At 44.1% G+C, this 253,141-nt stretch overlaps 4 protein-coding genes across 4 annotated transcripts; 1 reads left to right on the top strand and 3 right to left on the bottom strand.

The window, feature by feature from the left end:
• Nucleotides 1-5,660: 5,660 nt before the first annotated feature.
• MYCBPAP (MYCBP associated protein) lies at nt 5,661-71,223 on the bottom strand. Its single transcript, XM_083148093.1, is given in 19 exon segments — nt 5,661-5,954; nt 11,332-11,520; nt 14,196-14,329; nt 20,364-20,479; nt 30,777-30,898; nt 33,010-33,198; nt 38,123-38,266; nt 39,615-39,802; nt 55,136-55,328; nt 55,764-55,872; nt 55,962-56,077; nt 60,331-60,440; nt 60,530-60,680; nt 60,767-60,882; nt 63,582-63,756; nt 63,948-64,054; nt 65,274-65,433; nt 66,550-66,680; nt 71,076-71,223. Coding segments are annotated over 19 exon segments (2,574 nt in total). The 5' UTR covers nt 71,125-71,223; the 3' UTR covers nt 5,661-5,879.
• Nucleotides 71,224-87,736: 16,513 nt separating this feature from the next.
• Nucleotides 87,737-105,735, bottom strand: RSAD1 (radical S-adenosyl methionine domain containing 1). Its single transcript, XM_083148091.1, has 9 exons — nt 105,450-105,735; nt 101,751-101,884; nt 98,813-99,017; nt 98,053-98,418; nt 96,996-97,059; nt 96,497-96,644; nt 95,873-95,927; nt 91,416-91,519; nt 87,737-88,087 (listed from the first exon to the last, which is right to left on the bottom strand). The coding sequence occupies exons 1-9, from the start codon at nt 105,576-105,578 to the stop codon at nt 87,943-87,945; spliced, it is 1,350 nt and encodes a 449-aa protein (XP_083004217.1). The 5' UTR covers nt 105,579-105,735; the 3' UTR covers nt 87,737-87,942.
• A 24,129-nt stretch (nt 105,736-129,864) lies between these two features.
• Nucleotides 129,865-251,546, bottom strand: ACSF2 (acyl-CoA synthetase family member 2). Its single transcript, XM_083148089.1, has 16 exons — nt 251,079-251,546; nt 240,884-241,079; nt 237,717-237,845; nt 233,020-233,073; nt 219,285-219,403; nt 216,583-216,745; nt 197,250-197,348; nt 196,344-196,492; nt 194,451-194,539; nt 192,884-192,960; nt 138,987-139,094; nt 138,752-138,903; nt 137,911-138,052; nt 137,704-137,814; nt 135,244-135,312; nt 129,865-130,122 (listed from the first exon to the last, which is right to left on the bottom strand). The coding sequence occupies exons 1-16, from the start codon at nt 251,168-251,170 to the stop codon at nt 130,072-130,074; spliced, it is 1,800 nt and encodes a 599-aa protein (XP_083004215.1). The 5' UTR covers nt 251,171-251,546; the 3' UTR covers nt 129,865-130,071.
• CHAD (chondroadherin) lies at nt 152,538-157,200 on the top strand. Its single transcript, XM_083148090.1, has 4 exons — nt 152,538-153,396; nt 154,130-154,293; nt 154,375-154,520; nt 156,555-157,200. The coding sequence occupies exons 1-3, from the start codon at nt 152,620-152,622 to the stop codon at nt 154,514-154,516; spliced, it is 1,083 nt and encodes a 360-aa protein (XP_083004216.1). The 5' UTR covers nt 152,538-152,619; the 3' UTR covers nt 154,517-154,520; nt 156,555-157,200.
• Nucleotides 251,547-253,141: the final 1,595 nt, after the last annotated feature.

The raw sequence follows: 253,141 nt of genomic DNA, 5'->3' as shown, positions 1-253,141 counted from the left end.
ATCCAGTAATGGGTAGACAGGTCTGTCTTGTTCTTGCTTTCCCAGCTAGAATGTGTGTCACCATAAAGAATTCCTAGCGATTCACAATATTAACAGTGAAGTACAGGTAACACCACAATTTACACATGTGGGAAAGAGATTTTATTCTGAAACATATTATCAAGCCACAGTAAGTGTACAAGTCAGGCCAGCGCTCCGTATTTACCTGCACAGACATGTAGAGTCCTAAGGGTCGTTTAGCTTAGCTTGTTTAATCACTGGCTCTTTGTATCTGAATTCTTCAGTGTGTTCTCATTTCACAATGATCCGTGCTAGTTAGTAAATTCCTATCCATGAAATGACAAAAAGTAGTTACAACAAGCTTGATATCAACATGAACCCATAGGTACTTCAAGACTTCATTACAGTCACATTGATTGGACACCTTTGGGCTTTTTTAAGATGTGTACACACAGGGTGATTCTTCCAGGCGATAGACCAAGAAGATTAGGTAGAATCACCCCTTGTGTACACAGCGGGCGATAGCCCGCAGCGTCGCTATCGCACGGCCAAATGAACAGTGCAGGCAAGAATATTTTCACAACACGTTGCCTGCACTGCGTATTTGGCAGCAGCTGGGGAAGGCAGGATGTAGTTACCCATCTAATCTCATAGATGTGTACCCATGTGTACACCCCTTTACTAAGATGGGAGTTCTATTGAATCAGTATTTTATTTAATGCCAAGTGTATCAGAGATGCAAAAGGAATTATTTTATGTTAGCCACAACTTCCATGTTGTTCCACATTTAACACAGCAAATAAAGACACATAACACATGGGATTGGATGTTGGCCATAGCAACCAATCACAATCTACTACAGTACGTCTTTTTTTTATCACCTTCTACAAGATAACAATAGAATCTAATTGGTTATCTCTAGCAACATCTCATCTTCAATAGAACTCACATCTTAGGGGTAAATTTACTAAGATGGGAATTTATTTTGAAGATGGGATGTTGGCCCATAGCAACCAATCAGATTCTACTCCTTATTTATTTAGCACCTTCTAGAAGATAAATAAATTATGATTGTTTGCTATGGGCAACATTCCATCTTCAACATGACTCCCATCTAATAAAATTTCCCCTAAGTAAATAAACCCCCACTTGTTTATACTGTATATATTGCTACCTCTTAACCAGCATTATAAAAGTAACTGTCTGCTGGAAAATGGAGATGTTATACCTGCGATAGGGAAGGAATATTACTAGCTGACCTATCTGAATACACAAGTCTAAGAGATGCAGAAAGCATTAGGGCTTTGGGTTTGTCTACGCTCCTCTGTGTCCCCAGACATCGGCCATCAAAATGCGCTATACTGTACCTCAAGACGCTACCCACTAACTATGAATTTGTACCAATACCTTTGCATGAAATACTCAAACAGCAAAAAAAAACTTCATCAGAATCTTTACCAGAGTATCTCTTTCTACTCTGGGCCTAGTCTCTAGTTAATCTGGTTAGCACTTCTTCCAAAACACTTCCTTGAGCTCAAATGGGAAGCTCATTTGGCAGAGATACTGCACGATGAATAGGGAGCTTCAGTAATGACGGTACACACCAGGGCGACCCGCTCACGATGCACATGGAGCGCATGACCCGCTCACGGTGTGCACCGTGAGCGGGTTCCGATCCAATCGCGACCCGCGCCCAGGTGTATGGTCGTTTCAGATCCTACCTGATGCAGGTAGGATCCGAATAACGACCGACCAACCCGCAGGGCCATGCATCGGATCGGGATTGGATCAGAACAGGCAAAAAAGGGCCCAATCTACCTACAATCTACATCCAATCGGTTGGGATTGGATCTAGATTGATGGGATTGGGCCCTTGTCGTTCTGGTGTGTACCCTGCATTAGAGACAATACAAAAGCACTGTAGTGTGCATCATAACAAACAAGAAAGTATGCAGACTCCAGTACAGGTAATACTAGATTCCCTCCAGCTTAACCTTTATCTGAGTACTTCTGATCACTGTTAGGTCTGCCGGAAATGACCCGCATTCCAGTCTGGATTTTCCCTTTTCTCCTTTTCTTTTTCTACTGGCAGCTGGATATCCACAGCCTGTTGTAATCACAATAGATAGAATAGAATTAGGCTTCTTACCTTAGTTATCATCTCGCAAAAAATATTCCAATCCACCTTACTGTTGAATAGACCTTGGCATGTACATCAGATGTAATAGATGAAGAGAATAAATATATGTCACTCAAACAAACTACAGCAAAGAAACACACAAGATAAAGTAGGGAAAGAGTAAGGAATAAGCACTTCTCCTATGTCAAATAATTTCCAATGGAATCAGGACTTCACTTCAGGAGACTCTACAAATGGTTATCAATATTACATCAGACAAACGCCATTAAAACATTAGGTACTTGTGTAGTTTTATGGCGGCAGGCTACGCTACGTTTTCAGTGTAGGCTAAGCTACGTTGTCAGCGTAGCCCAATGGCTGCCTAGCGTAGTCAGCGTAGAGTCCCTGTCAGGCAGCTAGTCACCGTACTTTCCCCGGGAGCTGCAGCTCTGTCCCTGGCAAGCCTAGTGTGTGCCTTTCACACAGCGCCGGTAACTGCCAGATCCGCTGCGCTGGCAGATGCGGCGGAGAGGGGATCATGTGGGCGCCGGTGGAGAGGTGCTCCATCTGTCTGAGACGCAGGAGCGTAGCGAGCCTCGGGTCCTCCCGACCTGTTCATACCCCCACTATCCACGTCGGCGTGGAGTTGACTTTATAAAGTGTGGCGGGCGCAGCGAGCCACTGCGGATTACTTGACGTGCATTCCGTGTCTGCTCACCACACTTCAGGCTCTGTGGCTCGCCACACTTTATAAAGTCAACTACACGCCAACGTGGATAGTGGGGGTATGAACAGGTCGGGAGGACGCATACCGCTGTGCTCGGGCTGACGTGGATAGTAAGGGTGTTTCAGAAACACATTCACACCTGTAGTGTCAGGCAGGTTAAAATGGTCAATGGGTCCCACACAATGTAATAAGCGTTGACTGACTACGCTAACTACGTAAGCTCCGGCTAGCCGCGTACGGGCGGGAACACAGTGCTGATACTGACAGGGACGCTGACTACGCTGGCTGTGGGAACACTACGCTGATTCTGATAGGGACGCTACGCTAACTACATAACTGCCGCAGTGCAACTACACAAGTTCCAAACATTAGTCATCTAAACACTAAAATTTTCTGCAGCTGGGTTGCTAATTACAGGGAATTGCAAGTCAGTTCACTTCTACAGTAGATCATCTAGAAAGCGAATACCATTATTATATATTAAGGTAGAGGAAAATATGGATGGGTCCCACTGTTAGAAGCACCATAGATCATGTCGAAAAACCCTGGGGTGACGAATGCCAGTTTTGCTTCACAAGTGGAAAACCTTTTGGATTTTTCATCTTCATTTACTCTGATATAAAGAAGAAATAACTGTGGCCCGAATCAGACCACTGGACTGCTACTTTTTTACAGCGATCAGTTAGTCGCCTCCCTGCCAGAGTGAAATCCCGCCTCTGTGGATGGCATCGCAACTGTGCAAATAGGAGGAAACCCATTTGTAATCAATATCACTCATCAAATATGTTTCCCCGTGTGCAGCTGCCATGTAAGCCTAGACTTACTCGGCGCTACAATGGCCCAATGTCATCAGCCCAGCTGCCCAACAGCTGAGGAACGTCTGTTGTTTTTTTTTTGCAGAATTCCTAAAAAACACTGAGGTGCTGTCCACAAATGCCAGCGGTCTGTCAAATCTTGTTGTGAATGGCCAGCGATGACAAGCCATCGCTGGCTTTTTTCGCAGGGAGACCTTACACATGTGCACCAATCCAGCTGAAAATCGCAGCCCGGCAAATGGGGCTGAATCAAACCCTGTATTCCGGCCACATTTTTTGTTTTCTTCCCAGTTAAGGATTTACTGTACAAACATGTTGTATTCTACTAACCACCAATGTACAAAGTATACTGTAATTATTATTTTATTTTAACAAGAGGAAGCCAAAATATTTGTCCCCAAGGGGACAAATCACTTATCCAAGATGTGCAGCTGTACATATCACAGCTATTTATAGGACAGCAACATGCTTTTACTGCACACTCCCTATGGGGATCCAAGGTAAACTGAATGAGAATGTGGGCATGATATGCCAGTTACACGTTCCCCATGCCTTTCCAAGGGCACACTGCAGTTAATTGAATTGGCCCTTAAAGACAGCCACTATTTTTGGATGTAAACAAAACATAAATGAGGACCAAATGATTAGTAGCATAGTATATGGCTGGATAAATCTATTGCGGGGACCAGACAATAGCCATAGACTGCTTTTTGTGGTGACCTTCTCACTTGTACAAGGCATGCCCTTTTGTTTCTTTCCTTTATAATAACCATGATAAAATGGAGAGAAAGCTCAGGTGCAGTGGCATAAGTTTGTCTCAGTTGCCCTGAGGCAAGATAAATATTGGTGTATGTATGTATGTATGTATGTATGTATGTATGTATGTATGCATGTGTGTATGTGTGTATGTATGTTGAAAATAAAGAGACTGACATCTATGGTCCTGCTAGGAGAGTCAGCCAAAGAACTGACAGCTTTCAATGAACGGATTCAAACTTGCATGGGAGGACAGGTGCCCTCTTTGGAGCAGGAGCCCGTGGCAGATGACACCATTGCCTCCCAGAGTTACGCCTCTGCTCAGGTGGACCAGTGCATAGAAAGATGTACCGGTCTTACACTTATTAAACAGCACCTCACTAATTTCATCTATTTATTTGTGTTTCTATGGCAGCTACATTTACCCCAAATCACAGGGTTTAGAGCAGATTGAATGCTCTCCCACCAAAGCAGTGGTGCACCCAGTGAATTACCTGTGTAACATAGTTTATGTCTTTCCAACCTTCTTAACATTCAGAGTCACTGCTGAGTTACCTACCCGACACATTCTCTCTACACTCTTCCTCGGCCGAAGTAATGTAGGACAGTTGTATAAAAAAGCATTTCACTACATATTGTACTATGTATGATTTTTGTATGTGACAAATTAAATTAAATTTGAATTATAGTTTAATGTTTGGAGGCAGTGTTTGGTACAATGTTGTGAACACTAATCAGGACCCGTAATGGGAAAGAGGTGCCGCCACTATCAGTTCCAAATTGATCTCTGCTGAACCTGAAACTGGTTACAGCTAGATTTTGTTTTATTATTTGTATTTAAAGAAACATCCTACCCCCCCATATCTGAGGACACATCATAGGGAACATCTACACAAGTGTTGCTTGTCTGCATTATGTCAACAATGACCTCCTTTCCCTTTGGAAGCAATTATTTAGTTTCCCCTGTTCATCTCACAAAAGATTCACACAGCAGTTCTTTCCAATGGGAACTCAAGCAGGATTCAGCCTCCCATGTAGCCCCCAGACAAGCATAACCTCTACTTTACAATATGACATTATTTTTAATCAGATAGTTGACTGGAAATGCTATACGATTTATTTTGCCCATCCTGTTAAAAAAACAGGTGGTAACTGGATGAGTGTCAGTCACGGGTTACAATGTTCTGTATAATCATATTTTTAATTTTTAAAGTAAATGAATAATGCTCATGAGACCAGCATCCAGGTACATCTGATTATATGTGTATATGATGATCTTTTATTTCTGATGAATACAATAGTACTTTAGAAAGTGATGCTTCCATGGAATGTAGTAGAGGCCAGCAAAGGTCATTGATTCATAGTGAGTACTAGGCATCTGTTCCACTGAGACAACATAATAGGGGCATAACTGATGGAAGGTACTGGAAGCATTCTGAACCATCCTAAAAGTAATCTTCTGTCAGAGATCCCTTGACTTCACGTCTTCAGCAACAAGCACAAGGTTTCCTGCTAATGATGCCAGGATTCCATACATCTGAAATCAAGAGGTAGAATTATAATATTAACGCTTTATTTGCTAGGAACTGGACATGGGAATGTTCTAATAACACATTGCTGAGCTGAGATGTTGGCTGATAAGTGGGTGGAGAACTTAATAAATACAGACTTCACCAGTTTCCATGAACGTGCACTAGGGTAAAGGTGGTGTTACTGATAGCATTTGGCAACATGTATACAATAGGAATAATAAGAACAATAATGTTACTTGAGAATATATTGACAAGACACATGGGGGTAACACCACAGGTTCATACAGTTTGTAGATGATTTCATAAATGATGCCAGAAATAGAGATCACTACAACATACTATAGTACAATGGACACGCAGGTTGGGATCATTTGGTCTACAGCACGTTGGTCGACAAGCATTAGGTCAACATGGGTCTAGGTCGACACAAGCATTAGGTCGACAGTGTCTAGGTCGACATTGGGGTTTTTCACAGGTATTTTTTTACCAAAATGTCGACACAGTCGACATGGACACAGTTTAAAGTGCACCACATCCCCTTGCATCGCTCACTGTGCTCGGTACACTATTTTATTCTCCCACCACACCCTACTGCCTGTCGGCACATGTCGGCTCAGAAAACAGTGAAAAACCCCATGTCGACCTTTTGACTGTCGACCTAATGATTGTGTCGACCTAATGACCTGTCCACCTTGACCCACCTAATGGTGTCAACCATCATGCTGTAGACCAAATGACCGTATCCCAGACACGCAAAGGGGAATTTCAGTGAATGCCGGCCAGTTCTCTGTTTCATGATCGCTGCAATTCGCTGGTGTATTTCGATGGGGTTTTCACTGGGATTAGCCGAGAGTGTATTCAATGCTAGGATGGAGAATTGCTTTCACAGTGATTTTTGCCATGATTCACTGTTTTGCATTCAACATTTTTTGTAAGGTGAACTGGAAAGTGATCTTTTAAAATTAAGGTGTTTTTTTTTGTGGTGTAAAAAAAAAATCTGAATTTTTTTTTCTGCGAAGGGGCATGTTATTTTTATTCATGTGCTTGAAGCACATTAATATATATTTCATTTTTTTTTATTACTGGAGCCGCTCATTAAATATTCATATAGTCACTTCACACGAATAAATGGACTATAGAACAGCATAAATTGCATCGTCAACTAAAAATTAAAGAATTCTTCAATGAGGTTAGATTCTGAGACACTTCCACCACAGCTCCTAAAAATAGCACCAAAATCCAGCTTCGACCCACAGGGATTTAACCCATCAGTGAAAACCTTCATGAGGTTATTAAACGATGAAGTAGAGCATCTACCAGTCTCTAACATGACTATTCGGAGCAATTTTTCGAGACAAGAGCGGGATTGTCTTGAGAAATTGGCAAGGAACAAATCACTTTTATTCCTCTCTGCAGATAAAGGGGGCAACCTGGTGATTCAGGACAGTGTAAAGTATCAACAGGTTATGAAACATCTGGAGGACACCAAAACATATAGCCTGTTACAACAAGATCCGACCCCCATCTTTAAGAGACTTCTACAGGAGACCTTGCAAATGGCTGTAGATAGGAGAGAAATTTCAAACAAATTAATGGAAACATTAATTCCCAAACATCCTTTGGTTCCCATCATGTACAGTATTCCAAAGATTCACAAATCTTTGGAAGATCCCCCTGGCAGACCAATAGTGTCTGCCAGGGGATCGTTATTTCAACCTACATCTATCTACATTGATAGTTTAATACAGCCATGTCTTCGCTCAAATGAGCATTTCTTACTGGACACAACCTCTCTACTCACCAAATTGGATGAATTCAGTATACGACGTCAGGAGCTTGTATACTGTGATACCACACGAGCTTGGCTTATCTTGTATGGCCAAGTTTTTACGTGCTAGTGTTGAGTACACAGGCCCCGACGTGGAACTGATTATAGACCTTCTTTTGATTATTACAAAAAATTTCTTCTTATATCAAAATAAATTCTACTTGCAGAACATCGGTTGTGCTATGGGGGCGGTGGTAGCCCCCTCATACGCGAACACCTTTATGTTTGCGGTAGAAGATGATCTTTTCTTTGCGGATCCTAATGTAGCGGGTAGAATTAAATTCTATACCCGCTACATTGACGATCTACTGATTTTCTGGCAAGGTGACCCTCTGGACCTGGTAAAACTGATTGAGGTACACAATGCTGTTTGTAGTACAGTGAAATTTACGTACTCCACCAGCAAATCAGAAATTCTTTTTTTTGGATGTATGTATTAGGTTGAAGGATGGCAAGATCTCTACTTCTCTCTTTACCAAAGAGACCGACCGCAATAACTTGTTATTGCATTCAAGCTGTCATCCAAGACCTAGTGTGTATGGCCTTCCCTACTCCCAGCTTGAACGCTGTAAAATAATTAACTCTGATCCTGGAGTGGCCAGTGACCAGATGGATAAGATGGTTGATAACTTTATGGTAAGAGGGTACAAGCATGAGCAATTAATAAACACCAAAGCACGAGTTGAAGCGATTCTTCGTGAAAAATGATTATGCCCCAAAACATCTAGAATTAAATCAAAAAGTATACCCTTTGTTCAACAATATAATTCTTCTAGCGAGTTGATCAATCGTAAGTCCAAAAAGTTATGACTGACACGAATTTGATGCCCTGCTACAAAAGAGGGAAAAATCTGCGGGACAAACTCGTAAAAACATTCAAAGAACCTTTGGTCCCTGAAAACTCTGGTAAGAAATTGGGCTGTGTGCACTGCACTTGCGTCACATGCCAGTTTTTAATACCGGGCCCCATATTCTATCACCCGCATACCGGTAGATCTCTCACCATTCGGTTTACACTTACCTGTAAAGCCAAATTCACTATTTATCAAATTATATGCCTTGCTTACATAGGTAAGACCGAACGGGCATTTAAAGAATGCATGGCAGCTCATAGATCAGCCATTAAATCAGCGATTAGTACAGGCAAAAGTGAGCAGCCGGTAGCGCAACATTTTTTTAACAGCACGGCATAATGTCAGTTCCATCCGGTATAGAATGCTGGACCATGTTCCAGCATCACTACGTGGTGGGGACAGAAGTTTACGGTTATTCCAAAGAGAGGCACATTGGATAATGAGGTTAGATGCCATCAGCCCTAAAGGGCTTAATGAAACAACTGTATTAAACGGTTTGATTCAAGGAAGTTCAGCGATTAGCATGCATGACAGGCTGAAGTTTTCGCTTAAGAGCTATTTATTGGCAAGTAGGAATAAGTATTTTCTCAATAGAGTATTCTTATGCTTGGTTCAGAGTTGTTAAATTGCCATTTGATTTAATTTTGTGATATAATTGAACCAGGTGGCTAATTAGTGCTATGGTAGTAATACTGCTGATTGACGCTCATAGCAGATATCTAGCAATTTAAGTATACTGTGTTTGATACGTATTTGATTATACTACTACTATAAACATAGGTTGAACTAGATGGACGCAAGTCTTTAGTCAGCCTCACCTACTATGTAACTATGTAACTATGACCATGTATGTCTGTTTATTGATATATTGTATTAGATATAATTTTACGCACTATGACCATGTATGTCTGTTTATTGATATATTGTATTAGATTCTTAATTATGTACTTATTATGTCCAAATTTGCACATTAGATTAGGTTGTTTGTTTATATGTAATGGTGCATGAGATGGGTTGCCGAGCGTCACGAGATGGGAGTAAGGAGGCGGTGTTGGGTGTCCCTCTTTACCCTGACAACCCGTCCATGCTGAGATTGTTTATATTGCACTTAGGTGATGTTGACTGCGGGTTGCCATGACGGCGACGTGAGACGGAGGTATTCCGTACGCGGTTGCCCTGACAACCCGCTCACACTCTGCCCGAAATGCATGGGCCGCATTTTGATGATTTCTCTTTGTCCATCGCTGCCCGGAGTGAGGATGATTTCCCGTGTAAGGGACGGCGTCTTAAGGTATTTAAGGGGGTTTTGTTTGATTATGCTGTGAGCCTGATGACGACACATAGGAGTTGAAATGTTGCAGTTTGTTTGCCACATGTTTTACTAAAGAAATTTGAATTTACTGGGCTGAAGTGCTGCTTCTTTTGTTGGACGTTAGATATATAGATCTATATATCTATATATATATCTATATATATCTATATATATATATATATATAGATATATATATATATCTATATATAGATATATATATATATATATATATATATATATATATATATAATAAGCCAGCCAGAGAGACACTCAGTCTCCTGGAACGACAGGACCAGCACACCCTTGATATTAGATGCAAAAAGTGTATTTATTGAAGCATCGTGTCAATCATCAATAAGGTAAAAAATTCATACTTAGCAGTGACTGGCCAAGGACTGAAGACAGCAACATACAATCATGCAGAAAGTGCCCTCAAAGGGCATCTCAAGATGCCCTTTGAGAAAGGTACTTACCGAAACGGCCGTCAGGGCACTTTCTGCATGATTGTATGCTGCTGTCTTCAGTCCTTGGCTAGTCACCTCTAAGTATGAATTTTTTACCTTATTGATGATTGACACGATGCTTCAATAAATACACTTTTTGCATCGAATATTAAGGGTGTGCTGGTCCTGTCGTTCCAGGAGACTGAGCGTCTCTCTGGCTGGCTTATTATATGCATTATTTTGACCTTGAACCCCTGCCTGAAATTACACTGGAAGTGTGCGTTTCCCACATACTATTGTATATATATATATATATATCTATATAGATAGATATATATATATATATATATATATATATATCCTGGAACAGGTTGGCACTCACTTCTACATATGCAGATGCCTGGGTTAGCCTTCTAATGGCCCCACGTCGGAGCCATACAATAAAGATGGCACTCACCAGGGCTTTCTCATGACCGCGTGGTCATGATTAAGACCACGTTCCGTGGCCGAAACGTCGACCTGACATGTATGTTTCTATGTGCACCTTGCTGATGAATTAAAGCAGCAAACTGAATATAAACTATCAAGCCCTTGTACTCACCTGGAGTTCTTTCAACACATTTCCTCCGAAGTTCCACGTTGGCAGTAGCAGTGGTGCAGACTACTAGAAAAATTGTGCCATTTTCCCGGCTCTTTGCGCATGTGCAGTAAGAATATCACTGGGAAAATATCCACCATGCAATTTTCCCAGAGACCTGCACTTGCACAGTAGACTCTGGGACAGCACTGGGGTTCCCTAGTACCCACAGTCTACCGAGTAGAGAGGAGAGGGCCCAGAACGAGTCTGCTCTATAGCATCCTCCTGTCTAGAAGTGCCTCTACTCAGAAGGTATGCATTTGGAATAAAGGTATGCATTTGGAATATATCTTAAACTGAACACACACCTCAATATATAGACGCTCTTGATACTTTTCCTGTATAACTGGATCCACTTGTGACATTTGCGACTCTGGGGGAGTAAAGTCCAAACTTTCTCCTGAAGACACCAATTCTTTGTTCTCTTGGGCGAGGCCAGTAGATTTCATAGATTTCTTGTCATCCTTGCTCTTCCCTTTTCTGCTGCTAGGACGGTCCTGTAGGGTAAAATAAGACAAAGCATTTAAATGATCAGAAAAATTGCATATCAGGCATAGCGCAGTCTGTGTTTGCAACTTTCTGCTGATAATACTTGATGTAGAAGTATGCATATGAAATGCAAGGGCTGGGATACAGTGTGTGTGTGTGTGTGTGTCCTTGGATGCAACAATCTTCGTGCATCCTTAGGCGCATCCATTGGATGTATCTCTGCGTGTAGACCTAGTCTCTGACTAGGTCTAGGATCGTGCCTTTCAGTTGGTAATGCAAATCTGTGCGCATATACCATTGGATGCATGCTCTGTGAATTTTTAGCTACTCAGATGCACAGATGAAAAACATCAGCCATTTGTGGGAATATTGACATTGTGTCTGACTCGGACCCAGTACTTGCCATGTACTGAGACCTGGGGAGAAGAGAATATAACTCATATTTTTCACTATGGTAGCACTGAAAGCTATAACTTCTCAGGCTGCTGTCTGGTGTTGGTAATGAAGAGGGTCACTGTAAAAAAATATATGCACTACATTCAGCATCGTATCGTTGCACATTTTTTATTTTACATTACATGTGTTTTCTGCTAGCTGAAAAGGTTACCAGGTTTGTACAGTTCCAGGTAATATTTTTTTCATTATATTTTTACAGTGAGGTGTGTTTCCACCTCGTAATGCAAAGCGGCTCGAGCGCACATCACATCGCAAAGTACAAAAATTATGTGCAGCCTATACTTTTGTACTAGATTGCATCGCATCTAGTTCAAAACGTACGCTGTTGCAGCATATCACATGCATTTAGAACTAGATGTGATGCTATCTAGTACAAAATGCACGGAGAACAACTCCCAACATACGATATACAACACCGCCCATATAGTGAATGATATCAGTGATGGCGCAAAAATTAACAACCTGGGGATAAACGCTAAATGATATTGTTCGCTATATTATTCAGTGGCGTCACCCAGAACGTTGCCTAAAAGGCACTCACTAAAGATATTGGCAGATTGGACAGCATGTTCAGACAATCTGAAGGAGCGCTTATAGTTAATGATAAACTGGGTAAATAAACAATGGACAAAATTATATCGTTATCATGCATATTGTTCATGAGGATTGAATATTGTGTACCCAGCTTTAGGAGTGAAGCTAGGTACACACTATAAAATTATCATGCATATTTACCAATAATTGGGTACTCGGCCTGTTTCATACCCTCCAGCTCAGATCAGATACAAAAACTGGTACAGTAACAGGGGGTATGGATAGATGGGCGTGGCTATGGGTGGCGTCAGTGCTGACACCTCCATGCTACTGGGGTCTGTTTATATATATATATATATATATATATATATATGATAGGGCTATGCAACACGGCTCACATAACAAGCTCTGTACCATTACAGGGTAGGGTAATGTAATGTATGTACAGTAGCATGTACAGTACATTGCTGAAAACCATTTCTGAGGTGGAGAGAAGCAGTGCCCCTGTGTGATGTCACCGGGAGACGGGGTTTGGAGGAGGGTCTCAACCAATAGAAAGAGGCTTAGATCTTGGTCTGGGACCGTACAGTGGGGGTATCCGCAGGAGGAATCCCGGCAGTGTCTGCAGCTCGATGGGAGAGTCTGTGGAGGAGGAGGACATGGAGGGTAGCACACCCGCTCCTCTGCATACTGGGGATGCTGCTGTTAGCCTGTATACGCAAGCATGTTACATGTTGGTGTGTAGAATAACACGGTACAGCTGTGCTGCCCCTCTATGTATACATGCAAACATACACCCCCACCCTCCGCCTATACCGCGGCAGTATCCCCGTGCACTAGCCTCTGCCCCCCCACTCAGATTGGCACTGGGAGCTCAGGAGACCTCACCGAACATGTGGAAAAAGGAGAAGGGAGGAGCCCGTGACTAAAGATATCAGCCAAAAGTTTCTGATTCAGATAGAGAGATGGATGGATGGATAGATAGATAGATAGATAGATAGATAGAATTTCAAGATTCTACTGCCTTCCGTTGAAAGAATGGCAAACATTAACTGGCTATTTACATATATATTCAATATTTCAACTATTCAGCATCATTTATTATTATTATTATTATTATTCTGGATACCCTATTCACTACAATTGCACCTGCAGGCAGCCATGACTTTGAATTAAAATTTGTACAGTAGAAACAATCTATTTGTGTACTGCTAACCTACGTAGTGAACCTGTAAGCATTGAACACATTATCTTTAGTCTTCTGAATTCAGCTTTAGTTTTTAAAGCCTACTAAACTATTTTTGTTGCCGATTGTCCAAGAAGCCTGTAAGTTAATGGCCCTGTACTTGCTTTATGATAACACTCAGGTTCACTTTGCTTCACGTTCCAGTTTGGCACTGCGTGCACAAGGGATTACACTTAGTGTAATATAATGGAGATCTATGGGGCCGCTCATTAAGCATGTACTACACTGCATAGGGAAGAAGCTATGCATCCAGTACACTGTTATAAGCAAAGACAAACACAAGGTTACCCACTTGCCTGTGCACTCACCCCTACAGAGAAACGGCTTCCATTGTTTTTTCTTACAAACATCACATAGCAGAATTTAATTCACCTCATTAGTCAGGTGATAGGAATTTTCAAAAAATAAAATAACAAAATGACATGTACAGCGCGGAATGCCCAATACCTCTTTCTCTCGTACTCCTACTCTTCCCCCTTTTTTTTCATCTTTTTCTTTTCCACCAGCTGTCTTCTTATCTTCTTTCAGCCCTCCTCCTCTCTTTTCATCTTTGCCTCCTTTCACACGCTTCTGATCCACCACTAGAAACCAAGGTTGTTAGCAATTAGTGCCAATGTGTTGTATTGCAATTTAATACCCATTTTCCACCTAAATACCATGTCTGACCTGGGTTTTGGCACACTGTTCCAACCCGGGTCAGACAACATTTAAACTAACAGGTTACACGAACAGGTTTCCCATTGGGTTGGTGTCAGTTATACTGCGGTCTTCCCTCTGCTGGCGCTTGGAGATTTCCTTATCTACATGTGCCGGTGATCTGGCTCTTCCTATGCTTAAAATGGGACCCATTTACTCTGCAGCCTTATCAGAGTAATTGTTTTTGGATCCCTTTAGAATAAGCTGCAACCTGGGTTAACCGGACGATATTGGCTTATTGAGGAAGTTGAAAACAAGCCGCTTCGAAATGTCCTTATTTATGAAAGAAAAGCACTGTTCTAAAGATAACATTAAATTTATCAGAAATACACTCTATACATTGTTAATGTGGAAGCTGCAAACATTTGTTTTTTAAAGAATTATCTACATACGTGTACAGAGGCCCATTTCCAGCAACTCCAGCATTCTAATGGTACATGTTTGCTAATCGTGTTAGAAGACTTATGGATGATCCGAGAACTCTTGATAACACTTGTGTGATTATGTTAGCACAGCTGAAAATGGATTTGCTTGTTAGAGAAGCTATAAAACTGGCCTAAAGGTGCCCAAACACTGCCTGCCTCGGAGCAGTGTACGGACACCTAATAACCTGCGAGCCGCTGGGACCTTCCCCACGGCAGGGACGCATGCGATCCGTTGTGATGGATCGCATGCGTCCCTGCTTCCCATCCGCCTGGCCGCCAGGAGGAACGGGTGGTCGGACTACCTGCCGGTCCGACCACCTGTTCGTGTCCGATGCGCACGGGACTGCACATCGGACCCGACAGCATGTCAGGGAGGGCCCATTTGGTCCGATTTAATGGGCCGATTGGTCGCAATCGGACGAAATCGGACCAAATCACCTCAGTGTATGGGGGCCTTTACTTTTAGCTAGTTAAGTATCTGGAGCATCACATTTGTGGATTCGAGTATACTCTCAAAATGGCCAGAAAAAGAGAACTTTCATGTGAAACCCAACAGTCTATTCTTATTCTTAGAAATTAAGGCTATTCCATATGAGAAATTGCCAAGAAACCGAACATTTCCTACAATGGTGTGTACTACTCCCATCAGAGAACAGCACAAACAAGCTTGAACCAGAGTAGAAAGAGAAGTGGGAGGCCCTGGCGCACAACTGAGCAAGAAGACAAGTACATTAGAGTCTCTAGATCGAGAAATAGACACCTCACACGTCCTGAACTGGCACCTTAAAATGTACCCGCAAAATGCCAATGTCAACATCTGCTCCAGCGATGGTGGCATTCTAGGCAGAATGGCAAAGAAAAAGACATATCTGACACTGATCAATAATAAAAAAAAAGATTAATATGGGCAAAAAAACACAGACATTGGAGAGAGGAAGATTAGAAAAAAGTGTTTGGATCACACAGAAGAACATTTGTGAGATGTGAAAAGATGCTGGGAAAATGCCTGATGCCATCTGTCAAGCATGGTAGAGGTAATGTGATGGTTTGGGGCTGCTTTGGTGCTGGTAAAATGGGAGATTTGTACAATGTAAAAGGGATTTTGAATAAGGAAGGCTATCACTCCCATTTTGCAATGCCTTGCCATATCCTGTGGACAGCGCTGGATTGGAGCCAATTTCCTCCTCCACAAGGAAAATGACCCAAAGCACACCTCCAAATTATGCAAGAACTATTTAGGGAATAAGCAGGCAGCTGGTATTCTGTCTGTAATGGAGTGGCCAGTGCAGCCACTAGCTCTCAACCCCATTGAGCTGTTTTGGAAGCAGCTTGACTGTATGGTCACACAAGAAGTGCCCACCAAGCCAATCCACTTTGTGGGAGGTGCTTCAGGAAGCATGGGTTGAAATTTCTTCAGATTACCTCAACAAATTAACAGCTACAATGCCAAAGGTCTGCATTGTTGTAATTGTTGCAAAGCGCAATGGAATCTGCTGCGCTATATAAGAAACTGTAAATAAATAAATAAGGAGCATTTGTTGACAAAAGCAAGGTTTGAAGGACAAAATCATTATTTCTAACCTTGCCAATGTCTTAACTATTATTTCTATTCATTTTACAACTCATTTGATAAATAAAAGTCAGTTTTTGACTCGAAATTGCCTGGGTGACCCCAAACTCTTTGAATGTTAGTGTATATTTTTTTATTTAAAAAAAATGACTATTTCTCCTATAGTAACAGTAATGAGGTTGAAAAAAAGACGTCAGTCCATCGAGTTCAACCTACTGTATAATTTATTTAAGGTTTTAGAATATCACTTAGCAAGGAGCTAGCTTGTACTGAGCAAGTAATTTTAAGATAGAAACCCAAAATCAATGGCTGTTATATACCTTACTGGTTCCCTATTACACATTAAAATTAATGGTTGTATCCCTGGATTTTATTTTCTGCTAAAACTTTGTCTAACCCTTTCTTAAATAAACAGATGTGTCCACATACTGTACATCTTGGCTATTTTTCCTCAATTTGGCACAACACGCAAAACATGGCTTAGCTGTTTTTCCAAATGTAGCAAGTACTGTAGATGGATTCTAAAAAAAACACTAGTAGAATTTGTATAAAGTAATAGATTAGAGAAGCAAATTTTTAGAAAAATCAGAAGGCGTGACTTTTGCAGAGTCCAAGGTGTGCCAAGTTGTGCCATACATGGCACAATAATACAAAGGTGTATGTGGACACATGTACAGGTATAAAACTCGAAAAATTAGAATATCCTGCAAAAGTTCATTTATTTCATAAATTTAACTTAAAAGGTGAAACTAATATATTATATAGAATCACTACATGCAAAGTGAGATATTTTAAGCCTTTATTTGTAATTTTGAGGATTACGGTTTATTACAGTTTATGTAAAACCCAAATCCAAAATCTCAGAAAATTAGAATATTACATGAAAGCAATAAAAAAAAAAAAGAATTTAAATACAGAAATATCGGCCCTCTTAAAAGTATAATAATGCATATGTACTTAGTACTTGGTTTGGGCCCCTTTTGCATGAATTATTGCCTCAATGCAACTTTTGGCAGTGTGGGCAGGTGCCAAGTCCTGCCGGACAATGAAGTCAGCATCTTCATAAAGCTTGTCTGCTGAAGGAAGCATGTAGTGCTCTAAAATGTCCTGGTAGACAGCTGAATTGACTCTGGACTTGATAAAGCACAGTGGACCAACACCAGCAGATGACATGGCTCCCCAAATAAACACAGACTGTGGAAACTTCACACTGGACTTCAAGCATCTTGGAACGTGTGCCTCTCCATTCTCCTCCAGATTCTGGGACCTTGGTTTCTCAAATAAGATGCAAAATCTGCTCATCAGAAAAGAGGACCATTGAGCAACAAACCTATTTTTTTTCTTTAGCCCAGGTAAGACGCTTCTAACATTGATTGTTGTTCAGGAGCGGCTTGATGAGAGGTATACGACATTTGAAGCCCATGACCAGGATCCATCTGTGTGTGGTGGCTCTTGATGCACTAACTCCAGCCTCAATCAACTCCTTATGAAGCTCCCTCACACTTTTGAATGGCCTTTTTATGACAATTCTTTCCAGGCTGCGGTCATCCCTGCTGCTTGTGCACCTTTTTCTTCCACACTTTTCCCTTTGACTCCCTGTGTGAGGCTTTCCCTCCTTGTGGAGGGTGTCAATGATGGTTTTCCGCACAACTGTCAGGTCAGCAGTCTTCCCCATGATTGTTGATTGTACTGATCCAGACTGAGAGACCATTTAAAGGCTCAGGACCCCTATGCAGGTATTTTGGGTTAAATATCTAATTAGAGTGCGACACTTTGAGCCTATAATATTGAACCTTTTCAAAATATAATTTTTTTTTTTTTGAGATTTTGGATTTGGCGTTTTCATAAACTGTAAACTGTAATCATCAAAATGGTAACAAACAAAGGCTTGAAATATCTCACTTTGCATCAAATGAGTCTATATAATACATTGGTTTCACCTTTTAAGTTGAATTACTGAAATAAATGAACTTTTGCTTGATATTCTAATTTTTCGAGTTTCACCTGTATTAATGGAGTCTGCCATCACAAGCTTTTTAGGCAAAGTATTCCAAATCTTAACTGCCCCAACTGTAAAGAATCCTTTACAGCATATCCTGTGCATACACCTCATTGTAAACAAGCAACCTGATAGCTCTCTGTATTGATGTATTTTTATGTGTTAACCAAATCGCCTCTTAAACGCCCTTTTTCCAGTGTAAACATTCCTAACCTGGCTAACCTTTCTCTCTAGCCCAATGACTAAAACCATAATCTCTTTAGTTGCCCTTCTTCAAACCCTCTCCAAATCTACAATATCTTTTTTTATGCTGTGGGGCCCAGAATTGGACAGAATTTTAGGTGGGGCCACAATAATGCGTCATCCCTACCCTCTATGCCTCTTTTTATGTTAGTATCTGGTTGGCCTTGGCTGCTGCTCCTTGGCAGTGAGTACTATAGCTAAGTTTATTGTCTATTTTCACCCCTTAGTGATTTACCTAACTATACACCATTTAGTTTACAAGTTTCATACTGGTTTGTATTCCCAAAATACATAACCTTACATTTATGTGACATTCCCATTTGTCATTTGCATATTCAGGTCAAATAGAGATTAACTAGCTGCTACACATATCTATTATATGGTAAGATTGTATACAGAAATTCATATTAACATAAGTGAAAAACTTTGGAGGTCATTTTGGGTAATACTCCCCTTTGCAAATTTTCAACGGGGAGCAATGGTGGCAGCCTGCCCATGCGCATATTCGCTATAAGAAATACATTATTGCTGTGGTGCCTTCCAAAGACAGTATGGTCAAAGCAGCATGCCGTAGTAGACGGCGGCACTCCAACAGAATTAAGAATAGGATAAAAATCATTTAATAGGGACCAATTTAAGGACTTTTATTCTATTCGTACATCTGGTGGAGTGCCGGCTTCTACTACTGCATGATATATACATAAGGGCTAACTACTCCTCACCTCTATAGTGTTCACTCTAGGAGTGACACCGGGCAGGGCGCTGGGGGGGCGGACCGGGCACACCGACGTCACAGCTGGGGGCGTGCCCGGGCCGCGATGTCATGAAAGGGGCGTGCTCGGGCCACCGACGTCATGAAGGGGGCGTGCCCGGGCCGCCGCCGTAATGAAAGAGGCGTGCTTGGGCCACCATTGTCATTAAAGGGGGCGGGCCCGGCCGCCACAGTCATCAAAGGGGGCGGGCCCGGCCCCTCCGAATACCTTGTGCTGCCGGGGAAGCGCCAGGCATCGCCGTCAACGGCGACGCTGGGCTTCCCCGTGAGGCTGTTTTAGTGGGGCGATGAGAGACGGGCAGGGCGCATTTTGCCCTTTAAAAATCGGGCAGGGCGCAGCGCCCCGCTAAAACAGCCTAGCGGGAACACTACCTCTATGAGGTGAAGTACAGTCGCAGACTACTAGAGGCCATTTGACATGCCTTTGTGTGCTAAGAGATGTCATAACAGAAAGTGAAAGCAATATTTGCACTGATTCTGCTGGATATGGATAGAGGAAGCTGTAAAGACAGAGATTGGCGGTAGGAACAGATAGGGACTGGGGGTGGGGTGGAGAGTTTGTGGGCTAAAAACGGTCACAGCTCAAAGTGAAATTACATTGCAGAAGCCGTCATTTTGACGGGCATTTAACTAGTACCAGTATATTGTTTAAATGTGTGAAGAATACGGTGAGAATATACATTTACAGCCATGGTGGGAATCGCATGCAATTCCATTACACCATCTGTACTGTCGATCTTGCAATTCCACTTTTAGAGAGCAAAATTACAAAATGCTTTCAGCAATTTTCATGACGCCGTGAACGTACTGATTTTACTTAAACATTTGCTTGCTGAAATAGTGTCTAATTTCTAGAGTTCATTTTGACAATCCAACAGTACAGCTTTCAGAGGCATTATCAGCTACGTACCCGACTCCTCTATTACAAATTCAGCAGTCACATCTTTATCTGGCATCTCCAATACCGAGCGCAGCTCCATTGAGCGTCCCACGAGCTCATCAATGGCTTCACGCCAGAGCTGCAAACTGAAGACAAAGATGTCAAAGTACTCTCAGACTACACGAGGAAGTCTTTTAAGTAAATCATTTTGTCACAAAGACTGAGGAGGGATCAGTGCATAAGAATAGAACATTAAGGCAGGAGACACAACAATCTTAATTCTAATCAAAAAACTAGCCCATATATTGTTTGCCACTTGGCATTTAAATCAATTTCCAGTAGCTACAGGGGCACAGACAGTGGCTTTTATTTCCCCCCTTATAGGCAGAACACTGGAAACCAGGGAACAGTTATCCTTCTTACTAAAGCTCACAGGTTCCCTCTAAAGTTACAAGTAGCCCAGCAAGGTTGTGGTATAGCGGGTCAATGGGATTTAGATTGACCATGTAATGGTCTACCATCCTTACTCGACCTGGCTGAGTTAGAGGCCTAAAGAAAGTCGTCTGCCGCTAGGGCGGCAGTATTGCTAATTGGACACTGTCGGCTGATTGGCGGGCCATGCTTTGGGCTTGGTGCCTTTGCTACACTCGGCACACTATTCTATTCTCTTTATCCACTTTTATAGTAAAGAATGATTCAAGTGAATGGCCGCCAAAAAAATCCTGAAAGAGTCCAGTCGACCATGTGACCATGCATGTTTTGCAGGTCTCCTCACAGAATCACAAGTGAGCTAATTAGCTCCATCTGTGGGTCTTTTAACCCCTTTCCCGCCGCAGCCTGTTTTTGCCTTCCTGACAGAGCCCTTTTTTTCAAATCTGACATGTATCACTTAAGTGGGGATAACTTTTTTTTGCTTTTACTTATCCCAGTGATTTTGAGATTGTTTTCTCGTGACACATTGTACTTCAAATTAGTGGTAAATTTGGGTCGATACAGTCTGTGTTTTTTTGTGAAAAATACCAAAATGTCGTAAAAAAATGGAAAATTTAGCAATTTTCAAAATGTTAAATTTTCTGCTTGTGAGACAAATAATCATACCACTCAAAATAGTTAATAACTAACATAGACCATATGTCTACTTTATGTTTTCATCATTATTTCAACTTCCTTTTAAATTTTTTGGACACTAGGAGGCTTAAAATATGAATAGCAAATTCTCAAATTTTCAAGAAAATTTCAAACACTGATTTTTTTAGGGACCAGTTCAGTTCTGATGTGACTTTGAGGGACTTGTATGTGAGACACCCCCATAAATGATGCCATTTCAAAAACTGCACCCCTCACAGTATTCAAAACAGCATTTTGGAAGTTTGTTAACCCTTTAGGTGTTTCACAGGAATTAAAACAAAGTGTAGGTGAAATTTCAAAATTTCATTTTTTTTGCAGATTTGCAATTTTAATACATTTTTCTAAAGAACACAGTAGATTTTACTAGAGAAATGTGACTAAAAATTGATTCCCCCAATTCTTTTGTTTTCATAAATATCCTATATGTGGCCCTAGTGTGCACGTTGACCAAACCACAGGCTTCATAATAGAAGGAGCACCTACTTGATTTTGGAGCCTCCTTTTTATGAGATTATTTTTTAGGCACCATGTAGGTTTCTAGGCACCATAAGATGCTAAAAGTTAGGAACCCCCCCACAAGTGACCCCATTTTGCAAACTACACCCCTCAGGGAATTCATCTAGGGGTATAGTGTACATTTCAAACCCCCAGGGGTTTCACCAATTGTGGTACAACTGGGCAGTGAAAATGAAAAATTACATTTTTTACACAAAAATGCAGTTCTGGCTCAAAATTTTTCTTTTTCTAAAGGAATTAAGGAAACAAATCACCCCAAAATGTGTGCCCCAATTTCTCCCGAGTACGGCAATGCCTCACATGTGACCAAAAAATACCATTTGGGTGCATGGCAGGACTCAGAAGGGAAGGAGTGATTTTGGGATTTTGCAGCTCAGATTCTGGTGGAATGTTGGTGGGTGCTATGTCGCATTAGCAAGACCCCCGAAGCACCAATACAGTGGAACCCCCCACAAGTGACCCCATTTTGCAAACTACACCCCTCAGGGAATTCATCTAGGGGTATAGTGTACATTTCAAACCCCCAGGGGTTTCACCAATTTTGATACAACTGGGCTGTGCAAATGAAAAATTAAATTTTTTACACAAAAATGCAGTTCTGGCTCAAATTTTTTAATTTTCACAAGGAATGAAGGAGACAAAAAACCCCAAAATCTGTGCCCCAATTTCTCCTGAGTACGGCAATGCCTCACATGTGACCAAAAAATACCATTTGGGTGCATGGCAGGACTCAGAAGGGAAGGAGTGATTTTTGGATTTTGCAGCTCAGATTCTGGTGGAATGTTGGTGGGTGCTATGTCGCATTAGCAAGACCCCCGAAGCACCAATACAGTGGAACCCCCCCACAAGTGACCCCATTTTGCAAACTACACCCCTCAGGGAATTCATCTAGGGGTATAGTGTACATTTCAAACCCCCAGGGGTTTCACCAATTTTGATACAACTGGGCTGTGCAAATGAAAAATTACATTTTTTACACAAAAATGCAGTTCTGGCTCAAAATTTTTCATTTTCACAAGGAATGAAGGAGACAAAGCACCCCAAAATCTGTGCCCCAATTTCTCCCGAGTACGGCAATGCCTCACATGTGACCAAAAAATACCATTTGGGTGCATGGCAGGACTCAGAAGGGAAGGAGTGATTTTTGGATTTTGCAGCTCAGATTCTGGTGGAATGTTGGTGGGTGCTATGTCGCATTAGCAAGACCCCCGAAGCACCAATACAGTGGAACCCCCCCACAAGTGACCCCATTTTGCAAACTACACCCCTCAGGGAATTCATCTAGGGGTATAGTGTACATTTCAAACCCCCAGGGGTTTCACCAATTTTGGTACAACTGGGCTGTGAAAATGAAAAATTACCTTTTTTTACACAAAAATGCAGTTCTGGCTCAAAATTTTTCATTTTCACAAGAAATGAAGGAGACAAAGCACCCCAAAATCTGTGCCCCAATTTCTCCCGAGTACGGCAATGCATCACATGTGACCAAAAAATACCATTTGGGTGCATGGCAGGACTCAGAAGGGAAGGAGTGATTTTTGGATTTTGCAGCTCAGATTCTGGTGGAATGTTGGTGGGTGCTATGTCGCATTAGCAAGACCCCCGAAGCACCAATACAGTGGAACCCCCCCACAAGTGACCCCATTTTGCAAACTACACCCCTCAGGGAATTCATCTAGGGGTATAGTGTACATTTCAAACACCCAGGGGTTTCACCAATTGTGGTACAACTGGGCAGTGAAAATGAAAAATTACATTTTTTACACAAAAATGCAGTTCTGGCTCAAAATTTTTCATTTTCCCAAGGAATGAAGGAGACAAAGCACCCCAAAATCTGTGCCCCAATTTCTTCCGAGTACGGCAATGCCTCACATGTGACCAAAAAATACCATTTGGGTGCATGGCAGGACTCAGAAGGGAAGGAGTGATATTTGGATTTTGCAGCTCAGATTCTGGTGGAATGTTGGTGGGTGCTATGTCGCATTAGCAAGACCCCCGAAGCACCAATACAGTGGAACCCCCCCACAAGTGACCCCATTTTGCAAACTACACCCCTCAGGGAATTCATCTAGGGCTATAGTGTACATTTCAAACCCCCAGGGGTTTCACCAATTGTGGTACAACTGGGCAGTGAAAATGAAAAATTAAATTTTTTACACAAAAATGCAGTTCTGGCTCAAAATTTTTCATTTTTACAAGGAATGAAGGAGACAAAGCACCCCAAAATCTGTGCCCCAATTTCTCCCGAGTACGGCAATGCCTCATGTGTGACCAAAAAATGGCAGGACTCAGAAGGGAAGGAGTGATATTTGGATTTTGCAGCACAGATTCTGGTGGAATGTTGGTGGGTGCTATGTCGCATTAGCAAGACCCCCAAAGCACCAATACAGTGGAACCCCCCCACAAGTGACCCCATTTTGCAAACTACACCCCTCAGGGAATTCATCTAGGGGTATAGTGTACATTTCAAACCCCCAGGGGTTTCACCAATTTTGGTACAACTGGGCTGTGAAAATGAAAAATTACATTTTTTTTTACACAAAAATGCAGTTCTGGCTCAAAATTTTTCATTTTCACAAGGAATGAATGAGACAAAGCACCCCAAAATCTGTGCCCCAATTTCTCCCGAGTACGGCAATGCATCACATGTGACCAAAAAATACCATTTGGGTGCATGGCAGGACTCAGAAGGGGAGGAGTGATTTTTGGATTTTGCAGCTCAGATTCTGGTGGAATGTTGGTGGGTGCTATGTCGCATTAGCAAGACCCCCGAAGCACCAATACAGTGGAACCCCCCCACAAGTGACCCCATTTTGCAAACTACACCCCTCAGGGAATTCATCTAGGGGTATAGTGTACATTTCAAACCCCCAGGGGTTTCACCAATTGTGGTACAACTGGGCAGTGAAAATGAAAAATTACATTTTTTACACAAAAATGCAGTTCTGGCTCAAAATTTTTCATTTTCCCAAGGAATGAAGGAGACAAAGCACCCCAAAATCTGTGCCCCAATTTCTTCCGAGTACGGCAATGCCTCACATGTGACCAAAAAATACCATTTGGGTGCATGGCAGGACTCAGAAGGGAAGGAGTGATATTTGGATTTTGCAGCTCAGATTCTGGTGGAATGTTGGTGGGTGCTATGTCGCATTAGCAAGACCCCCGAAGCACCAATACAGTGGAACCCCCCCACAAGTGACCCCATTTTGCAAACTACACCCCTCAGGGAATTCATCTAGGGCTATAGTGTACATTTTAAACCCCCAGGGGTTTCACCAATTGTGGTACAACTGGGCAGTGAAAATGAAAAATTAAATTTTTTTACACAAAAATGCAGTTCTGGCTCAAAATTTTTCATTTTCACAAGGAATGAAGGAGACAAAGCACCCCAAAATCTGTGCCCCAATTTCTCCCGAGTACGGCAATGCCTCATGTGTGACCAAAAAATGGCAGGACTCAGAAGGGAAGGAGTGATATTTGGATTTTGCAGCACAGATTCTGGTGGAATGTTGGTGGGTGCTATGTCGCATTAGCAAGACCCCCAAAGCACCAATACAGTGGAACCCCCCCACAAGTGACCCCATTTTGCAAACTACACCCCTCAGGGAATTCATCTAGGGGTATAGTGTACATTTCAAACCCCCAGGGGTTTCACCAATTTTGATACAACTGGGCAGTGAAAATGAAAAATTACATTTTTTTACACAAAAATGCAGTTCTGGCTCAAAATTTTTCATTTTCATAAGGTATGAAGGAGAAAAAGCACCCGAAAATCTATGCCCAATTTCTCCTGAGTATGGCAATGCCTCATATGTGACCAAAAAATACCAGTTGGGTGCATGGCAGGACTCAGAAGGGAAGGAGTGATTTTTGGATTTTGCAGCTCAGATTCTGGTGGAATGAATGGTGGGTGCTATGTGGCATTAGCAAGACCCCCGAAGCACAGTGAAATGATGAACCTAATAATCCATAGATGTGTGGTATATTTTAAAACACTCCTTTATACATAGGCCGGGTTTGTCGGGGCAAGTTTCACAGTGGAAAATAGTATCCTTTCTTATTCCCTTTTTATAGCAAACTTTGCACCTTTTTTGTGTCCTGCCCTTTCTTGCAGTGGAGGGGATTTCGTTTGGAAAATGCTGCCCTGGTACAATACGGGGGCCAGTACTAGAAGTACTGGGGCCCTCTGCCTGCTGGTTCCCAAATATTAGGCCCTTTAAGACTTCCTCTTGAAAGTGCATAAATGTCCCCCTCTGGCTAGTAGAACGGAATAGCACGTAAGCGTTATACAGTGCCATCTGGATGATATACACGGCCAGCTTCTTGTACCAGATTTTTGTTTTCCGCAGGGCACTGTACGGCTTCAGTACCTGATCTGAAAGATCCACTCCGCCCATGTACCTATTGTAATCTAGGATACAATTAGGTTTTGAGGTGTGGGTACTGGTAACTCGTACAGGGACGGAGGTGGTACTGTCTCCATGAATTGTTGTCAGTATAAGGACATCCCTCTTGTCCTTATATTTGACCAACAACATATTTTCGGTGCATATTCCCCTGCTTTCACCCCTTCTCAGTACTTGGGCAATGTGCGTTTTTGGGAGGCCTCTTTGGTTCTTGCGCACAGTACCGCAAGCTGCTGTACCTCTTGAACCAAGGGCCTTAAACAGGGGGATGCTAGTGTAAAAGTTATCCACATAGAGGTGATAACCTTTATCCAGGAAGGGGTGCACTAAATCCCAGACAATTTTTCCACTAACACCTACGAGGGAGGGGGGGCATTCTGCCGGTTCAATTGTTGAATCCTTCCCTTCATATACCCTAAACCTGTGGGTGTACCCTGAGGTGCTTTCACACAGCTTATACATTTTTATGCCATACCTTGCCCTCTTACTGGGAAGGTACTGGCGGAATTTAACCCTTCCTTTAAAATGTATAAGGGACTCGTCGATACAAATAAATTTTTCAGGGATGTACATCTCTGCAAATTTGGCACTGAAATGATCAATGACCGGCCTGACTTTGAATAGCCGGTCAAAGGTGGGATCATCTCTGGGTGGGCACTGTGCATTATCGGTGTAATGTAAAAATTTAAGGATTATCTCAAAACGAGTCCGAGTCATGGCCATACGGTAAAGTGGGGTGCTGTACAGAACATCTGTACTCCAATATTGCCTAATTTCTGGCTTTTTTACTATGCCCATATGTAACACCAGACCCCAAAACGTCATCATCTCTACTGCAGCTACAGGGGTCCACCTAGCAAATGATGACGTGGGGTTTTGAGCAATAAACTGCTGGGCATATAAATTACTTTGGTCCACCATTAAATTTATAAAATCATCAGAGAAAAATAATTTGAAAAAGTCAATTTCTCTGAGACCTGTTGAATCAAATTGGATTCCTGGGATGGCCAAAAACTCAGGAACCTGGGGCTCAAAATTGTCTGGTGGTGGGGTCCATACGGGATCAATCATTTGGGGGGGGGGTCTCAGCTGCCCTACGGGGGCGTCTTTGAGGGGGTCCCTCATCACCAGAGGAGGAAGAGGAGCTTAAGACGAATCCTTCAAATTCCCCGCTTGCATCACTGGCTGTGTCAGAGTCAGAGGCAAGCATGGCATATGCCTCCTCCGCTGAATACATTCTTCTGGATGACTGGGATGACATTTGGGATGACATTTGGGATGACATTTTTATTTTTGTGTTTCTGTAAGTGTAATGTTTCAACACGTGTATAGTGTAGGGGGGGTACAAACTTTATTTCAACACGGGGGGTATGTAGTGTGTAGTGTGTATGTAGTGCAGAAAAAAAAATACTTTATACAGGAATTTGATCCCAATAAAAAAAAAAAAAATTGAAGGGGTTAAAAAAAAAAAAAAAAAGGTCCTGCGCCAAAAATTGAGCACAGATGTTGGTCAGTAACGTCCGTCACTGAACAGCGCTCAAAGGCAACAGGACACCCACAAAAGCAACGTGGGTGTAAAAACAAAAAAAAAACAATTTAAAAAAACTGCAGAAAAAAAATGATATCAACCCTGTGCCAAAAATGCTGTTCAGTGATTGTACGTCATTGATCAGCGCTCAGCGGCCACAGGACACCCACAAAAGCAACATGGGTGTAAAAACAAAACCCCACTGCACTCTCCAAAAAAAAAACAATTTAAAAAAACTGCAGAAAAAAAATGATATCAACCCTGTGCCAAAAATGCTGTTCAGTGATTGTACGTCACTGATCAGCGCTCAGCGGCCACAGGACACCCACAAAAGCAACGTGGGTGTAAAAACAAAACCCCACTGCACTCTCCAAAAAAAAAAAAAAAACTGCAGATCTGTGATGCAGTGATGCAACACTGATTAGCAGTGAGGGGCAGCAGGCACACAACTGTGGGTGCAACCTGACAGGGTATATATATAAAAAAAAACCCTGGACCCCCAAAAAGTTGCTGATTAATTAATTTAAACTGATCAGCACAAAAGGGGGGGGGGGGCAGCAGTCAGTTGCACACGCAGCACAACCTTTGGTGCAACTGACAGGTATATATATAAAAAAAAAAAAACTGGACCCCCAAAAAGTTGCTGATCTTAATTAATTTAAACTGATCAGCACAAAAGGGGGGGGCAGCAGGGGGGGCAGCAGTCAGTTGCACAGGCAGCACAACCTTTGGTGCAACTGACAGGTATATATATAAAAAAAAAACCTCTGCACCCCCAAAAAGTTGCTGATCAGCTCAGATATAGTGATCAGCACAAAAGGGGGTGCAGCAGACACAAAATATAGCACTCTCTATCACTCTCTGTCACTATCTCTGACTATCTCTGACTATCTATCACTATCTGTGACTCTATGACACTGCAGAACCAGCACACAGGAAGTCACAAGATCCAGGAAGCATCCAGCTGCTGGCAGCACGCTACCAGCGGTGATCAGCGGTGATCAGGTAAGTATCAGGCAAGGTTCAGGTATGTATAGCAGGACAGAGTGGCCGGTGACCGCTCTGCACGCAATTCCAGACCGGAATGGCGTCTGCAGCGCAGTCACCGTTAGTTTAAATGGCGCGCCATGGCTGTGATTGGTCCGTCGGTCCGACGGACCAATCACAGCCTTGGGGGCAGGTGGGGTGAGGTGTCGTCGTCACCGATGACCCCCTCATGCCCCCTCACACCCGGCGGTGATTGACACCTGTGTTACCGAGCGTCTGATTCGCCGGTAACACAGGAAAACGCTGCGAATGGCTGTTCACATTGAACAGCCAATCATAGCGATCGCCGACGGGGGGGCGGCATCGCCGCCCCCCCTGGGCATGCATCGTCCCTCTGTCACTGCGTCTCTAGACGCAGTGGCACTTTGAAGTCATGACGTATATATACGTCATGTGTCGGGAAGTACATCCCGGCCATGACGTATATATACGTCAAATGTCGGGAAGGGGTTAAAATGTGTCAGTGATTAATGAGTGCAGCTGTGCAGCAGCTAGGTTGTCTGGAAAATGTGACCTGTTGGTAGCTCTCGAGGGCTAGGGTTGGCTACCACTGGTCTAGGGCTTCAGGGGCCTACACACGGGGAGATTTGCTGAGTATTCTAAACGATGCTCAGAACGCAGGACCACTAGAGCAGAGATGCCATGCCGTAGCAGGTGGCTATACAGTATGTCTGCCAATACATGTAATTGAGATATCTGCATTACTATTACTATATAGGATGTTTGTCTCTTTTGCTGTTCCATCATAGTGTTCTGGGAAAATTAGTTTGATTGCTTTTTCTGTGGCATGAAACCAGATAGCAGTGAGTAAGATTGTTATTCTGGAACTAACATTTTATTGTGTATTTGTATATTACTACCCTATTATGAAGTGATTTCATCATATAACATTAGTCTGTGATGCTAAAGGTGCCAAAAATAGACCAATATATATATAGTTTGGTCATTTTTATGCATTTGCGGCGATTAATCACATAAAAAGCATCTTAATTGCATGTATTTGACAGCAGGTCCGATGTGATGCGCAGTACCATTCAAATCTCATTGGAGCCTACGAGTTGCACCGCTAGCAGGAGAGATCTGTTGGATCCCAGCCAAGCCAGGTAGGCTTGGCTTGGATCACATGCTCCCGGGAGGCTCAAAAGGTGATCGCGGGCAACTTCTCCGCTCTGGAAAGTCACCTAGTGTGTGGCAAACTTTACAGACTGCCAAAAATACACACACAAAAGTAAAGTAACCTTACAGGGTAGTTTTGGCTTGTAGGAGGAAAGTACCTGGGGAATCCCAGACAAACATTGAGATAACATGCAAACTCCACAGAGCCTTGTTCAGAATAAAATCCATGACCCCAAGCTCTGCGCAATGCGCTTTAACATGGATTGAAGGCAATGTACAATTCATACTCCCCGGAAGCTTACAGCTTACTACTGGACTACACCGTCACCCTCTTTCTTTGAAATCTAGTACCCAGATTAGGAAATTCAGGAGATGTCCAGGTTCCAAAAGTGAAACCCTCACCCTGGGCATAAGAAACCATGTGTCCACTTTACCAGAGGCAGGAAACAGAAGTGGTGGCCAAGGAACTCTGGAGGTGTGTGTGTGTGTGTTTAAAATGTTAAAAAATTACAATCAATCAATTAAATCAGACAACTATGCAAAAATTGGTTAAGCAAATTGCTGGAATTATAAAAAAGATGATGCCACCATTTTACCTCCATAAAACTTATCTCATAAATTTTTCTTTCCAGCCCAAATACACATGCTGTATTCACATGTGTTACTTGGGAACAGAAATATTGATGCAAGTGTGACACTCACCAAGCTTGATGTAGCAAGTTCACAGAAGCTTCCTGAATTGGTTCACTCAATTCATTGATATTTCTATTTAGTTCAGTTAGGAAAGACTCTCTTGCTTCATCATCATGGATAGCATTTGAGGCCTGTGGGTAAGGATAGATCAAAGCAGAAACAATAGATCTTACCTTTGATAGGTTGTACTCGATGGACTAATGTCTCGGTACTTGTGGAGTATCACGGCTCCCACGACCTGCATCGTATGCAGATCGTATGCTAAAAATCGCATCGCATGCGATGCGATAGCACCCGATTTTGCATTGAAATGCATCAGAATGCATTGAAATGTGTATTAAACTTGTGAAATGCCCCCAAATGCCATTTTTCATAGTGCACCACCCCCACTATCAACGTCAACCCGAAGCGTGGCGAGCGCAGCGAGCCCGCGAGGGGCGGCGGTACGCGTCCTACGACCTTTTCATACCCCCACTATCCACGTCGGCGTGGAGTTGAGAATAGAATAGTGTGGCGAGCGCAGCGAGCCACCGAGCCCGAAGCGTGGCGAGTGCAGCTATGGCATCTATGGCGAGCGCAGCCGTATGGCATCCGATGCGATCGCATACGATTTTTGAGCTAAAATGCTCAAAAATCGGTAAAACATCGTATCGCATCGTATGCCACTACATATGGCATACGATGCCATACGATTTTTGAGCAAAAATGCTCAAAAATCGGTAAAACATCGCATGCCATCGTATGCCATACGATGGGAGCCGTGATACTCCACAAGTACCAACGTCTTTTTTCAGCCTTAATTACTATGTTACCTACATAAACTTATGTTAATAGGAAGAATAAAATGCTAATGAAACTGCTTTAAATGATCCTTAGAAAAAAAAAAACAGAACTAAAATAGCACCTACAAGTTCCAGATGAGGTCAGATATATTTTTAGTACAATTTGAGTTTTGTTTATCTGGTCAGATTGTGGCAGAAAAGTCTTATCAGTTCCTGCTTCCGTGGCGCTAGATCCTCTTGGTCAAAATTTTGGAATCTCTAGCTCAGTACTTAGCAAGACAACAGATACCAGCAAATCCCAGGAAGTGGTAGCTTGCTGCCACTGTGATAAAGGAGTCTTTCCTTGCTGGAACTGGTGTGGATCAGTTGGTCACCAGCAAGTTGTTAGACAGTCATTAGGTCAACATGTGTCTAGGTCGACAGGGGTAAAGTCGACAGGGTCATTAGGTCGACATGGGTAAGGTCTACAGTGAAAAAGTCTACATTTTAAAAAAATAAATACATTTTAATCCTTATGTCCTTGTGCAGGCATTCCCAACCACGGTCCTCAAGGGACACCAACAGTGCAGGTTTTATAAATATCCAGGCTTGAGCACAGGTGCATTAATTAGTATCTGATGGATTCTGATTAAACCATCTGTGCTGAAGCCTGGATATCACTAAAACCTGGACTGTTGGTGTGCCTTGAGGACCGTGGTTGGGAATGCCTGCATGTTGAACCTAAGTCATGTCAACATATCTGCATGTCAACCTAGTGGTGTCGACCTAATGCTTGTCGACCTACTTGGTGGTGACCCAATGACAGTATCCCGCTGGAACAGTCTCAAAAGAATATAGCCCTCTTCATAAATGCGAAGCAATGTAATGTATGCATAGATGCAATTAAATCAAACCTATTGATACCCATTATCAGACTTTCCTGAAATGCAGTTTGTACACCAAATCTAGCCCTAAAAGTCAGTATTTGTGCCTTTCACTATATTTTCCATATTCTAAAGCTATTAATATAATTATTTTTAAACTTGTTAGCGAGTTACCAGAAACAAAGTCCAAAAGTTGATGCGTTGGTGGACTCAAGCTATTGAAGATCCACAGAAACAGAAACACCCCTGTGCGTCCCATATGTCAACACCATATCCACACATAAAGAAGTCAATCCAATTAGCTGCGAAGGGTGCGATGTCCCACTGCTGCCGCGTTTCAGCGCCAGCAATGGCGCCCAATCTCGCACGCTTCACAGACTGGATAAAGCCCAAATTGCACAAAATTGCTCAGTACCCTATGTGCAGCGACAACTTTTCTGCCACCGCAAAGTGCGGCCACTGTCGCGATGACTTGCACTGCGGGATCATCATGGCTCATTGGATTGACAACTTAGGCTGTTGTGTTGTACAAGTGCTCTCTGCACTCTATACACTACTGTATTCACAGATTGATTCTTGCAAATGTTACTACAGCACCTGTTTCAGATCCACCACTGATAGGTTCCATGCATCTTCTGGTTTCTCCTCTTCTTCTAGTGCATTGGTTTCCAGAAATACATGATCCTTTGCCTCCTCAGATACAGGAATGTTGTCCTGAACCTCTCCAGGTATGCATTCCTTCCATAGCTGATGCAGCAGCTGTACAGATTGATGCTTATAATGTAACTGCGGTAAAACAAATCAGGACAATATAAAGTGAATATTAAGAAAAAATCCTATAGATTCATATGCCTGTTAATAAGAACTAAATAATCCTGCCCATCTGGATAAAAAAATCACAAAGTGTATTTTAGTTTCCTTAAAACAGGTTAGTCTAGATGTGCAATTGTCACACATACACAGGAACACAATAAACAGTTAAATAAAAAGAAGCACTTACAAATATGAATATTAGACTTAACTCTGCATCTGTAAATGGTGGTCAATCCTTAAATTAGAATTGATGTATGACCACAACGTATCAGCAATGATCAGACAGTCACATATGAAAAATCTTCCAACATGCATGATCCGATAACTTGAGCCCATCTCTGCTTCAGCCCTAGAGTTTGCACCGTATAAGGGGCGAAGTTATAGTTTGAATGCATCTCACTGTTTAGGTTACCTCACAACAAAATAACGGGAGAGGGCAGGAGCAAGGCCTCCAGAGCGGAAACAGATGGCAGGGGGCAAATAAATAGGATAACTACCATGTTAAGGACACTCTGCCCTTTAAAGCAAGATGCTGCTCACATGAGCCATTGGATATAAAACATTTATGTTTGTTTCCAGTAACCCATTGCTTGATGCACGGTCATTAATCATGATGCCAGGACATAACTTGATAGAGAAATTCACAGGTGGCTCAGAGTGCTGAATAAATAAACCTCTACATGCAAAATGTATGGTGCTCAGTACTTTCTATAGATGACCCCTTCGAAAGTCATCGCCTTCTGGACAACCAGTCTCAAGAAGCTTTAATAACTCATATTGATTATTATTAGTGATGCTAGTAAATTGTTTTATTTTGATATTTTTCTTCTAAAAGTATGGAAGAATAAGCTGTGGGGGCTAGAAGTCTGGATGTTTGGATGTAACAAAGAAACAATTCTTTTAAATGGCTTCCATAATTAAACGTCTGACAGACGATGTATGCAGCAGGGGTCACCCAGCCTGTCTCATTCTATTATAAGCAGAAAAACACAGGAAACTGCCATTACAAAATGCAGGCAGACAAGACTAGAAACCTCTAAACAAAGTATAACATAAATCTGAAAGAGAAGGTTGCCCTCTGGTGGTGAGAATAAATATAGCTGTGATCTCATGGCAAACACAGATGATTCAGAGATGGAATGGCTGTACAAAAATATGTGAGTCCTTCCCAGATCCACCAACCTCAGTCCCCAAAAACCCACAGCCTGGTAATCAGGGTAAACTGCGTGCCAGGCTCGCCCGAGCTTAAATTTGTTTTAAGAATATCTAGATTTTTTGCACTCCTTAATAGGCAAAAAACTTTATTTTTATAAGTTCCATAGTTTACAAAGGAACAGTGTGCTAAAAAGGGTAGAAAGTGTGGTCTCACAAGGAAAAGACGTGGTCCCACAATAGCATTGACAACTCAACAGGCTGTAATAAAAAGGACTGTGACCTGACGAAGGCGGTCAAAGCCCAAAAGCTTGTTTTCTAATACAGAGCCTGTTTCTTTATTATTATTATTATTATTATTATTGCCTCTGGAGTACTGTTCTTCCTCAGAGAAATATGCAGTTTGTTTGGGCACCGGGGCCAATTTTTTTTGAGTCATCTACCAGAGTGCCGGCTGAACTAGATTGTTATACTCATGGGTCTTCATGCATTGCAAATGATCAGGCACAGGACGCCACTGTGTTGATTACAAAAGTGGCGTCCAGCGCCTTATAATTCACAATGCATAAAGACTCGTGAGTGTCACCAACTTCCAGCTTGTACTGTACATCATGAACACTGCACAGTGTTTATTGGAAGGCACCTGGGGCCATTTCATACTACTGTGGGATTAATATTTCAGCAGCAGCAACCATCAGCAGATCCCTGTTGTCCTCTAACTGCAGGTGAACCACCTGAATGAATCCGTTAGCTACTGGATGCCGAGTTGCAGTAAGTCGTCCTATAGAATGCTTCAGCTCTGGTTGGGGGGGGGGGGGGGGAGTGCCCAGTGTCCACTCTGCTGGCAGTGTCCTGGAAGCAGGGTTGCTGGCAGTGTCCTGGAAGCAGGGTTGCTGGCAGTGTCCTGGAAGCAGGGTTTCTGGCAGTGTCCTGGAAGCAGGGTTTCTGGCAGTGTCTTGGAAGCAGGGTTGCTGGCAGTGTCCTGGAAGCAGGGTTGCTGGCAGTGTCCTGGAAGCAGGGTTGCTGGCAGTGTCCTGGAAGCAGGGTTGCTGGCAGTGTCCTGGAAGCAGGGTTGCTGGCAGTGTCCTGGAAGCAGGGTTGCTGGCAGTGTCCTGGAAGCAGGGTTTCTGGCAGTGTCTTGGAAGCAAGGTTTCTGGCAGTGTCCTGGAAGCAGGGTTGCTGGCAGTGTCCTGGAAGCAGGGTTGCTGGCAGTGTCCTGGAAGCAGGGTTGCTGGCAGTGTCCTGGAAGCAGGGTTGCTGGCAGTGTCCTGGAAGCAGGGTTGCTGGCAGTGTCCTGGAAGCAGGGTTGCTGGCAGTGTCCTGGAAGCAGGGTTTCTGGCAGTGTCTTGGAAGCAAGGTTTCTGGCAGTGTCCTGGAAGCAGGGTTTCTGGCAGTGTCCTGGAAGCAGGGTTTCTGGCAGTGTCCTGGAAGCGGGGTTTCTGGCAGTGTCCTGGAAGCGGGGTTTCTGGCAGTGTCCTGGAAGCGGGGTTTCTGGCAGTGTCCTGGAAGCAGGGTTTCTGGCAGTGTCCTGGAAGCGGGGTTTCTGGCAGTGTCCTGGAAGCGGGGTTTCTGGCAGTGTCCTGGAAGCGGGGTTTCTGGCAGTGTCCTGGAAGCGGGATTGCTGCCGGTGTCCTGGAGGCGGAATTACCTCTGGTGTCCTGGAAGTGGGACTGCCACCAGTGTCCCTAGAGCAAGATTCCCAACTGGGTCCTGGGAGCAGAATGTTTATAGAGCTATTCACTGCGTAGCTCTATATTTGGCTGCGTACCTGGCATAATGTTCAGGCCAGCCTTGTGTGAGAACATCGGGTTTACGTATGTATGAGTTGTTCAGGCCAGCCTTGTGTGAGAACATCGGGTTTACGTATGTATGAGTTGTTCAGGCCAGCCTTGTGTGAGAACATCGGGTTTACGTATCTTGTATGAGTTTAACAGACAAGGGGGTTGATTCTGGTTGGTTTGCAAAAGCAAACTCCTTCTTTAATGGACAAAATGTGCACTGCAGGTGGGGCAGATGTAACATGTGCAGAGAGAATTAGATTTGGGGGAATTATTTTGTTTCTTTGCAGGGTAAATACTGGATGCTTTATTCTTACACTGCCATTTAGATTTCCGTTGGAACGCACCCCACCCAAATGTAACTCTCTCTGTTACATCAGCCCCACATGCAGCACACATTTTGTCCATTAAAGGAGTTTGCTTTTGCAAACCAACTAGAATCACCCCCAAGGGCTGTTGAGTCAATACAACAAACCTTCAACTACAGCTCCTCTATTTCATAACTGTCCGAGCCACAGTGTTCATAAATGGCAAATGTATAATAATTAGTTATAACACATTTTCAGCTATGTTTTTTCTTGTTTTAAATAACACATTATTGTTTTCAGAACAGAGAACAAATACTGCTGTGCTGGTCTTTCTTTCTGTGTTTTATGTTTTCTTGCGTTTTGGTCAACAACAACTTTATTGTCTTGGTACTTGTGTATTATCTTGGCAGCAGGCTACGCTACGTTTTCAGCATAGGCTAAGCTACGTTGTCAGCGTAGCCCAAGGGCTGCCTAGTGTAGTGACTCAGCGGCAGCCCTGCGTAGTCAGCATTGTGTCCCCGGCAAGCCTGACAAGCGCCTCTCATACAGCACTGGCACCCGCATGATCCCCTGGCAGAGAGGGGATCATGTGGGCGCCGGCGGAGAGGCGCTCCATCTGTCTGAGATGCACACTTTATAAAGTCAACTCCACGCCGATGTAGATAGTGGAGGTATGAATAGGTCGGGAGGACGTGTAACGCGTCCACTCGCCACGCTTCGGGCTGGCATGGATAGTGGGGGTGTTTCAGGAACACATTCACACCTGTCATGTCAGGCAGGTTAAAACGGTCAATGGTTCCCACACAATGTAATAAGCGCAGACTGACTATGCTAACTGCGTAACGCTTACTGACTACGCTAACTACAGTATGTAAGCTCCGGCTGGCCGTGAATGGGCGGGAACACGGCGCTGATACTAACAGGGACGCCTGACTGACTACGCTAACTACGTAAGCTCCGGCTAGCCGCATACGGGCAGGAAAACTACACTACGCTGGCCGCGGGAACACTATGCCTATTCTGACAGGGACGCTACGCTAACTAGGTAACGGGCGCCGTGATAATACACAAGTACCATTGTCTCTTTCTGTCATTTACCATTGCTTTTCTGCAAGGTAATGATCGGGCTCATGTACATGATGAGGAATATGATTGCTGATATTTTAGCTTATCCCCTGTCTCTCTATACCTCTACTTTCCATTCTGTTCCTCTTCTCGCTCTCCCCTGTGACTATACTGTAGTCTGGGCATATTACATAATCATGTTGAAATACTTTTGAAATGTTTTTAGCATTAAGCATAACAGAAAGGAAGTGCAACTGTTACAAAAGTAAAAACAATGTTGTTTTTTTTGCTCCCTTTCAAAAACAAATTCTTGAATGGGTGATTGGGCTGGCCAAGCTGGGCCAGGTTGGTGGTAGTCACAACATGTCACACACCCGTCATTGTGGATTTTTTCCTTCACTCTATCCCCTAACACAGTTGTTGGAGTGGGGGGGTACACCACAGGCATGTTCTTTTACTGCTCGTGTTCATTTCAGGAAATTCAAGTCAAGTTCAATACATTTCTACTGAATCAACAGCTGTGTGAGAGGTTAGGATTAAAGCAATAATTTTAAGTATAATGCAGTATCATAGACCACACCATATATCAAACACCTTTGGGTTCTTTAGATGAAATGACTCTTCTTCTGTTAGGTGTACAACGGGTGACTGAGGACGCTCTGTGCTACGCACTCCATCCAGAATCTCCTGCACCATCTTCTGGGCAATATAAATTGCCTCCCGGGATTCCAGCTCCCTCTAACAGAATAAAACAAGCACACAAAGGGTAACATAAGGACACCAGCAAACACATACAATGTTGGACTGGGCCATTAAGCCACCAGGGAATATTGTGAAAGGGAACCAAGTTTAAGGGTTGTGGAGATCCAATACAGAGGGATTTAGTCAGACATAGGAGAAAACATGGTAAGAAGAACAAGGGTGGGTCACAAACCCCACTATGAATGGCACCCCAAGTATTTTCCTTGTACACCTGTGGGTACTGTAAGTATGACCTTGCAAACAGGTCAACTGATCCTAAGATCTACAGACACAAATAAAACATGAAAACATTCAATCCTTAACAACATTACACAATTCTACTATCAGCAATATGTGCCTCTACAACAGTAGCATTATCCACAACTAATATATAAATATGTACCTAGTATTTGCCTCACACACCCATGTGTAATCCAAGCAGCCCTACTCCTACCAACAATAAAATATTCCTTAAAACAAGTCCCATTTAGTGTTAGGAGCAAATCTAGCTAAAGGGGGCAAATGCTCCCATACAAACCAGGAATGCAGGAAAAAAATGTCATGGTTTTGCGTGTAACACACATGTACTAGGTAGCTTAAATTTCTCCATGTGATTTAGAGTTAACCTAGGACATACCCCCTTATCATTTCAATAGGGCGTCAGATGACGGCCCGACAGTCAGGATTGAGACGGTCAATATACAAAAACTACTAAGCCCGCTCTAAGCAAATGCTCCGAAAGCTAGTAAGGTAGCTATTGTGAGAGAGAGAGATGTCTAGCTAAGCCTGCTCGAATCATAAGCTTCAAAATCGAGTCTGCTACCTTGTGATTGCCTCTGTGTTTCTGTATGTGTGAAAGAGATGTAGTTTCACTAGCTGCCAGCAGATGGCAGTGTTTCGGTGACACACGGACACTTGACATATATATAGATATATAAAAGATCAGAATCCTGACTGTTCAAATGCATAACCCCCCCCCCAGAGTACTGGTGGTCAGGATTCCAATGTCAGTCATCGGAATCCCGACTGTTGGACAGCCATACCACACTCTTTTTAAATGGGTCTGCAAACATTTGCAGCACAACAAAACATCTTCTACTTGGAAGTACTCAGAACTGTAAACGACCACTGTGCTAAAAGCTCATTCTTCCTAAGCCACTTGTATAATAATCTTTTGTATTGCAGGTAAAAAGCACAAATGTAATTATGCTTAAGCTTTATAGTGGTCATGGAATCACACAGAAAAATGTGTATACTGTATATATAAACACCAATATATTGCATCTAAAATCTCACAGATAAAATAGTCACCAACATACTAATACACATAATATCTGCTACAGACCTGTAGAGCCTCCCTGAATGGAGCAGTCTTATCTTCATAGAGAGAAATTCCCCACAATGACACCTGTATCAGGGCACCAGCCAGTAACACAGGGTGAGTACAGAACTCCCAGCTTTCCCCAAATATCCCAGCAGTCGGAGACTTGAAGTGAAAAGGGAAAGTCTGTGTTTCTCCTGGGAGGATGACACCTGGGAATAACACAGTTCAGAGAGAGAATAGCTTAAGACACAGATACAGTTTGTAGGATGATAACGTATTAACAGGCCACTAAGAGATGTGTCCTCATACAATATGCCAAGCAGAGCGAGATAACTGGCATGAGTGAGCCACTAGGTCCCGTGCAACTCTGATTAACATTGTGTGTCTTCTTTTGCCGAAAATGCATCTTAGTCAAAATGCAATGCGATTAGGACGCAAAATGAGACGGAGCTTAATAATTTGCTATGACATTTGAAGATTGTGCATCTGTTTATGGAGCACAATAGAACTTGTATTGTAAAAATGCAGCGGCTGCTCGTGTTCATTCTAGCACTTGCCATCTTTGAAAACCCACGCAGTTCCTGTCTCCTGCCTGGGGTGTCGCTGTCTGCTGTGGTGTTTCTAGCACAGGTCTGGTTTGCATATCAGTGTTGATATACAGATCACACTGTGCTATAAACACTACAGCAGACAGCGACACCTCAGGCAGGGAAGAGGAACTGCATGGGTTTTCAAAGATGGCGAGTGCTAGAATGAGCACTAGCGGCTGCTACACTATAGCACTTGGTATATACAGATGTGTCCACATACATCTTGGTTATTTTCTCAATTTGTCACAACATGTAAAACACGACTTAGCTGTTTTTCCATATGTAGCAAGTACATTGAATCTAAAATATTTTTGCAGCAGTAGAAATTGTATAAAGTAATAGATTAATAAAACTCCAAGGTGTGCCATATTGTGCCATGTATGTCAGTGATTTTCAAACTTTTCACCTGGTGCCACAATAAATAAGATTTTAACCCCTTCCCGACATTTGACGTACATTTACGTCATGGCCGGGATGTACTTCCCGACACATGGCATAAATGTACGTCATGACTTTAAAGTGCCACCGCGTCTAGAGACGCGGTGACAGAGGGACGATGTCTGCTGTCCCTGACAGCAGACATCTTCCCTCATTGCCCATTGCCCATTGTTCGGCGATCGCTGTGATTGGCTGTTCAATGTGAACAGCCAATTACAGCGTTTTCTGTGTACCGGCGAATAACGTTCGCCGGTGACACAGGGATCGGTGGTGATTGGTGCTGTAAAGTACAGCACCAATCACCTCCGGGTGTAAGGGTGACACTGGTGTCACCCCACCTGCCCCCAAAAGGCTGTGATTGGTCCGTCGGTCCAACGGACCAATCACAGCCATTTCACCTCAGATGAAATAACGGAGACAGCCCTGCAGCCGCCATTCCGGTCAGGAACAGCGTGCAGAGCGGTCTCCGTGCCCATCTGTGCCCTATACTGACCTGATCAGCGTTGGTGGCATCCGTGCTGCCAGCTCCTGGTGTGACTTCCTTGTAACTTCCTTGTGTTGCTGCTGCTGCTGCTGCAGCAGCGTCATTGTGTCAGACATTTAAATTGTGTGCTATAATTTTGTATCTGCTCCCCCCTGCTGCCCCCCTTTTGTGCTGATCACTATAAACTAAGTGATCAGCACCTTTTTTGGGGTGCAGGGTTTATATATACCCTGTCAGGTTGCACCCACAGTTGTGTGCCTGCTGCCCCTCACATTGCTGCATCACAGTGTTGCATCACTGATTAGCAGTTGTTTTTTTTTGGAGAGTGCTGTGGGGTTAAATTGTTTTTACACCCACGGTGCTTTTGTGGGTGTCCTGTGGCTGCTGAGCGCTGATCAGTGACGTACATCACTGATCAGCATTTTTGGCACAGGGTTGATCTAATTTTTTTTTTTTTATCAAATTTCTGTTGCCTTTGAGTCATCAGCAGTTTTTTTAAATTTTTTTTTTTTGGAGAGTGCTGTGGTTTTTTTTTTTTTTTTATTGTTTTTACACCCACGGTGCTTTTGTGGGTGTCCTGTGGCCGCTGAGCGCTGATCAGTGACGTACATCACTGAACAGCATTTTTGGCACAGGGTTGATATAATTTTTTTTTCTGCAGTTTTTTTTAATTGTTTTTTTTTGGAGAGTGCTGTGGGTTTTTTTTTTTTTTTATTGTTTTTACACCCACGGTGCTTTTGTGGGTGTCCTGTGCCCGCTGAGCGCTGATCAGTGACGGACGTTACTGACCAACATCTGTGCTCAATTTTTGGCACAGGAGCTTTTTTTTTTTCTTTTAAACTTACACGTGTTAAAGCACTACATACACACTACATACCCCCCGTGTTGAAATAAAGTTTGTACCCCCCCTACACTATACACTACACTTAAAAATAATAAAAATGTCCCAATCATCGCAAAGACTGTTTTCAGCGGAGGAGGCATATGCCCTTCTTGCCTCTGACACAGCCAGTGAAGTAAGCGATGAATTGGCATTTGTCTTAAGCTCCTCTTCCTCCTCTAGTGATGAGGGACCCCCTCAAAGACGCCCCCGTAGAGCAGCTGAGACCCCCCCCCAATGATTGATCTCGTATGGACCCCACCACCAGACAATTTTGAGCCCCAGGTTCCTGAGTTTTTGGCCAACCCAGGAATCCAATTTGATAGTACAGGCCTCAAAGAAATTGACTTTTTCAAAGTCTTTTTCTCTGATGATTTTATAAATTTAATGGTGGACCAAAGTAATATGCCCAGCAGTTTATTGCCCAAAACCCCACGTCATCATTTGGTAGGTGGACCCCTGTAGATGCAGTAGAGATGATGACGTTTTGGGGTCTGGCGTTACATATGGGCATAGTTAAAAAGCCAGAAATTAGGCAATATTGGAGTACAGATGTTCTGTACAGCACCCCACTTCATCGTATGGCCATGACCCGGACTCGTTTTGAGACAATCCTTAAATTTTTGCATTACAACGATAATGCACAGTGCCCACCCAGAGATGATCCCACCTTTGACCGGCTATTCAAAGTCAGGCCGGTCATTGATCATTTCAGCGCCAAATTTGCTGAGATGTACATCCCCCAAAAATTCATTTGTGTAGACGAGTCACTTATACATTTTAAAGGAAGGGTTAAATTCCGCCAGTACCTTCCCAATAAGAGGGCAAGGTATGGCATAAAAATGTATAAGCTGGGGGGCTTCCGGTTCCGGTCTCATGGTGTGAGGACGCAGATACCGGAGCTCCCCGTATAACCACCTTACCGAACCTTGTATAGGCTATTTATAGCCTCCATACCGCGACACCCGTTTACCCAGCTGACGTGCACTCACCGCAGCAGAAATGGACCGAGCCTCGATGTCCATAGCGCCGCCGGGAACCCCCGCTGCCCGACAGGACAAACGCCGCTCCCATCCCAATATGGCGGCAGACGCTGAGCCGGACCCTGCATCTCCAGCATCTAAGCGGGCGGCATCAGAAATAGACCCGGACACCAGCAGTAAGGTATGCAGGGCACCTGACGCGCCGGTAACATACCGCGATATCGTGGAAGCTATCAATTCCACGATGGGTCCTCTCTTACAACAGGCTGTGTCAGATATTACCCAGCAGCTGGGAGCACTAACAAAAAGGGTCACACAAACGGAAAATGTCCTAGGGGTGGTCACACATGATATAGATGAGCTGAAACAGAATGTGAAAAGTCTCACCACTGACAACTACCAAGCATGGCAGAAGTTAGACGACATAGAAAACAGGTCCAGAAGGAACAATTTACGTATTGTAGGTATACCTGAATCAGTGAAAAATACTGCACTTGCGCATTTTGTCAAAAACACCCTACCTGAACTCCTAGGGATCACACAAGACTGCAGGGATATGGTTATTGAAAGGGTGCATAGAGTGGGCCCGGTTCCCTCACCAACAAAACCGAGACCTAGGGTCACACTGTTTCGCTGCCTGAATTTCCTCCATAAGCAAGTGATTTGGTCCGCATCGCGTAAAGTAAAAGATCTTAAGTGGGAAGGCCAGAAACTGTTTATATTTCAGGACTATTCCGTGGAGCTGACAAGGGCTCGCAAAGCATTCTCTCCCATTTGCTCCCAACTCGTTGCTGAGGGCCACAAATTCGGCTTGCTATACCCGGCCCGTTTGCGCATCTATGACGGTGTTTCTCACAAAGACTTCCTTAACCCACATGATGCACAAGTATACATAAGAGGATTGCCAAAAGCACTAACGCAGGACATCAGCGACCCACCAATGCTGAGAACGGATCCGTGAGTTCACAGAACATAAAGCTCTATACCCTGCAGAAGACAAATTGTTATGTTTTCATCATAATTTGGAGTTGAGGGAAAAAAAAAACAAAAATATCAAACAGCGTTAATAATAATAATATAAAAAAAAAAAAAAAAAAAAAAAGGGAAAACGAATGGCTCTGGACTATAACTGGATCCCAATCGTCGATCTAGACATATTCTTATAGGAGGCTTCTCACAAGTCCCCCCGAAACTGTTGGCTACTTCTGACAAGAGACTACCTGCCCAATTAAGCATAAAGGACAGAATTTATGCAAGGGATATATAGCTGGTATAATGTGTATTTGTTCATTTTAGTTATGGTGGGTGGTGGGAGGGGAGACCTGGGTTCTATTTTCTCTCACCGTTGTTTCACCGGTCGGTTCATAGTTTCTTCGTGGGGTTTTACCCTGAAAAGTTGTTCTTTAGACGGAAGCCAGAATTCACGTGTTCGGGATTACGTCATAATATATTTCATTTTATCTACTTACTGTTAATATAATTGAATTTAGTGAATTCATAGTAATGCTACATTGCATGCAAATGTGTTTCTATCTGTGTATGCCGTTGTTTCCCTTGTTTTTGTCTCTCTCCTTCCCCTTTTCTCCTATTGTTTCTTTCCCTCTTCCCTCGTCTAGCCAGAAGGTCTTTTTGAGATATTCTCAACACGATCCAATATGTCTACGTTAACTGTGGGGTCTTGGAACGTCGGGGGGATAAATTCGCCAGCTAAACGACGGAAGATTCTCATCTATCTCAAAAAACAAGGTATGGATATTGTGTTTATGCAGGAGACACATTTGGTGCCAGCGGAGGTGTTAAAACTCAATACATTGGGGTGGCAAGTTTTAGGATCTAGTCCCTACTCGTCAAAAGCCAGAGGAGTGGTGATTCTAATCCGAAAGACAATACCACATGAGGTCTCTGAAATTACTACAGACCCTAGGGGGCGATATGTCCTGCTATCACTGAAACTAGGTAAGATAACCTATACTTTATGTAATATTTACGCCCCTAACGTATATTCTAAGAAATTCTTTCAACACCTCATTGCAAAACTTTCTCCTAAAATGTCTGACTTTCTCATAGTATGCGGAGATTTTAACCTGATTTCCTCGCCCACCTTGGATAAATCCAAACCCTTAAAAAACCCCCGTTCCCTCCCCAAACTGGGAGTTCCTGAATTTGCAAACAAACTTCAATTGATTGACGCATGGAGGGCTTTACACCCCATAGATAAAGATTTTACTTGCCTTTCAGCCGCACACGCAACAATGTCAAGAATTGACTATGTCCTGCCTTCACACAAAGTCTTTGCTACTATCACTGACTCACATATAGCCCCTATTATTCTTTCCGATCATGCCCTAGTCTCCTTCTCAATAGAATCTCCTCTTAATCTACCCACAAATAAGAATTGGCGATTCCCCACATATCTAGCAAATTCTACCAAATTTAAACAGCACCTGGAGAGTACCTGGAGAGATTATGCGGCCAACAATGTAGAGCATCTCAACTCAGACCCGGCCCTCTATTGGATGGCAGCTAAAGCGGTTATCCGAGGTGCCATTATTGCCTATGTATCAAAAATGAGACGTGAATATACCTCTATATATTTGTCACTTCAAGGAGCACTGACAACAGCCTTTCAGCAATTCAAATCACAACCAACGCCCTCTCATAGACAGCTCTATCTTCTGGCAAAGACCAACTTCGACTCATACATGCAGACACTAGGAGATAGGACATCTCTTTTCAGTTGGATACAGGTTCCACAAATTCGGGAACAAAATAGGGAAACTTTTAACTAACCTCCTTAATGGTACCCGTCCTCCAGCGTTGGTACACCCCCTTAAAACACCCACGGGTGAAACCACTACTTCTAATTTAGGTATTGCAAAAACTTTACGCGACTTTTACTCAGAGTTATACTCTGGACCTCCTCCGACTAATACCCCCCCTACATCCCTCCCAGACGTCCCTAATAACTTTTGGGACACTTTACACTGCCCGCAAATTACCCAAGAGCAGGCAGCAGCTCTGACAGGCCCGATACAACTTCTTGAAATAGAAACCGCAATTAGATCCTTTAAAAAAGATAAGGCACCAGGACCAGACGGTCTCAGTAGTGATTTTTATAAAACCCTCCTTCCTCATCTAGGACCAACCCTTGTTTTAGTACTTAACTCGCTTATGAACAACACCCCCCCGCCCCTACATTTTAATACAGCTACTTTGAAAGTCTTACCCAAACCAGGGCGTGACCTTTCCCTACCAGGGTCATATAGGCCCATTTCGCTCCTCAATTTGGACTATAAATTGCTAACCAAAGTACTAGCTGACCGTATCAAACCATTGTTACCCCAAATCATTCACCCAGACCAAACTGGATTCATTGCTGGTAGGCATTCTGAGATCAATGTCAGACGGGTCCTCACCGCAGTTCATGCCTCAAACTTAGACTCCCCCTCTTCCACGTCCAATCTGATTATCTCCTTGGACGCGGAAAAGGCCTTTGACCTTATTGAGTGGCCTCATCTTTTCCATACCCTCCAAAAATTTGGCTTCCCCGAAAAATTTATCCAGATACTCTCGACTATTTATCATACTCCAAAAACCCAAATAGCAAGTAATGGTATTATGTCCGACCCCTTCGAAATTAAAAAAGGGACACGCCAGGGCTGCCCATTGTCCCCCTTACTATTTGCCATAGCCTTAGAGCCACTAGCCATTGCCCTGCGAGAGTCCACAATATTTAAGGGGATAATGGTAGGAAGCAAAGAATTGAGACTATCTTTATTTGCGGACGATATGCTCCTTTTTGTGTCAGATCCCCCCAATACTATCCCAGAAATTTTGCGTCTCATATATTCCTTTGGAGCCAGGGCAGGGTATAGAATTAATCTCACAAAATCAGAAATTTTATACTTTCCAAATACAGATAGCAATACCTTAACATATATAACATCACTCCCATTCTCAATAACTAAACATGAAATTAAATACCTAGGCGTAAAGATCACATCATCACTTACTGAATTGTATGGAAAAAATTATAAACCTGTGATCAATAAAATAAACACACTATTGGAAGGTTGGAAATTACTCCCACTATCTCTCCTTGGTAGAGTGGCTGTAATACAAAATATCATATTTCCTAAACTCTTTTACCTCATGCAGAAATTACCATGCCGACTGACTACATCAGATATAAAACAAATAAATAAAACTGTTTCTACCTTTGTATGGCGAGGTAAAAAACCAAGACTAGGCCTCAAAAAACTGACAGCCCCCAGAAGCTCGGGTGGTATTGGTCTACCCGATTTCTCTCTTTATAATGACTCAGTATTATTCAGATGCGTTGTTGACTGGCTGTTGGACACTTGTTCTTTCACAGACACTGCTCTAGACGAGGCTATGCTCACTCCGTTCTCTCCAGGTGCTCTCTTACACTCTAAGCCCTCGGAAATCCCTCCCGCAACTTTAAAGAACCCACTATTTCATGATATTTACACTGCATGGAGATCAATTAATAAAAAAATAGGCAGGAATCCCTTGAACTCAAAATTTATACCTATTTGGGGTAACCCAGCTTTCCCACCCTCCCTCACCAACTCCAATTTCCGCAACTGGCACACTAAAGGCATCACCTCCTCGTCCAAAGTCTTTGATCCTGGAGGAACTCTTTTACCCTTCAATAAACTAAAAGACGAGTACGGACTACAAACCAATCAGTTCTTTATGTACCTACAGCTAAGACACTATATAAACTCCCTTGGAGAAAGTGCCTCAATTACACCTCCGCTGGACCAAATCCATGGTATTCTAAACTCCTGCATCAGAGGACAATATCGCATTAAATCCTTGTATTCTCTATTAACTGAAGTATCAGCAAATATAAGATGGGAGACTCTCTTTATTAAATGGAAAGCCCATCATCCACTACTTTCCTCACATGAGGTGTTAAGTTCAAATTATGACCGAACTATGAGAATACTTAGTTCTGCGTATCTACAGGAAGTCCACTTTTGCTCTATACAAATGGCATATATTTCGCCAGCGAGATATGCACATTTCTCAGACAAAAACTCTGGACAATGTCCTAAGTGTCACATCTCGTCTGCCTCCTTTATTCATTGCTTTTGGTCATGTGGTTATGTTAAACGCTTCTGGAATAAGTTGATAAACTATATCAATCACATATTCCATGTTAATGTGTCTTTAGATTTTGCTGCCTGTATGTTGGTAAACTTTTGTTCTTGGGACTTAGGAAATGTAAGATCATTATTAATACCTATTCTGACGATTCTGATTACGGTGGCTAAAAAGATTATACTCTCACACTGGCTTTCTAGATCTACCCCTTCCATTGTTGAGGTCCAAAGTAAAATGATTCAACTATTATACTATGACAGGAAAACAGCCTCATACCAGTCGGAATTTGGTGTGATATCTTTTTACAAAAAATGGGGAATGTACATTGAAAGTCTTGACCCCGACATTCAGACCCAGATATTTAAGATTTTCCATCACACCGAATGGTTTCTCATGAAAAAAACATTAGCAGGTGCGTTGATCGTCCCAGCTACCGAGAAATAGTGTTTTTCAGTTAAAACAAGTAGTAAAGTATTCATTCTGCTGATCTCTCTGGCTGCACCCCCCCCCCCCCCTCACCTTTCCTCTCCAATATCCCTATTGTTCCGTACCTATGTTTGTCTTCCCTATATATGTATGACACTATGTCATTAAATCGCTCTTAGTCTAATAATTATTATTTAGGTTTTTTTTTTTTCTAGAGGTTAAGACAATACATAGAGATTTCAGTGATATCTGTATACATGACCAACCTTGCCTAGGAATTTATGAAAGCATAAACCTGTAACATAACCACTGAACTCTTACTGAAACATTGGTAATTTTCAGACAGATGTATGTATATGCATACTGTTTACGGACGCAGTTCCACTTGTCAAATTTTATTTTATTTTACTTGTCAAAAATTTTACGTCATTTTGATGGTCAATATTGTCACTACTCTGCTTTATACATGTTGAATTGACAAATGACACTATGATATGATAAAATCCAAATAAAAAGAATTTTCAAAAAAAAAAAAAAATGTATAAGCTGTGCGAAAGTACCTCAGGGTACACCCACAGGTTTAGGGTATATGAAGGGAAGGACACAAGAATTGAACCGCCAGAATGCCCCCCCTCCCTCGTAGGTGTTAGTGGAAAGATTGTCTGGGATTTAGTGCACCCCTTCCTGGATAAGGGTTATCACCTCTATGTGGATAACTTTTACACCAGCATCCCCCTGTTTAAGGCCCTTGGTTCAAGAGGTACAGCAGCTTGCGGTACTGTGCGCAAGAACCAAAGAGGCCTCCCAAAAACGCACGTTGCCCAATTACTGAGAAAGGGTGAAAGCAGGGGAATATGCACCGAAAATATGTTGTTGGTCAAATATAAGGACAAGAGGGATGTCCTTATACTGACAACAATTCACGGAGACAGTACCACCTCCGTCCCTGTACGAGGTACCAGTACCCACACCTCAAAACCTATTTGTATGCTTGATTACAATAAGTACATGGGCGGAGTGGATCTTTCAGATCAGGTACTGAAGCCGTACAGTGCCCTGCGGAAAACAAAAATATGGTATAAGAAGCTGGCCGTGTATATCATCCAGATGGCACTGTATAACGCTTACGTACTATTCCGTTCTACCAGCCAGACGGGGACATTTATGCACTTTCAAGAGGAAGTCATAAAGGGCCTAATATTTGGGAACCAGCAGGCAGAGGGCCCCAGTACTTCTAGTACTGGCCCCAGTACTTCTAGTACTGGCCCCCGTATTGTATCAGGGCAGCATTTTCCAAACGAAATCCCCTCCACTGGAAAAAAGGGCAGGACACAAAAAAGGTGCAAAGTTTGCTATAAAAAGGGAATACGAAAGCAAACTATTTTCCACTGTGAAACTTGCCCCGACAAACCCGGCCTATGTATGAAGGAGTGCTTTAAAATATACCACACATCTATGGATTATTAGGTTCATCATTTCACCGTGCTTCGGGGGTCTTGCTAATGCGACATAGCACCCACCATTCATTCCACCAGAATCTGTGCTGCAAAATCCAAATATCACTCCTTCCCTTTCTGAGTCCTGCCATGCACCCAAATGGTATTTTTTGGTCACATATGAGGCATTGCCGTACTCGGGAGAAATTGGGGCACAGATTTTGGGGTGCTTTGTCTCCTTCATTCCTTGTGAAAATGAAAAATTTTGAGCCAGAACTGCATTTTTGTGTAAAAAAAATGTAATTTTTCATTTTCACAGCCCAGTTGTACCACAATTGGTGAAACCCCTGGGAGTTTGAAATGTACACTATACCCCTAGATGAATTCCCTGAGGGGTGTAGTTTGCAAAATGGGGTCATTTGTGGGGGGGTTCCACTGTATTGGTGCTTCGGGGGTCTTGCTAATGCAACATAGCACCCACCATTCATTCCACCAGAATCTGTGCTGCAAAATCCAAAAATCACTCCTTCCCTTCTGAGTCCTGCCATGCACCCAAATGGTATTTTTTGGTCACATATGAGGCATTGCCGTACTCGGGAGAAATTGGGGCACAGATTTTGGGGTGCTTTGTCTCCTTCATTCCTTGTGAAAATGAAAAATTTTGAGCCAGAACTGCATTTTTGTGTAAAAAAATGTAATTTTTCATTTTCACAGCCCAGTTGTACCACAATTGGTGAAACCCCTGGGGGTTTGAAATGTACACTATACCCCTAGATGAATTCCCTGAGGGGTGTAGTTTGCAAAATAGGGTCACTTGTGGGGGGGTTCCACTGTATTGGTGCTTCGGGGGTCTTGCTAATGCGACATAGCACCCACCATTCATTCCACCAGAATCTGTGCTGCAAAATCCAAAAATCACTCCTTCCCTTCTGAGTCCTGCCATGCACCCAAATGGTATTTTTTGGTCACATATGAGGCATTGCCGTACTCGGGAGAAATTGGGGCACAGATTTTGGGGTGCTTTGTCTCCTTCATTCCTTGTGAAAATGAAAAATATTGAGCCAGAACTGCATTTTTGTGTAAAAAATTTAATTTTTCATTTTCACAGCCCAGTTGTACCACAATTGGTGAAACCCCTGGGGGTTTGAAATGTACACTATACCCCTAGATGAATTCCCTGAGGGGTGTAGTTTGCAAAATGGGGTCACTTGTGGGGGGGGGGTTCCTAACTTTTAGCATCTTATGGTGCCTAGAAACCTACATGGTGCCTAAAAAATAATCTCATAAAAAGGAGGCTCCAAAATCAAGTAGGTGCTCCTTCTATTATGAAGCCTGTGGTTTGGTCAACGTGCACACTAGGGCCACATATAGGATATTTATGAAAACAAAAGAATTGGGGGAATCAATTTTTAGTCACATTTCTCTAGTAAAATCTACTGTGTTCCTTAGAAAAATGTATTAAAATTGAAAATCTGCAAAAAAAATGAAATTTTGAAATTTCACCTACACTTTGTTTTAATTCCTGTGAAACACCTAAAGGGTTAACAAACTTCCAAAATGCTGTTTTGAATACTGTGAGGGGTGCAGTTTTTGAAATGGCATCATTTATGGGGGTGTCTCACATACAAGTCCCTCAAAGTCACATCAGAACTGAACTGGTCCGTAAAAAAAATCAGTGTTTGAAATTTTCTTGAAAATTTGAGAATTTGCTATTCATATTTTAAGCCTCCTAGTGTCCAAAAAAATTAAAAGGAGGTTGAAATAATGATGGCAACATAAAGTAGACATATGGTCTTTGTTAGTTATTAACTATTTTGAGTGGTATGATTATTTGTCTCACAAGCAGAAAATTTTCCATTTTGAAAATTGCTAAATTTTCCATTTTTTTACGACATTTTGGTATTTTTCACAAAAAAACACAGACTGTATCGACCAAAATTTACCACTAACTTGAAGTACAATGTGTCACGAGAAAACAAACTCAAAATCACTGGGATAAGTAAAAGCAAAAAAAAGTTATCCCCACTTAAGTGATACATATCAGATTTGAAAAAAGGGCTCTGTCAGGAAGGCAAAAACATGCTGCGTCGGTAAGGGGTTAAAATTGCCACACCATGAGATCCCCACAGGACAAAACACATTGGCCCCCACAGAAAAAAAAAAACCTATTGATTCACATAAAAAAAAAAACAATCACACTGGTCCCCACAGGTAACAAAAATAAAATACATTGGCCCTGTTCATGACAAGAAGAGACCAGTAAATAACAGTTGAACTGGTGGTGGCTGTAAACTGGTTTGGGCATCTCTAGATCTGGGGGCACACTTGAGAACAGCTCAAGGCACACTAGTATGCGAAGGCACAGTGGTTGGAAAACACTGATGTACAGTATATGGACACATTGTAGATTCAGAGACTCACTTGCACACAGATAGACAAGTGGCCTACCTCCTACCATCTCCTAAGATAATCACTTTATTGAATTTGTAGTTACAACTTATCTTGTTGCTTTTATTTTTTAGATTTTCACCTTTCTTAGTATGTAGTTTTTACTATATGTCCATTTGTATACATCTTTTTAATTGCCATCCTATTAAATATCTTTTTTAATTACCTATTATACTTTTATGCGCAATAATTAGTCGCCGCTGTCTTCTTATACTGCTATACACATTTTTTTCTAAAAGACTGGCTGACACCCTCCACAATTAAGGGAATATTATTGTCCTAATCACTATTAAAGCACAGGTGGCGCCACTCATTCAAAGTTAACAGATATACAAGTTTCAACTAATCCCCACATTTTTCTCATGTATCTTAGGGCCTGATTCAGACCTGCTGGCTGAGCTGCGTGTGTTCGGAGCCCAGCGAGCAGGTTAACGCCAGCCCACCGCAAGCTTTCCACCACCACTTCAGCAGTTGAAAGATTGGAAAAAATCCTTATTTAAAGTTAGAAATGTCGGGTCTTGGCTCAGAATCACTGGTACCTCATCCTCAATGATTAATTAGCCACTTATAATGTTTTAATTAACTTAATTTGGCCACTAATTACATTTTTGGGGTGGAAATGTGCAAAATGCAGGACAATGGTTTAAATGATGTAATGTGGGCCAATCATCAGACCAACAGTCCTCCATCCATTCAACTGTCCAGCATGTTTGTTCAATTAAAACATTGCCCACACACCTAACCAACTTTTTCATCAGACCAGCAAATCACCCATCTTTTTCACCAGACTAGGCAACTTATCTCTGAGGTCACAGAAGTAGGCAGACAGTACTTTCCTACATAATTTAAATAAATAAATAAAAATTGGTTACAATTTGGGAACTATAGTCAGCATACTTTTAAATGTCTTTTTTTGGTAGCTGTGTAGTTTCACGGTGGCAGTTACGTAGTCAGCGCAGCGTCCCTGTCAGAATCAGTGTAGTGTCAAAATCAGCATTCTGTCAAAACTAATTTCATTGTCTCAGTTATGGCTGCCACAGAATTAACCATCTTTAACCTGCCTCGGACGGAGGAGGAGTCGGTAGAGTTTTTACAAAGCCACCACTTGTTGCTAGAGATATAGACCTGTGTCAATGGGCATCCTATGAGGCTTAATATAAAGGAGCGGATGGCAAGAAGGTTAGTCTACAGGCCGCTCCTGTCACCTGACATTTATGACCCTTCTATGGTTCATATTTTCTTGGGTTGAGGAGCTAACTAGCATTAAATTTTGTGAGTGGCACCTCATGATTGCCAAAAAAAACAGTTATATACAACAATCTTATGCGGGAGGCGTGTACCCTGGATTTGAAGTCTCATCCCCAATGCCAGATTGGCGGGTCTGGAAAAATATTTGAGGTGGATGAAAGTTTATTTGTACAGCAAAAAAAACATGTCGGACACGTCCTGCCTCAGCAGTGGCTGTTTGGTGGCATATCCAGTGAAACAGGTGAATGTTTCGTAACACCTGTGGCCAGCCGTGACGCCAGCACCCTGATGTCTGCTATCCAGACGAATGTTGAACTGGGTACCACAATATATTCTGATTGTTGGCGCGCATACAACACTTAAAAACTTGAGCAGGCAGGTTACCATCATGCGTGCGTGAACCACCGCTACAATTTCATGGACCCAGACACTGGGGTTCATACACAAAACATCTGTGTTTTTATAGTTTATTTGACTTTGATATTATTGGACATTGTTGATTGCTTTTCTTCTTCTTTATTGTTCACTAAAATCCAGTTACCAGTTAACACACGTCTTCATTACTGTTTCAGATGTATGATATGCCAGATGTGAATTTTTTCTTGAAACACCCCCCCCCTATACACGCCAGCCCGAAGCATGGCGAGCCCCGCGTTAGGCGTCCTCCTGACCTGTTTATATCCCCACTATCCATGTCGGCTTGGAGTTGATTTTATGTGTGGCAAGCGCAGTGAGCCCCGCAAGGGGATGCGGAATATATGTGAAGTACGGGTTTGAAAAGGAGGCATTTGCCAGTACGTAACGTGGAGCACTGGCAAATGCGTCCTTTATTGTGCATGAGGCGCAGTTGCACCCACACCCCCCTTTGTGCACGAGACGCACGTGCTACCAAACCTCCTAACCCCGTCTCCCTGAAGCGGACTTGGGCAGGGTTGCTGTACCCTGCCGCAAGAATTACTGAGACGCACAAGCTGGTGCATCTCAGACAGATGGAGCGCCTCTCCGCCGGCGCCTGCATGATCCCCTCTCCGCCTGCGTCCGCCAGCGCAGGGGATCTGACGGTTACCGGCGCTGTGTGAGAAGCGCTCTGTAGGCTTGCCAGGGACGCTGGGGACAGAGCTCGCGGGGACAGTACGCTGCCTGACAGTACGGTGACTAGGGCTGCCGTGGGAACACTACGCAGGGCTGCCGTGGAGACACTACACTGACCACGCTAGGCAGCCATTGGGCTACGCTGACAACGTAGCTTAGGCTGCCGCCGTGAAATTACACAAGTACCCTTTTTTTTTTTTTTTTTACATAGCTTCCACTCTCAATATCTCTGCAAAGTGTACCCTAAATCATTATACAACAATGTGGACTTGTAAAGCCAATATCATATCTTTGAAGGCCAAACCAGTCCGCTTTTTCTTGTGCTTTATTAGATCAACCTGTATGTACTTTGCTAGCACACAAACATATTAAATGTCTTCTCACCTGCACTAGTGTTGAAATAAAATCGTTGCACTCATGGCTCTTTGCGAACATCTCCTAGACTGTCATCATGCGGTAGGCGCCTCCATTCATACCACAATGCTGCGCTTCCATTGTTCAAAATCTCTAGGTCTGATGATGCTTTCTCCCCTGCAAGGGCTTCAAATGTGATGCGTGTAGAGATGCCGACTTTATCCTACAGGAGGAATCGATGTTCAACGATATTGTGTTTTTCTGTATGCACTCTGTGACCCTCATACTTCCATATCTCTATAATCATCTCTGTCCCATGTTCCGTTGTAGATCGATGAATACTTGTACCTAAAACCCTGTGCTCATATCATATCTGTATATCACGATATATTTCCAGGCCAGCATAGCTGATTGTAGGTGCTTAAAAACCAGCAAAATAGCAACATGCACATATACCATTGGAAAACAGACATTTTAAATGAAAGTGGTTTAATAATCTGTGAAAAAAAAGAGGACTGAGGCTAGAGAGATAAGCACGGAGACAGAGTAGTCTGAAAAAGCTCTATTGCTGGAGATGAAATATGTGCACTGAGGAAAAGGTTAGAAAAAAGGACCAGAGAGAAGTTATATACACTTGTGATTCTTAAAAGCACAATACCCTGTGAGACCCAGGACTTTCCACCCAATGTGCTTGCTGCCCACAGAAAAGCAGTGAAGGTCCCAGCACGAAATCTGGCACAACATCCGGGAAGTCTTTCAGAGGATCCCTAAAATGATCAAGTATGAGATTAATGGGTAAGGATATACACAACTATGACCTTACTGGAATTAATATTTTACACACACACACACTTACTGGTTTTCTTTCTCATCTGGTGGAGTTTCTTTAAGTTCTTCGCCTAATGGTAATTTTTCAGCAGACACCGATGTAAATGGCTGCCCTCGCCCAATGACTTCCAACCCATCTATGTCCTAAAGCAAATGAAGAAGAAATGAGAAGAAAATGAAAGATGAGACTTCAGTACAGTATGTAGTATATATGAATCAGTGGTAGTTTCTAGAGCTATCTTTCTAGTGTAATAGGAGGATAAGATTGTTGCTTTTTATATTGAGGCTCAAGATTAGCCTTTGTAGAATCCATAACTAAAGCTGCCCACATATGGATAGATTTATTTAAACCAGATCACCGTTTTCGACCAATTGGAATAACCTAGGATTTAAAAACGGTCTGTGTTTGGGCATGATAACTATACAATGCGTGTACCCATTGGTCACTCATCTTGCCTGCTGATCCCTTCAGCATGCAGAAAGATAATCTGTTTTACACGATCCCTGTGTAGTCATGATTGACAATATTCCAATGATGTGTTATTGATTTGCAGTAGTTAAGCGGCCCATATAATCCTCTGATAATTTATTCATTTTTGTGTGTTTGGGCATGATATTATTTGGCCTGGATTTCAAGAAAAATTGGGTGACAGATTGTATCGTTCATAAAATCATACTATGTGTGGGCACCTTTAGTTAAAGATTTCATCTGGTTCACTGTTTGCTATGCGAAGTCTAATAATTCCAATATTTTACATCACACCTATATATTACTATATATAAAGAGTTCTGTATATTGTACCTGCATATTATGAAGAGTTGTTTACATCAGCTGCAGTAGAACTTGCAATATATATATTCTCTACTACATGTGCACTATGTGTTATGACATTATCCTATTACAGTGGCACACACAGCACAGGGGGTTTCTAAGTAACCAGAATCCCAAACAAGTAACCAGAACACCTGTGAGACCTAATTTTTTTCAGAGATGGAGTCAGCCTCGTTTCCATCTCTGAACAGATTTGCTGCAAGATGACAGAGAACTGCTCCTGAGCGTGCCTGGAAGCAGCTCTACCCACAAGCCATTCTGCTATCTGACTCCGGCGGCCAGCCTCTCACATGAGGTTTTCCTACATATTACCGCCAGGGCAGCCAAGAGGAATGCTGGGCCCCGGTAAAATTTTAGGGGTGTGGCTTAAGTGTGGGAGGTGTGGGCACTTCCCGCACTTAGGTCACGCCCCCAAAATGTTTAGAGGAGGGTAAAAGAAAACTCTAAAAACTATAATCTCAGCAGCAGTACACACCTACAGCATGTGCATCACCTCTCACGCTGTCAGTGAGACACTCATGCTGAGCCTCCTGTCAGCACAGCACATTCTGTAGAAGTGTTGCTACCTGGGAGGGATGGAGGGGGAAGGGAGGGGTCGGGTAATTAGTACCCGCTCCCCCCCCCCTCTCGGCTGCCCTGATTACCGCTATAAATATCTTCCCATTAGTGAAGCGCAGATAACATGCAACTGTCTTGACAAGAATAATTGTGTTTTTATCCATGACAATCTCAATTTTTGTGAAACAATTATTTTGAGACAGAAAATAACCATTTGTTGGGTTCATCTAGTCTAGCCACTTTTTATTTATTGTATCCAGGACAACCTCAATGGTTCTGCATGTAGGATACCTTCCCTATAAATCCATCTACTGCACTGGCCTGTACCACCTCTCTTGGGAAGATATTCCAACTATGCATTTACTGCACAGAGTATCATTTTACTTCAATTTCCAATATACTGTATCTACTACCCTCCACTGATTCCGTTGGCTAAATCTGTCATTAAGTAAGGAAGACAGTCTGGCCTTATGCAGAAATTGTCTTGATCGGTTTTAAGTTCTTATGCGTTTCCCTGACAGTGCCTCCCAGAGCTCACACATATATTCCCTGTTGCACATTTGGAAAGCACGGTCAATGAAAAATAAAACCTCCAGTAGTCAAGGTAACTTAGCAATATAGCATACATACGTCCTTATTCAGATCTGTCCGCAGTACAAATTTTGGCAATACCATGGGTAATACCATGTGCACTGCAGGTGGGACAGATGTAACATGTGCAGAGAGAGTTACATGTGGGTGGGGTGTGTTGAAACTGAAATCTAAATTTCAATGTAAAAATAATGCAGCCAGTATTTACCCTGCACAGAAACAAAATAACTCACACAAATCTAACTCTCTCTGCACGTTACATCTTCCCCACCTGCAGTGCACATGGATTCGCCCATTTTGATAAAAAAAACTGTACTGCGATCAGATCTAAATAAGGGCCATAAAGTGCACTTACAAAGTAGGAGGTTAGAATTGAACTAGAACAGTCAGAAGCTGTTCCTCCACCATACAAGTTACCTGACAACAATCTGCACTGTGTTCCAGGCTACCTGTTTCAGTCAAAGTTATAGATTGTATCTATCATTGGCATTGACTTGTGACTGAACATATTACCTTCCCAGCAGTATGGCTGTCGCTTATCAGTGTATGGTCGGATTAACAATGTAGATGCAGCTCCAGGCCTCCATATAAAAATCGGCCCACCATCAGAATGATGAACACCAGACAGAACCCAGCTGGCCATAAATCATTAGAATTAAAATTGCATTCCTATTTTACACATGTTTGTACGTTTTATATGTTTAGATATATTATACAAGGGATTTGTCTTTTTAAGACTTTCTATATATTTTTAAAACCCATTACTGTGAACTCACCGAGAAGCTATATTCTAGTACTAGCACCTCTCTCCAGTAACCAAGCATCAGATTCAGGTAAAGGAAAAGCAACCCAAACTCTTTCCAGCTACGTCTGTAAATACACATGAATGGTTTACTATTATTTTAGATTATAATAATCTTTATGCTTGGGGCAGTGGCGGAACTCCCGGAGGCAATGGAGTCATCTGCCGCCGGGCGCCAGCCTTAAAGGGGGCACTGGCTCCATTGCCTCCCAGGGGTATTCCCTTATTGTATGCAGCAGCAGCTGTGGGCCCCTGGTATCCTTATTGTATGCATGGCCGCGGAAGCGGCGCATCGTCCTCCCACCCCTCACCAGGCTGGCTGCTCACTGCTCTGCGGAAGTCGCCTGACATCCGCCAGCAGCCTGAGCAAGTGAGAGCCAGCTAACAGAGACTAGGAGCTGGAAGTCGGCTGCTGGATCCTCGCCGGGCATCCACATGTGGTGCGCCCGTCTCTCTCCTGCTACCTCCGGGTCCCTGGCAGCTGTCGGCTCTCCCCCTGCTGCTGGTTCCCCGACGGGCGTCCACATGTGGTGCGCCCGGTTCTCCCCTGCTACCTCCGGGTCCCTGGCAGTGTCGGCTCTCCCCCCTGCTGCTGGATCCCCGCCGGGCGTCCACATGTGGTACGTCCGGCTCTCCCCTGCTACCTCCGGGTCCCTGGCAGCTGTCGGCTCTCCCCCCTGCTGCTGGTTCCCCGACGGGCGTCCACATGTGGTGCGCCCGGTTCTCCTCTGCTACCGCCGGGTCCCTGGCAGTGTCGGCTCTCCCCCCTGCTGCTGGATCTCCACTGGGCCTTTCCTCCCGCTGAATCCCTACCACACACCCATCAAGTAGGTTTTAGTTGAATATACCTGTAGTTAATAGTTTAATGTCCTCGACTCTGACTCCCCTCAAAATATGGGTTTAAATCTAGTTATTCATGTTATTGTGTAGTAACTATACATTGTGTCAAAATTAATATATAGATTATTATTAATATACAGATGAAGCCAACACCTTCTGAGGCGAACAGACTCGGCGCGTTCATTGCTGTGAATGGGGCAAGTGTCTCACATGCACGTGCGCCTCATTCACACTGTGGTGCCCCAAGGCATTTGTCAAGAGCCACAAAAGATGACTGCAGCTCCATCTGTACTTGTTTGTGATTTTTATTGTAAAGTAACATCACTGGGACCCTGCTGTCACTCTCCATGTCTCTTTGTCCCTGCAGTCAATCACTATGTCCCCACTGTCACTTTCCCTGTCCCTGCCTATATACTTACTTATTTGGGGGGGCACCAACATTCATCTTGCCTCCGGGCACCTGGGACGAACTTACGCCACTGGCTTGGGGTCTTCCTATGCTGTATGTGCCATAAAATCATAAGCTTCATTTTTATAATAGTGTGTTTTAGGATATTGCTCGGTTTGTTCTTCAGTAAGACCCTCTGTCTGTACACACTGGCATTGCATTGAGTGGAATCATTAAAAAAAAATAAAATAATAATGCACAGAAAAACTGTGCGGTTGTAGCTGGTTACCATAAGTAACAGTATAGATATGTATTTTCCTGTGCCCCGTACAAACATTTAGGAACTCGGTATCTGTTAGGAAACAGAGCCACTCTTTTACACTTACAGGCTTGGTGAAGTGGAGTTCCTCCATGACTGCTTTGAGCTCGTGTCTGCGATGTTGCAAATACAAACTTTTATCCCATGTGTGGTGATATGGAGGCCTCTCTGTGGGGCCTGAGAAGACATCACTACGTTAGGAGAACACAGCTATAGTTCAGTAAGAACAACACAGCAGTGTTCATTAGTAGAAAGATTTGACATACCTGTCTCCTCTTTGATGCTATGTGGTTGGCCTACATGAGTGACAGGTGAAGGATAACCCCGCTCGCTTTGAGTGAGTGATACTGTTATACCACTCATTTCATCCCCAATGTGTTCAGACACATTCCAGAATTCACTTCCAATGCGGTAGCCCTGCAGGAACAAAAAAGATCAATCAAAATCCCTGGTCTAAATCCAATATATCATGCCTTCTGCATAACAGTATGCGTTTAACCAACCTTGCCGTGCTCTAGCGCTGGAATACAGTGATCTATTTGGTGTCTTTCCTCCTGGACTCTGCGGAAATCTCCACAAGTGCTCATCACAAGCTGTCCTCTGGGTTTACAGAGCTGACCTGTCTCAGGAAAGATTAATAAATAAGTTTGATGTACGGCAATCTGTCTCTTCTTCTGTAGCTGTATTTATAATTCTCTCTTGTTAGATTATTAGACTGTTTTATATTATACTTTGTAGGGATCCTTAGACTAACATATGTATGTTTTCGGGAATGAAACAAAAGCTTCACTGCAGGTCTGATAAATATTAATGGATTGGACACAGGTGTAGTACAAAATGTCGACATTCAGAATGTTGACATAAATGGGAGGTCGACATTTCAAATATCATCATTGGCATGTCGGCCATGTGGTATTCCAGTAACAAAGTATCTCTAATCACTTACCCTAACCACATTATAAACTGTCTTTTGACATTCACCATGTCAATATTATGTCATATTGACATTACGATCCTATGTCTCTCTCTCCCATATGGTGGATAGTGTCCTAACGAATCAGAAGTAGGCCACTGTGGCATCACTGATCCAGCCCTTATATATAAAACCAAGCTACACATTACAATGTAAGACTGCACAGTTACCAGTCACTCTGTACTCTGTTAGACATTGTTAGAGAGGAATAAAAGAGCACATGGTGAGTTTAATTTTAATCAGTGGATCTCAGATAACATTTTCGTCCAATTTTAGTCATTGATTTAGTCATAGCTTTGCAGTTTATTAAAACTGTAATGGATTTTTCTGAAGATCATTTCTCTATCATTCCCTTGAATACTTTGTATAACTTTCACTATGAGCTTAGTAATCTAGGTATCAAACAAGTGCAACAAAAATGCTATTTCTTTTACGGCAGGTCATTTATTTTCTGCAAATATCAATTCAAGAATACAATTGTTTTTGTTTTTAAATTAATGATTTCGATTTAAATAAGTAAAGAAAAATATAACCTGCCTGATACAAGTAGTACAGTACTAGTCTTCTGCAAAATAGACTGAAGCTGTAAGGATGCATATTATAATTTATAGCTATTTAGCTAAAGTTAACTAATTAGCTAGCTACATAAACTGACTGAGTGATTCTCATGACAAAGTGTTGTTGTGCAGCCGAGGCGCAAGTAAGTAAATCTAGGGCCAGAGAGGATGGGTAAAACTGTATAAAATACAGTGTTACAGGTTGAGTATCCCGTATCCGTGTATCCGTTATCCGAATTATTCCGAAAACCATACATTCCAAAAAGTGAAAAATAATTATTTTTTTTGCTAAAAACTCACTGGGGACATTTGTAACAGCACTACTGGTGACATGATATGTAACTGGCATTATATATGTGCAAGACAATGATTGCTTGGCATTCAAATTCAATATCTGAGATAGTACACAAATTTTGTTTCATGTTTTGAAACCTTGTTTTTTGAACAAATAAAATATATTTGTGTGTATTTTATGTGGTAATAAAATATATTTGTGTGTATTTCATGTGTTTATACAGCATACATGCAAGATACTTCAAAATACATAATTGAAATATTAAAATATTCCGAAATACGGAATAATCCGTTATCCAAAATTCTCCTGGTCCCGAGCATTTTGGATACGGGATACTCAACCTGTATTCATTTAAAAATCCCAAAAATCAATCACCCGAAAAAAGTGGTGTCCTGACAAATGATAGAGCATATTCATCTAGTCCATTTTAGTCATGACAACATGGACAAATATTTAGTCAACATTTTCGGTATTAAAAAATTCCTATCTTTGTTATCATTACATTTAAGTCACAGAAAAAAAACCTTCATTGACAAATAGTTTTAGTCTAAACACTGCTGACCACTCACAAGTAGCACCACTGGTCTAAACATCTGTTAGATAAAGAAGAGGGTTTATACTTGCTATAGGTCTTGATTTACTGCTACTTATTAAAAGACCTGTCCTCTTTCTAATAATATTTCCTATACCTGTGCTTTCTAAGGTAACTTACCTTGCTACATGTTTCTAGCCTACTTGTAACCTCAATTCAGTGATACCAATAGCACTGATTGCTGGTCCCACACTCCCTAGTACACTAAGTTAATGTGCTATACCATGACTACAAAATACAGTCTTTATTGATGTATAATCAGCTGCCCTTTAAGAAAGGAGGAAGCTTGTTCACAGCCTCCTCTGGTTTGCACCCTCCTCTCTTCAGGCCGCAGAGCCTGGTGTGCAGCAGTAGAGTCTTAACACTAGAGTGCTCAGAATATACTGGACATGTGTGGACCTCCAAAAATTGGTGCAGCGCCCGTTTTTAAGCGATTCCAGCAATGCTTATGCCTTCATCGCAGGACTCCACACAGGTAAGTCTGCAAATTGGCTGCAGTCCCCAGCCAATTTGGTAGGCTCCTACTGCTAAGGCTTATGTCCTGGCAGCAACCTATGTGCCTGTGCATACATTTAACACTAAGGGAACAACGGGTGGCTGTTATAGGTGGAAGACCCTCTGGTTGCCTACGCGGGTCTTCCAAAATAGGCTGGAGTCCATGACCCATACAAGGTAATAAAAAAAAAAAAAAGAAGATATCTTCAAAAGGAAGGTGGACAAATGCAATTTAATGCAATTTAAATTACATTAAATAATAGTTCTTTAACATTAATATGGCAGTGTGTGAGCATATGCAAGTGCATGTGAGGAAGAGTAAATTTCTGCATACTTGTTACTGCTATAGAAGTATGTGCACTACTGTTAAATGGCTATTTTCATAAAAAACAAATATGAAACTAACGAGATAATGAGTCTAGCTGCCGCTTCCTCAGATTCATGTGGTACTGCCAGTTATTAAGAGCATTGTCCTGTTTCTGAGATGGCCTGAAAGCTTCTTTCTTCTGTTCAAGTCTTCCTTCTCCATCATGTACTCCAAGAAAATCAAAGTGTTGAGGCTCTGGTATAAGCTGAGCAACCTGAGTACATAGAGAATGTAAAATAACAACCAGTTAGCTCAAATATTCTACCTGTAGGGATATTCAATATATCATCAACATTACAGATTTTAAAACCATTCAAGAGCCTACAACTGTTCCAACAAAGGGTAACTAGAACAATCTGCCTCAGGACCAGAGTGAACATTAAGGGCTTGGGAAATAAAGCTCACCTGCATGTTTCCTCTTGCTCTAGCTTCGCGGTCCAGTTCCTGCAAACTCCCCAGGATATTATGAAGCTGAAGCGGAATATGTGTGTCAGATAAAGGTACTTCTGCTCCTAAAACAGAATACGGGATAATTTTGTCATAGTGAATTGTTAACTCGGATAAACTTTCTTAGATGTTCAGACTAGATTAAACAATTGCCCTTTAGCAATGTTTACTGTGGTAAATAACATAATGAATTTTCAATTAATACAAAATATTTTGCTGTAGTTACATGGTGAACAGTTATTAGCCTGTTGCTGAGTCATTTTATGTCCAAATTCTTATTATAACTATCATATGGCGTAATTACTGAGGGTGCAGTAGGGGCAGCTAATATGGGGCCCACAGCTCCACCTACACCCAATCAATGTCTACCCCCAAAACTCACTGCTCCCTCCCTCTCTTATAGGTGAGAGCTGCCGCAGCACAGTGATCCAGGCTCCTGCAAGCTGCAGCCGTGGAGGATGTAGCCAGCAGCGGTGCAGTGCACCCCCTCCACGGCCTACTGAATAAAAGTTCTATCTAGCTCCTGTACATCACTGCTGCGATTTACAAACATTTAGGTGGCAGGGCCTAATGCTGTGAAGTTCCTGCCCTCTCAAGGGGTATTTAGTTAATCCAGTTTGTTTTGGCTAGCCAAAAAAAGGACTTTCCCCATTCAATTGCATATGTTTTTTTCTGCCAATGCAGTTTCTCTTTTGTAAAAAGTTGAAACTGCATTGGCGGAAAATTGTCGAAAATGACCGCAGTATCAACTGAAACACTTGGATCGCAAGTAATTTGCCAATCCACGTGTCTTCTGACCGTGCCAATTTTTCCACCAGTCAAAAAATTGCCACTTTAATAAAATAGGTTGGAGGTAAAATTGCTGAAGTGAGTCATGCGGGGGGATGCAGTGTCCATGTCGACTGTGCGATATTCGGGTACAAAAGTGGAAAACCCCATGTCGACCTTCCTGCATGTTGATCTAATTGGGGTCTATTCAATGATCCATACCACTACCCCCAACACCCTCACTCTCTCCATCTCTCTTTTTCCCTCTCTCTCAACCACCCTCTCACTCTTTTCTCTATATACATACATACATACATACATACAGCAGTCAGAAGTGCGGCACTCCAAGCCAGAGATAGAAGCTCGGCAGCAAATGGTGCAGACATTAAATCAGTGCTCTTTAGGAAAGTTATAAGGATAATGCATTGTGGGATGTTTTAATGAACTCTGGCTATGCCAGCTTAATCCTTTTGCCTTTACTAATTTTATAGCCAGCGGTTGAACACTGGTCCACACCTGTAAAAACATGGCCTTTAGTTGCAGACTCCGGTGGTCTTGGACGAGCTACTAGCAGGCGTCTCTTTTTACTTTGCTCATGATCACAAGGTTTCCGAATTAATATCCGGCTTGTAACAGGTGTTTTCTGCTCCTCTTTGTGGTGTCGTGGAGGATGAAGCTATGAAATGGGAAATGAATAAATAATTTGCGCAGCACGGTACAGAAATGCCTCCCACAAATGCATAATGGCTTTTTCATATGAAACATTTGGGGAAGGGAAAACACCCACATAATAAAACTTTGCCTTTAATTCCCCCAGAAGTATGAAACCAAATGTTGGGAATGTTCTCCACCAACAGCCCATATGATTGTATGTGAGCTGTCAATCTCAAAAATCCTTTTAGAAAATGTTTCCTGGGCAGATGGCTGTAATCAAAATTAGAGTACACAATCCCTTTACGAATACTACTTCTGCTATATACCTCATATGGCTCCAACACTTTCCTGTACTACTGCACATAGCATGAAACAGAGCAGAACATGCAGTACAACAGAGAAACTCAATAGAGTTCTGTAAGAGCCTGCAGCTCTCTTTCTGATGGCAGAACATGCCACCTGCCATAAGCTGAGCGAGCAGTGACACCAAGGCAGACAAGGGAATACAGACTAAGGGGTCGATCCTATTCCGCGCGGATGATTCGAGAGTGCGAATCACCACGGCACCGGGCGCACTTTACGGCAGTATGAATATGCTTAAAAGTGCTCGCACCTCCATAGGGGTGCAAGCAATTTTAAGTGAATTCGGTCTAGCAAAGGGTGCGAGATCGGCTTAATTCGGGTGCCGTTTTAAGCATTTAAAAGCATGAAAACAGCACCGGAATGGCACCTCGCACCCTTCGGACTGAATAGGATCCACCCCTATAAACCGTCAACTACAACAGTTAAACAGACTTTAAAAGATGGTTAGTGGCACTGACCAACTGATTAAACAGCAATAGTAATGAACGCTAAACAACAATGGTTTGGCATTTATTTCTGTGGTTGCTTTAATTCCATCAACCATCACCAGCAGCTCTGAAAAACAATGGCCGGTAACGCTATCCCTACATCTTAATCACTTTAGTGTCTCGCTATAATACATGTTTCCAATTGGTTGCATTATACAGTTGTAGTGCTTCCCTACAATAACCAGGGCACTTGTGAGGTCTGAATGTGGAGTGTGAATACTATTTCAACAACAGCAGGAGAAGCACAGATTGCATAAATCTCATTATATAATAAAGTGGCATCTAACCTTCTCAAGATCCCAGAGGTTGATTGCCAGAGCCTGGATTTCATCTCCCTGCAGCACACTGCTTGTAGTCGGCTCTGCTTGTTCTTGTACTGGGGTGGAAGACTGTTCAACCCCCTTCAACTTTTTTCTCTCTAAAACATAATAAACTCATATTTCAGATTACATTTGGGATAATAATTCATATGAAAGAAGATAATTAAACTATCCTTCAGTAATGTTGCTGTTTGAGATGCTTTACACTAAAACGTATTTGTAGCAATGTCGAGATTTTGGTAAATGTCTGTTAAATGGATATAAATAACATACTTGTATTAACTAAAGTGTGCACTTGGCCAAGAATGTAAACTGTCCCATTATTGTGCTAATATCTTAACGCTGTATTGCCAACTAGTAAAATGTGTTAGTGCAGACCAATAATAAGTCACAATCACAGGATTATAAATTGAGATTGGTCCTTATGCTCACTCACAATGCTTAGATGCTAATTTTAATAAATTCTAAAAATGATGTAATTTATTTCTGCAAATTACTGGGATTATAAGAATGAAAAATTATACACGAGAAATGCAGATAATGCATTGTGTACCATCAGGAGAAAAACAATGATAGTTATTACCTAATGTTTTCTAATACACAACATGACCAATTAGAAGAGAATAGATATTGGGCCAGATACACTAAAGGTGCCCATACACTGCTGCGACGTCTCGCAGCAGTGTTTGGACACCCGATACCCTGGCAAGCTGCCAGGACCTTCCCGGCGTCAGGGACACATGCGTTTCGTTGTGATATATCTCATGCGTCCCTGCTTCCCGCCGCCAGGAGGGAGGTCCCAGGACAGGTGGTCGGAAAGGCAGCAGGTCCGATCACCCAGTCGGGTCCAATGCACACGGGACCGCACATCGGACTAGACGGCATGTCAGGGAGAGGCGTTTTGGTCTGATTTAACGGCACGATTGGTCGCAATCGGCCGAAATCGTCCGAAATCGCCTCAGTGTATGGGCACCTTAAGCTTCAACAGTGATAAAATGGAGAGTGATAAACCACTAGCCAATCAGCTCCTACCTGCCATGTTACAGGCTGTGTTTGAAAAATGTCAGACAGGCGCTGATTGGTTGTTTGTTTATCACTTTCCATTTTATCACTTTTGAAGCTTAGTGCATCTGGCCTAATGCCAGCTAATCAGAAAAAGAGTAAACAGTGGCATCAGCCAATCAATTGAAAGTAGCAACTGAGCTTAGCAGAAGATGAGGGTCAACCAGTTGCAAAACAGTAGTGGTCAGCAGACTATCACAAGAAGCTGGTCATCTATCACAAAGTAGTGGCTGATTAGGTCTAGTACAGAGGTTCCCAAAGTTTTTGAATCACGGACGGCAACCCAAAGCATCAGAAATACTTTGCGGCACCCCTAGGCTAAAGGTTTCGGTACTTGTTTCCTAGCACGGCCACAACGATCTAGATCGTGGGCATCGTAAGGGAAAATCGGGGGCATCGCGGCCATCTCATGCACTAAAAAAGTCGGGTGCGATGGCCGCGACGCGATGCCCGCGATTTCCCCATAGGGAACAATGTTAAATGCCTCAATTTAGCCGCGATGCCCCCGATTTCCCATAGGAAACAATGGTAAATGGCCCAGAAACCCCCCAAAACACCCCTGAACAGTGAAATGTCCCCCCAAAAGTATTTTACGCCACCCCACGATCAACGCAAACCCGAAGCGTGGCGAGCCCGCGAGGGGCGGCGGTACGCGTCCTCCGACCTTTTCATACCCCCACTACCCACGTCGGCGTGGAGTTGAGAATAGAATAGTGTGGTGAGCGCAGCGAGCCCGAAGCGTGGCGAGCGCAGCGAGCCCCGCGAGGGGACGCGGATACCTGTGAAGCCCGCAAAGGGACGCGTTTACCTGTGAAGGTATCCGCGTCCCCTCGCGGGGCACGCTGCGCTCGCCACACTATTCTATTCTCAACTCCACGCCGACGTGGATAGTGGGGGTATGAAAAGGTCGGAGGACGCGTACCGCCGCCGCTCGCCACGCTTCGGGTTCGCGTTGATCGTGGGGTGGCGTAAAATACTTTTGGGGGGAAATTTCACTGTTCATGGGTGTTTTGGGGGGTTTCTGGGCCATTTACCATTGGTCCCTATGATGATTTGGTGAAATTGAGTCATTTAACATTGTTCCTTATGGGAAATCGGGGGCATCGCGGGTACATTGAGCCATTTAACATTGTTTCCTATGGGGAAATCGTGGGCATCGCATCTGCACCATTTAAGCCTTTTTTAGCCGCATACGACGCGACCGACACGATTTTCACTGTTTTCAATGGGAAAATCGGGGGCATCGCGTCGGTCGCGTCGTATACCACTAAAAATGACACACGATGCCCGCGATTGTGGCCGTGCTAGGAAACAAGTACCAAGGTTTCTTATTGAGAAAGTCAGAAACAAATATTAAGTTAAATAATTTGTGTTTATATCTCATCCTTAGGCTCAGTTATGTGGTAATTGACAGGATTAATTTCTGTTTGTCTACAATTTGACTATTACAATAGACACAAAAAACTTGATTTGTTCCTGGACCACGAACTCAGGGCACCCCTGCAAGTCCCCCAAGGCACCCCAGGGTGCCATGGCACACAGTTTGGGAACCACTGGACTAGTAGGCATCAGGGAAACTAGACAACTGCAGATTGTAGCTATTTAAGAGGAATTAGGAGGAGAGCCACTATATAGTATTTCTGTGGGAATTAAAAAAATCATAAAAATTACAGGTGCACAGCAGATTGCATCAAAGATCTTTATGCTCATATAAAGGGGCAGATGAACTAAGCCTTGCAGAATAATAGTGATGAGCGATAAATTACCAATCAGCTCCTGTAATTTTTCCACACACAGGGGCCAATTTATCATTCAATATTTGCGGCTAATTCCCTGAAAACACCCCTTTCCCAAGGTTAGCAGAAAATATTAAGTACCGCCTACAGCTACTGCCATCTGAGAATAGCCGAAGCACTTGTAGCATATGGGCTACTTTCTGCCCCACCAGCCGTACAGTGGCTGCTGTGGGGAGGTACAGCGGTCACCGTTGATCGTGTATGCACAGACCCCTCAGCATAGCATACCGCCGATAGGATCGCATATTGCTATGCGATTCTGGGTGATATGATCTCACCTAGATCGCACTGAATAATAGGTGATACATAATAAATGGGCCCCACAGCCTGTCACATTAGAGTTAGGAACTTTTTGGTTGCTACTTTATTTCTCTCCACTGTATCGCTCTGCAAGGCATAGTACAACTCCTCCGAAATATGAAAAGTTGATGGTACGTTATATTATTAATCTGAACATTTGTAATTTGGGGGTTATTCAGACCTGATTGTAGAGCCCTGTGAACAGACAGTTGCCCAGTGAACAGACAGTTGCCCCCAACCAGAGTGAAATCCCACCCTGTGCAAGGCTGCGAAAGGCTTGCGAACATATTGCAGATTGACGATTATCTGCAAATTAATTTTCCCGCCCACTCTGTGCAACTCAGGACCTACTTGGCCAGTGCAATAGAAAATCGGTTGATCGGGGCCAGAGTGGACGTTACACACCCTACCTGAAACCGCTTGGGCACACCTGCATTTCCCCTGACACTCCTAGAAAACTGCGGTTATGGGTGAAAACCGGACCAACACAAAACCTCCGGACCGCCGGACCGGACATCAAACTCTGCATTTTGTAGCTTGTAGCCTCCGTCCAGGGGTGTCCTGTCCGGGGGGGCTGCCTGTCACCAGGTAGAGGAGGGGGGGTAGAATAAAGCCTCCCTGTATGGTCCGGGCATGTAGCAAAAACCGGATGGTCCGGACCACCTGGGGAGGCTGTAATCTCCCCTCCCCCATGTCCCTGGTGATAGCTATCACAGGGACCCCCCCGGACAAGACACCCCTGGACAGGACACCCCCCGGACCGGACCCTACAAGCTCCGGACTGCAGATTTTGATGTCCTGTCCGGCAGTCCGGGGTTTAGTCCGGTCCGGTTTTTACATAAAAAAACTTTACCACCCCCAAAACACGACTTTCTGTCAATCAACTTGCGACCGGCCAGCGATTCAGTTAAGATGCTGGATTTTATAGCTGGATGGCCGAACGTTTGCACAGTCAAACAACACTCTTCGGTCCTTCAAAATCGCAGCCCATCGCAGCCCATCGACCATGTCTGAATAACCTACTCAGGAGGCAATTATTATTGGTATTCCATTTCCAGCTGCAACTGATATGAGTAAAGGGGTGATGGTACCAGACAAGCCTAGCACTTTACAAGTCATGGGAGGAAACAATAACGTGCTGTTTACATTATTTCATATTTTATCAACAAAGTGTGAGCAGTGCCCATAAGTGCAGCAGCAGCAGCTAGTTACGCCGCAGTGACACAGTACGACTATCGCTCAGAAGCAACGCCAGCTTTATACAACACACATTCCACCCAATGAGGACTCCCAGCCCCGGCTGTGCACAGCACGGCTCTAATAGAAATGGGTTACCCGGGGGCGTCCTCGTCCGAGACTCCTTCTTCCCCGGTTTGTGCGCCATGATCCCGTCCTTACAGTGCGTGTCTATGGCAACGGTACACAAGTTTTCCGCTCTCCCTCAGTTACTGACATGAGGCCAATAAACTACATCTACCAGCATGCTGTGCGCAAGTCATCTCGCGAGATATAACTTTTTACCTTACCATAATACCATTATCATATATTACATTAGTGATAGTCGCTCCAGCCTCCAGGTGACCAAGGCTACTCACTGCCACTGTGATTAGATTGAGGGGTCTTTGTGCTCAGATAATGTGTCCCCTGTGGGGGCCTGGAGGAGAGGAGGGTGCACAGTACATGCACACGGTAGGGGGTAGAGGAGTTGTCTGTCCATTAGATAGATAGATACATACATACAGTACTACATGAAGGATTGAAGTCAGCTGCCAACTGCCATGTTGCATGTTAACATTTATCCCAACGTGACCCTCTCCAGGAGGGACAGAATGCTGAATGCTTATTGTAGAATTACCATCAGTGACCACCTGTGCTGAAACACCTTTCTTATCAATTACCCTGTTCAAAACAAGTGCATACCCACCAACATACCCTCCAACATCTGAAGGGCAGAAATCGGTACACATTCAAAAGGGGGCGTGGCCACAGACAAAAGGGGCGTGGTCACACACCCTTTCCGAATGTGTATTGGGCATTGGACACTTTTTTTTTTTTTTTTTTAAACATATTTACAGTTATTTACATAGATGTCAGGCACCTGGGGCAAAAGAATGACATATATTATTGTCACCCTAAGTTAAGGGACTGATGGGCAATCATTAACTTTTAATGTATAATTAACTTAAGTGTACCCCAGTTTGAGTTGACTCTAATACTGCTGCGACCGGCGACTCCGAATCCAGCCACAGACTTGGCTCTGCTGCACAGCATCGCACAGCTTCCAGCATCAAGATATATCAACGGCGCATGCGCCGGGCATCCTTTACTGCGTCCTAGACAGAAACAGCGGTTTTAATAGTTTTGAATTAAGTGAGCCCGAGAACTAAGTATTCTAATTATACAAAGCAGTTTAAATAACATAAGATACAGGTCGATACAATGGCTGTGCGTTCCAGGATGGTGATACGCACAAGCCAGAGCCGAGAATCCACCCCTCCCACTGACATGATGTCAGAAGGAGGAGGAAAGGCAAGAGTTCAGTGGACTGGAGGGGCAGCGCTAACAAGCCGCGACACCCGGAAGTGAAGCGGCAACAGCGTGTGTGCGTTCCACTGCAGGTGGAACGCACGCTGAAAGAGCTGTGAGTGTGATGTTTTATCATTAAGCTGGCTGCCGTGACCGGACCGCAAGGCCCCACGGGATGGGGAACGGGTGCTGCTGCATTGCTAGAATTTCCTTTTAACACCACCGCTGGGCCGGATCCGACCAGCGCAGCCACCGCAAATCGTCAGAAATCGGTACATTCGGTACATCTATTTTTAGCCGGTACAGACCGTTAAAAAACGGTACTGTACCAGCTAAATCGGTACAGTTGGAGGGTATGCCCACCAACTGTACCGATTTAGCCAGTACAGTACCATTTTTTAATGGTCTGTATCGGCTAAATTGAACTGTACCGAATGTACCGATTTTTTAAAGCCGGCTCTTCCTTCTCTGGGAGTTGTAGTTCCAAGTGCTTGCTTCAATGCTGGCTGCTCTAGTTCAGGCAGCGTGAGCCGTGAGGGGGGGGACTCAGCAGTCTCAGCGTGCCCGCCTCCCCCCTGCTAACATGGCTGTGGCCCTGCCGCCTGCCGGGGGTTCTGAGCCCACACACATGTGCGGAGGTGCCGGGAATGACAGGCGCTGCTTTAACAGTGAGGGTATGCCAGCCCTGCTCCCTCTTGCTGTGAGCCAAGAATGATACGAGCACTCAGCACTCCCGCACATCGCCGGGGACTGATGCTGTGCTGGACTGGGGGAAGATAAGGTAGGCGGCAGCAGTAGTTCCCAGGCAGGCTGTGTAAACTACGCGCTGTGGTATATATGAAGGCTGCAGATTTTGTTTGACTTACAAAGAAAGACACAGCCTATGGCTCTGGGACTGGCTGGCTTAAAAAAAAAAAAAAAGCATAATGCACATTCGGAAAGGGGGTGTGACCACGCCCACTTTAACCTGTGGCCACACATCCTTCCCCGAATGTGTACCGATTTCTGCCCTACAGATGTTGGAGGGTATGCAAGTGATGACAATCATAAATTAAGAGGGAAGTCCAGTAACAGAACATTGTGTCCCTCCCGGAGTGGGCCATGTTGGGAGGTATGCGTTAATGACAGTTGGGAGCTGGTTGGTACTTTATCTCTCCCTCCCCAAGTCTTAGTACATAGACCCATGTGCTTATAAGCACATGCACAGCAGTAAGTGTACCCTGTAAGCCAGTGGCGTAAGTTCATATGAGGCGCCCGGAGGCGGATTAGATAGTGGTGCCCCCCAACCCAACCAACCACACACAGCATTTATGGCTGTCATATGTGCCATCTGATTTAAAAAAAAAAAAAAAATTATATATATATATATATATATATATATATATATATATATATATATAATAAAAAAATGAAGATGGCATATACACACACACACACATATATATATATAAAGGTCAGCCAGTCTTCCTGTAAATTTGGCAGCTGTGAGAGTGGGATCCGTGCTTCAGGGATCCTTCCTGCCTCCGTCCTCCCTCCCGGCAGCCTGTGCACCAGCCAATCAGGGTGCCGCAGGCTGCAGTGTCACATTTCATTGGACGGCTGAGCCGTCGCTCAGCTGTCCAGAGACTAGCTCTCTCTGCAGCAGGCACCTGACGTGAGCTGTCAGTGTGCACTTCTGCAATAGGGTAGGGAGGGCAGCCGCGCGGATCGGATACATTATAGAGATCCGATCCGTGTTGGTTGGCAGCCGCCAGGGGCGGATCCAGGAGAAAATGACGGTGGGGCACCATGATAGGGGAGGGGGATTGGAGGAGGGTGATAGTGGTGCCAGTGTGCCCGCTCAGAGAGTGGAGAGGGAGAGGAGAAGAGCAGAGAGAGGACGGGAGTGGGATTATAAAAATGGACCCTGGCATTTAAAGTAGACAGGCCCCCCTTGGATGCAGTTGTGTGTGCGCTCTGGAAAGGGGTGTGTGGTCACTCAAAAGAGGGCGTGTCCATGAGTGTAGTATACCACACACCATTTACCACTTCTACACATTATGCAACAAAATAATAGACCCCATTACAATTGCTCCTTAAACATGATGCCAAACGGATGATCTTAAAAATTCACATGCCACACAGATTGAGCCAAAATTGAAATAATGTCACAAGAAACATCACAAACAGGGACATTGCGCGCCGAAGGTGCGGACCAAAAATTTACACCAAAATGCCCATTACACATTTAGCCACACACCATAATGTTCATTACGCATCATGCCAAACACCGTAATGCCGATTACAAATTATGCTAAGTGCTGCTTACCTACATGTTCATTGCTAGGGATTTCATGCTCGTTACCAGGGGTACCATGCTCGTTTGCCATGAGGGTTACATGGTCATTGCCAGGGGTAATGGGTGAGATAGGGGGTGCAGAGTGTAAGGGAAGATACAGGGTGAGAGGGGGGATGCAGGTTGAGGTGTTAATCTTAAAGTCTACCAGACCTTGATGGGCGCGTGGCAGTGCGCCTGGCAGTGCTCCTGCGATGGCAGGCACAAGATCCCACCCTAGCCCTAGGACCTGGCTGAGGCAGCATGATCTTGAGATCGGCCACGTGCCCGGGTGCCCCCCCCTCCTAAATCCAACCATGGCAGCCGCAGGAGTCCCTTTCAGAGCGGCGTGGGGGCACCGGGGATTCTTGCTGCGGCGGCTGGGGCTTATTACTACTCCCTGTGCCCCCCCTGATGGCTAACGCCCGGCGGCAAAAGTCTCCATTGCCTCCAGGAGTTACGCCACTGCTGTAAGCACATTCATGAGAGGCAAGGCTGCCCTCTTGGCATGTGCACTGTGCTAGCACAATGCTACTGTGTGAATTATGAATAAGGAATAGCCATCAGAAACGGAAGGTTCATACCCACAGAAGTTTTTGTTCTATGGAAATGCTTGTACAATTAATTTCCGTGTATGCAGTTATAGCAGAAGTTGCTCACCTGGTTCTGATCAGTGGTTTCCTGTTTTTCTTTTTAAGCCATACTGTACACTGTGGGGTAGATGTATTAAGCCTGATAAAGTGGACAGTGATAAGGCAGCAGCCATTCAGCTGCTGTGATTTTTTTTAAACCCAGACGGTCCACTTTATTACTTTATAGGGCAGATGTATTAAGCCTGGTACAGTGATAAAGTGGTGATTGGGGCAGTACGGATGGTGTAATGGTTAGCATTACTCAGAGGCGGATTGACCCACCGTGGAAACCGGGCCATTTCCCGGTGGGCCGGTCCAGATTTCCTTCTGGCTGGGCCTCCGTCCATGCTTCCATCATCCTATATATGCAAGCAGCCGCAGCCTGGTCACAAACGGCCGCATAGCCCCCCAAAAATATGGCCACCGCATCTATTATATGCACATATGCGGCGGCCATATTTGTTTTGGGCTATGCTGCACTGTATGCTGTGACCAGGCCCAGGCTGCGGCCGCTGGTCCCTCTCGGGTGACGTTACCACCTAGTGTCACCACCGAGCGCCCCTCCCCTACCCCCGGTCAGTTGCTATTCCACCTCTGCCCCCCCCGGGGGTGTAGCGTCAGTCACCCAACACCCTTCCCCCCCCCAGGCTGGATTTCATTCCCAATCTGCCCCTGGCATTACTGCCTCACAGCACTGAGGTCATGGGTTCAATTCCCACCATGGCCCTAACTGTGCACAGTTTGTATATTCTCCCCGTACTTGTGTGGGTTCCCACCGGGTACTTCAGTTTCCTCCCACAATCCAAAAATATACTGGTAGGCTAATTGGTGCCCAACAAATTAACCCTAGAATGTCTGTGTCTGTGCATGTGGTAGGGAATATAGATTGTAAGCTCCATTGGGGGATGTGAATGTTCAAATATTCTCTGTAAAGCGATGTGTAATATGTATGCGCTATATAAGAAACTGTTAATAAAGTGAAAGGTGATAATGCACCAACCAATCAGTTGTTTGAAAACTGACAGAAGTTTATTGGCTGGTGCGATATCACCATCCCCTTTATCAAACTCAACATCTGCCCGTGTCCTTTCCGAATACTCAAAGCCCCACTGACAGCTAAAGCAGAATAGTTGATAAACTATGGTTGCATGCTATTGGCCATCCCTATTATGAATATGTTACACTAGTGATTACAGCTCCTGGGATAGAGGGGCCTGCAGCAGCAACAGGTGAGTTGGGTGGGAGCTGGTCCCATAGTATTGCCTATTGCTATCCAGGTGTGCAGAAAAGGTGCATACAGCCAGCATGCTTACGTGCCAGTTTAAATCTCTCCAAGCACCATCATCCACTACCTTATGGGTGTCTTCAGCCGCTGCCGATCCCACTTTCTCAATGTCCCCAATGCAGGAATTCAGAATCCTCTACCAGTCCAGTGCCATCACACACAGGCCCTTATTCAGATCCAATTGCAGTACAAATTTGATTATAAAATGGGCAAAACCATGTACACTGCAGGTGGGGCAGATGTAACATGTGCAGAGAATAAAATTTGGGTGGGGTGTGTTGAAAATGAAATCTAAATTGCAGTGTAAAAATAATGCAGCCAGTATTTACCCTGCACAGAAACAAAATAACTCACACAAATGTAACTCTCTCTGCACGTTACATCTGCCCCACCTGTAGTGCACATGGCTTTGCCTATTTTCCATACAAATTTATACTGCGATCAGATCTGAACAAAGGCCACAGTTCGGGATTATGGAATGTGTGACCATAAGACAAAAGTCTTTGCAGACTCATATTGGCGTAGCCTACCCCAGGTCGCCACAGGCAAAGAGTAGGTTACCCACCACAGGTCCACCCTGATAGTAGCATATTGCAGCAACAACACGACAGGATACCCACCACTGCAAATCAGGTCATTTTGGATATTAACACATGTATGTGGTCGACACTTAAACATAGGATAAAATACTTGTTAGGTTGTATAAGTCCCACAGATCACTAACATAATCTATGCCTTGAACAGAAGCAGCATTTTAGAAGAGCTTTTTTTACTAACACATACTGTAGTTGTAATACAGACAAATGGTCCCAAGGTTTGATCAGAAAAGTGGAGCATAAAGCTGGGTACACACTAGGTGATTTGTTGTCTGATCCAGAGAAAGACTGACATTATTTACATCAGTGCACATCAGGCAGTGTAAATGCCCAACATGCACACCACTGTTGTTGTTAGTAATGCACATCCCATGTCGCTCCATGGCCCCCCAGATCAGAAAGTGTGTATGTACTTGCCGATGTAGGGTCTTATCACCCATCTGTTTGGCTGTATCCACATGTTGTCTGGTGTGTAACCACTTTAAGCTAACCGTTTTTCTACATTTGATATTACCCATGACCCAGTTATAACTACACGCTGGTCTTCTGTATGAACACATCCAGATAAGAACTTGTTCAGATTGGGTTTTACCATATTTGATTTTGAATGCAATGACAGCCGCTGGACCGCCCATTTGGTAAGCATACACACTTACCAATTTCCTGATCAATATGTCTGCTCAGACATCACAAGTGGGTGGGATTATACTTTACAATAAAGATAATGAGTCCCCTGCACTCACTCAGTGCAGATTAATTAATATGGGATTAACCACCATTTTAAAACAAGAAAAACCAATAGTAGAACAACTGCTCCCTGACTAGGGTCAGTCAATGAACAACAATCCACCTTTAGAAGTAGATTTCTCTATGGAAATGCTGTGGTTACTAATTTCAATTTCTGTACATCAAACTGGATAAGTTACATATTCTTACTCACATATTCGGTTGTAAAACCCTTGCTTATTCAAAACAGTGCCTCTCTCTCAATGATGGTTAGGTGGTGTATCGGATTATGCATGAGAATTAAAGTAGTCCATTCAGTCTCCACTCCATTTGGAGTTTCTCTCAATTGCTTTTACAGGATGAATTAGTGATGGAGGAGTTTGTTATTTCTTACACCCAACCCCAAATGGGGGTCCACTAAGGGCATTATATATAAACACCAAATTCGGACTGCTTTCTCACCTTATTACGGAAGTTTGAAGATTAATTTCACAACATTTCTCTGATCAAGAAAGTTCTTCTCTGTAATGACAATGAAGCTGTTCCCACAGGGCACTTCAAAAGATAAACTACTAACAATAAACTAGAGATGAGATGAGCAGTTCAGTTTTGACAACTTAAGGGGCCAATACACCAGCAGTGTGATGAGACAAACCCCCATTCCCAATAGTCGTGTTATGATATTAAATATGCGTAAAAATCCTGACTCCGTGATCCCGCAGAATCAGGACTTTTTCATGCTTAATTTCCCCAATACACCAATGGATCGCCGATCATTTATGTCTACCAATCGGCGCTTCCGGTGGATTATCCCTTCTGGTGTATGGGCCCCTTTAATTTTTTTTTATCTTTTTGGCTATAGAAAACACCCGATAGCCCAAAAATTAAGTTTTTAGATCTGAACAGCAATAAATCTTCCACTTCTCTAATTTCATGACCCACCTGTGAAGATCTTGTACTTGAGGACAGCGCAGTACCACCCAGCTCACCCACCCAGGCTTCAGTGTAACATAGGCAAATATCAGATGAAATAGAACAAGTTGGTTTATGAAACACCTAAGGACACAACCGTCCACCCTGCTACTGCCTAGCAAGCAGTCAGGAGCCACTGTAATCAATGCTTTTGGTAGACACAGCTCTACAAGACCTGGAGAAAGCACTTACCTCTTAACAGACTCCACGGGCCGATTGTCCTTCCCTGACAGAAACCATAGTCTGAATCAGCCATTCCCTTATAATAAATGCCCACTTTCTGTTGTAGAGGCTCCTTTATAGAATTAAAGTTGCCCTTTCCAATGTTAAGGTCTTGGGCTGCTTAGACCTTTTCTTGGTGTATCTTATAACTGATTGGATCTAAAGCTTGGTACACATTTGACCATTATACAATGTATACACTGACTGGTTTGTCCAGTTCTCCTGATCCATACCTTAACCCTTTGAGTGTAATTTTTACCTTATATAGGTAATATAATCTTTTTTATACAACATATATTTTAGTCTAATCTATAGAAATAAAAAAGTGAGCGGCGCTGGCATTTTTAGCAGATATTTTGAGAATCTCACAGAGATGTTGGCACTCAAAGGGTTAAGAAGAACCACCTTTGAGTGATCATTAGTCTGCCAAAGACTGGAAGAGGGTGTGGTGTATGGTCCCGACGTCGGGATCCCGACTGGGCGGTCTCAGCCAGCATAGCGAGCGCAACAAAGCCCCTTGCGGGCTCGCTACGCTCGGCACCTATTCTATTCTCTCTCTATGGGGGTCGTGGACCCCCACGGGGGAGAACAGCCGGTGGCCAAGACCCCGAGTGTCAGGGTTTTGACTGTCGGGATCCCGGCTATGGGGTAATGACTGTCAGGATCCCGACTGTCGGGAAACTGTCCGCCACCCCTGGAAGAGTGACACAATCCTTTCAGGAGATGCGGCTCGGAGATCTGTAACAAAATTGGTCCGGTGTATATGCATCTTGTATCTTGAGTCTTGTATCTAAACTATGTCTCTAATAGGACTGTCTTAATAGTCCTACTATTAAGTATACACTTAGCTTCAGGAGACGAGTGAATTCTGGTTCACTCGCAAAAGCAAAGTCTCTCTCAACTGGACACAACCATGTGCACTGCAAGTGGGGCAGATGTAAAATGTGCAGAGAGTTCGATTTGGGTGGGGTTTTACTACATACTGATATCTACATTGCAGTGTTAAAATAAAGCAGCCAGTATTTACCCTGCACAGAAACAAAATACCCAAATCTAACTCTCTGTGCACATGTTACATCTGCCTCCCTGCAGTGCACATGGTTTAGTCCATTAGAGAGAATTTGCTTTTGCAAGTGAACCAGAATCAGGCCCTGAGTTCGGATACAATGTTTCCTAATTGGTACTTCCTCCAACTGAGCCATTTACTTCTAGCTATATCTGCAGAGCCCCAGACATGAAAGCTCCAAGCCTAGAGATAAGCCTTTGATGTGGTTATACAAAAGATTATTGCACTCCAATAGTCCTGGACATAACACTGCTACCAGTTTGGGAACCATAGGGGCAAAAAGTACATTAATCCCAGATCCTGGGAAATAGGATGCAGACAGGATAAATTGATACTAATGATATATGTCCAGTGACATTCTTAAATTTACAATCCTTTCCATTCTGTTTTCCTAACCTATATCATGTTCCATGCATTCAACCAATACATACATACACATTTTGGAACACTTTTTCATTTTATTAATAGCAATCATGGTTCCTCACTGACAATAACCATCCCAGGACCTGGGCACTAGGGAGCAAGAAAAGTCCATTCAATGATAGAAATGAGCTTATTTGTAATTAACTGGCGAGTTCCCCTTTGCAAAACATACCAGGTAGTGGGGTTTTTCAGCCCGCTTCCCACAGCAGCAGATTGATGACATCAAAGCCAACTCTATGGAGCATGCTCTGTCTCAGGAGGGTGGAGTGATAAGGTGGAGCCTGGTTTAGTTTGCTGTCAATAGTCTCTGCATAGCTGTGCATCATATTCAATAAAAATAACCTATACACATGGCTATTTTTCAGCAGGCTCCATCAGGAACTGAGGCCCTTATTCTAGTTCACTCTGACAAAATATTTCTAAAGCCCCGTACACACGGGGGAGATATATTGCTCAGCCATATATTGCTAGCAATATATTGCTCAGTTTCTCCTTTTCATCAGCGACCAGAGATGGCAATTTATCGCCGGGGCACACTCCCATCACTGGCAATATGGTCGCCTGCGACCATATTTCCAGAGATTTCAGCCCCTATCGCCCCCGTGTGTACACAGCTTTAGATGGACAAAACCATGTGCACTGCAGGTGAAGCAGGTGTTACTTGTGCAGAGATAATTAGATTTGGGTGGGGTTTTACACCTGCAGTGCACATGGTTTTGTCCATCTAAGAAATATTTTGGCAGAAAGAGTGAACTAGAATAAGGGCCTCAGTTCCTGCTGGAGCCTGCTGAAAAATAGCCCTGCCTATACAACAGTAGATTTACACCTTTTTCACAACTCCTATTTTATGGCTTTGTGCTCCATCAAATTCGAGACATACTTTTTAAATTTCCTCTTGCACCTAACAAGCGTTATACGGTTTGTAGACTTGATATTTATTTTGGTTATATATTAGTAAAAATCTATAATAATGCATGTATTCTCTTTTACATGGCAAATGTTTTTTTAAGACTATTTTGATCCACATTCAATTTGCGCTCCCGTTTTCTCTATATCGAAAAAAAATTTGACGACTTGTGCAGGCAAGAAAATTCAGTGTGTACACTGTGCCTTGAGTGCACATAGAAATCGATATCGAATGCAAAAGTGCAGATCGAATGTGAAATTGAATGGAAAGCAAAAGGCCAAATCGAAAGGGGGTGTAACTGGGGAAATCAAAAGTAAATAGATGCGTGTGTACACACCAATAGACATAGGTTTAACACGTTGTATCTGGATGCTTAATAAGTAAAATTGCAGGTCCTATTTTCTGTAGAACAGCAATAAACTAATATACATGCCGTAAAATAAATTTCTTCTACGATCCCCATGGCAGCCATGACAGTGGGGATATTCCCCTTCTCCTACCAGATTAGACAGGACTTTTTTCAGGGACCGCCCACCTTGGGTATAATAGCTCACACCTCCCTTCCCTCTGTGTCTTTTTCTCCTGTCTCCGTCTAGATAGGACAGGCAGGGCGTTATTTTACTTTTAAAACAGGGCTACCTCTCTACACTGTTTGGGATGGCTTCCCGGGAAGAAGGAGAGTTGCGGAGGAGTGGGGCCTCTAAGATACCTGCCTCCAGCAACTATGCGGAGTAAGGACTGTGCTTAGCGCCAGTTGCTTACAGAAAACCCCAGCAGCATATGGCATACAAAAACCCCTGTTCAATATGGGTGTATGGCGGCAGTACCTTATAGGCTCTGAGCGGTGAGCACGCTGGAGCTGGTGTCAGGCGGCCGTCAGCGCGTGTAGGTTTCCGGCAGGTACCTAGCATGGAAGCTGGGAGCAGACGCTGCGTGCTGCCGGGTGCTGGGACGCGTGCGGCGGAAGTGCGCATAGACGTCACTTCCGCCGGCATTGTGCACCAAGTGTGCAGCCGAATGGTGTCCCCGGAAACGGGGACCCGATATTTTGGTTCCGCATTGCGGAAATCAGCGCTGAAATAGCCAGATTGAAGCGCGGCTGGCGGTGGAAGAGTTAAATCTGTCCTAAATATAAACGGACATGGATTACAGCTGCTTTGGTGTTATACAGCAGCAGAACCATGGAGGAAAGCCAGCAGCAAGCACCTTCTTCCCAGCAGCCTGACATTGCCCCTTTGAGGTAAGCCCTTTGGTTTTTGGCATTAGTTTGATTTTATTTTGCATGATACTAGTTAGGTTTCTGCTTTGTTTTCAGTGTGCCTAAATCACCTGTTCATAAGAAAAGGACAGCTAAGAAGAAATTCCTTACCTGCACCTGCATGAGTTGTGATAAAGCATTTGCCAGTGCCGATAAGAGGACTCTGTGTGAAGAGTGTGACAAAAATCCACAGCCTAAAGTGGACAAGTTGGACCAATCAGATGTCCTTAAAAAACTAATGGATTGGATGCAAAAGTCGTTTGTCTCTAAAGAGGAGTTCTTGCAGTCTCAGAAACCCAAGAGGTCTCGGGAGCAGGCTGGAATGCTGACAGAAGGGGGTGGTTCTTCGGAAGAGATAGAACCATTGGAAGCAGAGTATGTTGAGGAAGGAGAAATAGAGGAAGATGTGAGGTCTTTCAACCTCAAATTGGTGGAAAGTGTGTTGAAAAGCATTTACAAATCAATGAATTATCCAGAAGTTTCAGACACCACAGCGGATCCACTTTTCGAAGATAGATCTAAGAAAGGAAGAACATTCCCGGTTCACAAAGTAGTCCGTGAGATGATCAATAAGGAATGGGTCAACACGGATAAAAGGATGGCTGGTTGAGCGAGAGTGGATAAGATGTATCCTTTCAAGGATGAGGATTTCCTGAAGTGGTGTCTAGTGCCCAAGGTTGATGCAGCGGTGGCAGAGCTGACGTCTAGAACAACAATACCGCTGGAAGATGGGGCGGCGTTTAAAGACGCTATGGAAAGGAAGATTGAAAATTCGCTTAGGAAATTGCACCAGACCTCTGCGCTGTCACTTAAATCCAGCGTGGCTATCGCATCAGTGGCAAGGGCAATGAGGCTATGGTCGTCGGAGCTCCATACAGACATAACCGAGAAGATTTCCAAACAATATCTGCTGAAAAGCTTACAAACCATACAGAAGTCTATCGAATACCTGTGTGAGGCCTCTCTGGACGCGGTGTTGTTCTCGGCTAAGGCGATGGCACAAGGGGTGACGGCCAGGAGGGCGCTCTGGCTCAAGCCCTGGAGTGCGGATGCCAACTCCAAGAATCGTCTAACTGCGCTACCCTTTGAAGGCGGGTTCCTGTTCGGCTCAAAATTGGATTCGATGATCCAGAGAATTTCAGGGGGAAAATCCGTGAGACTACCCCAGGATAGGAGGGATAGGTTTCCCATCCCTACGTCTAGCAGGCAGACTTACAGAGAGGCGAGAAGCTATCGGCCCGGACGCCAGTACTTCCGTAGAGGGAATCCGAATATGACTCGCCAGTCCTTTCGGCAGCAATATCGGAGAGGTTCCAAGTTATGACGGTGGTTCAATGGTGAGAGTCGGAGCCCGGTTGCTTCAGTTTTCAGAAATCTGGAAGACATCGATCTCAGACAGATGGGTCATCAAGATTGTGGAAAGGGGCTACCAAATAGAATTTCTAAAGAGGCCTTGGAAGAACAAATTCGTCAGGTCAAGAGTTCCAGTGAAGAAACTGGAAAAGGAGACTCACCTTGAAGATTCAACAGCTTCTACAAATAGGAGCAATAGAACATGTCCCGAAAGACCAAGTGGGTCTGGGGTATTATTCGAATCTCTTTTTAGTGGAGAAGAGTACAGGTGGTTTCAGGACCATCTTGGACCTGAGAGGATTGAATCTCTTTATCAAGAAACTAAAGTTCAAAATGGAAACTAAGTTCTATCCTTATGGGTCTCAGGCAAGAAGACTGGTTAGCGTCTATAGACCTAAAAGACGCTTATTATCACGTCCCCGTGTCACTGGAGGACAGGAAGTTTCTCAGGTTCTCACTTCTCGACCAACATTATCAATTCACCTGCCTTCCTTTTGGGCTCAGGACATCGCCGAGAGTGTTCACAAAAGTATTGGTGACACTTGTGGCAGAACTAAGGAAGCAGGGGATCCAAGTCTGGCCATACCTGGACGACCTATTGCTGGCAGGAAGATCGGTGAAAGAGGTCCAGATAAGTGTCAAAACTACAATAGAATTTCTGCAAGGACATGGTTGGGTGATCAACCAAGAAAAAAGTCAGCTGCAGCCAACTCAGACGATCAAGTTCCTGGGTGTTCTTATAGACACAGTAAAGTTTTCAGTGAGCTTGTCGGTAGACCGCTGTCTGAAAATACAAAATCTGGCGCAACTGTTATTAACAGAAGGAAGGTGCTCCCTGAAGATGGCGCTACAGCTTCTAGGGATGATGACATCATGTATACATATCGTCCCATGGGCCCAGTGGTACATGAGGAAGCTACAGTGGCAGTTGCTCCCATTTATGAAGGATCAAACCCACGAGGGGTTCCAGATAGTCCTGAATGCCGACGAAGAATTCGTTAAGGTGGTGGAGCTCTGGCTTAAGGACAAGAAGCTCCAGTCTTTCAAATCCAGAATTTGTGGTGATGACGACCGATGCGAGTCTCCAAGGTTGGGGCGCTCACCTCAGGAAAAGCTCGGTACAAGGGTCTTGGACCACAAAAGAAAGTGCAAGGTCATCGAACGTCAGAGAATTGCTTGCCGTTTGGGAAGCGATCGGTTGCCTACAAGACAAGGTCCGGAATACCAACCTAAGGATCACGTCAGACAATATGACAGTAGTGGCACATATAAACCACCAAGGGGGTACAAGGAGTTTACCTGTACTGAGAGTGTTGGAGAAGATCATGTCGTGGGCAGTGAGCAATCTGCAATCAATCTCGGCCGTGTACATTCCAGGCCCAGAGAATACGGTGGCAGACTTTCTAAGTCGCAAGAAGATTCTGCCAGGAGAATGGGAGTTGGACTCGAAGATTTTCAGTCAAATAGTCGCCAGGTTTGGCGAACCCGAGATAGACCTGATGGCTTCGTTCTCCAACAAGAAGGTGAGCAGATTCTGCTCGAAATCCTTTCACCCACAAGCCACGGCACTGGACACATTCTCAGTGAAGTGGGAGTTCACTCTGGGATATGTCTTCCCACCATTTCCCATGATCAGCAGAGTGCTCAAGAAAATCAGAGAAGACCGAGTGGAAGTACTGATAGTGCTTCCATTTTGGCCGAGAAGAGCCTGGTTTACTTCAGTGTTAAGAATGGCGGTGCAACCACCTTGGGTGTTGCCGGTGATGCCAGACCTGTTAAAACAGGGACCAATACATCATCCAGAGCCAGAGAGCTTCTCGCTGAGGGCATGGCGATTGAGCGGGCGACTTTGAAGCGTCACAACTTGTCTGAACAAGTGACCGAATTGTTGTTGAAAGCAAGGAAAGAAGGCTCCTCGCTCATATATTACAAGACCTGGAAGAGGTTCATTTCATGGGGGAAGATCGAGGGGCAGTTTGCCGATATCTCTATGGCCAAAGTCTTGCAATTTCTGTATGAAGGGTTCGAGTTGGGGCTGGTGGTAGCCACTATTAAGTCACAAATTTCTGCTCTCAGTGTACTGTTGGACAGAAGGTTAGCTGAAGAGAAGCTAGTAAAGAAGTTCTGCAGAGCAATCAGGGGAATACGGCCCCCAAGAAAATATCTTTAGTGGCCCCCTGGGATCTGAATTTAGTGCTAAAGGCACTAATGCTACAACCGTTTGAACCCTTGGAAGACACTTCGGTAAAGTACCTAACATGGAAGGTACTATTCCTGATAGCTATAACATCAGCAAGGAGGGTGAGCGAGATTCAGGCCCTTTGGATCAAAGAACCGTACTTAGTGATCTTCCCTGACAGGGTTGTGCTGAGAACCCATCCAGACTTCATGCCGAAAGTCATATCAGCGTTCCACTTAAATCAGGAGATATCCTTGCCTAGGTTTTTCCCTGATCCGATTAAGGAGGAACAGAAGGCCTATCATACGCTGGATCTGGTGAGAGCAGTTTCAGTGTATCTGGACCGTACGAAGGAGTTGAGAAAGTCTGATCACTTGTTCATTATTCCTGAGGGTCCGAAGAAGGGCTCAAGGGCCACGAAACAAACCATTTCAAGATGGATACGAGAAGTTATCGTATTCGCCTACAAAAATGAAGATAAGAGACCACCTCCAATCATCAAGGCACATTCAACCAGGGCAGTCGCCACATCATGGGCTAGAAGGGCCAAGGCGTCAGTATCGGAGATCTGTCAAGCCGCTACCTGGTCATCCGTGCATACCTTTACTAACCATTATGCCTTGAATGTGTCTACAGCCCACTTTGGGAATCTTGTAATCGAAGAGGCCTTGTCCATAAGATAAGTCTCTTGAATAAATTACTATTGCATTCATATTGGCTCCCTCCCGTTTTTTATACAGCTTGGGTATGTCCCACTGTCATGGCTGCCATGGGGATCGTAGAAGAAATATGCGAATTATACTCACCGATAATTCCTTTTCTTCCTAGAGATCCCATGGCAGCCACTTATTTCCCACCCTTTGTGTTAGAATTTTTTCAGGGACGTTGGTGCGGAGACACTCGAAAGACACAGAGGGAAGGGAGGTGTGAGCTATTATACCCAAGGTGGGCGGTCCCTGAAAAAAGTCCTGTCTAATCTGGTAGGAGGAGGGGAATATCCCCACTGTCATGGCTGCCATGGGATCTCTAGGAAGAAAAGGAATTATCGGTGAGTATAATTCGCATATTTCTGTATCCCAGAAGCTGGATTTAGATCTAATTGGGTCCTAGGCAAGATACCAATTTGGGGCCCCTTCTGTCAAAAAATCTGTGCCACTATATTTTTATTCCAGTTAGACAGTGTAACAGGCAGCGACAGTAGCAATGCACAGCAGGGTAGCAGAGCATTGCAAACCCTGCTGATCAGCTAGCGCTGGCACTACAGGCGCCCCTATGTGAAGGCTCCTCCCCTGCCCATGCTACAGTATACTTCAGTGCGGAAGCCCAGGGACCAGACATGCCTCTTGCCACTAACAGCCAATCCTCCCCTGCAGCTTGCATACCGGTCAGGGACGGATTTCAAGGTGCCCTATCATAAGCCCACGGGGCCCTCCAGGCCCTACGCATGTACCAACATTACGTAGTGGTAAATTCGGCCCTGGGTCTACTAACCTGGAGTAAGATCCTAGTGAAGACAAGGCACCATACTACCAACAAGGTCTTGTAAATACTACATTTTATTTTATTTTCAGTGGGTAGGGGGGGGGGGGGGGGTCATGAAAGACCACAATCCCCTCTTCTCTATAATTTAAAAATATCAATCTGCTGTAGGCAGTAGATGTGACTTAAGTATATGTCTATTAGCATTAACACACATTGCAAATATTCAGTCTTATCACCAACAAATAAAACTACATTGTCCAATTACAATTCTATTTCCACACCAGGATCTTGTATCATTGGGGAGGTAATACTATTTTGCTGAGTCCAGGATTCTTGAAGCTGTGATAAAATAGGCAGTAGAAGACCATCTAAAACGGCAAGACCCCTCCAAGAGCATCGCAGGCCTCTAAATAAGGTGAGAAATGAAGAATAAGGACCACAATGTAGCAATGAAAGATGATACAAATACAGATCTCCTCTAAAACCGTGCATACTGTATTATACAAAAATAATTGGTATATAACCAATGCACCATACGTAAACAATGCTTTTGCCAGTGCAAATAAAGTTAAATGTATAATAATTTGTGCCGTGTGAGCTGCCAAAAGAAACTACCCAACTATTAAAAAAGAAACCAGGGCACTTACCGATGGAGGGTACAGCAGCTAGAATCCAAACCAGTTAGCAGTGACCTGTATACCCTAATGACAAATACATCGATATACACTATATGGCCACACATTAATTATTGATTTCAGGTGTTTTAATCAGCCCCATTGCCACGGTATGCAGTCCCCGAGTCGACAATGTCTAGGTCGACAGTCACTGGGTTGACAACTTATGGTCAACAGTGACTAGACACCTTTAAATGATCAACAGTTCGGCATTGACAGAAGGTCGACACGGTTCGACATGGGCATGGTCGACACCCACAAGGTCAACATGCGTTTTTGGTTTAGAACGACTTGGTTCATACTTTACTATACAAATGGGCATAGAGTAAAACAGTGTAACTGTAGCATGGAGAGCCAGTGTCCATGTCAACAGACACCAAAAACAGAAAAACTCACCTTGACCTTGTGGGTGTTGACCATGCCCACGTTGACCATTAGTGGTCAACCTTGTGACCGTCGACCTAGACATTGTCTATCTGCCATACCATAACCATTGCCAGAGGTGTATGAAATCAAACACCTGGATCACAAGTGTCTTTATTTGCAGACAGTTGTGATACAAAATTGCTCGTTCTGAAAAGATCAGTGACTTCAAGTGTGGTACTGTGATAGGATGCCACCTTTGCAATAAGATGGTTCCTGAAATTTCATCCCTGCTGGACTTTCATAGTCAACTGTAAATTATATTATAAGAAAGTGGAAGTGTTTAGGAACAGCAGCCATGAAGCAGAACACCACATAATATCACAGAGTGGGGTCAAGGACTGCTAAGGCGCTTAATGCATACAAATCACCAAAGCTTTGCTGATTCTATAGTTGATGAGTTCCCAAATTTCACTGTAAGCAGAAAACCTGTGCAGCAAGAGCTTAATCTAATGCGTTTCCATGGCCGAGCAGTTTCATTCAAGCCTCACATCAACAAGTCCAATGTCATGCATCAGATGGAGTGGTGTAAAGCACACAAAAATTAGACTGTGGAGGGAAAAATCACGCTTCTCTTTTTGGCAGATGCCAGGAGAACATTGCATGTCTGACTGCATTATGCCAATTGTGAAGTTTGGCAGGTGAGGGATAATGGTATGAGGCCGTTTTTCAGGGTTTGTGCTAGGACCCTTATCTCTATTGTTGGGAAATCTTCATTTGTATTCCAACAGGACTGTGCCCCAGTGCACAAAGCAAGCACTATAAAAGGTCTGGTGAGTTTGGTGTGGAAGAACAACAGGCCACAGAGCCCTGATTTTAACCCCATCAAACCCCTTTGGGATGAATCGGAGCAGAGATTGTGAGCCAGGCCTTCTCATACAACATCATTGCCTAACATCATATACAGTATGAACTACAGAATGAATGGGAACAAATTCCCACAAACACTCCAAAATCCTATGAATAGCCTTGAAAGAGTGGAAACTATTATACTGTACCTGCAAAAGAGTAACAGACTTCATATTAAAGTCTATGTTTGTCATTACAGTCCCTGTTAATATAACGATCAGGCGTCGGAATACTTTTGTCCATATTGGGGGGTGATTCTGGTTGACACGCAAAGGTGCAAAATTCGCAGCTTTGCGTGTCATCTTTGCGCCGCCAGCACACGTCTGCCCCCACTTGCACACCAAATATCCCAGAACGCATGCGAATGGATGTTTAGCATAAACAACCATTCGCAGCCTTGCGTGCGGGGACAAAATAATTTTGTCAAATGATTTTGTAAGCGCTTGCAGATCCTAAACTCCTCTCTGGTGCCTGGTCGTACAGACAATATGCTGTGATCAAGGTTATTCACAGACATATTGTGCCGGCCCTATAGCCCAACAGATATATCAGTGCATCTGGCTGAGTGTACACTTGCTGCAGGGACCACCGGTGAATGAAAACAGAAGCAGCACCCTTATCCACTGCTGGTGAATGACATCTCAACAGGGTCAGCGCAGTTAAACGAGGCACGGCACATTGGATAGAAGATTGGGAAGTGTATATGCACTTTCCAATCATTACATAGGTCTGCCGGTCCCCTCAGCCAAGTGTCTTACCTAGTTTAAGGCTAGTGGAGTCTCCCCTTGGGGACAAAAGAGAAATAATGGTATGATTTTTCTCTAAGCAAGTGTAATAGGCACTAAGTATTCTGCACTGTTGAATCAAGTCATTTAAACCACATAAAAAGTGAGAAAGACAAAAGGCTAGCATGACTGGATATACTTACACATGTCACTTTATGCATAACCACACTTACATGGCTTTCCTCTTAGGCAGGTATAGTCAAACAGCACATAGCTAGTGGATTACCATTTTAAAATAGGTCAACACCCATACAAGCAGCTCTAACTGTAGAGACTTTCAATTATAGGAAAATACCGTAGGGATGTTATTTTTTATTATTTGAGAAGGGAATTTTTTTTTTTCCAACAGTGCAATTTTAGTTTAAAATCAAGTGGGATGTGGTCATTTGGTCTACAGCATGATGGTCGACAGTCATTAGGTCAAAAGGTCATTAGTTTGACGGGTCATTAGTTCGACAGTGTCTAGGGCGACAGCCAAAAGTTCGACAGTCAAAAGGTCGACGTGGTTTTTCACTGGTTTTTAAGCCGACATGTGCCAACAGGCGGTATTTCATGCTCTTCCATCCACTAGGGTGTGGTGGGAGGATAAAATAGTGTGCCCATTGTAGCGAGGCACCGTGTCCGACGCATCGTGAGCGATGCGGTGCAATTTAAACTGTGTCCATGTTGACTGTGTTGTAATTCAGGTAAAAAAACTGTGAAAAACCCCATGTCAGCCTTTTGACTGTCGATCTACACATTGTCGAACTAATGACCTGTCAAACTAACGACCTGTCACCCTTTTCCCATGCCGACCTAGACCCGTGTCGACCATCATGCTGTAGACCAAATGATCCCAACCCATTCAAGTATGGGTGAATGAAGAAAGTCAGCCACATGCCAGTTATCAATTTCAGTTTCTCCACGTATGACCTCTGAGATTTAGAGACTGTTCCTCAACCTAGGATTTAATGGGGATTTGTACTCCACATACCATCATTTGCTACACTTCTTCCTTACTTACTTTAGATCTAGCACCAAAAGTCCATTCTTCTGTAGCTCTCTAAGTTCCTGTGAAGCCTCAAACAAGTCATGTAAGCTGATTGTAGAGGAGAGCTTCTGCCAGTGCTGTGTAACAGGAAAAGGTTACACTGTGACTCTTTCTTCTAAAAAGACATTGTTCCCTGCATGTATGTATGCAAAGAACGCTCTATATACTGTATATATAATAAACATAGGCATAGCTACCATGCACTAATCACCATTTCAAGGCAAAGCAAAAATAAAAACATTAATAAAGTGTAAACTATTATTCAGGGATTAAATATTTCATAAGTTCTCTGTAGTTTTACATTTCAAGCATTAGAACAGGGGTGGGGCCCCCATAGCTGGTCTGAGTGGCCCGCCCACCCGCCTGGTGGCTTTGCCGGGAGTCAAGTACAGGGGAATTCTCGTGAGAGGTCGGTAGTTCTTGCAAGATTCCTCTTCATCAACAGCAGCCGGAGACTGTAAGCCCTATTCAGCGGCAGCTGAAGGGTTCCCCCACCCCTGCATTAGAATAGGGTGATTTCAGGGCATGTATTTTGTGCCACTGTTTCTACCATGTCAACAGGAGACTTAGAGGGGTATATTTATTAAGTGCCGGTTTTCAGAAGTGGAGATGTTTCCTGCAGCAGATTCTACTTATTTATCTACCACCTTCTAGACAATAGCAGCTATGGGCACCATCTCCAATTCAGAAAACCCACACTTTAGTAAATATACCCCTTGGTTCCACGTGTGTGTTTTATTAGACAGACAGTGTCTAGAGAAGACAGTCAATAGGTCAACCCCAAATGGTCGACATGCAATAGCTCGACAGGGTCAAACTGTCAACAGGTGTTTTTCCTCAGTTTTTTTGTGTCAATAGTGTACTGCATACCCATGCATGACTACCTTCACTCGCAATGCTTCAGGCTCAGTGCCTCGCTACACTATTATAGTCTTCCTCTATGCCGACACGGATGGTAAAGAAAGAACAATCTGGTTTTGAAAAAAGACAAAACTAGGAAAAACTCATGTCGACCTTGTCATGTGTATACCTTTTTCATATCTACCTTTTGACCCTGTTGAACTTTTGGGGTAGACATCTTAACTGTTTATCTAGACACTGTTGAGCTATCAACCGGAACCGTAGTTTCAGAACGATTTCCGGCAAAAGATAATAAAAAAAGAAACTACTGTACTGATGAATAAAACTGCATAATACAAGTTGTAGACAATATGGACCGATAACTACAGTATAATAAGAGAAAGGTCTGATCTTATTCTCATGGTGAGTGATGGTCAACTTCCCCGTGTGGAATTTCATCTTACGACACTGACAGTATATGTGTTTAGCTCAGCCTTAAGATACAGATGTTCTACCAGGAAGCCACTATTGCGAATATGCATTGGAAGTATGTTATTAAAGGTATTACTGCTCCTCAGCTGGGATGCACCTTCCAAACATTTGACAAAATTGACAGAGCAGCCTAACTATCCCCGACCCCATCATTCTACATATACAACATGTGCAAAGCATTTAGAACAGAGGTGCAGGATCGCTACAGTTGGAGATGACACCTACTGCTTCTATCTGTGATAATCTGTACTGAGCACTGGTATTTGGGAGATGCTTGAAAGTTCTCCTCTAGTCCTAGCGGTTAGGGGGGGGGTATTCAATTGCTGACAAGTGCAAATAACAGGTGTTTAAATGCCACTGCACAGCCTTGTGTCCTTCGCCGGGCCAATTCTCACACCAATTTACACAAAAATGCTAGCTACCCTACTATTGTGGAGTTATCTGCCTCTCCTCAATGGAGAAACAAGAAGAGCTCTTTGTTGTTGTTGTGTTCGCTTAGGAGGACACTTTTTATAAATAAATAACAAAAATATAACTGCTGCCACACCATACTGGGAGATGGTGTGGCACACACACAAATGGCACAAATGGTTTGGGCTGTTACTGCCCATGGGCGACTTAATGGTCACCCTCCTCGGCAAAGCTAGTCTTAATAACTGTTGCGGTATCTGGCTTGTGTTTCGCATCGGTAGCAGGAGCGACTTCTCCACACTCACTCTGCGATCCACTGAACCACCGATATCGTTAACCATAGAGGCAGTACTCCAGGACGATCTAGTGCATACACACTAATGTTAATGCAATCGATAAAAAAAAAAAAAACCGAAATAAAACAAAATAAAATAGAATATCAATAAAGACAAATCAACAGAAAGAAATAAAAACAAATAAAAATAGTATATATATATATATATATATATATATATATATATATATATATATATATATATATATATATATATATATATATATATATATATAAAATATTTGAAAAGAAAGAAATATCCTGTGTATATATTGACATGTATATATTTCCATTGTATGCTGATAAATAAAAAAGAAACTGTTAACATAAATGTAAACATTGTTTCTCCTGCTAAACAGTTACATTTTAGAGGTTACTTTGTATCTATGCATCTTATAGATAAAAACTACAAAATATAAAGCTCAATATCACATTATATAATAATGTGTTTATATTAAAGTTATCTTCTATTTATAACTGACGCTACAATGAATTAAGAATAAAAATTACTTCACTACCATTTCTAGGTTTATCTTGTCGTAAATTTATTATAATGAAATAAGATCCGTATATTCATTTAATTACAGAGGTCGCTCTACTATTTTTGCTACAAAATGCTTATGTATATATCTATTATAAATTATTATTCACTAATGATTGTATTATATATTAATTAAGAAGTTCAATGAGAACTGGCCTCCCTTCCTCTATGGGACACTATACTTTAACACAGAAACACCCATCAATTTTTAAGGAAATCAAACGACACCAATCTTTAATTAAATAAAGAAAGTGACGAAACGCATCTAAGAGGCACAAGTCATTCACCCACTGAACTGTTTGCGCTGAATCTATTGCTCATCTGACTACGTGCCCCAACCAGCAAATGCCTGTCCCCTGCCTGAATTAGTGGCACTGACCTGCAGTCGTTCCGGCCAGAAACATTGACTGCAGACTAGCCAGGGATACCATCTGGGGCTATACAGGTCTCCTGTCCCGGCTTCCTGTCTGCGGTACGTGCTTCTACTCCAGCTCGCAGCACTACCCGCCAGCCCACACCACCAGAAGCCATTTAGTAAAATCTCACTTCTGCATCTGCCCACTACATCTTTACCTGCTGCAGAAACACCAGCAGCTGGCCTCTGGCGGACAGAAGCCACTGAGTCACAGCCGGTGGTGCATGCCCGTACGCCTGCTCACACACATACAAGCGAAGCTGCGAAAGACAGGATCCCACAAGTAGTACTGCTGATTGCCCGGTTTGAGAAAACAGGAGGTAAACCAAAAAGGATTTGTTTCTCAATCAAGTATCCCTCTGAATTCCTTCACAGCAATTTTAAAGGCATCCAGATCAAATTAAGGTGCAAATGAACACATACAATATTCACACACACACACACACACACACACACACACACACACACATAATTCACATATTTGTCCAGCGGACTACCATTCTCCTGGCCTGCTGGGGATGCCCAGCTCACCAGCATACTACATTTAAGGGTGGCTATTGTTAATTTTATCTTTTTTATTATGAGGACCATTTCAAACAATTATTGAACTTGCAGCCAAGTTCCCAATAACCTCAAAAGAACTTACTTTTATATATTTTTATATTAAGTTTTTTATAAATATGTTTATAGTGTCATTCCTTATTTGTGTCACTACTACATATCTGTAATTTAGTTTAACATCATTTGCATTATTCTATTTTTATATTAGTAAGGATGTGTATCTTTTGCACTGTTTGGATTTCACTGATTCACCACAAATCTGCTGCTCCCAATGCGCAGTCTCCTGCCATAAGAAACTGCACTAGATCAGTGACTGCAACAGGTCCTTGCTCCATATATGCAGCCACTGACAATATAGTCACATTGAGCTGCATGTACAGACTCACTATCAGAACCGGTCAGTCGGGTCTTTGTAGTCTTCGTCCTACGACGCAGACCCCGGACTCGCCATGCCTACAAAATGGGAAGGACACATCTTTGATTTATAGAGTTGTCCCAGTTGCTATCCCCAAACACTGAAGCTTGTCAATCAAGGGGGAAAGGGAATGCAATGACACAGGAACCACAGGCCAGAATAGGTTCAGCACATGTGCAGACCCACAAACATTGGATTCGTAGGTAAACCATTGGGCTTACCTACTAATCTGAATCAGGCCCAGTGTGTGCCCAACATTAGATTTCATGCTTTTACTGTACCAATATTTTCTTCCAATTTTTAAGCGCAACCTATTTCTCAGCTATAACATTGATCCTAAAAGTAATGGACTGCTGTTGCAACTGAATATCAATATCATCTGTAATTCAACTCCAACACAAAAAAAAAAAAAATTTCTCACCTCATGCGATATCCCAACGTCAGTCCGTAAACCTAATACCAATAATTCTGACAACCTGAGAAAACAAAGAATGCCAATTGTTACATGTGATATGTAGGAGACACTGCTGGGGATGGAGCAGTTATTACAGAAAAAATTACAGCCAAACTCTCCTTTCCAAAACACTCAAATTTATTAAGCTTGATGAAGTGATAATGCACCAGCCAGTAAGCTCCTATCATTTTTCAAGCCCAACTTGTAACTCAACAGTTAGGAGCTGACTGGATGCTGTGTTACCATCGGCCTATTTATCACTTCACCAGGCTTAATAAACCTGCCCCTCAAAGGTTGCAAATCCATCAACAGGTGAAGTTACCAGCAACCAGCTGCCTCTGTGTAGAACGCAGAACAGCAGCAGAAGACAATCCACCTCCCCAACCACCACCACCAGGCTGTTGACAAACAGCATCTATTGGCTGCTGCTGCGAGTGTGTCTGGGGCAAGAGTTAGCTATCCAATAAAAGCTGGTTGGCAATGGAGACTGGAGAGGCAGACTGATTCATCACTGCTACTGTCCTGCATTACCTCCGGAGGCTGCTGGTCCCCTGTGGCTTCATTGTGACAATACCTACATATGATACTAACACATCAATATCATTTTGTGCAGTCACTTTTCGTGTGCCATGCCCATAGCACATTACTTCCTTCATCCATGGTTCTGGTTCCAGGGTCTGTATTCGGGCTTCCCTTAGTTTGCCCTCATTGGTTTGAACAACAAACCGTCCATGAGCACCTACGTCAAAACAAAAGAAAATCAGTGGGGTTTATTTATCAAGCAGTAAAACAGTAGAGAAGTAGACTAGTGGAGATTTTGCCATCAACCAATTAGCATCTACATATCAATTCATAAAATGTACTTGAAAATGCATGGGGAACTTCTCTGATATGGTGAAACATACAAAACGAGACCAAAAAACTTGTGTCGATAATTTTAATGTCAACCTTTTGACCCAGACAGCCTGTTGAAGGTCTATCTTTCTACTGCAGATCTATTGAACCCCCCACCCTAGTCTGCAGACAGATACACATTTCCCTACTCCTTATATGCCCCAGTGAACACAAGCAGGGATAATGGAAATCTTACCAGGTCCTATGCCGATATATTGTTTCCCCAGCCAATAAGACTGGTTATGTTTGCTGACCGCCTCCTGCAAAAAGTTAAGTAACATTATATGTATGATTTTTTTAAACTTTATATGGAGTATAAAAACAAAACATGCTGCATCTTTTATGGCATCATAAGTGATTTGGTAAAGTACCTATGAAACACATAATATATAGAATGAACATAACAGGGACAATGAATACAATGAAAACGTTTAGCTATGCATGAAATACAGACAACATGGATATATAAAAAGGTGTGGTAGCCATTTTGATTCAATGGTTGCAAGATTATTCACCGTACCAATGCAGGATTCATGTGAGGAAGCCATTTTAGGCACACTATATAGGATTACACTAAGCAGGAAAGGCAAAGCCTAAAATGGACAACACATACTAAAAGAGCGAAAATACTTAGCAAGAACCTTGCTTGTGCATCAGAACCATGCATTATTTTTTTCTACACCAAGTACCTGATGAGGTAGAAATGTTGGGTGCACTCAGTTTGTTACAATGTGCAAATAAGCACTGCAAGGAATATACGACATACAAGGTTTAAATGAACACTGAAGTAACAGGATACCCACTGCCTGAACAATTCTATGGGTTGCTACCCTTTAAGTACCAAGCAAGGCAGATACCTAGGAGCAGTGATGGCTAACCTTGACACTCCAGATGTTGTTGAACTACACATCCCAGCATGCCCTGTTCCAGTTTTGCTATTTGGCCATGCTAAAACTGATGCAGGAAATGCTGGGATGTGTAGTTCAACAACAGCTGGAGTGTCAAGGTTAGCCATCACTGACCTAGAGGGTACTATATAGGTTACAGTGGGTAGCACAAGCAAGCCATAGAAGTAATATGCAGTGGGAGGTTTCTATGGAAGCTATGGTATGGCAGTAAAGAGAGATGGCAGTATCAGGAAAATAAAATAGCAGGAAATGATTTCTATTGGATATAGCAACCAATGACAGATATCACTGGTACAAAAAATAATAAATAAGGATACAAATACTAACAAAGCCAAAGATACTCACATTCCTGGCAAAATTGGAGACTTCATATTGACGGAAGCCAGCCTGTTGTAGAATCCATCTGGCATCGTCATACATTTGGGCAGTAAGCTCATGGTCAGGAAGAACAAGCTGTCCTTTCTCTATCAATTTAAAAAGCGCCGTCCCTCTCTCCAAGGTCAGCTGATATAGAGACACGTGATCATCACACTGTTCCAAGAGCCTGTGTAACGTGTTGTGCCATGATGCCAGGCTTTGGCCTGGAAGCCCAAACATTACATCGATGGATGTGCGACCCTGGAAGATCTTGCACGCCTCCTGTAGTGTGCATTGTGCATCTGCGGCTGTATGTGTCCTGCCAAGGAGCGCAAGGTCATGGTCATCCAGGGACTTCCACCAAAACAATAAGAAATAATTAGAAAATGGCAATTTCTTAAATAGTAAAGTCAACACTTACACTTTCAAATTTTCATGAATATCTGAGCCATTACATCTATTTTATCTGCCTCCCATGCTGTTCAATTTTGTGGACCTGAGCTTTACTAGCACCCATTGCTGGCACTCAGCAGAAACATGGTACACCCCACTTGCAGTAACGGTATGGATTGCATGCAGTGACCGATTCGGGAGATGGGGGCAATCCAGTAACACTTCCCTTTCCTACAGTTGACTACTCAATCAGCAGAGCCTCAGGGCAGAGACTACCGAGTGCTGTGCTGTGGATTCTGATCCCTGCCTCTAGTTTCCACCAACATACAGGCGATCACCCCAGCAATACAGTTACCTGTACACCAATAGACAGACGGTTCACCCCAACATCCCTGAACTGCTGCAGTTTGCTTTTCCTCGAGGATGTAGGATTAGCCTCCAATGTGATTTCGGCATCCTGTGGCAGATAAGCGTGCTTGGATATCACCTCCAATACTTCATTAATGGTGGAAGGGCTGGCAAGGCTCGGAGTACCCCCACCAAAAAACACAGAAGAAACTCTATAAACCAAAACAGAAATCTTTAGTGTGCAGGTAACCTGGTAATATTGGATTGGATACCTCCCTCCATGATTGATTTGTGCGTTTGCTACTGAAACGATTATTAGAATAGCATTTGAATTTCATAATTACTAACTGGAAAGCTTGCATGGTTCGGTTTCATGCAGTAAAAGCAAAATACCATATATACTCGAGTATAAGCCTACTTTCCAACCCCCCCCCCCCCCCCCCCCCCCCCTCCTCGGCTTATACTCGAGTGAGGGTCCCGCTTGAGTCAATGAGTTTTCCCAGTTTTTTTTGTTGTAAAATTAGGTGCCTCGGCTTATAATATATACGGTTCAGTATATCATTATGGCTGTTTACTGAAAAAGTATTTTCCTGCATTTAGTTAAATAAACTTTAAAAAAAATTGTTTATACTCTCATAAGCTGGGTACGCTTGACCTGATTCTCAAATATGAAGTGGCACGTAGAATACAAACAGACAACACAAAAATGAATTAGAATTGATTTTAAGCAGCATTTATAATCATTTAATTAATATATAAAAACCTCCCAAGGGTATCAGAAATCAGCATATATTAGTATAATACAGTGAATTCATGAAAAGAAAAAATACCAGAAGAGACTAATCATGGATGAGCATGGTAATATCAAGTAACTGCCAGCAAAAATGTTATCCACAATGTATCAAACTGGAAAGATTGAGATGAAGAATTCCTTCAAATAGGTATCCACACTTTCAGAGGGGGATTTGAAAATTGGTATACAAATAGTCAGTGCAACTGAATTCAATGATGTGTACCTTTGGGTGTCAACGAGGGTGACAGGAATCTCAGTCAGTGGTGAACCCCCATTCCTGACTTTGCCTGTGGCCCAGCTTGGGCCTCCTTTAAATGTGTGGAGATCACACAGCCGATTGGGTTTAATGACATGCACTACCTGGATCCTGTGAGGCAGAGGGCTGGGGTACCTCTCTGTTCACGGCAGGGGGGGGGGGGGGTTGTTTTGTACTCAGGGCAGCTATTTCTAAAAGGAATGGCATTCAAGTGTATGTAGATATATTGTTTCTATAGATACAACATGTTCCTGTCTAATCATGTACATATGGAAAAAAGGAATAAACGCCTACAGTATATTAATGGATGTGTCCTGATATGTGCTTTATCAAAAGTTATCTATATAGGAAAACAACATACTATAACATTTTTCCATTCTTGCAGATAGTTTAAGGACAACAAATCAATTAGGGCAGGCATGTCCAAAGTCAGGCCCGGGGGCCAATTGCGGCCCGTGCTGTAATTTCAAGCGGCCCGCAGCCTCCAGCTGGAAGCGGGCAGAGCATCAGATGAGGGAAGCACAGGACACTAAAGGTGGGGCCCCGGTGAACGCGCCTTTACCTTGCTGTCTGCTGCAGTGAGGAGGTGCCAGCCACCACAGTGAGATGTGTTTGGCGTCCTACCCCTGCTGCAGCAATCATATATCACCCTACTCCACAATCACAGTGACAGCAGTGTTTGGGGAGGGGGGCAGGAAGGGGAAAGCTTGCTCCCGTAACATGCAGAGCGGAGGAAAGCAGCAGCGGGAGCCCAAGCATCTCCTGTCCTTGCCGTGACTGCTTTGCCCCTCTGTCCTCTGGCTCACACAAGGGGCTGGGAAACATACAGAGAAGGGAGGGGGCAGAGTGGGGGACATACAGTGAAGGAGGGTCAGGCTGGGGGACATACAGTGAATGGAAGCAGTGATGGCCATTCAGAGAAGGGGGAGCAGGGGCAGGCTGGGGGACATACAGTGAATGGGGGCAGAGTGGGGTACTTAGTCAATGGGGGGTCATACAGTGAATTGGAGTCATACAGTGAAGGAGGGTCAGGCTTGGGGACATACAATGAATGGAGGCACTGATGGACATTATGATTATGAGAAGGGGTGCAGTGTGGGGAACATACAGTGAATGGGGGCATACAGTAAAGGAGGGGCAGGCTGGGGGACATACAGTGAATGGGAGCAGGCTGGGGGACGTAGAGTGAATGGGGGCAGAGTGGGGGACCATTCTGATGTGATTAATGATTCAAAGAATGTCAGGCTGAATGGTCGGCCCCCACACATTTACGCTTCTCCAAATCTGGCCCTCGTCGCAAAAAGTTTGGACACCCCTGAATTAGGGGATTCCTAGAAGGCGGGGCATTTGCAGGGTGCCATAGGTTGGTAGTCTATGATCAATCAAAATTATTTATGGCCAATGTGATGGGCAAAAACAGTCCTATGGTCTGCCAGTCATATAATATATGGGCAAACAGAAGTGCGAATGTCCACCGCCAACAATAGCTGACCCTAAGTAAGACATAAGCACAATTTAATTAATTATAGTTTGTGAAAGGAGCTCATCTCTGCAATTGTGTAGAAAATGTAAGTGATTGCATTAGCGGTCAATTCACCTTTACTTTGTGCCTAAGCAATGCTGCCACACATCCACAGTCAGCTGACCACGCAAGTGTGGCGGACATTCTGCAGTAACTTGCTTGGGTCTTGTACTAATGTTTATTGCCTGATGGAGTCCAAGAGCAAAATAGTTATAGACCCCTGCTCTAAGGACCTGTTATAAAATGAAGTCCAACTCTCCACAAAGACCCTGGAATGAGGCTTACCATGTATGATTGTCAGAGTAGTAATTAAAGATAACAAGTTTATTGTTGTAATCTCCTGGTCAGAAACATACCCCTCATAAGGGTCTCACCTGCGCACCTGACTGAGCTGGATCAAGGTACGAGCTTCCTGCACCAGACAAAATCGGATGGCAGCCTCATTGTCCGAGTGTGCAATGTACTTGTTGAAATTGCAGTATGTGCAGCGCTTTTCACAGTATGGCCACTGAAGAAAGAAGAGCGCGACATTAGACCTCTTGTTGTTCTGCATATGGCAGATCACAGGAAGATCAAAAAATACATTATAAATTACATCTGGAAGTCACCCAGACTTGATCTTGTAATTACTTGTTACTGAGGGGTATGAGTCATAGGGTCAACAGTCACTAGGTCAACACATGAAATCAGTCGACATGGTCATTAGGTCAACACAAGCATTAAGTCGACATGAAAAAAAGGTCAACATGAGGTGTTCATGTTTTTTGGTGTCTAGGTCAACCTACGGAATAAGGGTGCAGCATACGCTCTCCATGCGTCGGACACAGTTATAATCTCACTCGGAAAGTAAAGTATGAAAAAAACATCTTTAAAAAAAATTATAATAAATTAGAAACTCATGTCGACCTTTTCCATGTCGCCCTAATGCACGGTTACCTATTTCATGTGTCAACCTATTGAGTGTAGAACTAGTGACCTCATCCCGTTACTGAGAATTTAAAAGCTTATGTGAAAGAGACAAACAAGCAAAGAAGCACTGCCATGCTTGTTTGTCTCATTGCTGTTTTTAGTGGGGCTGAGGACACTAAAGCTGGCCATACACACGCAGATTTATCTTCAGATCTGGTTGGTTGGAACAAATACATGGTCATGGATGAGAGCAAATGACAGTTGACCATTTGCTTGGAAATGCTGGAAAACTGCCAAACTGTCACTCATTCATAACCATGTTTTTGTTCCAACCAGCCAGATCTGAAGATAAATCTTACTAGTGTATGGGCACCTTAAGACAGTGGTAGCCAACCCTAGCCCTCGAGAGCTACCAACAGTTCACATTTTCCAGACAACCTTAGTGTTCATTCTAGCACCCGCTATCTTTGAAAACCCATGCAGTTCCTCTTCCCTGCCTGGGGTGTCACTGTCTGCTGTAGTGCTTCTAGCACAGTGTGGTCTGTATATCAGCACTGATATTCAAACCAGACCTGTGCTAGAAACACCACAGCAGACAGCGACACCCCAGGCAGGGCACAGGAACTGCATGGGTTTCTGAATATAGCGGGTGCTAGAATGAACACAAAACCTAGCTGCTGCACAGCTGCACTCATTAATCACCGACACATTTTAAAAGATCCACAGGTGGAGCTAATAAGCTCACTTGTGATTCTGTGAGGAGACCTGCAAAACATGCACTGTTGGTAGCTCTCGAGGACTAGGGTTGGCTACCCCAGATCTTATGCAGCCCACACACGCACCGATTCCAGCGTGCGTTGTGGGCTTAACTAGCACACACAGCATCGCATCGTATGCCTTGTGCATACGATGCGATGCTGTGCTAGAAAAAGCTAGTACAAAAAGTATGTGCAGCACATACTTTTTGTACTGTACGATGAGGTGCCGCGGGAGCGCGCACCCCATCGTACAGCATCGCACCGCCGGCATCGGCGCGTGTGTGGGCTGCATAAGAGCAGCAGTATATTGGAATTGAAAACAAATCTGCTCTTAGTCACAGAAGTGGTTTTTCTGCCTTTTTCCTGATTTTATATAAATGAGCAAGCAAAGCTTTAAGCAGCCCATACACGCTGCTATGAGAGCTGACCCGATGTGTGCTTTGAGGTGCGCGCTCCCGCGCACCTCATCGCACAGTACAAAAAGTATGTGCTTGCACATACGTTTTGTACCTAGTTCTCATCAAATCGCATCGCATTGCATGCACAACGTGTGCACATGCAATGCAATGCGATTTGATCCGTGCTAGTACAGCACGGAAAGCACGCTCATAAAGCAGCGTGTATGGGCTGCTTTATTCCTGACTAAATTGCTGAAAATACACTTAAATAGAAAGTGTTACAGAACCAGTCAATTACATTTTATTTCTTTATTATATAGAGCAGGCCTGGTCAGCCTGTGGCTCTCCAGCTGTTCGGAAACTACAAGTCCAAACAGTTTTGCTATAAAGGAATGCTAAAACTGTGGCAGGGTATGCTGGGAAATGTAGTTTCACAACAGCTGACGAGCTACATGCTGGCCGAGTCTGATATAGTGCCTCTTTCGAGCATGATGCGATTAATTACAAACTGCCTCATTATAATACTTTGTCCATAACATTGCAAAGGGGCGATTCGGGTTCACTCGCATTGAACGGGTGTGCGCATGTGCAAACCCCGAATGCGAATGGACAGGGCGACAATCAAACATGGGAACGTCCAGTGTTTCATGGGCGAAATGCAGGCGGAACGAAGCATGCTGGGGTCGGGTGCCCGCCCTATCTTCTTCCCGGCACCCGCAAATATATGTAAGTTTCCACTGACATATATTTGTGAGCCCAGGAGAAATCATTCGGTGGTTGCCGACCGCTGCTGCTGCTGCTGCTGGCACATGCGAGGGGATGTGTTTTCATAACATCTCCTTGCCTGGTTGCGAGGGTATATGGTAATGGGGAAGGGGGGTTTGCTGGGTGATGGGGCGGCCACTCGAGTGAACCAGAATCAGTCCCATAGTGTGTACCCAGCCTTACACACTTAAAGATTGATATGCGCACACAAGGGGTCCATGGTGTACCCAGGAACTCCATAATGTTGGTCCCACAACTCTAGCAATTAGTACAGAGCTCCACTGACCGCTAGGATTGTATACACAGGGGGTTATTCTGATTCACTCTGAAAGGCACAATCACTCTATATTGGACAAAACCATGTGCACTGCAGGTGGGGCTGATGTAACATGTGCAGAGAGAATTAGATTTGGGTGAGTTATTTTGTTTCTGTGCACGGGAAATACTGGCTGCTTTATTTTTACACTGCAATATAGAAATCAGTTTGAAGTATGCCCCCCCCCACCCACCCACCCAAATCTAAAGGTGCGTGCGTACACACGTACAGATTATTCTATTCAATCTATCTGGTGGGAACAAAAACCTGGAAGTGTGCGACAATCAAAAAATTGTTCCCAAACGCTTGAAAACAGACAGTGATCAGTCAGACAAATTGTTTAAATCATTCTGATATAGCAACGCTTCAGGCTCGCTGCACTCGCCACACTATATAATATCAACTCCACACCGACGTGGATAGTGGGGGTATGAAAAAGTCGGAGGACGCGTGCCGCTGCGCTCGCCACGCTCCGGGTTGGCGTTAACAATGGGGGTGCATTTAACATAGCAATCACCCATCAGGGTGCCTGTACAATTACAAAATCGTGTCTGATCACATCGCATCGCATGCGATCGGGTCGCATGCAATGCGATCAAAACGATGGCATAAGATGAAAATTGTGGGTGCCGTGCCATGTTGACCTTCAGTGGTCAACCCAATGCCGGTTGACCTAATAATATTGATGGACCCAATAACCCATACCCTTTTCTACTGTCTTGCAAGGCAGGAGCCCTGAGAAAAGAGCAATGGTTTACATTCAACTGCACAACAAATGTAATACCACCGTGCATCCAGAGTGACAGATTCTGCTCCCAAGCGCACATAGCAGGTTACAGGCTAGGAATGTTCACTGACAGCAACACCTCCTCCAGGCTGGTATGGTTTTTGCCGGAAAGATAAGATATCTGGAATTGCCTTACTTACGTGCACGTAAACAGCTGCCTCCTGCTCAGCTGTACACACGTCCTTCACAAAGCTCTCCCCCTGCCTAGGGGACATGCATAACTTTCGTGTGACAGTCAGAGGCAGCACTAATACCCTGGTGCGCAGCATGGCTACAGACACAGAAGATTATTCATGACAGTATCCCACCTATAGCCATAAAACAAAACCCCATATGACATGATCTCCCATAGACACTTTCCCTCTGCACACACAACACAACACGCTTGTATAACCTTCCGGCTTTCCTAAGTTCCTTCCCTCCCTCAGCAGCAGCTGGGCGCCCCCTGCTGGCGCCTCCGAATAGCTTCCATCTAATTTTAATAATAGAAAAGTGTCTCATGACGAGGCAGCAGTGAGGGACGGGAGACACGTGACTGTTCGGGGTGGCTGATTGGGCACATTTAAAAGCGCTGTACATTTATGTAGCTTTCACATCACATAAAACATTTTGAAACGTTTTGAAAAACTGTAATTTTAAATGGTATTTTAAACGGGTCTAGAGTTCATATTGCAGCAGATTACCATTTAAAAATACAGTTTAAGTACAATTCACATCACCAGTCAAGCAGTTTAACCTCTGAATTCGTTTCTATCCACAGCTTATTTCCTGGTTCAGGGAAGGGACACAAGACAAGGGACAGCCTATCACAGTGCTCTAACCTTTATTTTTTACTAAATACCATTTCAGTGCCATTCATGCCCCTTTCCCACTGCAGCCTTAAAACGGTATATTGCCGATTTTTGAGGGCAAAATACCGTTTAAGGCTGCAGTGGGAAAGCGCCAGAGTTGAAATACCGTTTAAAGTTAAACGGTATTTCAACCCGTTTTCCAAGCAGGGTTTTAGCCGGTAATCTACCGTTTAAGGTGCAATGGGAATGCATCTTAAACGGTATTCTTTGGTTTTACCAGCACGTCTGGCGATGAAGGCTCATATTTGAGCCATCATCGCCAGGTGTGTATGGCAGCCGGGCTGAAAGATCAGAGACTTTCAGCCCAGCTGACCGGCTACTCCCTCCCCCGGCTGACACCCGCCCCCCCGCCGTCCACACCCCCCGTCGCCCCGCCGTCCACACCCCCCCGTCGCCCCCACTGGTGCATATACTCACCCCGCCGCCGTGCCCACGCTGCCGCTCATCGGATCTGCTGCGTTTCCCCGGCCAGGCCACACAGCCCGGCGGAGCGCCCCGTCCCCAGCAGAACGCCCCGCCCCCGGCTGCCTGCTCTGCTAGTGGACTCGGAGCATGTAAACTCCACTGGCCACCAATGCGTTTTTTTAAGCAAGTAATATATAGATTGCTGGCATATGCCAGCAATCTATATATTACTGATACCACTGGGCACCAATGTATATATATATATATATATATAAGCCATTAATATATAGATTGCTGGCACATGCCAGCAATGTATATATGCACTGGCACCACTGGGCACCAATGTGTTTTTTTAAGCCAGTAATATATAGATTGCTGGCACATGCCAGCAATCTATATATTACTGATACCACTGGGCACCAATGTATATATATAAGCCATTAATATATACATTGCTGGCACATGCCAGCAATGTATATAATCACTGGCACCACTGGGCACCAATGAGTTTTTTTAAGCAAGTAATATATAGATTGCTGGCACATGCCAGCAATCTATATATTACTGATACCACTGGGCACCAATGTAATATATTTAAGCCATTAATATATACATTGCTGGCACATGCCAGCAATGTATATAATCACTGACACCACTGGGCACCAATGTGTTTTTTCAAGCAAGTAATATATAGATTGCTGGCACATGCCAGCAATCTATATATTACTGATACCACTGGGCACCAATGTAATAATTTAAGCCATTAATATATACATTGCTGGCACATGCCAGCAATGTATATAATCACTGGCACCACTGGGCACCAATGTGTTTTTTTAAGCCAGTAATATATAGATTGCTGGCACATGCCAGCAATCTATATATTACTGATACCACTGGGCACCAATGTAATATATTTAAGCCAGGACATCTATACATTGCTGGCACAGACCAGCAATGTATATATTATTGGCACCACTGCCCACCAATGTTTATATTTTGATATGCCCACTGCCACCAATGTAGTGAATTATATACTGTATATACTGGCTAGCACCAACTATATAAATATATATATATAGGCAGTTTGCATTTAAATATACATTGGTGGCAGTGGGCATATAAATATAATAAGCAATCAGGGCCGGCACTTGGGAGCAGGTCAGTGGCGTGGAGCAAGGTGACTGGCACCCGCACCCCGTCCCCCCTAAAGCCAGTTGAGCCACACTGCACCACAGCTGACTTGCTCCGGCGCCCGCACCCCCCCACCCGTGGACCGTTCACCGCGCCACGCTGTCGGAGCGGCGTGGCTGCACACACATCACCCCGTCCCCCCTCTGTGGAACTACTCGCTGGCGGCCGCATACTCCCCACCCCCGTGTCGCTGCCAGTAATGTAAATATGGAACCAATGGAATTCAAACCCAGCCCATTATGTAAATAGCCTTTTATAATGAAAGATTTTCAGCAAAGTCTTTCACCTCCTGAAAATCTCTTGCTCTTTGGGGAAAATAGCTCAGTGTGTACGCACTACTTTGGTGAAAGATATATGTATCAGAGATTTTGGCACATTAAAGCCCATTAAAGTCACAGGCACTCATTTGTGCTGTAAAAACGTTTTGAAGAGCTAAAACGTTTTACCTGCAATGGGAATGGTACTTAAATGGCATTTAAAACTGTAATCTGCTGCAGTGGGAATGCTAAATACCGTTTAAGATTACCTGTAACTTAAAACGGGTCTGCAGTGGGAAAGCAGCATCAGACAGCACAAAAAACGGCTCTGAATTGGCTTTAAAACGGGTAGGACTCTGCTTTTTAAACGTGTTGAAATACCAGTTAACTTTAAATGGTATTTCAACTATGACACTTTCACACTGCAGCCTTAAACGTTTTAAAAGGCAAAAAAACGGCAATATACCGTTTTAAAAGTGTGATGTGAAAGCTACATTACATTATAGTTTGAATATGGTTGTGTCCACTTCTGTTCGAGTTTGATGAGCATATGACATTAGGTGAGGGCGGAAGTAGTTAGATGCCCTCACAGCATTTTTTTATTTTATTTGTAATTAACATCAGTCAGTGTGTAGGCTATTTTCTTTTATTGCGGCTGGCCTGATTGTACCCTCACGGGGTCAATTTGCACAAAACGCTTTGGGCATGGTGGCTCACTTCACTTGCCACACTTATATATTCTTCCCCCTCCAGGTATATGTGTACCCAGTGCATGATGAGAAAAGTAAAAAGATAGAAGTGGTTCTAGCATACTTGACAACTTTTCAATGTCCCTCTCTAGGAGAAGCCCGGAGAGGACAACAAAATGTGCAGGTCAGGGGGGCGGGGACAAGGCTGCCGTATCAAAGCCCCGCCCCCAATACACACAAACGCCGCGATTCACGGGTCCGCGAGTAGGGGGTGGGCTAAAATGACACGAAATGACGCGATTCGCATAATTTTAGTCCCTCCCCGGCCCCGCGATTTATGGCACTTCTTTCCCCAGCTCTGGGGGGGGGGGAGCGGGGAAAGAAGTGCCATAAATCCTTCCAACCCCTGCCAGTGACACAACATGGCTCCATAGTGTAACGAAAAGCGGGTGGTCATTGGTGAGATACTCTGGGGGTTATTCTGTTTGCTACGGTGGGACCGTAAATGGGCAGATCAGGGTTTTTTTCATCTGCGCATGCGTACCTTTCGCAATGCGCAGGTGTGGCGACTTCACAACGAGTACGGTCATTGTGGGTGGCATAGGGGCATGTTGAGGGGAGCGGCCAAAATAATGAGGACAACTGGGCGTAAACATAGGCGTACACGGTGGTGTGCACCAAAAAATGTACGGTGCTACAACCGCTCGATCGGCGAAAGCACCGTGCATTTCGGTCCTAAAACAAGCGGACGCCAAAGATACTTCCAGACCACCCCTAGAGATACTGTATGAGAGCGGACACCTGGGTCTGCTAATTAACGCTGATTACTACTCAAACTCAGACACCTGAATGTAATAAGCAATGCTGCAGCCTATTAAGTCACAACCATTATTTCACTACCTGCAAGCCACACACAGCACTCAAACACATTGGAAGCATATCTTTCTACACTTCTCTACATGTAAAGGTTGGTTTAATTTTAGGTAAGATTCATTTTAAGACCTGCTTATATATGCCAAGACAGTTAGTTTATAACCATCTACACACATTCAGTAAATGTTTTTATATACTTTAAACAGCAGGACACTCAATTTACAGAAGTTGACTATGTGTCAACTTTTTCACTGTAACACCCACATAACTTTTTGTAAAAGTAAAAGCAATGTGGGGACACATAGATAGTGATTAAAATGCAACATTAGAACATAATAAATATACATGTAAGGAGGGTTAAAATGTATTTTTATTAGGGTGTTCATTAAGGTAGACAATTGAGGTAATAGAAAACAATAATTGAATAACAATTAGAATAATTAATTTTATTGCCTTAATCATAGTTGAAAGGCTAGATTAGCAGGTCCATATATGTGAAGGGTATGCCAGCGTGCACGGACGTATGCTCACTCTCATGATGAGTGACATACGCTGAGTTTTCCATTGAAAACAGGCGAGACCCGTCCGTGCACGGTGGCGTACGCTCAGATAGCCGCAAGATGTGGAAAACGGACGAGAGACGTCCGTAAACGGTGGCGTACGCTCTGTTGTACGCCAGTTATTGGTGTCTAAGAGGAGATCCGTCCGTGTACGGTGGCGTACGCTCAAGTGTACGCCACTCCCCTTTGTCAGTGTTTTTGACCATCCGTATGCGGATGTTTTGTGGGCGGACTTACGCTCACCGTCCGCTTACGGGAAACGTACGGTGAAACCGACCGTACGTACGTTGCACCGACCGAATCAGAATAAGGCCCTTTGTGTGCTGTACTGAAGAGAGATGGTCTTTATACCCAGAGTTTTCTCCCGGCACTTTTGTTCCTTCTGAAGAAATGGCCTGACATAAGGGACCAAGAAACGCACCAAGGGATCTTGTTTCACGCACTTCTGCTCTACAGTTGGGTACTTGCACTCTCTGGACAATAAGTTATGGCTAAGATAGAGGATCGGCTTCTCCTCTCCATCCTGGGAAAGGACTGTCCTTAATCCTGTCCCAGAGGCATCCATCTGCAACTCAAAGGGTTTTGTGAAATAAGGAGCTTGTAAGACAGGCTCAGTACATAAAGTGTATTTTTTATGTCTTGCCAAGTGGTTTCCACTTGTCTGGACCACATTATTTTGTCTGGAGACTGTTTTTTAACCTGTGGTAATATCCCACCAGACCGAGAAATGTCCTAAGCTGTGACTTACATTTGGGTTTAGACCAAGGGGTGTATTCAATCCTTTCTGCAAGCTGTGACAGAGAGCAGGGCTGCCTGCTCGCTGTCACAGCTCGCAGGGTCAGTATTCAACTGACCCCCTACACACTCCGTTTGCCCCAGGCAGGTATACAGGGATAGTAGCTCTCTAGCAATAGTGCCAGATTTCATATTATGCCGGGGTATAGCTTTCGGGTATCTGGTATGTATTGGCGCCCTTGAGCAGACCTATCAGATCCATACAATTCCCTTAAAAGGCACGGAAATTATAGGGAATTGGCACTAAACTCTGTCAAAGAGCGTCTTCTGGCACAATGGGCATTCCTGACAATACCTCTTGATTGAGGCATGGATTCCTGGCCACAAGAACCTTTACTGTATGCATTGTGGGTTGTCTCCTCCCCTAAATGGCTAACCCACAAATGCATAATTGCAGCTTCAATACGAACCTCTCAAATTTTTGGGGAACTAACAGCTGATCTACTCTTTTCCCCTGTAAAGTGGTAACACGATATAGCAAATCATTCTTCAACACAATATATGGCACACCCTCTGGTGGAAAAGCACCAACCACCCTACAAATAACCACTTTCACAGTCTCAAAGGCATGTACCAGATCCTGAAGTGATATCTGCTCACCAACAAGATTCCATTGAGCCTCAGTCTCGGTTTCTTAGGGCAGATCAGTAGCTGCAGTAGCTCTTCTGGACACCAAGCTTTGGTAGTCTTTGGCCCCTGAGACACCTCAGCGGCTGTTTGTTGGTGTCATGCCACGTAACCAGCTCCTGCGGTAATGGGAAGTCATGGACCAGGATTAGCAGATAATGTGGCTGGCATTGCACCATCAGTGGCAGGTACACCCGAGGGCACTCCTCAACATTTCCATGTATACATAATACCCCAACAGGAGGCTGGTAAGCTCACTACAAATGACAACCACAGCCCAGATCTCCCGGTCTTGCAGCTGTACCAGTATATGAAACAGGGTGGACTCTGCTTGGGATACACCCACAGCAGCCATGCTGAGCATCATCGGAGCCACTTTTTCCACACTGCAATCCATCGGCTCTCCCTGTTTTGGGCAGTCCATCTGCAAATGGGATACGGTCACTAAGTCTACAAGTCGACACCACTAGGTTGACATGCATTAAGGTAGACATGACTGAAGGTCGACATGGGTTAAGTCAATGTGTCATTAGGTTGACACAAGCATTAGGTCGACATGGGGAAAGTCAACACTCAAAAGGTCTACAAGGGGTTTATCACTTTTTTTTTTTTTAGACATGTGCCGACAGGCGGTATTTCATGCCCTACCATCCACTAGGGCGTGATGTGAGAATATAATAGTGTGCCGAGCGTAGTGAGGCACCGCGCCCTAAGCATGGTGACCGCAGCGAGTGATGCAAGGGGACGCAGTGCTACTGTTCAGTATCCATGTCGACTGTGTCAAAATTCGGGGCAAATAAACCCCCATGTGGACCTAATGCTTGTCTTGATCTAATGACCTGTCAACCTAACCCATGCCGACCTTACTGCATGTCGACCTATTTGCTGTCTGAGTGGGTCAGCCTGAAGGGTCCACTGCTGGACCAAGCTGTCCCTGGCCCAGTGTCAATATCTCCACAATTTGCATTGCAGAGTTTTTATCCAGCTGCAAACAGGTCCTTGCCAGCTGGGCTAGTTTGGAAAGCTGAATCCTGGGAGGCCCAGAGCCCTCCAGCCGCCAGTCATGGATTTCGTGGGATTTGCTGGGGCCCGTCACCCCAATCCTGTCAAGTATAGCCTTCTTCAGACCAGGGTAGGAGCGTGACTCAGCCACAGAAATATCAACATAGGCTCCCTGCGCCTTCCCTGTTAAACAGGGAGGCAGCTTGTCCGACCATTCCTCCCAGTGGCGTAAGTTCGTCGCAGTCGCCCGAAGGCAAGATAAAAATTGGTGCCCCCCCAAAACACACACACCATCTTATATAAATAAATGTATGCATGTTATGGATATTATGTTTAGAATAAAGAGAGTGTGACGTTTATGGTCCTGCTAGGAGGAGACAGCCACAGAAGTGATATCAATGGCTTTCAATTAACTTATTCAAACTCACAGGGGAGGAGAGGTGCCCCCTTGGGAGCAGGAGCCCGGCGGCAGATGACTCCATTGTCTCCCAGAGTTATGCCTCTGATTCCTCCACAGGCCATCCCAAAGGCGTGGCTCAACACTTTAGCATGCAAAGGAATGCCTCTATGTTGTCAGCTGGGGTGAGGTTCGGTAGCCTCTCCTGCTCCTGCCCACCTTTCCTTATCTCTTTTAGCTCTTCATGCAGCAGCTGCTGTCCTTCTGTACTTGCTGAACCTCATGCAATATCTGAATTTGAGCTTGTTGCCCGTCAAGCAACATCTGAATCTGAGTGTGTTGCCACTTAATCTGGGCATGTTTAGCAGTCAGATCCTGGTGCCCTGCAGACAGTTCAGCAAACATCTTCATTATATTCATTACCATGTGTTTCCTCTTTAAGGGCAAATTTAGGAGCTTAATAAAATGTGCCAGACTCACAAAACAGACATAGCCGACACCTGCCTACTATGCTGGCCACTTAACACAAAGCGGCAAACAATTTTTTTTAAAGATATGGTGGCCCTTTAAGGCTGGCTGCTTTCCAAACATCCCCTATCAACTCCAAGTTGCCCTGTTATTCCACTACAGGCACAAACTAAGTGGGCCGAACAGGCTCACCAGAGCATTAAAGACACACTCCAAATAAAAACCTATCCAGGCACATTGAGAGAGAAGCTTTCAGACTAAAGTGAAGCTTGAATACTTAAGTAACTTACATAGAAACATAGAATTTGACGGCAGATAAGAACCATTTGGCCCATCTAGTCTGCCCCTTATTTATTATTCAGGTAATCTGAACCCTTTTTAATCCTTATTTCTTTGTAAGGATATTCATATGAATATCCCAAGTATGTTTAAATTATTCTACTGTTTTAGCCTCTACCACCTCTGATGGGAGGCTATTCCACTTATCCACTACCCTTTCTGTGAAGTAATTCTTTCTAACATTTCCCCTGAACCAACTTGTGAGTTAGAATACAGAAAATGATGGGGAGAGGACGGGTAGGGAGTTCGTCTGCACACTCTTAATGGGTCGTCTATATTTTTATTTATGGACCCGTGTTGCCCGCTATTTACAATTCACATTCGGGGGTGCCACTCAGGGTAACTTGAGATATACAGAAAACTGTGGTAGCACAAAAAGAGTTTGTGCTGAAAAAGAGTTACGCTGTTTGAGTGCACGCTATATATTTTGATAGTTTGTCCTGTATTGTAATGATGGATATGATATAAAATTTAACTTTTAATAAATTTATTTTTAAAAAGATTTCCTCTTTATTTTTATTCCTTTATATTCTTGGGAACAAAAGAGGATTTGGTGATCTAGGTGAAATATAGGGTTAAAATCATACACATTTAAACATGGTGCTCATACAAAGAGATGAAAAAAGTGTAAAGAAATAAAGTGTTAAAAAATGTCAGAGCCCGTGGTCTGCTGCACTTAATTTGATATTTTTTAACAATGTTACTGTAGGTCTCCCCTGGGTCTTATCGTGTCTGTGCACTTTTGCCTATATTTGGCTTGTGCCCGGTTACCTACTCAGATGTATTATAAATGGGGATATATGCTGGTTACTACTGATGCCTAATTATATTGGCGTTTAGTTCAGCATATCCCCATCATCCAGGAAAAAGAGGGGGGGGGGGGGGCGGGGGGGGGAAAAAGAAGGAGAGAGGGGGATTTTTTGGCGTGGGGTTTATTGTATCTCCTCCAAGTTTGAGGTTATACCACTCCCTCCAATCCTGGGGATTGTATTTGCCCCGGCTGGTAATAGTATTATTGGAATTTTTAGCTTCCAAAAGTTTTTAGGTAAAAGAAGGTTTTCTGTGTATAGTTTTTATGTGCACATGTCGCCTTTAGACTGTAATTTTAATATTTATACAATAGCGTGGTTTCCCAGTTGGTCTATCACTGTTTACCTCCGTATATATTCCTATGCTGCCGTAGGGGTCCCTGTCTAAACCGACAGCTGGAGCCCTTTTGCAGTTTTTTGGATATTTATTTGGGGTTTATTCACAGTGATTCTCCAAATAGAGATATACATGCATTTGCTCTCTCTTTATTTGCACATAACATTTAGGTGTTAATTTAGCGCTCACTTGTGGATTTTGCTGGTATGTTCTTTGTGGAATCCTATATTTTTTACCACATTTGTATCATTTTAGTTGCAATAGGCATCTTCTATCAAATAATTAGAGTTTTGCTACAATCTCTTGTCTTGGAGAATGTTTATATTGCTACTATTGTTGTGAGTCTTTTGCTCTGCAGCAGTATCGAATCTCTTAGTGCGCATATAAGGGTTGGTGGTAATTCCCTGTTTATTTACACAGCTTTATTGTATTGTATGTGCTTTCATTTAATTCACAAAAAAAGGGGGACACAGAAACCTCTCTTTTTCCACTTTGAGTGGGTGGCACCTGTTGCTTTTTATATGTGTGCACGCTGACTTGCTCCTATGCACACTTATAAGCTACGTTCCCACTCTGAGTGATTGGTGCTTATTATGGTAATATCCACATATATTTGTGTTATAGCGTCAATCACTTTCCTCACTTCTTAGTGAGTTTCCCCGCTGGTTATCCCCGCACACACCCCCACATTATCTGGATTTAAATCATATATAATTCTATAACATTATTATCATATAGTGCAGCTAGAGGTCGGGCTCTAACAGCTCGACGCGCGTTTCACCTATACAGGCTTTTTCAAGACCAACCGAGTGTCTCCTTGGGATTATATTTATTTATTTTCCCCTTCCAATCAGGTTGCGTTACTGTGGTCACGCGTTCTAGCGTGAACCAATCGTATGGTTGTGGTCATTCTTGTTGTCAGACGGCAGCCTCGTCAGTTTTGCCCTATTTCCGGGTCATGTGACTCGCGTCATGCGTCACTCGTTCGTCACATGGTCCGGGCTGACCAATCATTGCGTCAGGATCTCGATCTCGGAGTGAGTTATGCCCGGGACTATGTATATTGTAATTTGGGCTCTGAAAGTTTGATATTTACAGTTGCTTAAGTTATTTCTATATACTGGTCTATGTGTATATGTGTGCCCAGGTTCATATTCTAATCTTGACAGGGTGTTCGTGTCCCGTGTTTCCTGGCGTTTTATGTCACACTGATATCATTATTATTTTATACTGTGTGAGGAGGGGTCCGGAATCTGCATTGAACAATGTCACTCTTATTTCAAGATTATTGCTTTTCCTACTAATAAGTAGTTATAATGTCTGATCATTCCTTTTGTACTTAGACTTGTCTCCACTTTGTTGTTTAGATTTTATTTCATATTCCTATATTCATTGTCTCCTGCTACGTTGGTGCATTATATCCTATTCAGATTCCCTTATTGTTAGTGTTCATCTATTATCAATGGTGAATCTGAGTAGGGTTAGAAAAAGGGGGATAATGGTGATAATGGTGATAAAAAATTATATATTTGTGAGGAAAAACAAACAATATCAAATAAATGTGAAAAAACTCGTGAAAGGAGGGAGGAGGGGGGAGGGGAGGAGAAAAGGAGGGGGAGTGATAATAATTAATAATGAGGAAGAATTTTTATTTTTATTCTTATATAGTGTGAAGGTCAATTTTCATGTTAGTGATATTTTATCATCTGATTAATTATCAGTGTGTGTCATGACTCGACTTCTTGGTGGAGAGAGGTGATAGTAGGTTATTGTGAAAAATAAGGGGGAGATACATTTGATAAAGAGGAAAAAAAGGGGGGTAGTAATAGTTATGGTGAATTCTAAAAGAGGCTGTGTGGTAATATTTTTAATAATAAATGTGTGTGTCTTATTGAGTGATTTCTGTGATAGGTGATGTTGTGTATCTCTTAGTAACAGGTTATTCTATTATAGTGATTATGTCATCTATTTGACATGTTCCTTTTTGGTGTATTGTGTGTTTTTTATTTTATTGTTTATTTTTTGCTTTTTTTACATTTTTTCATTTTTCCACAGGGCTCCTCCTCCACCCATTCGAAAGTTCTTAATCTGACATCTTCAGGTAAGTTTTTCTTTTTCTTGTTTTGTCTTTTATTTGTATTATTCTTATTGTCACATTTTGTGGTTGTTTCTATTTGTTCATTATTATTTGTTATATTTTTGTTTTTTTGTCTCTTTGGTCTATTGTCGGTTCTCTTTTCTTTTTTATTGTTTTTTATGTCCCGTATCGTCTCGTTGTAGTTCTACTGTTGGGAATTTTTCATTTAATTCACCCTCCTGTTTTTGTTTGGCGAGAGAACTCAATTATATATAATCTCAGATCTTCAATTTATTTATAATTTATTGCTGGTGATTTTATATCCTTCTTAGTTGGATATTTTGTTGTTTTTAGCTTACTGGTTCTTCCTGTATTCCTTCACTCTTGTTGTAACAATATTTTAAAGATATGGTGTATAACTGTTATTCTCATTCAAGCCAGTTGGATGTAGGCTGTTCATTATGAAAATCATCCTGGTTTCTTGTTTCAGCAATTCCTTATCAAGATCTCCTCCTCTTATTCCCAGGCGTATCTGTTTCATTCCAAAAGCTTTTAGGGTGTCCGGTCTGCAGTTATGGAATTTTAGGAAATGTTTGGCCACGGGAGTTAGTGTCTTAAAGTTATCCTTGTCTTTCTGTGCATTACGTATAGTCCCTGCATGTTCGAGAACTCGTACTTTAAGGGGTCTAATAGTTTTGCCGATATAAATTTTATTGCAGGGGCATTGTAAGTGATATATGACTCCCATAGTGGTGCACGTGATGTTCTCTTGTATCTTCCACTCTTTCCCCCATTTATCTGTATATGATGTTTTCGGGGTCATATACTGGCAGGCTTTGCACCTTCCACATTTCATCGAACCAGGTCTTTTGTCCGGAATTGGAGGTTTTGTGAGGTGACTTTTTACCAGACGGTCCTTGATGTTTCTGGCTCTTCTCCAGCTTGTCTGCACTTGTGCAGGTAGTATCTTATTCAGATCTTCATCAGTTCTCAGAATTTGCCAGTGATTTTGTAGGATAGTTGTTATCTCTTTCCAGTTTTTATTGAAACTGCCTATAAATCTGACCGGTTCCTCTTTTTCACTGTGTACTTTCGGTTGAAGTAATGATTCTCTTGATATTACATCAACTTCCTTTTTTGCTCTTTTGATCAGTCTTCGGCTATATCCCCTGTCTTGTAGTCTTTTGCTCAGTTCCTGTTCTCTTCTTACATATGTTTCTGGTTCCGAGCAATTACGTTTTGTACGTATGAGTTCTCCTTTCGGAATAGCCTTGATTGTTGCAGGTAAGTGAGCACTTGTAGAGTGTAGGATGCTATTTGTTGCTGTACTTTTTCTGTGGATGTCTGTTGTTATCATCCCTTCCTCTTGGATATTGATGGTGAGGTCCAGGAAGTTAATGGAAATTTTGCTTGCTTCATGAGTCAGTCTCAAATTTAAGTTGTTAGTGTTTAAAATTGAAATGAAGTTTTCCAGGTCGTTCTTACTTCCTTCCCACAGCATGAATATGTCGTCTATATACCTCTGGTACATCAAGATATTGTCTGTGTACTCCTCATTTTCTTCTTGGAATAAAATTTCCCTCTCCCACCACCCCAGGTAGAGGTTGGCATACGTGGGGGCACAGGCCGTCCCCATTGCCGTGCCCCTCACCTGGAGGTAGTGGGATTCGTTACAGGTAAAGAAATTTTTAGTGAGGATAAACTCTAGTGCTTCCAGCAGAAAGTTGTTAAATTCTTGGTTAGCTTCCATGTTTAAAAAGTACTTTGTTGCAGCAATTCCTCTGTCGTGATTAATGCTTGTATATAAGCTTTCAATGTCACAGGTTACCAGCCAGGTGTTCTCATTGACAGTTATATTTTCAAGTTTTTTCAGAATATCCATCGTATCCCTAGTGTATGAGGGAAGTGCTGTGACATGTTTTCGGAGGAATTGGTCAACATAAATACTTATTTTCTCTGTTAAGCTTCCTATCCCAGATAGTATTGGCCTACCTGGGGGCTTCTTTTCGTTTTTATGCACTTTCGGTAATAAGTACAGAGTTGGTGTTCTTGGTTTTTCTACTTTTAAGTACTGGAAGTCACTTTTGCTTATTGTTTTTCTGTCATAGGCTTCCTGTATCATATCTTGGTACATCAGGGTATATTTTTGACTCGGGTTGAATGTGAGCTTCTTGTAACATTGTTCATCCTGTAGTTGTCTTTCCATCTCTTGTAAATATGAATTTAGTGGCCATAAAACGATGTTACCCCCCTTGTCTGAGGGCTTCACCACTGTGTCCTCCCATTTTCCTATTTCTTTTAAAGCTTTTTTCTCTCCTTCATTAATATTATCAAGTTGTTTGTTTCTTTTTGAGAAGAGGGAGTCAAGATCTTTTGATACCATACTCTGGTATACTTGTATTTGAGGACATATCTTTGGATCTGGTTGGAAGGTTGATTTTTTCTTAATTTTATTTTTATCAAATGGTTCGTTGGGTAGTGTTTCAAGGATGTTCTCGTCCTCTAGTTCTGTTAGAATTTGGAGCATTGTTAAGTCTTCTTCTTCGAAGATTTCTTGATTTTGTCTCTCAGGGGGTCTCTGAATTATTTCATTTTTACGTAATTCAGATTGGTTAGCAAAAAATTTTTTTAAAAGAATTTTCCTTGTGAAAAGGTTTAAGTCCTTTTCACACTCGAAACGATCGGGATTTTGCGTGGGCGAAAAGGATAAACCTCTTTTCAGAATGGATTCTTGTTCTGGTGTTAAGATCTTATCAGTTAAGTTTATAATCCTGAGGTTATCTTTTGTGTTTTCCTGTGTTTCATTTGGAGTTAGAATTGCTGCCTGGATCTCCTCATCTCTCGAGGTTCGTCTCTCCAATCCAATGCTTCTCTCTTTCGTCTTCCTCCTTTTGCTCCTCCTTGTCTTTCTCCTGGGTCTTGTGTGTCTCTCCGGCCGCGGCCTAAAAAATTTTTTTGATGGTATGGTCTGCGTTCAAAGTTGTCACCTTCTGACATTTCTGTTTCAGAGGTTGTATAGTTAGAGGCACTGCTTGGTCTTCTCTGGATTTGTTGTGATGTTCTAGTGTTCCATTTGAAGATTTTATTTGTGGCAAAGTCCGTCCTATCTCTTTGAAATTTACGTCTCTTTCTTTCTATAATTTCATTTTCATAGTTTTCTATCTCTTTTTTATATTTTTCATATCGCGTTTGGAAGGCTTCAAGAGTTTCAAAGTTTTTTAATTTTTCACTTAGTCTTGCTATCTCTTGAGATTGTTGTGCTAGTATTATCTCATCGTGTTTTATCAAGATTTGTATTAATTCATTGGAACATTGAATTAGTATGGTTTCCCATTCTTTCTGCAATTCTTCGGTTGCTAATTCGTAGGCCGGGAATATTCTCGCTCTCAAACCTCTTGGTATCAGTTTTTGTTTGAGATAATTATCGAATGTCATCCGGTTCCAGGTGGTTTTACTGTGCTTCATCAATGCAACTTTTAAGGAGAAGAGGTCTTCAGACCAGTTGGTGTTAATTTTGTCTCCTACTTCTGGGTTTTGTAGAAAGATGGAATTCATATCTGTTCTTAGTTTTTCTTTTCTGTTCTCTAGGTCTCTAGCAAGACTAAAGTTCGACATTATAAGGAGTTGGTTGGTGTTTTACAGTAGTTTTGTTAAGAAAGTTTGTTGAGGTAATTCCTCCTTTTAAGGAGGTGCTAGACGTTTTAAGAAGCTGAGTTGACAGCAAGAATATATCAAGAAAATGATGGGGAGAGGACGGGTAGGGAGTTCGTCTGCACACTCTTAATGGGTCGTCTATATTTTTATTTATGGACCCGTGTTGCCCGCTATTTACAATTCACATTCGGGGGTGCCACTCAGGGTAACTTGAGATATACAGAAAACTGTGGTAGCACAAAAAGAGTTTGTGCTGAAAAAGAGTTACGCTGTTTGAGTGCACGCTATATATTTTGATAGTTTGTCCTGTATTGTAATGATGGATATGATATAAAATTTAACTTTTAATAAATTTATTTTTTAAAAAGATTTCCTCTTTATTTTTATTCCTTTATATTCTTGGGAACAAAAGAGGATTTGGTGATCTAGGTGAAATATAGGGTTAAAATCATACACATTTAAACATGGTGCTCATACAAAGAGATGAAAAAAGTGTAAAGAAATAAAGTGTTAAAAAATGTCAGAGCCCGTGGTCTGCTGCACTTAATTTGATATTTTTTAACAATGTTACTGTAGGTCTCCCCTGGGTCTTATCGTGTCTGTGCACTTTTGCCTATATTTGGCTTGTGCCCGGTTACCTACTCAGATGTATTATAAATGGGGATATATGCTGGTTACTACTGATGCCTAATTATATTGGCGTTTAGTTCAGCATATCCCCATCATCCAGGAAAAAGAGGGGGGGGGGGGGGGCGGGGGGGGGAAAAAGAAGGAGAGAGGGGGATTTTTTGGCGTGGGGTTTATTGTATCTCCTCCAAGTTTGAGGTTATACCACTCCCTCCAATCCTGGGGATTGTATTTGCCCCGGCTGGTAATAGTATATACGGCAGCATAGGAATATATACGGAGGTAAACAGTGATAGACCAACTGGGAAACCACGCTATTGTATAAATATTAAAATTACAGTCTAAAGGCGACATGTGCACATAAAAACTATACACAGAAAACCTTCTTTTACCTAAAAACTTTTGGAAGCTAAAAATTCCAATAATACTATTACCAGCCGGGGCAAATACAATCCCCAGGATTGGAGGGAGTGGTATAACCTCAAACTTGGAGGAGATACAATAAACCCCACGCCAAAAAATCCCCCTCTCTCCTTCTTTTTCCCCCCCCCGCCCCCCCCCCCCCTCTTTTTCCTGGATGATGGGGATATGCTGAACTAAACGCCAATATAATTAGGCATCAGTAGTAACCAGCATATATCCCCATTTATAATACATCTGAGTAGGTAACCGGGCACAAGCCAAATATAGGCAAAAGTGCACAGACACGATAAGACCCAGGGGAGACCTACAGTAACATTGTTAAAAAATATCAAATTAAGTGCAGCAGACCACGGGCTCTGACATTTTTTAACACTTTATTTCTTTACACTTTTTTCATCTCTTTGTATGAGCACCATGTTTAAATGTGTATGATTTTAACCCTATATTTCACCTAGATCACCAAATCCTCTTTTGTTCCCAAGAATATAAAGGAATAAAAATAAAGAGGAAATCTTTTTAAAAATAAATTTATTAAAAGTTAAATTTTATATCATATCCATCATTACAATACAGGACAAACTATCAAAATATATAGCGTGCACTCAAACAGCGTAACTCTTTTTCAGCACAAACTCTTTTTGTGCTACCACAGTTTTGAGTTAGAATACAGAAAAAGGTGAGTTGAACAGATGTTATTGTTACTGTATTACCATCAACAACTGATACAATGGACCTTATTCTGATTGACTCGCAAGGCCCGAAGCGTGGCGAGGGGATGCGGAATACATGTAAATTAATCCGCGTCCCCTCGCCACGCTTTGGGCTCGGTGGCTCGCCACACTATATAAAAAGGGGCCTGCCAGCCTCGAAACATTGGTTTGTTTCACCAATACAACCTTTTGAAAATTTCCTGAGTGCCGCTGCATGCTTCTTCCTATACTATATATACATACACACACACAGATACAGTATATATATATATATCTATCCCAGTGACTGCCTACAAATCTAATACATTTAAGTGCAGGCTGCCTTACTCTTGCCACTGGTTCTATTCTCCCTCTATGGAAGCCATGGAACTTCGCAAGCGAGAATAGCAGTTGTTGGTTGGGATCGCGACTTTCGGGCAGTTAAACAGTCTAGGCATTGGTATACTGACCGCCGGGTAGGGTGACCAACTCATCCCTTTAATCCGGGACACATATTAATTACACAGGTTCTGTGGCTGGCTTTCACCTGGTTTTAAACTGCCACACCTCAAGACTCCATTTCACCTGGTTTTTACCTGTGTAATTAATATGTGTCCCGGATTAAAGGGATGAGTTGGTCACCCTACCGCCGGCATCCCGACTGTCGGCAACTCATCCGGCATCCCCAACTTTAATGAAGCTTATCACGTACATAACATTCAGATGGATCTTTGAACCAGGATTGATTGTTGGGAGATACATTTATTGAAATAGTGGTATACTCTACAGCAGTTATAATCTTCCATTTACTAACCAAGCAAAAAGCTTATTTCAGTATTTCACATTAATTTGAACTTTCATTATAAAAAAAGCAATAAAGCAAACAAAAGCATATTCTAAAATGTTTGTTATCCGGTTCTTCAATGTATGGGAGAGTTATATCGCAGAGCTTCCTTTACTTACATGTACAACAATACACAATAGTTTGCATCTGACGAATTGGTATGGGAGATCCTCTAACCACTCTGTCATCACTTTATTTTGGCAGAAGCAGTGAGAATATTGTATTCTATCATTTAAATTTATTATTACTCAAAATCACACAACAAAATTATTTCATGAATAATACTTAGGCCCTTATTCTAGTTGACTCGGACGGATGCATATTTTCGGAAGGCCACCGAGTGTTCTTAGCCCGCCTACCGTACGGATCGCTCACACTGTCCGAAGCAGTAAGACGCCGAGCGAACGCATGGCGAGTGGATGTTTCATGTGAACAACTCCCCCATCTGTGGGAACCTCCCCCATCTTCCAATGATCGCCGATTATCAAATGACGGACCAAGTGGTCAGACAGCTCGAGTGCTCCAGACCACTCTGACATTTCTCCATGCGAAAGCAGGGATATGGGCGGGCAGCTGGCAACCAGCTGTGTCAGCTGTCCGACCCCCACACGTGCCTCACGGCCGGATTACCATACATACACCCAGCGTTTTCATGGGACTGCCCATGAAACGCGGGGCATACGCATATGGTAATGAGCCCAAACAGCCTTTCACGCCCCTCTCCACCCCCTACTCGGATTGTTCCGACTGATCATTTTCTGTACGGAATTCACGCCGTATTCCGATGTGCGCGGCTCTGCACATGCGCAAACACAAAACATTGGCCGTCCGACTGAACACGCAGCCGTCTGACTCAATCAGAATAAGGGCCTATGTACGGTATGTATATGTTATTTTATTGATAACATTTGTAATTGAATAAGAATGTCTTTTTGTTACTAGAATTATTTTAAGTTGCATAGCTTAATTTACATCATTTCTATGACATTTACAGAGTCAACATTTTCATATTATATAAATGAACACTGTATGTTATTTGATAAATATGCTTCAATAAAAAGAATAGAAAAAAATACGTATTCTAAAAACCCAGCTAGTTAGTATTAATTTGTGCCAGATACAATTCGTTGTTCCTTCTATGGCTGCCACTGGTATTCTACTTCCAGTCCAATACAAATTTGACCTAATGCCAATGATAAGTCTATGGCAGCAAAAGGTATGCCATTTTCCAGAGTAGGTGGCAGACACATTTCCCTCTGTGTTGTGCATGATACAAACAGCGGTATTAAAATCATTTTCTCATGTCATGGCTGGAAAGCTAGTGATTAATGTGTCCCTGCACAGTGAGGTCTGCACCTAAAGGATCATTCTACACACTGTGCTATCCAGGCTGCATGGCACAAGGGTACTAGTGGCACAGGCTCAGAGAACCAGCAAGGGGAAAGAATAAGGACTCGTTCTTCTTCTTCTAAGAGATGCATAGACAGATGAGGTGCACCATACAATGCCTGTAGCTGCTGCATAGAAGAAAGCGCATGGTGACCTATTACTTACAGCATAGGACATTTAAGAGTATATACAGCTGGTAAAATAAGTGTTGAACGCATCAACATTTTTCTCAGTAAATATATATGTAATGGGCCTATTATAATGAAATATTCGACAATTGTCAGCAACAACCCATGCAATCCACACATGCAAATAAATCAATCCATTGATGTCCATTAAATAAAGTTCTGTAAGATGTCACATGGAAACAGTATTGAACACATGAAGAAAGGGAGGTGCAAAAAGTCACGGAAAGTCAAGACACCAGCTGAAATCTATCCTTAATTAGAAAGAAATCCTGCCCCTCGTCAGTGCAAATGACTATAACCTAGTTCAGTCCCAACTTATGACCTAAAAATTACCTAATAAAAAGGTGTCCCATTACCAAGGTGTCACACAAGAAACATCTCATGATGGGTAAAAGTAAAACGCTCTCTAGAGACCTTTGCTCCCTTATTGTTGCGAAATATACTGATGTCATAGTTACAGTACTGAAGGATTTCTAAGCTTGAGAATTTTCCTGTGAGCACTGTTAGGGCCATGGAAAGAACAACATTACACCACAAACTGGCCACGACCAGGTGCTCCTCTCAGAATTAGAAGGTACTATTTTTTCAAAGAAAACAATAAGTAATGCACTTAACCACATGCATGCATGGACGCCGTTGCTGAAGAATAAGCGGTATCCGGGCTCATGATATATTGACTCTAGGTCGCTAGTCATAAGGTCGACCACAATTGGTCAACAGTCAAAAGGTCGACAGGGTCCAAAGGTCGACAATGGAAGGGTCAACAGGGTCCACAGGTCAACTGGGTCCAAAGATCGACAATGAAAAGGTTGACAGTGTCAAAAGGTCGAAAGGGTCAAAAGGTTGACATTCAAAAGGTCAACATGGAAATGGTTGACATGAAAAAGGTTGACATGTATTTTTTTTTATTTCAAGCCGACATGTGCCGACAGGTGGTATTTCATACCCTACCATCCACCATGGTGTGGAGTGAGAATATAATAGTGTGCTGAGCGCAGCAAGGCACCGAGACCGAAGCATGACAAGCGTAGCGAGCCATAGGAGGGGACGCGGTACACTTAGACAGTGTCACAAAAAACATGAAAACCTCATGTCGACCTTTTAAATGTCAACCTATTGCCCTAGTCAACATTTTGACCCTGTCGAACTTTTGACTGATGACATTTTGACCCTATCGACCGTTTGATTGTCGACCTTTGGACCCTGTCAACCTTTTCACTGTCGATCTTTTGATTGACCATATGATTGTAGACCTGGACACTGTAGATCTAATATACCATAACCAGAAAAAGCATGGTGAAGTTCGATTAAAGCCCGTGAAATAATAGGAGAATACAGTTTGGACAGCTGAGAACAACATTTAACTATTTGGATGCCATAATACAAGCCATATTTAAAGAAGAAATGGAACTGCATGTCACCTCGAAAACACCATACCAACAGTGAAGTTTAGAGGTGGGACTGAAGAAAGGATGGGCGGAAAAGACTTTCTGCTGCCCTCTACTAGGATGCTGAAGATGAAATACAGGAATACATTGATCCCAAACATACAGCTACTGTAATAACACTGTAAACGTAAAGTTTCAGAGAAAGAAAATAAAGCTGCTAGAATGGCCCAGCCAATCACCTGGCCTGAATCCAATTGAAAAGCTATGGAAAGAACTAAAGATCAGAGTTTAGAGAAGAGGTGCACAGAACTGTAAAGATATGAAGACTGCTATGTGTAAGAATGGGTCCAAATCACCTCAGCAATGTATGTGACTACTTTCCCCATACAGGAGGCGGCTTGGAGCTGTAATTACCAACAAAGGCTTTTGCACAAAGTATTAAATAAATAATAAAGTGTGTTCAATCAATACTTAGTTTATGGACATGTTTGGTTTGATTTCTTTGCATGTGTGGGTTGCATGGGTTCTTTCATGCATTTGGTGAAAATGTAATTATAATAGGCCCATTACAAATACCGTAAAAAAATGTTGATGTGTTAAATACTTACTTTACCCGCTGTATAGCTTAAGAGATATCCAAAGGTTTTTAAAAAACAACACGTTAGAACCTGGTTCAAGAAACCTAACATCCATAGCCAACAGAATAATATGGGATGGAGGGGTGGTTAGAAACTATATAGGTACTGTAATAACTTTTTATAGCAGGGGATAGCAAATGAAGAAATAACTAGCAAGAAGTTTGAGGAAAGAAATATGTGGGGATTCTTCTATGATGGTGGTGTGAGATCCCGGTAATAGGCCAGAATGCTAGTGCACTGCACTACTTGCCACTCACTGAATATCCCCCACAGAGAGGTGGGAGATAGAAAGGCGGGGAGCCTCAGCACATATGGATAAGATGAAAGGACATGGAAAAACCTGGTGCGATAAAAACAAGAGTTCTTGTACAAAAAAACATGTTTGACCTATTCACTGTAGTGGATTGGGAAATAGTTGTAAGGTGGAAAATGAAAAAAAAATAATGTAAAATGTGGCTAATTTAAAGGAAATTCTTTTTTACTGTATAACTTGTTGGCACCTACTTTACCATTACTTAGAGACTACTGATTCTTTCAGGTACTGCAACAGCGAATGTTTGAGTAAAAAATTTTTTTAAATTGATAAGGTATGTCTGTAATAAGTGTAATTTCTCCACAATTTTTTTTGAAAAACTGCAAAAATAAATTGTGTTTTCAAAACAAAATGTCTAATGGTGAAGGTGTGTTTTCTTAGTCTCAACTGAAAGGGTTGAGCCAAAATCAGTATGTATGTGCCACATTTTCTAGACGCTCACACTATGCAGACGTGCTGAATGGAATGCGCAGGAGGCTGGCGGGCAGCAGGCATAGGAGTAGCATGAGAACCAGGATTATCACAATATAGAAAGTAATATTCTACCTAGCAGTGCTGCCTTCAGGCTACTTCTAAAGAGACTCATTTCCAAAATTAAAAAAAAATCCTCTTTAATGTTAAGATGCTCTATCACCTCTTTTTTTCTATTCCAGACAAAAGGTGATAAAGACGGATTCGGCATGAAAAGCCGGCGGTCGGGATCCCGGCGTTCAAAATCCCGACGCCGGAATCCCGAAAGCCGAAATCCCGACAAGGGGGGGACGTGGATTGCCCCCCCTTGCGGGTTCGCTGCGCTCGCCACGCAGCGGGCCCGGTGCCTCGCTATGCTCGGCACACTAATTTATTGTCGTGGACACCCACGGGGGGAGAAAGTGTCAGGATTTCGGCGTTCGGGATTCCGGCATCGGGATTTTGAACACCGGGATCCCGACCGCCAGGATTTAAACTGCATCCCGATAAAGACAGCATCACACACCACACTATTAGACTGCATTAATAGAAATATTAAATGGCATAGAAAAGCTGAACACTCTGGGTCAAAGAGGAGTTTCATGTGCTTGATAAATAGTTAGGATAAAGCTCCTTCTGAGTGTGCTATATCATATATAGGCACTTAGGTGCTTGCATAGCTTAAGCACCATCCCAAAGTCCCCCTTGAGGAACATTAGCTCCTTTATAAACATACAGTCTGCAAAATTGCAATCTCTTATTTTCTATCCATAGCAGTAAAGTATAAAACTTCGAATTGTGATGGACAACATAGCAATACACTACAGGATTACAGGATAACCTGGGAATGAGACACACTGTAACTACATAACTACATTGTAGCGCACTATAATGGGCAGGCATATACGGTACATAGATGGCCATGATGAAAAAGTATGGAGACTGTCTCCTGATCCTTATCATCCCAGGGCCATCCTAACATCATTATGGGCCCCCGGGCAAAGCAGTGAAATGGGGCCCCTGCAGACACAACCACTCACAGATATATATATATATATATATATAAACCAGATGAACTGAATTGGTAAAATGAATTAAAAGCTGTTTGCTCAAGCAAAAGACCGGTGAGTGTCCTCATCTTTTTTACTAAGCTATACTGGTTTACTAGACTTGTCTGGCTGACACCCCGGCAATTGATACTATCTAGAGGGGAGTGTCATCCATACACTTGTGTGCGTGTGTGCGTATGTATGTATGTATGTATATATATATATATATATATATATATATATATATATATATATATATATAGTCCCAACGTGTACCCTGGGAATATATATATATATATATATATATATAATAGCGAAGAAGATACAGGCACTCATAACCAACAATGAGCTCAACGAATGAACAGAGTCCCACAAGCTGTGCAAATGCCAACGTTTCAGGTTCTGAACCCTTTATCAAGACATGTAAAGGGTCCAGAATCCGAAATGTTGGCATTTGCACTCCTTGTGTGACTCTGTTCCTTCGTTGAGCTCATTGTTGGTTACAAGTGTCTGTGTTTTCTTCGCTATTATATATCCCTTTGTGGGAATTGTGGCACCGTACAAGCTGTATTCGTTGACGCTGAGTGCCGAACAGTTCTGCACTGTATATATATATATATATATATATATATATATATATATGTGTGTGTGTGTAAATATATATATATAGACATAAAATAATATAGGTAATACAGGCCCAGCAGGGGCGTGCAGCGAGGTAAGCCAGGATAGGAGGCTCAGGAGGACCGTGACGACTTGGTGGTGCCTGGTGCGTAGTGGCCGCCCGAGTCCTCAGTCACGCTGCCGCCAATGCCCGACCCTGCCTGCATTACTGGGAGTGTGGGAGGGGATGCTCCCAGTAATGCTGTGCAGCGTGGGTTCGGTCGGGCATCGGCACCACACCGCTCGTAATATTCGGGGTATAGGCTGCAATCAGGGGGGCCTGGGGTATTATTTGGGATATAGGCTACAATCAGGGTGGCCCAGCCTTGCCGACAGGGGGGTTTAAGGCTTTGGGCCCTTAACATTTTGGGGCCCTAAGGTAACTGCTCTTAAAGCCCATGTGTAAAGCAGCCCTGTATCTTCCCAAGAGTTCAGATCTATATTTATAATCTGGTCTGGATAAAGGGGCAGCTGTGGCATCACTGATCTCAGGGCTGCAGGGAAATAGCTTCTGTAGTTTGGCCTGGGCAAGTCATACATTCATGCAGCCAGAACCATGGTGAAGAGTGATGGTGTAATGGAGATTCATAGTTATTCATTTACAGTTAATCATTTACAGGTATCCACCACTTTATAGAAGCTGAAGATGCCAATGACAATAGCAGGAAAGAGAAAGAAAAGAATGGAGCATCGGCGTTGGAGATGCCCCTAAGACAACACTGACAAATCTCAGGACAGTGAAGGACAATCAGATGACGAGCTCCTCTTCATACTCCCAGCTGCTTCTCCATTGCTTCTTTCAGCTTGAATTTCTGTATCTGAAATGGATATAAGTAACTTAAACAGTGAAATTATCGGCAATGTCATTTTAGTTACAAAATTAACTGTTGCACCACTAAATAATGTCTGATATTTTACCAACCAAAGTTTCAGTGTGGGATGTGCAAAACATAATTTCCTTCTGCCTGACATATAGGGGGTTATTTTGGTTCACTCTTTTTGACAAAATCCTTCTTAGATGGACAAAACCCATGTGCACTGCAGGGCGGCAGATGTAAAATGTGCAGAGAGAATTAGATTTGGGTGAGTTATTTTGTTTCTGTGCAGGGAAAATACTGACTGCTTTATTTTTACACTGCAATATAGATCTCACTTTGAAGTAAAACCCCACCCAAATCTAATTATTTCTGCACAAGTTACATCTGCCCCACCTGCAGTGCACATGCTTTTGTCCATCTTAAGCCCCGTACACATGGGGGAGATATATTGCTCAGCCATATATGGCTGAGCATATATGGCTGAGCAATATATTGCTCAGTTTCTCCTTTTCATCAGCGACCAGAGATGGCCGCTGATGAAAAAGAAACTGCCGGGGGGAGCCCGGCAGTGGTAATCAGCTGGTCGCAGGAGCATGTTCCTGCGACCAGCAATCACTACAGGGGTAAAAACGGGAGCGCGCACCCGGCGATATATCCCATCGTGGGCAATATGTTCGCTTAGCGACCATATTTCCCGCGATATTATACAATATCGCCCCGTGTGTACGCACCTTAAGAAGATTTTGTCAGATAGAGTGAACCATAATAACCCCCATAGTGTCAGGATTCTGTCTGACCTACAGTATGTCACAATCCCTCCATTCACTGAGCATTACTCTGTTAATAAATACCACAGTACTGATAACAACTGTAATGCATTTACACAATCTTACATACTACAATTTTCATAAAAGGATTGCCAAGCAAACATTTCTATTCATCATAATGACTTGTAATGTTTACCTTATATGGGAAATAGGTACTCTTTACTTAGAAGGGCGCCCATCTCGGCCATCTCGGGCATTGAATGCACTAAAAAATCAGGTGCGATGCGACAGACGAGATGCCCGAGATTTCCCATAGGGAACAATGTTAAATGTCTCAATTGACCCGATTTTCCTGTTCAATGCCTCAATTGACCCAATTTTTCCATAGGAAACAATGTTAAATGGGCCACAGAGGCCAAATAGGCACCCTGAAGTGAATAATGGCCACCCGAATTGTTAACGCCACCCCACGATCAACGTCAACCCGAAGCGTGGCGAGCGCAGCGAGCCCGCGAGGGGCGGCGGTACGCGTCCTACGACCTTTTCATACCCCCACTATCCACGTCGGCGTGGAGTTGAGAATAGAAAGTGTGGCGAGCGCAGCGAGCCCCGCGAGGGGACGCGGATACCTTCACAGGAATCTGCGTCCCCTCGCGGGCTTCACAGCTGTCCGCGTACCCTCGCGGGGCGCGCTGCGCTCGCCACGCTTCGGGCTCGGTGGCTCGCTGCGCTCGCCACACTTTCTATTCTCAACTCCACGCCGACGTGGATAGTGGGGGTATGAAAAGGTCGTAGGACGCGTACCGCCGCCCCTCGCGGGCTCGCTGCGCTCGCCACGCATCGGGTTGACGTTGATCGTGGGGTGGCGTTAACAATTCGGGTGGCCATTATACACTTCAGGGTGCCTATTTGGCCTCTGTGGCCCATTTAACATTGTTTCCTATGGAAAAATCGGGTCAATTGAGGCATTGAACAGGAAAATTGGGTCAATTGAGACATTTAACATTGTTCCCTATGGGAAATCTCGGGCATCTCGTCGGTTGATCGCACCTGATTTTTTAGTGCATTCAATGCCCGAGATTTTTTACTAACGATGCCCACGATCAAAATCGTGGGCGCCCTTCTAAGTAAAGAGTACCGGGAAATATATACTTTTTTTACACAAAATGTTTTATTTAAATTTATATGTGAGCGACGCTGGCATTTTTAGCGAATATTTTGCGTATCTCTCTCTGTGGAGCAGTTCACCAGTGTTCTGTGGAGTGGCGAATTACAATTCTCTGTTTGGCAGTTCGATGGGCGAGTCTGGGTTTCGTGGATGCTGGGAGAACGTTACCTGCCTGACTGCATTATGCCAAGTGTGAAGTTTGGGCTTATTTCCAGTAAGCTTAATGCCTCTGCATACAAAGACATTTTTGACAATTCTATGCTTTCAACTTTAACAGTTTGGGGAAGGCCCTTTTCTATTCCAACACGATTGTGCCCCAGTGCACAAAGCAAGAGCTATAAAGACATGGTTTGATGATTTCGGGATGGAAGAACTTGACTGGCACACACAGTGCTCTGAGCTCAACTCCATCGAGCACCTTTAGGATAAACCGGAACAGATTGCGAGCCAGACCTTCTCATCCAACAGTGCCTGACCTCATAAATGCTATACACAATGAAGGTGCACAAATTCCACAGAAACACTTCAGAGTCTTGTGGAGAGTAGAAGCTGTTACAGCTGTAAAAAGGGAAACCAACTCCATATTAAAGTATAAGTAAAGATTAAAGTCCCCGTTGGTGTAATGATCAGACTTATATGTAAGGTTCATACTTTTGTCAGTACTTGTTTCCTAGCACGGCGCCCACTAAGAAATTTGCTTAGGGTGCTATTCTGCGTAGTGAAATCGCATTGCATCGCATGGGCCATTTTAGGGCAATGTGATGTGTGATGCGATTTTCCTATGTAATTTATTCACTGCTCTCTCAGCCCCGGGGCATCGCATCTGCCGCAAAATCGCATGCGGTCGCAATTCGATTTTTAATCGCATGCGATCGCAAGTCATTTTATAGGGTGTTTGATGTCATGACATTAGGTATACAATCATATGATTGTATGGGCGAGATGTATCAAATGGAAAATGCGGTAAAACCCTGGTTTTACCGCGTTTTCCAATGTATCAAAAATGATACCGCAGTGTAGGGTATCGCCACCTTTGGGTGGCGATACCCTATAGAAGCCTATGGGCTTCTTTTCACCGCCCGCCGACGCAAACCTGCCGCCTCGCCGACCCCCCCCCCTGGCTTACCTTCCTGAAGGGTCCTCCTGGACCCCGGAAGGTAAGCCCTGCCTCCCCCTAGTGAAGCAGCCGGACATCCTTCCGGCTGCAGGGGGGAGGAGGAAGCGCCGGGGACATCATGCATAGCTGTCCCCGGTGTGAGGGGAGAGCGTGGCGGCAGGGAGGTGACGGAGACCCCCCGCACACCAGTGTACAGGTATCGCGAGGGGGCTCCGTCACCGCACCGCCAGCCGCATATGTTAGTACATATGCGGCAGCATCGCGGCGGGGGGGGCGGCGATGTATTTTAATACATCCCGCCCTATGTCCCCAAAAATAGGTTTAACGCAACCCCCCCCCCCCCCCCCCACTATCCACGCCAAACCGAAGCATGGCGAGCACAGTGAACCCCGTAAGGGGCGGTGGAATGCGTCCTCCGACTTTTTCATTACCCCACTATCCACGTCGGCATGGAGTTGACATTCTATAGTTTGGCGAGTGCAGCGAGCCACCGAGCCGGAAGTGTGGCGAGCGGACGCGGAATACATTTAAAGTAATCCACGTCCCCTCGCGGGACTCGCTGCGCTCGCCACGCTTCAGGCTCGGTGGCTCGCTGCGCTCACCACACTATATGAAATCAACTCCACGCCGACGTGGATAGTGGTGTAATGAAAACGTCGGACGACGCGTTCCGCCACCCCGAAGCGGTGGAAAGTGTGTGTGTGGGGGGGGGGGGGGGTGCATTACATCTACTTTTGGGACATACAATCATATTATTGTATACCTAATGTCATGGCATCGTACACCCTATAAAATTGCATGCGATCACATGCGATTTTGCGGGACATGCTATGCAATGAGATGCGATATTGTGGTGTACAAAAAAAATGACATGAAAAAATCGCATCGCATGCCACTATAATTTCGCATGCGATGCGATTTCCCTATGGTGCCGTACGTAGAAAATCTGGGCGTCATACTAGGAAACAAGTTGTCCATATGGTACATCATTATTCCTTTGTTTCTCATTCAGTTGATCCCATATGCTCTTCCCTATTCAGCAAATCTATATTTTAGCCTATTTGACACTTATTGAAGTATGCGTACTGTAACAGCCCAATTTCAGTCTAACGGTCTTACATCTGTCTATATTGCATAGGTACTTCAAATATCTTTGTTCTTTATCACTGAAAATTACAATGTGTGTCAGATTGGAATACCTGCCACATATGTACAATTTATTGAAACAAATAGAAACTTAAGTTGGGTACACACTTGAGTGACAGGAAATTGTCCTGACATCGAAATTATTCTCTGTCAGTGGGGGTTGCACACTGGCACAATGTTAATGAAGAATGGAACAATCCGTGTTCTGTCCTTCATTAGCATACATTGGTAAATATGAACCCACCCCTCTCTACTAGAAATATCTGTGTATCTCCCCTGGGACAGATGCCCTATAAACTATTTATAATGGGTATATCCTACGGAAGCCTATATGCCATGCTGCAAGTTGATAGATCAAATAATGCACAGAATTTATATGCAAAATGTTTATTGTAGTTTACATGTGGGATGAGAAGATTGCATTTTAGTTGCTACATTGGGGGCAGAATGGCGAGACACTGGCTGGTTATTATGGCCATCCGCGGGTTTGATTATCTCAAATGTACACAAACCAGCAAAAAACAAGAAGAGATACATGTTAATTATGATTAAAACACTATAGCAGTGGTTCCTAAACATTTTTGCATCATGGCACCCTAGAATATCAGAATATTTTTCACGTCATCCCAGGTGCAAACTTTGTTACCAAGAATTTTAGAAAACAATATTAGAAAACAATAAGTTGTGCTTATTTGTCCTCCTTATGTCCAGTTACATTGTGAGGGACAGGATTAATTTCAGTTTATCCACAAATTTTATAATTGGAAGCCACAAGCGCTGATTTTGCCTTCTACATTGACCATAAATTATTTGAATGGATTCTAGACCACCAAACCAAGGCACCCCTGCAAGTGCTCCACAACATCCCAGGGAGTCACGGCACACAGTTTGGGAACCACTGCACTATAGCCTTTCTAACTTACCTTTCCAGAGACAGTTAGAGGATACTCATTTACAAAGACAATGTAACGAGGAATCTTAAAATGAGAGATCTATTGCGATAAAAGAGAAATATATTACATATTAAATAAACAGGAGCACAAACATAAGCACTATTAACAATATAATGTATTAGTAAAAAAAAAAAAATAACACCACCACTCATATAGCATAACAGTTCAAAAGTATGTGTATATGCTTTTTAGGCAATTTTAACATTGAGTGGCTCTAGAGATGACTGTATGTAAAAAAGTCTTATGCATAATAGAAAGTGCACATTACACTTTTGGTAACTGTAGTCCTTATTTAGAGTTGATCGCTGTTGTTCGAGTCCCTTCAATTATTAAATTACTGCGCATGCATACAGATCGTAGCACGCTTGGGCAAGCCAAAATAGTGACAGAAATAGTGAAAATATCTAACCGCAATATGTCTAACAGGAAGTCAGCATTTGGGGGTGGTAAATGGCCATTTTCAGGGAATGTCAGAAAAAGCACAGGCATGCTCAGGGGTTTTAACCCTTTGAATGCCAAGGGAATTTGTCAAAATAGCTGTGAAAGTAAACATTTGTATTCACAGTAATGACCTGCAATGTTTGCCTTATATAGCATATATGAACTTTTTTTTACACAACATTTTTTATTTGCATTTATATAACAAATGTGAGAGATGCTTGCTTTTTTTAGCAGATATTTTGCACATCACTCACAGAGATGTTGGCACTCAAAGGGTTAAGGGAGGGTCAGTTCTGCCCGCTATCAGCCTATCTCTGTCACAGAGTTGTGGAAGGGTCAGATATACTCACATTTTGCACAGACTGGAATAATCATTTGATGTGAAAGAATTGTGTATGGATGTGTGACAAGATACCGGATAGTGATATTTTTGTAACTCACTCGCAGATTTACACAGGATGGGTTTTCACTCTGACTGGGCAGCGGCTAGCTACGTACAGTCATCTGCAAATTTGCAGATGAGAGACCAGGCCTGAATTAGGCCCTGTACCCATAAAAATGCTCTGTACAACCTTTTCAGTTGAAGTGCAGTGTACAATGAAAACCTCAAAAACATCACCTCAAGTTTCCTCTTGAAAGTGTTTACGGCCACCACGGTGCCATTTTTATACTGCTTGGTAAACTCTCAAATATTTCTTAACTAAGTTAGAAAATACAGTGCAACATAGGATGTGTCTTTATTACTAGTTCCTATTGTGAATTTGTATTGTGTCAGCACTGTAAATTTGAATATTATATTGGTATTCTGTATTTGCTTAAAAGGATGTGGCCCCCTCCACCCAACAAAGCCAAGCTGCACTTTTTTGAATAACAGTCACCAAGGGCGGATTTAGGGGTGAGGGCGCCCGTAGGCACAACAATAATGGCCGCCCCCCCCCCTGCCTAATTGTATTATTTTTATTGATTAGTAATAAACCCTCATTTAATGATTTCCCATTTAATATAAAAATAAAAAATCTAACAACTGTAAGATTTTTTTTTATTATGTATACATATTTAGTAAGTAGGACAACTTACAGGGGCAGTATCTGCATGTCCTATTCATTTACACTCTATTCTGGATGGAATATGGTACCGTACAGTGGATATTTTGCAGTTACTAGTACATTTCAGGCTGACAGTACTATCACATGTATCCAGGTGCCACCCCCAAACATGTGCCGCCCCTAGGCACGTGCCTCACATGCCTAATGGGAAATTCGGCACTGACAGTCACATAATAAAAGCATTTTTTGCCCTCTGATATTGCATTTATGCAGCTGTCAATTTTTTAGAAAGTTCCTTATAGGGTTTTCTTATTGTTAAATGGGACTTAATATGTTTATTGTATTATCTTATTTTTGGAATAAACTTACCGTATATACTCGAGTATAAGTGGACCCGATTATAAGCCGAGGCACCTAATTTTACAACAAAAAACTGGGAAAACTTATTGACTCAAGTGGGACCCTCACTCGAGTATAACCCGATGGGGGCATTTTCAGCATAAAAAATGTTCTGAAAAAGTAGGTTTATACTCGAGTATATATGGTACTTTGCAATGGCACATACTGTATGTTATACTTTTAGCATGTAATGTACTAACCAACTAGGGATTTCTCAGCATTCTGTAACTCAAATACACTGTGGTGTTGGGAGAGGATCTTAGTGTAATCCAAAAAGTGCATTGCAGGAATTATCAATGCTCTCCTTTTTAACTTGTTATTGCAGATATGCTGGCTGATCTTAGCCTATAGGGCTTCCGGGCCGAGAAGGTGGAAAGGTATCTTCATTGTAGGACTAGTACAAAGTACTTATTCGCACATATTATAAATAACTGTATAAAACAACATTACTATTATTAAATGTGTTAGATAAATGCCTACAGCAAAGTCTTAGTATAAATGAATGTTTAGATCTCATGTTCTTAGTCCATGCCATGCACCTCACCTTTCCTTTGCAGAACTGCTTGATTTCCTCTGCAGTACACTGCTCATTCGGATGTATTTTAATACAAGCACAAAGTTCTTCCCCCATTCGCTCATCCTTCACTCCAACGACCTGTAAAAACAGTGTTAGCAGACAGAACGCAACTTTGTGGCTTTGTCACCCTGTGTGAATGATCTTTGCACGTCCGATTCTCTCCAATTGCCGTACCTGGGCATCCATGACTTTGGGATGTGTGTGTAAGAAATGTTCTATTTCAGCTGGATACAGATTTTCACCCCCACGGATAATCATATCTTTACAGCGCCCAACAATTTGACAGTATCCATATTCATTTATGGTAGCAATATCTCTGTTAGATAAAAACACTAATTTATTACACAGCGTTGGCAATAATCACCATGTACACATACTCTGTATATCCAAGGTGCTACCACAAGCTGTATTATGTGTTTAATTACTTTTCCCAAGTTAGCAGGAACATATATTTAAAACAATTTAGGTTGGACCCTATTCTGTGCTGTAAAGCACTAATTTCTGTTTCAGAAACCACAGCATTAGGCACAGAGCTGGATTAAGAGGGGAGGGCCCAATGCCCTCTTCTTACCTGTCACCCGCCATTATATATGTGATCTGCAGCAAGATCAGTTCCTGATGAGTTACTGGATGCTGCTGGCAGTGATTACAGGGCAGGATCGGCTACTCTGTCTCTGTCTCTCCATCGTACATCTACTGGTGTGTAATATAGGTGTGTTCTCAAATACATGAATAGTGATGGTATAGTGTGGACATGAATAACTATATATTTGTTTGGAATTGGTCCTTAATAGTCACCACAAGCTAGCAGCTCTCTATCTCATGAATGATGACACTATGTCATCACCTCATTTTAGTTCATAGTCGTAAGTACCAATTTCAGTGTCTCGGGATTCCCAAAACTGTAATCCAGTTTTAATCATGCCGCCTGTTTAACTTTCCTAGATAATATCTTTCTCTGGTGCCCTGTACCAAAAGCCTTAGCTGAGTAAGTACATCAGTTTACTTTACTTACCCAGTTTTGTACCAACCCGTTGGGGTGATCGTCTCCTTGGTTTTGTCTTCATCTGCCCAGTAACCCAACATTACACAGTAACCTCTAACCCACAGTTCCCCGGAGGTATTAAGTGGAACGATCTGGCCTGTGCTGATATCTACTATTTTGGCCTAAAAGAAAAGAGCAAAGATAATGAAGGGAAATTTTTTGAAAAACATTTTTGTGAAAAAATGTAGGTAGAGTCTTGTCTAACCTCCGTATGGGGCATGATGTATCCTACAGTATCAGCTTTGCGGATAATATCATCATAAGGGAAACCCATGAAAGTGACCGGGCTGGTTTCTGTTGTGCCATAGCCAATCTGAAAAAAAAAAAACACCAAGCATTGTAAGAAATAAAACATCAGCTACTTTGATTTGCTGGAATAATACCCTGATTTTTCAAAGTGCTTGGTAGCTCTCTTTTTCTCCTACATTACATATTCACGAATATTTCCCAGGTATCCCTTAGTTGTCTCATAAGCAAGAGACACGTGGCAGCTCCCTGAGAGGTTTGAGGGATTTTCCAAAACATGTCTGCAGCTTTGGAGAGAACATGAACATAATAGAAGAGATTTGGGACCAACGGAAAACAAATTAAGTAGACAGCAAAGTCTCAAAAAATAAATTTTAGGTACAGTATGTGATCCGGCAGCAGATGAGACTTTTTATAAAAAAAACAGCAGTGACATTTTCTGTGATTTTTCCAATTCATATTCACCAAAACAGTAATTCAATATAGAAAAAAACCACATCGCAGTCAGTGATCCAAACCCTGAGAATCAGACAGCTGGGCCACAAACTACCTTAATAGAGAATATAAATATTGCACTTGCCAAGAAAATGTCTCCTACTGGCTGTTGTGCATGCCAACCACCTATATAAATAGCACATGAGGGCTCCTCGCCAGGCTGCTCCCAGCAGTGGCTCTGATGTTGTTGGTAGAGTCCAGTCCAAATATATTGCCATCATTCTGAATGCAAAGTTGTCCCAATCTCACTAAACACATTACATGCACAATCAGGTGCACTTATGCCCCTTTCAGACTGCACTTAAATACCGGTATTTTGCTGATTTTTAACCGTTTCAAAACGTTAATCTGTGCGGTCTGAAAGGTGCAGAACCACGTTACCGTATTTAAAAAGAAGTTTTTTAAAAACGGTTAAAATGGAGGGTCCTACCCATTTCAGACCCGGTATTTTGGCATCAAAATCGGGTCTGAAATGGTATTTATGACCCAGCCAATGTGCGGACCCAGCGCAGTGAATATTTAATGAGTGCTCATTAAATATTCACTGTGCTTTGCCCCCCCCCCCCCCGCGGGTTGACCACCCCCCCTCCCTAGGGCTAACAACATCCCCCCCCCATATGTTTAAGACCCCCCCATGCAGCCGGTACCTCCTGCGTTGAGGATCCCGGCAGTATGGACCGATGCACTTATAAAAGAAAGTGACTTTTGGAAAATGGCTGCCCCCATACGAAAGACAGCTTCAACGCAAGAGGTACCGGCTGCAGGAGGGGGGGGGGGTTCTTAAACACATTGGGGGGGGGGGGGTCTTAAACACATTGGGGGTGTGTGTGTGTGTTAGCCCGCGGGGGGGTGGGGGGTGTTAACCCGCGCGGGGGGGGGGTGTTATAACCCGCGGGGGGGGGGGTATTTGTGAGTGCTAACCCGCGGGGGTGTGTGTGTGTGTGCTAATCCGCGGGGGGGGGGGGGGGGGGGCGCTGAAGACTGCACTGGCTTTGACCCTGTATTTGGAAAGTTTCCAAAAACGGGTCTGCCAGTGTCAAAGAAACGGCACTTAAACGGTAATATACCGTTTAAGAGATGCGGTGTGAAAGGGGTTTACCTGGCGGACCCATTTTTGGAGACGTTTTCAAATAAAGGGTTAAAGCCAGATATGCGGTCTGAAAGCAGCATTACAGACATTCATTTTGTATATGTACTGTACATTTGAATAGCTAATTTGTGGTACGAAGGGTACTGGTCATTCAAATTCAACATGTTTAAAACAGTTAAGCAAGTAGATCAATTCTCTGAGGTTTATTAAGAAGAAGGAAGTTCTATTGAAGATGGGATGTTGCTATGGGCAACCAATAGATTATATCTATTATCTTCTAAAAGGTGCTAAAAATATATATATTCTGATTGGTTGATTTGGGCAATATCCCATCTTCAACAGAACCCCCATCTTAGTAAATAAACCACTCAATTATCCACATAGCTATAGATATAAATGCCATTTCTTCAATTCAACCAAACATCCCATAAAAACATACTGTTACTGAAGATAACATTAGCATCTAATGTGGCACGGTATTGCAAAGCTTTACCGCCCTACAGTAAAGTACCCCTATATATCTTTTGGTACAAGAGTTTTTTTTTTAGAAAACAAATATTAATCAGTCAACTCCAAGATGCTTTTTTTCCCAATAAAACTTGTTTTGCTACCTTCATTTTACATTCAATACTTCCTTATTAACGGGTTGCCCAATTCCAAAACCTTGAGTTTTGATATTTGCTACTTACAGTTAGGAGGTTATTCTACTTGGTACGGTGGGACCGTACGCGGTCTGTTCGTGGTTTTTTTTCAACTGCGCATGCGTAGCTTTCACTATGCGCATGTGTGGCGACCTCAAACCACTCACGGACGGGTCTCTCCGTGCGAAAAAACCTGTCCGCAAGAGCACGGTCATTGTGGGTGGCATGGGGGCGTTTTTAGGGGAGCGTCCGGAATAATGAGGAAAACTGGGCGTAAACATGGGCGTACACGGGGGTGTGCACCAAAAATGTACGGTGCTACAACCGCCTCGATCGGCGAACGCACCGTGCATTTTGGCCAAAAAACAGGCGGACGCCAAAGATAGCTCCAGACCACCCCTAGAGATACCGCATGAGAGCGGACGCCTGGGTCTGCTAATTAACGCTGATAACTACACAAACACATACACCTGAATGTAATAAGCAATGCTGCAGGCTATTAAGTGAAAACCATTATTTCACTACCTGCAAGCCACACACAGCCCTCAAACACATTGGAAGCATATCTTTCTACACTTCAACATGTAAAGGTTGGTTTAATTTTAGGTAAGATTCATTCAAAGACCTGCTTATATATGTCAAGGTAGTTATTTTATAACCATCTACACCCATTCAGAAAGTGTTTTTGTATACTTTAAAAAGCAGGACACTCAATTCACAGAAGTCGACATGTGTCAACTTTTTCACTGTAGCACAAACATACCAGTTTTTTTATACGGAAAAAGACACATAAACCACTTCTAAGAGCAACAATGATGTTTTTGGACTAAATTTCTACTTGCACTGTGGCGTACGCTCAGGTATACGGAAGGTGTCGGTGTGAAAACGGACCGTACGTCCGTTTCACCGACCTAACCAGAATAAGGCCCTTAGTGACCCAAAAAAAGCCACAGTGAGGGATATTATAGCAAGTCATAGTCAAGTGTGGTACCCCCATTGTGATTAAATATAGATGTTTAAGACTGCAAGTAAATGTTTATGCTGCACTGGGAGGAGCTAATGCAGACGTTCTGCCTTCAACAATTCTAATGTGATAATACAGATGTTTAATACTACCAAGTGAATGCTTCTGCTAAATAGGGAGAAGCTACGGTACTTGTGTAGTTTCACGGCGCCAGCATGGCGCCGTGCGTCTGAGTCCCCTTGCGGGGCTCGCTTTGCTCGCCCATGCTGCGGGCTCGGTGGCTCGCTATGCTCGCCACGCTATCTAAAATCAACTCCATGCCAACATGGATAGTGGGGGTATGAACTATCCATGTTGGCATGGAGTTAAGTTAGTTTATTTTAGATAGTTGTGGCGAGCGTACAACCCGGAAGTAGCACGGCGCCAGGCTGGCGCCGTGAAACTACACAAGTACCGAAGCTACTGATATCGCTGCATCTATGTTGATGTGTTAATGCAGGCGTTGTCTGGCTGGACCTGTACAGCTTGTCCCCTTGAGAAGAGGAGTAGCCTGACACAATACTCTTTAAAATGCTCTCAATTCCAGAAGACTGAGGAGCAGTAAGGATTAGTGACAATGACCATGAAACCTGTATTCTAGAAACACAGCTCCCAAAGCTCAAATGCTGGCATCCATTGTCAAGAGGACCCAAGTCCTGAGGCCAAACCCTCAACATATTCTCCACCTTCAACCACCACAAGATGGAGCCCCCTTATAGCAGGAGGGCGGCTGTCACTGGCTGACAGTGCAGGGAGAGCAGGAAGCAAGGAAACCTGGCAAACTATATTGCTGCCACAACCAAGATGGTGGCGCTGGCCTTCCGGCGCCACTCCGGACAGCACGAGAACCCGACTCCGAACACCACCGATACCCAGGCACAACCATACATCCGTTACTAACCCTCGACAACCACACAGAACTGCCCCTGGACAGTATCTTCCCCCTTAAAAGGGTTTTAACATAGTACAGGTGGGAAATTTTCTTCAAAGGAAAACAAGTAATAAAACACGAGGACATGCACTGAAACTGGAGGGAGGTAGGTTCAGGGGAAATGTTAGAAAGAATTACTTCACAGAAAGGGTAGTGGATAAGTGGAATAGCCTCCCATCAGAGGTGGTAGAGGCTAAGACAGTAGAACAATTTAAACATGCTTGGGATAGGCATATGAATATCCTTACAAAGAAATAAGGATTAAAAAGGGTTGAGTTTACCTGAAGGGTAAAAAAGGGGCAGACTAGATGGGCCAAATGGTTCTTATCTGCCGTCAAATTCTATGTTTCTATGTTTCTATGACCTTCGGCACTTACGAGACATAATTCGATTTCTGAGGAACAATTGATGAACCAGACTAGGAGTATGCAAGTCAGAAGCATCAACCCAAGAATTCTCCTCTGGGCCGTAGCATGAAAAGTCCATTGAGAACCTAAACAACCACAGTCCAGAACTATTTTGACGTAAAAAAAAATATTTTTCTCAGTTCAGATCATTGGAGATTTAGGGGGCTTGGTCTGAAACAGTGCCAATTTCAAAGTTTGAAGAGGAAGATATGAAAACAGTTTGAAATTTTCATGGATGGAGGAAGCTTCTGCCTATAAGCAAACTGGATTGATGACTTGTGTGATGAGAAAGGATCCAATAAAACTTGAGGTGAACTTTATGGACGGACGACTGAGATGCGGAAGAAATGTAGAGTCGTAGAAAACCTTCCAGATCTTTGTGTACTCGTTCTATTTGACTGTTAGTCTGTGAATGGTATGCCATGGAGAATTTGAGTTGCATCTGAAGAGCTTAACACAATTTATCAAAGAATTGTACGCCCTGATCGGAGACTATATTTGTGGAATGTCCATGCAATTTAAATATTGTAGAAATGAAAAGATGAGCCAAAGTAGGAGCTTGATGTCACAATTGACGTGCTTGATGGAGTCAGAGGTGTAGCGGAAGAGATAGAGGCAGACGACTTAGGAGTAAAGCGAGCAGGTTTTATGAAATTCTAGTCCATAAATATAGCAAGCAAACTTTAGAATAATAGAAGACAAAAGACTTATTGGACTTTGTAAAGAATAACAGTCTCAATAACTTCCTGGACTTTAAATAATATTATTCAAAGTCCAAGAATTATTTTGATTATTAACAGTCTCTATAACTTCTTGGACTTTGTATAATAAAGAAATAGGTTTTAGCTGAATTCAGATGAGTAGTAGAGTTGTGTGGGAGGAGGAGCCAAAAGGGTGGAGGTAACACTGGGTCGTCCACTGTACTAGGTGGGTGATGACATTGACAGAAGCAGAGAGTATCACAAGTGGGCTAACCAGAATCGGAAGCCTCAGGAAGAATCTGTGGCAGGCTGAGCAGAGTAATCAGCGAAGGCCCAGGAAAACTGCAGGCTCCAGAAAGTGCACAGCTCAGGAGACACTTTGGACTGACAGCTTCTGGTTCAAAAAGGCCAGACTAAATACCCAATACTGAATCCCCATTGGCTGAGAGTCAGGAAGTACAGAAAGGAGTGCAGACTGGCCAATGGCACTTTTGCCCATATCCAAGATGACGGCACAGGTCTCCTGGCGCCGTCGAGAAACCAAACCATAAAACTCCTACAGGCCACTGCCATTGGGCCCTCGCCCACTATACTCACTGTTAACAAGCCTGCTTTGGCGAAACACGTGTCCTTCAGGGTATTCGACTGCATGGACCCACCTCACTTCCCTTCCGGTAAGAGTACGTCATCTCCGGCTGGGTATCCCCACCGCACTGATCGGCGGTTCACATCGGGATCTGCCTGCTCACCGCTGGCTGCGATCGGCATAACTGTTATGCACTCCTATGCTCAAATATGGTGTACACCATGAAAGGGGTACAGACGATACACACAAGAAGCAATAGGGGACGACTCACGCACACAGATTGGGTACAGTGCATAAACAGATAGTGAGTAAGTAACAATATAACACAAACTGGGAAGTACACACTACCTACTCAGAAGGTAGTGGGTTAACTAACAGACACAAACAGAGACTAGGGAGCTGAGGGCTCTACAGACAGAATGTCTCACTAGTGTGGAGTATATGCTCAGATGTAATAAAGCAGAAACAGTGGAGCAAGATGTTATGTTTCAACACGTGGATAGCAACTAAAGGGACCTACCAGAGAAATAACAGCAGCCAGGCAACCACTCTCATGTCTAGGCAGTTTGATAGTAAGCTGCTGATATTGCTTGTTATGTGCTTTGTTTATTAATTTTCCTTCATGTGCTTTCTGTGTACACAAGATTAAGCATAACTTGTGTGACATCTACTATGCTTCTACAAGCATTGCAGTCTCACTATTGAGCAAATCATTGATTCTTCTGACCCCTGTGTGCACTGAATTGCACAGCGTTACCCATTGCTGGTATTTCTGATACACCTTCAACTAAGGGCACATTCCTTTTTTCCTATATCCATCTATGTTATTCTGTAATCTCTCTGCTCAATCCGATCTGTCATCTGTTATTGGATTCTGCCACTCTCTCATTCGACTGGTGCATACCTGAGGAACAGCAGAAGTGGCACTTAGCTCCTTGCACCACTCTGGGGCCCATTCATCTGCCATCCTATACTGCCATACATCACTGTGCTGCCTGATCCCTTCCAAACTCAGCAGCTAAGCAGTGACTGGCTGGATTGGTACCTCTTGGGAGACCAATAGGGAATATCCAGTGCTGTATTGACATCCAGAGAGTAGAAGCACCAGGTGCTCTACGAGAAGCATTCTTCTGTCCTCCGCAAGATTGTGGGACAACCACTTCCATCTCTCTCTATACTTGGGGATTATAGTTTATGGAAGATACCTCATAGACATTAAATTGACTGTGGTCTGTGCAGAAGAGATGCACAATATTACGCATAAGACTGTGAAGTTATGCCCCTTTCAGACCGCACTTTGTAAACGGTATATTGCCGTTTTTTTACCGTTTTAAAACGGTAATCTGTGCGGTCTGAAAGGTGCAGGACCACTTAACCGGTTAGAAAATACCGTTTTTTCTAACCGGTTAAAATGCAGGGTCCTACCCGTTTCAGAACCGGTATTTTAGGCTCAAAATTGGGTTCTGAAACGGTATTTAGGACCCAGCTTTTTATAAGAAAAGTGACTTTTGGAAAATGGCTGCCCCCATACGAAAGACAGTTTTTTTAAACAGGTTTTCCTATGGGGCAGCCATTTTCTGAAAGACACTTTTTTTCATAAGTGCTTCCGACCATACAGAACTGCAGTGCCGGGATCCACAACGGAGGTACCGGCTGCACGGGGGTAGGTCGACACGGGGGGGCGTCGACACGCGCGGGGGGTGTCGACACGCGCGCGGGGGGGTCGTCGACACGCACACGGGGGTGTCGACACCCGCGCGGGGGTGTCGACACGCGCACTGGGGTGTCGACACGCGCGCGGGGGGAGGGGGGAGCTGCACGGAGGGGAGGGCTGAAGGCTGCACTGGCTTTGACCCTGTATTTGGAAAGTTTCCAAAAACGGGTCTGCCAGTGTCAAAAAATCGGCACTTAAACGGTAATATACCGTTTAAGAGCTGCGGTGTGAAAGGGGTTTTATCTGGCAGACCCGTTTTTGGAAACGTTTTCAAATACAGGGTCAAAGCCAGTTATGCGGTCTGAAAGCAGCATTATTGGCAAATATCCTTTCCGGATTTATCATTATAGTGCTTATCTTTTGTGTGTATTTAACCTGTTCTTGTAAATTACCCTGCAAATCATTTTTGCCTAATAACAGTGATATTGACATTTTTTTATTCTTTGTGATTATCATGTATATTTAATCCTTCATTAATACATTTTGACGTATTTTAAATTTGTCCCAAAAAAGTTAAATCTTAATCTCACTAATTTTCTCTTTCTTTCACCAATTATTACTAAGTGTGCCCCAAAAAGCCTTTGTGTTCTTCCTATGTCTATCTTAGACACACCCCAATATTCAGTTACTGTGCTGAACTCATTTGGGAGCACCACCAACCAAGTACCCTGTTAGACTTGACTTTGGTCTTGAAGTTCGGTCCTATGTTGGTTTTTCTATATTTATACCTATATCAACTCTAATCAATATATTACCAGGCATGTGACAATCCCTCTAGTTAGTCTATTTTATTACACAGGGAGATCAGTTCATCCAAAGTAATGGGCATATCACAAGTAGATAGATCGTCCTTTAAATGACCCAAGAGGCCATTCCAGAAGGCGGAAATTAGAGTTCATTGTTCCAGCTCATTTCTGATGCCATAGTTTGGACCTGTATTATGTATAGTCTTACAGGTTGGTTGCCTTGACAAAAGATTTCTGTTGTAGCAGCACTCTTCCAGGTTCATCAAAGATTTTGCGAAAAAGATGAAAGCAGCATCATTGGAAAATAGTGGATCAGAACATTCCCAGAGAGGCAAAACCCAGTCCAGGGCAGTACCAGAGAGAAGAGAAACTTTGTAGGCAATTTGTATTTAGGACGTTGGAAAATTTGATTGTTGCAATGTAAAATGGACCTCACATTGGTTTAGAAATCCTCGGCAGGCTTTGGGTGAGACATCAAATGTACTGGGTGTCAGAAGATGTATGTGCTGCCCTAGTTAGGGTTCTCAAGTTGAATCCACCATTTTGTATGGATGGACCTCTGTAAGTTAATGTAAGTACCATATGTATGTGTGTTACAGGCCAGGTTGTCAGAGCAACCCAAAGGCAGCATGACACAGGGGGGCGTGGCTCTAGCAAGGGAGAGGACGCCGCCCTGGATCACCATGGCAACTGGGTGGGGCACACTCCCTGATGTCTGCAGCAGCACTCCCTTTATAAGGCTCACAGGGGGTTGCTGCTGAATTTGTATGCCAAAGCTCTGCTGTGTATTGTACCTGTTAGCCTGTGTTAGAATTGTATTGCCATTGCTACAATATAGGTGATTGAGTCAGTGATGGGTTTCCCCCACTGGATTGCAACACCTAGTAGCAATATTGTAAGTTCAGTCTCTGATTATTCCTAGCTTCTCTTTTCTGTGCTGGTTTTTCCATCTGGCCAGTACAGGAGAGTGGAGCAGGATTTGGAAAGGATTGTCATCTTCCTCCAGAGACTGAACTCTGTCACTTCTGTGTACTGGGTTTCTGGTCTGGTTCTGGACACTGCTCTCTGCTATCTTCATCTTCAGAGCCAGTGTTTCAGCTCAGATTCCACATACAGAGGTTTAGCTCTAATACCATCTGAGAGCAGGTGTCTGGATTGATCTTGGGCACTGGGCTCTGCTGTTCCCTCCTGCAGAATAAGTGCTTCCAATCCAGACTCCATCCCGTGATTTACTTCCAGCCTGAGCATTGTTGCTCCCAGTGAAAGCACATTACATCTTGCTAGTTCACTTTATCTGTGTGTCTGTTTGTTCCCCATTTGTCCCCAGTGTTTGTCTGTCAGTGACACTCATAACAATGTGTCATGTGACTCCTCCTTTTCTGTGAGCTCACTTCCAGTTCCTGTGTCTCTATGGGTGCAGACATGTTTTCCTGAGCTGCAGAAAGGATTTTGCTTTGACCTCTATGTGTCATCTCCCAAGGTATATCTGTGAATTATCTCAAGGTACAGCAATAAAATACCTCAAGCATTACCATTGTATCTTCCTCACTGGGGCCCTTATTCTGATCGGTGCGGGCGGATCCGATTATGTGGCCAGGACCGTGCGTGTGAAACCCCGCCTTCCATACGGATCGCCAACTTCGTCCGTACGCGGTAAGAAGCTGGCCGAACAGACCGCACGTGTATTTTTCACGGAATACGCCTCCTCCATCTAAGGGAACCTCCCCCATCATTCGATGGTCGCAGACTATCGAATGCAGGACCGAGTGCTCCACCAGCTCCCGCAACCTCAGACCACATGGACATTTTTCCGTGCAAAAGCAGGGATCTGGGCGGGCAGCTGACATCCGGCGATGTCATATGTCCGCCCTCTACACGTGCGTCACGGCCGCATTACCATATGTACGCCCAGCGTTTTCATGGGAACGCCCATGAAACGTGGGGCGTATGCATAAGGTAATGAGCCCTTCACGCCCCTCTCCACCCCCTGTTCGGAGTGTTCACATATCATGCGGGATTTGGCCGTACGCCCCGCTCGCACATGTGCAGAGACGCCTCTGCACATGCGCAGACACAAAACATCGGCGGGCCGAACGCACGCGGATATATCCGCACCGACCAGAATAAGGGCCTGGGTCTTTACATGCAACTGGTGTTGCTAAGGGAATTAACATAGCGAGTTCACTATCGAGTTCACTATCTTCCACTGTTTGCATAAGGGTTACCACTCACAACTGTCAGAGACTTCCTTCACGTGCATCTGTGACAGAATAATGTAATTGGAGTGGAACAGCTGGAGATGAAGCAGACGGATTTGTATTTAAAGCACTGGCTGAAGCCACAGCCGGAGAAGTTGGTGGTGTTGCTGTTGGAGGCTGACGTTGGGCCAGGTATGGATAGCATTGTGCCCATTGCCAATGAGAGTTTCCCTGTTGTTTCAAATGAGCCAGGACTCCCTGAAGGAATTCAGCGTTTAATCCCTGGTTTGCTCCGGGTCCATGGGGCCAGTGCAAACTGTTACAGATTTAGGATTAAATGGTCTTGTATGTGTACCAGGAACCATTACTGACTCGGGAGCTGGAGGCTTTAAACGTGCAGGTTTAATAAAGAATTCTGCATAAACAACAAATCAATAGACACCTGCAGTAGCGCACACAGGGGGGGTTTCTGAGTACACAGAAACCCCCCCAGGAGTCTAAGGGTCCTAGTCTGAAAGCTGGGGGTCCCCTCTTTCCATGGGTACAAGAATTTTAAAAATTGGCCCTTGGGAACCAGAGATATCTGACTTCAAAGCATTGGTCCCCATCCAAGCCTGTTAATTGCTCTTCCCAGTCAGATATTTAAGGTTCTGTCTGACTTAGTTTTTCTGAGGGTACATTACAAAAGCTGAGACTCTCCCCCTTTGAAGGACACTAGTAGCTTGTCACTACTGTTCCCAGAACCAGAGATATCAGCCTTCCAGCAGATGGTTACTGCTCCAGCTCCACACACCTGGTATGTAGTTTTATATACTCGTTGGCAGATTGCTCTGCCTCCTGAACTCTGATCCCCTAGTCCCCAATACCATTTGGTAGGTCGGATTCTCAAGTTTTTAATTCCATTAAAATCTAAGAAATCTATTTCCGGAAACTGGAGATATCTGCAGTCAAGCAAGCTGTCCTCCCAACAGAAAATTATGAATAGTAAGCCCACTCCTCTACACACTCCTCCACTGCATATTAAACATCCTCTACCACCCTGGAAGTTACGTATCAAGGCCCCTTTTATATACATTTGGTCTATCTATAATACTTTAACTGACCCGGTAAAAAAAATACTGAAGAAAAGAGTCCAAGTTAATAAAACTGAAAGAGGTTGGTGTTTGAATCCTGAGAATATGATTCGAAGAAGTTACTGTAATGAGGTCTGCAATACTGAACTGGAAGAAGCTGATATGATAAGATGATCTGATTCTGGAATACTGAACAGGAACAACTTGATACTGGTGTATAAGCCCAACAGGAAGAGGAAGGCACAGGCCAGGCATTACACAACATCAAAAGGAGAGTCAGAAGTCACAAGGAGCAAAATGCTGGATCACTGGAATGGTTTAAGCAAGGCCAGCAGGAGTTCACAGGAAGCAGATGGTTCAAGATACTCTGCACTGACATGGGATAGCCAGAACAAATCTTACAGCAAGAGGGTGGCTGTCAGGGCTGGGAGAGCAGGAAGCATGGGAACTTGGCAAACTTTTGCTGCCTACTACCAACACTGGACCCCATTGCAGCCCCAGGACCTGACTCTGGACATCGCCGAATCCCAGGTGCAGCCATGACACAGAGTAGCGGCCACCTGTGACAGTGCATCCATGCCATGCACAGGGTCCTCAGTGTCTTCTGAAGGACTCTCTTCCTCAGAAACTTGCTCAAACTCCCCCTCTTGTAGCAAAGAAGTCTCTTCTTCTGGCTCCTCAGACTGCATGTATTATATTGGCGGTGTGGTAAATGAAAGGGGAGCATATATTGGTGCTGCTATCTAAGAGATGGCTGCAAGCCATTTCCACACTTGCAGCTATAGTTTTGACAACTGTAGCTGTGATCAGTGCCAGCTCCAGGCTGTGCAGGAGATCTTGCGTGAATAGCAAAATCTGACGCATGTCTAGTATAACCAGCCAGGAAGGGAGACATGCTAAGCTGATTTGCTGTGTGCTCAATGGGAGGTTTTAACATTAATGTTAATATATCTTGTCGCTGTACCTTCCTGCTTCGACCCGGGAATGATGAGAAGCAGGAAGTGCTATAGCGGCTCAATACATGCCACTATAATATGTCATCCCCTCAGTTCCATAAATGTACAAAAGAAAATAAACAGTGCTATCAGTATGGTATCTAGACCGCCACTTCAAAGCACCTGTGGTTCCAGATCATAATGTGGGCTTATATATACGCACTTTTCCTGCATATATACAGGACAAAAGCTGTACCTTATCCAAGGAAACTGCTGCATACTGCTAGCTAGCAATAAACACCTGATTGTCTGTGTAACTATTTGTGTTTTGATCACTGCATAAGAACAGTTAATACCCCTTTCACATTGCACTTTTAAACCAGTATATTGCCGTTTTTTTCCCCATTTTAAAACGTTTAAGGCTGCAATGTTAAAGTGCCAAAGTTGATTTACCGGTTAAAGATAACCGGTATTTCAACACGGTTAAAAAGCAGAGTCCTACACGTTTTAAAGCCGTTTTTTAGGCAGTGTGAATGGCTCTATTTCAATGGCTTGAAACGTGTCCCTTGGGGGTTAAACAGGTTGAATTTTGAATGGTATTAAATGATTTTTAAAACGGTTTTCACCTGCAATGTGAAAGGTCTCAAGGCTCAGACCCGTTTTAAAGTCCCATTTAAGAATACCGTGTCATTACCTATTTCTGCAATGTGAAAGCAGTATTAGATGGAGACCAAGGTTCTAATCTTTCTAACCTCTTTCTGCTTTAAGCATTACTAAGTAATTTGTTTATGACAGAAACTTATTACCTCTGCCAGGATACAATTTTTTAAACATTATTTTCTCTTTGCAAATATCTGCTTCTAATGGGTACTTTCTCAGTTTAGTACCTTTGGATACATGAGGTTCACATTCTGACTCATAGTGGGTTAAATTCACACTCACCTCCCAAAATCGGCCTCCTCCACATCACTGTTTGGCTGGTCTCAGCTTTTTTTCCCCTCTCTATTTAATATGATATAAATAGGTGTGTGTGTGAAGGTCTCGCTCACACTGCCAGTGCTCTGTGCTTGCAATGGAACACCTCGGTTTTATCCTCATACTCAGCATACTAGTTGCTGCATGCCCCATTCTCCAGGCATGTCCCACAAATTGTCACTGTCACGGAGGAGACCTGCAGCACGTGATTTGTTACAGTGCAGGTTTAACTAAGATTCCCAAAGTAGCGGAACAAACTCGCCTGCTCAATATGCAAAAAAATAACTTTCCGGTGCTGGCTCCCAATTCATTTAAAGAAATAAAGGGATTGGTGTCTCTGCACCTGCAGCACTGTCAAATCCGAGAGGTTTCAAGTGGGGCGTTTCGAGGTCTTAAGAAGCTGGTCTATCTCTATCTATCCCACAATGATATCAGTGTGATAGGTGGTGGTGCCTTTGATGAACTGACTGAACTCACCTATTTGTACATGGATCACAACAAAATCATTGAGCTACCCAAGGGACTGTTGTCGCCTCTCTTCAACCTTTTCATCTTTCAGTTGAACAACAACAAGGTGCGCGAACTAAAAGCAGGAACATTCGCTGGTGCTAAAGACCTGCGCTGGCTGTATCTGGCTGATAATGAAATCACTTCACTGCAGCCAGGATCCTTGGATGAAGTAGAAAACCTGGCCATCTTCCACCTCGATGGAAACCAACTGAGCTCTTACCCACTGGCCACCATCAGTAAGCTGAGGGTAGTGGAGGATTTCAAGATATCCCGAAACCCTATTAAAGTCATTCCTGATTTTGCCTTCCAGTCCTTTGGCCGATACATGGAATCTCTGTCCATGGAGAACATGGGTGTGGAGAAGGTGAGCAGTTAGAGGAATGTTTATTAGAATTTGCTACAAGCTAGCTTGATTTAACAAGCATTCAGTATCACATTTGCTGTTTTGTGGTTGCTTCTCTTAAAAAATGAAAGTTGAATTTAATTCTGTGGAATAGCATAATGGAGGCATGTATTTTGCTACGTACAATATAGTTTGTGTGAGATGTGCTATATAGCAATGAAATAGTTAATTCTGACCTTTCAAACTATAAACTCTCCTTCATCTTGGTCAGGAAAGGAAGGGCCTTTTTTTCCCTCTCAAGAACAGTCTGTTTATTGACATGATGTCTCATAAGCAGCAGTTTCTCGGTGGTTCACAAAGCAGTCCCTGTCTGTGATTCATGAGGCTAAGAGGGGGGGGGGGGGCACCTGCACTGCTCATTTTAAACTAGCAAAAACAACTGATTGGTGCATACTGCAGTTCTCAACATACCAAAGCAGGCTATGCTAGGGAAACTCCGGGACCTCATATAAATGGACAGGTTGTGTATAATTCTTTCCTATTTTATCAAAGAGTTTGTCTGAGATCTCATCGGCAACTCACAATGAAAGGTGGAAATTTCCAGAGATACTCTTACTAAAGGTATAGCAAGGTGGGGAGAACAAGGCGTGGGTGAGAAAGCTGTAGAGAAGGATGTGGACATTGAAAATAAGCAAGGAAGAGGTGGAATGTTTGTTCCCTAAGCAGCAGCCAAACCCACACATTTTTGGTTTAGTTTTCAGAAAAAGCTTTTGTTGGAGTCACAGCCCTAAAGACACTGAATATTGAAGGAAACAAGCTGAGCCAACTTCCTGCCAACGCCCCACTCTCCACCCTACAAAATCTGTCACTGGCAAATAATCCTTGGCACTGTAACTGCCAACTGGCAGCTCTAAGAAGGTGAGCCTGTTCCAGATACACATACATTATGCATCCCAAAATTTCCATGATCCAGGTGTAACACTGTTTATTTGGATGTAGGTGGATGGATAGTAGCCGATCTCGCCCGGATGCCACATGCGCAAGCCCAGCTCAGTACCGTGGGCAACAGATGAGAGACACAGGAGCTTTCCGTGGATGTAAACAACCAACAAAGAAATCGCGGAAGGGAGAACGCCAATAAAAAGGTAACATGACGGAAATATACACAGAACTAACAGTCAATCAAAGCTCAATATATATATATATATATATATATATATATATATATATATATATATATATATACAGCACTTACCCCCCACATGCAGTGAAGAATCGAATAGATTTCTATGCAAACCATCGGGTTTGTGTACAAATTTTAACCTTCCCATTGGTTGGAACAAGTTCATTACATTTACTTAAAATTGACATTTATACCCCTTTCTGACATAAATCCTGGCTTCAACCTGGCTCGGGCCCCAGATACTGAACAGGGCTTAAAGTCTGGGATTTAGTACTCACTCCCTTTCACACCTGGGTGATGGCTATTGCTGTTCACAATGGACCTGGGTCTTCCACTGGAGAGTATGTAATCTTCATTCGCTAGGGCCTATTCGGCATCCCACACTGATCCAAAGCCGCTCCCACGCTGCAAGGGCGCTGCTATGACACTTGCAATCACATGTCAGATTCCTTTAATGATTTCCCCGTGACCTTGCTACTCTGACCTGTGCACTTGATCATGTGATCAAGGTGTGCACAGGTACTTCCTGGGGTTAATTGATGCTGTGTCTTGAGGTCAGGTCTCTGGCATTTTCTCCTTGCCTTGAACACTTGTCTGATCCCTGAGTACTCCCCAGAAGTCAGCGTTCTAGGCTCCAGGTTACCTGTCCCAGAGTTACCTGTGAAGTGAACCTGTGATCTGCTGCTGCTGGTTATACAAGAGCTCCCTGATTAACCATTCATCTGCCAGGTTACCCTTCCAGCTAATAACATCCATAGCTTTCAGGAGAAGAGGTCTAAGCTTATCCAGCTTCCACCAACAGAGATCACCATTGGCTCCCAAGCCATATACCATTATCGACTCCCTAGTCCACACAGGCGTCGACTCTCAAAGTCTACACAGTTTGTCCACGGCTCCCAGGCCTTTACCCCCTCAGCTACCAGGCCATCAACCTCCATCTCAGTTCCCAGGCCATCGACACCCATCTCGGTTACCAGGTCGTCCACATCCTTCCCACTCTCAGGCCGAGGACATCTCTCTGGCTCCTAGGCCGATGCAGTCCATAACTCCCAAGCCGACAACATGGACAGTTCCCCAAAACAAATCAGTCCACAAATCCCAGGCCGACACAGTCCCAAGATCCCCAACACTAGCCATCACTAACCATTCCTCAGTGATTGGTCAGTTAGGTGTGGGAACTCTGTCAGTGGGTCGCGACCTGTCCACCAAACACAGCGAAGTCCAAACCTCCTTGCGTGGATACCTGGTGAAAACCATCCATGGGGTTAGAAGTCTCGATAACTCCCCCACCTAGCTGTGCCCTCAATGCCCAGTGTTCTATCAACTGTCCATACCTCAAGTTCCTTGACTCTTCCACTGGCTCACTGCTGCCACAGCTGGGGACACCAGATACCCGAGCCCTGACACCTGCTAATCAACTCCTTTTCAGCATGACATGGGTCAAGCCACCAAACCCCAGCAAAAACCCAGGTATGTGTGAAAGAGGTATATTGGAGCACTTCAATAAAGCATAGGGATCCAAATGAGCTTTGCTGAAGTTATTGATAAGCAACAATCCTTATTTGTCCTCAGCACATTTTCTGAAGTCTAATAGTTGAGTGTGCAGCAGTACATCTTGTAAGGCTCCTTCAGGACCTCTCCATAAACTGAATCTCACCCTAAACCTACAAAATTTTACAATTCAAATTACCTCTGGAGCTCGTCAAAATCAGCTGAAGCAGCAGAGAGGAGCTGGTATGGAACAGCTCTTCACTAGGAGCCAGTTTTAATGGGACAGTCTGGAGCTGAGAGCATGTCTGTGCTTTAGATCTCATATGGAGCTATAATTAGGCTAATGGAGACACACTGGAGTCAGTGCTCACAGACTGGGAGCACTGCCAACAACAGACCAAAGAAAGTTCAAGGGATGTGGAGCTGAAAGCAAGCTAGCCTAGAAATGGACAAAGTATTCATTCTTATGACTATTACTATTCTCATAACTCTCCCCATCCAACAGGTTCCTAATGGACAGTCTGGGTAAATGTGACCCTGATGACCTGCAAACTACTGACCTGTAGGACCTTCCAGAAGCTCTTCCAACAAAATTGCGAATCATCTCATTTTCTACAACTGCCATTTTGAATCTGCATTTACTACGCCATGCCACCCTGTATGCATGTCATTATGTCATCAACTTACAGCCATTGCACTCTTTATCATATGACCAGCTAGGTATGTACTGTACATTTACTGTATATATTATATATAATATAGAGACACGTATTACAATTATGTGATATATTAAATATCAGAAAGTTATTAGTAGCCTTAGCCATACATGTTGCATAAGTAAATAAACTACACCTTTACAGGCTAAAATTATACCGAGTGTATTGCTAACAAATGCTTAATGTATATTACCACCCAACAGTAAGCCAAACAGCCACCATCGCCTAACATCGGACAACATTATGATTACTGTCACATTAACCTAAACATTGACCAAAGAACCGTTAAAATTAAGGATAATCTACAGATAAAGTATGAGCTGCTTTCAGGGGCAAATGCAAGATTTTCCTGAGGGGGTTTCTGTAAGGCCCCTTTCACACTGCACCTCAGACCCTGGATAATGCCGGGTTGCTGATATAGAGATCCGGGTTGAGGTGTGGTATGAAACCTTATAACCTGGTTCGAGTAACCCAGCAATTCGACCCTGGTTATAAGAAGGGTTAAACCCGGGTCGCCCTATGTATAATGGGTGACTCGGGTTTAATGCGAATGTGCCGATCCCAGGGTCCGACCCAGATTAAAGATGTGAAAGCGGCATACATGTACTCATATACACAGATATACACACGCACTTTTGTATGTATACTGTACATACACACAGCATACATGCACAATACAGACACACTGCAGAAAAAAACACACATCATATAAACACACATAGCATACAAAACATACACATAGCATACATACACATCATGTAAACGCTAACACACAGCATACCTGCATACATACAAACATACCATACGTGTGTGTGTGTGTGTGTGTGTGTGTGTAGTATTGTGTGTGTATCTTACATGCACACACAGCATGCATACACACAGCATACAAGCACACATCATGTATACACAGCATACATTCACACATATCATATACACACACATCCATCCTGTACCCACAAACACACATACTGTAGCATACAAAAACACATTATATACACATAGCATACCCCTTCCCGGGCAGGGAGGGGTTTCTAGGTCCTCGGAAACCCCCCCTGCGTGCGGATGTGACTTTACTATAAAAATAGTATAACATTACAAATATGCAAATCAACTGTTTCAAATTCAAGGTATTCAAAATACCCTGTGTTCCCTGAGGGGAAAACATTCTGCACACCAGCTTTCCTCTGTGGCTAAAAGTAGAGGTGAGAAAAATGCTTAGGTGTAGAATTTGGCCTTAAACATCTACAGTCCTACCCCAAACACCACACTGCAGTATTAGCCATCACACAATTTAAAGTCCAGAATACACTGCAGAATGGTATTCTACAGAACAGCAATCCACAATCAAACAGATTGTGACGTCATTTTGCTAATCCCACATGGGACCTGATTCATAGGTGGACACAAAGTATGTGTAATGTCAGCATTAGTGCAGTACAGCGATTTCTGTTGTACTGTCCATGCATCCCAATGGTTTTGTGGCAGATGCAGTGTGAATTTGAGAATATTTAATTGACAGGGGCGCCAACAGCTGTGCCTGGCCCAAGTAATTGGAGGGGGTGGCCAATGTAGGGAGGTGTGGCCAGCACCCCTCCTTAGGATATATTAATTGTGCGACTGGAAGGCAGTGAATGGTAAGACGGCAGGCGGACCTGTGCATTTGACCGCCATGCCCCCCACCTCTGCGCACATCAGACAGACAGAGGAGTGCCCCAGGCCCCTCCGACAGGCCCGCATATTTGCTACAAGCGTAAGCTCAGATGTTAATGCAATGACGTCCATCTCTGAATCAGGCCCATGATAGCCTAGGAGTGAAATACAGGATTATGGATGTACTAGATAAGTATAAGTACTTCAGCAATTCTATGTATATTATTCAGCTCAGTTGCATATGCCTTTGATATATTAATTTATACCAATAGTGATTTTACTTGATCTCTATCCTTATTGGTTAATTATAATAAAAAGAAATGCAAAAATGTAATGGATATAATACATTATTCTTAGGAGGGCTGGGCTGTAAATACACAATCTCATAACAAAAAATTCTAAATCAGGATAAAAAATCCACCAATGTTCCTGTGAGTTACAGAAATATTCATGGGATTATTTTCAATAAATCACTGTGTTACAAAAGATATTTGATTTAAAGGGCGAGATGTAATAGGGTGCAAAGTCAGAATACGTTGTGATTTCTGGTGGTTTTTAGTAATGGAAATGTGCGATTTTTTAGACGTGCGTTTTTTGTTAGTAAGGTTAATGTGTGATTTTTTAGACGTGCATTTTTTTTAGTAACGTGACTGTGCAATTTTGTTTAGTAATGGGAGTGTACAGATTTTTTATCTAATTATAAAAAAATGGTGTGGGTCCTGTAAGGGTTAAGCCTGGGGGTGGGGGGGGGGGGAGACACCCCTTTATTGGGTCATTGTAAAACATGCAATTTTTACCTCAAATCACGCGCTACTACATTCGCGAATTTCAGAAAAAGTGAGAATTTGGACGTTTTTGAGCGAAAAAAATCGCACATGTCTAAAAATCGCACCCTATTACATTTCACCCAAAGTTACATAGGAGAAATTCTCTTTACTATCCCATATATACAAATCTCTCCAGAAGCAAACAGCCAAGAGGTATACACATGCTCTTTACAGTATTTATACTTATATTTTCCCTGTAAATTAGACGGAGTAGCTGTTGTATCCTTGGAATTAGTTTGCATGAATGTGCGCCTGTGGAACTCTAGGTGCAGAAGTTTTGTTATCTTTCCTTATGTTGCTACATACAGAAAATCCTCTATGAGCAGGTAGAGAAAAGTCTGGTGTGCATAACAAAGATTATGGTAAGTTCACGAAATATTAATCTTAAATTCTTCTGACAATTCTGAGTAACTATTTATTGAAAATAATTAGCATCAGGGGCGGAACTACTGGCGGTGCAGATGGTGCAGTGCACCGTCGCCCAAGCCAGTTCATGGGGCCCGCTGCAGCACTGCCATCTGCACCGTCCAATTTTTTAACTAAAATTCAGTGCCCCCCCTAAGCCCCAAGCCTGCCCGCCACAGACATTGGGGATGCTGCGCGCCAATCAGATCTCTGTTGTAGATCCACGGCAATGCTCCCCCAGCCCAGTGACAGCCGACACAGTCGCCATCGCAGTGCAGGCTGTGACGGCTAACTTCTGAGCTCTCTGTGATTGTGCAGCCTGCGCCGGGATTTTGCCGGCTGCAGGACAGAGACAGAAGCCAGCCATCCGCTCGCCGCAGATAACCTCCTCCTGCCGACTCCCATGATGTGAGAAGAAGGGACCAAGACCAGCAAATATAAAAGCGGTAATGTGGTATATGAAGAAAGGGAGCAAGGAGGGTGGTATGGGATAGGTGCAGGAATGTCAGGGACTGTCAGTGGCTACCAGATAGTCATATGGGATGGGGGGTTATGACATGTGTATGTTGGGGACAGTGGAAGTAGTGTGTGTAATGAGAGTAGAGGATTGTGGAGCATATGTGGGACGAACAGGGGAACTAGTGTGTTTTTGGGAGTATAGGATTATAGGGAGTCTGTGGCCAGGATAGAGGGTTATTATGGGGTGTATTTTTGGGGACAGGAACTGAAGTGCAGGGGGTATGTGTTGGGGGTAGCAGTATATAGAGTGTTTGTAGGAAATGGGGGAGTAGGGTATGTTGGGGGTATGGGGTGCATGTGGGAAGACATGGGCAGTAGTAGTAGTGTGGGTGGCAGGGGGAGTAGTGTAAGAGTATTAGTGTGAAACAATATGTAATAGGCATTATGATGATTATGGTGTGCAGCATTATGTGTAATGGGCACTACAGTGTGACAATGTGTAATTGACATTTACAGTGTATGACAATGTGTAATGGGCATTAGGGTGTACTTAATCCAGGCGCAGTGTGTCTAAGGGGATAATTCAGATTGCTATCCCCGGTCGGACCCGTATTTTGATCCCGGGTCCGACCCTTTCACACTAAAACTGTGTCGCCCATTATGCACAGTGGGTCTTTTTACATTGCACATCGACCCAGCAATAACCTGGGCTCTACCTGGCGCAAAGAGTACAAGTGGTACTATTATGTGGTGTAATGTAAGTATAATTGGGGAGGCCCAAAGCATATTTTTGCACCTGGGCCCACAGCTTGCTAGTTCCGCCTCTGAGTAGAATGCTCACAAGAGGATGTGGTGAGATTCTCAACAGTAAAATCCAACAGATCCCAATCTACTGGGGTTAGAGTTATAGTGGGTACACACGGTTAGATGTGGAATTTGATCCGATTTCAATTTGATATGCTGTTCTATTCAATTTGGCATTCTATTTGATTTCAATTTGATTTCTACTGTATAGTCTTGCCTAGGAAGACTGCACATCGGGATCAAATCTACGTCGAATGTGAAAAATACATTAGTTTTCGATTCGATTTCGCTTCAATAAGCGAAATTTAATAGAAAAATAGTGGAAAACCATGTCTACCCTCCATTAGAGTTCGGTTTAGAGATAGGCACTAGGGAGAGGGTTAGGCCTGCGAGTGAGGGTTAGGCTGCAGGAGGGACTGCTAGGGTTAGGCTGCGGAAGGTTCTTTTGCTGCAGGATCTTTTAGGGCCTAAGCAAACATATGACCTTTGCCATGTAGGTAATAGGTTATGTGTTTTATACAGTAGTCGCAATATACCACATTTGAGGTTTTAGAGCAGAGGTGGAAGGAGGAGGAGTAGATGTATGAAACAGTGATAAGGGACAAGAAGCGATAAAGTGCCTGGTACTTTATCACCGGCCAATCAGCTCCTGACTGTCAAGTTACATACTGGGTTTAAAAAGACAGTCAGGAGCCGATTGGCCGGTGGTAAAGTACCATGGACTTTATCACTTCTCCTCCCTCATCCCTGCTTTATACATCTACCCCCAGGGTTGTTCTAATTACTAATTAAATGCGGGAAGCCAATTTGATGGAGAATTTGCTGAGGTCTGGACAGGGACAACGAAACCCGCTCAGCAAGGGATGCAAAGCAAGGAGGCGCTGGCCAGTAGAGGCGCTCTCCCTGCTCTGCTCCCTGCTCCTGCTGGCTGCCGCTGCCTGTCATACTGCATGACAGACAGCGGTGCCAGCAACATGAGGCACTTACCCGCCGCTGATGTCCTACATGCAGGAAAGGGTGGGGGTCGGGGGAGGCAGAGACATGTGATGAGATCGGCAGAGGATGGCTCTGGAGTTTCTGCTGACTGCAGTACTACCAGGAGCCACTAGATGCCCCCGCTGATCCCACTGTGGAGTTCTGCCCTTATCAGTGGAGAAGACAGCCTGGGACCCGGCTGGAGAGAAACTGGCTGACGTGAGTTTGTTTTTGTCTGTCTATATCTCTGTCTGTCTATATCTATATTTGTATCTCTGTCTTTCTATATCTCACTGTCTGTCTGTATCTCTCTCTCTCTGTCTATATCTATCTCTGTATACAGTATATCTATATCTCACTATTTACCTCTGTATATTTACATATATCTATCTGACTGTCTGTCTATATCTATCTATCTATATGTCTGTCTGTCTGTCTATCTATCTAGCTATCTATCTCTCTCTATCTCTCTATCTATCTGTCTCTCTAGCTATCTATTTCTCTATTTCCTACCCTCCTGCATTCTGCAGGAGACTCCCTGAAATAAGAGAAATCTCCCTCTCTCCCTCATTAGTCTACCAATCTCCCTCATTTCACCTAGCCCACATTACACGGTTACATTTTGGGATAAAAAAGATAAAAAAAAGAATGAGAGATAGATACATTAACACTACAGTATAGTATATCTTACTAACTGCTTTGGGGCTCATCTACATTTGGATATAAGTCATTTTAAAAGATTCCTCTCAGATGTAGCAGTACAAACCCACGCTTCTAAGTGCCACGTTCACAATCTATTTTCACAATCTCTCCATATATGGAAACGTCAACTCTATGCTGTTGTGAATAAACATATATGGATATGCAACAAGTCTGGTGAGTGCTCTCTGCAATGTACCCCTCATATATGGAACTAGACACGCCCTTTGGGTGGAGCATGACACGCCCCCTCAATGGGGCGCTGTGCAAAATTCTACTACGAATTATAATCTCCCTGAAACTGGTTTTCAAAAGTAGGCAAGTATGATCTATTTATCTCTCTGTCTGTCTATATCTGGGGGTGGATATACATAAAGGGGAGCTCTTCATAGTAAAATGCCATTTTTATTCCAAAATACTGGCACAAACACAACCATTAAAAATCCTGGGAAAGGGATACTGTACAAAAAAATGAAATGGGAAGAGCTACTCGAACAAAAAATGTTTTTGTAGCAAGAGTTATCCCTTTATGGGCAATGGAAGGAAGGGCTCAAAATTTCAGTTTGCAGGGGGGCGCCAGACACCCTAGCACCAGCCCTGGGTCTGGAGAAGTTAGCATAAAAGTCCACATATCTTTTGGTATCTGAGTTTAAAGTAAGCTATTCGCGGAGGTTATAAACTGTTGTCCACAAGAGTCTACTGATAGGAAACTCCACCAGAAATTAATTAGTATACCCCAGTGGTTGTAGTTTCTCCAACAGATGGGCTAAACAGAGAGGAAGTTCTGAGAAAGCTGCTTTGGGGTAGAGTACCAGCAGTGGAATATTTTATATGATATTTTTTATATTTCATAATATTTTTTTATATATACTTCCTAGTCAGTCAGGAGACCAAGCTACTTTTCCCAAACCGTTTTATGATCATTTTGCTAGAGAGGAATACCACTGACTTGAGATATCATGCCTTTAGATATAGGATGACATTTACAGAGTTACGGAGGTCAAAAATAAGAAGTGGGATCTGAGGCAAGATGCCTAAAATGTGTAATAATTAAAAGTATTCAAAGATGTTGAGGACATGCACAGACAACAGTAGGGAATTAAAGACATGCTTCACTCCAGGACTTCTTGAGTGAGACACAAAAGGTGACAAGGAATAATTATACTCAATCTCAAGACAAGAGGATGTTCCAGATGGGAAGTATGAGGAGGCAATCTGTGAAAAATGTATAGCTAAATAATATAGTTTGATATTATCGTGGCTTTTTATTGACTCATAAGCTGGGTAACACTGAGCGATATGTCATCATATCGGACCAGCATATCGCCCATATGCGCACTCCCATGGTTGCTTGTGACGACACTTGGTTTGATCCATTGCACATCAAACCTATCTATGTTACTAGGAACCCTATGCATGTTAATGAAAGTTGAAACAGTCTTCTGTCCTTCATTAACATCGCTCCAGTGTGTATGGGTGATCTGAGCTGCCAGGGAATAGTTTTTTCGATATCAGAATGAATCCCCATCGCTCCAGTGTTTACCCAGTTTTACAGCCTAATTATAAATGTGATTCAAGGAATGATATTTGGGGCTATTTATTAATTTATTTAGGGTGGTACACCTACTCTGATAAAAAGCTGTCCAGGCAAATGCAAACATCTTCATTTTCACCACTGATTTCAACAGTCAACGGCCATGTTGTGTCCTGGCCACGCCGCTAACTGGCTGAGAGAGCACTCAGCCAATCAACGGCCGGCCTGTCTTGCAAAAAAAAATAAACATTCTGCCACCGCTGGCCTCCCAGCACCTGCTGCTCAGCGCTTCCCAGACACTACCCGCCCCGCCTCTGCCTGGGAACCGCAATTGCCGCTCCACCGCTGCCTGCCCAGGACCTGCCACTGCATGGTCACCCCCCCTGAGCACTCAGTGCAGCCTGGCACCCGCTACTGCCTTTCCCGCCGCTCTCACCCTACAGAATCGGACCCAACACATCGCATGTGCTAAAATGCCGCTGATGGGTCCGATCCGATAGATTTTATGTGCAGAACGTTCAATCACTAAGGGCATTATTCTGGTTGGTGCGGTCCGTTCCGAATTCTTTCGTAGTGCGCTTTTTAGCCATCTGCGCATGTGTAGGCAACGCAATGTGCATGTGCCGCGCATGGTCTCCGTACTCGTTCTCACTAATACCGTACAGAAATGTGCACCGAATTGACTCTGGAAATATGGGCGTAATATGGGCATCATTCGGACCTACACAAGGGCGTGGTTTCAAAGTGGGAAAAACTGGGCGTAAATATGAGCGTATACGAGGGAGTGCACGAACTGTGGTAGGCGTGCATTCGGACAGCACACCGACTGCAAACGAACCAACACGCATGAAATATGCGGTCTTCATAAGCAAGTTTCACTTTGTGGAGACCACTTGTTCATGCGCTAGGCAATTAGTACGCCCGCACCTGAAGCACTCTCAGCTGAACACAATACAATCCACTCCTCTACTCATTAGTGATTAATTACACTCTTTTCATAGCTTCAATTGGAAGCATTGCTTCCTAAATGGCCCATTACTAAATACACAAATATATGCTGAAAACACCACTGCATTCTTGCTATTTTACACACATTTACACTGCAAGCAATGGACAGAAATTGGTATCACTAATATAAATGTACATGTCACTTTTACATTCAGCAATTACAGCACACATTTGGGGGTAAAAATAAAATTTATTACATTTGAGGAAAACAAGAATTTTATATGCAAAGGGTTCTGTGTTCCTATGAAACACAGATGGTAACTGTTTTCTTCACTAGCGCTACAAAAGAGGAAAAGGACATTCCCTGATATGTGAAGGGCGTCTCCTCTTCTCCGTTATTCAGATAGACTCGTGTAGTTATTATCACCACGTGAGGGGTACAAGGAAGAAATACCGTACGCCCCTGTTAGGGAGGGAACGGATCCTCTTCTCCGTAACTGGATAGCAGGTTGGGTTTCCTATATCTGTTAGGGATCTTTCCTAAATGTGATGAACTCCAACACAACCAATTTCATAGGTGGAAATGGGAGAGAAGTAGGACATAGTGTAATACTGATAAAGGAAGTTTTATTTCACACAGCATAAAACACAGATAAAAAGGCAGGTAATAGATAAAACATGGGGTGTTTAAAAAGAGAGACCCCCGGAGTCAAGACTGGTTACCGGAGTGGATGGAGAACTGGGATGGATAACAGTTCTCATAAGCGCTTAGGTAAAACAGTTCCGGATACTGTCCCACAGAAGGCAAACAGGTCCGGCCACACAGTCTCCAACAGCAGGGGTGCACAGGTCCAACGCGTTTCAACCCTGTTCCGGGGTCTTTATCAAGGATAAACATAAACAGTTCCATGGGGGTTTAAATAGCAGTCCGATAACGAGGTGGATAAGGAGGAGGTGCATCTGTCATAATGACAACTTCCGCCTAATCTCCAGTGAGTCCGTCAGTGAGGAAGCTCCGTTTCCGGTCTGATGATACTGTGTGAGCGCGGATATGTCTCACTTCCGTCGTCCTTTTCTCACACAGCCGCCCCACTTCCGTAGCGGCGGGCGGTGGTAGCGTCATGGTAGCCATGGTAACGGAGCTTCATCTCCGTCTGTGGTTCTGAGATGCCCGCATGTCGTAGGAATGCCATCCTTTCGTAGCGGGCAGCGGCGGTGTTATTAGAGCAGATGGTATTCAGGTTGAATCTGGAGCTTTGAAGTATATGAGCATAATATCAGCAATATGTTTCGACGTTGCTTCCCCACAGTGACTAAATAAAATCCCTCCTCCCACTGGACCGTGGGTAGGAAGTTAAGTAAACTTCCCGTATCTTTCAAATGGGAACGGTTAGTAAGTACTAACGGTTGCAGAAAGAAGTCAGTGAATTCGGACAGGTTGGCTGTTATCGAGTTTATGCCCGATACTATCGGTCGGCCGGGGGGGTTACTCAGATTTTTATGAATTTTTGGTAATAAGTAAATCACCGGTGTTGTGGGTTCCTCAATATTAAGAAATTTAAATTCTTTTTCTGTTATTACCTCTAAATTTTTGTATTTCAATAATAAGGTGGTGAGTTTCTTTTGAATGTTTTTACTAAAATATACCATTTTTATTTTATGTACCCATTCGAAATAATGGAGGACATTATATCCAGCAATTACAATCAGGATGCTGGAATTCCATTTTTCCAAAGCCAACTCCGTACCGGAAGCGGGGCATTTACACAAAGCAATCTGGACGGAAGTGGGGAAGCAACGTCGAAACATATTGCTGATATTATGCTCATATACTTCAAAGCTCCAGATTCAACCTGAATACCATCTGCTCTAATAACACCGCCGCTGCCCGCTACGAAAGGATGGCATTCCTACGACATGCGGGCATCTCAGAACCACAGACGGAGATGAAGCTCCGTTACCATGGCTACCATGACGCTACCACCGCCCGCCGCTACGGAAGTGGGGCGGCTGTGTGAGAAAAGGACGACGGAAGTGAGACATATCCGCGCTCACACAGTATCATCAGACCGGAAACGGAGCTTCCTCACTGACGGACTCACTGGAGATTAGGTGGAAGTTGTCATTATGACAGACGCACCTCCTCCTTATCCACCTCGTTATCGGACTGCTATTTAAACCCCCATGGAACTGTTTATGTTTATCCTTGATAAAGACCCCGGAACAGGGTTGAAACGCGTTGGACCTGTGCACCCCTGCTGTTGGAGACTGTGTGGCCGGACCGGTTTGCCTTCTGTGGGACAGTATCCGGAACTGTTTTACCTAAGCGCTTATGAGAACTGTTATCCATCCCAGTTCTCCATCCACTCCGGTAACCAGTCTTGACTCCGGGGGTCTCTCTTTTTAAACACCTCATGTTTTATCTATTACCTGCCTTTTTATCTGTGTTTTATGCTGTGTGAAATAAAACTTCCTTTATCAGTATTACACTATGTCCTTGTTATGAGCCGCACGAGCGGCTTCCGCCTGACGGGCTTCCGGCAGCGCGTCCCGGCTGTTGCCAGGCAACCGGGACGCCGCTGCGTGACGACTACGCCGGGCGGGGACAGTATTGTTAGCCGCACTAGTGGCTTCCGCCGCCGCCCGACAGTCTCCCAGCGGCGCGTCCCGGCCGTTGCCTGGCAACCAGGACGCCGCTGTGAGAACACACAGACAGGCAGGGCTGGGGAGGCGGGGAGCAGTGCATCGTCACTTCCTCCCCAGCAACAGCGGTTGCCTAGGCGACGGGGGACGCCAGGCAGCCGCAGGGAGGAAGGGGTTTAGCTCTCAGCTGTCCCCACTCGCAGCTGCAGGGCTGCCATTGGCTGGTTATTATATTTAAACCCCTCAAGCCTCTGGTCAGACGCCGGATATAGTTCTGACTTCAGTCTAGAGTGTTCCCGGTTCCAGAGGCCAGTCTTGCCTGTCAGCTGTTGGTTACCTGTCAAGTGGGATTTCTCTCAGCCTTCCAGCTCTCCAGCCAGATCCTGCCTTGTCCTTGTGCTCAGTGGCATTCCTGTTCACCTAACAGATAAGTGGGAACGTTTCCCATCTCTTCTCCTCTTGCTACGTTAGCTGTTTGCCATCTCAGCCGTGTGTATAGGTTGCAGGAATTGCCACTGATATTGCCATTGATTGTTATATACCACCTCAGAGCATTGTTGCCATTGATTGTTATATACCACCTCAGAGCATTGTTGCCATTGATTGTTATATACCACCTCAGAGCATTGTTGCCATAGATTGTTATATACCACCTCAGAGCATTGTTGCCATTTACTGTACACGCCCTGATTGCATCTCCAGGTGGAGTACCTGTATTATCCATCTCGGTAGAGTCACCCCCCTTAGGAGGTTCGGGGCTCCTCGCTTAGCTCTGTGCTAGTTAGAGGTTCCCCTTGTTGTCGGCTAGCCTTGGCAGACACGTTGTCACACACAAGACCTGGTGGCATCGGGGTTAGAGCCGGCCTAACTGGCTCTTTCGGACGCGGCTATTATAGGCGAAGCCTAGCACCGCACGTGTCCGTCAACCACTAGTCCGAGGCAACGGAGTTAGGGTCAGTGAGGACGCCCCGAATCCTTAACATTATATCCGGCCAGAATATTAAATATCTGACTCATCTCAGTTGTTAGATGGATCCCACTCCACAGTCCGCAGCTCAGATCCTGGCCGGTCAAGTACATAACTTGACTCAGAAACTCCAGGACCTTACCCTCCGGGTAAATGTTCAAGACGAGAAAGTAGCGCAGTCCCTCGCTACTCCCCGTCAGATTGAACCCAAGGTCAATCTCCCGGATCGGTTTTCGGGGGATCGATCCCAATTCTTCAATTTTCGGGAGGCATGCAAATTGTATTTCAAGTTACGTCCTCTTTCTTCAGGGTCAGAATTACAAAAAGTTGGGATAATTATTTCTCTCCTTCAAGGGGACCCTCAGACCTGGGCCTTTGGACTTCCTGCGGATGCTGAAGCCCTCACCTCAGTGAACAATTTTTTTTCCGCTATGGGTCTCCTTTACGATGATCCCGACCGCATCGCTTCAGCAGAAGCGAATTTGCGTTCCCTGAAACTGGGCAGGGGCCCAGCAGAAGCATACTGTACTGAATTTAGAAGGTGGGCGGTCGATTCGGGGTGGAATGACCCCGCTCTCCGTAGTCAGTTCAGGGTTGGCCTGTCCGAACGCATTAAAGATTCTTTGGTTCAATATCCCGTGCCCGCGTCTCTAGATGAGTTAATGAAGCTCACTATTCGAATAGACCGGCGGCTTCGGGAACGGCAGAGGGAAAAGGCCTCTGGTGGGTGGTTCTCTAAACCCACTGAGGAAGTGCTCGAGTCCGATGAAGAACCCATGCAGCTGGGTGCAACCCGGCTTTCAGTTTCCGAGAAGAACCGTCGCAGAAGTAAGGGCTTGTGCCTTTATTGTGGGGGTTCAGGTCATCGGGCTTTTGAGTGTCCCCAAAAGGCGGTAAAAGACAAAGCCTAAGTGAGGGTGGGGAGCGTCATTTAGGTTTAGCCAGTTTTTCCCCTTTAAATTCAGTATTAATCACCACCATGATCAACTTTGCGGGGGTTGCCACTACGGTCACGGCCTTCTTAGATAGTGGAGCTGCGGGTAATTTTTTAGATTTAGGCCTGGCCACCTCACTCGGTATTCCATCTTTGCCTTTAGACTCCCATGTTTCTGTGTGTGGGCTGGATGGATACCCTTTGACCAACGGTACCATTTCGCATCGCACCCCTCTTCTAAATCTTGTAGTAGGAGCATTTCACTCTGAGGAAATTTCTTTTTTTCTCTTTCAGTGCCCCATGGCACCATTGGTATTGGGTTTACCATGGATGAGAACCCATAACCCCAACATCAACTGGGAGACTGGTGAAATAGTGGAATGGGGTCCCAGGTGTCATCATGAATGTCTCTCCCTTCCACTTCGCATTACTCAAACCTTATCCCCCTCTTTTCCACCTCAGTATCAAGAATTCGCCGATGTTTTTTCCAAGAAGGAAGCAGACATTCTACCTCCGCATCGCCCGTTCGATTGTGCCATCAATCTGGTCCCTGGGGCTTCTTTACCTAAGGGTCGTTTATATGCCCTCTCGATTCCTGAGACTCAGGCCATGGATTCATATATCCAAGAAAATATTTTAAAAGGATTCATTCGCCCATCCAAATCTCCAGTCGGTGCAGGATTCTTTTTTGTAGAGAAAAAAGATGGCTCCCTGCGGCCTTGCATCGACTATCGGGCATTGAATAAGATTACGGTAAAAAATTCGTATCCGTTACCGTTAATTTCAGTTTTATTCGATCAAGTCCGAGAAGCTGTCATCTTTTCCAAGATTGATTTAAGAGGAGCATACAACCTCATCAGAATACGTGAGGGGGACGAGTGGAAAACGGCCTTTAACACTCATACTGGCCATTATGAGTATCTCGTGATGCCGTTTGGCCTGTCTAATGCCCCTGCAGTCTTTCAGGACTTCATCAATGAGGTTCTCCGTGAATATCTTGGAGTCTTCACTGTAGTATATCTTGATGACATACTTATTTATTCCAAAAGCCTTCCGGAACATCGTCAGCACGTCAAACTGGTCCTTCAGAAACTCCGTGAGAATAGCCTGTACGCTAAATTGGAAAATGCGAATTCGAGGTGGATCAAATTGCATTTCTTAGATACATCATTTCCCCCAGGGGGTTCTCTATGGACCCGAGTAAGGTTCAGGCTGTTCTCTCATGGAACCGCCCCACCAGTTTGAAGGCCGTCCAGAGGTTCTTGGGCTTTGCGAATTATTATCGCCGGTTCATTCGCTCTTTTTCAGACATCGTAGCCCCCATTGTCGAACTAACCAAGAAGGGAGCTGATCCTCAGAGTTGGTCCACTCAAGCTATTGCGGCCTTTGAGAGACTGAAGGAGGCCTTCTGTTCGGCACCTATTCTGAGACACCCGGACCCTAGAGTGCCCTTCCTGGTAGAAGTGGACGCTTCTGAAATCGGGGCTGGTGCTGTATTATCACAAAAGGATCCCTTTGATAAAAAGATCCATCCTTGCGCATATCTTTCTCGCAAATTCTCTTCTGCAGAGAGAAATTATGACGTCGGGAATCGTGAGCTTTTGGCCATCAAATGGGCACTCCAGGAATGGCGCCACTGGTTGGAGGGGGCCAAACACGTGGTCACGGTCATCACGGATCATAAAAATTTAGCCTATATTGAATCGGCCAAGCGTCTGAATCCCCGACAGGCCAGATGGGCCTTATTTTTTACCAGATTCAATTTCATTATAACCTTCAGACCGGGGCCTAAGAACGTTAAAGCGGATGCCCTATCCCGTAGTTTTCAGCCGCTTCAAGAACCCAAGTCTCCGGAGGTTTCCATTGTGCCAGCATCTATCATTGTGGCCGGTCTAACACAAGATCTAGCCTCTCAGGTCTTGGCGTCTCAGGTTCTAGCTCCCAAAGATACTCCAGAAGATCACCTATTGGCCATTTATATCCATTGTCCATCCCTCACAAACCATGGTCTCACATCTCCATGGATTTCATTGTGGAGCTGCCCGTATCCGGTTCCTACAACACCATCTGGGTAACCGTAGACCGCTTCAGCAAAATGGCTCACTTTGTTCCGTTACGGAAGATTCCCAGCGCCCAAGACTTGGCTCGTCTGTTCATCCAACATATTTTTAAGTTACACGGGTTACCTGTTGATATCGTGTCAGATAGGGGGTCTCAATTTGTGGCCAGATTTTGGAGATCCTTCTGTAAAAATCTGGACATCCATGTGAGTCTCTCTTCGGGGTATCATCCTCAATCTAATGGACAGACCGAAAGAACCAATCAAAGTCTGGAACAGTACTTAAGGTGCTTTGTCTCTAAATGCCAAAATGACTGGGCTGAATTACTTCCAATAGCAGAGTTCTCTTACAATAATTCGTGTCACACGGCCTCTGGGAGATCCCCTTTTTATTGTAATACCGGCATACATCCTAAAGCCAATGCTTTTGACATTCAGTCACAGGACACTCCCTCCTCGTCTCTGGTAGCTCACTTGAGGAAGTCTTGGAAGAAGATTCATGAAGCCCTTGAACGGGCATCCCTTGCTTCCAAACGGTCTGTCGACAGACATAGAAGACCTTGTCGGTTTAGGGTGGGACAAAGAGTGTGGGTATCCACTCGCAATATTAAACTCCACCAGGCCACAGCGAAGTTGGGTCCAAAGTTTATTGGGCCTTTCACAATCCTTAGGAAAGTTAATCCTGTAGCCTTCCAATTGTTGTTACCCAGGTCCTTAAAGATTAACAACGTGTTTCACTGTTCTCTCCTTAAGCCGGTGTTTTCCTCTACCCGTTTTGGAACCTCTCAGATCCGTAAAACCAGACCCGTTCTGGTCCAAGGAAATGAAGAGTTTGTGGTGGAAAGAATTTTAGATTCCAAGAGGGTTCGGGGACACCTTAAATTCCTTGTACATTGGAAAAATTACGGGATAGAAGAAAGATCATGGGTATCGGAGAAATTCCTGCATGCTCCAAAGTTAAAGGCCCTGTTTTTTAAACAGTTCCCTGAGAAGCCTGGGGCCAAGGGTTCGGTGACCCCTCCTCAAGGGGGGGGTACTGTTATGAGCCGCACGAGCGGCTTCCGCCTGACGGGCTTCCGGCAGCGCGTCCCGGCTGTTGCCAGGCAACCGGGACGCCGCTGCGTGACGACTACGCCGGGCGGGGACAGTATTGTTAGCCGCACTAGTGGCTTCCGCCGCCGCCCGACAGTCTCCCAGCGGCGCGTCCCGGCCGTTGCCCGGCAACCAGGACGCCGCTGTGAGAACACACAGACAGGCAGGGCTGGGGAGGCGGGGAGCAGTGCATCGTCACTTCCTCCCCAGCAACAGCGGTTGCCTAGGCGACGGGGGACGCCAGGCAGCCGCAGGGAGGAAGGGGTTTAGCTCTCAGCTGTCCCCACTCGCAGCTGCAGGGCTGCCATTGGCTGGTTATTATATTTAAACCCCTCAAGCCTCTGGTCAGACGCCGGATATAGTTCTGACTTCAGTCTAGAGTGTTCCCGGTTCCAGAGGCCAGTCTTGCCTGTCAGCTGTTGGTTACCTGTCAAGTGGGATTTCTCTCAGCCTTTCAGCTCTCCAGCCAGATCCTGCCTTGTCCTTGTTCTCAGTGGCATTCCTGTTCACCTAACAGATAAGTGGGAACGTTTCCCATCTCTTCTCCTCTTGCTACGTTAGCTGTTTGCCATCTCAGCCGTGTGTATAGGTTGCAGGAATTGCCACTGATATTGCCATTGATTGTTATATACCACCTCAGAGCATTGTTGCCATTGATTGTTATATACCACCTCAGAGCATTGTTGCCATTGATTGTTATATACCACCTCAGAGCATTGTTGCCATAGATTGTTATATACCACCTCAGAGCATTGTTGCCATTTACTGTACACGTCCTGATTGCATCTCCAGGTGGAGTACCTGTATTATCCATCTCGGTAGAGTCACCCCCCTTAGGAGGTTCGGGGCTCCTCGCTTAGCTCTGTGCTAGTTAGAGGTTCCCCTTGTTGTCGGCTAGCCTTGGCAGACACGTTGTCACACACAAGACCTGGTGGCATCGGGGTTAGAGCCGGCCTAACTGGCTCTTTCGGACGCGGCTATTATAGGCGAAGCCTAGCACCGCACATGTCCGTCAACCACTAGTCCGAGGCAACGGAGTTAGGGTCAGTGAGGACGCCCCGAATCCTTAACAGTCCTACTTCTCTCCCATTTCCACCTATGAAATTGGTTATGTTGGAGTTCATCACATTTAGGAAAGATCCCTAACAGATATAGGAAACCCAACCTGCTATCCAGTTACGGAGAAGAGGATCCGTTCCCTCCCTAACAGGGGCGTACGGTATTTCTTCCTTGTACCCCTCACGTGGTGATAATAACTACACGAGTCTATCTGAATAACGGAGAAGAGGAGACGCCCTTCACATATCAGGGAATGTCCTTTTCCTCTTTTGTAGCGCTAGTGAAGAAAACAGTTACCATCTGTGTTTCATAGGAACACAGAACCCTTTGCATATTGTCACTTTTTTGGTGTGGGGACACCATTTTACTGTTTTTACACCTGCTGCTCTTTTAAGCGCATATTTGTGTACTAGTGTCCACTTTTCTTTGTTCATAAGAATTTTATAGCATGTTATTTGGCACATGCCAAAAAATAATAATTTGAAACGAAAACAAAAATGTACAAAATGTTTATCATTTCATACATAGCCACAGCAGAATCATTAGGAACACATCAGGTGGCTTCACAAGAAAATTATAGGACCAATACTTCAAGAACAGCAGCCAGTAATGGTCGCAGAAAGAGGGCAACAGGGGAACCAACCAAAACATTCCAACCGAAGGCACCACAAATTTGGGTACCCTTTGCACGGGATTGGGTTGCACACGTGAAGCTGAAACACACAGCATAATGAAAGATTTGGGATGACATAAGGGCGGAGATTAATGCGGATGCCACTTCACTAGCGTGCCCGTTTGGCCCTAGTAGGGGCCTTGCCACGTGCAGCAGCTCTTCGTGTACGGCCACGTTGTGATGGGGGGTGGGGTGGAGCAGCTGCTGTGGAAGGGGGGGATGGTGTTCCCCTTCCGCCAGCAGGGAGTGCGGGTGTTGGGAAAGCACAAGAAACGGCTGATAATAGGGCCCTATTGGTGGAAATTAGCTCCGCCAAAAGCTCATTATTACAGTATTAGTATGCACATCCTTGCTTGACACACATTTCATATAAATGTATTCCAAATAACATTATGCACACTGTGTTTATAACTGTAGGTAAGTGAGCTTTAGTATGTGTTACTAATAATTAGCACATTGTAGAATATTGCATTTGACAAGCAATTATTATATAATATGCATACATAAAACCTAGGTTAAGGGGCAACAATGAATGAATAGCACTTTACATGATGTAAGGGTTAATCTAAAGTGGTAGTATTGTGTTTAAGTATCAATTAGGAAATTATTTATGACAATTAAAAACAATCCATTTTTTATGAGGTTGGCTAATTGCATAAGTGTGTCATGTGTCAGATGTATGAGTTCCGATTACAGTCGTGAGTTTTGCGGAAATACACCGCATCAGTGCGTATGGGCAGCTTCCCATCTGTTCGGTCGCTGTAAGACCGTGCAGAATCTGTGTGTTCCCACCGCACACGCACGGTATGGATGTAGTCCGAAAACACACCCTCTTCTTAGAGAGTGAGTCCATCCGAATGTGGACGACCTGTGGGTGTTTGTTCTTACAATGTCCGCACAGCGTGGCGTTCGGTCAGCTCTGAAAGAATTCGGAACAGACCGCACCAACCAGAATAAGGCCCTAAGGTCCGACCCGATGCGTAGTCGAGGACTGCGCATCTTGTCGGATGGGATGTCAAACACATCTGATTTTGTCCGATTTCTTAGCCCGATCTGTCAGGATCGGGTGAAATCAGCCCAAATCGGATAAGTTTATGGGCACCTTAACATTCCTGGCTAGTGAATGCAAGGGTTCCATATAACAACATTTATGGGCACCAATCAAGAGAGTAAAGTGTGCTCTCCCCATTGCATTGATACAACTTAAACTCAGGAGGAACCACAAGATGAGCCAGCTTCCACCATTCAGGACCTTCAGGATGCTTACTAGTAATAACAAACACTCAGATAAGTTGTAATGCCATCGACCTGATTTTGAACAGTATATTGATGAGTAAACCAAGTGTAATTTACAAATGGGCTCCAAATACAAAAAAAATTTTTGGTGACCAGGTCAGCAACAGCTCCTGAGACACTGTACAGTTGACACATTCCAGCGGACAGCCAGGTCAGCAGCGGTGTGTGAAGCCGGTAATCAACAGCTTTTGAGATTGCATAACCAGCTTTTATTAGCGGACATCCAAACAAGCAGCTGCTTGTAAAAGAGGCATAGGCGGTAACCACCAGGTGAGCAGCATCTCTTTGGGGCCAGCTGTACTAAGCTTCAAAAGTGATAAAATTGAGAGTGATAATATGTCAGCTATTCAGCTACTAACTGCCATGTCACTGAGGGACACATTTATTAAGCTCGGCGAAGTGATAAAGTGTCCGGTTTTTATCACTGGCCAATCAGCTCCTACCTGTGAAGTTAAAGGCTTAGTTTGAAAGATGACAGGTAGGAGCTGATTGGCCAGTGATAAAAACCAGACACTTTATCACTTCACTGAGCTTAATAAATCTGCCCCTCACTGTGGGGTAGATTTATTATAGCGGCGCTAAGAGCACCGCTATAACACTCCCTGCTTCGCCTTATTAGCGAGGCGAAGCAGAAGGGGACACTGACAAGATCTACTAAGATCTTGCCGCCGAAGCGGGGGAGCGCTAACTCCCCCCTCCGGTGATGTCCCCTCCAGCTGACAGCGCGTCAGTTAACATTGACGCGCTGTCTCCTTCCCCCCGGCCGGCTGGACTGCGCATGATCTCACTACTCACGCGAGATCCCAGCGCAGCTCAGCGCCAGCAGCAGGGACAGTGCTGTCCCTGCTGTAGGTATAGGGCATCGCCGCCTGCAGCTGTCGAAGTCGATAGCTGCAGGCGGCGGAACAGTCAGCGATGCTGACCGTTCATAAATCAGGCAGGAGGCAGGGGCGCAGCACGAAATATCGTAGCTGCGCTATGCCTCCTGCCCCACACCGCCGCCGATAAAGTACCCGGCCAGCAGGTGTGATAGATCAGGGGAAGTGCTATCCCCTGCCTTAAGGCACGGGGATAGCGCATATTCCCCTGATCGCCAGATAATAAATCTACCCCTGTGTTTGAAAAAGGACCGGAGCTGATTAGTCGATGGTTTATCATTTGGCTTAAAACAACTTACCTTCTGACACTGCATAGTTGATAATCATCAGGAACGGTATGCTCTACACTAATGGGAGGTCCATGTTGGACAGATGTTAACATAAACATAAAAATACCATGAAAACTCATGTCGACCTTTTCCTGTGTTACCCATTTCCATGTCTACCTATTGCTTGTGTCAACCTTTTATCCATGTTGACTTTTTTGATGTAATAAAACTTTTATTTATATATCACTCTTTCTCATGACACCAGGTGCTTTACAGACACCAATAACAATGCCCATATTGTAATACAAAAGACATCAGTAATACAGCAATAGACAAGCCACACAGATATAAAAAGAAAACCTTGATCACACAATGGGCCTCATTCTGGTTCACTCACAAAAGCAAATTGTCTCTCTAATGGACAAAACCATGTGCATTGCAGGTGGGACTGATGTAGCATGTGCAGAGAGTTAGAATTGAGTGCATTATTTTGTTTCTGTGCAGGTTAAATACTGGCTGCTTTTTTTTTTTTACAATGCAATATACTGTAGATATCAGTTTGAAGTACAAACCCCACCTAAATCTAACTCTCTCTGCACATGTTGCATCTGACCCACCTGCAGTGCACACAGTTTTGTCCATTAGAGAGAGAGAATTTGCTTTTGCAAGAGAACCAGAATCAGGCCCAATAAGAATAATGCAGGATTGGTGTAGGCATTTTGGATAATACCTTTCACATTCTACCCTAACAAGGCACCAGGTAAGGAAGCCATCTTGGGTGCCCTAACAAGGCACCAGGTAAGGAATGAATTCCACCCTAACAAGGTACCAGGTAAGGAAGCCATCTTGGGTGCCCTAACAAGGCACCAGGTAAGGAATGAATTCCACCCTAACAAGGTACCAGGTAAGGAAGCCATCTTGGGTGCAGTGCATAGGATTACCCAAGGTGAAATAGGTTACAACTAGAAGAAATTACATAAAATGGGGTGATTGCAGCATAGAGCAGTGTCCCAACAACAGGTCCATGTATTTCTCATCCCATCCCCAAGTGTGCCAGATGGAGCAGTCATGTTGGGCACACTACGAAGCTTACACTGTGGTTAATGAGCCATACAAGGGCCCATAGCATATATGTGTGTAGTGCTATATATCCTGTATGTCCTGTATCCTTGACGTGTGAAGTACTATATATCCTGTATGGAAAGTTCCATGTGAAGCACGTCCTGCCCTCAGAGGAACCATCTGAGGCAGCCATCTGGGGTGCACTGTGTAGGTCACCGCTGGCATGTTGTGCAAGCACTGAGCATCCCTTTGTTGACCTTTACATTGTCGACCACTCGTGATCATCCCAATGACTGTCAACCTAGTGATCCCATTACAACGGGAGCTGTAACATTAGGCTTTCTACAGTGAGAACATGTTGATATGCAGAGGGCATGTTTCTTTCTAAATAGGTCAAAACCTTATTCCGCTATGATCCTGATACAGTTTACAAGCGCTGTGCGGATCGCTAGGATCAGATAAGCTTTGTTTTGTCAAAATAATAATAATAATAATAATACTAACAACAATAATAAAAATAAATTCACTAAAAGTAAATATAAAATGTAATGTAAAATATAAAATGTATAAAACCCTAACCAGCCTTAAGCCTTTAAGCCTAGGATGGTAGTGGAAAAATAGGCTGACAAAATCCAATGGTATATACAGACTTACAAGTAAACCAGTCTATAATGTAGCAAAAAAGTGAGGCTTGTGTAAAAATGTCAGGCATGCCGAAACCACCATCTAGTTTACAAAGTTGTAAACGTTGAAAGGGAATACGTGGCTTCTTACTGCCCATGCAAATTTGATAAACAACGATTGAAACTTTTGTAAATCTGCAGAATTGTAAGCATCTGGATTGCATAAGGGGAAGGGAAGGCTATAGTATTGATGACTGTTATTCTGCCTGATAGGGATAAAGGAAGGGACATCCAGCCATTTAGCAGTGGTTAGGTAGATATGATTAATATTTGCTGAGTAGAGGGCACTGAGGTTCATAGGAATCACAATCCCCAGCTATTTAAGAGTGAAAGGGCAAATGTTAAACTGTGATAAATGAGGGGAAGAAGAGTAATAAGTATATGGGGTGCATAATGGAAGTAGTCTAGGTTTATCGTAATTTAAACGGAATCCCCAAAACAGAGAAATAAAATAGCAGGTATAGAAAAATGGGGATTAGAAATAAATAGCATTAAAACATCCGCAAATAAGATGAGCTTTACTTCTGTGGACTTTACTCTAATCCCTGTGTATAATTAGGTGCGCAAATCTATAGCTAAGGGTTCAATTGCTAACACAAATAGTATAGGTGATAAGGGACAGCCCTGTCTAGTTGCTCTATGAACAGCAATTGATATAGAGAGGGAATGATTAACTAGTATTTGTGAAGAAGAATCAGAGTATAATAATTTGATCATGCGTATGAAGTCAAACGGGAGTCCAAATCTCATCATGGTATCAAACAGATGATCCTACGTGACAAGATCAAATGCCTTCTCGGCATTAAGAGACAATAGAGAGTTTGGGTCCGAACTCCCGGATGACCCCAGCCACTGCATCACTGTAAGAAATTTAGGAACGTTTAACTCCAGACAAACCCAGTCTGATCAGAGTGAATCAATGTAGGCAAAAGAAACTTAAGTCTATCTGCCAGTATTTTTGTAAATATTTTATAATGAGAATGTAATAAGGAAATTGGTCTGTAGGAGGAATATCTGCCTGGTTTATGAATAATTTTTATTATACTGTAGCTGACTTGAAGTAAAGTGGAGGAGGGGTGCCCTGTAAGAGCATACTGTAAAAGGAATAGAGAGGGTTAGTTAACTTTGGGGCCAGAATTTTATAACAATTTGTTAGAGAGGCCATCAGGGCCTGTAGGGTTCACTCTAGGATTTTTTTAGGGCAGGGTGCTGAACACCAGGCAGGACACTTTTTCAATCGGGAGGGCACCTTTTATATTCAAAATTTACATTAGAAACAAAAAACATATATAAAAAATTGCACCTGCACTAGGATTACGCCCATTAAACATTGTCACTATCCCTATTACATATTCTGTCGTAATGATAATTACACATTATAGCACACACTGTAATGCCTCTTGCACATTATACCATACACCATAATGCCCATTACACATGATGGTATATATCGTAACACCCATTTCACAAGTTGGCACACAGCAAAAGTTCTCAAAGGCATGTCAGCCCAGTGGGAGGCAGTGCAAGGGCGCACAGTGCCACACACAAAAGGGCAGGGTGCATTTTGAGATTTTAAAAATAGGCACAGTGCAAAAGAAGCTTAGAGAGAACAATAGGCCTGGAGACTTTCTTGGTTTGATGAGTTTAATGGTGGCCAAGATTTCCTCTTCAGTAATAGGGGATAATAGGGATTGAGAATAGATAGATAAAGAAGGAAGATCCCCAAAAGGGATTCCCAAAATGAAAGCTTCTGCGTTTCATCTACAAGAGACGGAGAATATAGATTTGTGTAAAACGTCTGCAATACCTCAGAGATTTGACTGCTGGAATGAACCACAGTGCCATCAGCTGTTTGCAGGGCAGAAATATTGGAGGGGGGTGTTGGCCCTTCACTAAATTGGACATTAACCCCTTCAGTGGTGGGGTTTTTTAGGGATCGCTCCCCATTGGGCCAGTTTTTTATGGGGAGCCCTTCCTTAAAAAAAAACCCATTACTCTCTCCCCGGGTCCGGGCAGCGCCGCTGAACTGTCAATCAGCTGCTGCTCGGCCATGCGCCCTGCCGCCCTGCTCCCGGCAGCTGTCTTGTCATAAGCCGGCGCCGGAGACTTCAATAGAAAACCCAGAGGGGAGGGGGAGGAGGCACGGCAGAGGGGAGGGAGTCGGACAGCGACGAAGCTACCTGAGTTCAGCAATTGAACTCAGCAGCGCTGCCCGGCTCTAAACAGTGGCAATCCCAAGAATTTTCCAGGCTTGCCAGACTGGGCTCGCCAGCCCGGAAAATTCTCTGCCACTGAAGGGGTTAATCTGCCAGATCTATTACCATATTTGTGACATCTAGACTGGGACAAAAATGACAGTTTGGACTCCAGTTGGGAGATAAGTTTATCAAAGAGATCCGACAGAGTAATCGGTTCAAGGGCAGAATCCAAGACTCGAGTAAATAGTGTCAATGATATGAGAGAGAGAGAGAGAGAGAGAGAGAGAACCATGGGCTGCTGATAAGCAGGAATATTCTCGGGCAAATGGGTGACAGACTCTCCATACATCTACCAGGTGCAGCTGCTTCATTCAGGTATAAGATACCATATTTAGGGGTAGATCATCTAGAGTGGGCATTTGCTCTACTATCAACAATATTGGAGGCAGTTACAGTGGCAAACGCAGGATTTTCAGAAGGGGGTTTCCAGAGGGGTGGAGCAAAGCACGGAGATGGACACTTAGGTGACCCAGTATATGCCGGGTCAGTTAAAGTATTATAGATAGACCAAATGTATAATAATAATAATAATATACATACATATACATACATACATACATATATATACATACAGGGGCGTCAACAGCAGTGTAGACCCCTGGGCATAGCAATGTATTGGGGCCCCTACCGATCCTCCAGCGGTAGGGGTGGGGGAAGCTTTGATGTCCCACGGGTGTTAGGGGGTATTATATCACCCGCTCAGCATGTAGCGCCTGGATCAGTAATTTCCATTAATTACCCCTTTACTGTACAGATGGTGGGAGATGGAGTGGGAGAAGAGGGCATTGGGCTGAATGAAGGGGCCCTGACACATAACTTCCAGGGTGGTAGAGGATGTTTAATATGCAGAGGAGGGGTGTATAGTGGAGTGGGCATATTATCCATAATTTTCTGGTGGGAGGACAGCTTGCTTGACTGCAGATATCTCCAGTTCCCAGAAATAGATTTCTTAGATTTTAATGGAATTAAAAACTAGAGAATCCCACCTACCAAATGGTATTGGGGACTAGGGGATCAGAGTTCAGGAGGCAGAGCAATCTGCCAACGAGTATATAAAACTACTGGAAGGCTGATATCTCTGGTTCTGGGAACAGTAGAGACAAGCTGCTAGTGTCCATCAAAGAGGGAGAGTCCCAGCTTTTGAAATATAACCTCAAAAAAACTCTAAGTCAGAGAGAACCTGAAATATCTGACTGGGAATAACAATTAACAGGCTTGGATGGGGACCACTGCTTTGAAGTCAGATATCTCCGGTTCCCAAGGGCCGATTTTTACAATTCTTGTACCCATGGAAAGAGGGGACCCTCAGCTTTCATCTAAAAGCCCTTAGACTGCTGGAGGGGTTTCTGGGTACTCAGAAACCCCCCCTGCGTGTGCTACTGAGTTAAGTTAAAGTCTCCAGCCAAAACAATATTTTGGTGAGCATAAGGGTATAATTTAGAATCTAAAATTTACTGGTACCACTGACTTGCACATTCTGTCTGCTTATTAAAGCAGGACAGATACTCAACAACATCCTTGCACCATATTCCCAAAAACCCACCCTGCCCAATCAGAGACCGCTGTGGTCACCTATAGTGAACATAGGTCTCAGGTGAGGGAACTATGGTTAATAGGGGTCCCTCAAAGAGACTCTAACACCCCCTAAGGGTCGCATAGAGTGATACCTCGCTGGCCTATTCCTGTGAGAATATCCAGGACTATTGATCAGGGGCGGATTGGCCATGTAAGTCACCGGGAAGTTTCCCGGGAGGCCGGACAAAGGTGAGGCCGAAAATAGACATGGCTCCACCCACTCGCGGGTGGAGCCATGGGCTGGGACCACTAGCATAGGACCAGCACTATGTACTTGCAGGGGCTATTTCCTCCCTCCTTCCCCTCTCCCCGAGTCTCAGCAGGAGCATGATGTCAAGTTACGTTACACAGCCCCCAGTGTTGCAAGTAAGGGGGTACGGCGTGGTACGGAGTACCTGGAAGAAATATGCTGCAGGTACGCAGTACCACTTACCCCATGACCCACTGTCAATTAGATTTTTATTTTAGGTCTAAATATAATGCATCCGCAGCCCGTCCACCCAGCGTTATGATTGGTGATGGATGCAGCTATCGGCTACTGCTGATTTAGCCTGTCACACTGACAGGCATCAGCAGCGCCGACAGCATGAAGAGCAGGCTCCACAATTGTAAGCACAAGCTGCCCGGCTCTCCCCCAAGCAAGAGCCAACCCACCCCCAGTCATTCCCTGTTTCTCATTCCCTGTCTCCTGTGTCCACGCCTCTATTGTCATTTAGTCACTCCTCTAGCTTTGTGTGACCACGCCCCCTCATGACACATGGTCACGCCCAATTTTGGTGGAGGCTATCAGTACCACCAAGAAAAAAATTCTACTTGCACCACTGACAGCCCCCCAAGGATAGCGGAGCCTGCTCCTGGCCTCCTCCTGCAGCCAGACACTGTTTGTTTAGTGTTGTTGTGGTTTAAAGGGGCGTGGCCACGGGGGTCCGCGATTAGGCCACGCCCCCCACTTTATCTGGTTAGGGACGGCTAGTCTCAGACTCTGAGTGCAGCAGCAGCCAGCCTGGTCCTTCCTATTGCTGGCTCCTGGCCTCCTGCGGTCTCTGGAGCAAAAGGTAATGCTTGTTTTGGTACTAGGAGGTCAGAAAGTGGTGTGTGTGTGTGTGTGTGTGTGTGATATGGTGGGAGGAAACAGGCTATGCATGTGTATTTGTGCAAGGACTGAGGGGAAGCATCTGTGTGTATTGTGTAGGGATTAAGGGGGACAGGCTATTTGTGTGTACTTGTGTAGGGACTGAGGGGAACAAGGTGTGTGTGTGTATGTGTGTGAAGTGACATAGCAATGAGCGTGCAGAGACCGCAATGGCTCTTCCCACCCCCCCACCCCAGTGAACTGTTGCGCAGTTCCACCTTTAAGGGGATACTGCAACCACATATTTCATGAGCCTGGACAGCAGCATTTTATTTTGGGGCCAACACCAAGCGAATCGTCCTGATTGGCTTTGGGTCTGTGGGGGTAGGTGGCTCACTGTTGCTCTGGGAGATTTGTTTCCTAGCTCCAGCACCCCTTTGGTGCTTGTCACCTTCAAGGTCAGCCTGCACCTTCTCTCTGCCACTCAGATTGCCCAGTTCCATCAGTAACAGACAGCAGCTTTAGCAACTTATTACTGACCTCTCCCAGGCTAGGACCAGCGGCATCAAAACCTGCACCACACTCCCTCCATGAGTGTCCGCTCCCCCCAGCTGGCCACGTCCGCAGCTGGGCACCATCCACTGAATGGTGGCAGCGCACACAGCAAATTACGGCTTTAATATCCCCGTAGTTGAACTCAGCTTCTCCTCCTTAGAGTGCATTACAGGGCATTACTGTGTCTGGCATAATGTATTCAAGGGCATTATGATGTGTCGCATAATGTATCACAGGCATTATGATGTGTCGCATAATGTATCACGGGCATTACAATGTGTGACATAATGTGACACGGGCATTATAATGTGTGACATAATGGGCCTTATTTTGGTTCACTCTTTCTGACAAAATACTTCTTAGATGGACAAAACCATGTGCACTGCAGGGGGGCAGATGTAAAATGTGCAGAGAGAATTAGATTTGGGTGGGTAATTTTGTTTCTATGCGGAGAAAATACTGGCTGCTTTATTTTTACACTGCAATATAGATTTCACTTTGAAGTAAAACCCCACCCAAATCTAACTCTCTCTGCACATTTTGCATATGCTCCCCTGCAGTGCACATGGTTTTGTCCATCTAAGAAGGATTTTGTCAGAAAGAGTGAACCAAAATAAGGCCCAATGTGACAGGGGCATCAACTTAGCTAGGGCCTGCTCTGCTCTCTCCTCGGGCACCTCCTCCTCTGATGCGTCTGCAGCCAGGTGAGGTGACCAGTCTCCACGGCTCCTCTGAAGGCCGTAGACGCCGATGGTGTGGTCACACACTCAGCTGCTACCCTGTCATTCGCCCGTGCGTGCCCCTGTTATTTCCAGCATTTTACTGCAGTGTAAAGAAAGGTCCCGCAGCATCGTTAGTTATACTGCGGGCTGTAAATAAGCAGGAGCTTTGCAGCTGTAGCAGACACTCCCCCGCTTTCTCTATTGCCGGGACTCGATTGATGTCACTGACTGCCCCGGCTTCCAGGAACAGCAGCGGGAGAAGGTCTGCGGCTGCCGGTACCTACTATGGAAGAGATGGCAGGGGCGTACAGCTGTCCTGCTGTTGCCGTGGCTGTATCAGAGGTCAGCGGCTATTTCAAATGTCCCGCTGGTTCGCGAGCCAATTGAAATTGGCGGCAACCTATCAGGCAGTGGTGGCTCCTAAATTGGCTGCTGGACTGTGTGCTCGCAAGCCGGCGCGACATTTGAAATAGCCCCTGACCTGAGCCGCTGGGTTGCCCACCGCTCCCATTAAACCACTCTGTCCAGCTGTAATGGGGACAGCAAGTGCACTGCTCTGCCCAGGGTGCACTCGCTGAAAGGATGTAATCCCCCATGGCAACCAGCATTTAACTACCCCTGGCATCAAGCATGTATTCCCCATCCCCAGTGGCAATGAGCATTTCACCGCCCCTGGCAACAAGCATGTAATAGCCTGTAGCAACGAGCATTTAACTCCGCCTGACATCAAGTCATTCCTCGAGGCAAAGAGCATGTACCTCCTGACAACCAGCATGTAGGTAAGCACCAATTATGTGGCATAATATGCAATATGAATTCCGGTGTGTGGTGTAATGGGCATTACGGCATGTGGTAATTGCAATAGGCATTATAGCGTGTGGCATAATTATGGGGCATTACCATGTGTGGTCTAATGTGTAATGGGCACTATGGTGTCAGAGTGTGGCATGTGAGAGTGTGAGGGACCTACCTATGGGTAAGTATAGTAAGATAGGTAAGTATCAGTATGAAAGGGCTTTGGATGTATTAAAGTTGTATTTTTCATGTGTCAGTGTGTGTGTTTATTTTACTATTTTTAATACTGTAGAACTACAAGTGCCAGCGGGCCCTTTAATGCCCCGCATGCTCGGACTTGTGGTTCTCCAAGTCCCAGCATGCGGGGGAAGCTTGCTGGGACTCATAGTTCCACAGTATCAAACAATAGTTTATTCTATTTTTCAGCCCGGTGACCACAGCTCAGGGTCACCGGGGACAGCAGCAGTCTTCAGCTTGGTCTGGTAAGTCCTGGAGGGGGGGAACCCCTTTATTGGGGGGTCCCCACTCCCCCAGGACCCCTGGCTAGGCTGACTGGTCGGTAGGGTTAATGCTTTGGCCGGGGGGACTTGTATAAAAAGTCTTCCCCCGGCTGTGGCATTACCCTGCTGGCTGGTTGGGCCTGGGGCTGGTTCTTAAAATATGGGGGGACCCCTAGTATTTTGGGATTGGAGCCTGGGGCCAATTGTAAAAAATCGGGGAACCCCTAGTTGCCGGGTTTCCTGATTTTTTATTACCAGCCCCAGCTCTTTCAGCCTGGTGCTGGTTACGGCTGTGGGGGGGACCCCACGCCGTTTTTTTTTTTTTTTTTCTATTATTATTTTTTTACACACTGCAGCCTGCACGGATCTGACTGATCTGTGCAGGCTGCCTATTCGAATTCGTATTAGCGGCCGTATATACGGACGCTAATATGATTGGATACGCCATTGGAGGATTACAAAGCAGTCGTATTTGACTGCTTTGTAAATTATCCTCCGGAACACAAATTTGCATACGACTGAAACAGTCGTATTCATTCGTATTAAGAAAGCGAAATTTCATATTCATATTCTTAGTAAATTTCCCCCTATGTATGTGTGTGTATATGCATGTATGTATGTATGTATGGATAGATAGATATATAGATAGATAGATAGATAGATAGATAGATAGAGAAATATATACATACATACCATTATGGAGCATTTATGGTCTAGGTCCTTGCTATAGTGGTATATCCACTTCTTAATTATTCACTTTTTATTTTATGTATTTTTATACCATGTTCATGTTATTGATGTAATTCATCAGCATTTATAACTATTGCTAAAATAAATATATTGTGTTTCCCTTTCATCAAACCAAGTGCCACTTCTTTGTTTGTTATTTCCTTGGGTTGTGTAGGACTGACAATCCTACTTTTAAGTGGCTGCTATTGACAAATTACCCCTGGCAGCGCTTGCTTACGTTACCTTGGTAACACCCCCTTCTATACATACATACAAACATACATACATACACACACACACACACACACACAGAGGTGAGCCAGCCACGGTACACGTCCTACTGTTCTGAACAAATATAATGAAGTCCATCATGGCTTCAATCCAGTGCGAATAACGAAACAAAAGACTGCGCTGTACCAGCAATGTTTCAGCACTTTATTGTGCTTTTGTCAAGCATAATACATGAAAAGTGTACAGGCCAACCTACTGTATATATGCAGATTGTTTGAGTGCAGCAGGGACAGCAACTACAGGTGTCAGCTGTCCCTTGACAAGGGCTGGGCTGTCAGCGACTTGCGTACATGTGCAAGGGTCTTGGGCGCACCTCATGTGGCATTATGTGTGTAAGCAGCACCACAAGTGGCATTGTGTGTGTAAGCGGCCCTGCAGGAGGCATTATGCGTGTAAGCATAACCTCACAGGGCATTATGCGTGTTAGCAGCACTAAAATTCCATGGGGGGGGGAGCAATATGTATAATTACGCTACTGAGGGAACGCTGGTCCCACCAGGAGAAGATGCATCTTTTGCCATGGAACCCCTGGCATAATATGTAATGGGCATTAAAGTGTGTGGTATACCATGTACTTGCCATTATGGTGTTTGGTATAATGTGTAATGGGCATTACATGTAATGGGCATTACGGTGTATGGTATAATGTGTAATTGGCATTACGGTGTGTGTTGTAATGGGCATTACGTTGTGTGGCACAATTTGTAATGGCAATTACGGTTTGTGGTATAATGTGTAATGGGCATTACGTTGTGTGGCATAATATGTAATGGGCATTACCCTGGCATAATGTGTATTGGGCACGCCTTTTTCCAGGCTAGGATACACCCCTTGTAATTAGGCTCCACCCATTGTTGATTTGGTGCCGCCCACATGAGGCCACTTCCAGATATTTTCCAGGGCCACTTTTAGTCCCCAATCCGCCCCTGCTATTGATAGTACAATTTAAAGATAAATAAAAGTACAGCTTTTCATCCAACTGTCAGTCTTGTTTTATGGTATAGTTTATATCACATAATACCAGAAACTTAGGCACCTAGTATCATCCACAAATACTGCTCTATCCTGAGGGTCCTTAGACAACCCATTACCATTTCAAACCATAGTCCCATATACAATATCCGCCTTACTTGAATAATTTGAGCGCTTTTGCCAATCCTATATATCTATAAAAAATGGTTGGTGGTGGTAGGAGCATATATATTGGTAAGAATAAAACATGTTTTATGCATAGTAACATCTGCAATGACATATCGGCCTTCTGGATCAATATATATGGAGTGAGTTTCAGCTGGGATAGATTTTGTGACCAAAATTACCACCCCTGTGCCTTGCAGGTGAAGGGTGTAAGGTCAAAACCACCCAGCTTAGAGTATTTAGCTTAAGCATTTCCGAGGGGATAAGGTGGGATTCCCGAAGGAAAGCTAAATCAATGGCCAGCTTGGACAAATATAAGAGAATCTTTTTACGTTTAGCAGGGTAATAAAATTCACCCACATTAAAAGTACCAAACTTCAAAGAAGTAATTTAAAATACAGGAGACATGGAGACTTACAGAGGAGAGTAAATAATCCAATCACACTCGAGCTGAAATTCAACGGAATCACTTTTAACTAGAGGCATAGACTGTGAATCGCTGTGAAATAGAGACACAGACAAAAACAGACAAGAAACAAGACATGACACATAGGGGGGGAAAAAACATGAGGAAAGAAGGAGGATAAACCAGAACAAGTTGTCCCTCAAGTAGCAAACAACAGCAAATAACACACTCATAGACTTCAGGTAAAATACATTTGACAGAGGTTTTCGCATTGAAACCAGGCAAATAGTCCAGGACCACCCCAGCCCTGTATAGTAAACAGCATAAATTAGCACATTAGTGCTGAGTTATAGCACGCCAAAACATAGTGCTTAAAGAGCATGCATGATAGTAAATATATCTTTGCAAACCCGCAGCAAAATAGTTATACATTGAGTCAGGGATATGATGGAGGTGCATAACTTCACCACCTCTCTTGCATATATGTAGGTCATAATAAGCGAACATCCTAATGTATGCAGAGCATAAGAACTAAGCAACTTGGTGAGTGGTTAAAAACCTAAAAAGTATAACAGTGTGTCCACGCAGAAGAGAGCAGTGAAAAATATAATGTGGATGGGTCTTGATCAAACAATGATGGGAAGAAATGTCCAGCAGCCTACTCAGCTAAAAAGGACTCGGCATTAGAGACGGTAGAGCCTGGGTGACCTTGTCAGCATGAGCTTCCATGATGGGGCTTAAGGTGTCTTCAGTGACTTTCACCATATCAGTGTATGTGATGGGGCCTTCAGGGCAGTGGGAGGGAACAGGTTGAGGTGTCCCAGGGGGAGAGGGAGAAAGATCAGAGCTAGATGTAGAGGAGGCATGGTTTGCAGGATCATCTCCTGCACTTACAGTTGCTTGTACCTGTAGATGTGGGAAGGGCTGTGCACTCAGCAGCGTCTCCTTGCCTATAGTATGGCTCCATGGCTCATGAGTCTGGGACTGGGACCGTGCAGCGGCAGCAGGTGCCATCTTGGATTTCCCCGATCGGCTGAATGAGTGGTGCCGTGGGTAATCAGCTGCAGAAAGGGCGGCCATGAACCTCTCCATTGGGAGAGGAGGACATCGGGCCCGTGCTGGGGTTATATCTTCGGGTCTGCTGAGGGTTAGGGTGGCATGTGGCTCGTGGAGGCTGGGGTGACTATGGAGCTTCAAGTGGTGGCTGCCTCTCCCTCCAGTACTGGAACCAGAAGTCCACTTTAATGTCTTCAATGTGCTACTGGACAGACCCTGTTATTACCATAATGCCTCTCTGTACATTCCTTACAGGGCTCCATTCTCCATCCAGATTCTATAATAGATGTGCCAGCACCTGTGCAAGAATATGGCAGTGAGGCCATAGCCAATCCATCCCTGAACACAAGCCTACCTACTGTACTGGCGTCCTCTCTGTGCTGACACCCAGAGTACATGGCCCAGTTGCCTCAGATGAACAGCAACCTCTCTGTGTACTCTGCACCAGTAGATGAGCACATGCAAGATGTTTGCTAGTTTTGTGGTATCATAAGCCACAAGTTTGTGTCTAGTGCAGAGTAAATATCTAATTGAATGGTATGGTTTAGTGCAAATATACATCTAAATGACGACTTTGAAGAAAGCGCCGTGTTGATGAAAAATAAATTCATTAACAAAGGGTATGACATCACTCTTGTTGAGGGAGCTCTGGAGGAGACTAGATTGCTCCCTAGAGCAGATCTGCTTAAGAATAAATCTACCTCTACTACCAACACTAATGAATATACTATAGCCTTCAGCACTCAATATAATGCTTACCATAAATCTATTGAGCATATCATCAAAAGAAATTGGAGAGTGTTACTAGAAGATCCGGCCCTCGTTAGCATTTTGCCGCAGAACCCTAAATTTATCTACAGAAGGGCGACTAGTTTAAAAGATCAATTAGTCAGGAGCGCATTTATGGAAAAAGGTACCATGTCTACACGAAACAACGGGTTCCACAGATGTGGAGATTGCTCCATGTGCAAATCCCATCCCTCCACTGTGAGGAAATTCACAGAGATAAAACTTAATAACATCACTGTTAAGCCCAAACAGTTTATCACGTGCAACACGAATTACGTTATTTACGCGATCCGATGTGCATGTGATAAGCTGTATATCGGCAAGACCAAACGAAATTTAAAGGTCCGATTAGCCGAACATATTCGGAACATTAAAAAGGGCTTTAAGGACCACCCTTTTTCTCTACATTTTGCAGAAACTCATGATAGTTCTGTAAAATTCATCACAGGTTTTTGGGGGTTAGAAGCAGTTAAGGGTGATTGGAGAAACCATAACAGAGATATTAGACTGGCACAAACGGAGATGAGGTGGATATTTAATCTGTCCACTCTCTCCCCGTCTGGCCTCAATCATGAATTCGAGTTAAAATGGTTTTTATGATTTTCCAGCCCCCCCTTTTTTATCTATATGAATTTTGTGTATACTGTCATTTTAAATGAAAAAGAGTTTTTATGATATTGCTGCTTTTTTATTTATGTTAATTTATGTACATTATTTTTGTATGTACTTTTTATATATATTCATTTTGTTGTTATATATTGTGAATGGAGGAACCATTTCATGTTCATAATATATGGACCACTTAACTTTATTATTGAGTTTAGTTTTATGGGAACGTATATATTATGAGTTTGCCCATTACACTATACAAATGGCACCTCACTTCCTATATCTTGGAACGCAGACGTCACTGTTTGCGTTCCAAGAAGTCACGTGCCTCATCTGGTAACTTCACTTAATGTTTGCACATGCACTATTGCACTTTATCATTTAGTAAATTCTTCTGCACCTTTAGGGGAACGTAAATATTATTAGTTCTCCTATTATATAATATCGGAGTTATCCTACTTCCTGTATTGTGGAGCGCAGACGTCACTGCCTGCGTTCCACCTAGTCACGTGCCTCATCCGGCCCTTTCGCATATCGTTCTCCCGCTGTGCGCATCCGTATTCCACACCTCACATGAGGGGAACTGATATTCTATGCCATCCATGCACGTACGCAAATACCGGGCGCACCAACCGGATATGCGTCTCAAGACTTCCGGGGATGCGTTCCAAAAGCCGGATACCATCGCCCGTTCACAGGTTATTTCCCTATTTACTTCTTTAATGCTGTTAGTTTATGTTATATATGATTACACTTTATCACTTCACCTAGCGATGGGTAGAATTAGGCTATTCATTAGACCCTATGAGTGTTATCTACATCACTCTAGGAGAATGCACTATGACCCGGAAACGGTTCCTCCATCTTGCTATAAGAACTCTGTATGCTTCACTCACTGATTATCCTTGAAAAAGGCGGCAGAGCCCGCCGAAACATGTTGGATGTCAAGTGAGTTCTTATGCTTTTTTATGTCCATTTTGCTTGATTTGTACTTTTTAATCTGTATCGTGCCCTTGGCCAATGGGTGACGTTTACAGCTTTTTAAATAAATCATCTTGTTACTGAGACTGGTATCCCTTCATTTTTGGGTACATCTGTTGCTACGTGGGGACCTATCAAGTGGAGATCTGCCACTCACCAGTCCCACCACAAGATACCTTTATGTGTTTATGGTACCAGTACTTATTCGTGAGTATGGTACGAAGTACCTTCATTGTCATATGTTAATGTGATTCCTAGGATTAAAAGAAACCTTTATATGTTTCCAACTCCTGTTTATACAGTTGAGTACGGTATGCACCTTTGATAAACACCCATCCTTGGTAATATCCTCTGTCTCACATGTTGGTGGACCTTAAAGAAACCGTTACACACTTGTAACCACTCGCAAAGTGTGAGTCGTGGTACGACTTCATTTTTTGGGCCCATCCACCCCCTATTCAGTTGTATCTATCCATTATTTATACACATTTCCTTGTCTCCATATCTGCATGAGAGAATTATCGGGAGGTTGAATATACAAGTCTAGCGCCAGGAGTTCCCATTTGTTTTGGAAGATTCGTACAGGAGGAGTGCTAAGTGGTCCTCGCTTTGGAATTTCGGCTGCAAGGACTGGTAGCGCCTTGGGACTTTTCAGTCTTTTTTTGTTGTCAATACATCTAAATGTAATTTATACATTCGCCTTTAGTGAAAACATTGGGTCACTTACCAAGACATTTCTCATGTTGGTTTGTGTTGCAAGTTTCCGCACAATATCAGGGGGAGCAATGGATCCAGCAATAACTCCTGGAAGAACATGTAAAGAATAGTCAATAGGTGACTTGACTGGTTGCAGACCAGATTCCTACCTCGAGGAGGCCCGTAAAATATGTAAATAATAACACAGCTGACTACACTGACCAGGTTATGCTATGAAACCAAGCACAAGTCTGCACATAAGCGGGAGTAAGATCAGTCAACAGGTATGGATCATAGGATAGACAAGCATTAGTGCGACCACTAAAGGTCGACATGCATGAAGGTCGACATGGGTTAGGTCCACTGGGTCATTAGGTCAACACAAGCATTAGGTCGACCTGGGGTTTTTCACTTTTTTTTACCCGAATGTCAACACAGTTTATATGGACACCAAAAAAGTGCACCGTGTCCCCCTAGCATGGCATGTTGCCGCGCTACGCTTGGCACACTATTTTATTCTCCCACCATGCCCTGGTTGATGGTTGGGCATGAAATACTTTAATACCTTTTGGCTGTCGACCTTCCCCATGTCGACCTAATGTCCATGTCAATGTAACCCATGTCGACCTTCAGTCATGTCAACCATGCCGGTTAGTGTGTACCAGCAATGTGTCTGTCATTCACATAAGATATTGGGCAAAATTTACTGATGGAATGGCTACAAATGCCCGTTTTTGTAGCCATTTAATGTCAATTACCAGCCATAAATACGTGTGTGTTATCTGTTTTATGAACAGTATATCCATTTACACATACACATTTTACTATACACTTGACTGGTGAATCCAAATTTACTATCAGGTCGTATGATGAATACGGCCAGTAATTTAGCATAAAATACGCTTGGAAAATACTCCTCGTATTTTGTAAACCAGAACCGGACACAAAGAGCCAGCGGTGTCACTACATTTACAGACATTTTGTTGGTACACATTGGACGATGGACCAGTGATACAGATGTATCGGGATTCATCTTTGCAGGTGATGGCGATGGCGTCGCCATCGCCATCACCTGCATCCCCGCCATCTGTATGCCGGAAGGGGACGCGCACGCACGAGGTGCGCGCGCGTCCCCTTCCGACGGTGCTGCCCTCGGTCGCCCGGTGCCCACACCAGGCGACCGCACCCCCCCGCAGCCTCCTCGGGTCCCCCCCAGCATATCCAGCGGGAGGCGGACAGTACTGCGTCCGCCTCGCCGCCCGGATACTGAGACGCGCGTGCGTGGGGGACGCACGCGCGTCTCAGTCAGATGGAGCGCCGTGTTGCTGGCGGATCGCCAGCAGCATGCTGCTGGCGGTTCGCCAGCAAAGATAAAACCGGCCCCATCTGTATATATCGGCTGTTCAACCCAATGGACGATGGAACGGCCAGTGTGCACCCAGCATAAGCATGCTTAATGGAATTAAATAATAGCTAGTATGGAAGACTAGACATTTTACCACACACATTGTATAAACATCAATCTTGTTTCCCTGGCACAAGCATATATTTTATGTAAATGTTAGTGCATATGATGACCATTAGCCACTGTTCCGTACCATGAGTGAGGGTAGACGTAAGAGAATCATAATCTGGCTGCCCCAACATATCTACGTACATTGTAGGGGTCCCGTATAAACTTGTACATCTGTGGAACAATACATTAAAAGACTAGTAATCTCACACAATGCCTGCTGAAATATATGTACATAGATTAATGATTACCCTCAAAAATACAGTAGGAAAGACATTCAAACATTACTATACTTATAATGACAGGACTATGTAAAGGAACTGGAAAACATATAAAGGAAAGTACAAAAACTTACAAATCAAAAAGGAGCAGTTGAAAGCAGAACCTCCCGGCACCAGCGACATGCTCATTTTCTCCCGCCCCCCCTGCATGGGTGAGCCTGGAAACTGCAATCACAGGTGCCATCAAAGCATATGGGGTGGCAACGACACAACAGGGTGGCGGCAAGCAACTGTTTTGTGGGAGTGGACCAGACAAAGCAGGTGTGTCCGCAAAATTTTGAAGGCACATCGCAGCCTATCGTTGGCAGTTGCAATTTTGCAAAGTTTCACAAAATTGCAATGTGCGTATTATTCACACAAATAAGACTGGGAGCAATAAAAAACTACTTGGCTAGACCGAATTGACCAATTAGATTTGTGACATTTGTACATCTGTGCGCAAAAGAATCTTTGTACATGTCTAAAACTAATTCCTGTGCGGTTAAAGTGCAGTTAAAGTGCAGTTAAAATCGGCGTAGCATCACTAGTACACAGAGTGGTGTTTTGCTGCTGCTGCTGCTATTTTTATAAAATACAAGATGTAACTAAAAGATGGTGCGCTACAGATTTTGCACAGTATGATGCATAAACACTAAGGGGGGTATTCAATCCCAGGCACTATTTCCTCTATCCAATGCTGCATTTTCTGACAGCATTGTAGGTGGATCTCAACCAAACAGATCCGACTTTAAAACCAGTCGGATCTGTTTTTTCGGAAACGGTCTGTGAATTGTCAAATTCATGTTCGTTTCTCAAAATCCACGGCCGTTTTTACCGGCATGCCCCCTTTTCGACACTCGACGGCGGAACATTGAATTCCGCCTGATGAGAAACTGTCGAGCCAGTTAAAAATGGGCCAGGATTACAACTGTTGGAAAGTTCCAAAAGTCGGAATCTAAGATTGAATACCCCCAAGGCGTAAATTTCCTAAAGAACCTAAAACAAAAAGTGGTTATGTGCCCATAGCAACTAATGAGATTCTATCCTTTCTCTATTGCATCCTAGAAAATGGAAAGAATCCTATTGGTTGCTATGGGCAACATCACTTCTTTTCGTTTTTAGAAGTTTTAGTAAATGTACCTCTAGGTGTATCAGGAGTCCACATCTGCCTACAAATAATATCACAAGGAGGTTATAAATTATCAAAATATTAGGGGTGAAATGTAATAGGGTGAGAGAATCAGAAAGTGAGAGATTTGGTAAGAAATCTCCAGGTTTCTTAAAGCGGCAATCATTTACACTGCCAAATCAAACTGGTTTTGCAGTGTAAATGATTGCCCCTTTAAAAAAGATCTGGAAATTTCTTACCAAATCTCTCACTTTCTGATTCTCTCACCCTATTATATTTAACCCTAGAAGTCTCTAAGGAGTTCTGTGAACATATAAAAGGTTTACAGCTGGGGACAAGATGTAGGTCATTGGAATAAAAGTGACTTCTCTAATATATACAATACTATCGCGGTGAGCTGCATTATCTCTTATAACAGGTTTTTCCTAATGATCGCTGGCGTCACATCACTACTTTTAAGATTATATTTACAGGAATTTCTATACACATTAGCAACAGTTTTGTATTACATAGATACAGGATACTGAGAGCAAACACTCAGACATAAGTGATAGGAAGAGGAACACAAATAGTACAATAAATAAATTACTTCTCTGCTGAAATGGCTTCCAGCACAGCTCGGGATTCAAAAGTTGGAGATGGCAAGACCAGTGTGGGACCATAGACAGCCATCACAAGACTGCCCAGAACGGAGCCCAAGCAGTGATACAGGGGCACTGGAAGAGCTATTCGGCCTCCCTTGAAAAGTAACAAAGAACAGAGTCAATTATGGTGATTAGCTAATACGTGCACATATGTAAACTAGGGGCCTGATTCAGAAATATACACAATTTTTTTGCAGCTGCAATTGTTGGGATTTATATTGAAATGTCCACTAGATGCGTCTTCAGAGATGCGGCCTGCATGTTTGTGTGATCCTCCGCTGCTCCCGAAGACACAGCATCAGGTCACTTGCTTTATTATCGGCTATTTGAGTAAACCTCAGGTTACGCAGGATGGCAGCGTTGTTCATAATACGGAGGCCAAGAAATCTGTAACCAAAGATGCAGGCCCTGGCCTCACCATTCCCAGAAAAATTAAGTGAAAACGCCCCATTTTCAGGGACACTGGCCAGCTCTCCCCACCCCCAGATGCTGGCAGCCTGACAATTAGGCAGAAGCTTTAAGGCACCATTGGGTTTACAGAAACCTTCAAATCAGGACAAAGATGCAAATCAACTGATGAACATTGGTCAAACTTCACTGAATCAGTTGTTGCACGCCTGTGCTTGAGTCGCTAGTCCCCCGTGACCACCCACTAATGGCCCCTTATGGTCAATCACTTTGTGAATAAATCCTCTTTGCTGTCACCATAGAAAGACTACAGCAGCACATGTGCAGTGCAACTTAGAGGCATGTGCAGTGGCAGACAAAAATAAATAAATAGTTCCACTGAGTGCATTGACATTGTATCCATCCATCTCTGAATTAAGCTCCAAGTGTATTAAGTCTCTCACCTTGATCCAGTTATAGCCATATCTCATTCCAACCTGCAGCGCATTGTTTACAATGTTGTGATGGCTCAGAGTCGCTCCTTTGGGATATCCAGTTGTGCCCTAAGACAGAGCAGAGTACGGAATGAGTGTTACTCACTAAAAAGAAGATTAGGAATGTGGGTGTTAGCTGTCACATATGAGATATAGAGCATGAGACACTATAAAGAAGAGACGAAGAGAGAATACACAAACATGGTTAGGATTTTCTTGGAACCTGAGAAGACCTAACGTTTTATCTTAATGCTGTATTACATAGAAACATAGAATTTGACGGCAGATAAGAACCACTTGGCCCATCTAGTCTGCCCCTTTTTTAAACATGTTACCTCAAACCATATTTGCCCCATTATATTCCAGGCTAACTAAATAAGAACCCTGAAGGATCCAAAATGCTACAAGCATGATCTCAGCAGTGGAGTTTTATACAAGAACATATTTAAAATAAGCCCTAATGACTGTGATCGCTTTCCTAATACACATATGTGAATCTTACATTTGTTTTCATGCTGGGGCACAAAGTTGGAAGCAAATATATGCTAATGAGACATCTACTGACAGCTTCTCAGATCCGCTGCATGCATCTGAAGGCTATGCATCAGGGCTATAGAAACACACAACTTATCATTACTTAAGTGAATTCAAGTATGAGGAAGTCTATAATATTTACAGATGTGTATTATAAGAAATGAGATTAAATATTTGGAAATGTACAGAGAGGTGGAAGGCACAGGGTATCATTTATGACCCACAATTGCATGTCATGCTGTACCAATATGTGTGCACAAACATAGTAGGTAATCTGCACAGTACACAAGCAACACACCAAAAGTGCCAGGGTGCACACTGAGCTGCATGTGTGCTCTCTATCCTCTCCTTTCAGGAGAGGACAAATCAGAAGCTCACTTCATTACGCAGAAATCCCCAGAGGCCCTCTGTGCAAATTGCAAAAGTGTGAACAGCACTTTAGCAGCACTCCTATCAGCAGAAGAATGAACAAGAAGAAAATACTGTTTGGTTTAGCCTCAGTAATGACTTACCTGATTCACCGTAATGAGGTCACATCACTTTTTTTATTGTAACAATTGTATGTGTGAAAATTTATATTGTATTGCTCAAAAGGCCCCCATACACTATGCAATTTACCTGTAATTTGTGATCTTTCCTGAGATTGTGGCGATCAATTGCAGGTTTCAGGTGAATAACAGCAGTACCCATGCGACACGTGGTCCCGTGCACATCGTATCAGTGCCTGCAAGTCACACTAGCTGCACAAGCAATCTACTGGATTGCTTGTGAGACGGGCAGGCTTGGCTGGGATCACATGAGATATATTGTATGCAAAAGGACCGTATGCGATAAATTGCATGCAATCCTGCATGGATGAAGGGGATATTGTGGGCGACTTCTCTGAGGGGAGAAGTCGCCCTAATGTGTGGGGGCCTACAATGTTGTGCCGAAGAGTAATATGGATGCAAAAAACAGGTTATAGTAAAAATAATAATATTAATAGTAATTTTATTTATATAGCCTCATATAATGCATGCGGTTCTTTTGCATGCAATACTGTAAATCCCATGCAATCCCAGCCAAGCCTGCTCGGCTAACAAGCAATCCAAAAGATGGCTTGTTTAACTGGTATGACTCGCAGGCTCCGATGTGATGTGCACAGGACCATGCGTGGCAGGGGATCTGCTGTTAATCACCTGAGATCTGGGCTCTTTTCCTGCAATTGATCGCTGCAATCACAGGATAAGAGCCCAAATTACAGGTTAAATGTATGGGGGCCTTTGGAGCAATGCAATAGAAATTTTCACACACACAATTGTTACGCAATAAAAATAGTCCTGAAGTGACCTCATTACGGTGAATCAGGTAAGTCATTAATGAGGCTAAATAAATAAAATATAGAACAAGACTGAAAAACCATAATCTCCTTTTCTGTAAGCTTTCTGGTGCTTACTGCATGTGTGCTCATTGCAGCCCCATAGAAATCTATGGGGACTGTTGTGCCACAGTTCCTTTTTAATACATAGGACGGGATACACCAAGCAGCGGCGGTACATCTTATCACCCATCGTTGTGATGCTCATTACATAAGTACTATATGCAATGAGCAACGCAAATGGCAGTTCTCCAATGCTGCGAGAGATACATGGTGGATCTGGCACTGTGGAGAGGAGCCATAGGCGTCTATGGGGTTACGCCAGCTAGAGCTGGCATAACCCTCCACAGCAAACCACCCACCAGGGGAGGCTTTAGTAAAAAAATGTATTACATCCCGTACATATAGTGAAATATACATTTTAGTGTAAACTGCCTAATATGAAATTTTTTGGAAGTTTTTGACGGATACATCCCACTAGTAGGGATATATTTACTAAAGTGCAGGTTTTTCAACCATGGAGATGTTGCTGTTGCAGTCAATCAGATTCTATTATTTATCTGCAACCTTCTATAATAGTATTGGAAGGGAAAGGGGATTTTGGGAATGCTTCTGTACCAGATGCATAAAGGTCCGTTATTGTGATCCCAAAATGTCAGTTCCTAGGTTGGATTACAGTATAAAGACAATAAATCGATACAAGAAAAAGAGACAGAGAAAGGATTGTCTTTTTTGCTGGCGCACTTGAAGAGAAAAAGAATGATACATAAAATATACCTTTTAATATTGTATTATTGAAAACCGTTTAGGTGAAATTATAAACCACATAAAGACGTTGAACAAACATTGAACAATAAAACAAGAGGCACGTGTTGTGTGAATAATTCAAGATGTTAATTAATAATTACAAAAATTTTCTTGGATGCTGCGCAGTACCCAAGTACTGTTTGCGAGAGTACTTAATGCTGTCAGAATTATCTGTTGCTAGTAGATCCACTGTTAATGTGGTGATACACTGATGTTATGAGACTCTGTACATATTAATGACGTGCTGCTCTATTTGCAGGTGCACTGCTATGGCAGCTATGTGACTCTAGATATGTAGTTGGTAGTGACTCGTTCGTATGACACTTATTGGGTTCCCTATGGTATGCTGCTCTATTTGCAGATAGACTGCTTTGGCAGCTGTGCAACCAAAGGGTGTCTATATTGACAGGTAGTGCGTTAGACAAAAAGGGTGAGATTTAATAGGATGAGAGATTCAGAAAGTGAGAGATTTGGTGAGAAATCTCCAGGTTTTTTTAAAGCGGCAATCATTTGCACAGCAAAACCAGTTTGATTTTGAAGTGTAAATGATTGCCGCTTTAAAAAAAACTGGAGATTTCTCACCAAATCTCTCACTTTCTGAAACTCTCATCCTATTAAATCTCACCCAAAAAGTCTCATTGGCACACTAGTGTGTATTGCTGAATTCGCAAGTGGGCTATTGTTGAGTAGACTGCTTTGGCAGCGCACGCATGTGTGCTGCTCTATTTGCAGATAGACGGCAATTGTACAGCCCCAAAGTGTTGGTTTCCCCGGTTTGCAGTAATATACTGCTCTATTGGCAGATAAACTGCTCAATTATCCCTTCCAACGGGATCGTACAGCAATAAAGTGTCAGATGGAAATTCCCTGGGGCACATAAATATATACTGCTCTGTTTGTAGAATGGCTACTATTACACAGCGGCTATGTGTCCTCAGGGTATAGTATGACGAGTCTTTGTCACAATAAGGGAATACGTTTATGGATCCTTAGTCTGTTTTAAGTTTTACAGCATACTTCTGTTAGAAAGATATATCTGTATGAAATACAGCATTAGATATAATCTAGGTGTTGCCCATACTGTATATTAAACAATGTGTCAGAATTGTGGCAGTTTGTTTTTATGCCAGTTTATTTAGTATCCTTTCATTAATTGATACTACATTCCACTGGGGACTGGTTTAAATCTTAATCAGTATAGGGCAGTGGTTCCCAAACTGTGCGTCTAGGCTCCCCGGGGTGCCTTGGAGCACTTGCAGGGGTGCCTCAGGTTGGTGGTCCAGAACCAATTCAAGTTATTTATGGCCAATGAAATAGGCAAAATCAGTGCTTGTGGCTTCCAATTAAGAATATGTGGGTAAACAGAAGTGAATCATGTTTCTCACCACATAACTGGACCTAAGGAAAACATTTAAATCACAACTAATTTAATATTTTTGTTGAAATTAGTAACCAACTTTTGGCCTAGGGGTGCCGTGAAAAATATTCTGATTGGATTCTAAGATAGTTGAATGGATAAGAGCGTGGTTGCAGGACAGAAAACAGAGAGTTGTAGTAAACGGAGTACAGTCAAAGGAGGGAAAGGTTACAAGTGGAGTACCCCAGGGATCTGTACTTGGACCGGTGCTTTTTAATATCTTTATTGGTGATATTGCAAATGGAATTGAGGGTAAAATGTGCCTTTTTGCAGATGACACAAAGGTATGCAACAGGGTAGACACACCAGGAGGGGTAAAACAAATGATTGAGGATCTAGGCAGATTAGAGAAATGGTCAAGAGAATGGCAACTACAGTTTAATGCCAAAAAATGCAAAATCATGCACTTGGGTCTCAGAAATCCAAAGACTCAATATAGTATACATGGCACTATAATGGAAACCACAGAGGAAGAGAGGAATCTAGGTGTCACTATTTCAGGGGACTTAAAAGCAGGTAGGCAATGTAACAAAGCAATGAAGAAGGCAAGTCAGATGCTTGGTTGCATAGGGAGAGGTATCAGCAGTAGAAAGAAAGAAGTAATAATGCCACTGTATAGGTCATTGGTACGACCTCACCTAGAGTATTGTGTTCAGTTCTGGAGGCCATATCTCCAGAAGGATATAAATACATTAGAGACTGTACAAAGAAGAGCAACTAAAATGGTGCATGGCCTACATCACAAAACGTACCAGGAAAGACTAAAAGATCTTAATATGTATACTTTAGAGCAGAGAAGGGAAAGGGGGGACATGATAGAAACTTTCAAATATATCAAGGGCTTTAACAAGGTACAGGTGGGAGACATTCTTCACAGGAAGAGGAGCAACAGAACACGAGGACATGCACTGAAACTAGAGGGAGGAAGATTCAGGGGAAATGTGAGGAAGAATTTTTTCACAGAAAGAGTAGTAGATAAGTGGAATAGCCTCCCAACAGAGGTGGTAGACGCAAATACAGTAGTACAGTTTAAACATGCTTGGGATAAGCATATTGATATCCTTACATAAAAATAAGGATCAAATATGGTTTGAGGTAACATGTTTAAAAAAAGGGGTAGACTAGATGGGCCAAGTGGTTCTTATCTGCCGTCAAATTCTATGTTTCTATGTTTCTATACTTTAGGGTGCCATGATTCAAAAAGTTTGGGAACCACTGGTATAGGGTATGATTCCCTTTATTGTGCAGGTTTTCTTGAGTATTACTATTACTTTGAGGATACGTGAGGATAATTATTTTACTCAGAGGAGGCACTGATAGTTGACATGAATAGTAATTACAGTATGTTCAAGTTGTATCCTACTGTATTACTTAAATTATGTTCATGAACGCTTCTATTATTTTTTATATAGCAGCTGCGATTTCTAAGGTGATTCTGCACCAAACTTATTGGTGACAATCAACAGTGCATAGGTGTGTACGGTGATTCTGTGTCACGTAGGTGTGTTTTCAATTTGGCCACTGATCTGTTATATGATGCAATAGTTGACGCACTGCACCCTGCTTGAGATGGGGTTTGCTTACATACGAGGTGATCTACTAGAATTGTATCCCTCTTTATAATTGTATTTTCTTCCGGTATTTATTGGAGTGGTGGCAATTCCCTCAAGAGGGTCCTGAAAAGATCAGGTTGCTAGTGATTTAGGGGGCGCACACATATGTCGTGATTTAGCTCCGTATCCCATACAGCTTACAGTTTTATTATAACTTCGGCTTCTCAAATAGCCACTGGTGCGTTATATAATGCTTTAATTGACACACTCTACTATGCTTGGTATTGGGAAACACGTACACACAAAGCGATATGCTAAGACTTTATTCCTCTTTGTAAGTTTATTTTATATACACCACTGTTTGTGAATTAAAAGGGTGACAGTTCTTCATGACAATCCTATATGTGAAGTAAATTACTGGCAATCCAGGCAGCGCACACATATATAATGATTCAGCTCCTAAACTAGCGGTTGGCACATCTGTACAATACTTTGATTGCCACACTTTACTGTATCGCTAGGTTATTTTTATATGACCAGTTAATCAGATTCTATTATTTATCTGCAACCTTCTATTATAGCCAGATTGGTTGCTATTGGCAACATCTACATTATCGTAAACCCACACTATAGTAAACACAACTCTTTGTACCTGTACTGTACCACAGATGTGTCCTGATTACATTTTCATGGATTCATATAACCAAGTAAGAGCACAATACAGCTAGTTTTACATCACCTGTTTCTGTCATATTGTGGAGTTTGGAATATTTAATACAGTGTTTGTGCTAAACATTAATGTCTAGCCAAGCAGCCTTGCTGGGACCTGGAGTGCACCTACTGTATAAGGAACACTGGGGTAGATGTATCATACGTTGATATGGTGGTGGGGGGGGGGGGTAAGAAGTATCATCACACGTTATGAGGTCTGAAACCACAACCCCCTTGTATCATACCGGTGGTGTGCAGTAAATGACAGGGGTGCTATATGTTTCCGGCAATCTCAATCCGACATAAAAGATGTTGGATTGAGGCAGGCAGGGCTGCGCCGAGTGAGCAGCAGAAGCTTATATGGCACTGTCCACTGCCTACTGTAGCCACCCGCCACATACTTGTACCATTCCGCCGCCTCCCGTACTCACCGGCCGCACCGCGTGAGAGCAGCTCACCTGGCCCCACCCCGGCTCCCGCTGCCTCTCAGGCAATCATGCTGCCTCCCACCGCTGCACTCATAGGGTCCCCGCGCCGGCAGAGTGAGCATCAATCAGCTGCCAAATCTAACATCCGGATTTGGCTGCTGCATTGAATAGTGGATGCCGGATCCATTCCATCAAAAGAATTTCAGAATGGATCCGGCATCAATTAAATATATATACTGTACCTTTGTGGATTTACTGATGGCACTGGACAACAAGGGCCCATTAGCACCTGAACCGTTATGTCTCCTGTCTTTTGTTTAAAATTGTTTTTACAGGTAGTACAACTCGCCTGCCAGAATCAAGTGTATTATTTGGGGGGGTTTGCTTTCAGCCTGGCATGGTAAATCCAGGATTTTTATATCTTGTAACTAAAAATGTAAGAAAAAAGGTACTTATATGTTAGTTTGGCGCCCACTATTGTTAGTACGTTCATACCCCCACTATCCATGTCGGCATGGAGTTGATTTTCTATAGAGTAGCGAGCGCAGCGAGCCACCGAGCCCAAAGCATGGCGAGCGTAGCGAGCCCCACTAGGGGACGTGTAAAACTAAGCAAATAGCTTAGTGGGCGCCCAACTAACATATAAGTACCGAAAAAAACAATGATAGTGAGCCGATGTTCTGTGTTGTTCTAAAGTCATTGGTCCGTTTATAGTCTTTTTGGCCTTCGAAAAATTTGCGGATTGCAAAACTAATGGAAAAACGCACAAAATAATGCTTAATAAATTTACTCCAAGGAAGCAGAAGGCACTGCTGAAAATGAAAGGCTCCAATGTAATAAGTGCATTGCTTTATTTCAATAAAACAAATTAACAGCAGCTATTTTGCACCTCAGAACACTGGACTATTCTTCACCAACAAGACAAACAGGCAAATCCAGAGATCCGTGCCCTTGACATATTTATATTAGAAACATGTGCACTTTAGAACACCCTGGGTAGACCTGTTTGCCTTGCTGGAATGGAGCAGTCTGCAGATTGCCAAAGTACACATTTGTACAATACACCATAGGTGTGTTTTATTTAATAACAGTAACTGCAGGAAAATGTACCCTTAAAAACTCAACAAATCAATTTTTTTATAATGCTTTAATGTGGCGAAAAAACGACATCACAGCCCTCTGGGGGTAATTCAGACCTGCCAGCTAGGCTATGTATATTCGCTGCCTAGCGAGCCGGTAAACGTCGCCCCGCTGAATGCATGCCATCCCCCGCTGCCCGAATCCACGCACTAACATGCGAGTAGATATCTGTGATTACACATCTGCTCGCATGTGTCTGCACAGAGGAGAAATATTTTTATGGTTACTCGCCATCAAATGATTTCTTTAAAGAAAGTAAGCCTATACTTGTGCTGGACGCTTCCCAACTTCCCAATTCGGGGCGGGCACTGATGTCACGTGGCATCATCCGCCCACCCCACGCATGCATTCGCAGGTCTCCCCCCAGCGTTTCTATGGGTGTGCACAGTGTTTTTGTGAGTAACGCCCATGAAACACTGGGCGTGCCCGTCGGAACACCCCCTGTCTGTCAATCATGAAATGAAAAATTTGCAGTAGGCGTTCACTACAGGGGTTTGCACATGCGCATTGCAGACCCCCACCATTGGGGACAGAGCCGAATTCGGACCTGTGTGAACAAGTCTGAATCAGCCCCTTTGTGAGAAGAAGCAGAGATGCATCAAATCTGCATTGTTCGTAATTACTCTAAGCTGTTTATGCAGGGGGCAACACATTCACAGCTTGTTAAATATCGCAACACTGATCCATTGGGCCTGATTCAGAGGTGATCGCAACTGCAAAACCTTTCTCAAAGGGTAAAACCATGGGGGTTATTTAGACTTGATCGCTGCGGCGAGATTTAGCAGCGCCCTATGATCACCCTGCGATTAGATAATTGCTGCTCAGTCTGAGTGGAATCCAGCCCTGTGCAAGCCTGCGAATGGCATGTGAAAAAAATCGCAGGCTTCCGATCAACTGAAAATCCATTTCCAACTCTCTAACAATCAAAAGATTTTGCATTCTGTGCATAGCCCAGGACTTACTCAGCCGGTGCAATAAAAACAATTAGATTGGGGCCGGAGCAGACGTCACACACACTCCCAGAACTCGGTCAGGTGACACCGACAATCGCCGGCATCCTGTCAGGTGCCAGACGAGTCACCGACAGTCGGGATTCCGACAGTCATTACCCCGATGTCAGAATCCCGACTGCTCCCTTGTAGGGGTCTATTGCCCCCATAAAGGGAGAATAAAATAGGTGGCGAGCGCAGCGAGCCACTGTGTCCGCAAGGGGCATCGTTGCGCTCCCCCCACTGTGCAGTCGGGATTCCGACGTCGGGCTAATGACTGTTGGAATCCTGACTGTCGGTGTGTAATACCACACCAATCCTGTCACCGCCCTCTCCTGGCGCCACATCAGCAGCAGAGCTCCACTGCTCAGCAGCCACCCGCAACCCATGCTCTCGGCGCCATTTCAGCAGCTCCGCCGCTCAGCAGACACCATCCCCCACATGTCATACCACTTCAGCAGCTCCGCTGCAAAGCGCAACATCCACTGACTGCCTCCACCTGCTCCCCCAAGTAAGTTAATGTGGAGGACAGGTGGGAATTTTTCTTTTAGGGATGCCAATCCTCGGAATCCCGGGACTGAGCATTTTTCAATCCTGATTCCCCGGATCGAAAAACCTCCCCAGGATTGGCACCCCTAGTATGCATACGCAGTTGTTCGATCATTTTTACACTGCAATTTAGATTTCAGTTTTAAAACACCCCTCCCAAATCTCAATCTCTCTACACATGTTACATTTGCCCCACATGTAGGGCAACATGGTTTTGCCCATTTGAGAAAGCTTTTGAGATCAATTCTGAATCAGGCCCATGGTTTGAATTGTGGGCAACTCACAATCATAAATTGATGTATTAGGGCCCTTCTGTATTCAGCAGTGTTTACTGCAACATCAGTGTGAACTAATGAACAGTTGAGGTGGTGACCACAGGGGCATATGTATCAAAGCTTGGAGAGAGATAAGGCGAGAAATTTAAAGTACTGACCAATCAGCTCCGATAATTTTTTAAATACTGCCTGTGAAGTTACAGGAGCTGACTGGTTGCTAATTTATCATTCTCCAAGCTTTGATACATATGCCCCATGATACACATAACCAATGTACCAAGCCTAAAGTTGAGAGAAATAAAGTATTGGCCAATCAGCTCTTAACTGTTCCACAAAAAAATCAGAACAGTTGGGAGGTATGGAACACGGTTCTGATCTGGGTCGGATCCGGGATTTTTCCCGTTTATACTGCAGTGCCGACCCGCAGTGTAATCGGGGGCTGCGCTTGGAGATGCAATCTCCACAATCATTTGGACTTAGCTGCGTCCGACGAGCAGGTTGCGGCCCCCTGCCCTGGTAATCTGGAACTTAGCTGACTGGTGACGCAGGACTCTAGGGAGTGTATACTGGAGATCTTGAGAAAGACTAGAGTTCAATGAGTGTCCTTCTAGGGACTGAGGATGTCAATGGTCATTGGCCTGGAAGCTGGTGATGACAGGAGGCATTGACCTGGAAGCCAGGTATGGTTGCCTGGGAGCCGGAGGTGACTGTTGATGGCCTGGGAGCCGGTGACAGTTGTCGATGGCCTGGGAGCTGGAGACAGTTGTTGAGGGCCTGGGAGCAGGAGATGATTGACGACGGCCTGGGAGCCAGAGATAGTTGTCGATGGCCTGGGACCCGGTGATGATTGTCGAAGGCTTGGAAGCCGGTGGTAATAGTCGATGGTCAGGAAACAAATGGACACAAATGGTGTTAGTCACTAACTTAGCACAATAGTAGGTAGTTGGTCTGGGAGCCAATGGTGGGAGACTGGCCTGGGAGCCAGTACGAAGTAGCTGACCTGAGAGCCAGCGGTGACCTCTGCTGGTGATGGCTGGATGTGACTCAACCGCTGAGATAGAATAAGCAGGAGCAAACTTGCTTATATCCCCCTTGCTCCGATGTGATTGGCTGCAATCCGCAGCATCAATCAAAACCAGGAAGTACCTGTGTACACCTTGGTTCAGAGATCAGGTGTACAGGTCAGAGTTCAGGGCAGCGGGCAATGCGATTGGTTCAGACCTGTCAGCTGACCACAGGTGTCATGGCGGCGCCCATGCAAAGAGGGACCAGCATGGAATTGGCAAGGGACGCTGAACAAGGCCACAGGGGACATCGTGCCATGGGTCACGGCCGGAGGAAACACAGACGGCAGGTCTGCGCCACAGGACGCACCAGCGTGAAGGTAACGGACACGATCGCACACCGCGATTCCTGACGGTTCTAATCTATCAAAATTCTTCTGTAGGAGAATATGGGGTTTATGCCCGATATGTAAAAGGGCACTCATTATACTAGCAAAGCATGGCTAGTAATAGCATTGTCTTTTTAAATTTTTGCCATAAACACATTTGTGTTTTACCACAAGCTACTTTTATCCCTCCCAAGCCCTCCAACCAAACATTATTCCACCCCCATGCTTCTTGTAAATATATTTTTTGTTCTATATCCATTTCTTGTGTCACATGTGTGTACTATCATGTGTATCTATAAATGAGTGTTAGACAAGAAACTGCACTTGCTCTTTGTAAAAATAAACATAAGTAAAAAAAAAATTCTAATCAGCTGACTCCAAGAAATACTGTAGTTCTTGTTTTAGCCTCATGCTTTAAGCAACCCCCTCGGGTTAAAAAGTTTATATAAAACTAATACTTTGTGACATTTTTTTTTTTGATCATATGATTTTATTGACAGAAGTAAGGTTAAACCTAAAGTCATAGGCAAAACTACCAGAATTGAACAATGAACATTGTAAAAGGATCAAGACATTAGAAGTAAAGCCCATACACACGAGGCAATTCTTTTTGGATATGGTCACTGAGCGCCGCCCTTTGTACGGCGCTGCGAAACACTTGTGGCGCCTTATAAATAAAAATATAATAATAATAATAATATTAACCATATCCAGTGCCTACAGGTAGACTGTCGCCAGGAGTGCGCTCCCATGACCAGCTCTGCAATGGTCGTTGGTTGCAGTAGCATGCCCCTGTGGCCAGCGGCTTTCCCTGGCGGCTTCCGGAGACCAGCATCTTCCCCCGGCAGTGTCTCGTTTTCATCAGCGACCATCGTTGGTCGCTGATGAAAACCGGACACTCAGCAATTTAGATATATCGCTCAGCGACCAATCGCTCCGTGTGTACGGAGCTTAAGAGAGAAAGAATTATCATTGTTTATTATGCTGACAAGAAATATAAATATCTGGTAGAGGATAGAAAAACATTCTAAAGTAACAAATAAGACCCAAAACAAGAGAACATATTTCTGAAGAAGGGGACAGAGAAAAATAGGCAGCTCCTGGGGAGAAAAGTCTGTAAGAGAGAGATAAAGAAGAAAAAAGGAGGGGGGAGGGGCGCAGAGGAAACTGGCCAATTCAGAAACAGAGAGATAAACAGTTTAAGTTGTATAAAAAAGATGGGTCAGGGAATGTTAAAAAGATTAAAATGGAAAGAACATAAAAAGGAAAAGGTACAGTTCACCAGAAAGTATTCACAGCGCTTCACTATTTCCACATTTTAATATGTTACAGCCTCATTCCAGAATGGAATAAATTCAATTATTTTTGATAATTTATTAAAAATAAATCATATGTACATAAGTATTCGCAGCCTTTGTCATAAAGCTCAAAATTTAGCTCAGGTGCATCCTGTTCCCACTAGTCATCTTTGAGATGTTCCTACAGCTTAATTGAAGTCAACCTGTGGTAAATACAGTTGATTGGACATGATTTGGAAAGGCTCACATCTGTCTATATAAGGTCAGAGCACAAACCAAGCATGAAGTCAAAGGAATTGTTTATAGACTTCCGAGATAGGATTGTCTCGAAGCACAGAAAAGGGTACAGAAAAATATCTGCTGCTTTGAAGTTCTCAATGAGCACAGTGGCCTCCATCATCCATAAATGTAAGAAACATTCCTCTGTGGAGAGATGAGAACCTTCCAGAAGGACAACCATCTCTGCAGCAATCCACCAATCAGGCCTGTATGGTAAAGTTGTCAGATGGAAGCTACTCCTTAGTAAAAAGCACAAGGCAGCCTGCCTGGAGTTTGAAAAAATGTACCTGGAGGACTCTCAGACCATGAAAAAAAAATTCTCTGGTCATGAGACAAAGATTGAACTCTTTGGCATGAATGCTAGGCTTCATGTTTGGCGGAAACCAGGCACCGCTCATCACCATGCCAATACCATCCATACAGTGAAGCATGGTAGCAGCATCATGCTGTGGGGAGGTTTTTCAGTGGCAGGAACTGGGAGACTACTCAGGATAGAGGGAAAGATGATTGCATCAACATACAGAGACACCCTGAATGAAAACCTGCCCCAGAGCACTCTTGACCTCAGACTGAGGCGACTGCTCATCTTTTAGCAGGACAACGACCTCTAAGCACACAGATAAGTTATAAAAAGAATGGCTTCAGGACAACTCTTTGAATATCCTTGAGTGGCCCAGCCAGTGCCCAGACATAAATCCAATTGAACATATCTAGAGAGATCTGAAAATGGCTGTGCATTAATGCTTCCTATTCAACCTGAGCTTGAGAGGTGCTGCAAAGAGAAATGGGGGAAACTGCCCAAAGATAGGTATGCCAAGCTTATCGCATCATATTCAAAAAGACTTGAAGCTGTAATATCTGCCAAAGGTGCATCAACAAAGAATTGAGCAAACTGTGAATACTTATGTACATGTGATTTCTTAGTCTTTTTATTTTAATAAATTAGCAAAAATCTCCAAAAACGTTTTCACGTTGTCATTATGGGGTATTGTGTGTAGAATTTTGAGGGGAAAAATATTTTTTTCCATTTTGGAATAAGGCTGTAACATAACAAAATGTGGAAAAAGTAAAGAGTTGTGAATACTTTCTGGATGGTCTGTAGTTTAAGCAAGTAATTGTTCAGTTATGCTCAGTATAACAGGCAACCTTACTACATGGAACTTGGCCACTGTGTTATTTTCAGAGATTGGTGATAAATCCCATTATCGATACAAATCAGATCCAATACAATAGTTCTTGATGGGATGGGGAGAAGGCTGTTTCCAGGCCTTATCAATCCGAAGTTTAGCTGCACATGTAATGTGGAGAATCAGCTTATTAAGATGGCTGGGTAACTGGCAGAATGGGGCACACAGGAGCAGTGATGCCAGTGTCACATAGGAAATTCCATCAGGAGAAGTGATTTGACCATTGGCCAGAATTATTTGATATGCGGACATGGCCGGATTAAGGAGGGCCAGTACTCCAGGGCCCCCCTCTATCTAAGGCCCCCTTGTGGCTGGCATGTATTTAAAACCAAAAAAAATATTTAGCTAATAATTTGCTGCAGCTTCACCTATCTGCCAGTGTCACAATGATTTATGAGTGCACAAGTGTGCAGTGCATTACTGGGAGTTGACTTGTCCAATGAGGTCAGAGGCTGAGAGGCTTGTGCTGAGCTCTGATCTCATTATGGGAGGGTTTTTAATCAGAGGCAGTGCTTAGCATTTGAGGTCTCATACTGAGCAAGGTACAGAGGGACAAAAATAGACTTTTCATGTGGTGAGTATATAGGGTACATATATTCCCCCCCCCCTCCCTGCAGTTACCCATTGACTATTGATTCTTCAACCTGAGCACCTTATGGGCACTTCTCTAATAGAGCTTTCAGATTATCAGCCATTGTAGATCCCAAAAGACATCGAACACCAGCAAGTTTGTACATACTCTCCACGTCATGTTTCCCTATTATTTCTGATCACCTCCAGTTGAAGACCACAATTAAAATGGGTACAAATCTCTGATAATCCAGATGCCCTGACTAGCACGCTTACCCATTGGGATTACATGTACTCTCCCAACAACTATGGAGTTTACATGTACTCTCTCATCACAATATTCCTACCTTTGCTTTATAACATGTTGTTACATTTGAACTTATACATATGTATGATCTACATGCAAGGCTTTGCTACTAATATTATCACTTGCTTTTATCCGTTAATTTAGTGACTCTATGGACTACTGCCTTTACTCTGTGTATTGACAGCGTAATATTCTCCCGTGCAGTTTGCGGCCAGTAATGACAAGAGTAAGAGGTCCCCCCGTGACCCGGGGAGGTGAGAGTGGGCAGATACTTTAGCCTGGTCTGATTCCAAATTAACTCAACTCTTTGAACCCCTGGAAGAATACAAGGTGGTTAATTGACTGAGTCTAGATGCTTGATAAGGACATCTATGCGCAAGCAGGGTTTCTCGCTACTCCAAATAAACTTACAATAAGTGGACTGTAAAGAGGCTGTTTAATTATGTTAAGGCATACATAATATTATGGTACTTCCTTACAAATATATAGACATAAAATAAATTTTCCTTTCCAAACTATTACAATGACTCCTGCCTCTGTCTCCTCGCTGCATTCCCAGAGTGCAGCTGACATTGTGACAACCATAAAAGTGGAGGGATATTACAGAAAATAAGTTATTTCCATGACTGAAGGACAACAAAACCTGTTTCTGTACTGCACAGGAAAATCTAGCTAGTATTCTAATACATACATTTATAATTTTGGCAGAATTAATCTTTCCCTTTTTAACCCCTTCACGACATTTGACGTATATATACGTCATGGTCGGGAAGTACTTCCCGACACATGACGTATATATACGTCATGACTTCTAACTGTCACTGCGTCTAGAGACGCAGTGACAGTTAGGTGATGTCTGCTGTCCCTGACAGCAGACATCCCCCCTCGCCGCCCAGGGGGGGCAGGGGTGCCCCCCCCGGTCGGCGATCGCTGTGATTGGCTGTTCAAATCTGAACAGCCATTCACAGCGTTTCCTGTGTTACCGGCGGCTAAGCCGCTCGGTAACACAGGGATCGGTGGTGATCGGTGCTGTCAAGTACAGCACCGATCACCTCCGATGTGCAGCCCCCCCCTCAAACCCGCCGGGCACTCACCCGGCAGCAGTGGCAGCAGTAGCGGCTCCCCCGGAGCGTCTGAAGCGCACGCAGCGCTGACCTCCTCCCCCCTCCCCCCCGCAGCAGCAGCAGCAGCATCAAGCTGCAGAAAAAGTAAAAAAAATAAATATATGCACTAAAAAACTATATATATATATATATATATATATATATGTGTGTGTGTATGTATATATATATATATATACACACATATATATATATATATGTGTGTGTGTGTGTGTGTATATACCGCACCGCCAGCCCCCCCCCCCCCCCTCCCACCCGGCAGCCCCCCTCCCTCCCACCCACCCGGCTGCCGCAGCACCAGCACCCCTCCCACCCCCCCGCCAGCCGCAGCGCCAGCCCCCCTCCCAAAGCTGGTGATTAAAATGGGGTCACTTGTGGGGGGGTTCCACTGTATTGGTGCTTCGGGGGTCTTGCTAATGCGACATAGCACCCACCATTCATTCCACCACCAAAAATCACTCCTTCCCTTCTGAGTCCTGCCATGCACCCAACTGGTATTTTTTGGTCACACGTGAGGCATTGCCGTACTCGGGAGAAATTGGGGCACAGATTTTGGGGTGCTTTGTCTCCTTCATTCCTTGTGAAAATAAAAAATTTTGAGCCAGAACTGCATTTTTCTGTAAAAAATTAAATTTTTTTACACAAAAATGCAGATCTGGCTCAAAATTTTTCATTTTCACAAGGAATGAAGGAGACAAAGCACCCCAAAATCTGTGCCCCAATTTCTCCCGAGTACGGCAATGCCTCACGTGTGACCAAAAAATACCAGTTGGGTGCATGGCAGGACTCAGAAGGGAAGGAGTGATTTTTGGTGGTGGAATGAATGGTGGGTGCTATGTCGCATTAGCAAGACCCCCGAAGCACCAATACAGTGGAACCCCCCCACAAGTGACCCCATTTTGCAAACTACACCCTTCAGGGAATTCATCAAGGGGTATAGTGTACATTTCAAACCCCCCGGGGTTTCACCAATTTTGATACAACTGAGCTGTGAAAATGAAAAATTTTTTTTTTTTTCATTTTCACTGCCCAGTTGTACCACAATTGGTGAAACCCCTGGGGGTTTGAAATGTACACTATACCCCTAGATGAATTCCCTGAAGGGTGTAGTTTGCAAAATGGGGTCACTTGTGGGGGGGTACCTAACTTTTAGCATCTTATGGTGCCTAGAAACCTACATTGTGCCTAAAAAATAATCTCATAAAAAGGAGGCTCCAAAATCAAGTAGGTGCTCCTTCTATTATGAAGCCTGTGGTTTGGTCACCGTGCACACTAGGGCCACATATAGGATATTTATGAAAACCAAAGAATTGGGGGAATCAATTTTTAGTCACATTTCTCTAGTAAAATCTACTGTGTTCCTTAGAAAAATGTATTAAAATTGAAACTCTGCAAAAAAAAAGAAATTTTGAAATTTCACCTACACTTTGTTTTAATTCCTGTGAAACACCTAAAGGGTTAACAAACTTCCAAAATGCTGTTTTGAATACTGTGAGGGGTGCAGTTTTTGAAATGGCATCATTTATGGGGGTGTCTCACATACAAGTCACTCAAAGTCACATCATAACTGACCTGGTCCCTAAAAAAATCAGAGTTTGAAATTTTCTTGAAAATTTGAGAATTTGCTATTCATATTTTAAGCCTCCTAGTGTCCAAAAAAATGAAAATGAGGTTGAAATAATGATGGCAACATAAAGTAGACATATGGTCTATGTTAGTTATTCACTATTTTGAGTGGTAAGATTATTTGTCTCACAAGCAGAAAATTTAACATTTTGCAAATCGCAAAATTTTCCATTTTTTTACGACATTTTGGTATTTTTCACAAAAAAACACAGACTGTATCCACGAAAATTTACCACTAACTTGAAGTACAATGTGTCACGAGAAAACAATCTCAAAATCACTGGGATAAGTAAAAGCAAAAAAAAGTTATCCCCATTTAAGTGATACATGCCAGATTTGAAAAAAAGGGCTCTGTCAGGAAGGCAAAAACTGGCTCTGTCATGAAGGGGTTAAAGCAATGCTGGTAAATGATCAACTGCTAAGCTACATGACCTCCTGTTGTCTTCCAGCTGGATAGTCTGCAGTCCCACTTTTCTTGTAGTGGTTTGTTAAGATCAAACCATGCCTCTTATGAGAGACTGAACTACTTTTTCAGGTAGGAAAGGAAATATCTAATTTCAGCTCAGTTGTTGATGAGTGAAAATGTGTTATATTAAAAACTATTGCAGAGATTTACAAATGTTTGGAAAGAGATAAAGGGTCTGCTCCTCTTTACTGAGGAAAATGAGGAAGCAACACAGAGAAGATGTATTAACCTCTCGTTTGCTGGAATGGAAGAGGGAAAACTCTACACACTGGCAAGCCCACAGTGCATCAGCCTAGTGATGCACTGTCTCTCCACACAAATGGCTCCACTGGGCATGCACGAGATCTCCTATACAGGCTGTGGCTGTGAGTAGGGCAATGACACCTGCTGCTTGATCAAATTGATACATGGGCTGACACATCGGTGCGCTTAAAGACAGTGATGCCGTTAGTGACAGGGACACCACTGTCCTTTACCACACTTCATCACAGCAATATATGAGGGAGAAGCAGCATAAGCGCACATAGGGAGTGATTCCGGTTCTCATCGTTGCGTGTCATTTTTTGCCCATCCGCCCCTCGCATATGCCTCCGCCCCCCTTCGCAGTGCAAATTCCCCTGCATGGCTGTGAATGAATGTTTGACATAAACATCCATTCGCAGCCTATGGGGAGACACCCACATCATTTGATGGTCGCCGACCATAGAATGATGTAGAAGGTACACGCAAAACTAAGACACTCTCAGGTGCATTAGCTTTGCGTGTATTCTTGAGGGGAAAATGGTTGGCAGCTAACATCTGGTGATGTCTGCACCCATGTCACTTGGTGATTACCATGGGAACGCCCTGCGTTCCCAGGAAGTGCGGTTACCCACCGCTGCCCCACGCCCCCCCCCCCCCCCTGGTAGATGCGAGCACCCAGCGAACAATCTGTGGCCGCTTGCACCCGGCGCATGCAAATGTGCACAAATGCGGATGCGCAGTTTAAAACCATCGCTCAACGCTGCAAATTCGCAACGGTGAGAATGAACGAGAGAAACCTCCATAATGCACATTGATACCACTTCTCCCCCATATTGATTCTTCCTACATCTACCCCAAAGTACCAACCAAACAGCTGCTAATTGTCATTTTTCAAACACAGCCTGTAACATTGCATTTAGGGGCTGACTGGTTGGTATTTTATCACTCTCCACTTTAACTCTCTCCAAGCTTTGCTAAAACTCCCCCCATTATTGGTATCACCACATAACAGAATATGATGCAGCTGTTGTTATTGACTGTAGGTGAACTTACAGAAGTAAACTGAATATTAATGGGATCATCACAGGACAACGTCTTCTGTAAATCATGCAGCTGATTCACAAACTGAGAGCTTCCAGCATCCATCACTTCCTGAAACTCAAAAGCACCTGGATACTTCTTGTCCAAGGTTATCACAATGCGTAGGTCTGGGAGTCTGTCAAACCGGAGGTGGGAAACATATATCAAATATCACTACTCTTTACGGCAATGTATTAAAACTAGAGTTTACCATGACAAATTCTTCAACTGTAATCATGGCAGTTTTAACAAAAGACCGAAGAAACACAGTGTAGCATACATGGTCCATCTGGTGTTTGATTAACCTACTATGAAAATAGTAATAGTACTTGATGCACTAATCTATCACCTTCCATTGAACACAGGGTATAAAAAAAAAGACCAAGATACTGTAAGTAAGCGGTTTACCCTTAGGAAAAGGAGACCAAGACCCAAATGTAATAAACTGTTATTAGCCTGTATATTGATGAGATAGACCGGAGACAATCTGATTCTGCATTAAAACTAATGACTTTACAACTAGTGCCTCTCTTCACAAAATTGTGCCGTTACCCACAAATCATGGCTAATTATATTTGGGGCCATAATACATACAAATACAGAAGATTGTCTGGAGAGTGACAGAATAGGTATAATCTGCTGCCTAACTAGTCTAAAAGTCCTGCAACAGATTTTTACAATTGTTACATAGTACAGTATTTTATATGTCCTGGTAAATGAATGGCATAGGCATAAGCCAGTGGTTCCCAAACTGTGCGCCGCGGCTCCCTGGGGTGCCGCAGCGCTGTCACAGGGGTGCCGCGGCCGGTGGCCCTAATAAGACTGCCTGGCAGCCGCATGTCTCCTTTAGCTGTGGTGCAAGCGGGCGGGGCAGGGAGCTTAGTTACTTAGCCGGCGCCGGGGAGAGGGAGTACAGGCTGGGTGTGCAGTCAGCTAGCGGCATGGGGTGCGGGCAGGCGCCAACACTTAACAGAGGGAGCCTCGCTGCCAGGGGAGGTCACTGCTTCTCACCGCAGACACCGCTGCGGGTGCCCTCTGTCAGCTGTGCGACCTCCGGACAAGAAGGGGGAGAAGACTCTGATTCCTGCTGCGAAAACCGCAGGAGAACATCACCGGCACCCTTTCTCCCATGGTTGCAGTGAGTGCACGATTATGCAGGTGCAGCTGCTGAATTAACTGTGTGCTTAAAATCATATATATATATATACCTAGCACTCCACTTATGAAATATAGGAAATACAATAAGTACAATAAGTATTCTTTATAACAACAAAGAATTACTATGGATTCTGTCCAACCCAATGTTTCAGTCCCCCGTCAGTGACCTTGCTCAGGGGGTGGGTAATCAGGGGAGATCAGACAAATAATATGCACAACTACAGTCAGCAAATCACATCAGCCAGGGAACTGGAGCCTACATTTTACATTTAATAAAGGAGGTGCACTAACTGCCACTCAAAACAATGCCATTAATTCCTGGCCAGCGATGTTTGGCATAACCCTCCCAACCATCCTTTTTTGCAAACAAGTTGATAAGTACATTTGGTACTTGTGTAGTTTCACGGCGCCACGGTGCGTCTGAGTCCCCTTGCGGGGCTCGCTTCGCTCGCCCACGCTGCGGGCTCGGTGGCTCGCTACGCTCGCCACGCTATGCTGGCGCCGTGAAACTACACAAGTACCGTACTTTTTTTCCTGATCTTAATACTAATCACATTATTTTGACTTAACTACTTTGAAAAAAGGGACACTTCGGTAATTATTTTGGCCTAAGGGTGCCTTAAAAAAATCATGGAGACCCAAAGGGTGCCTCGACCTGAAAAAGTTTGGGAACCACTGGCATAAGCAATGATTAAACCACAAGGATTAAACAAAGTGGGAGAAAATAAATCTTTGTGGTTCCTCATTTAAGACTGGTGTTTGTAGCTGTGCAAACTAACTTGTGTTGACCTGCGACCCCGTTACCCACTGCCGGGAGTGGGGCCGAGTCAGAGGTCGGAAGGGCAGCAGGTCCATCTGAACTGATACGCGCGGGACCGCACATCGGATTGGATGTCACGCACATGTGATTTGGGCTGATTTCACCCCTGATTTCCGTCCTGATCCATTGGAATCAGGTGAAATATGGGCAAATTTGCATAGTATTTGGGGGCTTTCATTTTCCTGGGAGGCGTGTGCAACACCTTATGAATGCAACTTTTCTTCTATAAACTGAAATAGCTCAAATAACTCTCTATATCAAATTTATTATATTATGTTACATATACAGGTAACTTCATTCTCTCTTAGGGGGGTATTCAATCTAGGATCACGGCTGTCGATCCCTGCCGACAGCCGTGATCCTGGCCCGTTTGCGGTCAGCCCAACAGCTGAACGACAGGCGGGATTCAATGTCCCGTCTGCCGATCGGCGCAAAGGGGGCGTGGCCGCGAAAACGGGCGTGGATTGTCGATCTGCGGCCGGGATCGCGACAATCCACGGCCGTTATCGGCAGAACGGGCCCGACAGCTTCTAAAGTCGGGCCCGTTCTGCCGTGATCCCGCTTCAATGCTGTCGCTAAAGACGACGGGGGAAATAGCGGCGACACATTGAATACCCCCCATAATTGGTAAATTCTCTAAGATGGGAGTTCTATGGAAGATGGGATATTGCAGGCCCACATAGTACAGCCCACTTACTTCTTACTCTTGATGCCACCTGGTGATGAATGTTGAATCTCTGGACAAATCTGCTTAAAAAGTTCATAATATTTCTGTGTTTTAAATTGTGACTGGAACACAAGAGCAGAACAGCCAACCTGCGGATTCAAAAACAAGAGTGAAAATATCAATAAGGATGCCAGAGAAGTTAAATAAGTATCAATTTAATTATACAAATAAAAAACAATTAAAAAAATAGGCCGGAATTTTAGCGGCCAAGTAAAAGTTACACAAAGTCAGACGATATGAATGTCTTACTTTTTTTACCGGAATTAAGAAAAATGCAATGGCATGCGTCTTTAACACTCCGAATGCAAATTGGATCCGACTTCTCGCGGTAAGGTCAGGAGGCATGACATTTTTTGGCACCGGAAGAAACATGACTGAAGTATCACATAACCTGTATAAACCCCAGTCCTCCATTTTGTCCTTTGAAAGGTAGTATGGATTTTGTGAGGAGGTGGTGGTTTGTTATAGAGAGAGAGGGTGAGAGTTGGAGCAGGCATTTCAATCACGAGAGTGGGCAGAGAAAGTAAGATTCTGGTGGAGGCAGAAGGGAAGGATGAGGAAGCCAAGTCCCAGCATCTGTTGTGTCTGACACAAGTGGCAGAAGCGGGTAAGGAGGAAAAGGCGCTGGAGAGTATCGTGGAGACTACTGGGAAGGCTGCTGCATCTGCACTTGGCAAGACCAGGTCAGGGTGCAATGTCAGGTTTTCATTTCAAGAAAACTGCACCCTGGTCCATGTCATGATGCAGGTTAACCAACACCTGCTGGGTACCTAGGCATACATGATCCCTGCTTCCCAGAAGCAGGCCATGTGGAGGATGGACTTGGATGTGAAGTTGGCTGAAGACGTGCTGCACCAGTCCACTACATTAAGTTTTAGTTGGAATTGAAACATAGAATTTGACGGCAGATAAGAACCATTTGGCCCATCTAGTCTGACCCTTTTTTTATCCTTCAGGTAATCTCAACCCTTTTTGATCCTTATTTCTTTGAAAGAATCATCATATGACTATCCCAAGCATGTTTAAATTGTTCTACTGTCTTAGCCTCTACCACCTCTGATGGGAGGCTATTCCACTACCCTTTCTGTGAAGTAATTTTTCTAACATATGCCCCGAACCTACCTCCCTCCAGTTTCAGTGCAGGTCCTCGTGTTCTATTACTTCTTTTTCCTTTAAAGAAAATTCCCATCCTGTACTATGTTAAAACCCTTGTTATATTTGAAGATTTCTATAATGTCCCCCCTTTCCCTTCTCTGCTCCAAACTATACATGTTAAGATCTTTTAGTCTTTCCAGGTAAGTTTTGTGATGTAGGTCATGCACCATTTTAGTTGCCCTTCTTTGTACACTCTCTAATGTATTTATATCCTTCTGGAGATATGGCCTCCAGAACTGGACACAGTATTCCAGATGAGGCGGTACCAATGACCTATACCAGGGCTGGGCAATTGCGGCCCTCCAGATGTTGAGGAACTACACATCCCAGGATGCTTTGCCTTAGTTTTGCTATGTGGCCATGCTGAAACTGATGCAAGGCATGCTGGGATGTGTAGTTCCTCAACATCTGGAGGGCCGCAATTGCCCAGCCCTGACCTATACAGTGGCATTATTACATATTTTTTTCTGCTATTGATTTCTCTCCCTATGCAACCAAGCAACTGACTAGCCTTCCTCATTGCTTTGCTACAATGCTTTCCTGCCTTTAATTGAAGCAGATGATTCCTCTGGAGGTGCTCCCAGCAGTGCACGTAGTAGACATGGACTTTTTTATAGTAAATTTTCAAATTTAATTTCTATTCAGTAAAATTTTACTGTATAATGCATCATGAAAAATGTGTTTTTGAATAATAATTATTTTGTCACATGACTAAATAATGTGTTTTTTGTCACCACAGTGGCTGTGCGTCAGTGTACAGCTCCACAAAAGGGGCGATGGCAAGAGACAGTGGAGGCTGGTAAGTGTGGTTTTAAAAAACACACACACACATTAAAACCTGCAACCATAACACTTATAAATGTGGGCTCAACCTCATACTGCTTTCAGATCACAAATGCATGGTGGAACCTGGGATCAGGACACGGGTCTGTCCCGGAAGCGACCTGGCATTTGCGCTGAATGCGGCTGTCTGCTACCCGCTTATTGCTGACTTCATCCATGGGGCCGGACGGAACAGCGGTGCATCAGGAGGGGGCAGAGGCAGCACTAAGGTACCGCTGCTGCCTCCTCCATAGAAGTGAACAGGACCCAGGTCGCTTGACCCGGGTTACCTATTCACACTGCCCAGCAACCAGGGGCTGACCCAGGGTCGAAATGCCAGGTTGCTGGATCTGGTGTTTTTTAAAAAGCCCTTTTCACTGCACAGTGACCCAGGTTATTTGTGCAGTGTGAAAGGGGTATAATAGCCCGTTCTCACAGCCGCAAAAACTCGGGTATTTGCCAGGGCAAGCAGTAATTTCCTGTGTCCTGTCTCAGTGTGAAAGGGTCTTTGTGAAATTCCTGGGAGATATGCCCTGGGAATTAGACACAGGTTTTTTGCAGGGTTTTTCCTGGGTAATACACGGGTGTATGGCAATGTGAACAGCACAGACCCGTGTTTTTCTCACAAAATGCAAAAAAGCAAGTTCATTGGGGGATGTAATCATGTGATATGTGACAGCCAGCCAATAAAATCTGGTTTTTAAATAGCCAATCACAGCAATTTGTACAACTTTCCCAACACCCAATCAAATTCCACAAACTTGTTGGAAGGCAGACCATGGAAAGCAGTGTGAAAGGGGCAGATATGGGAAACTCCCGGGTCTGAGGTGCAGTTTGAAGGGGGTCTGTTGAGCTGAGAAGCTCTGTGCCCCGCCAAAAATCCTGCAAGAAAAACCCGGGATTTTGCAGGGGCGGCAATGAGAACGCAGCATAAGTGACTTTTTGGCTGCAACCTACTTTAAACTAATATGTGAAGTTGTTTTTAAAAAATAAAGGGCACCAGAAAATAGATTTAATAACCCATTTTTTATTATAATTGCAAACCCCATTGCAAGTGTTAATAATATTATTTTTCTTTTCTTTGCAGGTCCTTCTCATGTGCTGTCACCAGCAACACAGGGCTTGCCACTTCCATCACCATCATTCTTACTCCTGTGGAGCCTACGCCCCATGTGCCTCCACCACAGCAGCCACAACCACCACCGCTCACCACACAGGACCCCGTTCCCAGTTTGTCCATCTGCCTTTTTCCGAGAGCAACATGTACTCTTTATGGACCACCAGACCAGCCAGCTGGACTATATTGGACAGCTAATGCAGTGCAACAACAGAACAGTGGGCTAATGTGTTTAGATTGTATGTTTAAGTACATGCAGTATTTGGGGTACATGAAGGAAAGGCATTTGGGGATAAATTAAGAGATAGATTAAGGGAATTTGATATTAAAACACATGTAAGAACAGGATTTAGTGTAAGCAACGTGTGAACTAATATGGCTTATTATAAAGTTAATTTAGATGTGCAAATGTGTACTCCAACATCTTTACTGCAATCAGGCTAAACATGCAAGATGCATGTTTTTACACACTTTTGTCCCTGTAAAATATGTCATATTTGCAACGAATGCAGTTGGACGCATAAACAGCTTTTGCTGATTAAAATCATATGCAGCATGCCCAGACTTTCTCATTGCACCACTTCAACGTTAAAATAAAATAAAAAAGTACTTTTGGATATGTGACTGTTGTGGATTTTGCTTTCCAATTAAATAAGTAAACAGAATAAAAAAAGGGGGGGGGGGGTTTATAATAATAATAATAATAGAAAAATAATGTACATTTCTTAGCTGAAGCCCTGGGGGATGGGACAGGAGTTTCCAAATCAGGCTTAGCAGAAATACTCTTTAGCATGGTAACAGATGAATGTACTCTTTGTGGTCATCTGTTAACCTGAACTCTGAACATTGCCAAAAATGATGAATTCTTAGCCAAAATGGCTATACTGTCACATATCACTGTAAGGAAGAAGACTGAGGGGGGGATGAAGAACAGGGACAGGTCATCTGTGGAAAATCTCCGTACTGTACTGTACTTCCCACGTTCCTCTTTCCAGTTCTACCTCTGGTTCCCGGCACACTGTTTTGGCACTTGGGTGCTGTGCTAGACTTTGTGTTGAAGCACTGCGCTAATTATTATAATTAATACACCATGTACTGAATCACAGGCATCAATAATAAAAAATATATATGTATTTATTCAAAAATAAACAGTATAAAATGTATTATCATGGTATATACTTTGATACGGTGTATACGGGGGGCGTGGCCTGGACGTGCAGGTAGCAGGACACGTTTTGCACAAGCTCCTGCAATAAAGCCCCAAATAACCCTTTCCTGCACACCTAAGGATCCAGCAATTGCCTGGAACCAACACCCCTCACCCGCTACCACTACAACCCAAGGTGAGGGTTCCGCAGAGACAGAGGGGGGAGAAATCCTACCTTACGGGCTGCGGCCCTAGCCTCTCCTGCAGCCGCGGACTGGAGTGAGCGTCCTGTAGCCGGAAGCTGAGCTCCGTGACATCGTGGGAGCCGGGCCCTGGAGCTTGCCAGCGGCATAGACAACACGGGCGGGCACTGGGGAAGTGTCCCCCTGCCCCATCAATCACCACTGGGCAATACAGGAGGCTCCGGAGTCGGATGGGGAGCAAGTGAGCCGCAGCATACAGAAGCCGCGGCCGCCATCTTTGATCTGGACACTCGGCAGACCCAGGGCTCCAGTCCGCCGTATCAGCCTGCCATCTCCCACCTGAAGGAAGTGGAGGGAGCCCTCAACCTCCGGGTAGGTCCGGGTGAGTCTCTGTGGCCCCGGGACAGGAGACACATACCAGCCCTCTCCCCCACATACTGCTGCGGCGGCCATCTTGGAAAATCCTGCATTTAAAATGGGCTGCAGACCACAACAGTAATGAGAGCTGCCCTTGCCCATTATACCACAAGATTTCAGACACAGATCACTTGGGGCCCCTGCTGCCTGGGAGCTGGGCCTCTTTGGACCAACTACTGAGACACCGACCTCCCTCAGACCGCGTGACACGTGTGCCAGCCTGGGATCACACTGACTCCAAACCAGACGGTAATAACCCCTCCAGTACCAACCCGGGTGACGTACCCTCCCAAACTACCAGCCCTGAACTACCTGACCCAAAGGCGCACAGCTATCTGTATCTACAACAAAAGCCGCATTTGAGGTGGAACGGCGCTAACCTGGTCCCTGATAGGGAAAAATGAAATTAAAAAAAATAAAATAAATAATCACTTAATCGGTGAGGACTATCACCAAAGTGTACCACACTACCTGTCACTCACGACCGGGCTACCACATTGTTGGTCCTCGAAACTAATACACTGGGGATCCGACCCCATGACCATGACCTGATTGAGCTGGATGTGTGCCTGATGACATGAGACACTGACAGGCCACAGGGGGAGCCATGCGTTGAACCACCAAAAGACATAGCCTAGTCTGGACAAAGGGCCATCAAACCCCATGCTGACCACTTCCACATGACAAAGCGACGCCGCAACAAACCATTGGTGCAGACCCCAGCGAGACCATCACAAGCACAAGCCTTCTGCTCCCTGTTTGGAACTGTTACTCCAGACCCTGCTGCAACAGCAACAACATCTCCCGCAATCCCTACGAGTACACCCACAGACGGCCCAACGACGACACCTCCTTCTGTTCCCAAGCCCAAAGCCACAATAGAGAATCCTAATCTTTCAGCTATACTCTCCAAACTAAAGGAGATTCCAACCCGCCAGGAAATGCAACAGGACCTACTCTCCACAGAAAAAAGGCTTCAAGAATCTATGCAAGCCCACATAACAGCCATCAAGTCAGACATCAAACACGTAGCAAATAGAGTGGTCCTGCTGGAAGAACAAAGCGAAGATGTTGATACCCGCCTATCCGACCTTCACGACTTGGTATCCCGCCAATCCAAGGCCCTGCTAGAGATGGGCCGTAGGCTAGACGACGTCGATAACAGAGGGAGGAGAAACAACCTGAGAGTCAGGGGTGTACCTGAAGACGTCATGCCATCAAACATTGAAAACGCCTTGACTAAAATTTTCAATGAACTCATTGGCTCCGACCCAGAATACCAGTTAATTTTTCGACAGAGCACATCGTGCCCTACGGCCCAAGGGAGCACCGTCAAAGAAACGCCGTGATGTCATATGTAGACTTCATTATTTCCAAGAAAAAGAGGAAATTCTCAGAGCTGCTAGACGTTCCCCAGTCATCAATTTCAACGGTCACAACATCCAAATATACCAGGATCTTTCCTGGTCTACCTTACAACAGAGACGTTTACTCCGCCCCATCACAGAAGAGCTCAAGAAACACGACATCAGGTTTCGCTGGGGTTTCCCGATGAGTATCCACGTAAACCACAAAGGGACATCAGCCATTCTTCAAGACCCTGACGACGTAGAAGATTTTTGTGCAGCCTTAGGCATCACTGCCCCTCCACTACCTAATTGGCTCGACCCAGCTGAACTTTCCACCCAACCTAAACCTCGCAGGGAGCGATGGCAATCAGCTCACAGAGTCAAGAGGAGGGTTCCAGCGAGAAATCAAAAAGAAACTCCGGCCGCCAGTGAAAACGACCAAATACAGCAACTACCGAATCCAGCTGACACTCCCGTCGCAGACACATGAATATGTATTGTTCCCCCCACTGTCTCATGCTGCACCTGTTCCCTTTCACTTTTATTTACAATACAATGTCATTAAGCTATATGTTTGCCGTTTTGTTAGGTGATAGGTATACTTGTTTCCTCAAGAAGCACTAGTTACAGTACTGGTCTAGCATGGGTTCTTTCTCTAGTTAATCGGAGAACGTGATATGCTTTGTTAGTTCCTGAAGCTTAACCAGTTCCGCACTTAGCGAGGCTTAGCATAGGCTCCCATCAGAATCACTATTGGTTAAGCCAACGTCCTCCCCTCACTCTAGCCCAACCTATACTCCGGTTCTAAGTGTTTAAATGTTCACTCTAGGTGGTTTGCCCTGGTTCCCCCGAAACCCCCCCTGCTCTGCTGTACACAAGTAGAACATGGGATTCCGATGGACTCCCCTGTCTAAAAATGCAGAGACTATCTCTATACTAGATTCCAACTGTTATACGTATAAGAAGATACGTTTTCCCCTTCCCTCCCCTTCCTCATGTGCTTTACCAAAAACTACCCTCTCCCCCCTACCTCTTGAGATGTGGTTCCAGAGGACAAAGATGGTGTGGCTCCAAACGCCATGTCTAACTTAAAAATAATATCTCTGAATGTGAAAGGTCTCAATATCCCCGAAAAGAGATCCAGAGTTCTCCACTCAATGCACACTGAGAAAGCCGATGTAGTATTTTTACAGGAGACACATTTCAAAAGAGGGGCTGCCCCGAAACTTTACTCCCGACATTTCCCTGTGAGCTATTGCAACGACTTTACTGAAGCCAAATCTAAGGGAGTAGCCATTCTCTTTTCTAAAAATGTTCTCCTGTCTGAAGTAACAGTTACTCTTATTGGAGACGGTAGGGGGTTGTTGGTTAAGGCTACTATAGCCAATCAAGTCTTTACATTTCTCAACCTATACCTCCCAAATAAAGGCCAGATTCGCTTCCTAAGGGAAGCACTTGAATCAGTGGAGCACACAATTGAAGGAGTATTGGTGACGGGAGGAGATTTCAATTGGGCTATGGAACCCTCAGGAGACTCGACAAATTCTCAGACTAAAATTTCTTGCAGAGACCTAAGACGCTTTAAGACCCTTCTACACGATTTTCAGTTAATAGATACATGGAGACTATTGCACCCTAGAGATAAAGACTATACATTTTACTCACACCCTCACAATTCTTACACGCGAATAGACTACCTGTGCCTGGATCACAGGTCTCTGGACCTCCTCATAGATTCCTCCATTGGGCAGATAGTTGGATCTGACCACGCCCCAATCACCCTTACCCTGACATTACTACATCCCCCTACTCGCCACTGGAACTGGCGCTTCAACGAACCGTTCCTAAGGGAAGATGATTGTCGGAGGCAGCTAAAAGACGCAATAGATGACTATATAGGCACAAACTCGACAGACGATGTTTCCCCCCCATCTCAATTTGGGAAGCACATAAATGTGTAATCCGTGGCAAATGCATCCAAATAGGCTCCTACCTTAAAAAGAAAAAAGCAGAATGCAGAGAGGCGCTGCTTGCTAAAATCAGGAACTTGGAGTTGATGCATAAATCCTCCCTGACACCTGATATATTTCTAGAACTCCAAGAAGCCAGATCATCTTTGAATAGCTTATTAAATGAAAGTACACGTAGGGCCTTCCGCCGCTGTAGACATAAATACCATAGATGGGTTAATAAACCAGGTAAACAGCTGGCAAGAGCGCTGCGTGCCCAGAGATCCTTAACTTATATAAAAGAAATGAAGGATACTGCGGGTGCGCTACATGCCAACAATTCCAAGATAGCTGAGATCTTCCATAATTACTACACAAACCTCTACAACCTCTCCTCCCAGAGGCCCCCCAGGGACACACTAGCACACGAGCAAGACATACAATCATACCTCAAAGACATACACTTCCCTACCCTCCCTACTGACCTAGTGACTGCACTAAACGACCCCTTCACAGACACGGAACTACAACTGGCCTTGAAGTCAACCCCGTCGGGCAAAAGCCCAGGGCCGGACGGCTTCCCTATAACATATTATTAAGCATTCCAGAATAAACTTTTACCTCTCCTATTGCGTGCCTGTAACGCAATTTCCCCGGAGGCTCCCTTCTCTAGCCAATCTCTTAATGCCCACATTACAGTCATACCGAAAGACGGCAAAGATCCAGCACTTCCCTCTAGCTATCGACCCATCTCCCTACTAAATGTAGATGTCAAGCTCTATGCGAAATTAATAGCAAACCGTCTATCCCCATTGATGCCGTTAGTGATACATCCAGACCAGGTGAAGTTTGTCCGAGGGAGAGAAGCAAGGGATAACACCATTAAGGTCTTTAACCTGATCGCTCACGCACAGTCCTCTGGTACCCCCTCCATGCTCCTTTCTACCGACGCCGAGAAGGCCTTTGATAGAGTGGATTGGAAGTTCATGGAAATAACCCTGAGACACATGGGTTTGAGTGACTCATTCCTACACAAAATACTTGCTCTCTACGGATCTCCCTCGGCTCAGGTGAGAATCAATGGCATGCTATCCGAATCAGTGACTATCTCAAACGGGACAAGGCAAGGATGTCCATTGTCTCCTTTGATATATGTTATATGTATGGAGGCCTTGGGGAGAGCAATTAGAGGAAACCCAAACATAAGTGGATTAACTGTGGGGAAAGTGAACCATAGACTGGCCCTATTTGCGGACGATCTCCTGGCGATTATACCAAAACCCGTAATATCGCTTCCAAACCTCATGGCGGAATTCTCCCGCTTTGGGAGATTATCGAATTTCAAAATTAATTATACAAAATCCACTGCTTTGAATATCTCCCTCCCAGCCGATACCATGACGGCATTGAGCTCCCAATTTCCATTTTCCTGGCATCCGTCCCACATTAAATACCTCGGTATCTCTATCCCAGTTTCCCTATGGTCAAATGTGTCCCTCAATCATGCCCCACTACTGCGAACCATTCGTAGAGAAATGTCACAGTGGGCTACTCAGAAATTCTCGTGGCTGGGTAGGATGAACATTGTTAAAATGAATGTTCTGCCCAGGTTTCTCTACCTTTTCCAGACTGTCCCATTGAAACTGCCCGCCCAATACATTGGAGACGCGCAGAGGGCGATAAGCCGATTTGTCTGGGGAGGTAAGAGACCCCGGTTTAAGCACTGCTACCTCTACCACAGAAAATCTAGGGGAGGCCAACAACTCCCCATGCTGCAAGCCTATTATCAGGCCTCAGTCCTAAATAGAGTCCTGGACTGGTCAAGGGCGGACACAAGCACTAAACAGTGGGTCGACCTGGAGATACACTCCTCGTCCTTAAGGCTCCAGGTGGTTCCCTGGCTTACGAACATAACACGTTCTAAACATCCCATGGTTGACCCTACATTAGCTGTATGGAAAACCATCCAATATAAGCTTGGCCTTTCCTCCTCTGACACCCTACTACTCCCCTTCATCGACAACCCAGACTTCCCCCCGGGGACCACGAGAGGGGTGGCCGCCAACTGGCAAAGTAAGGGGTTAACTAGGGTGATACATTTAATATCAGGAGGAAACGTCAAACCTTTCTCAGACTTAAAATCAGAAAAGAACTTGTCTCAGACGGATTCCTGGTTCTATTTCCAGATTCGGCACTATATCCATTCGAGGAGATCTAATGCAGCACTAAAAAAAGAGCCTACGCCATTTGAGGTATTGTGCTCCCACTCCTCAGATCCCGTGCACGTGGTCTCAGCGATCTATAAGATTATCTTGCAGGGCCACTTTACTGACCTTCCCTCCTTCTGCAAGGCATGGGACTTAGATCTCACCTCGCGAGGAATAAAAATAAACTGGGAGAAACACTGTTAAAACATGGCCCAGTGCTCCACGAGTCTAGAGGTTGTGGAAACGCAATACAAACTACTAACCAGGTGGTACAGATGCCCCCCCCGATACATAAATTCTTCCCTTCGGTGTCCCCTCTTTGCTGGCGCTGCGGCTTGCAGAGGGGGACTCTGATTCATATATGATGGGAGTGTCCCAGGATCATGACCTTTTGGAAAACGGTTATCCAATTCTCCTCGGATATCCTGGGTTTCCAAGTGCCCGAGGGGCCTGATTTCTGGTTGCTCTCCCACACCACTATACCTCCGGCAAAATATAAGCGCTCATTATTAAAACATCTTAACAATGCGGCGAGGGCAGTGATACCAGTCCATTGGAGGTCCACAGACCTGCCTACTCCATGGGAATGGTTTCAAAGAATAGATTTCTATAGCGCCATGGAAGACATATACTATTCGGCTTTAGACAAATAATCGGACTCTGGCCCTTATTCTGATCGGTGCGGATATATCCGCGTGCGTTCGGCCCGCCGATGTTTTGTGTCTGCGCATGTGCAGAGGCGTCTCTGCACATGTGCGAGCGGGGCATACGGCCAAATTCCGCATGATATGTGAACACTCCGAACAGGGGGTGGAGAGGGGCGTGAAGGGCTATTTGGGCTCATTACCATATGCATACGCCCCGCGTTTCATGGGAGTTCCCATGAAAACGCTGGGCGTACGTATGGTAATGCGGCCGTGACGCACGTGTAGGGGGCGGACATATGACATCGCCGGATGTCAGCTGCCCGCCCAGATCTCTGCTTTTGCACGGAAAAATGTCCGTGTGGTCTGAGGTTGCGGGTGCTGGTGGAGCACTCGGTCCTGCATTCGATGGTCTGCGACCATCGAATGATGGGGGAGGTTCCCTTAGATGGAGGAGGCGTATTCCGTGAAAAATACACGTGCGGTCCGTTCGGACAGCTTCTTACCGCATACGGATGGAGTTGGCGATCCGTATGGAAGGCGGGGTTTCTCACGCACGGTCCTGGCCGCATAATCGGCTCCGGCCGCACCGATCAGAATAAGGGCCTCTGTGGCTACGTGGTTACCATGGCTTGAATTTAAGTTGTCCACAACATACAAAAACCAAGTACCGGCTGATATGCTCCGATTGTGACCTGTATTCAAATACACCCCTTAGTATAGGGACTGAGACACAATAGAATCAATAGCCTCACTTCGCTCGAACTAAATAACACCACTCTCACGCAACCCTCCCTTCCCCCCCACCCCCCCCATCCTAAATCTTTCCCATTTCTCTTGACCCCCTGTCTTGTCCATTTACGGATACCTCCTATTTGTCTTTGTGGCAAAGTTTGTTAGTAGAAATTAAAGAATAGATTAGACTAAATGGCGATACAAAGTCCATTATCTTTCTCGCTTTTTTCTTCTTTTTTTTTTCCTTTCTTGTTACTGAAGCGGAATCGCTATTGTCAAGATTTGTTGAATTGTAACTGTCCATTCTTGTCTCATTGCAACATTTAACCTGTCTAATCTGTTGTATCCACAACTGTTTGTACTGTTTTCTTTTATCCACAACTGTCTGTACTGTTTTCTTTTGTCAACACTTAAAATCAAAATAAAGAATATATAAAAAAAAATATATAGTGTATACATACAGTGAACAATATAAAAAGATTCACTAAAAATTTCAATTGATCATATGAAAATATCAAAGAAAAGTGTGAATATAACACACATATAAGGTTCTGTCCAGGTGGTGCCTGACTTTAATCAATTATATGCAGTTTTTACTTGCTGTGTAAGCATTGATGTTAAAGTATGATGCCGCTGGTATCCACTGTGTTCCCGGTACTTGGAGATCATACCAGGGGTCCCAAATGCTGTTTATACACCAGGTTTAGGAGAAAGCAAAGTCTTCCTTTCACTGCAATGCTATGCAGGATGGTCTGCTGTAATGCACCGCAAGGCAAGCATCTCTGACCTGCCGCACCTGCATGCACCAGCGCCGACAGGTAGCTGAAGTTGGTTGCTTCCAAGGGAGACAAGCTGTTGATGAAATATTGCTGCACTGCATCTCACCTGCAGTGATTGATCTCCTACACCTGGTCCAGGGACTACGCTTCCAGTGGTAACAGAATCCTAATGTGGCTTTAAGTTAAAATGATCACTGATGTGTATGGATATTCAAAATGAAAGTCTGTGATGTGAATGGGCATCAGAAAGGCATCAGATGGGGGCTGCAAGGTATCCTCTTGGGTGCTATGACCCTGTTTCCACATTCCCTACCTACAGTACCCACGGTCTTTCCCACGCTTTGCTCCCTGACTCCTCCTAACTGCTCTTTTTTTTCTAGTTTCAATAAACTGTTTTCCAATTTTTCTACAGAAATGTAGTTTATTTTTATTTTTTAGTTCAATTTTAGAGTAAAAAAATGACTCTAGAATGCATAAAATTGCCATTGGCTATGCTCATATATGTTAATATATGTTTCTACAGTGTAAGAACTAGTTCTCTCTTCGCTGCTCCATCTAGACCCTACCTGATAATTCTAGAGGGAATAAATGAATATGTCTTCTGGGAACGCATACATACATGTACCCTGGATGTGGCAGATTATCTAAGCCTTTTAGTAGGTGAAATCTGTAACTCATCTATTACAATTCTAATTAATACTATTGTTTCTGCCATAGTTGGGTCTTACTCGGCTTTACATAGGAGCAGGGGCAAATTTAGAGATCAAACCACCCATAAATACAACATTAATGGCCTCTGCTCCCACTTTCCCCACGTAATTTGTTTATTTTCATTAAGTCATAAGCATTTCTTTAATAATCAAAACTATAGCGTTATAATAAAGCGTGCCATGACCTCTGACATTGTACATGCCTCTGATAACTGGTCAGGCTCTGATTGGCCAGCCTCCAGATCCAAAGGCACACGGATCCATCCATTTCCCAGTACCTACAGAATATATCCCCTGTACCATATTGTAGGCAGTGTGGACAGGTGGGACACCTGTCCACACTCCACTCAGGTGCACAGAAGGACTCTTCACTGGGGAATTTCAGAGTAATAAAAGGAATATCTGAGTGTCGCCCCTGCAAGTGGCATACAGTATGTCTACATATATTTAGCAGTATTCAGTCTAGCATACCTTTCTGAGCACATATTCCAGTTCCTGTGATTGATATGCCGGATTCACAGCTACCTGTAGATAGGAAAACTATTATTCTATGTTGTTTATGTGTAATCAAAAAGTATTTCTATTTATTCAACATGTTTTACAGGAATACAATGTAAAGTTTGTCAACTCTATCAGATTGCACCTAATCGCCGACGCGTTTCGCTGTATAAAAAGCTTTCTCAAGGTGTGAAAAAGCTGTTTATACAGCGAAACGCGTCTGTGATTAGGTGCAATCTGGTTGAGTTACCCACAATCTTTGCATCTGCTGACGACCTAGGAGTCCCACTTCATCATCATTCACCCCTGAGATTGTGCATCTGGGAACTTATCCCATCCAGTGAGACCGTCATATCCAGCTTGCTGCAACCATAAGGCTCCTGCCATCTTACTAGAGGAACGCCACCTCACCACTAACTTGAGGAATCTACAAATATGTTGGTACCAACAGACTCTTCCACATCCCAATAACCATCTTCGCTGTGGGACTCCCATTTACATTGGACAAGTCAGAGGACATTGGTGACTATAACAACACTAAATGCACTGCTGTTATTTTTTAGTCTTTTTTCATGTTTATTAATATGCTTTAATATAATCCAGCATGCTTAACATGCAATCTTACATGTATGTTTATTTAAAATTAATATATTTTAAGGTACTTGTTTCCTAGCACGGCCACAATCTTGTGGATCGTGTACCTTTAAGTTAAGGTACACGATCCACACGATGGACCCGATTTCCTTTGAAATCAGGTCCATTTTGCCGGCAAAGGTACAAAATCGGGGGCATCGCGTCGGTCGGGACCATTAACATTGGTCCCGACGCGACCAACGCGATGCCCCCGATTTTGCCATAGGCTTCAATGTTAAAATATTTTTTTAACATTGAAATCGTGAGGATCGCGTCGGTCTTGTGCCATTATAATGGCACAAGATGAGATGGACTTGATTAAGTCCATCTCACCTTTAAAAAAATGTGAAAAATGTGAAATGGGCCAATATGACCCATTTCACATTATAGATGTCCCCGTCGTCACCCCATGATAGACGCCAACCCGAAGCGTGGCGAGCGCAGCGAGCCCGCGAGGGGCGGCGGTGCGCGTCCTCCGACCTTTTCATTCCCCTACTATCCATGTAGGCGTGGAGTTGAGAATAGAATAGTGTGGCGAGCGCAGCGAGCCACCAAACCCGAAGCGTGGCGAGCGCAGCGAGCCCCGCGAGGGGACGCGTATAACTTCACAGGTATACGCGTCCCCTCGCGGGGCTCGCTGCGCTCGCTGCGCTCGCTGCGCTCGCCACGCTTGACGAGCGCAGCGAGCCCCGCGAGGGGACGCGTATAACTTCACAGGTATACGCGTCCCCTCGCGGGGCTCGCTGCGCTTCGGGCTCGGTGGCTCGCTGCGCTCGCCACACTATTCTATTCTCAACTCCACGCCGACGTGGATAGTAGGGGAATGAAAAGGTCGGAGGACGCGCACCGCCGCCCCTCGCGGGCCCAGGGACCCGATTTACATTTCATTCAATCAAAAAATCGGGTCGGTCGCGTCGATCGCATCGCATGCGACCAAATCGCATGCGATGCGATCGACGCGATTTTTCCGACACGACCACCCCGATGTAAATCGGTGTGGCCGTGCTAGGAAACAAGTACCTATTTTAATTTATCATACACAGTTTTTATTGTTTAAGCGCAGCATACTACCTGTTTTTGATCTACTATATTTTTAAAAAAAGGGCTTGACACCCCTTCCTAGTGCTGCTGCTCGAGTAAAACCACTCCTTTCCACCTAGCGCCCCACTGATATCTTGATATCAAACCTTTGCTACAACTCTGTATGTGTGCCTCATGTGAGCAGTCAGCAAAACAAAACCTGTTGTGTGAAGCATATTGCCTGTGAGCCTGATTCAGATGTGGATGCTATGTATGGGTTTTCCAGCACTTTCTGGCATGCGCAATAGCAAAACCAAATTGAGCAAATATCAGTATATGGGCCAGCTCTGAATCAGGCCCTTCGACAATGGTAGATATCCACCAATAATTACGTAAACTAAAATTAGATTCTGGGTAACAAAAGTCCGGCCATCCCTGCCTTAAACTGTCCATTCACAAAAAAATTCCCCTGCCATAAAGTAATAAGGTAAAAATTGAAGAAAGCGTTGTGAGCTGGGTTTCAAATATTACAATGACTATTTATATTACCCAGGGCCGGGGCTACCCGCTCAGCAGAGGATGCAAAGCAGGTAGGCGCCGGGCAGGAGAGGCGCTGTCCCTGCTGTGCATCCCCTGCTGTCTGTCTCTGTGGCTGCCGGCTGCTACTGCTGCGCCTGTCACACTTAGGCCCTTATTCTGATCGGTGCGGATTTCTCCGCATGCGGTCGTCCCGCCGATGGTTATCGTCTGCCCATGTGCAGAGGTCACTCTGCGCATGTGCAGGCGATTTCGCCGCACATATTCTTTACACGCCGCACAGGGGGCGTAGAGGGGCGTGAGGGGCTACTTAGCCTCATTACCCTATGCATACGCCCCGCGTTTCATGGGCGTTCCCATGCAAACGCGGGGCGTATGCATGGTAATGAAGCCGTGACGCGTGTGTAGGGGGCGGGCATCTGACATCGCCGGATGTCAGCTGCCCGCCCCCATACATGATTTCACACGGACAAGTGTCCGTGTGGTCTTGGGTGGCGGGACCTAGTGGAGCGTGCGGCCCTGCATTCGATGTTCGGCGACCATCGAATGCAGGGGCTGCTCCCAAGACGGAGGAGGCGTATCCCCGTCCACTTTCATGCGGACCGCCACATATCCGCGTACGGACGGAGGTGGCGATCCGTATGGAAGGCGGGGATTCGCCTGCACGGTCGTGGCCGCATATTCTGATCGGGCCGCACCGATCAGAATAAGGGCCCTAATGACAGGACAGGAAGCAGACCCGAGGCACAGAGCTCCCTCTGCTCCAGGCTCCTACCTAAACATCAGATCAGGCCGGGTCAGAGGTCAGCAGTGCTCAGCACGCAGCAGTAGTACGTGCGAAAAGGGGCGGGGCTAATCGACCGGAGGGGGTGGGGCTACACGGAACCGAAGGGGCGGAGCTATGAGGGAGCAAGAAGACTGAAGACACAGGAGAGGATGAGCAGCTGCCAGGAGAGTAAAGTGTGAGTGTTCTATGTCGGCAACTGGTGTGAGCACGTCTATAGGCACTACTAATGTCGGCAACTGGTGTGGGCATGTGTATAGGCAGCACTACTAATGTCGGCAACTGCTGTGAGCATGTGTGTAGACAGCGCTACTAATGTCGGCAACTGGTGTGGGCACATCTATAGGCAGCACTACTAATGTCGGCAACTGGTGTGGGCACGTGTATAGGCAGCACTACTGATGTCGGCAACTGGTGTGGGCACGTCTATAGGCAGCACTACTAATGTCGGCAACTGGTGTGGGCACGTGTATAGGCAGCACTACTAATGTCGGCAACTGCTGTGAGCATGTGTGTAGACAGTGCTACTAATGTCGGCAACTGGTGTGGGCACGTCTATAGGCATTACTACTAATGTCGGCAACTGGTGTGGGCACGTGTATAGGCAGCACTACTAATGTCGGCAACTGGTGTGGACATGTGTGTAGGCAGCACTACTAATGTCGGCAACTGCTGTGAGCATGTGTGTAGACAGCGCTACTAATGTCGGCAACTGGTGTGGGCACGTCTATAGGAAGCACTACTAATGTCGGCAACTGGTGTGGGCATGTGTATAGGCAGCACTACTTAATGTCGGCAACTGCTGTGAGCATGTGTGTAGACAGCCCTACTAATGTCGGCAACTGGTGTGGGCACGTGTATAGGCAGCGATACTGCTGTCGGCAACTGGTGTGGTCATATGGTTACACAGTGCTACTAATATCGGCAACTGGTGTGAGCACTATGAATAAGTAGAGCAACTACTTTTGGCAACTTGTGTGGGCGTTATGAATAAGCAGCCCTTCAAATTCTCGGGGCATTATGTGTGTCAATATCATATGGGCATTATGGTGCATGGCATATTTTGTAAGGGGAATTAGGGTGTGTGGCATAATGTGTAATGGGCATTATAGTGTGCTGCATATTGTGTAAAGGGCATCATGATGTGTGGCATAATGTATAATTTGCATTACTGTGTGTGGTATAATGTGTAATGGGCATCATGATGTGTGGCATAATGTATCATTTGCATTACTGTGTGTGGTATAATGTGTAATGGGCATTGAGGTGTGAAGCATAATGTGTTATGGGGATAACGGTGTAATTGGTACTTTTATGTGACCACACCGCTTCCTCATGAAGCCACGCTCCTATATTTTTGCGTGCGCTTACAGCGCAAACTCTCTCTTTTTTTTAACTCATGGCACCAAAATTGTGCTACTATGTGGTGTAATTTGGAGTGGGAGTACTATTGTGTGGCCATTCCCCTTGCTTGTGAGATCACACGTTTTTCTTTTGGTGTGCGCTGTCCCTTTGTAAAGTTTGGGTGGGCGCAAATTTATAGTCTGCAGGAGGGCGCCGAACCCCCTAGCACCGGCCCTGATATTACCCCTGCATATATCTGTGTATAGATGGTTGGTTAATTTTTTTAATTTCTATTTTATTTACTGTTATACTGAAAATAAAATGAAATTTCTTAAAACACAACTGATCTCACCAATATGATCCCAGCTTGAGCCGTTGCATACTGTGTAACAATCCATTCATAGCTGTTTGGGCCCCACATTCCCAGGCGCTCTCCTTTCTTCAGGCCCAGTGCTAACAGTCCAGCAGCCATCGTCTCTACCTGAATGACAAAATAATATTCAGGTAATATTCTCTTATTCTGCATTCCTGGTATCCCAACATACCTTAATCTCTTAAATTAAAATGTTTGAAATACATAATTTATTACTTATGAAAGTATAATCTCCATCTGCAAAAGAAATGATCTACTGACTAAATAGCAAATATGGTTCTTAAACAAGCCTTGGAACGCTTCCAAAATGTATGAGAAACTCCTCGGGTGAAATGCGCATACGCACAGTGTCAGTTTCTGGGATTCGGACCGGCACCAGACGGAGGCTGCAAGAGGGGAATCGAAAGATCTCTGTCCCACTACTATGCTTCCATAGGCTAAAATTACTTTACACCATCTGAAGATGGTGTAAATTGACAGTCTTACACAGAGCGTCCCTTCTTAAAACCCGGGACGAATTGCCGGGTTGGCTGACCTGGGTTACTAGGTTTGGTGCTTTCCCACCACGCCTTGACCTGGGTCGAACCTGCAGCAACCCAGCAATAACCCATGTTTTCAGTGAGACCTGAAAGTGGAATAACTGGCAAGTTCTCCTCCTGCGTCATCTGTGTGTGAAACACCCTCCTGAATAAGTTTTTTGCTTCTGTATATTATATCCTAGTGTGAGCCACAAACTCAACCACCACTAAGCATACTGCATATATTACATACATAAGGTCATATATACATTTTTTATACAATTATATAGAAACTGCAGTTTCTACCATGTATTTCTGTTAAGTCACAGAAACCTCCAGCAGAATGCTAATTTACTCTAGAAATCGCAGTACCCAGTATTGGCCGCCTAGCGGGAAAACTCTGCCTCTGATTGGCCACTAGGCGGCTCTTAGCGCTATTCGGGGAGGAGCCAGAATGTAAATAAAGACATTCTGAGGCTCCTCCAGTCCGTGCTGGCATCGCGTACAGGTGCTTTTTTGACAAGTACATGGATGCCTACAGGGACCCAAGAGGACGTGATCTTTGCCGGCGGACCCTGGTGAGTATAGTTTCCTTCCGCAGATACCCACATATAGATTACTACTGGAGAAGGGGACCGTAGCTTCGGGTCAAGGTGTAGGTTAGTATAGTATGAGTGGACTCTGTATCCAGCCTGGTGCTGGTTTTAGAAATCCGAGGGAACCTCAGCATTTTTTGGGCCCTCAATTTCTAAAACCAGGACTGGCTCTCTAGTCGTGGGGGGGCACTTGTGTTTTTTTTTTATTATTTATTTATTCTATTTTTACACTGGATCCATGCAATGCTGCCACTCCATATGTATACGATCCATTACGAATATGAACCGCTACAACAGCAGAAAATAGGAATGAGAAAAATATGGCACCTTTGTAAATTTGACGTATTTCTCATTCGTATTTTCGGCCGATCCAGTTCGTACCCGTTCATATGGGGATTAGCCGTATACAGCTGATGTTAGTCAATTTCCCCCTAAAAAACCATTGCCTTACACTCAGGCTACATCAGCAACCAGAGATGGTCACTGATGAAAAGAAGACTCTGCCGGAGGAGCCGCAGAATACGGGAGCGCGCACCTGGCAATTTATCGCCAACAGCACATACAAATCACAGGCAATATGGTCACTCAGCGACCATATTGCCACTGATATGTGCTTAATATCGCCCCATGTGTACACAGCTTTAGAAAGTCACTTTATTGTGTTATCACAGGTACAATTTTTACTCTGCTGCTCCTAGCTATTCTTGTTATTGAACATATATTTTAGAAATAGCACCTAAATTAATAGTTGGAGGTTCATTTGTAAGTGATCTAGACAGATTGCTTATAAAATATGCAAATATTGCCCCAAGTGTATGTCCTCTAATAGTTCAAGTTTTTAGGATTACTTTCAGACAATCACAACTCGATATATCATGAAAAAATGTTAATATGTGTAAAATCCCATACACTCTGGGCAATTTTGAGCTGAAAGCAGCTCACTTTTACAATTTGAGTTGCTTTCAGCTCAAAAAGCCACCCAGCGGGTATGGCCTGGCGATGAGCGGTGTGCCCAGCAGATGAGTGATGGCGTGGACAGCTTTCCATAGCATCCTGTTATGGAAAGCCAACCTCCCCAGGGAAAATCGCTTGGATGGGCAAAAGTTTTCAGCAAAGTATTTTTCCCCTTCATTGCGGCGCATACATGCTGGGCAAGAACGCCCAATGTGTATGAAATTGATGCCAGTTAGTACTATATAATTCACAATTCATTTATACCAGTGTAATATTAATGTACTAACTATGATATTAATTACTCTAATAAGTTTGCAGGAACATGAAAAATGCCCTCAGTATTCTATAAATAATTACAAGAGTATTTGCACTATACAGTAGATGCAATAGTTTTTGGTGAAACTTAAGCTGACCATACATCTACAGATCGATTGTCAGATTGGGCTGGTTTGAACAAAAGCCTGGTAATATCCGAATGACAGTTTTTGGCAGTTTTCCAATATTTCAAGGCAAATGGTCAACTGCCATTTGCTCTCATCCATTACCAGGATTTTGTTCCAACCAGCCAGATCTGACAATCGATCTGTAGATGTATGGCCAGCTTTAGGGCCTTATTCTAGTTCACTCTTTCTGACAAAATCCTTCTTAGATGGACAAAACCATGTGCACTGCAGGTGGGGCAGATGTTACTTGTGCAGAGTGAATTAGATTTGGATGAGTTATTTTGTTTCTGTGCAGGGTAAATACTGGCTGCTTTATTTTTACACTGCAATATAGATCTCACTTTGAAGTAAAACCCCACCCAAATCTAATTCTCTCTGCACAAGTAACATCTGCCCCGCCACCTGCAGTGCACATGGTTTTGTCCATCTAAGAAGGATTTTGTCAGAAAGAGTGAACTAGAATAAGGCCCTTTAAGTATAAGTGCAAAAATACCAAATAATGATAATTTATCTAACCAAACAATAGTGTGAAAGTATACTGGTGTCTTTTTGGCCTATTTCACAAATACTACGAGGATTTCTACTACACAAAACTTTCATATCAATCAAGCAAGTTCTGATTGCCATGCACATACATCTTTGCTCAGCTGGCTAAAGGTTTTCCTGATGGCACTGTGCACAACCACTATAGCCTCTTCATCTGGAATTCGCTGGGTGGTGTCGTACAGACACTGCTGCATAGTCTTGCAGGTCAATGGTAGATCCGATATACCGTGGACATAACTATTGGAAGTGACAGGTCTTGGAGGAGGACTTTCTCGAAATAAGGTGCTGTGGAACAGAGATAAAAGCATTAATGTACATACCTCATGGATGTTTTTTTTTAATCAATAGAAAGGTACAATAAAACTGACTAAATGCCATGAATGAAGCATTTTATGCACATCAGTTTTTTTCTGTTGCCATTTTATTTATATTTTAGGCGATCGATAATCCTTGTAAATTTTTGACATCAGGGCATTAATATGATAATCTATCTTAAAACGTTTGTGTTTGGGTCAACGTGCGGGTTGAAAGCAGTTAATAACCTGGGTCAACCAACCCAGCAACCCCATTATACAGAGGGGCGACCCGGGTTTTGGGCCTTATTTTGGTTCATTCTTTCTGACAAAATCCTTCTTAGATGGACAAAACCATGTGCACTGCAGGGGGGCAGATGTAACATGTGCAGAGAGAATTAGATTTGGGTGAGTAATTTTGTTTCTGTGCAGGGAAAATACTGACTGCTTTATTTTTACACTGCAATATAGATCTCACTTTGAAGTAAAACCCCACCCAAATCTAATTCTCTCTGCACATGTTACATCTGCCCCACCTGCAGTGCACATGGTTTTGCCCATCTAAGAAGGATTTTGTCAGAAAGAATGAACCAAAATAAGGCCCTTAATGTGATAGCGCCAGACGCGGGTCGGTGCCATGTCTGACCCAGCATTTTGATGTGAAAAGGGTATCGGAATGTTGGCCAAACATGAGAAACAAGGCAGTGTGGGTTTAAGTTAATTTCTTATTAGAAGTATTGGTTCCAAATCTATTATTCTTGTGAAACACTGGGCAGAATTGCCCAGAAATTTTCTAGGCTAGGGAACTGACAATGTTAGCAAGTAAAGCTACCGCCCAGCAATAAATAGAGACAACCACCAGAGCCATCACATCTCATTCGCAATTGTGTACACATTCGTATCCTATAAGCAATAATGCGGAAATGCTTGAGTAGGTCCATGGCTATGCAGATTGGATATAGCAGTAGCAACACATTTGCCATGTTTCTGTGAGTACATGATACTAATACCATATACATGACCCGAAAACAGCCAAGATATGTCTGTATTTTTACTGCCAATAGCATTTATTTGCATGTGCAGATGCAGGGTGTGTGCACCCACGGCAAACTTTCGGTTCGCCGGGTGCACGCACCCTACACAGTGGGCGAGGGTCACCAGGCAGCCAATTAGCATATGGGAACGCCCATCGTTTCATGGGTGTTCCCATGAGACCGCTAGGCATTCTCAGGCTAATGAGGCTTGACGGACATGCGGGGGGCGGGCAGCTGACATCTTTACTGAGATTTCAAGCTCAGTATGGATCAGTAGGACCCGTTTGGCTTGGGTACTAATAGGGTCGAGTAATGTCCTCCCTGGTGCGGAGGCACCGGTATAATGAACTGTAGTAAAGATTCTACCACCTGCTGTAAGCAAGCATCCTTTTGAGGATCTTTTGGAAGGTTTGTCGGAAAGAACTGTTGAGAATACGTCCCTTGAAGTACACAACGTACCCATGGGTCACAACTTCTCTCACCCAGGCATCAGATGGAGACCTGAACCATTCCTGTGCATAAAAGAGAAGTCAGCCTCCCATCCTGGGGTCTCCTAGAGGGAGGCCCGCGCCGCCAGGTGGCAGGTTTGTCAGCTTTAGAAGTGGGCTGTCTAGCTGCCCAGGTTTGTCTAGACAAACACCAGTCCCTTCATTTTTACTGAGGGACGAATTGGGCGAAAAGTATTACTTTTTGCCCGGTGAGTAATAGTAGCAGACGGTAAACAAGCAGTCTTGGCTGCTGCCAGAGAGGTCACAATCTTATTAAGCTCCTCCCTGAAGAGGACTTCCCCTGAGAAGGGTAACACCTCTAAAGCACACTTGGATTCTACGTTCACTTTCCATGAACGTAACCAAAGAATGCGTCTGAGTACTGAGACCACTGAGGTCAGTACTGAGACCACTGAGGCCTCGGCCGCCAATTGACCAACATTCATCATTGCCTCAGTGATGTATGCAACAGCCTCCTTAACGTGTAACCTACACAATTTGCATTGCTCTGACACATGCTCTGGTAATTCAAGCTCAATGACTTTAACCAAATCCTGCATTGCTCTTCCTGCTCAAGATGCTGCAATAGAAGGCCTGTTAACTGCACTGGTTAGGCTAAACACTGACTTTAGACACTGTTCCAAGCATCGGTCAGTCACATCCTTAATTTAAGCTGCTAAAGTGACAGGTAAAACAGAGGGTTTAACCAGGTGGGTCACGTGTGAATCCACTGTGTGAGTTACTCTCTGAAAGAGCGCTTACCCTTTCCTGCAGTCCTATGCCACTCTGCCAGTGTGAGCCACTGGAGGTAACAGGAAGTGATGGAGCAGTAGCACTATGACTACCAGCACTACCTGCTCAGTGCAAAAATATAAAAATAAAAAGTAATAAATAGAAAAAAGCTTGGGATTTCTCCAGGCATTCCCAGCAGAAAAGCACTGGTGCAGCTGTTTCCTGCAGGCACCAACAAAAAACCTAGCCTAGCATGGGATCAGGGTTATAGGGGAGAGGAGACAGGCATGCTGGGAACCCTAATGTCCTCTGGATCCGCCTACAAGCCCTTGGGACCCAGAACCCTGTGGGACCCAGGAAGCCTGAAGAAGAAATATATATACCAAAAATGTTTTGCCCCTGTGTCTAAAGGCCCCAATTGTAAAGTGACTTCCCACCCAATCAAAAATAGCACCCCCCAGAGTGGCCGAACCCCCCATTGGCTGAATGAGCCAACACTGTTTAGTCTATCCCTCCCCATATATCCATTTTATCAGCAAACCCAACCCATTGATCTAGCCTCAGTGTTAAAAGATGACCACCCCCCATCTCTCCCCACCCCCTCCCCAAACATAGCTGTGGCCCAACATCTTATAGCATAGCATAGCTCTCAATGTGTACCCAGGATCCAACATATGCAGGAATGCAGCTAATGGGGCTGGTGCAGAAAGAGTATGGCAGTTTGAGCAGCATGATATGGATCTGCCAGTATCCGGACTGATCATAGATTGACTCTAGGTTGACAGTCATAAGGTCGACCACTATTGGTCAACAGCCAAAAGGTTGACAGGGTCTAAAGGTCAATAATCAAAAGGTGGACAGTGTCCAAAGGTGCATTTTTTTACCAAATTTTGAGCCGGTATTTCTTGCCATACCATTCGCGCGGAGGGAGAATATAATAGTGTGCTGAGCACAGCCAGACCTCGAGACCAAAAGCATGGCGAGCATAGCGAGTGTCCATGTCCACCTATACACCAAATAAAAACAAGAAAAACACATGTCGACCTTTTCCATGTTGACCCAATAACCCTGTCGACCTATTGTCGGTTGACCTTTAAACCCTGTCGACCTTTTGACCCTGTCAACCTTTTGATTGTCGACATTTAGACCGTGTCGACCATTTGACCCTGTCGACCATATGACTGTAGATTTAGACATTGTAAATCTAATATATCATAACCGGATCTGCCACGCTCTTAAAGTGAACGCATGCATATGTGTAGCTGCAGGCTTGTGAGACTCTGGCACTTACAATTACTTACAACTGCAAAAGCAGGCAGGGAAGAAACGTGAAACATGCCAAGTACAGTAAGGTGTAATTATGCAGACGCAGCTCATTCATACCACTTCACACCAGCCTAAAATCCCATGAAAATTTCCCGGGATTCAACCCTGCTAGCCAGCAGGGTTGCTCCCGGGTTCAACCCGGGGTCCTGGCTGGTGTGAAAGGGGTATCGGTACTTGCCGGTCCTCGGTGCGGCCGGTCAGGCCGGGGATCCACACAGGCGGCGGGCGCAGATGACAGGACAGGCGACAGATGAAGAAGACGCAGCTCTCCGGCGCCATCACTGCAGCGAGAGAGCTGCATCATCTGCACCCGCCGTTAGACCTGTCTTCTGCGCCCGCTGCCTGTGTGGATCACTGACCTGCAACGAGGACCAGCAACCCAGGGTTAGTGCTGTCCACCGCCTCCGACGCCATCCCACCTCCTACCCGCCTCATGAGTCCTGTTCACCTCCTGCCCGCCTCCTTCCCACACCAGAAAATGCAGGGACATTTCTGATGTGAAAAGGGCCAACCTGGGAATGCCCCAGCATGACCCCTGGGCTGTATTTCCGAGTGGGTTCCTGTATTTTCTGTTGTGAAACGAGTACTAGTCCTGTAGATGCATGTAGATTAGGCAAAGTTCATGTACAGGCTACCGAGGTTTACGTGACCTAAACAGGACAATGCTTCTAATGTGGTGTCAGACACATCTACAGAAGTGTGCAGCTCAGCATACAGTACGTATGAGACAACACTTGTTTTTCATTTTTTTAGAGGAATCTACGCTCATTTGGGAATGACTGCAATAGTCACCTAAACAAACAATGGGGCCGATTTAGAATTACTCGTAGTGATCCGAATTCGGCCCCAGCCCAATGAATTCTGCACATGTGCAAACCCCAGCACCGAACGGCTTCGGCGAGTTACACCCTCCCAGCGTTTTATGAGCGTGCCCATGAAAACACTGGGCATTTCCATGGAAACGTGGGAATGCAAATGCCTGCCAGGCGTAGGCAACTGACATCACAGGACATCAGTGCCCTACCTCGTCTTCGGCGATTTGCGGAGGAAATAAAAGTCAGTTTCGACTGACTTTTTTTTCCAAAGGCAGGAGAAATCATTTGATAGCGGATGCATTAGGGGATTCGGCGGTGGGGGGGCCGTGTATGGCAGGGCTGCATTAAGCCACTCGGTAGACAGCTGCTTACAGAGCAGTGTTGAATCACCCCCAAATCTGAATTTTTTTGCCCCCCCTTTTTTCTGTAAAAATTTATCAGGAACAATTGCATAACCCCCTTTGCATTAAAAGCCTGCTATTGTTATAGGAAAACTGTAGAAAGAGCTATAATTTAACTCACCAACTATGTTGAAACATCACATGATATGCAGACAGATAGGGTGGAGAATCCTGCCGCACAGAACCAAATCAAAACATGGATAATTCGATCTAGGCCCCCTAATAGTATGAGTAACTAAATGTCATGTTTAATTCAAGTACGTAGGGGTGTGCTACCACTGACACTGGAAGAATTCGATTTTAATAATGAAAAAGAAAGAAGTGTCATGGTGTGGTGCACCACAATGAAGTAAATACAACAATAAAATGTAACCTTTATTGGAATTAGCCCTTAAAAAGATGCGAAATATAAAAAAAAAAACCTACATTAATGACTAGCAGGGTGAAGATGTAGTGCGTTTTTTAAAAACAGCACATGCGGGGACTCCTTATGTATACTGTACATCTCTAATATGTTGAAAGACTTGAGTGTTCCTGTTTGTACCTTAAACTATCAGAATATCTATATGGTAGACAGAGTTAGATCTCCTTGGAATGGGATCCCTCTGTGACTATTCCATATTTTATTCTGTAGTGTGATTTCAGAAATTGTTGTACGTGCAGGGACCCGTTTAAATACTGGGGCCGTGTCTGGATTCCCAGAGTGGTTGACACAACGTGTCGATTTGAGTGTTTGTACACACTACTGCACACGATATTGTTCAATGATGTGGGTGCATGCATACATCCAGTGTTTAGACTATACACATCACATATAATTGACAAATTCTGAACACAGCTTGATTTTGATTACAGCGCTGTAGTTTTACATATCCCCCAGTCAGACCGTTGGGGGAATGCTATATCGCTAGTTAAACAAGTATGCTGTTGTGTGCACTATGAGTAATGCTGTTAGGGTATTAGACCCTTATATATATATATATATATATATATATATATATATATATATATATATATTTAGTGAGGCACACCAGCAGTGCCGAATTTCCCATTAGGCATGTGAGGCACGTGCCTAGGGGCGGCACATGTTTGGGGGCGGCACTTAGATGCTTGTGATAGTACTATCAACCTCAAATGTACCAGTAAGTAATGTAGCTACAAAAAAGGCCAACAAAATTCTGGCATGTATTAAGAGGGGAATGAAAACTAGGGACTCAAGGGTAATTATGCCACTATATAAAGCATTGGTGAGACCTCACCTAGAGTACGGAGTACAGTTCTGGGCCCCACACTATAAAAAGGACATCATAGAATTAGAAAAAGTCCAAAGGCGAGCAACAAAGCTTATTAGGGGAATGGAGAATTTAAGCTACGGGGAGAGATTAAGCAATTTGGGACTATTTACATTAGAAAAGAGACGTTTAAGGGGGGACATGCTCAACATGTACAAGTATATCAAGGGCCAATATAAGGAACTGTCACACACCCTCTTTTCTACTAGAAAGGAATCTAGGACGCGAGGGCATGAGTATAGATTAGAAGAAAAAAGATTTCATTCAGCTAGTAGAAAGAATTTCTTTATGGTCAGAACAGTCAAAGTCTGGAACTCTCTTCCAAGAGAGGTGGTAACGGCTGGCTCATTAAATGCGTTCAAGGCAAAGTTGGACAAACATTTACTGGAGAAAAACATCCATGGGTACAAATAAGAAATATAATTTGTCTGTAAAATACCAGAACCTACCAAATCAGCAATGGATATCTATACCAGGTTGAACTAGATGGACGCAAGTCTTTTTTCAGCCTTACCTACTGTGTAACTTTGTAACTATGTAACTATGTAAGTACAAAATATACATTGTACTGTACCATATTCCATCTTGAATAGAGTGTAAATCGATAGGACATGCAGATACTGCCCCTGTAAACTGTCCTACTTAGTAAATATGTATTTATAATTCAAAAAAGTCACAGTTAGTGTCTTTTTTTAAATTAATCCATTAAATTGGCTATTATCAAATGAGGGCTTATAAGTAATCAATAAAAATAATACAATTAGGCGGGGGGGGGGGTGCAGACGTTATTGTTGTGCCTAGGGGTGCCCCTGTACACCAGCGTTTTAAGTGCAATATAATGCACTGACTCGTAACAAGTGCTGGGAGATGTGACAGTGATCCTGCTTAGGTAATTGCGGTCACTGTGTCACATTTAAACAAACAGGCATATAAATACAAATACAATTTATCAAGTTAGAGCCCTTAAAAGGGCTAGATATCAGGAACGCTGACTATAGTCAGTGAGAGTAGTGGAGACGGGATAACATAGGAGTGCGCCCGCACGGCTGTGCTGCCCGCGCGCGTTTCGCTGGTAGCTTTTTCAAGGCCCACACTGACTCTATTTTGGGGTGCGGCGAGGGGAACAGGGGGCAGCGGGGCAGAGTGAGGCGGCGGGTATTATGCGTGCGGCTGGGGGAGGCCTGGTGGCTAGCGGGTTCCGGCGCCACCACTTACTTCTGAGGAGCGGCGTAGGGTGCAGGCGGCAACAGTGCAGAGTCAGGCGGCGGGTATGATGTGTGTGGATGGGGGAAGCCCGGCGGTGAGCGGGTTCTGGCACTGGTGGTGTACGCTGCAGCCTGTGCAGAGTGACCTATGACCGAATCACGCTGCGGCGGCCGCACGCCAGTACGGGAACAGCCGGGAACCGTCTGAGCGAGTTCTCAGACGCTGCCCGGCATTAGACTGCGCATGCGAAATCCCGGGATTAGACACTTCAATCCTGGGATTGAAATCCCGGACATTTTGGGGCTAAATCCCGGGATTGGCCACCCTACTCACCCCTGTAGGACATATTATATGATTTCCAGAAACAATATAAACAACATGCGAATGTAGAAACCGCTGTACGTACAGCTTTACAGTTTATTGACGTCTCAAATCTGCATAGTCTGATACATATGTTAATATAGGATAGTCTTAAACATTGGAGGGAATGGTGTTCTAGCAACAGCTATGTTTATCAGCAGCCACTTTTACACCAGAATTTGAACACAGGAAATTGCCATGGCATGGCCTGCCTCAGAGCCTATTTACACTGCACTTCAATACGGTTTATTCCCAGGGAATACCCTTTTACACTGAAAATGGATGAGCCCTGCCTTTCCTTGATGCTGTCATAAAAAATTGCCTTTTTGGGCTGTTTATGACGAGGTCACAAGAAAGGAAACAGGAAACTCTTCAAGTTTTTTTGCTTTATTATGCTGAAAAAGTCAGGCTGAGGGTAATGCTGTGGGACACACTGCATGACAGCCAGCTTGTGTTGCTGCAGATGAGGCTGACAGCGTGGAGTGCTTGCAGCACAGGTTGTTGCAATAGTGTAGGGTACAGCCTATAAACAGCCTGGTATCGCTGCTTATGCTGCTCCAGCACTGCTCCATGTGCTCTGTGCGGGTCTCCAGCAGATGACATAATCTGCCAGAGCCAAAGATGCGCCAATCAGCTTCTTACAACTTTCTCTGCGTCCTTCTTGCAACGTTCTCTGGGTCAAATAACCTGAGAAAGTAACATTTACACAGCAACTAACCCTGGAAGGAGTCCTCCCGGGGAGTTGTCAGGGGAGATCAACAGAAAACAGTCGTCTGACTTGTGCATTAGACAAGTCGCACCTGTGTATGGCCACCTCATAGGTTCAGTTACAGTGTGCTAGATGCACTAAGCATCAAAAGTGATAAAATGGAGAGTGATAAACCATCAGCCAATCAGCTCCTACCTGCCATGTCACAGACTGTGTTTGAAAAATGTCAGGCAGGAGCTGATTGGCCAGTTGTTTATCACTCTCCATTTTATCACTTTTGAAGCTTAGTGCATCTGGCTCAGAATGTGGTGAAAGACAGGATTTGCTTCTGATTGTCCACATATTAAAAGATTGGCAGCTACATACCCTCCAACTGTACCGTTTTAGCCGGTACAGTACCGGTTTTTAACACTCTGTACCGGCTAAAACGAACTGTACCGATTGTACCGATTTTCTGGCTAACTCTGGCAGATGTAGTTCATAACATCGCCGGCTGCTTCCCAGGGAGCGTGGCAGAGCAGCCGGCCAGGACTACATCTCCCAGGGTGAACGGCGGTGGGACATGGCAGGCCCGCCCCCCCCCTGCTCAGAGACTCCTGTTGTGGGACGTCACGGCTGTGGGGAGCCAGTGACTGAATGTGTAGTCCTCTCCCCTCCCCACACCGCCCCCCCCATCCACCAAAGCACAAGCCGCTGCTGCCGGGATCAGAGAATGACCAGCGTGACGTCACCAACGTGCGGCCTGATCTTCCGCAGCATGGAGAAACTGACAGCGGGGAGTAATGGAACCTGTGTTCTTCCGGCCGGACACAGCTGACGGGACTGTTCTAGGTAGGGACAGCCAGCCCGGGATGTATTTTTTAGTGTGATGTGAAATGTTAAATAAAAGGGTCATGGCCACACCCCTTTACAAATGGCCATGCCTCTATATATGGCCACACCCCCTGTACCGATTTTTTCATTGGAAATGTTGGAGGGTATGCAGCTACCTGTTTTGGTTTTGTCGATTACATTGACCATAAACAAATTTAATTGGTCCTGGACCACCAACCTGCGGCAGAAAAGTTGCACGCATGCACACGCAGGGCATGCGCACATGCCAGTTACATACTGCGATTCTGGTGTGCAGGAGTGAGGGGCATATGCCACATGTTATGCCCCCATCTCTCCTGGGCCCGTTCGCCGCACAGAGAGAGAACGCACAGCGAATTCAGCGGCTCTCTCTGTACACTGGTGACGAGGCGGTGCTGCCACTGTCACTCAGTCCTGGATAGACAAATCAGCCCATCTGGCCATCGCCCCTTCTGGCATTTGGCAGAAGTGCCAGATGGCCAGTTTGGCCCTATTTAGGAGCATCATTCTAGGCACACAGTTTAAGAACCACTTCCCTGGTGGTTACACATCTTATTGTCCTACAGCTTTGTGTTATTACTTTAGTGTTATGCAGCACTGTCATTACAGTGACTTTACACAACACACACTAGTAGTAATAAGTATAAGCACCGTGCACAAGTAATAAAGCGTGGGCTACATATGGCACACACATGCCAGGAGCTCTGCAAAGTGCATTATGCTGGGCACAAACTCCTGGTTTACGAGATGGGACATCTTTCACTAAGTCTCCTTACCTTCCCCGGTGGATGCCCTGGCACCGCAACCTCTGAGCACCAGCTCTCCCAGCATTCCGACTCAGGACCCGCGTCAGTGCTAATAGCGCCATAGTAACACCCTGCACCCAGCGCCCACAGCAGCTGCAACACAGCGGCACCACTGGAAGTGGAACCCGTTCCACCAGAGGCCCGGAGAACTTGCTTCACACCACGCCCATATCGTGATAGTAGCCGCCCACTGGCAGGAATATATTTGTGTAGAAGATCATTCTCTCTTCATAAGGCACAGCTCCAGCAGCAGCAGCAGAGGCGGGCAGGCTGCCATTTTACATGCCCACTCCCGGCCCACATTCTACGCACACATGCAGCCTAGTATAGTAAGGGATCGTCTGACGTCTACGAATGCCACAGCACGGCAATGATCCTGGCTGTCACTTAAAGTAGTTATGTAGCTGTATGGGCATCGTGCCCAGTACCGGATTACAGATTACTAGGGAGTGTGGGCGTGGCTGGCGTGTGTGGGGATGGGCAAGTGTAGACGTTTATACTACTACTGCCAGCGGGACATACTAAAAGGAATGACAGCATTCCCTTTTAGCAGACCAGACTGTCATTTCACTGTCATTCCTTTTAGTTCGTCACCTGCCAGCTCTTTGTAGAATATACTTCTATTCGCAAAGCTGGCTGCGGGTGCAGGAATCTATGACAATCATTATAATAACCAGATGTGATAGAGGCCACCCATAGTCTAAAGTGCAGAAGAGCTTGTGAAACGGAACCCCAGCTATATCTGAAGACTTTGGCAAAATCTTTGATAGATATATCTTTCACCAAAGTAGTGCATACACACTGAGCTATTTTCCCAAAGAGCAAAAGATTTTCAGGAGGAGAAAGACTTTGCTGAAAATCTTTCATTAAAATGCTATTTACATAATAGGCGGGGTTTGAATTCCAAAGGTGGGAGTAGAGGCCATTGTATTTAGTGCATTTCTGTTCTTGGGGCCTGATTCAAAACCAATCGAGTTGGCCAGAACCCTGCACAGATCATTGAGATCTGTGCATGGTTCTGCGGTAAAAAATGTGTTTTTTTTTTTAGAAAAAAATTCCGTGGGGTCCCCCCTCCTGAGCATAACCAGCCCCAGGCTCATTGAGCCGGACCTGGTTCCAAAAATACAGGGGACAAAAAGTGTAGGGGTCCCCCGTATTTCTGAAACCAGCCCCGGACTCTTGGACCGGTCCTAGTTCCAAAAATACGGGGGACAAAAAAATCTGGGGGTCCCCCGTATTTTGAAACCAGCACCGGGCTCCAACAGCCCGCAGTGTCATGCCACAGCCGGGGGACACTTTTTACATAAGGTCCCCCGGCCGTACCATGAGCACCGTGGCTGGTCAGCCTTGGACGGGGTACCTGGAGGAGTATGGACCCCCCTCTATAAAGGGGTCCCCCCCCCCAAGGCTTCACCCGTCCAGGGCTGAAGCCCAGGGCTGTCACCGGCGTCCCTGGCCAGTGGACGCCGGCCTGATGGTGTAAAATCGTTCAATCGTTACATTGCTTTATACAGGAGAACTACAAGTCCCAGCAGACCTCCCCCGCAGGTTGGGACTTGGAGAACCACAAGTCCCAGTATGCCGGTGATAGCCCCGGGCTTCAGCCCTGGACGGGTGAAGCCTTGGGGGGGGGGACCCCTTTATTGGGGGGGTCCCCACTCCTCCAGGTACCCCGTCCAAGGCCCGGTGCTGGTTTCAAAATACGGGGGACCCACAGATTTTTTTTCCCCCGTATTTTTGGAACCAGGACCGGTCCAAGAGTCCGGGGCTGGTTTCAGAAATACGGGGGACCCCTACACTTTTTGTCCCCCGTATTTTTGGAACCAGGTCCGGCTCAATGAGCCCGGGGCTGGTTATGCTCAGGAGGGGGGACCCCACGCAATTTTTTTTTCTCCTTCATCCTTGGGGACACTGAAGTCTACGCTGGGGAATAGAGTGGTGTATTGGAGGAGTCGGCACTTTAAGAACTTTGAAGTGTGGCTTGGCTCCTCCCCCTCTATCCCCCCCTCAGACCTCAGTCTTAGTTTAGTGCC

Source organism: Crinia signifera, chromosome 6 (genome assembly GCF_055691185.1).
Source record: "Crinia signifera chromosome 6, ASM5569118v1, whole genome shotgun sequence".
Taxonomy (NCBI): Eukaryota; Metazoa; Chordata; class Amphibia; order Anura; family Myobatrachidae; genus Crinia; species Crinia signifera.
This window is presented reverse-complemented; position numbering and strand designations above follow the sequence as displayed.

What these genes read in the sequence shown, in the direction of transcription:
- CHAD (XM_083148090.1), top strand. Translation starts at nt 152,620, where the DNA reads ATGGAACACCTCGGTTTTATCCTCATACTCAGCATACTAGTTGCTGCA. An exon ending in AGAACATGGGTGTGGAGAAG is followed by an intron (nt 153,397 to 154,129) that starts GTGAGCAGTTAG and finishes TTTTTGGTTTAG; the next exon opens with TTTTCAGAAAAAGCTTTTGT. An exon ending in CAACTGGCAGCTCTAAGAAG is followed by an intron (nt 154,294 to 154,374) that starts GTGAGCCTGTTC and finishes ATTTGGATGTAG; the next exon opens with GTGGATGGATAGTAGCCGAT.
- ACSF2 (XM_083148089.1), bottom strand. Translation starts at nt 251,170, where the DNA reads ATGGCGCTATTAGCACTGACGCGGGTCCTGAGTCGGAATGCTGGGAGA. An exon ending in AGCAGTTCTGCAAAGGAAAG is followed by an intron (nt 135,313 to 137,703) that starts GTGAGGTGCATG and finishes TTATCGCAATAG; the next exon opens with ATCTCTCATTTTAAGATTCC. An exon ending in CTCTAACTGTCTCTGGAAAG is followed by an intron (nt 130,123 to 135,243) that starts GTAAGTTAGAAA and finishes TATCCATTTCAG; the next exon opens with ATACAGAAATTCAAGCTGAA.
- RSAD1 (XM_083148091.1), bottom strand. Translation starts at nt 105,578, where the DNA reads ATGCTGCGCACCAGGGTATTAGTGCTGCCTCTGACTGTCACACGAAAG. An exon ending in ACGTTGGGATATCGCATGAG is followed by an intron (nt 91,520 to 95,872) that starts GTGAGAAATTTT and finishes CCTGTTACACAG; the next exon opens with CACTGGCAGAAGCTCTCCTC. An exon ending in CTTTTGGTGCTAGATCTAAA is followed by an intron (nt 88,088 to 91,415) that starts GTAAGTAAGGAA and finishes CACCTTATTTAG; the next exon opens with AGGCCTGCGATGCTCTTGGA.